The 238,524-nt window shown below is 38.6% G+C and overlaps 14 protein-coding genes and 2 long non-coding RNA genes across 21 annotated transcripts; 11 read left to right on the top strand and 5 right to left on the bottom strand.

The window, feature by feature from the left end:
• Positions 1–9,206: 9,206 nt before the first annotated feature.
• On the bottom strand, positions 9,207–30,021 carry syt13 (synaptotagmin XIII). Its single transcript, XM_026946691.3, has 6 exons — positions 29,514–30,021; positions 25,713–25,920; positions 24,497–24,634; positions 22,116–22,435; positions 14,806–14,929; positions 9,207–11,940 (listed from the first exon to the last, which is right to left on the bottom strand). Exons 1-6 carry the CDS (start codon positions 29,685–29,687, stop codon positions 11,636–11,638), a joined length of 1,269 nt encoding a protein of 422 aa, XP_026802492.1. The 5' UTR covers positions 29,688–30,021; the 3' UTR covers positions 9,207–11,635.
• Positions 30,022–33,741: 3,720 nt separating this feature from the next.
• fbxo3 (F-box protein 3) lies at positions 33,742–46,925 on the top strand. 4 transcript variants are annotated; one of them, XM_026946783.3, is made up of 12 exons: positions 33,742–33,881; positions 36,396–36,485; positions 36,624–36,787; positions 37,013–37,127; positions 37,591–37,795; positions 38,946–38,991; positions 39,295–39,379; positions 42,669–42,791; positions 45,206–45,321; positions 45,452–45,633; positions 45,859–45,943; positions 46,393–46,925. In XM_026946783.3, exons 1-12 carry the CDS (start codon positions 33,790–33,792, stop codon positions 46,425–46,427), a joined length of 1,338 nt encoding a protein of 445 aa, XP_026802584.1. In that variant the 5' UTR covers positions 33,742–33,789; the 3' UTR covers positions 46,428–46,925. The 4 variants fall into 4 exon arrangements, with proteins under 4 accessions (XP_026802584.1, XP_026802582.1, XP_026802581.1 ...); XM_026946781.3 differs by having other exon boundaries at positions 45,452–45,642; XM_026946780.3 differs by having other exon boundaries at positions 45,859–46,925.
• Positions 46,926–49,173: 2,248 nt separating this feature from the next.
• On the top strand, positions 49,174–56,015 carry LOC113546690 (CD59 molecule (CD59 blood group)). The gene is made up of 4 exons (XM_026946670.3): positions 49,174–49,308; positions 54,372–54,444; positions 54,668–54,772; positions 55,236–56,015. The coding sequence occupies exons 2-4, from the start codon at positions 54,390–54,392 to the stop codon at positions 55,433–55,435; spliced, it is 360 nt and encodes a 119-aa protein (XP_026802471.1). The 5' UTR covers positions 49,174–49,308; positions 54,372–54,389; the 3' UTR covers positions 55,436–56,015.
• A 1,395-nt stretch (positions 56,016–57,410) lies between these two features.
• Positions 57,411–60,356, bottom strand: LOC128317474 (uncharacterized). Its single transcript, XR_008300998.1, has 3 exons — positions 59,207–60,356; positions 58,989–59,110; positions 57,411–58,834 (listed from the first exon to the last, which is right to left on the bottom strand). It is a non-coding gene; the product is annotated as an uncharacterized LOC128317474 (long non-coding RNA).
• A 4,559-nt stretch (positions 60,357–64,915) lies between these two features.
• Positions 64,916–67,747, top strand: aplnr2 (apelin receptor 2). The gene is made up of 2 exons (XM_026946784.3): positions 64,916–65,449; positions 65,870–67,747. The coding sequence occupies exon 2, from the start codon at positions 66,061–66,063 to the stop codon at positions 67,303–67,305; it is 1,245 nt and encodes a 414-aa protein (XP_026802585.3). The 5' UTR covers positions 64,916–65,449; positions 65,870–66,060; the 3' UTR covers positions 67,306–67,747.
• A 734-nt stretch (positions 67,748–68,481) lies between these two features.
• Positions 68,482–74,408, bottom strand: psmc3 (proteasome 26S subunit, ATPase 3). The gene is made up of 11 exons (XM_026946672.3): positions 74,287–74,408; positions 73,500–73,580; positions 73,262–73,387; positions 72,437–72,541; positions 72,225–72,287; positions 71,953–72,090; positions 71,682–71,825; positions 71,054–71,299; positions 70,352–70,497; positions 69,698–69,779; positions 68,482–68,821 (listed from the first exon to the last, which is right to left on the bottom strand). The coding sequence occupies exons 1-11, from the start codon at positions 74,326–74,328 to the stop codon at positions 68,711–68,713; spliced, it is 1,284 nt and encodes a 427-aa protein (XP_026802473.1). The 5' UTR covers positions 74,329–74,408; the 3' UTR covers positions 68,482–68,710.
• A 6,628-nt stretch (positions 74,409–81,036) lies between these two features.
• mtch2 (mitochondrial carrier homolog 2) lies at positions 81,037–92,833 on the bottom strand. Its single transcript, XM_053229535.1, has 13 exons — positions 92,676–92,833; positions 90,808–90,892; positions 88,703–88,809; positions 86,015–86,038; positions 85,788–85,844; positions 85,519–85,576; positions 85,376–85,427; positions 85,232–85,291; positions 85,022–85,115; positions 84,812–84,859; positions 84,647–84,714; positions 82,704–82,779; positions 81,037–82,356 (listed from the first exon to the last, which is right to left on the bottom strand). The coding sequence occupies exons 1-13, from the start codon at positions 92,760–92,762 to the stop codon at positions 82,270–82,272; spliced, it is 903 nt and encodes a 300-aa protein (XP_053085510.1). The 5' UTR covers positions 92,763–92,833; the 3' UTR covers positions 81,037–82,269.
• Positions 92,834–97,272: 4,439 nt separating this feature from the next.
• Positions 97,273–100,489, top strand: LOC117596092 (high choriolytic enzyme 1). Its single transcript, XM_053229606.1, has 8 exons — positions 97,273–97,416; positions 97,556–97,586; positions 97,683–97,748; positions 98,700–98,852; positions 98,944–99,061; positions 99,184–99,362; positions 99,910–99,991; positions 100,083–100,489. Exons 1-8 carry the CDS (start codon positions 97,348–97,350, stop codon positions 100,207–100,209), a joined length of 825 nt encoding a protein of 274 aa, XP_053085581.1. The 5' UTR covers positions 97,273–97,347; the 3' UTR covers positions 100,210–100,489.
• Positions 100,490–104,007: 3,518 nt separating this feature from the next.
• Positions 104,008–107,429, top strand: LOC113546724 (high choriolytic enzyme 1). Its single transcript, XM_034299787.2, has 8 exons — positions 104,008–104,123; positions 104,263–104,293; positions 104,390–104,455; positions 105,420–105,572; positions 105,664–105,781; positions 105,904–106,082; positions 106,848–106,929; positions 107,023–107,429. Exons 1-8 carry the CDS (start codon positions 104,055–104,057, stop codon positions 107,147–107,149), a joined length of 825 nt encoding a protein of 274 aa, XP_034155678.2. The 5' UTR covers positions 104,008–104,054; the 3' UTR covers positions 107,150–107,429.
• Positions 107,430–115,927: 8,498 nt separating this feature from the next.
• LOC113546708 (ADP-ribosyl cyclase/cyclic ADP-ribose hydrolase 1-like) lies at positions 115,928–143,284 on the top strand. Of its 2 annotated transcripts, XR_008300986.1 has the most exons (8): positions 115,928–116,374; positions 126,764–126,893; positions 136,491–136,626; positions 136,861–136,943; positions 137,748–137,821; positions 139,415–139,501; positions 140,576–141,221; positions 142,117–143,284. XR_008300986.1 is itself a non-coding variant. In XM_053229484.1 (7 exons), exons 1-7 carry the CDS (start codon positions 116,160–116,162, stop codon positions 140,691–140,693), a joined length of 843 nt encoding a protein of 280 aa, XP_053085459.1. In that variant the 5' UTR covers positions 115,928–116,159; the 3' UTR covers positions 140,694–143,284. The 2 variants fall into 2 exon arrangements, 1 of the variants encoding a protein (XP_053085459.1); XM_053229484.1 differs by having other exon boundaries at positions 140,576–143,284.
• Positions 143,285–154,354: 11,070 nt separating this feature from the next.
• LOC117596033 (uncharacterized) lies at positions 154,355–165,605 on the top strand. The gene is made up of 2 exons (XM_053229482.1): positions 154,355–157,965; positions 158,055–165,605. Exon 1 carries the CDS (start codon positions 154,545–154,547, stop codon positions 155,577–155,579), a length of 1,035 nt encoding a protein of 344 aa, XP_053085457.1. The 5' UTR covers positions 154,355–154,544; the 3' UTR covers positions 155,580–157,965; positions 158,055–165,605.
• LOC113546711 (high choriolytic enzyme 1) lies at positions 165,477–169,114 on the top strand. The gene is made up of 8 exons (XM_026946701.3): positions 165,477–165,621; positions 165,783–165,813; positions 165,910–165,975; positions 166,760–166,912; positions 167,004–167,121; positions 167,246–167,424; positions 168,520–168,601; positions 168,690–169,114. The coding sequence occupies exons 1-8, from the start codon at positions 165,553–165,555 to the stop codon at positions 168,814–168,816; spliced, it is 825 nt and encodes a 274-aa protein (XP_026802502.1). The 5' UTR covers positions 165,477–165,552; the 3' UTR covers positions 168,817–169,114.
• Positions 169,115–182,514: 13,400 nt separating this feature from the next.
• Positions 182,515–184,679, top strand: LOC128317039 (uncharacterized). Its single transcript, XR_004577236.2, has 4 exons — positions 182,515–182,687; positions 182,997–183,062; positions 184,092–184,173; positions 184,262–184,679. It is a non-coding gene; the product is annotated as an uncharacterized LOC128317039 (long non-coding RNA).
• Positions 184,680–198,111: 13,432 nt separating this feature from the next.
• Positions 198,112–203,580, top strand: LOC113546712 (high choriolytic enzyme 1). The gene is made up of 8 exons (XM_053229485.1): positions 198,112–198,230; positions 198,382–198,412; positions 198,530–198,595; positions 198,889–199,041; positions 199,131–199,248; positions 199,371–199,549; positions 203,250–203,331; positions 203,419–203,580. Exons 1-8 carry the CDS (start codon positions 198,162–198,164, stop codon positions 203,543–203,545), a joined length of 825 nt encoding a protein of 274 aa, XP_053085460.1. The 5' UTR covers positions 198,112–198,161; the 3' UTR covers positions 203,546–203,580.
• A 15,492-nt stretch (positions 203,581–219,072) lies between these two features.
• Positions 219,073–223,713, bottom strand: LOC113546714 (low choriolytic enzyme). Its single transcript, XM_034299594.2, has 9 exons — positions 223,636–223,713; positions 221,615–221,618; positions 221,483–221,527; positions 221,207–221,359; positions 220,781–220,898; positions 220,407–220,585; positions 220,180–220,261; positions 219,403–219,527; positions 219,073–219,223 (listed from the first exon to the last, which is right to left on the bottom strand). Coding segments are annotated over exons 1-9 (783 nt in total). The 5' UTR covers positions 223,711–223,713; the 3' UTR covers positions 219,073–219,221.
• A 4,122-nt stretch (positions 223,714–227,835) lies between these two features.
• Positions 227,836–232,088, top strand: LOC113546713 (low choriolytic enzyme). 2 transcript variants are annotated; one of them, XM_026946705.3, is made up of 7 exons: positions 227,836–227,993; positions 229,578–229,733; positions 230,040–230,157; positions 230,725–230,903; positions 231,087–231,168; positions 231,437–231,561; positions 231,780–232,088. In XM_026946705.3, coding segments are annotated over exons 1-7 (762 nt in total). In that variant the 5' UTR covers positions 227,836–227,893; the 3' UTR covers positions 231,782–232,088. The 2 variants fall into 2 exon arrangements, with proteins under 2 accessions (XP_026802506.2, XP_026802505.2); XM_026946704.3 differs by having other exon boundaries at positions 231,777–232,088.
• Positions 232,089–238,524: the final 6,436 nt, after the last annotated feature.

Genomic DNA, 238,524 nt, shown 5'->3' with positions numbered 1-238,524 from the left:
CAAAAAGGAGCCAACTCATTGTTATTACTGCTAAAAATGATGCTTCTTCTGACTGTTTTACTAGAAAGAGTCAGGAAAAAATGCTTATAGTGGTCTGCGTACTTGTTTTATCACTTTGGCCACAACAGTGGTGCAGTGGGTAGCGTTGCACTGGGGTAGTGCGCAGGCTCTGGATCCACTGTCTTCCTCATAGTGGAAATGAGGTTACTGAAGATGAATGAATGAATGAATGAATGAATGAATGAATGAACTTTGCCCTGCATACAGATGTGATTAGAATTCTACATCGCATGTTTTGTTTTATAAAACACACACCGATCCACTGTCTCTACCTGATAGTATCACACTTATGTTTTTTTTAAACATCAAGGACACTGATTTGAACAGACCCCAAACTTGTTCCCCAAAGCTGGGAAACATGGATACAGTTGATTGCAGTTGATAGCACCTGATTGCTATTTATGATGACAAATATAATATAATATTTATTAATAATATTCAGTATATCCCCTAGACTCTGAAATAGATTAAATGTGATAGTTAAGTACAGTTACAGTTGTTATTTATATATATAGCTTTTATTTTTTTATTTTTTTATTGTTTGTAGTGCTTTTCATAGTGTGTTTTCTTAAAAATATGCTGTTACTTTGTTACTTCTTTTAATCTTCCTGTATAAGATTAAACACACAAGATTTTATAAATCAAAAATTGCTTCATACGCATTAGAGCCAGATTTGAGCACATGCAAATTATGCAGTTGCCTAGGGCCTGATAGCCACAAGCACCTGCTTGCTATGTATGATTACAACGATAATAATAATAATAATAATAATGCTCACAAATATTAAGCTATTACTTAACTGGTCCAGTAACACCCCGTTCAGTTTGCAGAGTCAGATCTGAAAATTCAGCACTGCAACATGTGTAAGTGGAGTTATCCATACTTTTGGCATTGTGCAAAAGAAAAATCCATGTAATTACTGACATATTAATACACAAAACATGATGTGAAAAAATGTTAAGAAATGTGTATAGTGTTCTCTGGCCACTTATCATAGTGTTATCTGGCCACTTAATCCAGCCCCGTCTATGAATAAAGATTATTACTAAGGTTCTTAATTAAACTGATTCACACGTCTTGTGGACCCCAGCCATATCAGAAGGTGGTAAGAGCTTCTGGGAGTGGCTCGACACTGAGCACACAACAAGTGAGTTGGCTCAAAACATAGGTGCCAAAATGTCAGCCCCCAAATTTGCTGCAACTAAATGAGCTACCACCAGGTGAGGCCAGATGCTGATATTTGTTTTATTGCAGTGACATGAAAAAAATGTTTAGCAATACAGCATCTTTTCAGGTCCATGTATCAGTTGATTACAGTAACATAAACTATTCAAATTTATTGGTCACTTGGTTCATGGTATAAGCAAACAAACAAACAAACAAATAAATAAAGACTTATTCTCTTTTAGTGTTCAGTCTGCTACTTCTAATAGTGTAAAAAAAAATTTTTATTAATTATCTAAATTTATTTTGTTTTTGAACAGGTGTGTGTGTGTGTGTGTGTATGTGTGTTCCTAAAGCCTAATTTACCCATAGATATAGGAAATCTAGTTCCACATTACAATGTACAATGTAATTAAAAATTAAAACTATGCCTACCTGTCTTGAGCAAATGGTTTACTGCTACTGATACTTTTTCTATCTATATCATCTGTCCAAAGAATGCATTGTTATACAAAGACCCCAAGGAATTTTATTGTGTTAATCACAATAAAAATTAAACTCAACAGAATTTGGTCCCAATTTTTTGCAAACTTTTCTTCATCACTCCTGACAATGTAATTACCACAAACATACAGTATAATATTTGATGCTGCTAATACCTTATACTGAAATATAAGGTATTGATTCAAATTAAAACTGTTGATTCAGTTGATTCAGTTTTTTAGCCAATGAGATGAAATTCTCCTATAATATGTCCCAGTACATTGCTCCATTCATGCTTCCTTTGATGATGTGCTCCAGTACTTGCAGAGAAACAGCCCCATATGATGATGCTCGCATCTCCGTACTTCATTGTGGATGTGGTGTTCTGGGGATCATATGTACAACCCTTCTTCAACCATGAAGAGATGAATTATGAAGAGCATTATTTTTGTTTCATCCAGAGTGTATCACTCCATAAGAGTGCTGATGTGGCTAAATGCTTTTAGATGCACATCTCTGGGCCTCTCTCTAGTTTTGCATGGGGTGTAGAAACTGAGATTATCGCAGTGCAGTTCATTGCTTATTGTTCTCTGTATAACTGTGGTTCCTTCTGCTTTCAGGTCATCCTACAACTCTTTTTCATTAGTCTGAGCATGTACTGTGAATTGTTGCATGACGCACCTGTCCAGGGACAATTATTTGTGGGTCCATGAAATTTCCACCAGCGTATTATTGAAGCACTTGTACAGTTGTAGTCTCTGCCTTTGGCTCTAACTTTTTCCATTCAAGACTTGTTTAATAGTGTTGTCCCAGAGAACTTTAGTAAGCTACTACTTGTTGTGTGAAATCTTCCCAGCCAATGACCATGTCTTTTAAAATGAAACCAGGTGAAATTTCCATTTTGTACAGTATTTTTTTTTTTTTTTTTTTACAGCATCTAGAACTTTTTGTTCATCTTTATAAGCACAAAGGTAAAAGACATTTGATATGTAAATTTCAAGTGGATATATGCACTGGAAGTATATTAAATAAGAACAAATTGTCCATATACTTATTTCCCCAATTGTATGTTTAGAATATTTGTAAAGACAATGAAATAATCATTGCACTACTTCCTTCTTACAAACAAAGAATAGTAGTAGAAGTAGTAGGAAGTGTCCATACTGTTACAGTGTAACAGTATGGACACAGTATGGTTACATGGGAGACTGTAACAGGGTGGACATTTAAAGCCAATGTCAGTCATTATGTGCTACTGTATATAAAGAAGCAGAAGAAACTGGCCTGTCCAGGAAAGATGGATCGATGAAAGGGACCGGGAGTCAGGAAAAAGGATATGATACACTGGTAAAGAATTTTTTTTTTTTTTTTGGTCCAGATACAGATATGTGGTCCAGAATTCTGATTATAGCATCAGCTGATCAAATTCTGCTCTCTGATTGGTCAGATATAGTAACATTGTTTATTTTGTATATTTTGCTTATACATCTGAATGTTTAAGTGTTATAATTTCTGCCTGTCTTTACCCACTGGACACAACTCTATTAAAGGAAGTAGATCAGACTTTATTTCAGTGGTTCCATAATCCTTTCACATATTCAATATTAAACAATCACCACCAGATCAGTGAGATTACCACATGCTAATTTAAACTCACTATCATGCAACTGCTATTGCATTAAAGAAACTAAGACCTTAATATTAAGCATGTTGATTTACTATTACCTTCTGTGTTAGGAAGTATTATATGAGCTTACCTTTTACTGTAAATCTGCTTGGTCTTCCTGACTCTTGGTGAGCTACATTAGAATTTAGAAACTCTTTTCAGGGCACTGTTTCATGCGGCATTAATATTGAACATACTGTACTTTATAAGACTGGGTTTGATATTTTCAGATTTATTCTCAAAGATTGTGCATTTGCTATGTTTTACTCTATGTGCATGCAAATACACACACACACACACACACACACACACGTATTACTGTCTATAAAGAGGCTTTACATTAAACTATGTCTTTTTTTAGATTTTTGAATGAGATACACACCTTTCCCCCCAAAATGTCCTCACAATGACAGAATTACAGCAGGTAATTTTCCACTTTTTTGTGGGGACATTTGGCTGTTGCAGAAAGAGCAAATAGGAGAACACACACACACACACACACACACACACACACACAGCATTATTTCCCTCCATTAGAAGAGAACTGGAGAACAGTTTTCTATTTTCTGCTGGCTATTTCTGAAGATCAGAGAGAAAATTGCCACTGTTTGGACCATTTAGTTTGATAGAAGCTACTGCCCGGTAGGAGAGTTCATTTTAGGTTTCATGGGCTTTTTCATTTGTTGAGCTGCATGCTTTTAAGGCAATCCGTAAAGGTGTAAGCTCTTGACAGTTCATACATTTCTAGCATAGTAGCTAAATTTAATGATGTGAAAATATATTAAACTCAGGTAGTAAAATTGAGATTTCTAGATTTACATGCAAATTAATTTCATGCTAATTATATGTATTTTTCTACACAAAGCATCTCATGCACATAATTTGTAACCATAGGCACTGGACCTTTACGAGTAGTGAGGGGAACTGTAGCAGGGGAAGTGTGGGGACGAGAGTTTGGGTTTGTATAATGAAAAGCATGGAAATAAATAATAAATAATGTAGTAATTTTGGGGAAAGACACCAAGTCAAATAGATGTAAATACTCAACTAGACATCGCACTATGATTAACCATGGTTTTACTATAATACTACAATGGTTTAACTGTAGTATACAGTACATTGATTATATATGGCTTTATTAGTGTAAAGAAGCCCCGCTTGTCGATAGATTGAGGGGTGAATGCTGCATAAAGCCACTAAAGCAGTTTGTAACTCATAGTTTGTAATTTGTAGCATAGTTTGTGCAATGCTAATGGTGGTAAAAAAAAAAAAATGGTAACCATGATTTTTACTACCATGATAAAATGTTGGTTAATTTTCCTGGTTAAATAGAGGCTGCTTGTTGAAACATTCAAATTCCTATTTAATTTAATCCATAATAAATCCATAACTCATAAATATCTCATAAAATGTGATATATTACGCCTGACCATGGTGGGTGACTCAGCTCATAATCATTAATGCTTTTTCATACAGAATAACGAAGAGATGACACACATCAAATAGCATCACACTTTTAAGGCCTGTGCTCCAAAATATTGCAAAAAGACAACGTTCTCCAGACCATCAGAGAAGTGTTTGTGGATGAGTAGACTGTTATTTTTAAGTTGTCTGTAATATCATATTTGCATGTCTTAAAAGGACTTGCACAAGCTCTACCAGCTCTACGAGAATATACTCCAGAAGGCAAAAGAAATACAAAAATGAAGACTTTTTCTTCCTTTAAATAATGTCATGTACTCTAGTTATGTTTCTCTAGCATTTTCTTATGTTTTGTCTCTTTCTAGCAAAAAGAAATGTAAACATTTTATTGTTATGTGTTCCTTTACTGTACCTTTTTTTCATGGAAAAATGAACATGAATGTTATGCTATCGTGTGTGCTGTGCCCGATCGTAAGGGTACAAGAGGTAATTTCAGGTAACATTGCAATGAGTTTAGCAAGCTCTATGTTTCCTGAGATTCTCAGCCTCATCAGTGGCATATAATTCTGTAGAAACCCATACAGACATGTGGAGAACATGTGAAACTCCACACAGACTGTAAACCAAACTCAGATGTTTTGAAGCAGCTCGTTGCCCACTGCACCACCGTAATTGACTATAAATGTAATATAATTTGTTGATGTACTTCTTTGCTAAATTTTGTGTATATGGAGTAAAAAGCCCAAAACACACCCTACACAAACTCAGGCAACAGTTCATGGTGTAGCCATCACAGTATGTTTTGTACTGATAGCATCAATGTCAAATACATGAGAGCAGCTTAACAAAAAAGGAAACTACTTACTTGTCCATCTACTTGGGTATGGTATGGTAGACTTAAATCATTTTTAAATATAATATGCATTTTTGTATGTAAGGGTGCTCTATAGTGGTGTTTTGCCTCAATAACACTGATGCTACTTTAATGTTGTCTTCAAAGTTTAGTGTGCTTTTCTTTTTTTAACTTTGGTCTTTATGCATTTGTGACAAAAGAGGTCAGATTTTCCCTTTTCGGTTTCTGCTTATGTTTATCTGAGAAGCTGGCTCCTCTCTTTTGGGCCTAAATATGTACCAATTTAGTTTGTGAATGTATTTAGCAGACTAGTTTAAGCCATTATACCAAACACATAAAGAAAAAACAAATGACATTCACAAGGCTGCTTCTTACTGCAATGTGTCACATGGGTATTATTGTGCAGTATGGTTATAGTTCATTGATCTTGGTTAATTCGGATCGTCATCTTGACTATGACAGAAAGGACAAAAACACAGGAAGTGCATCACCAAATATACAGTACATATATATATATATATATATATATATATATATATATATATATATACAGTATATATATATATATATGTATGTATGTATGTATATACACACACATTTCTGTGTTTTAGCATGTCTTGCTCCTGGTCCTCATTGTTAGACAAGCTGGAATTAGATCCCGTAATCAGACGAAGCTCTCTTATCACCATGGCAACCTGGAAACCAGTCTGACCCAGCTGTGACTGAGAGGTGACCCTCATTACAGCACACACAATAAATAGCCATCAAAGCACACACTCAATGCTATTAATACAATCCAAGACACAAAGTCATCCATTATATATACACAATAATACGGATGACTAATAAGTCATCTTGTTAGCTGTGTCTTTGTATGTATGTGTGTGTTTGTCTGTGCCTTTATTATGTTTGTCTGTGGTACTTCTGGGAAAATAAAAAAGTAAAATTCATTCGTTCATTTTACTAAGATACTGATCAGCATTATAGTGTATCTTGTTGATACATGATACTAAATAGATCAACACAACTACAAATTTTGATGGCAGCAAGCTTTAAAGACGTTTTGTTCCCTATGTTTATGTGTTAGGTCTGTGTGTTGATATCAGAAAATGTGTGAATGAATATGTCAAATACTGATCCAGTGCTTCTGTTAAATATCAGCCCAATATAGTATTAGCTCTGTGTATTCCTTTGTGCACTCTCTAATAAGAGCAGAGCATGTTGTGCGAGAAGAGTTTAAGTTTCTGAATTGAACAAGAAAGTGTGACTAATGGGAGATAAGCATTGCTAGAAAAACATCAGGAAGCACAAAATTCTGTTTTTCAGTACAGACTCTTGCTGCACTCTTCTAAAGATTTGAATCAGTGACTCTACTTAATTGTTACTCAGAGAGACTCTGGAATTCTGAATAACTATATTAAAAGCCAAGTAATACTGCAACAGAAGTGCATTGTTCTAAATGCCAATGCATACTCCTATTACAGCATCGGTCGAAACTAGGATTCTTAGACTGATCAAAAATAATTATTTCCAGTGCCAGCTAAATGAAGATGGGCTCCCCCTCCATTCCTCACTACTGTTGCCCTTGGCTTGCTCACCTGGGATTTCGAGCACTGATGTCTGCATTTGAGCAGGAGGCTTTTACCCAGAAGAATTCACTATCACATTTATACTGTAGCCTGTAGGTGCAAAACACATGAACATTAACTCAAAACAGAAAGGATAGATCCTTATTGAACATCACATACTCATTGCTGATTGGCTACAGTGTGCATTAGTGAGAGACCAGGAAAAATGGAGAGCTGGAGAATATTTACAGTTAGAGGAAATATGAACTGTAATGAATCTATTGATACCTTTTTATTAAGTCATTTCTCTTCAGTAACCACTTTATCCTGATCCAGTGCTTCTGGTAAATATCAGCCCAATATCCTGGTCGGGGTCATGGTGGATCCTGAGCCTATCCTGGTAACACTTGGTGGGAGAATTCACCCCTGGGTGTGACATCAGAGGACACCATGCACAAACACATTCACACACTCATTCATATCTAGGGGCAATTCACCTGCCTGCAGGTTTTTGGACAGTGGGAGGAAACTGGAGAACCCAGTGAACAAGGGCAGAACATGTGAAATTCTGTATAGACAGTAACCCAAGCTTAGGAGCAACCTGTGAAACCATATATGATGTTCAATAAGGTCTTACCCTTTCCATTCTGAGTTAATGATGATGTCTTTTCAAATTGGCTGCTGTGTTTTTGAATTGCTGTTGATATTCTGAATTTGGTGTTGTATTTTTGGTTTGTTAATGTGTTTTGCACTTACAGGCCACATTCACCTACTAACCACTTATTTAAATATCTCAGATAATTAATATATTTCTCTCATTAATACACTTAATATATTTCAGATAATATGCAGCTGCTCAAGTGTCTTGTGTGTGTGTGTGTGTGTGTGTGTGTGTGTATGAAGAGAGATAGAGAGAGAGAGAGAGAGAGAGAGAGAGAGAACATATTGTCCTACACTTTTCTTGGCTACACCACTGTTTCCGTGTCTCTTTCCCTGTTCCATAATTGTAGAGTAAGAAATCTTTGCAGTCCTGCTACAACTTCAGGCAGTCATGTAGAACTGGTGATTGAAACAGAAAATGCAAAAAAGAGATCAGAGAAACAAAGAAGATGAGCCATCTATTTTCTAATCCAGTACAGTGAGAAAGGGATTCCCTCTGAATGAGAATAAGATGTTGGGCTTTGTGGTGTGTTAATGTGTCATCAGAATAAAAACATTACAGAGATTTGCATTTGCATTGTGGTATGATGCAATGTGGTGTATTAATGTTGTTCTAATTTACATAGTGCATAGAGCTATCACTATGTATCACTGTTTTTTCTTACATTGGTTATTAAGGCAAAAATCGATTTCAGCCAAAAGACTATGAGTAAAGAAAAAAAAGATGCTTAAATAGGAACTTAACTGAGGGGCAGTTTTTACCCCTGGAAAAGGAACATGCTGCATGTAGTATAGTTTATGCTCTCTACTTCCTGAAACACCAATCAAGCGCTAAGAAACACTGTTTGGGAGATTCATCAGTTTTGAACAAGGATATTGGTCATTATGTATGTAACCATGGCTCTATGAATTTAAGATAACACCCAAGCAACACCTGGATATATTCTTGTTCATCTATAGGCCATGGTGATGACATCTACCACCTAGTGGACCAGCCTCTGCTTAGACAAGGAAGCCTGTCGTGATGTTCCTATGTGACATATGGTCTGTTTGTCAGAGGAACAGATGGCCATCGTCCAGTCTAAATAGGAATAGGAAATGTCTGCATGCTCACCTTCATGGAACACCGCAAGGACAATCTATTGATTTACAAAATCAATATTACCTCAGACACAAGGTCACTCCAGAGTCATCTGTCCCCTGATGTTTGCAGGGTGAGCTTAATTCCAGAGAATGTAGTCCCCTTTACTTTTTGCAGAAGAGATTTCTAACTTTGTGAATAAATGAAAATCTTTATTCAAATAAAAGCAGTAATGAAGCATAATGTTTTCAGGATTTGGTAGCAGAGGCAGATGCAAGTGCAGAAATCTATTTTATTGAAACTCACAAGACTAAAGAACATGAAACAAAACAAACAAAACAAGAACTAGATGTGCATGGTAAGGACATGAACACAACGTGGGTTAAGTGGCATTCATCAACAACTACAAATGACAAAAGCTAGACAATGAGACACACAGAATCCAGACCTTAAATAGTGGTACTAATTAGGTGAAAGAGGACACAGGTGCAGGTGATCAGTGATGCATGTAACTTGGTCATGTGATGTGTTGGGGCTAATGGGAAGTGTAGTTCTGATATGATAACCTCTTAGAACCCCCCTTAACACATGGCTCGTGAAGCACGCTTTGCAGTTCAGAGGCGGTCCTGGACAACCAAGCAAAATGTCTCCTTGCTGTTGGAGGTCCTTAGGCCGACAAGGTCCGTGGGGAGTGATGCCTTTAGCAGAGCAGGCGGGAGACACAACGTCCTCCAATAAGCAGTGAGGCCTCCAGTGAGGCCAACAGTTGCTGTTGATCAGTGAAGCATGTGACTTGTGTGTGACTTTTCATGTGATGTGCTGGGGCTGATGGGTAGTGTAGTTCTGTGCCGTATTTGGCGCTACCATGTCAGAAGTGGAAAAACACATTGAATCCAGTCAAGTCACATTGAACCCTGAGCACATAAACCTTACAATATATTTATATCTTAAGCTACAATTAACACCCATGTGTGAAACCTTTGGGATACTTTTGGCTGAGATTGTCCTGTTGATCATGCTCTGATTATTGACTGCACCTTTTTTTCTGTTCAGCCCTCATTCAGTTTGGTGTACCAAACTCACCAATGTACTTCGTGAGGTTTTCCCATTTCCCGTGTACACCTGTGAGTGTTGTTTTCTCTGTGTGAGACTCCTATGCTGGTCACATATTCATTCTCTCTAGTCTAGTCTGTGGGTAAGTTTTTTTAAAACTTATGTGAAATCTAATATATCTGCTCCATTAATAATGGTCTACAGGTGTATCTGGAAATTTGACTACAGGTTGGAACTAGCGATATCTCTCCAGGAGCCAGGATGACCATATTTGATTTTGATGCTGATTTTTCCCATGATTTTTTCATCTTTTATGCATGATATAGTTGGCCTGATATATAACACACAGCCTGTTACACAATTTCACACTACAATACAGACAAACACAAACACACACACACAGGGCACAGGCAGGAATCGAAACTCCAACCCTGGAGGCTCAAGGCAAACATGCTAATCACTAAGCCACTGTGCCCCCATTCTGTATTCATATGTCAGTAAATTATAAAGTTCAGTGTAACATGCATTATAGCAAAACTCATTATAGAAATCACACATCTTAGAGTCCACTTTTATTCCTGCACATCTGTTGTATCATTCATCTATGCTGAATAAATATTTCCATTATTCATAGTGAAATATTCCAACATCAAAGTTCTAATCAAAAGTTAATATTTTTAAATAATTTATTTTGGAGCTACTGTACTGTAAAACCAGCATCTACTAAATCCTTATTGCATGTTTAAGCACATTAGTGTATACAGTATATTTCATAATAATTACTGTTATCATGGTAGTAATGAAATATGTAGAGACTATACCAAGACTTAAATTCATCACAGTATAATTTCATGTTTATATACAAGACAGAAGAATTCTATACTCATACATCATTCTGCTCAACATATCCAAAAATCAGGAAAGATAATATATCTTAAATATAATAAATTGCTTTAGTTTATAATTAATGCAGAGTTATTATTACATATACAAGAATTATGGTGGTTATAATTATTATGCAGTGTAATAATAATAATAATAATAATAATAATAATAATAATAATTTCGAGTAAGCTATGCTTCATGTTTGGCTCCATGGGAAAGTGAGTTGTTCAGCAACTATATTTTAATGTGCCCCGGACTCTTTTGACCAAACTCCATACAAGCTTTAAACCTGTTGAGTGCAGGTGAAAACTGACCATCTGTTTTCTCACTTGGAACAAAATCTTTCCTCTTGGGTGGATGGACTAACCAAATCACAGAGCTCCAGATCTAAATCAAGTCAAATCAAATCAAAAGCAGGTCTGGTCTTAAATATGCCCAATGACTTCACTTTGTCTGGGCTGGGGGATGTGAAGCAATCACCAAGGCTAAATATGCTACTCTGTATATATGATAGTACATTCCTCACTACGTAATGATCTGTACCAAAATCAATCACCTGTTTATCATTGTCCCTGTAGAATCAGCAATAGTAACAGATTAACCTGTGGTCAAGCTGAGCAGTTGATCTTAAAATTTTGGATATTATAATGACACATATTATTGCACAGTAATAGAGCAGTACTAATAAATATGAACAAACATTTAACTATGCATTATGTATACTAGTTGGCATTTTATTTTAAGCATGCAGAGGATGCCACATAGCAATCTGTTTGCGTGGGTTGTCCAGCATCTGTTGCCAGTGTTGGAGGCCAGTGCCTGAGAACTGGAGCCCAAGCTGACAGCGCCCAAGTGGGAGCAGTGTGCCAGGGCTCGCCTGGTTCAGCACCTCCAGGTCTAAGCTGGACTTGGTCAGTAGCTCTCTGGGGAGCTCCAGCATCATCATCTCATTCCACACCGGATTGATTTTGTGCTTGACGCGTCGTGTCTGCTTCTTCTTTAGTTTGGTGCTCTGGTGCTTCAGAGTCAGCTTCACTGATAGGTCTGAGAAACAAGAAGTTCTGTTATGTAGAAGACAAAAAAAATCTGAAATAGCTTCTGGAGAAAAAAGCTGTGTGAGCAATTGGACTTGTGTCTGGAATAACTTTTTTGATTTTTTTAAAATTGATTTTTACATATTGCTACTGGATAGATTAGATAAGGAAAAAATCTACACATTTGAGATGTCACAATCCCAAAACCCATGAAAAAACATACATTTTAAAATCAAGTGTTGTAGTATGGTATTAGGCAACCAGAACAGCTTCAGTGTGTCTTGGCATAAATTCTACAAATCTTTGGGACTGTACCGGAGAGATGAACACTGTTCTTCCAAAAGATATTCCTTCAGTTGGTGTTTTCACAATAGTGGTGGAGAATGCTGTTTCCCATAAGTGTTCAATTGGGTTGAGATCTGGAGATATATTATATAATTTTGATGCTCAAACCATTCCATGAGTTTTTATGACCAATGTATAGGGGCGGTGTCATCCTAGAAGACACCACTCCCATCGTAGGATAAAGGTGATCAGTCTGTAACAGCCCAGATGGGGGCTGTGTCTTCAGCTAGGCCATCTTTGGCCACCAGACAGACCCACCTCTCCTCTCTGGAGAGATCTGATGGAGACCAAAGGCGATGTTGGGGTTTCTAGCTGCAGTGCTCTCTTGCCTTTGAGCAGCAACTGTCCCGGTTCTAAGGTGGCCTATGAAATTTCCCTGCTCTCAGAACATGTCCTCACTTGGGCCACTGGTTCATGGCAGATATGCATGGTGCCTTTGACCACCCATTCTGTGGAGGGGAGATTGATCCATGCCTCCTTTGCAGGGGAAAAGACCGGTGGCTGACTATGCCATTGAGTTCTGTGCTCTGGCCGCTAAGAGTGGCTGGAATCCAGCTCCATTAATGGTGGCCTTCCACCAGGGCCTAAGTGGGGAACTCAAGGACAAATTGGCCCCTCGCGACCCCTCTTCATCGCTCGAGGACCTAATCTAGCTGTCTCTCAAGCTGGACAACTGGCTGTGGGAGTGCTGTGGATGCTGGGAAGTTGAGCACCCCAATGGCCTCAGGCCTGTCTCCCTGTCCCTGATACCTCTCCATCCCATCTAGATCTTTTAGATGCATGTGTTCAGCCCACGCAATTGGGGCACACCTACCTATCTCTCCGGGATTGGAAGACCTGCATGCAAGAAGGCCAGTGTTTGTACTGTCGTCAGTCAGGACATTTGTGCCCAAACGGTCCTTAGTTATTGGGAAAAGCCAAGAAATTTTATTGATCCTGCCCTGGCCAGAAGCTTAAGCTACCTCTTGTTCTCCTGGAGCATCTGCTACAGTTATCAGCTATTGACAGGCAGTCTCTTGACCTTGGGCTGGTCTTCCAACAGACCCGACCCCTTACGCTCCAGATTGGGCAGCATTTTGAGCTGATCGCCCTGTTCCATAATAGTACCCCTGATCTGCAGTTGGTTCTGAGTTTCCCCTGGCTGCAGTGCCACAACCCCCATGTGGACTGACTGTAGCAGTCTGGGGATCTCAGTTTCAGAGCACCTGTCTTAAGGTAACCCCCATGCCAGGGCTTCCTCTGAGCTCCCTTTTGTGGTGGCTGCCTGTCATGTCTGCACTCGCAACACGGATTCCAGGACAAAACCCTTTGCCCACCCCTTCGCTTTCATGGTCCCACCTCTCCCTAGATTTTGCCATGGTCAACCGGTTCTCTGAGGCCTGCAAATTCGTTGCACTACCCAAGTTCCTGTCGGTCAAGGAGACAGCAAGACTACAGCTGCAGCATGTAGGACTGCCCTCAGATGTGGTATTGGACTGAGGTGCCTAGTTTTTTTGCTAGTTCTGGAGGGCTTTTTACCAGCTGCTAGGGGCATCAGCCAGTCTGTCATTGTGCAAAGGTCCATTGACCCATTTCAATTGCCAGTTTTGGTATACTCCCCCATGTTCCTGGAGCAGGAGGCTGATGTAGGGGTCCCAATGGCAGAGCATGTTGTGTGGCACTGCCGCCTGGCATAGTGAAAAGCCTGAAATGCCATTTGGGCTGCCTCCATGACCCAGAAACGGGCCGTTGATGGGAGACAGAGGCCCAGGCCCTCCTCCTGGCCTGGCAACAGGTCTGGCTCTCTGCCAAAGACCTGCCCTTCCATATGGAGTCCCAGAAGCTCTATGCACATCAACCCAGCATTTCATGTGTCCCTCCTGAAGCTTGTGCTATGCAGCACCCATGCCCGAGACCTAATGTAACAGCCCAGTCTGGGGCTGCATTTTCGGCTAGGCTGGCAAAAGACTTGGCTGATATTTTGGTCCTTCCTCTGTGCCGGGTTTACCTCACCTTCTCAACCTAGCTCCCTCTTGTTTTTTTCTTTTTTAATGAGCCCCTCTGGGGTTTGGTTTTGTTCACCTTTTATCGTGCTCGCTTCTCAGCTGGGTGGTCTTTAATGTGTTCATTTCTTCTGTTCGTTCTCCTTACTTCCTCTGCACTTTGGTTCTCTCAATAACGTATTGTTTGCTGGCTCACTCAGTTTGCTCTGGTCAGACAAACACAGAGGCCTGATGACCTTCCCAAGTGGGCCCTTAGGGGTTTCTAATCTCTGAAACTGTAGATGAGCTCTTCCTCACTTCATTGGTTCTGCTCACCTAAGTGTTGCTAATCCTTGCTGCAGTTGTTTCTATCTTTTTCCTAAAATACATAAAGAAAACAATCCTGGACATCCCATTTTTCATGTTTCATATTCATATCATATTTTCCAATCCATTTGTTAAAGTGTCCTAATACTTTCTACAAACCCTTGAATGCTGTACAAGATGTTACTGTATGGAACAGAGTTACTGAGCAGCATTCAATTAGACTATACAGTGACTAATATTACCTATAGTGTCTTTAATTTTTTCAGACTGCAGTCCTCGTGCCTTCATCACTACCACCCCCAGCCTGTTTGCTGCAGGCAGGTAGCTTAGCGACAGCAAAAGCTCCCCCGTTGAATGCACTTCCATCTGAGAGGTGAAAGAAAGAAATGTAAAATGTAAAATACAGTAGATACCTCTCAGAGTTTTTAATTAAAAGATTACCAGACATATAGACAAATGAACCAGAAATTTAACCTGTTCAGGATGAACACGTAAAAATGTGCAAGAAAACTTATCATCTAAAAAATGTATCTATGACTCATGGTGGAAGTAGCATGCTTAGTCACTCATTTTACTAATGATGTAACTATCGATTAGAGAACTGCAAAGATTTTAGAAAAAAAAAAATTATCTACCTTTTTGTATTATAAAATTCCCCAGACTCAAAATGTGTCACAACACACTAAACTAAGCAAGGACTTTATGGAGGGAAAATATTGGATTCGGTCCATGTTGGATAACCCCATGCAGGGAAGCATGCAGGCACTCTGACTCATCCAAGAGAAAAATAAGCATGTAGAGTGTAGAGAGAGTATGAAAAGCATCTCAGAATGTACAAAACATGGAAAATGTTGTTTTTCCAATCTTCAAGTGTCCAGTTTCAGTGAACCTGTGCCCACTGATGATTTTATGCTTTGCATTGTGGCCAAATGGTTGGCTGGTTGGATAATTGCATGAATGAGCATTGGTACAGGTGTTCCTATTAAAGTGGCCAGTGGGTGTATAAAATGAGCTCTAGACATGGCAGACACACTTTTATTCATTTTGGTTATCTGCTTTAAGGTGTTTGATTTCTTTTATCATGTTGCTTATTTGAAATACGGATTTTTTAAATTTTAGACCTCTTTTCTTATATCATTTCAGCACGTTCTTTGCAGCACCTCCCCTTTTAGTGTGGGACTTTTTGAGTTGTTTGGCACTATGTGACTCTTTATCCAGTGCCTTAGAGCTGGACCCACTTTTGTCTTAGAATGGGAACATGTCTATATTTATAAATAAGGCTTTAATTACATCTGACTACAGTTAAACCTGACTGAGTTTTAAATAAAAATCTAGATATCAGTATAGTTCATATAACATTTACAATTTACTACCTGATTTGAGCCTTAAATGGCTTTATAAAAAAAAGACAATGAGCACACTTCTACAGGTCCATAAACATGTGGACATTGACAAATGACAAAGTTGAAATAATGAAATAATAAATGCTGAAAAAATGAGCTCAAAGTGCTGATTTTCAGCTTTAATTTGAGGGTATTTACATTCAAATCGGATAAATATATAGGAATAGGAATTACAACAGTTTTTCTACACATAGGTTAAAGTCTGGTGATTGATTTGGCCAGTCTAAAACCTTCCACTTTTTTCCCCTGATGAGGTCCTTATTGTGTTGGTAGTGTGTTTTTGGTCATTGTCTTGCTTGCATGATGACATTCCTCCCAATTAGATTAGAGTTTCTCTGTAAATTAGCAGACAGATTGCTTCTGTAGACTTCTGAATTCAGACTTCTGTAAACTTTTGCAGAGGTTAATCTTGGTTCCACAACTTTTGTGGCTCATCTCTGTATTTATTTGCGAATTCCAATCTGGCCTTCTGATTCTTACTGCTGATGAGTGGTATGGCCTCTATATTTCTGCTCTCAAAGTCTTCTTTGAACGGTGGATTGTGATACCTTCACCACTGCCCTGTGGAGGTTGTTCATAATGTCACTGACTCTTGTTTTTGGATTTTTCTTCACAGTTTTCTCAATGGTTTTGTCAACAACTGTTGTTGTTTTACTTGGCCAACATGTTTGCTATCTGGTTGTTAGTATACTAGTAGTTTCTTTCTTTTTTAGGACATTCCAAATTGTATTGGCTATGCCCAATGGCTCTGATTGATTTTCCCTCTTTTCTCAGCTCCAAAATGGGTTGCTTTTCTCCCATGTACAGCTCTCTTATCTTCATGTTGGTTTATCCTTTTTAACCACAAATGCAGTCTTCACAGGCAAAACCCAGGGCTCAAACCAAGAGTAGCCATTCAGAGCTATTAATTGTTTAAACAATCAATCTAACAGGGTACACCTGGACAACAAAAACACCTGTCAGTCATATGTTCCAATATTTTTGGTAACACATCAATAAATATCAGGAATTGAAAGCTGAAATTCTGATCAATTGTCTCAAACCCAAACCCAAATGTCTTCAGTGTATAGCAAAAACAAAAGAATTGGCCTTGACATTCCAATACTTTTTGGAGGGCACTGCAGATATGAATTTATAGCACTGACATTTTCCTTGACGTATCTGTTTACTCCCACACCATACCCAGTGTTCCCAGGATAGTCTGGATAAAACGTGTCTAGGATAAAATGGTCACTGAAGATGAATGAATAAATATTTGTTTACAGGCCAATATTCTCTTATGTTGACAGCTGTGGCAACAAAATTGGAAATGGTTTCAGTGAAATTGAGTGAATCTTATTCATAGCAGAGGGATCATATTAGCATAATAACATTACCACAATAATAACACTTCTGTAATAAGACTGCTTTATAGCAGATATAGAGGCAAGCGTTTACATTAATGAAAATAGTCATGACTCAAACTCTACCAGCATCCAAATTTATAAAATGCAACCTACGTATCTCTCTCTCCCTCTCTCTCTGTCTGCCTTTGATTCTGTCTCATAAGGACTGTCTCTGTATATTCAAAAACAACCGCCTGGTGATATTGTTGTCACTAAGGAAATATGAATCATCTCACACCATGGGTTGAAAAAGAGCCAGCTCAGTATTACTGTGTATGCATGCCTCTGAGTATTACTGTGTAGACGAGATCTGATATTTTGCCTCCACTTTCCCATCTGTTCAAGTGTCTGTAACTGTGTGTGCAACATCTTAGTGTATTAACAAATAAATTATTTAGAGTGGTGCTCTTAGAGCCAAGCGGAAACTGCGTCATGTATAGCGTCACACACTCACAGACACGTACAATCTTCACCTTCAGACACCCTTGAACAACTGCCCAGTCCATCTCTCCCATTCTATTGCTCTGTAAATCTTCTCAGTAGTACTGAATATTATAACATTAAATTAAATGAGCACTTTTATTGAATGAGAATTATTTGTAGTATTATGAATACAGTTATGCATGAAAACATAATATTTTATATAGTATATAATTGTACACATTACATCATGAAAAATAAGCATTGTTTAAATAATAGTGTGATTTAGATGAAAAACAATAATTAGAATTTTTTCAGAATTTGCTGTGTGTGTGTTTGTGTGTGTGTGTGTGTGTGTGTGTGTGTGTGTGTGTGTGTGTGTGTGTGTGTCTGTGCGTACACACTAGAACAGAATCTCCTTTGGGATATGTGATGACGCAGATAGAGATCTCTTGCCCTACCCATCACCAATCTACCAGACAGCAGTGTATGCGTGTGTGTGTGTGTATGTGTGTGTGCATGTGTGTATGCGTGTGTGTGTTGGGGTACTCATATACTGAAACATATTCTAAAGCATATCTAAATCTAGTTATAGACACCGGGAAGGTGTCAGAAAAAGACTCTGTGTAGTGCATCTTAACATGGACTGAAGTATACCTGTTTTCTTTTTTCTTCTTATATTAGACAGTTGGGATTGCCTAACATGATATATCAGAAGTGTTAATTAATATATTCAACATTAATTGGTGTGCACTGACATAATAGTGACGTTCATGCAACCCATTAAAATGACCTGTGCTGTGTGTGTGATGCTGTGCAATGTTATTTAGATTCAGACCTAGAATTTCAGCGTGACACACAAGCTGATATATTCATCTCTCAGACACTCATGCTCTTTTACGAAACTCTCTAAAGGTCACTCACACACACACACACACACAGTACCCTTGAGGCATAACTCACGCATTTTGAGTTTTTACTTTGTTGGCTTTTAAACAAATGCTAAGTGTCAGTATTGGGGAATATGTCTTACATGTGTACACCCACACAGAGTATTTTATATTCACCAGTGTAACATTTTGACTGGAAAATCTGTCACCTGTGTTCACTTGTATAAGATGATTTAAGCAATATCTTTCACCTGTAAACACTTGTATAATGCTTTTAGATTAATATCTGTCATCAGTGATCACCAATGGAAGGTTTAAGAGTAATATCTGTCATCTGTGATCACCAGTATAAAGTTGTTAAGAGTAATATCTATCATAGGTGATCACCAGCATAAAGTTGTTAGAGTAACGTCTGTCATCTGTGATCACCAGCATAAAGTTGTTAGAGTAACATTATTAAGGTTATTAAAGTAACAGCTGTCATTGGTTATCACCAGTATAAGGATTTTAGAGTAATCATGAAAATAAGGCATTTAGAGTACTATCTCTCATCAGTGATCACCTGTATAAAGTTTAACAGTAATCTTTGTCATCCATGATCACCAGTATAATGTTTTTGAGTAATATCTGTCATTTGTGATCACCAGTATAAAGTTGTTAGAATAATATTTTTCATTGGTGATCACCAATATAAGGCTTTAAGAGTGATTACCTGTCATTAGTGATCACCAGTATAAGGTTTTTAGAGTAATATCTGCCATGAAGTATCTCCAGTAAACTTGTTTTAGTGAACTATCTGTGAGGTTTTTTTTTTAAATTAATATTTGTCATTGGTCACCCATTTTTCACCTATCTAAGGCTTTTATATCACACACACACACATCTATCTATCTATCTATCTATCTATATAAACACACACACTCACACACGTTTATGTATATATCACATCCATATAAGGTGTTCAGAGAAATGTATTTCCCCTGTGGACACCTGTATAAAATGTTTGGGGTTATATTTCTTATCTATGTTTATTTATATAAGGTAATTAGAGTAATATCTGTCACCTGAGTTCACCTGTATAAAAGATATAGAGTAATATCAGTTAGCTGTGTTTACCAGTATATGATGTTTTTAATTAATTTCGGTCACCTGTGGTCACCTATGTTTAAAATAGGTGTTTAAAATAGGTGTTTAAAATAGGTGTTTAAAATAATATGTGCCAGTTGCCTGTATAAGTAGCTTTTCTCACACATGCTTACCAGTATAAGATGTTTTGTGTAATATCTGTCACCTGTGTTCACTTTTGTAAGATGTTAGAGTATCAAGTCTCACATTTGGTCACTTGGATAAGGTGTTATAGGTAACAGCTGTCATTTGTATTCACCTGTATGAGGTGATTTGTGTAATATATCTCTCTGATGTTCACCTGTAAGATGTTAGATGCATCCTGTTAGATGCTGCACAGACTGAAGCCATGAGACGTTTGAAAATAAAAAGTTTATGTGTGTATGTGTGTGTGTGCAGGTCAGACAATAAATAAGGATTAAAATCTGATTTTATTTTTTCCTATTTGACATTTTTTCATACTTATACATTACCTTTATACAGTCAGGTCCATAAATATTGGGACAGTGACACAGTTTTGGGAATTTTGCCTCTGTACACCACCACAGTGGATTTGAAATGAAGCAGTCAAGATGTGATTGAAGCGTAGACTTTCAGCTTTAATTCAAGGGGTTTAACAAAAATATTGCATTAACCGTTTAGGAATTACAGCCATTTTTTACATAGTTCCTCCATTTTCACAGGCTCAAAAGTAATGGGACAAACTAATATAATCATAAATATTAGGATTATTTTTATTACTTGGAGGTAAATCCTTTGCAGTCAATGACTGTCTGAAGTCTGGACCCCATGGACATCACCAAATGCTGAGTTTCCTCCCTTGAGATGATTTGCCAGGTCTTTACTGCAGCCATCTTCAGTTGCTGCTTGTTTGTGGGTCTTTCCGCCTTCAGATTTGTCTTCAGTAAGTGAAAAGCAGCTCAGTTGGGTTGAGGTCAGGTGACTGACTCGGCCATTTAAGAACATTTAATTTCCAAGCTCTTGGGCTGCTTTCATAGTATGTTTTGGGTTGTTATCCATCTGTACTGTGAAGCGCTGTCCTATCAGTTTTGCAGCATTTGACTGAATCTGAGCAGAAAGTATAGCTCTGTACACTTCAGAATTCATCCTGCTACTTCTATCAACAGTCACATTATCAATAAACACCAGTGACCCAGTTCCATTGGCAGCCAAATATGCCCATGCCATAACACTGCCTCCACATGTTTGACAGATGATGTGGTATGCTTTGGATCATGAGCCCTTCCTTTCCTTCTCCATACTTTTCTCTTCCCATCATTCTGGTACAAGTTAATCTTGCATCAGAACTGGTCAGGTTTTTTTTAGAGGTTTTTTTTTAGCAAAGTCTAATCTGGCCTTTGTGTTCTTGAGTGTTACCAGCGGTTTGCATCTTGAGGTAAACGTCTGTATTTACATTCATGAAGGTGGCTCTTGATTGTAGACTTTGACAATGATAGGCCTACCTCCTCCACAGTGTTCCTGACTTGGCTAGATGTTGTGAAGGGGTTGTTCTTCAATAAGAAAAGAATTCTGCAATCATCCACTTTAGTTGTTTTCTGTGGTCTCCCAGGCCTTTTGGTGTTGCGGAGCTCGCCAGTGCATTCCTTCTTTTTAAGAATGTACCAAAATGTTGATTTGGCCCTCCTAAAGTTTCTGCTATCTTTCTGATAGGTCTGTTTTGGTTTTTCAGCCTAATGATGGCCTCCTTCACTTGCATCAACACTTCTTTGGACGGCATATTGAGAGTTCCCATGAACAGCTACCAAATGCAAATTCAACACTTGGAATCAGCTCCAGACCTTTTATCTCCTTAATTTATCATGATATAAGGAGGAAACAGGCCACAGCTGGCCATGAAACTGCTTATCATTCAATTGTCCCATTACTTTTGAGCCTGTGCAAATGGAGGGACTCTGTAAAAAATGGCTGTAATTCCTAAACGGTTAATGCAATATTTTTGTTAAACCCCTTGAATTAAAGCTGAAAGTCTACGCTTCAGTCACATCTTGACTGCTTCATTTCAAATCCACTGTGGTCGTGTACAGAGGCAAAATTCCCAAAACTGTGTCACTGTCCCAATATTTATGGACCTGACTGTATATTATATGCATAATATTCACTCACTGTTCACTTGGAACACCTGTACACTTTCTCATTTAAATGAGCAGGTGTATAGGTGTTCCTAATAAAGTGCCCAGTGAGTGTATATGATTTTTTAACATGATGTTTCATGTTTCTTTGAGAAATTGAGCTAGACATTTGGGTATTGTTTCACTTTTAGTAAAAATTGAAATTCAAATACAATACAGGTTAAGGTAATATATCTCACCTGTTTTGGTGGCTGCAAGTTGACCCAGCAGTCGGCATCTGACATCATGCCCACATCCGCCAGTTTGAACCTCACAGTGCCCAGAGTGGTATTCCGGGAGAACCGGTCGCAGATGTGTAAGGTCAGTGCCACCTCTCCCTCCATGCTCTCTGTGCTTTCTGTACTACAGCTACTGGGCAGGGAGAACACCATAGCCTCGCCCCACTGCACTCTTGATGCTAGCTTGCGTACTGCTGTCTGTGCAAGCCTCTGTTCCCCAAATACACTCACACACCCTGACACATAGCCCTCATTGCCAGACTCCATGCTTACTTGCTCCGCTGGAGAGAGGAAAAAAGAAGAAGAAGGAGGAGAAGAAGACGACATTGTTTTTAGTGTTGATTTAGTGAGCTCTTTCCTGCTCTGGAAATTGTCTTTAACAGATTAAAAGAATAATCAGAATGTTGCCTCAAGGTGTATACTAATGACTGTAGCCTCATAATGGTAAACTCTCAATCACTTTCCATTTAGGAATGCCTTCAGAGGTAAAATCTTTTAATAATGACTACAAAAGTAGTTCAGATATAATTTTGCAAAATTTTCAAAAATATTGTATGCCTGTGGGCCTCTAAATGTGTTTGAAAGGATTAAAAAACATGGATTGAAAGGATTAAAAACCCTGATCTGATACAAAAATAAAAAACAATTAAGATGCAAAAACAGGAGCAATTGAAAATGGCAGGGTATCACATCAGGGTTAAAGTGCAAATTTACATCTTAATTTTTCCCACAGCATGGATGAATCATTCATTAATCAATCCTCTGACCCCTATATGATAGTTATATCTAACCATCTGGCCATGCATCGTTTTAAAGACCGTTCTAATTGAGCTAGCAATATCTATCTATTAAGCCACATTTGCATCTTCTGTAATTTTAATCACTTTTTCCATCCTTAATGTTCTTTAATAAAGAAGAAGATTTAATGAGCATGCTCCAGTCATTCCATTATTAAGTCTTAACCTTTAGTCTGGTGATGATTTAAGTATGTGTGTATCTCTGTGAACTTTTCAACAGTGTCTGCACTGCAAAACATTTTCCATTCATTGCTGAAGACTAAATTCTGGTTGCAGTCTAGCAGATGAGTAGATTGCATTTAGAGTCGTGCATGTTTGTGAGAGTGTGAGCAAATGCACATCAGTGTGAACAGGTTTATGTAGAAATACAGTATGGGCTTCATTGTCATGGTGGGTATGGGGGGAGTAAATGGGTTTCTACATGTGTGTAGGTCTGCAATGTTATATGCTGTATGGTGGTGCAAAGCATATACACATATACCTCGACTAATGCTTTTAGTCCAGCTTACAGAATGATGAGTCAATAGGTCAATAATGAAAACCTTCATTACAGCTGCTGATTGTTGCTTTAGGGCTTGTATTGACACCTAGACCAGCTACTAATTTATCCACTAGAGACCCTTTCTAGACATTTTTGGCTCTGTTTCCCAGTCTCAGTAGCAAGATGTTTTTGTCAACTCTTACATAGGGATTCATAGGGATATGCTATAATAATATTTTATTCCTGAACTTTCTACCCACAGAAACCAAACCAAACATTAGATTTGAAACTCTTTGTGTCATATTAACAACACTTTTCCTAGTCTTATTTAAACTGCAGTTACAGTAGTGGTCCAAAAGTCTGAGAGCTCTAGTGAAAATGCTTCTGTTTGGCATTCCTTTTCAATATAACACAAATGTTTTCATTACAAATGATATTATCAGCAATAATTTGTGAAAAGTAGAATCTTGGAAATATTTACATGAATTTCAGAATTTCTTAGTATTTGGATTGTCCCCTTTTTTGCTTTAATGACAGTGTGCACTTAAGTTGACACAGCCTCCGCAAGTCTGTGTAAAACCTGATGATCCATGTTAGATCAAATCCACTGGCGTGTCGTCTGAACACGTGCTTCAATAGTAGGAATAAGACTCACAGAAGATCTGACCTTTTGTACAAAGTAGTTACATGGTCAATATCACAAATTTGCTTAAATTGATATAGTGACCTAGTAATTGTGAAGAACTTGAATACTGAATAGTCAAGATGTTGCACATTTCCTTTTTTGTGTTAGAATTTTCAAAATTTTACAACTTCCTGTTTATTTCTAGGTTTAAATTATTAAAAAAAAAAAAAAGCCAATGTGGTCTCAGAATTTTGGACCTCACTGTAGATCCAAGCTGACATTGTTTATACGTTTATATGTTTTGCAATTTTATCCCATGAACATGCTTGAACATGTATGTCGATAACTATAATATGCCACAAAAAAAAAAGGATTCCTGGTACGTAGTTATTTTTGTGTGTGTGTGTGTGTGTGTGTGTGTGTGTGTGTGTTTTGTTACCCTCTATGATGGTGATGTGCAGCTCTCGGCTCTCTGCGTGCAGGCGAAGGGAGAAATGCAGTTTAGGGTGCAGCACAGAGCTGCTGCTTGGAATTGCACTGGACTGCTCGACAGCACAGGGTGTCTCATCTGTGGAATCTGAGAGAAATCCACACACACACATGATTGATAATGTATGAATTTTCATCTTGGAAGTGCAAGCTCAGGAATACATACTGACATCACAGGCTTATCCCAACTTATCCCAAAAGGCTGATTCAAGAATGATTAGCTTTCACTGTGGGCAAAGATAAAGTTAAATAGCTAAAGATAAAGCAGGTTATAGTTTTTCTCTTTTTTTTCTAACTAATCTCTATTAGTGTATGACTGATTACCATGGAAACTTATTTTGGCCTGCTTTCCTGTACTGAGAAAAAAATCTTGAAAAACTTACCTATAATGGAGGTCTAAGGGCAGTTGTTATGTCAGTCAATAAATGCAACGTAACAATGTCAATAAACGAAACGTATTTTTGTACAATGCTTTCATGAATGATTCATTTGTAAATTATGGGTGCTACAGTGGTGAGTCTGTGTAGTGTTTCTGTGGTGTGTCTGTGTAGTGTTTATGTTCTCCCCATGTCTGTGTGTGTCCTGTGTTTTCCTCCAACCTCCCAAAAACATGCCAGTAGGTAGCTTGGCTACTATAAATTGCCCCTAGGTGTGAATGTGTGTACATGCTACCCTGCGATGGACTGGCGTCTCATTCAGGGTGTCTTCCTGCCTTGCACCCAGTGTTCCTGGGATAGGTTTATTGATTGTAGCTTTGAAATTCTCTAGTCTTGTATTTTTGTATTGATAACATGTATTGATGGAATTCAATATCTACCCTTACACTTTTATTCATAGTGAGCTTGAAGTAATCAGGTTATTCACTCAGTACTGGGAAAATTCTTGTCTGTGGAAATTGCCCAGACATGACAAATGCAGTAGATAGAAATAAGGCTGAAAAAATCGTATACTATTCCTTTAATGTTAAAGGTTGGCTAAGTGTTATTATACTGTGATATCACCCAGTGCCATGTATGAGCGGATAAAGGACAGGCATGATGTGAAGCTTTCACCAGTAATATCCTTCATCATTTATCTAAGATAGTTATATTGTTAGCATTATGCAACAGTATATGATGATGTCACAAAAAAAGATGATATTCACTTTTCATTAGAGAAGTTTTTACCTTGCCGTGGGAGAGCAGTGACCTCCTTATCTTCCTCCACTCCTGGATCACAGCCGTCAGGCTTAGCGGGAGCTTTCTCAGAGGTCACAGCATTTTCACTGTAGTTCATAACCTCAGGTGATGTGACGGATGGTTTAGGTTTGTAGATCTTGGGGAACTTCAGCTGCGTCTGGGGCTGAATAGGCTCTGTAGATTTCTGCACACTGAACTGAATTATAACCAAATGAAAAGAAAAGCAAGCAAAAAAGATAATACTTTATGTAGGTATTTTAGGTAGGAAAATCATTAAAAAATAATTGAACATAGAGAATACTGTGATTTATGCGATTTAATCAGGATTAAGATTCTTCATAGTTCCATCACTTCAAGACCAAGCATTAAGTGTGTAAAGGTTTATTCCAACAAGAAACTCCATTTTAAGAACATGATAGACACATTGTAATAAACTCAAATACTACACAAAGCAATGAAAAGCTTCTCCTCAGCTTAAACAGGTTTAAAAAGGAGTTTGTAAAGGGCAGTGTTGTAATGAAATGCTGATGCAGTACACACATCGATAGCTTAAGGTAATGAATTTACATTTTTATAATCCACACCAAATCCATATCCACCTGCAATAACAAATGCAGACTCTCTCTTTCCCCTTGTCTCTCAGATCCATGCCTCTGTTTTTAGAAAATAATTTTCAGGACATTTTCCATGTGTTTTATAAATATCATAATCTCATCATTTATTTCTCAATTCACATCATATCAAATGATTTGTTATTATGTGCAATGTGAAGAAAATACACAAAATTATGCAATCTCAGTGACCTAAAAGCCTTATTTTACACTTTTCAGGCACCTCACTAATATTCCCAGGACTATCCATTTTATCTATTTTCTCATTTTGCCTGGAAAATTAATCTAAAAAATGTAATCTCATTTTCCATTTTGAGATCCCAATAAACTATTCAACTGTTAATCTTTTTAATGCACTAATCTTTTGGCTCTTTAGAGCAAATGTCACAGAGAAACCATTTTTCATTCCATAAAAAAACCTAAAGAACCTCGGTCCATGATTCTTTAACTATATTTTGTTTTTGGCACAATAAATTCAATAAACATTTTCTACATAATTATAACATCTATAATTTATTTTATCTCTATTTGGCACCAACAGAAATGATTAAAGATGCATTTGTTTGTTTGGATGGTTAATGGTTCTGGATTTCTTAAAGGGCTCTATGAGGAATCTTTTCTGAAGAGAAAGCCATCTGTCATAGAACACTGACAAACTATATGGAAAAATTTAAAGAATGTCAGTAATGTTCAGGACTTGTTCTTGATTTTATCAGATCTCTTCGTTACATAGAGGCAGGCCAGTGAATTATTTACACCCTACTAAAGAATTCTCTGTTCTTCCTCTCTCTTCATCTCCCTGTGAATACATATTCATATTCAACGTCCGTCCCAAAGACCATTTGTGACTGTTGGATGGGAATGAATATTCATGACTACACACTATTATGTCCACGTTACAAAGGGACTGAAATCATTAAATCTGTGTGTGTGTATGTACGTGACTGGAAACATGCGCACACAGGCCTTGCCTGTGCATATGTGAGTATGAGTCGTGACTATACATTGACAGTCTCAACACTAAGACAAACTCAGAAATAGCACCTAGATCAAATTAGTGGTGCGTGTGTGAGTGTAGGTGGCAAGGTGTGTGATGATTGCATATGAACGCAGATTTATAAGGTATGAGTAAGTACTGAGCAAGAATGTATGTGTGGAGGAGGTTTAGGGATGATTTCTGCAGCAGTGGAGAGGTGTGAGGTAGGGGATGTAACACAGATTGACTAATTGTTGTAGCACCAGTTGACTAATTCAAGGCAAGGCCAGGCCAGGTTGTCTAATTATAGACTCATCTGATTCATATTCACATACACATACATATTCATATTCACACACACACACACACACACAGACAGGTGCAATGGCTTGCCAAAGGGTATAATCTCAAACAGTGAATTGACTTCTTGATTAGGGAACCAATTATTTTTTGAATAATTGGGCTCCTGGAAGAACAAATTAATAATCTAGAAAAATATGCAAGATTTATTCCCAAAGCAGCTCCTGTGCCTGAGATTTTTGAAAAGCAGGATGATCCAACATAATTGGCTAGGGTTTGTTAATTGTGACCGGCTTCAAGAGTCTCAAATCAAGCAGTAAAATACAGTCAACTCCATAATTATTGACATCTTTCAAGAAAATGAACAAAATAGATTTTAAAAAATAAATGCACAATGATTGAAATTTTCCACACAAAAAATATGAAGAATGCTTGTCTGTTGTCTAACAAATATTACTCTTATAACAATAGCAGAGTCATCAAAGTATTTTTTTCAATTGCTCTCAGTCTCCAGAAACTGTTATCGTCTGACCAAATATGAGGTTGCACACCTGTTAAATTCATTTCTAGTTCATCATATTACCACTGGGGGAAAACCAATGAGCCTTCAACACAATAGAGACCAGATGTTGTTGACCTGCACAAGTCAGATAATGCCACCTCTGTAACAATAGCTGTTTAGAAATGTTCCAAGAAAAAGCCTGTCCTGAGAACAAAACACAAAATGCAGCACCTGAACTTCACCAAGGATTTTTCAGTCAACACAGAAATGATTGCAGGAACAGCTTCAAATGTTATGCATAAAGGAATGCTCAAAGATCCTTTTACATGTATCTCCAACCTTCTTAGCTATTAGACGAAGAGGTTTAGTGTTGATGGTTTGATATTGGTATGATATTTAATATGGATCAATGTGTTTACTAAAAAATGACAAGTTTTAAGTAAAAAAAAAAAAAAAAAAAAAAAAACTTTTTCTTATAAGTTTAGCACTAATACTATGATATACCATCGTTTTTCTGTCAACAAACCATGCTTAGACTTTGTGCACAACTGAATCCTACAACAGGGTGTTTCCCTATCAAGGTAGAACCCCTTTAGGTATCTAAAGACCCTTAATTAAACTAAAAAAACATTGAGAAAGAGTGTTTTATTTGTGCACATCCAAAGCCAATTCAGTTGGAACAGAGGGAAACCTCTCCACAGGAGAAAAACAGCTGTGAACAGAGAGAAATTACTAGAAAAGATAGAGAGAAACCAGCATATGCCTCAGGGTAACGACAAAGCATCTTATGTTCCTTGGACCTTTGATGTAGAGCCAGATGATATTTTCAGTACTGTCTGAAACAATAATAGCTTCTTCTATTTACAGCCTCCATTACAGCAAACAGCCAACTCTGTCTGTGGAGACCAGCAGTCAGAAATCTATAAATAGCAAGCATCATTCTGTAATGAAGCCAATGCATGCTTTTAATAGATCTAATTACTATAGAGTCACAGGAAATTCAACACTGCAAACATTTCATTAAGAATCAATTAGCTGGTCTGAAAATAATCCTGTCTCAGTGATGTCTTCTTTCAACTATGTGGAGTGCAAGTGATGGAGAGCTCACTGAGTCATCCAGTGAAAGGTTATTAGAAGTGCAGTTGATCAGAGAAAGCACTGATTAATCTGAGCAGCTCATAGAGTTTGAGTTACAAGATTTTGAAACTGAGTGATTTGTTCTACTGACTTATCCAACCAGATGTGTGTTTGTATTTAGCTCCTCAGTGTGTCCTGTTAAGTCTGTGAAAAGCTTATCTGGCCAATACACCTAATTCTGCACATTCATGTGTTGAGTGAATGTGGTTATACTTCTGTTTATATAAGCATGTTCTCATGTACTGTATAGTTATACTCCTTACCTGTGTGAGTGTGTGCAAGATGCTGGCTTTTGCTCTCTCAGAGTCGGCGCTGTCATCCCTCTCAGACTTGCTCTTCTTGCAGTTCTTGCAGAGCAGAGACAGGCCACAGAGTGTGAGCGCTCCGGACACAGTTCCCAGGGTCGCTCCAAGAACTGCTGCCACTGAAACAAACATCCTTCAGCTTTGATCTACCAAAAAATGAGGCAAGAAAAAAAAGACAAGAAGAGGAAGGATGTCTCCTTTTTAATCCTGCGCTTTCATAATGAGAGTAGAAAGAGAAAAAATGATTAATGTTAGAGGAGAGAAGAGAGACGCAAGGACAGAGGGGATGATGGAGCACCACGTGTGCATGTAAGTGTGTGTGATGCACCGTCTGCTGTATGATGTGTGCTCAGCCAAGCAGATGGTAGCAGAGAGCGAGAACAGAGAGAGAGAGAAGGAGAGAAACGGGGGAGGTGGGAAAGAGGGAGGGCTTTGAACACTGACGAGCCATACTCCATAAAGATGAGTCTGTCACTGACACTCCCACGGCCTCAATATATGACTGTGTGTGTGTGTGTGTGTGTGTGTGTGTGTGTGTGTGTGTCTGCACATCCATGAGTGCGTGCACATTGACGTCAGAGCTCTGTGAAATCACCTTCACGGAGTCCCATCTCTCCAGATCCTTTTCATTGCAGGGAAACCTTGAATACATTTCTCTGCAAGGACAAAAAAATTTATACACACTATGCAATATAAAACTGATCATTTATATATATTAAAAAAATCAACTTGTTTCTATAAAATATAATTGTTCTTTTAATCATACATGTCCATGGTTTTAGTTTTTAGTTTTCCTTGTCTGATCTTTAAAATAATGAAAACCTCATTACTAAATACTATGTTCTCTCCACAAAAGACTCTAAGTATTCTAGAGACACGCCATGTTGCCATGGAAACAACCCCTTGCCCCATCCATTTTCAGTGTGCCTCGTTTGAGTTAAAAAACTGAAGCTTATATCTCAGGTCAAACAATCATGAAAATGACAGAGACAAAATCACCGAATATGACATGCAGATCTGGCATCAGACAGTGGTACTAAATACGGCAGGTGAGACAGCAGCATTAAATAGCATTCAGATCAAACCATAGTACTGAATATGATGCTTAGATCAGACAGCAGCACTGAAAATGACTCTCAGATCAGACAGCAGCACTGAAAATGACTCTCAGATCAGACAGCAGCACTGAAAATGACTCTCAGATCAGACAGCAGCACTGAATTGCAGAATCAGCACAGAGACATAAACTGAAACAGCAGTGTTAAATATCATGTTCACATCTAAGCTCAGACTCGGCACTCAAAATGACACTCAGATCAGACAGCAGCATTTAATATGAACCTCAGACCTGAGATCAGACAGCAGCACTGAATTCCTCAGAGGTAAGGCTTGACCTACTTATGTTGCACGGGCTTGGTTGTTCTCATTCAGTCACCCTGTAATGCAAAGTCTATACACAAGTACACATTATGAAACACAAACCAGTTCTGATGTGCACACATAAGGTGGGAATCCTGGAACCAGCATAGAATGAACTCCACCTTTTCTCTTAGGACTCTAACTGACACAGTGCAATCATTTAAAATAGTAGACTTCATTCGGCTGGGCTTCCTATAGATTAATGAAACAAATGTCCAGCTACTAACATTCAGCTACAGGAGCTCTGTATGAGCCACTGATGTATAGCATGTGTATAGCAACATGTCATAAAAATTAGTGACCACAGCAAAGAGCAAACATTGTTCTCTGCTGCCCCCCTGAGGACAGAAAAACAAGCAAAAGCCTCACATCCTTATAGCATATTTGCATCATATATAGTTTGATTTTAATTCAAGTAAACCCTGAAACCTGTGATAGACAGGCTACCACCTGTGATGAATCCTTGGTAAAATGTTATTCATTGGGGGTAGAGCTTTCTCTTACAAAGCCCCACAGTTATGGAACAGCCTTCCTCTTAGTGTCCGGGGCTCAGACACAGTCTCAGTGTTTAAGTCTAGGCTGAAAACATACTTGTTTAGTCAAGCCTTTTGTGAATAGTTTTTTCTTAGGTACAGGGGCAGGTCTGGAGGGTTTCACAGGCATAGAGTGTTGTGGTGAACTGGGATGTTTGGATGCTGTCGCCCCCCCACTCTCACACGTTCACTCAGGTTTGTCGATGGTGGAGTGGCTGGCTGCTTTATGTCCCAGGGTGCCCTCATGTCTGTGTTAGCTTCTGGCTCTCCTTTTTAGTTATGCTGTCATAGCTAGTCTTGCATAGTAGTCCCTGCTTGCACTCTGCATGCAAAGTACATTTTGCTTAACCATTAGAGGACAAAAGCTCACCTAACAATCTCTTCCTTTCTCTCCATCTCTTTCTCTCTCCCTGTCGAGCTACACATGTTACTTCTGAGATGCCAGAGATGCCAGTGATCCTGACCCCTTCTGCTCCTCCTCGCTGCCTGACCCATCCTGATGCCCTACTTCTGGTTGGAGTTCTCATCGGTTGAGTTCGCTCGCTGCTGCTGGGGGTGGCCCCATATGGATGGCCTGAAGAACTATTTGGATTGCTGGGGATGGTGCCACCTGGGGGCTGTGGAGATGGCTTGGGGATCACATATGGGGAGCTGTAATGTAATGGCTTGGGACTGCGATTGCTGTAGTAGCTTTGGGGCTGCAGTTGCTACAAGCACCTTCATACTCAGGACTCCATCAGTGGACAGTGGATAGATTTTAACCAACCAGACTTCTTGCGAAAACTGTGATGAATTTATTGGTTGCACAATTGCACTATTTGTCCTTATAGTACACAATAATAGAAGGGATTTATTTATAATTGCACTATCCGTTGCACCCAGATGAGGATGGGTTCCCTTTTGAGCCTGGTTCCTCTCAAGGTTTCTTCCTCATATTGTCTCAGGGAGTTTTTCCTTGCCACCGTTGCCTCTGGCTTGCTCATTAGGGATAAATTCACATATTTACAATATATTTTTGTGAATCCATTTATTTCTGTAAAGCTGCTTTGTGACACTGTCCATTGTTAAAAGTGCTATACAAATATAATTGAAATGAATTGAATTGAATTCATATTATATTGCAAGGTATAAATAAATAAATAAATAAATAAATAAATAAATAAATAAATAAATAAATAACTTTTACTGCATAGGTTCTGTCCTGAAGCTGGACTTAAGTTCCTGCACATCAGCAATGAGTGCACAGGTATTTCATTCATGTTAAATACTGGAATTTTTCATATATTTACATTTTCAAAAGCAAAAAATACACATGTAAAAAATATAATTTATGATTAAATATATTTCCTGAAAATGATATTATATGTAAGTACTTACACAGAATAACACTTTATTGATCCCAAGGGGAAATTAGAGAATCCTCTCCTTTTCTGCAACTGAGCCCCAAATGATGGTCTACTGGATGTGTAGTGCACTTTACAGTTTCTAAAACACTATCATGTGTATACCTTATGTTTAGAGCATTTATACTTACTGGCCACTTTAATAAGAACACCTGCTCATTTATGCAATTATCCAATCAACCAATCATGTGGCAGTAAAATAATAGCTAATATAACTCTTTTAAATCAACTTTTATTAAATCATATACAAGATTAATACAAATCTATACATCTCACAACATATGTTAACAAACCAACAAAACAATAAAAAATACAACTGTGCCGGGGTTAAATTACAATTTACAATACAATTTTTTTGTTTCTAATGCCATTAAAAGCAGATCTATACTGCTTAACCTTGTTTATAAACTGTTCAAAAGTTGGCTTAGCTTTAGTCCATTTTCTCACATGAATATGATACTTCCCAAGTAACAGTTGTATGATAAAATAATTAATATTATTGCAATCAATGTTATCATGTACAGAAAATAAAATTACATCTTGCAGCTCAATTTGTATTGAGCAAAGGTTCCTGACAGAAAGTTAGAGAACAAAACATTTTACAGGATTCCTCTCAAATGTTATTACTTATAAAGTATTTGTTTGTTATTGTCCAGACCCTTTTCAAATTAATAATATCCAAAAAAAAATAACAGCTAATGTAATAATATCATTATTAATTATTATATTAATTATTATAATCAATAATTATTATATTAGTGTTAAGATCTGGTGACGTCACCCGTGTTTACAAATGCAAACGGAAGGCAGGCGTGGACAAAGACACGCCCACTCGTGTGTCAAAGTGATGTGGGCGGGGCTTCATAATCACGTACCAAGATGGCGGCAGCCACTGTGCTCAGCTTGGACAGTTTACCGTCCGACCCTTTGCTATTGATTCTGTCGTTTCTTGACTTCAGAGATTTGGTCAGGTGAGCGGTTATCGCCTTTCCGAGTTTGTGCAGTTAGGCATTTTTAAACACCAAGTTCCTCAGAGTTTCTGCAAAGTTTTCGGCTAGCTGGCTATCTTTCTGGAGAAGTAGCAAGCTAGCTTATTATGTTTCTCAGAGCACTGAAATGGTGAGGTTGTAGTCAGACACTGTATAAGTGCTGTTTTTCAGTGACTATGCTTAGGTTTGTTAATGACAGTCTTGCAGGCATCGCATCAGTGTGAAGAGCCCCGTTTAGCTAACGCACAGAAGCAACAGCGAGCTCGTTAGCTGTGCACTGTGCGGCTCTGGAAACCAGCCGAGCACCGTCGCAGATGTAAACAAGCTGAGATGTAAACAAGCTGACTCAGGGACCGAGGAACTGAAAGCACTGCGGATTAGTTAATGCGAGATGGCCGATAGCGTTTTACTTTCATTTACTCTCTGAACACTTATCCTGGTATGGTCGCTGCATTATGGGTGCTGTTAGCTAGTTAGCCATTAAAAACACTGGCGCTGGCCACAGCACATCCATACCACACATTACCGTACTGAACAGTACGCGGACTGTATTATGCTACACTACACAGTACGGTAGTATGCTGCTAACTACATGTCTCCCATCACAATAAATCTCACAAATATTGTGTCCTTTATTGTCTAATGTCAGCACTTACTGACATGATTTTATTTATGTTTCATAAACAATTAAGATCAGTGTTAACTGTTTAGTTTTCATAATAGACTAACAATAAAAAAGTTGAAAGATATATATATAGATATCTAACACTACCTTTCTGGCTGCCTTTTTCTACTAAATGACATGATAAACCAATTTAAAGCAAATAATTTGATCCTTTACTGGTTTATCATCATCATTTTGAACTTTGCTATATTGATATTTCAGAAGCCTGCAATATGCAAAAAACAACATGTTTTATTGTGTTTTTTTTTTAAATAAAGTTGTTTTATTGGCATAATAATAATAGTAATAATAATAATAATAATTTTGACAAACCAAAGTTCTCTGGTTTAGACCATAAGCCTTCATGTGAAAACTATAACGAATTTCTTGTTTACACAATTTCACGTTTTGACCATGTACACAGTACACAGTTATAGAAGGGATTTATTTATAATCGCACTATCCGTTACCCAGATGAGGATGGGTTCCCTTTTGAGTTTGGTTCCTCTCAAGGTTTCTTCCTCGTATCCTCTCAGGGAGTTTTGCTTTGCCACCGTCGCCTCTGGCTTGCTCATTATGGATAAATTTATGAATTTAATAGTTTAAAACTTATATACAGAATTTATATATTTCTGTAAAGCTGCTTTGTGACAATGTCCATTGTTAAAAGTGCTATACAAATAGAATTGAATTGGGTTGTTTAATGTATTGTAAGGCATAGCATAATCATGTAAGCCCTTATTTATCTAAGTAGACACTAGAGCAGATTTGATTGTCGGAATGATGTATGAGCGACTAATGAAACTGTCATACCACATTAAAACATTCAGTGATTTGAGCTGAAATGTTGAACAGCTTCAGCTGTTGTGAACACAAAGTGCCATCCACTACTGTCTTACTTACATGTTGGATGTATACAACACACCCCGGTTTACCCTCACGTACATCAAATGCCCTAGTTTATGCAGGTGTTACAATAGTGAGCCAATAAAATGAAAACTTTAGTAGGCTAAAGCCATTCAAGACCCAAGGTCAAAGTAAATGGAGAGAGGGGGGAAATCAGTGAAGCTGAATTAAATGCGCTTGTGTCCCAAGTTCTGAAAATAAACATGTTCTTTTTGATATCCTCAAAAAATGGCAGAAGACATACGCAAGTGAAAACTTGAAATAAAATAATCTGACTGTCTCAGTCAGATTTAATTAAAGTGCAGTGTGCTCTAAGGTGCTGGAAGGAATATAATGAAAGGATATAACAAAATTCAAATAAACAGACCACTAAGAAAAATAAATCACTGAAAAACAGGCTACTAAAATAAATAAAATCAAATCTGATGTGTTTTAGTGAACATTTAATTGGAGTTAAAATCTTCGAGTAGCCTGGGCATGTGGTTCACCACATCCAGTTCCTCAAAGCATGATGCCTTTTGTAGGTAAATGTGCCTGTTATTCAGCTGAAGGACAAGTAATAAAGGTCCATGTCTGCACATTAATTTATTGAATGCAAACACTATCCAAACTGCTTTGCTGATGTTTAATCCAGCAGTACCATGTATCAGTTTTGATGAGTGTAACTGCAACTTTTGTGCTGTTTTTGTCAATATCACACAGCTTGATAGATTTATATTAATAAAACATTTATTAAAGTATCACCATTGTAGGCACTCAGATATTAATGAAGGTTATTACCCTTGCCAACGGTTTAAAACAATCTTGTTTCAAATGACGACGTTACATTATATTGCAGGCTCTCTGAGTCTTCGTAACAAAAACATAAGGTTAAAAATGGAATATTGAGGTCTGACATTGTCTCCTTGTTTTTTTTCCACTCTCAGTTGCAGTCTTGTAAGCCGGCGCCTGAATGAGCTGACAGGTCATAACCCTTTATGGAAGAGGCTTTGCCAGAAGCACTGGCTTCTCACAGAGTAAGTTCACCAAACAACTGTTCAACAAGCAGCTTTACTCAGTATATCACCCTGAGCAGTTCTCCTTTTTACTCTTGATCACTGTGTATTTTAGCCCATTTTGATTATGACGTCTAAGATGCTTGTTTCCCTTCTTAGAGCCGATAAGGGGCAGAGAGGGCAGAGCTGGCGGGAATTGTTCCATGACTTTTACGCTGACCTTGGTCGCTACATAGATTACTACAGCACACTGAAGAAAGCCTGGGATGACCTGAAGTCCTACCTGGGCCAGAAATGCCCACGAATGATTGCCTCCCTCAAAGGTGCAGCCAGCCATCCTCTCACTTCATATTAATGTTATAAGTATTAGCTCAACTTCCTACAGCTGATGTCTGATAATTCTGAGGGATTATCACTGCTTTTTTGAAATCGTACACCAGAAATGATCTCCTATGCACCTTGTTACAGTGAATATAATTAAACAGGATGACAAACTTACTAACAGATCACATCAAATAGAAGTGTCATGTCTTATTCTCTGACAACAGAGGGCGCAAAAGAGGAAGAACTGGATGCGATTGAAGCCCAAATCGGCTGCAAGCTCCCCAACGACTACCGCTGTTCCTACAGGATACATAATGGACAGAAATTGGTGGTGCCGGGGTGAGACATGCCCTACTGAGAAATACAAAAATAAGAATTACTACTTTGCCATTGAAACATGCACAAAGCATTTACACATAGTATATAATCAGTTCAAATGTACATAACAAAAGTTAATAAAGTTAATAAAATTAATAAGTCCATTATCCCTCCAGCATTACCCAACCTTCAAAAAAGGTTATGAGGAAGGTATTTTAACTCTTCCCTGGAAAAAGCAAGACTTTTTTTTTTTTTTTAAAGAATGTTGAAAACTGAAATATTTTAAATGACAGTCAGAAAATATCTGTCACAGTAATTTGGCTTGTCTAAAGCTGAGGTTGAGGTCAATTGCACTGATGAGATGTTAACTGATGAGAAAGATATTAGATCACTGTTACAAGGCAGAGAAGAACGTGAAACTCTTAATTCAGCACGCAGTAAATGTCTCAGTAGTGTGAGTCTGATAATGTGCTCCTCCCCCCAGGTTGATGGGCAGCATGGCCTTGTCCAATCACTATCGCTCAGAGGACCTGTTGGACATTGAGACAGCAGCGGGGGGATTCCAGCAGAGGAAGGGCATGAGGCAGTGTCTTCCCCTCACCTTCTGCTTTCACACAGGACTGAGTCAGTACATGGCCTTAGAAAGCACAGAGGGACGCACGCGCAGCGAGATCTTCTACCATTGTCCGGTTAGAGTGCTCTCTCTCTCTTTAGTAGTTTCCCATACTGTAAAAATAACACACTGTATGACCTAAGCTTGCTTTCTTTCTTTTTGTCTTTCTTCATTACAATGTTGCCAAAATGCTTACATTTTGTTGCAAGAGGGGAAAAGATTTCCTCCCTCTCTCCCACTGTTCTGGTGTTTTCTGATGCCAGACTAGCTGTTGGACTAGACACACAGAAATCAATCTCAGCAGTCAGCATTATATGCAGACATTTGTCTTGCATATCACTGGTTGCCTTCCTGCCTCCAAATACTACCAGAGTAGGTAACATTGTTAACTTTTTGATACACATTCTCTCTTTAGCAATCACACAGCAAAATATAACAAATTCTTATCAGGGTATTTGCATATACAAAGAGCCTTCTGTTTCAGAAGGCACACAAAGAGAAATTTTATATTAGCAAATGCACACAACACACCCAGCAAGTTCAAAAAAATATTTTAGCATTGCCTGATTAGAGTAAAAACAACAAACCCACCAAGAATTTCTAGCACCTGTCAGATGATTAGTATGATATATGCACTTAGAGTGCACTTGGTTTGTTTATTCACTGACTAGCGAATACACACACACGCACAGCAGATGGATCCTCAACTCAACTATATACCTACTGAGCTCCTGCTTCACCACAATAGACTGGTATAGTGACTATAATCCATAGGTTGATGTCACCCTCTACTTTTCCATCAGCTGTGAATAAGACCCAAAGGTACTTAGAGTCCTACATTAGAGACAAGGTCTCTCCCCTTACCTGAAGAGAACATCTCGCTCTTTTCTGGGAGAGGATCATGGCCTCGGACTCGCACGCAGCAGCAAAACTGTCCAAGAGAACATTATTTGCAAATAACAGGGATGTTTTCTCTAGCCCCCCATACTGGACACCTCTGCAACCTTGGCTGTGTCTTGATAACTTGTAAGTAAATATACTGAGCTTGACTGAAGTACACAAGCCCCTTAACCACAATGTCTACATCCATGAAAGGTTCTTACTAAATATATTACTAAATTAGTAATAAGAGAAGCTCAGGTTTGTTCACTTTGCTAATAGCACTGAAGTTTTTGTGCACTTGACCAATGGAACACATGTCTCTTTTTTTTTGTCTTTTTTTTCAGGATCAACTAGCACAAGATCCGTCTGCTATTGATATGTTCATCACAGGTAGGGCACTGGTATTGGGTGTGTACAGCACAATTTAGTATTTTGATTGCTTTCACATGTCTGATAAGCTAGATATCGACCACAATACTAGATATAAATATGGAGCAGCCACAATACTAGATAATGCTGTGGTTGTTAATCGTATTTTTGTTTTTATGTTTTCATGCTAAGTCTTCCTTTTGGGCTGCAACTCAAATGCTGTGTGAGGATATGATGTGTTTGCCAGATTATATTAACCAAGTCTCTGTAACCTTTCAGTTAATTGATCTTATGTTGCTCTCTCGTGTTGTCTTACTCTTCCAGGGTCCAACTTTACTGAGTGGTTTACCTCATACGTTCAGAACGTGGTGACCGGAGAATACCCCATCATCCGGGACCAGATATTCAAGTGTGTGTGTGTGCATGTATGCGTGTGCATGCATTTATTATTGGCAACAGTTATCTGTGCACTAGGCTATCTGGTAGATTTCATCTGCTGTCCCTGGACAGGTGACATTAAGAGTCATCATGTTCATAAAAATATGAATGAAACGTTAATGGTAAAGACACACTTAAGCAGAAAATAAACACATGATAACACTGTATGTTTCAAAGTTGCAGTGCCCTCTAGAATTACTGCCGCTCTTCATGAACTTGAACAAAAATTAATGTTTGTACAGAGCTCAAACATTCAGGGACATTGTATAGATTTATTTAAACATAATTTTAACTAGTGCAGTTTTTTTCTACAAAATACTGGTTTCAAAATTATAGACACAATTAATATTTTGTGATGCCTGCCCTGGAGAGAATAACAGTGCAAAGTCTTTACCTGTAATGTTTAACAACAGTTTAACCTGTAGAGGGGTCTTGGTCCATTCATCTAAGCAGATTGTAATCTAACATTGTAAGCCCCTTTATATTCCTAGGTTTATATATGTGGCCTTGTCTCTCAATTCAGACCAATTCGACTCAATTCAGTTTTATTTATATAGCGCTTTTAACAATGGACATTGTCACAAAGCTTTACATAATTAAATAGATTCAAATTAAATTAAACCAAAACAAATTGAAATATCTGAATTTATCCCTAATGAGCAAGCCAGAGGCGACGGTGGCAAGAAAAACTCCCTGAGACTATATGAGGCGACAGCATCCAAACATCCTAGTTCACCACAACACTCTATGCCTGTGAACCCTCCAGTCCTGCTCCTTTATCTAAGAAAATACTATTCACAAAAGGCTTGACTAAGCAAATATGCTTTCAGCCTAGACTTAAACACTGAGACTGTGTCTGGGCCCCGGTCACTAATTGGAAGGCTGTTCCATAACTGTGGGGCGTTGTAAGAGAAAGCTCTACCCTCCTGCTGGAGCCTTTGCTATTCGAGGTACCAACAAATAGCCTGCACCTTTTGATCGAAGTAGGCATGGCGGATCATAAAAGACCAAAAGTTCACTCGGGTACTGTGATTTGTTTTTTGATTGGGAGCCAATGCAGGGTTGATAAGATAGGGGTGATGTGGTCATATCTTCTGGTTCTATTAAGGACTCTCGCTGCTGCATTCTGGACTAACTGGAGCTTGTTTATGCATCTACTGGAACATTCAGACAGCAAGGCATTAGAATAATCCAACCTAGAGGTAACAAAAGCAGGAACAAATTTTTCTGCATCGTGTAGTGACATTATATTTCTTAGCAATATTTCTGAAATGAAAGAAGGCTATTCTAATAATAGTATCTACATGAGCTTCAAATGAAAGACTGGAGTCAATAATCACACCAAGGTCTTTTACTGCTGCACATGATGAATCAGAAAGGCTATCCAGAGTTATTATGTCATAATTAAATAAGAGAAAGTTAATAAGCATCCAGTTTCTAATGTCCTTTACACATTCCTCAACTTTATTAAGCTGGTGTTTCTCATGGCTTTGCTGAAACATACAACTGTGTGTCATCAGCATAACAGTGGAAGCTAATACCATGCTTACTAATAAGTTTGCCCAGAGGTAGCATATATAAAGGAAAGAGCAGTGGGCCTAAAACAGAGCAACACAAGCAAGGAGACACAGCCCTGATCAGAGGCCAGTAGTAGGTCAAAACCACAGACCACAGGTTTTCAGGGAGGTTCAAATCTAGGGACTAAGATGGTCATTGTAAAACAGATTTTTTTCTTTCTTGAACCAAGTCTATGTTGATTTGGAAGTATGTTTGGCTCATCATGTTGTTGAAAGCTCCAAAGTCTGAACCTCCTGACAGAAGCAATAAGCTTTTGGGCTGAAATATCCTGATACGTAGAACTCAAACAGCTGAAAGCATCAGTGATATCCACTGTAATATATGGTGGTGGATCAGCATGTTTCCTTTTTCAAACATGCTGATGACATGCATGACCGAAAAGTTTTATTTTGCTCTCATGTCTCATGTTGGCTTCTTTCTCATACCACTTTCCCTAAAGCCTGTTATTATGAAAGTGGCATTTAGCAGGTGTTGTGTTTGATTTTGAAATTTGACAACCACAAGAACCAACCTAACAGCCTAATTTGACAACCTAATTCTAAAACTTTGTACTTTGTTTCTGACATGTGAAACATTTCTGTTATGAATCTAACTGTGCTTAATGGAAAAATCCACCCTAAACGACTTGGATAGCATGCTTTATAATTAACATGTAAATTTCAGTGATGTCCAAGAATTATTTTGGAATTAAATTCTGAGTTTTACTTTTTAGCCTGTAGAATTAAGCTTGCTACTTCTCTACCTAAAGAGAGCAATGCAGCAGTCCTTTAGTCCTGTAGTCTCTCCAGCTTTCTCACCTCTTCATCTGTACACTCTGCTCAAACAGATCAGCTTCCAATGCTTCAGCTTTCATGCTAATACCTCCATCAAGACCATCACGCTGGTCATTCTTTGTCAGTGCTTCTTAGTGCACTTTTTATAACTCAACAGAAAACAAAATGCTGCCTTGATATCTTACAGCTGTCGTCTCTTTCAAGTTCAGATTCACGCTCCGTGCATGTGTGTGTGTTTCGTAACTTTAGCCAGCTCTGTCTCTGTCTAAGGTTACGACAGATACTGAAAGCGCAAAGGAACACACAAGTAGACCTGTGATAATCAGACACAGGTGAGAATCGTCATGCGTTACCTGACGGTTCAACGCATCTCCTCTCCGTGCACAGCTGACACTCAACCACACCCCCGCTGCTACAGCTGGCACCAGAATCATTGAGTCCATTACTCAGGCTGGAGTATTCCTTTAATGATGATTATAACTTGTTTTGTTTTTTTATATCCATGGCCTGATATATGCAGGACAAAAATTACCTGTCCCTTCAGTTTTTTTCTCCATGGTAACAAATGACAAAAGGATTTTACATGTGTGCATCCTTATATTTATACCCAAGGGAAACAGGGAATCGTTTTTGCTCATTTTCATGAAGGGTACCAATAATTTTCGGGGCACTGTTCATAAAAGTTAGTAGTTGTGCAAAGATTATGGCATAATTTGCTCAATTTACGTTTTTCTCACAATTTTAATTTGAAGAATATGGGTTTTGCAATTAACAAGATGCATTAAAAGCTGTAAACAGGGTGCTGCATGAGGAACAAACATGTTGTAAAAGCAATAGTAACACTAATGGCTACTTCAATAAAAATTTAAATAATAAATAAAAGGTTTTTATTTGTTGGATGTTGTTTAGGTACATCCATGATAAGAAGTGTGTGGCCACCACTGATAACATAACCGTCTCAGTCTCCACTTCTTTCCTGCCTGAGCTCAGCTCTGTCCACCCACCACACTTCTTCTTCACATACAGAATCAGGTAAAACACAGAACACTGCTCATCTGCTAATGACATTTCTAAATATTCTGTTAAGCTTAAAAAGGAATGTTTGAATCTGTCTTTTACAAGCCGTACCTCTACAAGCTGTAACAGGTTTAAAGAGTTCTTGAAGCACACGAAATAATTGAAATTAAAATAAAATACAAAAGAAAGCTATATATATATGTAAGTACTACAAGCTATGTATAAGTACGTAAAATGCTGCCTATTCAGGACAGGGTCACAGAGTTAACTAATGAAGCGTCTGCCTGCTGTAAGCATCTGTTTAACCGTTGCAGTGCATCAGCAAGACATTCAGTGTACAGTCCTTAAGATAGGATTTCATCTAATTAAAATGGAGGTCTAAAAAGCTTTCCCTGACTGGTTTCATGTTAAGTGATGCCAGATTTCAACTATTTTGTAACTTCTTGTGATTCGTACATTATGAAATCAGTGGTGTTATACCAAAAAGGACTTTCCTCATAAATCACTGATGAATAGTGAAATGTCTCTAGAATTACTTGGCAAGTTCTGGATGCCAGAAGTTTCAACGCCTAAACCTTTCCCAAACATTATTTGTTCCCACTGCTTCTAAAAAACAAAACTGTTTATTTAAAACTTGAGGTTGATGAACGATAAAATGAAAAGAAATGCAGGTTTTCACCTACCCACACCCATACACACATTGCTGCAGAGGCTTTGGCAGTATGCTTAAGGTCCTGGTTTCTGGTCCTGGTTTCTGGAAACACTTAGCCTCTTTTGTCTGGCAGCCTCATCTAGGCAGAGTCACAGATGTGCCATATTCATTCCATTTTATAATAATAATATATTTAATATTTCTGTGTGGGATGTTTAAAGTTTGGGATATGTTTATAACCAGACCCTGATTGATTCCAGAACTGTTTTGATAGCTATTGGTCTTCACAATGTTGTCTGTTTAGGCATGTTCTCTAACAAACTGTTCCAGGAACAAACTCCTCCGGAAACAAGGAAGAGTCGAAGTTCCACTATTACAATTAGTCTTAATTTAAAAAAAAAAAAAGATATCTTTAGTAAGTATTTGTTTTAAATAACAGCTTTCCAGAAAAGAAGCTGGTGTTTTAAATCAGCAGTAATAGAATTAAAAGGAAAAATCTAAGATTTGTGTTGTGAAGTACAGAAAAATAAATAGCTATTTCCTTAACAAAGAGGACTGCAATGCTAACAAATTAAAGAAAAAAAAGTAAAGCATAGTTAATGGGTCTCTGCAAAGTCTGAATGGATGCCTTCAAACTGTATAAAGTCTAACATGTTTGCCTACTCTTTTGGAGTGCAAAGATCTTTTGAAAAGGAATATTTGATAGTCTTCACTATCCTCTTCTTGGATGGGTGTCAATATATTATTGCAAACATAAATTTTTTTATTTGGTGTGTGAGGAAATGCTAAACAAATTCCATGAACCTACCCTTTAAAGTTCACAGCAAACAGGTTTCTAGAGCATTGTCAGGTGGGTTTATCCGAACCAGGGAATTACAGAATGATGGTTGCTTTTGATGAAGTCTTAAAATCTAGTTTATATCCAGTTTAAATCTGGTTTATATCACATATATTTTGGCTTCACTGAGCCCATTAGAATGAAAAAGGAAGTTAAGAACACAATCTGGACAGATTTGTCAGAGCCAAGAAAATGTGAAAATTTCAAATCAGACCGGTTCTGGTCTGATTCAGGTTCTGCTCGAGTGGCAGCATTGCAGAAAGATCACTTTGCACAATGCCTTGTGCATTATCTTCTTACCAAGTCAAGAGTACCTGTCGACTTAGCTCACTCATAGACTTAATGGGCCGTATTCAGAGATAATCAAGCACAGTGAGGATTTAATACCAAAATATTGAACAATATTGAAATACATAAATTTGACATCGTTAGTTAATTAATAGTATCGGGCCTTTACAGTCAGCTAAAAGGTTGGAAAAATAATATTTTATGGATAAATTTATGAATTTATATTGAGCTGTAACCATGGCAAATGAGTACTTGCTTGTTTCTTATCTTTCAGACCATGGGTACATCTTCTTTACAGAAGAGTGCACTGAATTAACAAAAACATTATTTATACATAATACATAACCTATACACTGTACAGACAGTTCTAGATTTGGTATTAGTAACCCTACCTTGCTATCCTGTAGAAAAGCACTATTAGATTAGAATATACAGGACGTAAACTCTACAAATGCCGCAACCTATATATCCTGTGTGTTCTGTTTAATATACCTTAGAGTAGCGATTCTGGCTTTGCCTCAGGACCCTGAAGCAATTTTACTTGAACCTCATTCAATATATGTGTTAAATTACATAGCCCACTCCTGCACATATGTGTAATAATAATTTACAGAGCCCTTAATCCTTTTCATGTTTGTGTTTATTCATAAGGATTGAGATGGCGAAGTCAGCACTGCCCGAGAGCGCGTGCCAGTTGGATAGTCGCTACTGGAAAATCACCAATGCGAATGGGAATGTGGAGGAGGTCCAAGGTCCTGGTGTTGTGGGTGAGACAGTAGATGTGTAGTATACAGTTTACAGTGTAGTATATAGTTTATATGTGATAAAAGACAACTGAAACTATACTTTAGAACCAGTTCAGCTCAAATGTGTGTGTCTGTGCATATGTGTGTATAGGGGAGTTCCCAGTGATGACCCCTGGTAAAGTTCATGAGTATGCCAGCTGCACAACATTCTCCACTACCTCTGAGTACATGGAGGGCCACTACACCTTTCATAGGCTCAAAAACAAAGGGGAGGTCTTTGACGTCTCCATCCCAAGATTCCACATGGTGTGCCCGCCCTTCCGTGAGTCCATGGTGCGCTCGGTATGTCTGTTCCTTTTTTAACTGCCTTTTAACTTTATCTAATCCTAATAATAAGAGTTGTAATATTATCTGATAAAAAACAAAGGACAACCCATAAACCTCCCAACAGAAGCCCGAAGATTATTAGTTGAAAAGGTCTTTGAAAGACTTAAGATCTGTTCTCTCTCTCTCTTTCCCCTCTCTCTCTCTCTCTTCTCTCTTTCTTTTTCACTACAGAGCTCTGTGAGAGAGGCACCCATTGCTGTCTTCAACAATGATAATGACTCAGACACAGATAACTATGAGGATGGAGAGCTGCATGGTATGAACATGGCTGATCCTGGAGGGCGCTGTCCTCGTCACATCTGACACATACATATTCTCTCTCTCTCTCTCTCTCTCTCTCTCTCTCTCACTCACACACACACACACACATATACATGCATGCATCAGTCCAAGGGCAAAGGAGAGCAATGCTTAGATAATTGTTTACTATACAAAGGCTTTGTGTCTGTCCTCCCATGAACTTTACTCCCCTCTTGTCTCTCTCACACACAGTAAGTTTGTGTTTTATATGCCTTCAGTATTAGTATCATCCAAGAACTTTATACTGAACCAAAAATGCAGAGAATGCTTTTCATACTCAGTCCAGGGGTCTCACAGTATAATATTCTGTAAGAGGTGTTGTTTTAAGCATTTAAATCCTTGATCAGATCAAAATTCTAAAATTAAATTGGATGTCTGTGTTTTTTTTTTTTTGTGTGTTATCAGTCAGTGAATCAGATGGTAGTAGGGGAAAGACATGATCAGTGAGAACATCAGTTGAAATTATCCAGTGATTGCACACTGACCGAAGTGACAGTCCTAACCAGGCACATCTCCCCACCACCACCAAGATTTCAAGGGGGAAGAACACACACACACACACACACACACACACACACACAGTTGAACTGGACTAGACTTCTTGTTTATAGAACTTTTCTGTATGTCTATTTACCCTTGAGTATTTACACACTGGAACTTTTTTTTTCTCTCATGTCCCACACACACACATACACACACACACACACACACACACACACACCCCATTGGTAAATCATCTCTAAGAGAAGACAACATTAGTCACTACTTCACATAAAGGATTATAAGATTCTGATTATTGCTAGTAATAAATTTTATGTTTCTTCTTCTTTTTGTTGTAAAACTATGGAGTGCAATAGGATTTTCAAGTTCAGTACACTCTTATTTGTAAATGTGGGTTTTTTATGTTTGGGTAAATAAACATAAAACTATGAACATTATTTTTGTCAGTGTTGATTTAAAAACTGATTTAAAGTTTTATTGTATGGGGATATTTTTTTAGAAGGCTAGGCAGAGTGCACTGGACTGGAAGGTTCAATGGGTGCTTGTTCTCAAAACAGATTCAGGGCTCTGAAATTCTGCCCGTTTTTTTTCTCTGTTGGTTGGTGCCAGTGTGTATGCTGTAATGATAGTGAGATGAAGAGTGCTTTGTTAACGCCTTGTCTGATATGGCTTTGTGTTGTTGCTGTTTTTCAGCCTAAAGCTCCTCCCACTGGCACTTTTTCGTAATCCTTGTACCAGCCAATCATTTCTCTGACTGCAGTGAAATAGGTCAAAATATCTGCATAGTTCTTACACAAAAATGCATTTTATACCAAAGTCTGCTTCTGCTGGCAGCTGGTTTGAAATAGGGCAATGTAGCATGTGTTTTATATATATAGGGCAATATATATGGCAATGTAGCATGTGTTGGAGTGGTAGACATTTGTGTTTAACTCATGGTTTAAAAGTAGCTTCAAACTTATACACTTGCTGGCCATTTTAATAGGAACACCTATACACTTGCTCATTCATGCAGTTATTCAATCAGCCAGTCATATGGCAGCAGCAGCACAATGTATAAAATCATTCAGATACATGTCAAGAGCTTCCATTAATATTCACATCAAACATCAGAATGGGGAATGTGATCTCAGTGAATTCAAATGTGATCTCAGTGAATTGAGGCATGGTTGTTTATGGCAGGCGGGCTGGTTTGTGTATTTGAGAAACCGCTGATCTCCTGGGATTTTCACACACACAAGTTAACTCATTACAGTGCGAAAAACAAAAAACAGTGAGTGTCAATTATTTTGGCAGAAATGCCTTCTTGTTGTTGCCTTGCTGAGGAGAATGCCAGTGAGCAGCAGTTCTGTGGGGCGGAAACTGAAGCTCTTGATCTGCATCTGCATGATTTTATGCATTGTGCTGCTGCCACATGATTAGCTAATTGGACAATTACATGAATTGGCAAGTGTACAATGTACACTATGTCCAGTAAGTTTACGTGTGATTCATAACTAGGGGAGCCTGATGAGGAGTATTACAATGACTTTGAGATTAGTCACCTCCTGCCAAAGATAAGGTTTAGCCCTCTAGCTATTGCTATCAGGAAATTTAGAAAAATATGTGACATTGGCTTTAACCCTCATGGCTGCATTACTTAGTAACTCAAGTCAGTATTTTTTACTTACTAAAGGCATCAAATATCTGTCTGGAGAGATGAATATTTATATCTTCAGCATTGCTAAACAAACCTGTCTGTGTTCCCCTACATGTTCCCCCACCCACACACCTCATCCTTATATGTGACCAAGATGGTAAGATGGTTGACTGAATATCCATTATTTCATAACCTATAATAGATGGCTTGAAAAGGGTGTTTTGAACAGGAGCTGTTAAATGGATTCACACATCAGTAAAGATTGATTGAAATATCTTAAAGAATATATTTCGAGGTAAAGTGTAGTTATAGTGGGCTGGAACAGGAATAGGATGTTTTCTAAGTGTTGCAGAGGGTTTTTATTTATTTATTTATCTATTTTTTATTGGGGGGGAGTTCTTACCTTTCCATACACATCAGTGGGACACAAATGGCAGCTCAATCATGGCATCACACAAACAGTAAAGCCCATTAAGGTATGTCCATTTATCCTATTTAATAATAACGTTTAAAAAAACAAAAGAAAATGCAATATTTAGAAACCATCACATCATGGCCCATCGCTTTACAATTTAGAAATTACACAATATAGTTGACAGTGGTTTAAAACTTTAAAAACATTAGAATAGTGCTATATTTGCCTTCTGTAGCCTTTAATACACTAATAATTTCTTTATACGCAGCCATCTGTGTTGCCATGTTTGCTGTAATCCTGCGGGAGTTGGCCGTTAATCTCATTGCTATCCTTTTAATTGAAAATATGTGATATTACGAGGCGGATATATATATATAGTAGTACAATTAAAGTATGCTCTATAATTCCTCTAAACGGTTATTTTAAATATATATATATATATATATATATATATATATATATATATATATATATATATAATGGTTTTTTTTGTTTTTTTTTAAATAACCGTTTAGAGGAATTATAGAGCATACTTTAATTGTACTTCGTTACAGTGCATTGCGTTAAAAGGAATATATCTGACACCGATAGACGCAAGTGTTGTAGGATGACTAGGATTTAGGATGGATCTGGGACTGATCTGGCAACCCTGTAAGGCGTGGCCAGTTGGCCCCCGCTGACAGACCTGGTGACGGCGCATCCTCAGCGCTCAGACTGGAGCACAGCAGCGGATAAAGCGCTTGTGGAAGAGCGGCTCGTCACACGGGTAAGTAAATACCGCTTCATGATTTCTCCCACACCTCCAGTGATGGCTAGTTATTTATTTATCGTTTGCTAACTGCATCAGTAAATTGGGATGAGTGCCTGCCATGTTGACGGTTAATCCCGGGATTTTCAGCATTAAATTCTTTTTCTCCAGTTATCAAACCATAATACAGTAATTCCAGTGGAGAGCAGCATGGTGCACCAGGTCATGTCCTCTGTGGAGTTAGGCACCCTTATGTTCAACTCCGATTTTTGGACATTGTCACAAAGCAGCTTTACAGAAAGAAATAGATTCAAATTAAATTAAATCAAAATAAATTGTAAATATGTGGATTTATCCTTAATGAGCAAGCCAGAGGGGACCTGGGCAAGGAAAACTCCCTGAGGCAACATGAGGAAGAATCCTGGAGAAGAACCAGACTCAAAAGGGAACCTGTCCTCATCTGTATGAAACCAGATAGTGTGACTCTAAATAAATCCCTTCTGTAGCTGTGTACTACATGGGCAAAGAGTGCAACTGTGCAACCAGAAAATTCATCACAGTTTTCACATGAAGTCTGGTTTCTTGAACCCATCCACTGTCCACTGCTGGAGTCCTGAGTACAAAGCCACCACAGCAGTCGCAGTCCCAAGCCATCACAGTACAACTCCCCATATAAGATCCCCAAGCCATCTCCACGGCCCCCGAGTGGCACCATCCCCAGCAATCCCACTGATCTTCAGGCCGTCCATGTGGGGCCACCCCCAGCAGCAGCGAGCGATCTCCAACCAATGAGAACTCCAACCAGTGACAGTTACTCTCTTCTATAAACACTTTAGTAAACAAACAAACATTTGGACCTTGTCACAATTTTGAAATACTTAATATACACTTATATACACTCACCGGTCAATTTATTAGGAACTATAAAGTATTAGGAGCTCATTGAGGTAGTTATCATGTAATGCTCAGTGCATTTTTTTCAGAGCTTCAGTGTTTTGATCGTGCCATGGTTGTTGATGCCAGATAGGCTGGCTTGAGTGTGTCAGAAACAGATGATCTTCTGAGCACAAAGTATTCTCTAGTTCAGCTTCATGCGTATAGTGTCCAGGTTAAGTTATCTGAATAATGTATGAGACTTGAGCATAGATTTCGTAAGTGCAATCTTTAAGCTATCCAGCTGACCCCATCCACATCAGTCTCATAATATATATAGTATGTATAATTTATTTGAAATTTAATTCCTTTAAAATTAAAAAATTGATTTGATTAAATGATTTTTAAAAAAATAAAAATATTCGTTACATTTGACATTACAATAATGTCAAATATAAACACATTGTGCGGCCAAAAGTTTGTGGACACCTGACCATCACACTCATATTCCATATTTAGTCCCCTTTTGCTGTTATAATAACCCCTACTCTTCAGAGAAGGGTGAAGTCAGGCACTGATATTGGGCGAGGAAGCCTTTGGAGCAGTCCGCATTCGAGTTCATCCCAGAAGTGTTTGGTGGGGTTGAGGTCAGGGCTCTGTGCAGCCCATTCAAGTTCTTGAGCATTGTCTCAAGTTCTTGAGCATTGTCTCAAGTTCAGGAGCATTGTCTCAAGTTCAGGAGCATTGTCTCAAGTTCAGGAGCATTGTCATGCTGGAACATGTTTGGGCCTCTTAGTTCCAGTGGAGGGAAATTGTAATGCTACAGCATGTAAAGACATCCTATACAATTGTGTGCTTCCAACTTTGTGACCCCAGTTTGGGGAAGAACCACATATGGGTGTGATAATGTCCAGAAACTTTTGGCCATATAGTGTATAATATTCCATCTTAATTGTGATTTTTCGATTAAAACCCCTTAGTAGTTGTAATAAGGGGTATTTATCTGCATAATTTAAGTTGGTTTATTTTTTGGTTGGTAATAATTTGTATAACAATAGAGGTCATATAATGTGGCAAAAAAAGCTTATATAAATATTTCAGCATATACCACATGCTGTACACTCAAAATATTTGTGTTCCATTGTGAAATATGGAGAAGATTCCATGCCATAGTGAAAAATAATCACACCAGTGAAATAATCTGAAATGCAGTAGTGTCACATTGAAAAACAACCCTTCACTGTGTAAAACAATTAGTAGGATATTACTTTTTAAGAATTAAATGCTGACTTCATGTTTGAACTGATTGTAATTCCCTTTTGTAATTTGTTTCATTAGTGTGTAGAAATCCTGCTATGCCAAAATGCAACTAAACACAGCTCTCAGTCGTACCTTGGGGCATGGCTGTAATCGGAGCGGGGAAAAGGCATTTATAGTTTCTTATTGGCTATATTGTTTATTCATTTCTTTCTGCATTGATTGTTGAACCCTTAATCTTTTCAGAATTACTGCTAAAACATAAGCATTAATATACTAAAAATACAGTTCACAGCAGGACCTGGGAGTGATGCTATCAAATTTCTTAGACTTTCTTTTACCAAGGAGTAGGGTCAACATTTATTAGTGAAAAGCCATGGTTTAGGGCAGTATCATGCTGTAATTGAATACAGTTGTTTGTTTTCTGGCTAGTTTTTCTTATGAAGTGTATGTTTTGCGTTGGAAAACAAGACAACTGCAAGACAGATGATAAGGAAAGGCAAATAGTAAAAAAAAAAAAAAAAAAAGGCTAAGTGTAAAATTTCAGACAAGATAAATCAGTTCTAAAGTCATCTGCACAGAGTGTAAGACACGGGTGGACATCTTATCTGGTTTCATTCCAATCAAGCAGGATCCACACCTGATTCCACGTGTTTAATCAGTTGATCATAGCTTTCAGTACACACAGGTATGGCTCTTGCTTGGCTGGAATGAAAACCTGAACCCACACTGGCCATTTCCGGATAAGACTGAACACCCCTGTCTTACACAATGTGCGGATGACTGTCTTCTGAAATTTTACATTTAGTGTAAGACTATACTGTGAATTTTTTTTTTCTTTTGCTTCAGTGGAACATGATGCACTGAAGTAATTAACTGTGATACCACTTTTATCTGAAGTGTGATCAGTTTCTGTTTTAACTACAGAAAAGGCAACTAGTGCAAAACTGAAGTTACTGGTTATCTATTAAAAAAAAAATTAACAGCAAAGCCTATTATATGTTTGTTCTCCAAATCTGAAAAATATGTAGCATTAAGAAAGACATTTAAGAAGACCTCAAACAGGCTTGAACACCAAGAACATCTGTTTTCTGAGTCTCCTATCTCTCTTGTCGCTATCAAATTTCTTATTTCAACATATTTTTGGACTCTACACTGGGTGCAACATTTCTGGATTTGGCCAGGGGAAAATGTCACTGAGAAAAAATTTCTCTCCCTCCTGATGTTTGATGTGAACATTAACTGAAACTCTTAAAATGAATCTGCATGATTTTATGCATTGTGGGGCTGCTACATGATTGGCTGATTGGATAATTGTATGAATGAGCAGGTGTACAGGTGTTCCTAATAAAGTGGTAAAAAGAGGAGAACTTCATAACTTCATTATACACATAATAGTGATCAGCTAATATGAATATTTAGGTTTGATAATAATGCTTAAATACCTGACTTAAATAAAACCAATATTCATTTATATAATTAAACCAAATATCTGGTGCTTTTGCTTAGTGTAACAAATCGCCCCATTATAGATACACAAATAAGAACACTAATTAAAAGTAGCTGAATAATGTCTTAATATATAATGCCTTCTTAGATGTGTTTGATTGACAAAGACACCATTAAAAAAACCACAAAGTCATCCTAAGTGTAAGTTTTTCTTAATCTCCAGAGATTTTGTAGATTAAGGCACAACATCTACAAGATGCAGCAGATTTTACTTTGCTGATATATTGGGCGTGATAAATTAACCTATGGTTTTCTGCAGCTTGAGATCAAAAATGTTTTAGAGTCGGTAAGTGATGAGCTCTGTCTCTCTTTTTTGGACAGTGACCCAGCAGCAGCTTGTGACCTGGTGAGGCAGGGCAACATTAACAACAATGTAGCCTCAAACAAAATTGAGTCAGTAGGCTATCACAAGTGACTTGTACTTTATACTACTATCTACTGAATTATCCCTGCAGTAGGCAGTTGAGAGTCGACAGCATACACTCTCCAGCATACACTCTCCAGCATACAGTCTAACAGCTTGTTTTGAGTGGTTTTAGACATACCTTTTTTCAGCGGTTCGATACAGCTGTTTGATACAGCTGTTTGATATAGCTGTCCCTTCGACAGCTGCAGGCTGCGATGCCCAGTATAGCTAATATTTTTAAACCGTTTGGGGTTTCAGCAGAATTTCTAAGCTAACTATATCTCAAAAACCATACAAAAGACCTGGAACTAGCCCAGATAATTTGGAAATTCTTTTCCCTCTTTGTTTGGGAAACAATGTCTCCGTGGTGCACAAACACAATATGGACACTATCCACTCCCTAATCCCTCTTTCTCTCTCCCAATCTTTTGCAGTAGATCTTACAATAGAAATGGTTCTGTATGGACGTGCTGTCGGCGCTTACATTTGCCAGTGTTTGTGGAAATTTATTCAGTTTAATTTTTATTTTGATTATATGCTATGAAACAAGCAAGATCTTGGCAGCCGCAGTCCAAAACTAGCCCAATTCGGTGTAGGAAAAAATCTAAAAAAATTTACAGTGTGTTATTGTAAATGAGTAAATACTGTGAATATTATATGCATGCCACACCACTGTATATGATCACAAAGTTTGTTAACCCAGTGAGATTTTCACTTCTGCCCTTCGCACTCAGGCCTCTCTACATGAGGTCACAATGTGAAAAGGGATGTTTATGTGCAACAGAAGCATACACACATCCTGCTTCTTACTGTTTTTGTTTTTTGCTTGTTATATAGCAATGAAATGCTGAATGCTGTAATATCCTTATTGTGCTTTGCACTGAACTGATCTGATCTATGTGGTGGTTTAGTGGTTTTCCAGTTAAGTAATTGCTCAGCAAAATATATACTGTGATTTGTATAATTCTAGTATCCATAGATGAGGCAGGAAGTTCTGCAAATGGTGACATTGTGAAACTCTCTCTCTCTCTTTCAGAAGACCACAGGCTACAGGATGAAAGTTTTTTTGCAAGTGAGCGTGGTATTTGTTCTGGCCCTTATTGGCCTGGGTAAGTACAGTAACTGACTGATTAATGACTGATTAATAAAAGCATGCGAAGATAACTTTTTCCCTTGTCTGTTTATTTTTAAAAGTTCAATTATTAAACTATTTTCTCCTTTACTCATTGACTCGACTCATTGACTCATTTATAAATTACAAAATCCTATGGAGAGTACACACTCAGTAGTGATAGACTAATATGAGTATTTTTTTTTCTCCCTCTGCCCCAGGCTCTGCTATTAAGTGTTACGAATGTGAAGACTACACTGGCAAATGCAGTCACACCGTTAACTGCGCTGGCCAAAACGATGGCTGCCTGACACTGAAAGAAAGAAGTGTGTCACGCACACAAACACACAGACACACACACTTAACTGTTTAACTGTATTATTCATAGCTGTTATTGAATAGTATGCTTCAAGATGAATTAGTGATAAATGACAAAGTAAAGTTCAACATGTGTCCACTTTGAATACATGGAAATTCATTAGTGAGGCTAGAACTGACTAAAAGAATATTGGTATGGACAGAGGATCAGGCCAAAGCAGGTGATACACCAGTGTTTATTTTGAAATGTAATCATGGGTAACTTTAAAGAAAAGGGATAAGAAATGCTGTTTCATGCATATACGGTACTTTTATCTGATACTATGACATTATGAAAACTTCTGTGGCTTGAGCGACATTGTACATGCAGTTTCTCCTGTATGTTTCATTTGTTAAGGAAGTTCTGAAATACACATTGCTTTATTCACTATTTTACTTATCTGACTTTCTCTCTCTCACACTCTGCTTCAGATGGGAAAATATACAGGCAGTGTATCCGGTTTTCAGACTGTCAAACCAGTGTGCTTGGTTCCATGTTTCCCCAAGTGGGCAGCTTCGAACACAGGTGCTGCAGCCAAGACTTGTGTAATGGTGCATCCGTGAGCACAGCCAGGACTTCAGTGATCACCTTGCTTCTTTCCCTGGCTCTGTTCTGGTGGTGCATCTTTTAATCGAATGTATTCAGATATGCCTGCTGATGCTGTGCATAACAATACTAGTCCTGAGTGTTATACCTTTAAGGGACTTGAAGATTAAGATTAAAATAAATAAACAGACAAACTACTGATACTGCCTCCTTGTGTAATAGCACAAATCAACAGATTAATATTATTAATAAAATTTATACTTCATATTAATGCCATTTAAATGTAAGGTTTTTATTATCAACTGATGTTAAATTTTCTCTGAGGAGGTGAAACTGTATCAGTTGCATGATTTTTTATTCTCACATTTATTGTTACTCAAATAAAAGAATGAACAAAAATCATTTTTTAAAGAAATTTTACTTTCTCATTATCATCAGTACAGGCTTTTCATCCTTCATTTGGCCTGATCTTATTAATGGGGGTGCAGGAAGCAGTTATTTGTATGTGACAGTCTGAAATATAAATGAAACTGAAATAAAGTAATGGGGTAAACTAATTATTATTATTACTGCTCCTTAATCAACCCAACTTTATTAACTTTTTTCCAAGTTCAGTATTCCAGTACTAATACGTTTTCAATAAAGGAAACCACTTTAAACTCAAAGTGCTGTTGCTGTTGTTTAGTGTCTGCTTCTGCAGTTTTTAATTTGTGAATTTACAATTTTTTTCCCCATACTTATTCCCCAATCTTTAGATGTATCCCCTTTTTTGTTAAACAAATTTTAAGATTTTATCCTGTCACTGAATTCCTTCACACACATTTTCTTTGGAAGTATTTTCCATATAATCATGTATATAGAAAATACAACCCCTGGCAAAAATTATGGAATCACCACACTTAGAGGATGTTCACCCAGCTTTTTTACTTTATAGCAAACAAACAAATCACAGATATGACACAAAAAAGGTTTTGTTCAATAGCTTAACATTCTGGTTTGTGAAATATCAGCTTTGCAGGGTGGAGCCTTAACATGGACCAGTTTTTTTACTTTCCACCATAAATTTTCAATTGGATTGAGATCCGGACTGTTTGCTGGCCATGTCATTGAGTTGATATGCCTTTCCTGAAAAAAAGCTTTAAAACTGTTTGCTCTGTGGCAAGATGCATTGTCATCCTGAAAAATTATTTCATCACCAAACCTATTTTCTATGGATGGAATGAAAAAATGTCCAAAATTTCACTGTACAACTGTGCATTGACTGCTGAGGTAATGACTGCCATCTCCCCTGGTCCTTTACCTGACATGCAACCCAATATCATAAATGAGTTGGGAAATTTGATTGGTTCAGGCAGTCATCTTTATATGTTTTGTTAGAACGGCACCAGACAAAAGTTCCAGCATCATCTCCTTGGCCAATGCAGATTCATGATTCATCACTGAATTTCACTTTCATTCAATCATCCACACTCCATGATTGCTTCTCCTTAGCCCACTGTAACCTTGTTTTCTTCTGTTTTGGTGGTAGTGCTGGTTTTCTTTTGGCTTTTCTATATATAAATCTCATTTCATTCAGTCGGTTTCTTACAGTTCTGTCACAAACATTGACTCCTGTTTCCGCCCATTTGTTTTTCATTTGTTTTGTTGTGCATTTTCTATTTTCAAGGCATAGTGCTTTGAGTTTTCTATCCTGATGCTTTGACATCTTCCTTAGTCTGCCTGTATATCTACCTCTCATAACCTTCCCATTAAGTTTATACTTGCAACAAATTTTAGACACAGCTGACTGGGAGCAACCAATCTCTTTGGCCACACTCCATGTTGAAAATCCTTGTTGAAGGAGTTTTATAATCCTTTCCATTGTTTCAACTGACAACTCTCTCATTGGAGCCATGTTTCCTTTCAATTAGCCAAGTCCAACAGCCCATTAAAGTGTGTAAGCACTCCCTTTTAACTGCTGACTTATTAGCATTTTTAGACTTGTCCCAGTATTTGTTTTAGAAATGGAAATTAAAAATTGATTCCATATTTTTTTCCTCAACATTGAGTGATTCCATATTTTTTTTCCTCTACTTGATTTGGAAAAAGACATGCCATTAATAAAAAAAAATTGTCCTTGAATTTTTTTTATGTATATTTCACAAACCAGAATGTTAAGCTATTGAACAAAACCTTTTTTGTGTCATATCTGTGATTTGTTTGTTTGCTATAAAGTAAAAAAGCTGGGTGAACATCCTCTAAGTGTGGTGATTCCATAATTTTTGCCAGGGGTTGTATAATACTAGTGGGACTCATAATAACAATAATATTAGTGAGAATATCATAACAAGTAACCACTTTATCCTGGTCAGGATAAGGCAAGAATACACCCTAGATTGGATGCTAGTATGTCATGAGGCATTTCAAACACACCCACACACACCGTTATCTCACTCAAGGACTTTCTGACACAAGCGTAATGTCTGTATTTTTCTCAATCACTTAGACACTAAAACTGGTTCACCTACCAGAGGAAAGACTCATTTCCCGAAACTCTAAACACAAAACTGGTGTTTTGACACATGCCTCAGATTTGTTGAACCCTTTGCGCAAAAGTCTACGCACAAAAAAGACTTCAATATTTCATTAGTTACACAATGTGCGCATTCAGAAAGCACTAGCACTCGATACAATTAATTCAATTAACATAATTTCTGCAGGTATAAACATTAAGAATCAAAACGGAAATTAAAACAGTGTACTGCAGTGCTGTTCACAGTCCCTTGTGAGCTGTATTCCTAGTATGTACTGTACAGCAAATATCAATGCCAAACAATACTTATACTGTTTTTGTAGGACTGAGAGACGAGAATGAAGAGAAGGCAGACCAAGGCTGTTGTTAGCCAAACAGCACACTGCAGTTGTAAATATGGTGATAGCCAACAATTTAATTTGTGAGAAATTCAAACAATAATAATTGGAAGACCAATGTTTATTTCAAGGAATCAATCAAATAAGCATTGGCACTATTGACCGCATACTTCGGAGGAACAGGGTAAGAATGAAACAAGGTTATTATATTCCTTTTGAAACGAACTCAGGATCAAAGCCGAGGACTTGGAGTATGTGCAAGTAAGTCCAATATGGATATGGTGATGTATTTCAGCAGTATGTACTGGATTACAGGCTATATGATGGCCTATTGTACAGCATTGCAGTAATGGGTTTTACAGGATTTATCATGTAGTGTGCTTTAACTGTAATCAAAGCTTTTCTGTAGAGAATATTTAAAATTGATGCCAGGGAAAACCTGCACAAATATATCTTCATAGATGAAGCAGGAATAAACCTTACTAAGAGGAGGACAAGAGGACGGAAGCTTCTGGGCCACCAGGTCATTGTAGAAGTCCCTGGCCAGCGTGGTGACAATGTCACAATGTGTGCTGCCATCAGCGTTTGTGGGGTTCCATACAATACAGGACATCTGCTGGCTTTTCTCAATCATCTGCAAGATAATATCATTCAGCAGGAGCAAAGGGAGCCAGGGCAGCCAGAGCAGTCACATCATGTTGTGATCTGAGACAGTGTCTATGTGAGGAAGTGACCTGGCCCTGTTGACACACACACACACAAACACACACACACACACCTCAACGTACCTCATTCTTCCTCCGTAAATCCCTGCTGAGGCGATGTGGGTGCACACGCACGCTATTAGCATACTGGACTTTCATACACACAAACATATCCACTCCGTTTCATCCCCTGACATTAATTCACGCTGCGCATGACAACACAAACACACATACATACATTTGAGTTAATGGTTTACGGTGTTTTGCTTAATTTTTCTTTGTTTCATGTTTTAAATACACACCGGTGGTTTGTGCTTGGTATTGTCTGTGCAGTGGGTTCTTCGTGCAGCGTTTCCCCCATAGGCCGGCCAAACCTGGGCGCCACCCGGTGGCCTGGCTATGTACTGCCAGAATTGGCGCGAAGCAACCGGAAATAGACTAGTCTACTGTGTGTCCCATGGGGAAATCGCGAAATGTTTTTATATTTACGTTATGTCTGTCTGCTATTATGGTGTATAATGCTTTATTTCATAGTGTAAAGATATATATAATGTAGTAGATGATATCTTAAATGTATGATATGAGACACAGCAGATGCAGGGTGAGATGAGTGGGGTGTGTTTATTGTGCCTCTGCACAAGAAAAAAGCAAACCACAGATATAATAAAAATTAGCAGCTTTTCAATGGCTTGGTTCAGTGCAGTTTAGTTCCGTGCATACACACACACACACACACACACACATTATATATATATATATATATATATCCTCTGAAGATGAGATTAACCCAGTATTAGAAATGAATTCCCTTTCACTCACTCAAGTTGTGCTTATTTCTCAAGCTGAAGCATGCCTCAGAAATATTGCTAAGATTAGAAATATACTTTCGCTAAGTGATGCTGAAAAACTAGTCCATGCATTTATCACGTCCAGATTAGATTACTGTAATGCTTTACTATCTGGATGTTCGTCTAGATGCATAAATAAGCTTCAGATAGTTCAGAACGCAGCAGCGAGGGTCCTGACTAGGACTAGGAAGTATGAGCATATCACGCCAGTCTTATCTACATTACACTGGCTCCCAGTAAGATTCCGCATCGATTTTAAAATATTACTCCTAACCTATAAAGCATTAAACGGTCTCGCTCCGCAGTATTTAAGCGATATGTTAGTACCTTACGTTCCGCCGCGCCTACTTCGCTCTAAGGATGCAGGCTGTCTATCAGTACCACGCATTGCCAAAACCACGGCAGGGGGCAGAGCTTTCTCTTACCAAGCCCCAAAATTATGGAATAGCCTCCCAGTTAATGTACGTGAAGCAGACACGGTCTCAGTGTTTAAGTCGAGGTTGAAGACTTATTTATTTAACCTAGCATTTAGCGACTAGTGTTTTTATCAAAGGAGTAGATCTGGGGGACTCGTGGATGTTGAGTTTTATCTCCACACGGTGACTGTGAGTATACCTAACCACTTTCCTTCTCCTTCTGCCGAGCTACACTCCTGAGCTGCCGGTGATCCAGACCTCCCCCCCTTCACTCTGGACCTGTCCACCGGCAATGCTTCATACTGCCACGAAAACGCTTCAGCTGTTTTCCATGGACTACACCAACACACATTGTGCTCACACACACGCACACTACAGTGTAAACCCATATGAGGATGGGTTCTCTGTTGAGTCTGGTTCCTCTCAAGGTTTCTTCCTATCACCATCTCAGGGAGTTTTTCCTTGCCACCGTCGCCCTGCTTGCTCATCAGAGACGGCACACACACACACTTCACTTTACTTTTGTTTGTGTAAAGCTGCTTTGAGACAATGACCTTTGTAAAAAGCGCTACACAAATAAAAATGAATTGAATTGAATTGAGCTCCTAACCGCCTTCACACTGCTTTTCGTAAGTCTCACACACCGCCTTCTGATCATTAATTGAACTGCACTATTTACCTAAAGAGCTACATGTTCCCACATGTTCACAGAAAAATCACTGACCCCCTCATGATCACAACACAGATGTATTTTATACAAGTTTACATTATACAAGTTAAACTTTAGCAAAACACACACACACACACACACACACAAAATGATACCAAAGAGCCAGCACACTGTAGAGTTTTAATACTGGATATCATTCCAGAATTCTAATCATAAGGAAGTTGCTGTCTGCTCAATACTGCACTGACGTTTGTTCTGAGTGAATAATTCCGACCTTGAGAACCAGTGGGACGGCAATTTTGCAGCAGGTAGCATTGCTGCTTCACAGCTCCAGGGTCCCTGGTTACTGTCTGTGAGGCGTTTGGCATATTCCCCCTGTGTCCGCATAGGTTTCTTCCGTGGGATTCTGGCCCACTATGGCATACCCCTTTTGTGGAGGAAGGGGACTAGAAAGGTGAGTTCAGAAAATGACAAGAGGTCAATGAGGTTATGAGCGAGACAGCCACCAGCTCCTCCTGAAGACTTGAGGTTTCATCCCCTGAATTGGCTGTGGCCCTGTCTATTCTGCACGCTCTCTCAGACAAACTGGAACACCAAGGACTGGAAGATAGTTAGGCATCAAGATGAGGAGTGTCCCAGTGGAAGTTAAAGAACCGGAGAAGGTAGATTTGTTGCCCTGAGTCGAATGAGTAGGAGGTACTGGGACAGACCAAACCTTTGTCCTAACCCAGTGCTGACAGCCAGACAGCCTGTTATGGAAACATTTTCTTAAAAGTGACTAAGGATTTTTGTTAACAGGCTTAAATAAATGAAAAAAGAACATATTTTGTTCTCCCCACCCAAATGCTGTAACACGTGAAGCTCCTCTAAAAACACACAGTATGGGAAAGAAAGACTCCTCGTAGTACTACTCCTCAGCTGTGTTCCCATAATGCACTGCAAGCTACAGCAGTGTTGTGGCTGTGAGCAGTGAATTTCTTCCCAAATATAACATTAAAACTGCACGAATAAAATAAAATTGAGTACTGTGTAACGAGATAATATCTTTTACCATCTATAAGGAAATAGATATTCACGTGCCCTTTTTTCACATCAAATAATGCAAGGGATTGTGGGTGATGTGTTTAACATCAATTATTTATTTATTTATTTATTTATTTATTTATTTAATATTTGAGAGTTTTCTATTTTCATTGGTAGGAGACCCAAATGTTTTTGGGGGAAACCAAGAATGGAAGTGAAGTGTACTTTATGAAAAGCTCACCAGACATACATGAATACAGAGTAAATATGTTACATTTAGTATTAAAGGTAACTGTAAATATTAAATACAAATGTAAATGTTAAATCTAAATCTAACTGTTACATGTAAATATTACATAAAAATGTAAATGTTTAACATGTCCTTTATTTGTATATTTACCATTTACTGTGGGTTTATCTTTAACATTTACAGGAATTTACATTATTTATAATAGGTGACTTTTTAAAACGCATTATGTTATTTTAAATGAATATCTAATTTTACATGCTAAATGTGTCAGAATGGCCTCAAACTTTCAAAAAGAGTTAGAAGAGATAAGAAAAAAGATGAAAGAAAAATGATAGAAAAATGTTTTACATTTTCTGCTACACCTCATGTCATGTTTAGTGTAAACCAAAATCTGGATTTAAATATTGCACCAGCTGAAAAGGGTGTGTGTGTGTGTGTGTGTGTGTGTCTTGGCTGAAGACTGCTTCTTTAAACATTTGTCATGCATCACAGTAAAACCTTGTAAACAGTTCCCCTGTTTAGTACCTCTCACAATGAAGGTTTGGAGACAAAAAGATTTCTGTGACCACTTTAGCCCCACTCTAGGAGCACACACACACACACACACACACACATGTACTCAGGGTGACAGAGATTCATCTACATTTCTTTTGTTTCAGAAATTTGCACATCAGAACAGTGTGTTTAACCCAAGCCTGACCACAGAAATGGCAAACACATTTTCCACTTGAATACTCTTTGGAATTTATTAGTTAAATAGCAGCGTATGGCTAAGGAGGAAAACATTTGGGTTCAGAACTGTATTGTATGTCAGGAAAAGACATATTACATTATTTTTCCAACATAATGCTTAATGTCTAATGCTCCATTTTAGGACCACTCTTATTTATTATTTATATGATTCCACTCGGCTCCATTATTCGTCACTATGGCCTACAATTTCAGTTGTATGCAGATGACACCCAGATTTATCTCAGCTCCAATCCCTCTTCCCTAATAAACTGCCTTTGTCATATTAAACACTGGATGTCAGCTGTTAATGACCTCTGTCTGACCATTGACGGCACTGACATATTTCTATCTGATCCAGTTCGTAAACTTGGCATTATATTGGACTCATAACTGAACTTTAATTCTCATATTTCATCTCTCACCAAAACTGCCTTCTTTCACCTTTGTAAGGGCTTCCTTTAGCTTTTGTGCTGCTGACACTGTGGTCCATACTTTCATTGCCTTATGTTTAGATTACTGCAATTCTCAGTTTATTGGTCTTCCATCACATTCCTTAAATAAGCTACAGTACGTACAAAACTCAGCAGCCTGGTTACTGACATTCACTAAAAAAATCTGCCCACAAAACCCGGGTTCTGTACCATTTGCACTGGCTTCTCTTAACTGCCCGTATTCACTTCAAACTTCTCATTTTAACATATAAAGCACTGCACGGACTTGCACCTGTCTATCTTTCTGAACTTCTCCATCTCTACCTACCGTCTCGCTCTCTCCATTCCTCTGATACTGGTCTACTCTCTATTCCTCGTACATCCATGTCTTCCATGGGTGACCGTTCTTTTAACTGCTCCAATCTCTGGAATCCCTTGCCTCAATACCTCCATGAATGTTCAACTCTTTCATAGTTTAAATCTAAACTTAAGACCCACTTATTCACACTACACTACCATACTGTCAGCCCTCGGTAAATCCTCAGTTCCACTTTCTTCTATCATTCCCTGTTCTATTTGCATTTTGAAGTTTTAGCTTTGTTTTTTTTCTATTAGGCAAGTTATCCTGTTTTCCTTTAGACTGGCTGTCATACCTATTAATTTCTTGTGTTTTTTTAGGCTGTTTCTTTATATTGTATTTTATGTGTTTTCGTTATGTTGTTTTATGTTTATAATATTTTATTGTGTAAAGTGACCTGGGGTCTGAGAAAGGCGCTATATAAAATAAACTCTTATTATTATTATTATTATTATTATTATTATTATTAACAACATACTAACTAAATGTTTCAAAGTCATATATCACTATTGGATACTATCAATGATGCCACAGTCATCTGTGGCCAGGAATCAAAGAAGCAAAATTGGTCGTGCTCTCTGGGTGGGAGGGAGGACATACTCTTTCTCCCCTATCAGTCACATTGACACTAGCTGATTCTGGGCGTCTGTGAGCTTATGTATGCAGAAGAGGGTAGTTAGTGCTTTTCTCCGAGTGTTTTGTGATGCCCTGTGACATAACATGAGAAAAGATGCAGTTGGCTGGCATCCTGTGTGTATGGGAAAGCTCGTGTTAGCCTTCACCCACTCTGGTTGATAGCTATTGTGTGATAAGGGAGAGCTGGTGGGTGGGAATTGGCAGTTGACCAAACCAGGGAGAAATTAAGGGAAAAAAATGATTGCAAACTAAATTTTATTATGCTATACAATATGCTCATAATGAACATAGTTTCAAAACCTTTAGTACTGTTTGGCTTTACTCTTCTATAGTTACTGTAGCTGTATTAATGCACTGAATTATAATCCCACTATCCGAATGTCACACAGAAGAGGATGGGTTCCTTTTTGAGTCTGGCTCTTCTCAAGGTTTCTTGGTTTCTTCCTCATTAGGGATCTAAATCGACATCCAGATCTCTGTAAAAGTTGCTTTGTGACAATGTATATTGTTAAAAGTGCTTTACAAATAAAATTGTGTATGTAATGTTTATTTAATACATTATTTTTTGCCCATTTTTAAAAATAATTTAAACTGTTTAATTCATCTCTTCTTTTGATTTTTATATAATAATGCAATACACACTTATCAAGGTAAAAAACATTTACCAAGGTAATAAAAAAAACCTGCATTCCTCAATAGTCATGCATATGCATTTCGATTCAGAATGACTGTAGATGTGTGTTTGTTGGCTGTTGTGTCGCTTGACTGCAGTGATTGTGTGACTGTGTTAAAGGCTTTGTCATGTGTGCACACAGTCCCTTTTACTGCAGAGGTGTACAAAGCAGTGGCAGCATCACTTTGCTCAGTTTACCTACCCTGTAAACACTTGGCTTCTGTTTGAGGATCTCACCAACCCACTGCAGGGGTGGTCCAACAGCAAAGAAGTAAAGGTGGGGTGAGAGAGGGAGACTCAAGTCTGAGGGAGAAACAGGAGTAGTGTAGTTCGAGTTGTAGTGGTGGTGAGAGGAAGATGAGGACAAGCTGTGTTTCAATTCTGGAGAAGGAGAACAACAAAAGATAGAAAAGCTGAAGAAGAGCCAAACATCAGGGCATACAGACCTCAAGTTCTTCATCTGACAGAAAGAGAGAGAGAGAGAGAGAGAGAGAGAGAGAGAGAACAGGTAGGTCATATAATGTCATTTATATCTGAACCAGCAGTTATGAAATCAGTTTTGCATTGTTAATGTAATTATTTTTACACATCAGATCCTGAAATTCAGCTTAGTTGAAGTAAAACTGCACGTAGGATAATTAATTTTAATAAAAATACTTCAATACTTTATATCAGTATAGTCTGTACATTAATTGTTTTACCTTTTAACCTTTTTTCCTCAATTTAGCTTCAGTTGTAGTCAATGTTTGTTTTTTTTAAAGGAAAATTATATTTTTATTAGATTTTTTAAATAGACTTGTATTACTATACACTATAAATCAGACAGAGATAGCAAAAGGCCCCAGCATTTACTTTTTTATGATCTTCTGGAGCTAGATATTTTAAACAGTCAGCATTTTCACACCTGTTCCCCATCCCTTTCTTACAGGAAAATCAGCTGAGATTTCTGGGGAAATAATCCAGATGGGATAAGTGTCTTGTCATTATATTGGCATTAAAAGCAAGTAGAGGGAGAATCTGACCATCCAAATTAATTCCCACTTTAGTACATACAGAAGAGAATCACTGGCAGTCACTGACAAGGTTCTCCATCAACAAGGCCAAACAACCTGGTTCTCCATGTCGGAGTCGGATTGGCCTCTTGCTTCTCCCACTCCCCTTCCCCAGTGTGACTACGGAGAATGGAGTGCCACTCGAGTGCTGATTCCAGCTATTTACCTCCTAGCCTTCATAGTTGGTACATTTGGAAATGCCTTAGTGCTCTGCGCATACCTGAACTGCCGTGGAAGATGGCTATGGAGGATTAGGTGCCACAACAAATCCGAACCTTCCTATAGACCTTCCTCCTCTTCACGTTCCATAACGGAGTCTTTAATTGTCAGTTTGGCCCTGGCTGACCTTGCTTTTGTCACTACTCTCCCTCTGTGGGCAGTCTACACGGCCCTGGACTATCACTGGCCGTTCGGCAGCTTCCTTTGCCGAGCGAGCAGCTACCTGGTGGCACTGAACATGTACGCCAGTGTGTTCTCTCTGGCTGGACTCAGTGTTGAGCGCTACTGTGTGATCAAACGGCGTAACCCCAGCAAGAACCTAGCGCCAGTTAGAGCCTGGTACATCGTAGGGTGTGTGTGGATGGCAGCCAGCGTCCTTGCACTTCCCGCTCTACTTCTACGAACTGTCCGAGAGGTGGAGGGACATTCTGATTGGCTGGATGATGGTGAACATAACAATAATAGTGGTCCACAGTGCTTGTGTGACATGGACTATTCTATTTTGGTCTCACAAGACCTTGATCCAGAATCACGAGAGCGAGCCGAGGTGATCTGGTCGGCACTACTAGGTTTGAAGTCTACCGTCTTGGGTTTCCTGCTTCCTCTTATTGTGCTGCTGCTTTGCTACTGCTCTCTGGTGAATTTCTTGTCCCGCCACTTTCGTCTTGGACCTCACCCCGATCGACAGCGCCAACGCAAGCTCCTGCGCATTGTTATTGCCCTCGTGCTAGCCTTCTTCCTCTGTTGGCTGCCCTTCCACGCCAATAAAACCCTGTCAGATTTGGTTGAACTTGATATTTTGCCCTATTCCTGCGGCTTTGACCGCTGGCTGGTTGCTGTCCACCCTTATGCAATCTGCCTAGCATACATCAACAGTTGCCTGAACCCACTGCTCTATGCCTGCTGTGACCCAGCCTTCCGTCAACGATGCAAATGTGCAGTCAAGCCTTTTTGGAGGAGACGCAAGGGAGAAAGAGATGACGCAGAAGACAGAGAGACAGGAACAAGGGATGAACTGGAAGAGGATAAAATAGTGAGAGATACAGGACACAGATCCAAAACAGGAACAGAATACTTTAAGTGCACCATATAGCATTTAATATGAATTTGAATATGAAACATTTTTATATGAATTACTGAAAGTATCATGAGGTGTAGATTGTTTGTGTAAGTGTGTTTACTGGTACTGAAAGTGTACGGTGACAATGTGGTCATTTCAGTTTTCCAGTTATGTTTTTCCCCATGAGTGGGTGCTAAGATTTCCTCTATAAGCTCTCAGAAACATGGACTGAACTGTAGGAAAGAAACACTGACCACAGTGGCTTTAAGGCAGAGGGAAAGTCTGGTACATAAATCTTTGTGCTGGAATTAATTGAGTAAATTCATAACACTATACCAAATAAGTATGTGAAAATAAAAAAGTACATCCTCCTGACACTTTGTAATGTAGTCTTGTAAATGTGAATATGAAATGTATATAAAACAGGAACAGATAATTGATACTTACAGTGCGTAAGTATTCAGACCTCTTCATGTTCTGATTTTGTCAGCTTATAATGAATTATTCTTCCCCCAATCAATCTGCAAACAAGTAGACCTCGACGTCAGCGGCATCTACGGGGATGCCCCTGCTACCATCAAGTCTAATCCTTCTTGTTACTAATTTGTATGTCTCAAATATACTTAAAATATCCCTTGACCATATTTGGATCAATTCCAAAATGTGATCAGTTCATCTGGTGGTAGCAGGGATAAGTCCATACAAATCCTATGTTTAACCACTTATTTTTTAGATATTGAACTAACAACAATTCCTACTGATGGACTGATAGACAGACTGTCGGCAAAAATTATAGATAGCCAAGAAATGTCACCATGTAAGTAACATCTCTGTATGACAAACAGGAAGGAAACTGTTTATGAAAACTATTTCAGACATTTGACTTTGACTCTGTTTGGATTAATAATCTAATCAGTTGCAGAAGTTATTATTACCCTTTCCCACATTGGTGCCTTAATTAATACAGTCCTGTCTTGGAGGTCTAGTGACAATACCTTACATCCCATGCATGAATGTCTCTGAAATATGTATCATTAGTGTTTATGCTTCTTTATCATAGTAGTGTTTGCAGATTGATAAAGAAAATAATTACATTAATGCAATGCTGAAACATACCAAAATAAGTTCTGAATATCTAAGCACACTGTATATATTATACCTTATGCTCAAAAGGTTAGAACACCAAATTTACACAAAACAATCATAAAGTACATTAATGAAAAAAAGTTTATTTTTTTAAATGGATATTGACAAATAGAACAGTAGACTGGAAAATGCTCCATACAGAGGTTGTAATAGTCAGATGAGTTCAAGATGAACTGAGCTGATCAGTTTTCATTTCACATTGGTAAATCCATGCTTTACCTCGAAACTCAACTGCCTCTGACACTCACACACACTATTTCACACATGCTTCACACACAGTCAGTTTCCAGGCTTAAGCATAGTACTGCAGGTTGGCCTTTTTCTTGGCTTGCACCTCCAGAATACCCTCCATGTAGTCTTCATGGTTCAGCTCGGTGGCCCCGCGGCGCAGAGCGATCATACCCTAAAAACACGGAGCACACACTTTTTAAAAAGTCTTACTACAACATATTAAACAGACTAAAAAATGTAACAGACAAAATGTCATTAACCCACACCTCCCCAAGGCCAATATAAGGGAAAAGAATTTTTTCTTAGCTTCCAAACTTTTTGTAAAGACATAAACTTGACTCTTCTCTGAATTTACCAGAATTACAGAATATTCTTGCTGAAATCCAATCAAGGAGTTGTGGAGTAACTATAGAGAAACCTTATGCAGGATTTAATTCATGTTATGTGCTACACTGAAAATAGGACTCCATCATATGGATGATGGATATTGTGATGAGGAGTGATAAATTAAGACAAATAAATCCATAAATATTTTTTATTCGAATGTGAATTTTTTTTATTTCTGCCTTGCCAAGAGACAGGCCAAATCCCTTAAGACTTGCTATTCGCTAGTTATGTGCTCTACCTATACGCTATGACAGAATTGCTTTGTACATCCTAAATAGTGCACTGTGTTACTGTATAAATAAGTATGCCAAATCAAACACTCAGAATGACTGCTACGACATTTAGTAATTTCACAACTTAAGTGTTAGGAGTTAAAATCTGGCATTATATGTGATAGACAGCATACAGAATTAAAATTAAAGCTAATATTCAATAAATTAGTTTTACAGGTAGATTGCGGGGTGTTAATTATTAAGCTGATAGCCCCTCATTCCCCCTTCCTTCTTGTTTACATGTAAATATTTCTACTCTTTCACTCCTACTGAAATTCTTTTGGTGGGACAGATTAGTGATGCCATTATTACCAACTTTTGCAATAATGGTAAACATTTGACTAATGATAAGGCCCTAACTGGAAGGAGAGAAAAAAATAAATACTCACCGCCTCCACACAGACAGCTTTACACTGAGCACCGTTAAAGTCATCAGTGCAGCGAGCCAACTCCTCATAGTTCACATCAGGACTAAACAAACAGAGAGTGTGTGAGAAAAGACAGAAAAAGTGAAAAAAAGAGAGATTTCTGTGGAGGACGTACATTTATTAGACATGCATGCTGCAAAGATACAGCAATTCATTGTGAGAAAAAGAACCATTTGAAAGATGATGGAGTCTACATGAGTGAAAATGGGCGAAGCGGATAAAAAAAATAAAAGGTTCTTTATATTGCTTTGAGGAGTGGCCAATTTAAAACTGCTAACTGTAACTATTCACAGCCAAAATCTGCATCAGATATATTAAGGGCGTACGGTATGACAATATAAAACATTTCAAACTTGTGTTTAAGAAAACAACCAAATAACTGACACAAAAATGAATTATCACGATTATCAAAACAGTACTCGAGTCTGTCAGATTACTCCTGAACAGAAACACTTATCAATCACACACATTCTTCCCTGTAAAATATCACTGTTTAACTGTTGGTATTGCAGTGGTCCATAATAAAAACTTTTATATCTAAAACCTTTTTATGAGGCTATAAACATGGTCCCAGAGCATCATTCTGAGTTAATAAGCCACAGAGGAAGCAGGTACCTGACGTTCATCTTGCGCGAGTGGATCTGCATTATACGAGCACGAGCCTCTTCGTTAGGCATGGGGAACTCAATCTTACGGTCCAGCCGGCCTGAGCGCAGCAGCGCAGGGTCCAGAATGTCCACTCTGTTAGTAGCAGCAATCACCTGCAACAAAGAATGTATCACAATTCAAATTTTCACATAGAATATTGTATGATGTCAATTGTTTATTTGTGCCTAAAGGAGCCTAGATAGAAATGCAAGTAATGTTTAAATAAAATGAAATAAAATTGAAATAAAATCCTTAAGGTGTAAGAGTAGGATCCATTTAAAGTTTACATTGAGTGCTGTACTAGTACATGCATAAAATGAATCTGATATTACTATGTCACTAATGTCATAACTATGAGTAACAGCATAACATTAGTAACCAGTCGAGTACTAGGAAAACAGACTAATGATACACTTTAACATCGATTGATTCGATTAGGAATTATTGGTTGATTATGATTTGTTGATGGTGACAGAGATGGATATCAAGGCAGCTACAGTATAACATGATAACATGCACTTTTCTTTTTTCTGTCTCTTGGTGATAAACAATATCAAAAATGAAAAAAGAACTGCATGAGTGAATGTCCTTTAGAACAAACACACATTCATCTTTAGGATTTAACGAGCACACCCTTCATCTCTAGGATTTAACGAGCTCGGTTTGTACCTTGACTTGCATGTTAGGCTGGAAACCATCAAGTTGGTTTAGCAGCTCCAGCATTGTCCTCTGCACCTCTCTGTCTCCGGCCTTCTCACTGTCAAAGCGCTTGGTACCGATGGCGTCCAGCTCATCGATGAAGATGATCGAAGGGGCTTTTTCTTTAGCCAGAGCAAATGCATCACGCACCAGCTTCGCGCCATCTCCTATGAACATCTGCACCAGCTGAGGGCCTGCTAGCTTTAGGAATGTTGCCTGACAGATACAACAGGTCAGGAAGAGAAGAGCAAAGGGGGCACAATGAGATGAATTTTTAATGTTTGTTAAGTGAGTTTGCTTTTCATTCCTTATAAAACTAGAATAAGGTAACGTTAATCCAGGATATGCATGTGTTTGATACCCTATAACTGCACACAATATGTATGTTTTTGTAGATGGTGATCATTACACATCCCTATCGGAAAATCTATAGACCAACTAGTTTGACCTTTTGCAGATAAATAAATAATTCAAATTTCATTGTGTGAAACTGCTGCTTCTTTCAGTAATACACTATAATGTAATTTTAGTCAAGAAAATAAACTTAGGCTGCAACTAACAAATAATCTGAATAACTTTTTTTTTTTAGATTAGTTACTTTGGTTTGTGCAGCACAAGCTCTGGCCAGCAGGGTTTTGCCAGTTCCCGGTGGTCCGTACATCAGAACACCTTTTGGTGGCTGGATCCCCAAATTCTCAAACTTTTCCTTATGGTTCATGGGTAAGACGATTGCTTCCACCAACTGAATAACAACACACACACAGAGGACATTATAATCAAAAACTAGATCTCAGTCACAAAAACAGAACTGTACTGAAATACATAAATGCAATCTTTAGTGACAGTGATAAACGTATAAACTCTGGTACCTCTTGGATCTGCTTGTCGAGGCCTCCAATGTCACTGTACTGCTCAGTGGGCCTCTCATCCACCTCCATGGCCTTCACTCTAGAGTCATACTCAGTGGGCAGAGTCTCCAGAATCAGATACGAGTCCTTATTAACACCCTGAACACAAACACAGACAGACAAACAGGTTTGTCTACAGGGAAAACAAAACCTCCATCTTTCTTTAACCAAACCCTCCATCTTTCCTTAACCAAAATGCATTATGAAATGAGCTAATGAAAATGTTTACAAACCACAAGATCCCCAGGTTTCAGTTTCTCAGCATCAACCAAGCCAATGACAGGCAGGAAATATGTCTGCAGAAATGATGCATTACAACAAAAAACATTAGTACCCCTCCAAACAGTAAAAAAAAAAGAGAAACATTCACAGTGTTATTCTTGTAAATGGACTAGTCATATGACCATAAAAACATGAAAAGTTAAATACGATATGTCAGACCCACCTGTCGTGTGGATGTTTTGATGACTGCACACTTCCCCTTTCTCTGTGAGTCCAAATCGATGTTTGCGCCGTCCTCCTCCTGATCATTGGGGTCCACATCCAGTAGCTGCAAATCACACAGACATCAGACTGAAACATACCGACACATCATACAAGACAGAAACTGCAGTGAAGACCACAAACCCAGCCACTGTTTCTTAAAATTAACTGCTGCATATTTAACACTGGGTTACAGTAAAACTCACATTTATTGCCCATGTGAATGACAACAGAAAGATGTACCTACATGATCCTAGTGCAAAAACTTTAATCACAAAAATGTCAGACTAATTAAGAGAGTAGAAAACACCACAATAAGCCCCTTTAAAGTTTGGTCTAAATTTGGGCACTAACTAATTTAATGTGATTTCTTTATTGAGTTATTTATTTTGTTCAAAGTCTGATGGCTGGAATGGATAAATGCTAAAAAGAAAAAAAAAATTTCACTACTAACTGCACACCAGGAGTTAACAAATCTGATGTCCTGGAATATGATATCCTGAAAATTAATTTGCAAATTTCAAGTAGTATTTTACTACTTGTACAAAAACACACACACACACACACACACACACACAGGGGATTTGATCTTTTTGTTTCCTTTGGTTTTTAGGCACAAAGATGTGCAAAGACACTTTTCTTCGAAGATTTTATACTACATTTTCCCTTTAATTTCCACCATCATCTTGTGAGTTTTTAAATTAATATCATGATGTTTTTAGACTAGGTTCTTCTACCATGAACGCTTTAGATGGTAACACTCCTAACACAGAACAACTCTGCTTACCTCTATGACATTAGAGACGAGATACGGCAGAGTTTTATTCACTTTAATCTTCTCTGTGTTTTCTTTGATTTTGTCTTTCATCGCCTGTAGCTCATGAGTGACCCGCAGCACCTCACTCTTCATGATCTGTAACCAACACAGCACGCAGGTTAAAGGTAGACCACAAGGTGTGAACTTCTTTCATCAGAGAAGTCAGAATCGCAACTCATTTAGTGTGATGAGGATTCCAGTCACTTACTTTTATTTCACTGTCCAGCAGTCTGGTTCGCTGAACTATTTCCTCAGTAGACATCTTTAGGACCTCCTCACCGATCCCATCCTGTGAAATGCAAAACAGCTTTGTATTTTCAGAATAACAGCAAAATCTTGTTACACTGAGGTCTCAAACCAAATCTTGGTTTATAACAGGCAGGAGTACAGCTATATGCTTCACAGGGGCACAGGGGAGCAGTTTAATGCAGGTAGCTGACTGTTCTGCAGGATCTGAGCTATAAAGCTAGAATAAGTTACCAAACTTATCTTACAGTTTATAGCTAGCTTCTGAAGGAAAACGTTAAGTGTATGCTTAATTCCTACAAATATGTGATTCCCTAATATTTAGCTAACACATGACTACTTGAGTATGAGGCAGCTAGCTACCTAGCCTGCTAACAAAAAGTGCTAACTAGCTATTATTATGCTAGTCACCACAAAGCCAGCTCAGCAAGAGGTCGGCTCTAATCATTATTTAACTCAAAGTGTTTATCCAACATGAAACCAAACGCTATATTTGTAGTTTAGTATTTGGAGAGGAGTATAGTTAGTGTTCCAAACGAGCCAAATAATGAACCGAGACTGAAAATTCACTGTGTCATGCTACAGCACTCCTCATAGCGGCACCCTGAGGAATTAGCCAGGCAGCTAAATACCGGTTTATTGCGATTAACCATCAGAAACCACGTGTCCATATTTTACCCATGTTTTGAAACAGGCAGCTGTAATAAAACGAGACAGAACACGAGAGATTAAAGGAAATAAAAACAAACCTCCACTTCATCCCAAACTGATCTGTCATTCAAAGACGCCATCTTGCAGCGCTTGACTTTTCTTCTTTGCTAATTTCTGTATATGAGCAAACAGAGGCGAGCAGCGCCGCCGCCCCCTTTCGGCTTGGCGGAAAAACTGCAGGGCAAAAATACCTCTGACCTCTGAGTGTTATGGGTCGTCAGGTACCTACATTATAACTTTAGGTGAAGTCAGATGAATTTAAAGCGTCTTAGTGTGATGTCGCACTCATGTTTCAGCTCAAAGAACCAAACAGTTTTGTAAGATCTTTATTTTGTGTTAGTTTTACTCAAGGGACAGTCACATGAAAGGTGCACATTCCATGGTGACTGTTATCAGAGTGAAGCAGAAGGAGTTGGTCCATTATAGGATGTTTAGGCCTAAATTTCATGAATATTTCTATGCTTATATGTAGGTTTTCTAGGCAATAATACAACTTGTTAAAGATGATGATTATCAAGGTATTGTCTGTAAGATTATAAATCCTCTGTGAAATGTAAAATGTACAGTTAGTAACTGACGAGGGGTTACGATTGGTCAGTTTGAAAATGAAGGAGGAGACTAAACTATAAAAGAACAGACAAAATGTTTGGGAAGAAAGAAAGGGTGTTTGTTGTACTAGTAGCCAACTGTGTACCCTAATTTTGTTATGTATTGAGTTGTATTTTGAACAGTTTCTTTTGTTAGTTTGTTACTTTTTTTTTTTCCTTTTTCCTTTTGTGTTTGGGGTATTTTTTACTAGTGAAATTTTGATTTACAATGGACATTTTGCTGTGGTCCTTCTTGCACCTCTTTGGAATTTGTGGCATATAGAATTAAAAACAAACTTTCCATGGACATTTCTGGAGTTTTTGCTGCTTGTTTAGCCACTGCACCGACCACCCTACAACAAATGGTTTCAGAAGTAGGATGTGAAGTCTTTGTGGAGTAACTGGCAGTAGAAGAGGAAAGTGACAAACCTCAAGATGACCACTCTTTATATTTTCATAACTATTTGCATAAGTGAGTGTCATGAGTGTCCTGAGCTCATTCATCTTCACTATAACCTGGTGCCTATCCTGGAAACACTGGACGTGAGGCGGGAACACACCTCATTCACACACATTCACATCTAGGGCAATTTTTGCATAGCCAATCCACCCACTGACATATTTGGGAGGAAACTGTAGAACCTGGAGGAAACCCACATGGACATGGAGAGAACATGCACAGAAACAGCTCACAGACAGTAACCCCGAGCTCAAGATCAAACTTTCAGCCCTGGAGCTGTGAGATGGCAATGCATCATCATGCCGTCCCATGAACCGACATGATGAATTTTTCTTTAAAATGATAAGACTGACATATTAATACCAAGCAAATGACTGCATCAAGAAGTGTTTCCTTATATCTTCATCCCATGTTTATAAAAATCCTGAAATGAATAGAATAAATAGATATTAAATCCTTTCCAATATATATTTTCTAAAAATATTATTTAAACTTTATTTTGCAATTAGGTTGAGGGTGTGACCCTGACCAAAATAAAGTGGTTATTAAGGAGGGAAGAATGAACAAAGGTGGCATTTTAGTTGTTTTATATTAGTACCCTTTAGTTAACATGGTACATAAAATTGTGCAGCTGAGATAGTATTTGGACAGTGACACAATTTTCGAAGTTTTGCCTCTGTACACCACCACAATGGACTTGAAGTGAAGCAATCAAGATGTGATTGAAGTGTAGACTTTCAGCTATAAAAGACTATTACAAATACGCATACCTGGTTAGTTCATTTTGTAGTTACATTTAAACTTCTGTAACTCATGGTTAGCATATTGTAAATAAACAGACAGATAGAATTCATAATTTATTTGACTTATCGTGTTTAGAATGGTTTTCCTAGTCTTCAGTGGTGCCGTGTTTGTTCTCTGCATCTTTGGTGTTATCTGTAACTTCTGTGTTATGATCCAAGCTGAAGCAGCAGCATTAGGTTGTCTTTTAAAATGCCTGCAGCCTGCATATTCACTCCATGGTCATGAATAGTATTTGTGAAGTATAATGAAATTAAAATGCCTTTTGTGTTTTTTTTAACTGTCAATATAATAAGTGATAAAATGGAATAGTCCTTTTAGGGAGTAGTTAACAGAATACAAGGGGTTCTGAGGGGAGTGTAAGAGCAGGTAGCAAGTGCCCATCCACAGACCCATTGGGTATATACTTATTATCTCCCTGTTGTTGTCCCTGTCATTTTGGGAGACCATATTTTTTTCACTGTTAGCAGTTTATTTTTATAGTTTGCAGGGGTCAATAAACCATCTTTTCACCAATGTGCTACTTGCGACTGCACCATCTTTTCAAGTTTTTATAATCTGTGTCATAGGCTGGTGATACTGTGGACCCACATAAGATGATTACCCATTCCAAGCAAAGTGCTGGTGCACATGCAAGTAAGGCATGGCCCAGGAAGATAGATAAACAAACAAATGAGCAGGAAGACATCTGGGATGAGGTAATGGAGGAGCTGATGGGACGGTCAAAGCAGAGGAGTAAGTAGGAGGAACTGTTGACCCTGTTTAGAGAATTCATGATAGCACAGAGAGGGAGAGGGAGAGGGAGAGAGAGAGAGGAGGGGCTGATGATGAGATCAGGAGCTGGAAAGACCGATAATAGCACCACTCCACCCTCTGCAGGTGGGAGCTACACCCCACAGCCTCCAGAGCATTGTTGATGGCAGTGCAGGTATGGGGTACCAACACCTGGAACAATGGTGAACAACCCAATCCTCAAGACACCTCTCCATCTTAGATGAAGGAGGACCATCAGAGTCATCTTATCCTTAATGGGGGGAAGCCAAATATGACACCCTTTGAAGCTGGGGAGGATGTTGGCTCCAGAATCTGTGACAAATACTATCTTTCTGCCCATTTCTGTTGCATCAGTGCCAAATACTCTGAGATTCTGCAGCAGGTGCCCTCGAATGTTTTCACCCGTCTTTGAGGTGCTTGGGTCGAAAGGGTCAGCAAAAAACACTCTTGAATGTAGTGCGGATTGGCCATTAATGTAATGAATAGTTGCTAACAGAAAGGACACTTTGTGATAGGTTTCTGTCCATATGTCTGCAGTAATTGTGCATCTGAACTACTATTGCTGAGATTTCATCAACTACATTTCAACGAACATTTTCCAGACACAGTATAATATGATCGAATGTCTTGGCAAACAAATTCAACACATTTTTCTGTGGTCTCTTTTTTTGACCTGCTCTGGCACTGGCTTGGACTTTGTAAATGTCAGTTTAGTTTGTCCCTGTGTGATGAGGCATGAGTGTCACCTTAAACCAGAGTTTCCAGTCTTGTGGCTGCTGCTCAACGGTACAACTTTTAGACATTTATTACATTGTGCAAATGGTAGTTTATTTCTACCTGCCTCTATAATGTGTGAAAATGATACCTATACATCTGACTTGCCTGATGTTGGCTTCTTAGCACTAAACTGACCATTTTCCAATCCAAGTTCAACATCCTTTGATGACAGCATATCCATGTGCTGCATGCACAGACGATTGCTTTCAGCATCATACTTTCCATTTGTTAAAAAATTTAAATTTAATCCCACGCCACAAGAAATCTGATCAGGTCCCGCGGTTCCCATGAGAGAGCTGTGGGAATGCAGACCTCTACATCCAGACAACACTACTGGCCTGCTTAAAGGGTGATGATGTTATCTGGATATGACAGGTGGAAGACTTCTATATCAACCACAACATGGACCAGTGGAATGGGCTCCCCCTCCTCATCACCCCTGACCAACAACTCGAATAACCAGTTCACATCTCTACCCACTGGACGAGCATAATCTTCACGCTGTGAGACTGCATGAGGGCGATAGTAGTGGATACTAGTGGATAGTGAATAGCTGAGACCAGTTCAAAGGTATATTTTTACCAAGCTTTTTTAAATGTCATTAGTATTTCTGATGTAATCCCTTTTATTTCTTTTAGTTTATTTATCAAGTTTTAAATAGAGGTAATTGTGCACTTTGTCTTGATCTTCAACAGAACTTCCTATTTGCATTCCCCAATATTCCTCTTTTTTGCTTGTCTCTCCACCAATGTCAAAACTTCCTCACTAAAAAATGAAGGGGACATCCCACATTTAACTATGTATGAGGTCATTTGCATTACAGAACTCATTTTGATGACAACACATTAATATTTTAAACTTAATGCCATTCTACTTAAAATATCAGACATATTAGTCAATGTGTACCATAGAATGTATTTGGAGTGTTTTATTTCTTAACCAGTTACACTGAGTTAAAATGTTCATTCATATTAACATCACTATTCCTAATTTTATTACTGCTGTTAGTACTATCAAAATTAATGTGGGTGTAAATCTTTGGGGTTGGAGGAAAACCTTTCTGATATAGTATGAATTCATTTATATTGGGACATTTAAACTTAGCAGCATTTCTTTTCTGGCCTGTGAAAACAAAGTGAAAGTTTACTGGATGTGACTGAGCCCTGGCAGTGGAAGTGCCTGATAGAAATAACATGACTTATTTCATGTGACATCATATAAGGGGGTGTGGTCAGTATCAAACAGGAAGCTGACCCCAAAGATCTTCAGAGAAGTAAAAATGACATGCTTTGACTTTTTTGTTTCATATGGTTATAAAATTTCCATGAATAATTTATTGTACATATTTATGATGCAGATATACATAGATGTACTACTGCAAACAAAATAAGCTTAATGTTAGTTCAATGCCGTCTTCGCTGTCAAAACCCAGGGCTCAAACTATTAATTGTTAAAATAATCAATCTAACACACTTGTGCAAGAAGAAACACCTATCAGTCACATGTTCCAATATTTTTGATCAATTGAAAAATGGGTGGGTTCAAACAAAAGATGCCATGTTCTAAGTTGTTTAACACATCTAGATGTAAATATCAGGCAACAAAAGTTGAAATTCTGATCTATCATCTCATATTCATCTTTTGATCTTTAACCCAATAATAAAGCAAATAAAGTAGAATTGACCTTGCTGTTCCAATACCTTGCACCCAACCCAGACACTACCAAACTGAGTGCTCGGACAAGAAGGCCAATTGTCAGAGAAGTGTCCAGGAATCCAGCTACAACACTGAAGCACTGAGCTCACTGGCTGAAATAGGAGAACCTGTACAGACCTCAACAATATAATCAGCTCTTCACAGATGCAGCCTCTGTGGGAGAGCGGGCAGAGGGAAGCCACTTCTGAGAAAGGCCATGTTACAAACTCTAAGAGCTTTTGTCAAAAGATTTTGTGGTCTGATGAAACTATAGTTGAGCCATTTGTTCTAAAAGCAAGACCAGATTTGCTGCAGACCAATACCCAGGTAACACCATGCTTGTGGTCAAGCACGGTGGTGGTAGCATCATGCTCCAGGGTTGCTTTCAGCAGGAGAAACTGGAAAGCTTGTTGCCATCACAGGCAAAATGGATAGAGCCAAACCCAAGCAAATTGTTGAGGAGAACCTGTTTCAGTCAGCCAGACATCTGCGTTCAGGGCAGAAATCCGTGTTCCAACAGGACAATGAGCCAAAGCACAGGGCAAAATTACAAACGAATGGCTTGGGAAAAAATAAGTCATATGTTTTGGACTGGCCAAATCAATGCCCAGACTTAACTGACCATGGATTTCCAGTTAAAAATCTGTGGCATGACCTGAAAATTGCTGTCTACCAACATTCTCCATCTAACTATTTAACTTTTAAAAAAATTAGCACTGAAGAATGTAAGAAAATGCCAAAATCAAAACGTGCAAAGCTTAAAGACATATCCAAGACAACACAAACCTGCAACTACTGCAAAAGGACAGTTCACACTGAGGGGGAGAATGCTTACCAATTAAGCCTTGTTTGTTTTCAATGAATTCTGAGGACATCTAAATACTTTATTTAAAAGCCTAAATGAAAGAAAACATGCTTCCCAAATGCCATTAGAAATGACTTTCAGTCAGTCTTCATAAAATGGCAGGCCAATGTTTTTCCTTCACATGTAGACAAGCAGCTTGCAGATTTCAGAAATGCATTATGTGTTGGATATCTTCTATTAAGAATTGGCAAGAAAGCTTAGACAATGTGGAAAGTCAAAAAGTGTCCCAATATATTTCAATTCTCACTAATAATTTATTTTGTAATATTATTTTAAATAGAATACATGTACAGTAATTGTCTAAAACTTATTATTCAACTAATGTAATTTATCTTTTGTATTTTATTTTTAAGTGATAGTAACAAGTGATTTTAAAGAAATGTTTTTAGAAATGTTCAATATTATTCCAGTACAGAACTACGCTGATACATAGCAGTGTTTCCCCAAACACAGCTCATTTTTCTGATAAAGTCTCAGATTTTTTTTTTTTTTGCCATAATCACTTTAACTGTAAATCCATGCCTTGTTGACACCCATTTGCACATGTCTATTTAGTGTCTTAACGATTTTTATATCATGTGATAATTTTTCTCCATACCCAAAAGGGATTTTAATTCATACTGATTTATACATACATGACCAGCAGGGCTGCAGAAAAATGAGCTTATGCAGGTTGACCAATGAGGCACAATCAGCATTTTAGCCCCACCCACTCACCCAAACCAATAATCAACCCACATGGTTAATTAATTCTTAAAAATGATTAGATGGCAAGATGGGCTGAAATCTTGTTTCTCCTAATATGGACAAAAAAATGAAATACGAGTCGTTTTTCTGATCTTGTAAATTTCAATTTAATGCAAGAAACAAATGGTTAAAACGTGCACGGACCAAGAGCCAATAATGTCAAAAACAGTGTTTCGCAGATAAAAATGTTTAAGCTCAAAAATGGCATTTTATTCATTTTCTATTGCTCATTTTCATTAAGGGTGCCACCAAATCTGTAGTTTAGCTCTGAAAAAGTAATGTAAGCATCTTATATGACATAATGGAAATCTGCAATGGGAAAAAATATTTCAATAAAAAAAAATCTTATACTTTAGCCCAGTTACTTTTATGATCCTGCACAACAATCACACACAGAGGGTACAGTCTGATTGTATTTATGCATATGCATATATACACACAGGCAATCAATCATATCCAGGTGAAGGAAAAAACACCCAAGCACACCAATAAAAGGCATACTTGGATTTATTGGGATCAGTTAGAATGTTAATACAAATATACAGCCCAAATTAATCCAAGCAGGCAGTGTGTCGGTGAACACAGGGGAAGAGAGAGAGAAATCGATCGCATGGATCTCTCTCACTCTCACAGCATGACTCATACCAGTGGGCTGTATGCACTCTATCTAGCTCAGCACATGGGCATGTTCGCTCTCCAGAGTGCAAACCTGTACCAGTTTGAGGAGCCAGGCAAGTGTGAACATTACCGGCTGTGTGAGGACACACACAAGCATGTGCACATACACACACATGCAGCACACAGAATCAGGAGCTACTGTAACACAACTTAGTATTTTAATAGCTACAAGTACAGCTTCAGCATCAGAAGAACTTCAGTTGTGTAGGTAAGTGCTGGGAGGCGAGGACATTTCTATGAGACACATTAAGCAAATGGCCCCATTAGGACTGGTTGTTTTTTCCCGTTTTTGGAGGAAGGAAAGATAATAAACATAATTTATATTAATTTTAAATATTACAGAATTTCCTAGCTAAGGCCTGTATGACATTAAACCTCTAGTAAAAGAGGTATTTCTGAGACAAATATTAAAATAACATTTCCAAATCAAAGCAACTTTTGATGAAATTAATGAAAAAAAATTACTGGAAGCTGACAGAATGATTATCAAAAAACAAAACAAAAAAAAACAAAAAACAACCACACGAAAAAAACAAAAACAAAAAAAAAAAATCAATCATGAACAAGTGCGTACAAAAGATCAGGAGTTTCCCCACCCAATCCATCTCATATATATTATGCTGTTGGCATGTCCTATTCAGAAAAATCGCTTCTGGTCAATGAGGTACATCTTCCCCACCGGCACCTTCCTGAAGAATAAACTGTTGCCTCTGCTCATATTACCCTAAAAGAGAGAAAGAGAGAACATGGTTAGACATTTAAATCATTTATATTCAAAGTCATGTAGTTTAAATGGGATTTAAACTCTCAGCTTATTATTCAGTTAGGCATAAAACATCTGAAAGCATATAAGTAACTACAGAGAAATTCATCAAAAAAAAAAAAGTTGTCACAAGACCAAGAAATGTACATCAACTGCATCATCATATGTTATGAAAGTTTCTCCATACTCTCAATGACTGAGGTCAGATCCAGTCCAAGGGTGGTCATATTGCCTAATAATGACTAATAACTAGGGTGGCAAACTGACATCCTCAGTACAAGGTAAACTCAATTGGTTTGTTTACTGACCTCTCGCCTCAGGTGCCTCCAGCAGTCAAGCCAAGTTTTATAGGTTTCAGCATAAGGTGGTAAACCACCTGCCAACCTAGAAAAAGTACACAGAAAACACGGATAAACAAAACAAAAGCAAAAGCAGCAGTTCACCAAAAGCACCAAGACCTACTCTAGCTAAATTAATGAAGAATGTAGCTAACTGTGTATAAAGTAGATTTACTCTTATTTTCATTTCTTCAAATTTTTCATAAATGTGTCAAAACACATCTTCAGACCTGCCAACCCACATAGTCCTGCCAGTTTTTCCTTTCACAAATCACTTGTCTAAGATAGAAACTGTAGAGCATGTATATACAGGGTTACAACGTAACCACCCACATGTCACTTTTAGTTAAGATGCAGACACACACGCAAACAAATTACAATCAGGAAAGTTTACGGTAGAAAGGATTACTTTCTCATGTACAGCAATTCTAACGTACAGCGATTAATATCCATTAATAAGAAAGTGTGCATGTAAAATTTCTAGTGTCTACAACAGACGAGCAGCATCTTATTCCCCAAGTGTCTGGGGGTTACAATAAAATCCTACATATACAGTGATTTAAGAGTTATTTAAATCACTTTCAAATTTCCATTAACATTAAAAGTATTTGTAAACGGTTAGATTACTTCATTGTAGGCCTTTTTAATCTTTTTTTCCTTTTGATTTTTCTCTTTTGTCTGAAAATGTGCCATTGAACAATTCACCAAAACAATTCAGCCAAAAAATGGTCAAAAACAATTTTTATTTTGTCTGAAATTTCAGTCCTGGGTTTGAGCCTGAGCTCAGATTATTGTCTCTGTGGAGTTTTGCATGTTCTTCCCATGTTCGTGTGGGTTTCCTCCAGATTCTTCTTGTGTATTTTGAATGATAACTCATAGCAGTGTACCATGTTAAAATGCATAGTCCCTACGCAAAATGTGGAAAGGTTGGCAGGTCATAAGGCTGTTGTTTTTGTTTCACTTTCACTTGTGTTTCCCTTTAATAGTTTTGTTTGGGTCTATTTTGTTTTCCTGAATATGGTGCACAGAACCAGAACAAAGTATGCTTCAGCACTGACTGTCAAGTAAAACTACTTTAAACAATATTACCTCAACCACTTCCAGTGGCAAATAATAAAAATGCATCCTTTCAGCAATTGAGCTGCTATCTTTCTTTATTATGCACATTAGGCTTTACAATTCAAACTGCATTTAACTCTCATAACCATCAATCATTACACACTGACAGCCAGATTATAATAAACATGTGTGACTACTGTATACAATCAAACACGAGTGTATTAGCTCAACGAAAGGAGCATAGTATGTTAGAAGGTGCTTTTCATGCACAAGCTTTAAAAGGAGCATTTATAGAGCTGGTTATATTGTTTAACGAGCTTTAGATTCCACTAATACAGCATGCAAAAGCCTCAAAATTCAACAAATGCAGAACAAAAAAAAAAGACAACATAAGATATTATGCAGAACAGCCAAAGACTTTTCATCATTTTGCAAAGTAAGGGAAGTAAGGGACTCCCTCCCTCCTCAACACACCTCTATATAGCCTTTATCAGCAAAATATTACATGGTGATTACATCAAGGTGTGCAGCAGCAGATGACAGTAGTGTTTGCACACTGAGGAATGACAACAGGTTATGCCCCTGCTGGAGTTGCTCTTTAAAAAGAAAGTACATGCATTGAGGCTGTTCAATCTTTCTGGATTCACTGCAAGCACTAGGGACTAAATTATGGGGGAAAACTGCCTGGACCAATTAGCATAAGAGATTAAACTTCACTTTTTATTTTTTAGGATTCAAAACTTCCAGAGGAAAATACAAACTATTCCAAGCACAACAAACTTGCCCCAAAATACAGACATAAGTTTTTAAAAAAATAAATAAATAAATAAATAAATCACAAGGCAATCACTTACCCACAGTTATTGACCGTCATCAGGTTGGAGACCAACACAAAAGGGTATGTCAGCATACTGGCAAAAAACTAAATGTGACAGAGAGAGAAATAGACAAACAGACATTAGTTTGGCCATTACAGAATACTGCAGATTGTTACTCCAAACCCCAGTAATGTTACTCACCCCAGTGGCAGCCTGAGAGCAGTTCTTCATTTCACTCGTATGACTCATCTAGAACAAACAAAACCACTGTTTATTTAAAAAATAAATAAATAAATAAATCTAATTACAAGACAAAGTATTTTAACTACATATTGTAAAGTGTCTGAGCTTGCCGAATTTATATAATTCAACATACTTTATAGATCACGATTCAAATGCATTCGTACTTACTGAGTCATCTATTGCATACGAGTTGATAAAGTGAGCAAGCATGTTGCAGATCCACAAAGAGAAGACATCGGCAAGAAGACGTGGGATGAGGCCACTATGAAATGGACAGACACACAAACACACTCGGACACATTACTACATGAGGTGAAGGAGCATGGCACGCTTAACGCTGTTTAAATCTCAGGATTCAAACTGAATTTCAGTACATACGCAAAAAAGCCAAGGATTCCCTCTTCTTGGTAGATAGTGACAATGGAATCAAAGACACCACTGAAAAGTGTGACAGAACATCACTATTAGCAAAATGAAAACACTGTATGGAAGGAAGAGGAGGAGTGTGGGACCCATACTGACCTGTACTTGGTTTCTCTTCCGATAAACTGGACCATGCATCTAAGGGTGATCACTGTAAATGAAGAATAATTTAAAAGTTCAGGATACAAGCAAATATTTTGGAATTATGCATTTTTAATCAAACAAATATAGAAAAGAAATACCATGGAATGGGTGTGTGACAATTGTGGCACAGGAGCGTGCTATCATATCCTTTGTTGTCTGTGGGGGAAAAAAAACACGTCTGTAGAATCAGTACCATAATTCCGTGTTAAAAATGGAGGCTTTAGGGCGATCAGTTTAACATAGAGAAAAAAAAAAAAAAAAGGGGTCAAAAATGTATTTAGGTAGTCAAACTTTAAATGGCAGAAGCAAGTGTCTCTATACCGTATAGTGTCCATGATTTGGGGACAGAAACTTTTAAAAGACCGACCTCATTGACTACATGCTGCAAAGATCCCTCCTCTGTTTTCTGGCCACTGTTCATGACCTTAAAACAGACCAATTTATATAACCAATACTAGAAATCAATTTTTCAATGCAATTATTCAATTAAAACAACTTAACTGCAAAGTTAGATGTACAGCTGTACATTCTGTCATTACATATACAGAAATTACATACATATACACACAGTCACAGTGTGTATGGACCCCTTACCTCCAGTTTGTTCTCCTGGCATTTCTGTAGAGAATAAAAAATTGAGTGTTAATAATAAGCTGTATATAAATAACCTCCTCAGCTGTCACATGCATGCTGGTCCAGAACTAAGGTGAGCCAAGGTGAGAGTTTCATACAGCAGATTCACCATACAGGGTTATACGTATTTACATAGCAAGCAATTAGCTGAATGAATAAGACTTTAATAGTAATAATAATAATAATAATAATAATAATAATAATAACAACAACAACAGAATAAGACTTTAACAGCCATTTTGATTTACTGAATTTATTTTGCTGAGCAAATTTCCTCATTTGCCCTGACTGGCTTTCCATCAATACAGAATCTATTTTTCTGGATGTGTATTTATCTATGCTGAGAAGCTAGTGACACAATGGTGGCTCAGTGGTTAAGGCGCTAAATTAGTGAATGGTTCCCAGCACCGCCAAAAAAATAAGGGTGCTTTCACACCTATTAGTCCATTTGCTGAGTCTGAATCAGAGCAAAATTGGTACTTTTGGTTCATTTTATTTTTACACTGCATATAATTGAACCAAAAAATGCTGAAAATGTACTTGTACAACTCTCATTGGTCAGAAATAGTCCATAGCCCAAAACACACAACATGTTTGGGTCCCTTTATGCAGTTGGATTGATTATAGTTCAAATCACTTTCTCAGTGCAATCGAACCACACTAGACTTCACTTGGAACTATCTTGCTTAGACGCTCTCAGACCAGTTGTTATGGTCCAAACCCTTATATATTTGTGTGGAGAAAACACCAGGGTTCATTTCAAACGGACTAAATGCTGCAGGTGTGAAGCACGCATTATAATATAATCAATTACATAATAAAAAGCACCCTTTATTTATAATCAATTATACATGTATATTAAATTAATAATAAATTATAAATCTATATTAAATTAATAATAAATTCTAAATGTATATTAATATAAATATGATGTAAATCTGGGTGTCCAACCCCAAAAAATCCAATGTGACTCCTGATAGTTGTATTTATCAGGACGTAAATAATTGTCCTAGCCAACTTCTAACTTCTAACTTCTAACCAACTTCTATAAACAAACAAATAACCTCAGGTGACAACAAAACACAACAGATTTTAATATGCAGTCATTTTTTTCACACCCTATTTTAGTACACCCTATAATTCAGTAATATGTAGAGCTACCTTTAGAAACAATAACTTGAAGTAAACGTATTCTGTAGGGGTTCGTCAGTCTCTCACATCATTTTGGAGAAATTTGGGCCCACTCTTCTTTACAACATTGCTTCAGTTCACTGATGTTTAAGAGGACTCGTTTATGCACAGCTCTCAAGATCCCGCCACAGCATCTCAATGGGGTTGAGGTCTGGACTTTGACTTGGCCATTCTAACAACTTGATTTTTTTTTTCTTCTTTAGCCATTCAGATGTCTATCTGCTTGTATGCTTGGGATCATTGTCCTGTTGCATGACCCAATTTCAGCCCAGCTTAAGCTGGTGGACAGATGGACTTACTTTTGTCTCAAGAATATTCAGTGGAGTTCATCGTTGTCTCAATGACCGCAAGTTTCCCAGGTCCTGTTCCCCAGGATCATCATCCCTCCATTACCATGCTTGACAGTTGGTATGAGGTGTTTGTGATGATAAGCTGTGTTTGGTTTTCAACAAACATCTCCAGTTTGGTCTCATCAGTCCAAAGGATGTTGTTCCAGAACTTCTGTGGTTTGTTCAGATGCAATTTAGCAAAGCTAAGTTGTGCTGCCATATTCTTTTTGCAGAGAAGGGGCTTTTAACTAGCAACCCTTCCATCAAAGTCATACTTATTAAGTCTTTTTCTGATTGTGTTTTCGTGAACATAGACATTTAATGTTGTTAGAGAGTTAATGTTGTTGTTTATATCTCTGAGCATTAAACGGTCTGACCTTTGGACTCAATTTGCTCGGAAGTCCCACTCCTGGGAAGACTGGTAACTGTCTCCATTTGTGAACAATCCTTCTCACTGTAGAATAGTGAATTTCATATTGTTTTGGAGATGGCCTTATAACCCTTCCCAGATTGATGAACATGGCTGATGTCTTCTTGACATGATATCGACACACAGGTGCTTTAGAACACCAAACTGCCCAAAATTCTACTTTTATAGAGGTAGTCACACTTCTTGATGATTAAATAATCTTGTGCATTTCATTAGTAACACCTAACTGCTAATTACTCTCTTAATGGTTGCAGAAATAGGAAGGGTGTACTTATGTTTTCCCACCTGGTTTCTGAATGTTGGTTTACATTTTGGAAAAAATTACTATATATTAAATCTGTTGTGTTTTTTTTAATTTGTTATTTGTTTGTTTAACGAAGTTTGTGAGGACGACACAATTGTTATTTAGGGCCTGATAAATTAAAAACATAGAATTAAAGGAGCATGTACTTTCTTTTTCCCCCATGACTGTACATGGCTTAAATACAGTTTAGGGCTGTATTCTTTTAATGTAATAATCATACCATAGACCATGGGTCATCAGTTTTTCAGGCCAAGTACACTTTGTTGATTTCCTTGCTCAATAACTGTTGACTCAACTTATCAGTTAATTAACCTGCATAGTAGATGTGCTAAAGCAGAGAAGACACCAAACTGTGTCTGAATCATGTCTTCAAAGATTGGAATTAGCAGTCTTACCTGCAGCACTTTACTGTGGACAATGGTGCCGATGGTCCCTGCACACAGTCTGGGGGTAAGACCTTTAAACAGGCCTGACTTCCCATCAATCTTTATGATGTGTTTGGCTGTTAAAGAAATAAAATTCAGTTTATGCAAGGTTAATCATTCTTAACACAAGAACCATCAATAATTATGCACAGAAACTCAAAGCTCTGAATAAACACTTCAAAATTTATAAAATCAGTGTACTGTCACAATCACTGAAACTAGAACTCATATTTTACATTAAAACAAACAGAACTGTGCAAATCAACAGATGCGAATAATCTGTAGCCTCACTATGATTCTATTAATAGCTAAACAACTACAAGATTGGCACAGTACAACAGCCAAAAAGGACCAGATATATACTTGAAGAAAAGCACTTAAATAGCTCACTATGCATAACTGACACTGTTACAAATGGCTGCCAGGAGCATTCTCCCTTCCTTGCATAGTCTTCAATTATTTAAGTTTGGCCCACCCTATTAAATATATTATAGGGTTATTAACACACACCCTGGAGAAACTCGGCTTCTGTCTGACTGGTTTGTCGTGAACATCTTATTCAGCAGCAAAGACATTCGCGTTTCGTAATACAAGCTGTGTTATTTCTACACACACATTTTCATATATATATATACATACGTGTGTGTGTGTGTGTGTGTTTGTGATAAACAACTTAAAAGATGGCACCTATTGTTTGATCCCACCCATTTTTCAAGTGATCAATACTGGAATATGTGACTAACAAGTGTTTTTTGTAGCCCAGGTGTGTCATGTTACGTTTGATTGTTTCAACAATTAATAGTGCTGAATGTCTACTCTTGGTTTGAGCCCTGGGGTTCACTTGTGAAGACATGCATTTGTTGTTGAAAAGGCTAAAACAAAATTAAGACCAGAGAGCTGTCTATGCGAGAAAATCAAGCCATTTTAAAGCTGACCAAAGAGGGAAAATCGTGGCAAAAAGTGTGGAGAAAGAAAGGATTAGCTCATGATCCAAAACATACAAGCTCACTGGTCAAACATGGTGGAGGTACTGTCATGGATTGGGCTTGTATGGCTGCTTCTGGAACGGACTCGCTAAATTTTTGGGTGATGTAACTCATAATGGTAGCAGCAGAATGAATTCAGAAGTCTACAGAAACATATTGTCTACCAATTTACAGAGAAATGCATCCAATCTTATTGGGAAGGTTTTAGACTGGCCAAGTCAATCACCAGACCTTAACACAATTGAGCATGCATTTCACCTCCTGAAGAGGAGACTGAAGGGAAAACCCCCCAAAACAAACAACAACAACTGAAAGAAGCTGAAGTGCAAGCCTGGAAAAGCATCACAAAAGAAGAATGCTACAGTTTGGTGATGTCAGTGGGTCACTGGCTTGATGCAGTTACTGCAAACAAGGGATATGCAACTAAATTTCAAGTGTTACTTACTTTAAGACTATCTGTTCTAATACTTTTGCTCACCAAAAAAATTGGGTGGTCTGCCACCAAAGGTGCCATGTTCTAAGTCGTCTAACACAACTAGATGTAAATATCAAGAAATAAAAGTTGAAATTCTGATCCATCGTCTCATATTCATCTTTTCATCTCAAACCAATATGTGGAAATAAATCACTGCTCATATGCCTGTTGCACACACTCCTTATTATGATGTCCTTATCATTTGCTTTACGTATGCATTAAACCTTATAATCCCAAGACTTGACCATGTTGTTGCATGTATGCATGTGAGATATTAAACCTACACGTGTTAGTGCGCAATTGGAACAAATGGCTACAAGTTGCAAAAGAGATTAGTGTGTGTATGTGTGTTTGTGTTAGGGGAACGTGTGCTCTTTCAATGAAGTCACTCTCATTCCCAAGAAAAGCATAAATGATGTATTCATTCAAAATCTTAAATTAGGAATGATAAGAAAATTATTTTAAGCTATCATTTAGAAAAAGTCAAATTAAGGCTTAAGAATGTGAGATTTTGTAGATCAGTGCAGTGGCAAGCTCTCTTCATTAAAGTTATATTATTAGCTATGTGTTAATGGGTTTAACTCACTATATAGAAGTAAATTCATTGATCTTACCATAAGCAAAGAGTCCAGGAAGCTGATTCACCTGTCTGCCAAACAAATTCCTGCCAAGAGTGGGCGGAAGAGGCTCATGTCCCACCTGAAATCCAGGTAAAAAACATCAGTTATAAAACATGATGAAACTGACGATTAAATTTACTAACTAAACTAACGTTTGTGAGAATTTTTTTATGTTCATGATACAATAAATTCATGTTTTAGGCAGTTTTAATTGGTTTTAGGTGATGTTTATATTGCATTTTGCTAGGCTTCATTGGCAGATCTTTGGCAGCACACTCACCAGACACACCAACAATCTGCTACTGCTTCCAAGCTTTATTTTCCTCAAGGTTTCTACACACGTTTATTGAGAGGTTGTACATGGGTAAGGTTAAGATAAAACCATGGTTATGGGTTTTTCATCGATTTTTGTCCAACGGTAAATGGGAACCAATTGCAGGTAGGAAGTAAAGTTTTGAGTGGGGGAACTGAAGAAATGTCAGTCCATACACATGCCATAGGACTGGTCCAAGGAATCATTCGATCCAAACGTCTGGATATGTTGTTTCACTGTGTCATACCTAATTTATATAATAATAATTTTAAAAATTATCTCAATTCAAATGCCACTTGTTGAGCTTGCCACTGTTGCTGAAATAGCAGCTTTGTCACACATACACATAAAATACACAGTCGTCTGTCATTTTCTTGCTTGCTAGTGCAAATGTAGGGTGAGATGTGGGGAAGAAAAAAAAAACGGTGTAATGAAGTTCAGTGTAAATTTTGTGAGGGTAAAGCATTTTATAAGTTCAGTCGGTCGAAATGCAAGGTCTTTAGGATATCAGCAATCACTGACTAGCTTTGTCGTCTGACAGCATTCTCAATATGTCACTAGCTTTTTTTTTTAAGCTGCCACTGTTATCTATCAGCAGTAGAGTTTTTGGCAGCATGAACACTGGTGTTCCTAATAAAATGGACACTGCATTGATTTTTTCTATTCGGATCCGTTTTATTCCAAGCATCTGAAGATAAATTTCCTTCTTCCTGTAACACCTTTTGCTATGCAAATGATCATGATGATTTAAGAAATATGCAAATTAGTTTGTGTCGTCATATAGCGACTTGTAGCAACTTTTCAAGCCTGCAATAGCTACTTTCCCCTGAAAAGAGAGGACAAAACTGTACTGATAGTATCCTGTATGACTTCAACCTTATTGGTATAAAAAAAAGTCTTTATTTTTTGTATAAATCATGTAAAATCATTTATTTTATAAATCATGTAAAATCATAAGGCCATAGACGATCAATAACCTTCACCTACAACAACAAAGGACATGTTTCCTGTAAACGGCTCCATATCGCCATGACACAGTGGCGTGTGACTGAGCCTGAGTCTCTCCTGCTTTCTGTTTCACTACCCAGTGAGCACACTCAGCCAGTGGGGTCACAACCTGATGCTAAGGACGTTAAACGGTACAAATACCAAATCGCTTCTTATTGCTTGGACAGTGCACTACACGGAGTGTACAGGCCAGTGTTATTGAACACCTTCAGTAGTACACTTATAAAGGGAGCAGGAAGCCTTCTTGACCTGAGCCCATGTTAGCAGCAGCTAAGCTTGCTATTGCTAAATGACAGCGCCATCGCACATAGGACAACACAACAATTCCTGATGCTTCATGACATATTTTAGCAGCAGGCGGTTTAAAACACAAAGTCTGTTTCTTCTTGGTTAAATTTTACACGATATTTTGCTTGACAAGATGGCTAACCTCTATTAAATAGCAACCTAGCTAGCTATCCGACAACGCCGCGTCTCCATAGAAAAAATGAAGACAATCGTTCATATATAACTTTAGCAGATATGACATAAGCGCACTTACCTGTACTAAAACCTTAATGTACATAAGAGGGTGGGAAAGGATAGTTAGCCCGGACCCTAAGAGTACTTGGCCACATGTTTCCGCCATTATTACGTCCCCCTCCTTAACAGGGTAGAAATTGTGGTAAGGCAACGGGGTTCGTCACGTGATAACGGTTGGCTGCAAACCTGGTCACGTGACAAGCGTTGACCGGGAACGACATTGAGCTAAGCTAGATGCGTCAACGCCGATGCCATCTTGGAGGGGGCAAATTTCACAGTTGAGCTCACCGACTTAACTTCAGTTGAGATCACAGGTTCCCAACCCCTCCCTCATCGAGTAGCCCCTGTCCTGCTCATTTTAGTGTTTCCCTGCTTCCACCAAACCTCATTCAACTAATCAGCTAGTTAACAGTCCTTCCTGAGTTGAAGTGGGTATGTTAGAGCAAGGAAAGCACTAAAATGTGCAGGACATTGGTGAAAGAACTGATGTGTGTTTTTATTTTGAGGGACATTATGACAATCGAGAGAGCACCACACACCACACACCACACACACACACACCCGCACATTTTCATCAGCATTCACACCTAGAATCAATTTAGCATAGCCAATCCATCTACTGGTATGTTTTTGGGAAGAGGGACGAAACCAGAAAACCTGGTGGAATTCCCTATGGACATGGTGAATATGCACAAAAACTTTACACACACAGTAACCAGGCTGAGGAACTGGGGACCATTGCCTGCAGTGCCACCATGCCACCTTTTAGCTAATGTTATCTTACTTCATTATTTTCAATTTATTCAACTTAGTATTCTAAGGTTTTATTTGGGTTAAGAATGAATGAAAGATAGAACCTTATAATATGTTTAAAAACACTTCTAGAAACAGTCAGAAATAATAATAACTCTTCCTAATAATGATAAAGATAATGAACAGGCTGAACTCTGATCTCGGGATCTTTTTTCTCCATTTCAAAGCAGCCTTTGTGCAGGCCATAACACCATGCACTCTGCACTGCAGATATTATAAAGGGCCAAGTCATTCAGGAAGTAGTTGTAGCAATATATGTATATATGTGTGTATATATATATATATATATATAGATATATATATATATATATATATATATGTATATATTTATTTTTAACCAGAAAAAAACTTTATGATAACTTGTGAAAAGAATGTCTTTTAATAAACAAAAGTTAGAGTTTGTAGTCTTACAGTAGATAATATCATGATAATTGAGATTTTTTCTCTGGGATTTGTTATATCTTTACATGCATAAGATGGGGCAATATATATATATATATATTTTTTAAAAAGGTGCCTTTGGTCTTTTGTCAGCTTTGGATTATGGCTGCATAGTATATGGTCAGAATTGTCAGCCTTGCTGAAAAAGATTGAAACATAGACAACACAAAGCTGTGAAGCTTTTAGACCTTCACATGACTTCACAAAAATGTTACAGATACAGAAATAGAAATAAATCTACTGTCACAGTAAATTTAAAGGTGTGGACTGAAATCCATAGAGGTGTATTTTGGTTTATGTTGCAAACTGTAAATCTCATTGACCTCTCTTGACTCTCTTTGTCCAAGAATCCAATTTTTGCTTTGAATGCAGACACTTTACTGACCATTGTAAATACTGTTGTAAGGCAATTGGCCAGTAGAGGGCCCTGCTCAAAAACAAAACTTTGTAATGGCTGAGTTGTGTAAGCCTAAACTAGGCTCTCACCCCCAACAGCCTAGAGCTCTCTGTCCAACGCAGCTGCTTAAACAAATGACTACGTGCACACACTGTAACAAAGTTTATCACCTGAATCACATCATTCAATGCACTATTGAACTCTAGTGATATAAAAAAAATAGTCTCGATTTCAATATCCGTGGAGTCATCCTCTTGAATGGCATACCACAGGTATTGCCCCTCAATATTCTTTGCCCTTGTACCCATTCTTCTCTTCACTGTATTATTGGAAATGGCAACACTTTAAATGCAAGTTCCCCAAAAGTTCCAGGTATGTATATGTCTTTAGCTACTTGAAGTATTAACTTCTGTCAGATGTCAAAAAACTTTTTTACCTTGACAATATACCATATATATTTGCCACAAGATACAAGGCCTTTAATTAAGCACATTACCCGAGATTGCGGAATTAAAACACTTGCCACTGACTGTCGTGTTCAGCTCTTTTATGAGCAAAATATTTTGTATACAAAAGTAAATTGGGTGGCTTCATTCACTAGTTTCTCTCTGCACACTATACACATTCATTCATGGCATTTTTTTCCGAGTTTGCAGCCCAATAAAAAAAAATTATTAAAGAATAATTACATAAGAGTAATTAATTTCTGTTAGTCCTACCCTCACTGCATTTTTAAAAACTGCACTTTAGGGTGTGTGTGTGTGTTGTGGAGACAGGGCACACTGTTAGCTCCTGTGTTTGCTCTTTATAAACACATAACCAAAACTATAATTGATACCTTCTTGACTCTGCAGTCTTACCTCTTTCAGCCCATGACTTCAACTGAATTCAACTATCTTTAAGTACACACCAATTCTTTAAATGCACTCAGGGATCGAGGAATAAGGAGAGAGGAGGCTTCTAGATCTTACAGGTGTACATACAGGCGTTGAAGTCCTTTTTATTTTAGTTTGTGATGTTTGAGTACGGTATAAATTTTCCACATTGGTCAGAATTCAGTAATTGAATATCAAATGTCCTTAAAAGGGGATTAGCTCTAGAGCAGGGTTTCTCAACTCAAGTGTCACACATGAGTTTACTTACAGGCAAAGGTTAACACATAACTACACAATCTTACACAGTGTTACCACATGAACAAGTGTTTCTTAAAACAATTTTGTAACACATTTGTGACACTTTAGTGTGGTTTATGCCACATTTCTGACCATATACTATGAATACTGTGAACGTCTATAACAGTAATAAAGACAATAATAATAAAATAATAAAGTGATTCATGTATTTGCCTCATGTGGGTAGACTATAAGCTATTTCCCTGCTATGTCACATTCATCCTCTTTCCCATTCTTGTATTGCCAGAAGGGGATTTCAAAGACACCAAGAGATAGCACTCTAATCTAATTGCTTTTCAGGAATATAGCTTTTTTTGTTACTAGTAAATCTGCACTGTCAAATGAGTGTGTGTTAACACACCTTCAGTGGCAATGGAATTAATGTTATTCTGACCTACTATTATTCATGTCAGGTGTAACAGTTTTAAGAGCTGGTGATGCATAACTAATTTGTAAGATCATAACTACTTTCACAATTTTTATTATTAAATATTGCATTATTGAAGTCTTTTAACCGAATTTTCAGCATGAGGTGTTTATTAATACCAATCCCTGATACAGTAGCATGATGCCCCTGACCAAAGCCCAAATTCTGGGGAAAAACTTGAGAGTAGAAGGAAGGAGGAAAAATGAGTCAGCATATAACAACCTCAACCTAAGTCTTGCCATACCAGTGGATGATACGTATTTAAAGTAGCTTTTCTTCATGGCCTTCTCTACAGCCAGATTAGTTGGGGAATTGCATATGCTATTAGACAAACTACAAACATGTTACTTTAGGACATTTGCAAAGTGGCAACATGGAGCTCACCATCTACCATCACCAGATTTTCTTGATTGTTGCTTCATTGGTGTGAGTCAATAAAGAGCCTTATTAGCACTTACCATATTATGTCATATTATGTTATTGTGACAGTGTCTCGTCAAGACATGTAAACAAGAAAATGACGACATGAAAATTCAATGCAAATTCCTAATGCATTTTAACATACTATGAATTAAATGCATAACATCTTGTGGACTCGCTTGAACTCATGGCAGAAGTGCTGAGCTCATGAGATACAATACAACATGCAAGTTAAATAAATTAAAAATGCAATTAATGAAAAACAATACCAAAAACATGAAACCCCAGACAAATAGGCCAGAGCTACACCATATGTACAAGAAGGGATGCATGCATGAGGAGAACAGAAAAACCTTGAGGGCAAAAACCAGCTGACGGCAAAAACCACCAAGATAAAGAGATCCAAATATTATAGTGATTTCATACAGTAGATGTAAATAGTCTACACCCCCTTTTAAAATTGAATGTTTTTCTGATGTAAAAAAATGAAACCAAGATAAATCATGTCAGATCTTATTCAACCTTCAATGTGATATAACAAGCAGCAAAATTCAAGTGAAAAAAAAACCCCTATATACAATAACCTGGTTGCACAAGTGTGCACACCCCGTGTGGAAAACAGAAAAAAAGACAAAAATGTTGGATAAGGTAGAGAAAATATATTAAAAAGACTTAAAATACAGTTTCAAGTCACACATTTTTGGACATCTGCTTTATAAATATACATTTGTTTATTATAATAAGAATTTATGTCAGGCCATGTTACAACAGTTGAAAATTTTCACAGAAGCTTCAAAGGCGTTTTACAAAAAGTGCTGCATGTGAAATGCCATGGGAAAACAAGCCTAGACTTTTGCATAAGATTTTCTAGTTCATCTTTTGTGGCTTGCCATAACCCTTGAGAAACAGAACCTGAGTTCTGTGAGAGGGAAGTGATAAACTCCTATGAGGGTATTTAAACTGTACTTTTACCTGAGCATTCTCCACTCTCAGTGCTGCTACACTGAATGTGACTCTCATCATGTCCCTGATACAAAACATCATCCTGCTGCTGCTCAGCATCAGTCTAGTTCAGAGTCGTTCTATAAAGGTGAGCTAACAGAAATTTTAACAACATAAAATGCATTATGAGTAATTTAGAGTAAATCTGAAGATGCCTTTTTCAAATATCTACATATGTACTTAATAAAAAGTTCAGCTCACAGACATTTTAAATATTTATCAACCAGGCATTGTTTAATGAGACCTCTGAGGAGACTGGTAAGATTCAGACTCTTAATTAATTTATCTATACAGTTTTGAAATTTTACAGCTATGTTCATCTTTGTTTTATTGATTTCTTTAAATCCATTTCAGATAACAGCATTGACCGGGATTATTTCTCTGTATCTGCCATAATTGAAAGAGCCAACAAGAATGTTGGTAAGATTGGAGAAAGAGAGAGAGAGAGAGAGAGAGAGAGCGAGAGAGAGAGCATTAATTTGATTAAATACCAAAGCACAATATAATGTACTCATGTATTTATTCTTATTCTAACCCAATGTATGTATATATATATATATATATATATATATATGTGTGTGTGTGTGTGTGTGTGTGTGTGAGTGAGTGTATATAACTATAATAGGAAAAAATTTTGAAAACAATCCTCTTGGCTACTTGGCCTGTTCAAAAATGAAGGATTCTGATTGTGGTATTATATATTGTAGGTATTTTCATGAGCATCTGGTCACATAGTAACCTGGCAAAGAATGGCATAGTTATACTAGTGTAACTGGTCGGGTTAGAATGAATATAAATAGGCTATATGTATATTATAAAATCAACTCTTATCATACGCATGCAGCCCAGTAACATTTTAGCAATAATACACAACTAGATTTCACTTATGGATTCAACATCAGTATTTTATTGGTAGAAAAAAATGTCTGATATTTCTTACAAAAATGTGTATTCTGCTTTCCTCTGTGCTTTGTGAGTGTTCAGTTCCATGTGACAGAAGTGTTTAGCAGTATTTTAGTACGTTTTTCAAATCTTTTATTAATTTTAATTAAATATATGATGTCCACTGATGACTGTCTAATTCCCATTTAATAACTGCTTCTGTGGAAGGTGCCTTTTCACTAGAACGAGTTTCAGTGTTTATGGGACATATTTTAAACATGCACAATTGATACATTTTCAACAATCAACAGTAATAGTTTTAATTGAAAGAATCGTAGGTAAAGCTTGCCAAAATTCCTTCTGGTTTTTAGTGTTCTGTCTTACTTTAATTAATACAAAAGTCTGCTGTTTCCTTAAGAGAAAATATCTTTAAAAATGCATACACTAAGAATCCTAGTGTCAAATAGACAATTGTGTTTTGCTGCACAGGAAAGTTAAAGGGTGAGTTCGCCATTGTACATGGTGACATAGCAGTGTACACTGGGCTCCAGAATGCAGATCCATGTACTTCACGTGGGTGCAAGTGGCGCAAGGGCAGGGATGGGAAGGTTAATGTGCCCTTTGTCATTTCCAGCCAGTATTGTGAGTATCACTTCTTACCTGGTTTCAAAGTAATATGTGTCAGAGTGCCATTAACTATCTTTAACAAGCTTCCCTTCAATCTGTCCTACAGCATGCTCTGAGAGAAGTGTTATCGAAAATGGGCTGACGTCCTTCCAAAAGTCGACCTGTATCCGATTCAAACCTCGCACCAATGAAGAAGACTACATTCATATAATCTCAGACACTGGGTATGTCAAAAGTCCTAATATTGAAGACTGTTTTTAAGAAACATATTGTCAAACTGTTGCTTTAACTCCCATCCAGCTCTCATGTAATGAAAGCAGTCTTGAATTTATTCTTTGCTGTACAGGTGCTACTCTTTCGTGGGTCGCAGGGGTGGAGAGCAGGTTGTTTCCCTACAACGCAACGGCTGTGTTTACCATCATATCGTCCAACATGAGCTTCTCCATGCTCTGGGATTTAATCATGAACAGACTCGTAGTGACCGTGACAAGCATGTCAGAATCCTCTATCAAAATATTATACCTGGTGAGCAGAGCAGGAATTTCTCACTTTCTATTTCTTGAATCTCTAGTGAGAATTATGAGTTGGAGTTATCTATAGGGCAGTAGCTAGTATAGAAGCATTCTGAGTTTCCATAAATGAAGACTCGGAAAGCTTCAATATTAAGTAGATAAATAATTTCCATCTATTTATCAATCAGAACAAATAAGATTGTGGTAAAACATTTGTCCTTACAGTTCCGCTTCAGGTTGCATCATAAGGGAATTTGTCATCATCTAGTAATACACATCTTGTGTATCATCTAGTAAAGCATGAATAGAAAAAAAAGGCTTTGATCAAATTTGTAAAGTAAATGGCATATAAATATAAGAATGATTGAAAATGTATAATTAATCTAGAGAAAGGGAGATAGAGAGAGAGAGAGAATGAAGGAGGAGAAAGAGAGAGAGAGAGAGAGAGAGAGAGAGAGATGCACACAGTGCTTTAGGAAAAGGTAGAGGCCTTTGTTCTGACAGTCAGAGAAGACAAAAAAAACAACAACAATATAATTATGTGATTCATGTGTTCACAGAACAAGTACATAATTTTAATAAAGTTGACACCAACAATTTGAACACTCCATATGACTACAATTCTGTCATGCACTATTCGAGGTAAAGTATTATACTTTTTTAAAAATGTATTTCCTCAAAGTCATTGTTCTAAGGCCAAAATATTAATTGCAAACACACTATGTTGGTCCAGGTTTGCTTTCTCCAAGAACAGGGAGCCGACCATCATCCCCATACCAGACAATAATGTTCCCATTGGACGTGCCACTGAGATGAGCCCCAATGACATTCTACGTGTCAACAGGCTGTACTGCAGTTAAATGAGTCACTCTCAACATCACCAGTGTATTTCAAATGCTTGCAGAATATGTTCAAGATTGAAAAGGCTGTGATGTATTCTGATATAACTTTTCTCAATTTTCTCAATTTTCTCTCTAATTTAACAAATTAGAAAGCAAGTTGCGAGAGCAGCCATCTGGGTTCATTTCACTTAGAGTTTCTAGTAACTTGTGATCGTTTCTCAGTTCTGCTTTTACAGAGTTTGCTTTTATTTTCCATGTGCAGTGTTACAGTCAATTAAAAAGAGTGCATACAAAACAACATCTGGATTCATACTGTGATAACAGGAGGTGGGCTGCATCTTTCTTAATTTTTGAGTTAATCGATCCCTGACTCAGAATTGAGTAAAAACAGGCTCATATGGTGGCCCTGAAGGGCAAGGCACCTATATAAACAAGACACAAAAAACAGCCACAGAAAAAAGAGGAGCAACAAAAAAAGGAATGCTCTCTTTCTGGAAAACGTTGCAAGCTAAATGCTAATGCTACAAGGCACTCTCTGAGTCACCATCAGAAACAGCCATATGGATGCCACAACAAACATGGTCACCATTATCCATTAGCTATGTAATGTTAAATGAATAATTTTATAATTTCCGCTAAATACATAACTGAATACAATTTTTTGGTCAATATTATGGTAAAAGTAGGTCAGTATGGTAAAAGTATAATATTGACTATATGGACAAAAGTATATGGACATCTGATGATAACACCCATATGTGGTTCTTCCCCAAACTGTTGCAACAAAGTTGGAAGCACACAATTGATACACTAGAATGTCTTTGTATGCAGCAGATTTAAGATTTCCCTTCACTGGAACTAAGAGGCCCAGTGATGTTCCAGCATGACAATGCCCCTGTGCACAAAGCGAACTTGGTTTGCTTGACATAGTTTGCTAAGTTTGGAGTGGAAGAAATGGAGTGGCCTGCACAGAGCCCTGACCTCAACCCCACTGAACGCCTTTGGGGAGAATTGCAATGCCGATTGCGCCCCAGGCCTTTTCACTTGACATCAGTGCCTGACCTCACTAATGCTCTAGTGGCTGAAATATGTATTTACTATACCTATACCTAAAGATACATGTAGCACTATAAAATAGTTGATTTTGTTTGAAATAGTTTATTGTGGCTTATTAATGTTAATATAGTATCACTGGTATTATCATAATAGCTAGTTGTAAATGGTAAGATAAAATTCTTTCTTTCCTTCTTTCTTTTTTTAACACTTCCCCTTCAGTATAGAAAAATATTTGAAGAAATGTGGTCTTTAAAACAGGTTTTGGGGAACTTCAGACCTTGGTTGTGTAAAAGATATAAATCATAAAGAGAGAAGGTGTAGAAATGTTTTACTTTAGAATGTAATTAAAAAAACATCAGCAGTTGAAAACACTCTGCACTATAACAATCAATCAAATTAACTGTGTTATACTTATCATTTCATCTTACCTAATGCACCTTCAACTCTCAGATGAAGGCAGGTGAAGTCATAAGCCATCTTGTAATATTACTGTATTTTGTATAGGCCAACAAACAAATAGGGGGGATGCATGAGTCACAACATTTTTGATTAGAACATAGTCAGAGCCAGCAGCAGCTCATGACCATAGATTTTGGTGGGGCAGGCCAACATTAATAAAGACATAGCCTCAAACAAAATGATGTCCAGAGGCTATAAAACTTGGATGTAACATAGGAAACAGGCAGTTGAGAGTTGACAACATACAATCATCCAGCATACAGTCTAGCAGCTCAGTCTGAGAGGTTTTAGATGTATCTTCATCTGTGTTCAAGGTAATTAATCAGAGCTCAGAGGTTTCAGCAAAATTTCCAAAACTCAGTCTCATAAAACACACAAAATGCCCGAAACTAGACCAAAAGATTTGACCACTGGAAAATCAAGACATGTTTCTTCTTTTCCTCAGGCTTTGCAACAAGTAACAGGCTTTGTTACTTGTTTCTGATGTATGGACAGTATCCACTCTGTACATTTATATTTACATTTATGGCATTTGGCAGATGCCCTTGTCCTGGCTGCTAATTATTCTCTGATTGTGGAAGGAGGAAGGGTGTGCATATTTTTGCCCATCTTGTTTCTGAATGTTGGTTTACTTTTTTGGAAAAAAATGAATACATATTGAAATCTGTTGTGTTTTTTTGTTGTTACCTGAGTTTTTTTTTTTCTTTTTTAATAGAAGCTGTTGAGGACCACACAACTTTTATTTAACTCCTGATAAATAAAAACAAAGAATTGATGTACTTTTTTCCCCAAGACAATACTTGTATAAGCAAAACTTTTTTCAACCTCGCTCACATGTGTGTGAAAAGTAAGAATAACCTAAGTGGATTTAAAAGAAGTGGAATGTGCAATTTTTTTTAAATTATTACCTTTAACTGATTAACCAAGAAGCAATGGCAGTAAATGATTTACATTTTTAATCAAACAGAAGCTGTGTGGCGTGCGTTGGAAATTCCATTCACCTGGCTTACCCCTCAATTACTGCAAAACTTAATATATAAATTAAAAACTAGCGGACCAACCTTCAGACAACAAAAACTATAGAGAAGGAAAATAAATATTCAGACATTTTGTTATTTTTTGTTACGATATAATTCTTGTATGTATATATCCACTTCAGATTTAAATTGCAAAAAAGTATGTATTCACAATATACTAGAATATTCTTAATGTACTAGAATATTGTAGGCACTCTGACACCTTTCTGTTATAGCTTTTTCAGCAATTTGTCCTACAGCAACTCTTCTGTGGGATTGGACCAGATGGGCTAGCCTTTGCTTCCCACATGCATCAGTGAGCCTTGGCCCATGACCCTGTCGCTGGTTCACCGGTTGTCATTCTTTGGCCCACTTTTGGCAGGCACTAATCACTGCACACCAGGAACAACCCCACAAGACCTACAGTTTTGGAGATGCCCTGACCGCTGTAGGCTGTATTAGGGTTGAGCGCTTCTGCGGTTGGTGGGATGGAGAGATTTACATTTATATTACATTTATATTTATGGCATTTGCCAGATGCCCTTATCCAGAGTGACTTACGATTATCTCACTTATACAACTGAGCAGTTGAGGGATAAGGGCCTTGCTCAATGGCCCAGCAGTGGCAGCTTGGTGGTGCTGGGATTTGAACTCTCAACCTTCCCCATCAGAAGTCCAGTGTCTTAACCACTGAGCTACCACTTCCCTCTGAAACCATTCCTGACAAGATGTTGCACAGTTGATTTCTGCAAGTTCTGTGTGCATTTGCCAAAAGTTTGATTATCTTTTTATGTCACTGTATTTCTTAAAAAATAAATAAACTTGTAATTTTACAAGTACATTTTCAGCCCATTCCCCTTGTACATGTCCCTCAGCTAAAGTTTTTTCATTGATAATACATAGTGTGAAACCAAATGAAATAGTAACAAAAGTATCAATTTCACTCTGATTTGGACTCAGCAAATGGAATAAGTGTGAAAAAGACCTAAAATACAGTTTCGCTTTGCACATTTTTGGACACCTGCTTTATAAATATACATTTGATTATTATAATAAGAATTTATGTCAGGCCATGTTACAACAGTTGAAAATTTTCAGAGAAGCTTCAAAAGTGTTTTACAAAAAGTGTTGCATGTGAAATGACAAGAAAAAAAGCCTAGACTTTTGCACAAGATTTTCTAGTTCATCTTTTGTGGCTTGCCATAACCCTTGAGAAACAGAACCTGAGTTCTGTGAGAGGGAAGTGATAAACTCCTATGAGGGTATTTAAACTGTACTTTTACCTGAGCATTGTCCACTCTCAGTGCTGCTACACTGAATGTGACTCTCATCATGTCCCTGATACAAAACATCATCCTGCTGCTGCTCAGCATCAGTCTAGTTCAGAGTCGTTCTATAAAGGTGAGCTAACAGAAATTTTAACAACATAAAATGCATTATGAGTAATTTAGAGTAAATCTGAAAATGCCTTTTTCAAATATCTACATATGTACTTAATAAAAAGGTCAGCTCACAGACATTTTAAATATTTATCAACCAGACATTGTTTAATGAGACCTCTGAGGAGACTGGTAAGATTCAGACTCTTAATTAATTTATCTGTACAGTTTTGAAATTTTACAGCTATGTTCATCTTTGTTTTATTGATTTCTTTAAATCCATTTCAGATAACAGCATTGACCAGGATTATTTCTCTGTATCTGCCATAATTGAAAGAGCCAACAAGAATGCTGGTAAGATTGGAGCAAAAGAGAGAGAGAAAGAGAGAGAGAGAGAGAGAGAGAGAGAGCATTAATTTGATTAAATACCAAAGCACAATATAATGTACTCATGTATTTATTCTAACCCTATATATATATATATATATATATATATATATATATATATGTATATTAGTATACATTAGTGTGTATTGGGAAAAATGTTGATAACAACCCTCTTGGCTACTTGGCCTGTTCAAAAATGAAGGATTCTGATTGTGGTATTATATATTGTAGGTATTTTCATGAGCATCTGGTCACATAGTAACCTGGCAAAGAATGGCATAGTTATACTAGTGTAACTGGTCGGGTTAGAATGAATATAAATAGGCTATATGTATATTATAAAATCAACTCTTATCATACGCATGCAGCCCAGTAACATTTTAGCAATAATACACAACTAGATTTCACTTATGGATTCAACATCAGTATTTTATTGGTAGAAACAAATGTCTGATATTTCTTACAAAAATGTGTATTCTGCTTTCCTCTGTGCTTTGTGAGTGTTCAGTTCCATGTGACAGAAGTGTTTAGCAGTATTTTTAGTAAGTTTTTCAAATCTTTTATTAATTTTAATTAAATATATGATGTCCACTCATGACTGTCTAATTCCCATTTAATAACTGCTTCTGTGGAAGGTGCCTTTTCACTAGAACGAGTTTCAGTGTTTATGGGACATATTTTAAACATGCACAATTGATACATTTTCAACAATCAACAGTAATAGTTTTAATTGATAGAATCGTAGGTAAAGCTTGCCAAAGTCCTTTCTATTAATTTGATTAATTACTTTAATTAAAAAAAATATATATCCTATTTTATTAATTACTTTAATTAATACAATAGGCTGCTGTTTTCTTAAGAGAAAATATCTTTAAAAATGCATACACTAAGAATCCCAGTGTCAAATAGACAATTGTGTTTTACCGCACAGGAAAGTTAAAGGGTGAGTTCGCCATTGTACATGGTGACATAGCAGTGTACACTGGGCTCCAGAATGCAGATCCATGTACTTCTCGTGGGTGCAAGTGGCGCAAGGGCAGGAATGGGAAGGTTAAAGTGCCCTTCATCATTTCCAGGCAGTATTGTGAGTATCACTTTTTACCTGGTTTCAAAGTAATATGTGGCAGAACTCCATTAAGTATCTTTAACAAGCTTCCCTTCAATCTGTCCTACAGCAAGGTCTGAAAGACGTGTTATCCAGCGTGGGCTGACGTCCTTCCAAAAGTCAACCTGTATCCGATTCAAACGTCGCACCAATGAAGAAGACTACATTCATATAATCTCAGACACTGGGTATGTCAAAAGTCCTAATATTGATGACCATTTTTAAGAAACATATTGTCAAAGTGTTGCTTTAACTCCCATCCAGCTCTCATGTAATGAAAGCAGTCTTGAATTTATTCTTTGCTGTACAGGTGCTACTCTTTCGTGGGTCGCAGGGGTGGAAGGCAGGTTGTTTCCCTACAACGCACCGGCTGTGTTTACCATCATACCGTCCAACATGAGCTTCTCCATGCTCTGGGATTTAATCATGAGCAGACTCGTAGTGACCGTGACAAGCATGTCAGAATCCTCTATCAAAATATTAGACCTGGTGAGCAGAGCAGGAATTTCTCACTTTCTATTTCTTGTGCTTCTGAGAATCTCTAGTGAGAATTATGAGTTGGAGGGCCATTCAAACAGATTTTTCCTAGTGGATGGAAACTTTCCAGACTTAGTCATGAACTCAGCATAAGAAAAGGCTATTTCCAGGACATTCAAAGGTCCTTGCACCTGGAGGTCTATCACTGTTAGATCTGATGCATTATGTTTGAGTATCTCTTCAAAGCATAAAAAGTATAGAGTTTTGTAGAAATTGTTGAACTAAGGTATCCTTAGGTATCCCTGAACTGGAGTTATCTATAGGGCAGTAATTAATATGGAAGCATTTTGAGTTTCCATAAATGAAAACTCGGAAAGCTTCAATATTAAGTAGATAAATAATTTCCATCTGTTTATCAAGAATTTATTTAGAACAAATGAAATTATGGTAAAACATTTGTCCTTACAGTTCCGCTTCAGGTTGCATCATAAGGGAATTTGTCATCGTCTAGTAATACACATCTTGTGTATCATCTAGTTAAGCATGAATAGAAAAAAAAGGTTTTGATCAAATTTGTAAAGAAAATGGCATTATAATATAAGAATGAATGAAAATGTATAATTTAATAATCTAGAGAAAGAGAGAGAGAGAGAGAATGAAGGAGGAGAGAGAGAGAGAGAGATGCACACAGTGCTTTAGGAAATGTTAGAGGCCTTTGTTCTGACAGTTAAAGAAGACAAAAGAAACAATATAATTATGTGATTCATATATTCACAGGCAAAGAAGGCAATTTTAAAAAAGTTGACACCAACAATTTGAACACTCCATATGACTACAATTCTGTCATGCACTATTCGAGGTAAAGTATTATACTTTTTTTTAAAAATGTATTTCCTCAAAGTCATTGTTCTAAGGCCAAAATATTAATTGCAAACACACTATGTTGGTCCAGGTTTGCTTTCTCCAAGAACAGGGAGCCGACCATCCTCCCCATACCAGACAATAATGTTCCCATTGGACGTGCCACTGAGATGAGCCCCAATGACATTCTACGTGTCAACAGGCTGTACTGCAGTTAAATGAGTCACTCTCAACATCACCAGTGTATTTCAAATGCTTGCAGAAAATGTTCAAGATTGAAAAGGCTGTGATGTATTCTGATATAACTTTTCTCAATTTTCTCAATTTTCTCTCTAATTTAACAAATTAGAAAGCAAGTTGCGAGAGCAGCCATCTGGGTTGATTTTGCTTAGAGTTTCTAGTAACTTGTGATCGTTTCTCAGTTCTGCTTTTACAGAGTTTGCTTTTATTTTCCATGTGCAGTGTTACAGTCAATTAAAAAGAGTGCATACAAAACAACATCTGGATTCATACTGTGATAACAGGAGGTGGGCTGCATCTCACTATCTTTCTTAATTTTTGAGTTAATCGATCCCTGACTCAGAATTGAGTAAAAACAGGCTCATATGGTGGCCCTGAAGGGCAAGGCACCTATATAAACAAGAAGAAAAAAGAGGAGCAACAAAAAAAGGAATGCTCTCTTTCTGGAAAACATTGCAAGCTAAATGCTAATGCTACAAGGCACTCTCTGAGTCACCATCAGAAACAGCCATATGGATGCCACAACAAACATGGTCACCATTATCCATTAGCTATGTAATGTTAAATGAATAATTTTATAATTTCCACTAAATACATAACTGAATACAATTTTTTGGTCAATATTATGGTAAAAGTAGGTCAGTATGGTAAAAGTATAATATTGACTATATGGACAAAAGTATATGGACATCTGATGATAACACCCATATGTGGTTCTTCCCCAAACTGTTGCAACAAAGTTGGAAGCACACAATTGATACACTAGAATGTCTTTGTATGCAGCAGATTTAAGATTTCCCTTCACTGGAACTAAGAGGCCCAGTGATGTTCCAGCATGACAATGCCCCTGTGCACAAAGCGAACTTGGTTTGCTTGACATAGTTTGCTAAGTTTGGAGTGGAAGAAATGGAGTGGCCTGCACAGAGCCCTGACCTCAACCCCACTGAACGCCTTTGGGGAGAATTGCAATGCCGATTGCGCCCCAGGCCTTTTCACTTGACATCAGTGCCTGACCTCACTAATGCTCTAGTGGCTGAAATATGTATTTACTATACCTATACCTAAAGATACATGTAGCACTATAAAATAGTTGATTTTGTTTGAAATAGTTTATTGTGGCTTATTAATGTTAATATAGTATCACTGGTATTATCATAATAGCTAGTTGTAAATGGTAAGATAAAATTCTTTCTTTCCTTCTTTCTTTTTTTAACACTTCCCCTTCAGTATAGAAAAATATTTGAAGAAATGTGGTCTTTAAAACAGGTTTTGGGGAACTTCAGACCTTGGTTGTGTAAAAGATATAAATCATAAAGAGAGAAGGTGTAGAAATGTTTTACTTTAGAATGTAATTAAAAAAACATCAGCAGTTGAAAACACTCTGCACTATAACAATCAATCAAATTAACCGTGTTATACTTATCATTTCATCTTACCTAATGCACCTTCAACTCTCAGATGAAAGCAGGTGAAATCATAAGCCATCTTGTAATATTACTGTATTTTGTATAGGCCAACAAACAAATAGGGGGGATGCACGAGTCACAACATTTTTGATTAGAACATAGTCAGAGCCAGCAGCAGCTCATGACCATAGATTTTGGTGGGGCAGGCCAACTTTAATAAAGACATAGCCTCAAACAAAATGATGTCCAGAGGCTATAAAACTTGGATGTAACATAGGAAACAGGCAGTTGAGAGTTGACAACATACAATCATCCAGCATACAGTCTAGCAGCTCAGTCTGAGAGGTTTTAGATGTATCTTCATCTGTGTTCAAGGTAATTAATCAGAGCTGAGAGGTTTCAGCAAAATTTTCAAAACTCAGTCTCATAAAACACACAAAATGCTCGAAACTAGACCAAAAGATTTGACCACTGGAAAATCAAGACATGTTTCTTCTTTTCTTTAGGATTGGCAACAAGTATATCACATGTAGTTCTGATGTATGGACACTGGTTCACTAGGCCACAGACTAAGAATACTATCAGTCTAATACACCCTCTTGGGGAGGTAATGTGGTATGAAAAACTCACAGACAACAAAACTATTTAAAAAAAAATAACAAAGTGGTAATTTAAGTATTCCATGAAGAGGTCAGTCTTTAGCCATCATTTGAAGACAGCCAGTGACTGTTATCTAGATATCTAGGGTAAGTTCATGCCACCAGTAGTAGTCACTAGTCACACTTCTTGATGATTAAGTAATCTTGTGCATTTCATTAGTAACGCCTGGCTGGTAATTATTCTCTGATTGTGGAAGGAGGAAGGGTGTACTTATTTTTGCTCACCTGGTTTCTGAATGTTGGTTTACTTTTTTGGAAAAAAATGACTACATATTGAAATCTGTTGTGTTTTTTGTTGTTACCTGAGATTATTATTTTTTTTTATAAAAGTTGGTTAGACCACACAACTTTTATTTAGGCCCTGATAAATAAAAAAACAAAGAATTGAAGGTGGGTGTACTTCCTTTTTCCCAAGACAATATAAGCAAAAAAATTTTCAGCCTCACTCACGTGTGTGACATGTACGAATAACCTAAGTGGATTTAAAAGAAATTACCTTTAACTGAGAAGCAATGGCAGTAAATGATTTACATTTTTAATTAAACAGAAGCTGTGTGGCGTGCGTTGGAAATTCCATTCACCTGGCTTACCCCTCAATTACTGCAAAACTTAATATATAAATTAAAAACTAGAGGACTAACCTTCAGACAACAAAAACTATAGAGAAGGAAAATAAATATTCAGATTTAAAAAAAAAAAAAATTTGTTATATAAAGAAGTTCCAGTGCATATATCCACTTAAGATTTACACACATAAAAGTATGTATTCATAATATACTAGAATATTCTTAATCAACTAGAATATTATAGGTGCTTTCGGCGGTGGACAGGGGTCAGCATGGCACTCTGACTGGTCTGCGGCTACGCAGCAAGCTGCAATGCACTGTGTTCTGACACCTCTCTATCATAGCCAGCATTAGCTTTTTCAGCAATTTGAGCTACAGTAGCTTTTCTGTGGGATCAAACCAGACCAGCATGGCTTTGCTCCCCGCATGCATCAGTGAGCCTTGGGCACCCATAACCCTGTCGCCGGTTCACCGGTTGTCATTCTTTGGCCCCCTTTTGGTAGGCACTAATCACTACACACCAGGAACACCCCACAACTTCAACTTTGAAACTGACTGTTCACTTGCTGCCTAATATATCCCACCCCTTGACAGGTGCCATTGTAATGAGTTAATCAGTGTTATTCTCTTCACCTGTCAGTGGTTTTAATGTTATTACTCATCGGTATGTATATGAATACGAATAAAGAATGAAGTTCTATCAAGTAATGTGAGTCGAGACGGATGCAAATGCAGTTAAAGTGTTTTATTGGAGGGGCAGGCAGAAAAATCCTAAACATGAATCACACTGGTGAACAGAAAACAGGCAGAGCAAGGCAATATAAAGAACATAAAAGAGGAAACAAAACAACATCCAGAACACAGAACCTCAGTAAAGCCAAGTGGCAAACACTGAACAATACTTCGCATAAGACAAGGTCACATGGGAGGTTTAAATATAATAACTAATCAAAGGGCAAACTGAGAACAGGTGAGACTAATCATGACACATTTGGGAGACAACCAATGACAATACAAGGGAGAAGACAGGACATGAATCAAAACAAAAACACATGTGGCAATGCAAACAAAGACATGACAACATGAAGCGTGTGTTTCGGGCACGCTGAACGCTTCTGCACACAGCGCTCGGTGCGATGGAGAGATTCCTGACAAGTTCTCAGTGACAACATTAATAAACAACATTGGAATGGAAAAAGCTACAGAACGATAGCAAAGACTTTTGACATCTCTATCAGTACAATTGGTTCAATAATATGCAGGTGGAAAGTTCATGGAACCACAGCTAATCATCCCTGGACAGGTGCGCCATGCAAGATTTCACAATGTGCTCTCAGACTAACGATAAAGGAAGATAAGAGATTAGTTGCAGGATGTCCTGAAAGCAGAAGGAACAGCAGTTAAACAGAGAATAACAAGCAGTGAACTGCACCACAATCATCTCCATTCCTACACTCCATACAAAATTCCTCTGCTAAAAAAGAAGCGTAGAGATGTGCTTCTAAATGCATTCAGATAAATCGGAAATCTTTTGGAAATCTTTTTGGATATACTCTGGTCAGACAAACAAAAATAGAACTCTTTGGAAATAATTCAGGTCAGAAAGAAGTCTTGATTATCAACAGCAGCTCAGATTTTGGTGGGGCAGGCCCACATTAATAACTATATAGCTTCAAACAAAATTATGTTGATTAGATATCACACTTGACTTATGCTATAGGCTATTATATTAGTGAATCTTTAGAGTAACCATGTAATAGGCATTTAAGAGTTGCTAACATACAGTCATCGTCATCCAGCATACAGACTAGCAGCTATATGTAAAAAAAATAAATAAAATAAATAAAAATATGATGTAAAATGTACCTTCAGCTATGTTTGAGCTAACATTATTAGCCAGAGTTGACAGGTTTCAGCTACACTTCCAGGCCAACTACATCTCAAAAAAACATACAAAAGACCTAAAACTAACCCAGAACATTTGGGCATTGGAAAACGGAGACATGTTTCTTCTTTGCATTGGGAAACAAGTATTTCACACGTGTATTTGATTAAATTCAGATTATTGGCTATAAAACAAGATATTGGCTGCCACTGACTAGTTTTAAACTAGCTCAATCTCGCAACCCAGTCAATAACCTTCCTGTCTGCTCCTTCTCCTCCACTTAAAATGTTCGTAGAGCAAGCATGGTGCAGTGCAAATAGAGATCCATAGGGGCAAGATTAACACTTGTTGAAGGTCCCATTCTTGACCACTAGGTGTAATAATAACTCTGTGGAAGCTACTATAAGTGGGGCAGTACATGTGCTGCCCCGTGTTCTAGAGCCACAAGCAAATCAATGGAAAATCAGCTTATATCTGTCAAATATCAACATTGTTAACTCACTGTTCACTCAAAAAATGGTAAATAGTCTTTATACAGTGTTTAAAGTGTATGGAGTTGTGAATGAGGACTTTATGATGATTTATATTTGTTGAACGGCTGATGCGCCAGCTGCCCCTACGGATAAGTCACTACTGTCCCGTGAACACCATACCCACACTGAAGAACAACGGTGGGCGCATCATGATGTGGGGCTGCAAGCAGTATTGGGGCATTACACGTGATGAAATGAGACTTGAATGGAGCGATGTACTGGGACATATTGGAAGAGAATTTAATCTCATCTGCCAAGAAACTGAATCTAGTGAGAAGACTGACATTTCAAAAAGACAGCAACCCCAAACATATAGCCAAAATAACTCAAGAAGGCCTTGCATGGCCTAGCCAATTTCTTGACTTTAATCCCATTGAAAACTTCTGGAGGATTTTGAAATTGCCAGACAATTAGATGGATCTCATAACCTTGGGGAATTGTAGGTGATTTGCCAAGAGTAGTGGCCACAATTGAACCTCAAAAAGCAAATTACTTCTTACTGTGGATGTCTTAAAGTTGTAATTGCCAACAACAGCTTTGCAACAAAGGACTGTTGTTAATTTGTGGCATCTTTTTTTTGTGATACTTTTTCTTTATCATGTTTTTTCTTTTTTTTCTTTTTTTTTTTTTTTTTTACCAAATGTTTGTTTATGCTTATGAATAAAAAATGTTATGTTCATACTTATAAGCACAAAGTAAAAAGACATTATGTGTATAAATTTGAAGTGGATACATGCACTTGAATATGTATATTATAACAAAAACAAAAGTGTCCGAATACTTATTTGACCTCACTATATTTTTGTCTGAAGTTTGGTCCTCAACCTTCTAATTTGCACATTTTTAGGTTTTGCAAGAAAGCTACAGCATTATCACTAAAAGAAGCTAATAACCTCCAGTTTAGCACTGTGCAAACTGCATGCAAATTGGAGTTTTTATTTGTTGGGATACTGTGGTTGGATATTAAGAAAAATATCATAGCGCATTTATAAAGACTAACCCTAAAGGCTCTGCCTTTGACCGAAAAAAAAAAAAAAATACCATGTCATATGGCTAGAAAAAATTGAAGAGAAGAATATATCTACTATATTTCTATACATATGCACTGTATATATATATATATATATATATATATATATATATATATAGATAGATACACACACTGATCAGCCATAACATTATGACCACTGACAGGTGAAGTGAATAATATTGATTATCTCGTTACAATAGCACCTGTCAAGGGTTGAGATATATCAGGCAGCAAGTGACCAATCAGTTCTCGAAGTTAATGCGTTAGAAACAGGAAAAATGGGCAAGGATTAGAGAGACTTTGACAATGGCCAAATTGTGATGGCTAGATGACTGGGTCAGAGCATCTTTGTTCCTGGTATGCAGTGGTTAGTACCTACCAAAAGTGGTCCAAAGAAGGACAGGTCGTGGGCACCCAAGGCTCACTGATGCGCATGGGGAGTGAAGGCTAGCCCATCTGGTCCGATCTCACAGAAGAGCTATTGTAGTACAAATTGCTGAAAAGTTAATGCTGGCTATGATAGAAAGGTGTCAGAACACACAGTGCATCGCAGCTTGCTGTGTATGGGGCTGTGTACCTGCAGACAATTCAGAGCGCCCATGCTGACCCCTGTCCACTGCCAAAAGTGCCTACAATGGACCGCGGAGCAAAGGAAGAAGGTGGCCTGGTCCGATAAATCACATTTTCTTTTACATCATGTGGAAGGCCTGGTGCATGTGCTTCGTTTACCTGGGGAAGAGATGGCACCAGCATGCACTATGGGAAGAACGCAAGCTGGCGGAGACAGTGTGATGCTCTGGGCAATGTTCTGCTGGGAAACTTTGGGTCCCGTCATTCATGTGGATTCTATTTTGACACATATCACCTACCTAAACATTGTTGCAGACCAGGTACACCACTTCATGGCAACGGTATTCCCTAATGGAAGTGACCTCTTTCGGCAGGATAATGCGCCCTGCCACACTGCAAAAATTGTTCAGGAATGGTTCAAGGAACATGACAAAGAGTTCAAGGTGTTGACTTGGCCTCCAAATTCCCCAGATCTCAATCCAATCGAACATCTGTGGGGTGTGCTGGCCATCAAGTCCCATCCATGGAGGTCCCACCTCGCAACTTACAGGACTTAAAGGATCTGCTGTTAATGTCTTTGTGCCAGATACCACAGCACACCTTCAGAGATCTAGTGGAGTCCATGCCTTGACAGGTCAGGGCTGTTTTGGCAGCAAAAGGGGGACCAACACAATATTAGGCAGGTGGTCATAATATTATGGTTGTGTATATATATATATATATATATATATATATATATATATATATATATATATGTGTGTATATATATATATATATATATATATATATATATATATATATATACATACACACACAGTATACATATATATATACATATAAATAAACATCACATATCTTGGCATTCAATGTGGACAGCAAAGAAAGAATTTCATTGTTCAGGGAAACTTGGTTTCCTCACTTTATAATTAGTCAGTAACGCCATCATTTTGTCCATTCAGCCCGAGAGCTCGCATGAAAACAAGAGGCGGGATTTATCGAACGAACCTATCACATCCAATCATAACCGATCACATCCAAACATAACCGATCACATCCAATCATAACCGATCACATCCAAACATAACCTATCACATCCAATCATAACCGATCATAACTGATCATATCCAATCATAACCGATCATATCCAATCATAACCTATCATATCCAATCATAACCGATCATATCCAATCATAACCTATCACATACAATTATAGCGCGATGGAGGCGTTGCCTCCTCTCACGTGACTTTCATTCTCAGTGACCCCCCACTAAACCCACGGCGCGTTATGGGGTCTCTGTCAATGGGCTGAGGGGAGGCAAGCCTGCGCTGTAACCTTACCTGCGGGTGTCGCTGTTGGACAGTATTACTTTATAAAAACGAGTGACTTTTATACTTTTAATGTCATTTTTAGTAATATTTGCGTCGTTTTATATTTGTAATATCGATTATTTTCTCATCCAATTTTTTGAGGAGACACTGCCTCCCTTGCCTCCTCGGAGGAAACGCCCCTGATGTATATATATATATATAAAATGATATTAATCCTGTATTTTAATGTTTGCTGGTTCTTGCTTCTGTTTTAGCTAAATAATAATTAATAAATAATGGTTAATATTAATTAATAAATAGTGTTTGTGTGTGTATGTGTGTGTGAGAACCATCTCAAACAGCAAATGTCTTTACATGTAGCCACTGTACAGTCATACGTTAAAATGCACACTTTATCATAATATCCTTGCAGGTATACAAATATAGTGAAGATGAGTGTCTAAACCCTGTTGAATATTGTTTGACTGTAGTATTTTTTTTTTCAGGAAATAATATAATTATATAATATATAAAAAATGCATGTAAAATTGTAAGGACCATAAATGGCCCATATTCGCACCCAGATCGGTTTATGTTAATTCTCTCCCACCAGCTAATTCTCACTTTTTGCCTGGTAAAAGCTAACAAATGCTTTCTTCAAGAATTGTGCAGCTCTGTGATCTTTTCACCATGCTGTCGTCTTCCAAATACTCACAAGTGCTTAGAACTGGCTGTCACGATCTGACCGGAATGATGATAACAGCTGTGCACATGTTTTGAGCTCTGCGCTTGAAAGATGAGGTCAGTGTAAACACTGGGACGTGTAATAAGTGTACTGGGCAAATGTCATACTTCAGCTCTAGGACATTGCAACAAACTGGCAACTCCCCAGCGTGAGACATTATATAAAGAGCTGGGCGCGATTTCAGACCTGGAGGTGTGGCACGCGTGGCACTGTGACTCGCTTGGCGCGTGAGCTGTACTGGATTTCCACGGCTGCTGAACTGTAGTTTCACTTTGCTGAGTGAACATGGAGAGTGAAAGAGTTAGAGACCGTTCGTCCAGAAACCGAAGAAAAAGGTTCCTCCTCATTGGCGTCGCTGTGCTCGTAGTTGTGGCTGTTCTCGCTATTGTTTTTGGAATTATTGCAGCTGCGAAAAACTCGGCCAACTCCTCAGACAGTTTCAAGAACGTCGTCATTAAAAGATGTGAAACATACCTAAAAGAAAAAGAAAACATGCCAGGGTAATGTATTGAGCTGTGGTGAGCTCGTTGTTTATTTGTTTTGTTTGTTTGCTTGTAGTTTTTAAACAAGCTGTTTATTCTTGCTAGCTGTGCACTTACCAACGGGACAAAATCGTTTGTACAGTTAAAAACCTGTCTGGTCAACAGAAACAGAGAATAGAAGAATGTGAAGTGTATGCAGGTGGAAGGTTGTTACTCAATGACATGATCCTCAATTAATCTGTAACACAGGCCATGTTTGCTTCAGATTACAAGGAATACTCCTTGTGAGTGCTCAAGTCTTATTTAAATATCAAAGGTCAATGAACGCACACACACACTCTCTCGCTCTCTCGCACACACACACACACACACACACACACACACACAGTGATCAGCCATAACATTGAAAACACTGACATATAACATTGATTATCTCATTACAGTGGCACCTGTCAAGGGGTGGGATATATTAGGCAGCAAGTGAACAGTCAGTTCTCAAAGTTGGTGTGTTGGAATCAGGAAAAATGGGCAAGCGTAAGGATCTGAGTGACTTTGACAACGGCCAAATTGTGATAGCTAGATGACTGGATCAGAGCATCTCCAAAACGACAGATCTTGTGGGGTGTTCCGGGTATGCAGCGGTTAGTACCTACCAAAAGTGGTCCAAGGAATCAACCGGTGAATCAGCATCAAGGACATGGGAGCCCAAGGCTCACTGAGCTCTGCAGTGCATCACAGCTTGCTGCGGAAAGTGCCATGCTGACCCCTGTCGACTGCCAAAAGCTTCTACAATGGGTTCGTCAAGCATCAGAAATGGACCATAGAGCAATGAATAATGTAGCCTGGTCTGATAAATCACATTTTCTTTTACATCATGTGGACGGCCGGGTTTGTGTGCGTCACTTACCTGGAGAAGAGATATATTATGGGAAGAAGGCAAGCTGGCGAAGGCAGTGTGATGCTCTGGGCAATGTTCTGCTGGGTAAACCTTGGGTTCTGGCATTCATGTGGGTGTTACTTTGACACATACCACCTATCTAAACATTGTTGCAGACGAAGTACACTCCTTCATGGCAACGGTATTCCCTAATGGCAGTGGCCTCTTTCAGCAGGATAATGCGCCCAGCCACATAGCAAATATTGTTCAGGAATGGTTTGAGGAACATGACAAAGACTTGACTTGGCCTCCAAATGCTCCAGAGCATCTGTGGGATGTGTTGGACAAACAAGTTCGATCCATGGAGGCCCCACCTCACAACTTACAGGACTTAAAGGATCTGCTGCTAATGTCTTGGTGCCAGATACCACAGCAACCTTCAGAGGTCTTGTGGAGTGCATGCCTCGACAGATCAGAGCTGTTTTGGTGGCACAAAGGGGACCTACACAATATCAGGCAGGTGGTTTTAATGTTATGGCTGATCAATATGTGCGTATGCGTGTAAATTATATATATATATATATATATATATATATATATATATATATATATATATATATATATATATATGAGAGAGAGACATGTAGACTTTCAGCTTTATTTTAAGAGGTTCCACAAAAATATGAAGTTTACCATTTAGGAATTACAGCCATTTTAAGCAAAGTACCTCCATTTTCAGGGGCTCAAAGGTATTTGGACAATGGACTGACAAGAAGTTAACTGACCAGGTGCAGTCCATTCCCTCGTTACTTCAAAACAAATTAAGCAGATAAAAGGTCTGGAGCTGATATCAGGTATTGAGTTGGCATTTCTTTCAGCTCTTCGACTGGAGCTACCAATATGAAGTCCAAGGAGATGTCAATGCAAGTGAAGGAGGCCATCATTAGGCTGAAAAAACAACAACATAAATCTATAAGAGAGATAGCAAAAACCTTAGTTGTGGCCAAATCAACAGTTGGGTATATTCTTAAAAAGAAAGAAAGCACTGGTGAGCTCAACAACACTGAAAGGCCTGGAAGACCACGGAAGACAACTAAAGTGGATGATCGCAGTATCCTTTCCTTGGTTAAGAAAAACCCCTTCACAACATCAACAGAACTCAAGAATACTCTGGAGAAGGTAGGCGTATCATTGTCAAAATCTACAATCAAGAGACGCCTTCATGAATGTAAATACAGAGGGTTTACTACAAGGTGCAAACCACTGGTAACATTCAAGAACAGGAAAGCCAGATTAGACTTTGCCGGAAAACAAAAAGCCTCCCATGTTCTGGAATAAGATTTGTTGGATGAAACCAAGATTAACTTGTACCAGAAGGATGGGAAGAGAAAAGTATGGCAAAAGAAAGGAACAGCTCATGATCCAAAGTATACCACATCGGGTGTCAAACATGGTGGAGGAAGTGTTATGGCATGGGCATGTAGGGCTGCCAGTGGAACGTGCTCACTGGTGTTTATTGATGATATGACTGCTGACAGAAGTAGCAAGATGAATTCTGAGGTGTATAGGGCTATACTCTCTGCTCACATTCAGCCAAATGCTACAAAACTGATAGGATGCTGCTTCACAGTGCAGGTGGATAATGACCCTAAACATACTGCGAAAGCAACTCAAGACTTTTTGGAGGCAAAGAAATGGAATATTCTTCAATGATCAAGTCAGTCGTCTGATCTCTACCCAATATAGTATACTTTTCCCTTACTGAAGGCAAGACTGAAGGCAGAAAGACCCACAAACAAGCAGCAACTGAAGGTGGCTGCAGTGAAGGCCTGGCAAAGCATCTCCAGGGAGGAAACTCAGAATTTGAGTTTTGAGAACATGGGCTCCAGACTTCACACAGTCATTGACTGCAAAGGATTTTCATCTAAGTAGTAAAATTATGGTTATAGTTACAATTATGTCACTTTGTCCTTTGAGCCCCTGAAACTGGAGGTACTTTGTTTAAAATGGCTGTGATTCCTAAATGGTAAATGCCATATTTTTGTGGAACCTCTTAAAATAAAGCTGAAAGTCTACATTTCGATCACATCTTGATTGTTTTATTTCAAATCCATTGTGAAGTGAAGTGAATTGACTTGTGGCCAAGTATGGTGAACCATACTCGGAATTTGTGCTCTGCATTTAACCCATCCAAGTGCACACACACAGTTGTGAACACACACACACCCTGAACACACACACACACACAGCAGTGGGCAGCCTTTTTTGCTGCTTCGCCCGGGGAGCAGTTGGGGGTTCGGTGCCTTGCTCAAGGGTCTCACCTCAGTCGTGGTATTGAGGGTGGAAGAGAGCGCTGGTCAGTCACCCCCCCTACCTACAATCCCTGCCGGACCTGAGACTCGAACCCACGACCTTCAGGTTCACCTTCGGGTTGTAAAAAAGGCAAAATCATAAAAACTCTGTCATTGTCCAAATATTTCCAGACCTGACTGTGTGTATATATATCTGCAGTTCTTCTGGAGCAACCTGGATGTATTAATGTTGGTGGCATTCGTCATGACTGTGTTGGTATGTATCCACGTGTTGGTATGTACCAGTGCTTAGCACCGCCTCTGGCGGTCAGGAGGAGTGAAACAGAAAGCTAGTTATATAAGTAACTGTGTATATAAGTAGTGTAAGTAACTGTGGTTCTGTGAATTCTGGATGACTGCTAGAGTTCTTTGTCAATCGGAATGCGCAAGAAAGCATTCCAAGGCTGGGCACCAAGTTTCTGCGGCTTATATCCTTGAGGCTCGGTCTGCATCATGATATATTTGTTGTTATATTTTCTTGACCTATCTGGCTGGTGCTGCAATTATCCACTAGTTCTTAGCACCACCTCTGGAAGTCATCCGGAATTCGCAGAGCCACAGTTACATGCATAACTAGCGTTTTAAATGATATATGAAAGGTAATACCAGAAACTATCAGTGTAATGATATTTGCCTTAAGGTGCGAATTGGGTACAGTGGATTTTAACATGTCCCATGTGGTGCCTGATCATCTTCAATAAGTATAATAAGTGATTAAATAATACAAAATTAAAAGACTCTTTAAAATGATAAGACTCTTCATTGCACTTTTGATGATAATAGTGACCATTTTGTGTGTCTGTGAAACTGCTGTCCACCCTGTCATAACTGGGTAACTGCCCTTTAACATGAGTGACATCACAGATGGAATGATAACTGCTGCATGCACAGTAAATATCTACACTTATATTTCCTAATTTTCAAACAGTTGAGCTTTAATTCAAGGGGTTTAATTTAAGGGGTGTTGAATTTGCATTTGGTAGCTGTACATGGGAATTCTGAATATGCGGTCCAAAGAGGTGTTGATGCAAGTGAAAGAGGCCATCATTAGGCTGAAAAAACAAAACAGACCTATCGGAGAGACGGCAGACTTTAGGAGTGGACATCAACAATTTGGCACATTCTTAAAATGAAGGAATGCACTGGCGAGCTCAGCAACACCAAAAGGCTTGGAAGACAACTAAGGTGGATGATCGCAGAATTCTTTCCTTGGTGAAGAAAAACCCCTTCACAACATCCAGCCAAGTCAAGAACACTCTGGAGGGGGTAGGCGTATCATTGTTGAAGTCTAAAATCAAGACACGCCTTCATGAATGTAAATACAGATGGTTTACCTCAAGATGCAAACCACTTGTAACACTCAAAAACAGAAAGGCCAGATTAGACTTTGCTTAAAAAAAGTCTGACTAGTTCTGATGCAAGATTAACTTGTACCAGAATGATGGGAAGAGAAGAGTATGCAGAAGGAAAGGAAGGGCTCATGAGCCAAAGCATACTACATCATCTGTCAAATATGTGGAGGCAGTGTTATTGGCAGTGCTGCCAATGGAACTGGGTTGCTGGTGTTTATTGATGATGTCACTGCTGAAAGAAGTAGCAGGATGAATTCTGAAGAATATAGAGCTATACTTTCTGCTCAGACAGTGATAGGACAGCTCTTCACATTACAAATGGATAATGATCCAAAACATATTGTGAAAGCAACCCAAGAGCTTGGAAATGGAATATTCTTAAATGGCTGAGTCAGTCACCTGACCTCAATATAATAGAGCATGCTTTTCACTTACTGAAGACAAAACTGAAGGCAAAAAGACCCACAAACAAGCAGCAACTGAAAGTTGATGCTGGCAAAGCATCTCCAGGGAGGAAGCTCATCATTTGGTGATGTCTATGGGTTCCAGATTCCAGGCAGTCATTGACTGCAAAGGATTTGCATCCTAGTATTAAAAATAATTCTAATATTTATGATTTGTTAGTTTGTCCAGTTATTTTTTGCATGTGAAAATGGAGGGGCTATGTAAAAAAAAAAAATAGCTATAATTCCTAAACAGTTAATGCAATATTTTTGTTAAACCAATTGAATTAAAGCTGAAAGTCACTTCAGTCACATTTTGATTGCTTCATTTCAAATCCATTGTGGTGGTGTACAGAGGCAAAATTATGAAAATTGTGTCACTGTCCAAATACTTATGGACCTGAATGTAAATACAATTACAGTGAAGTACAAAGAATATGATAAATATGAATATGAAAGAGAATAATTTTTCTTTTGGCTCATCAGCTCAGTTTTCAGTGGCATCTTCATCAATTTTACTAAATAACACTAAAACTCAGTGTTTAAATGTTGTACACTGTACATCCATGTCCTACTGTATGTAGGAGTGTTCTGAAGGTTGTGTTTAATTGATTGAAATGTTCTCATGAAACGCCATTCATTCAAGTGTTTGTATGGAAGTATTTTCCGGGCTAATTTGAAAAGTAATTGCAAATTGCATTTGCGTTTTTGATTTGTGGACGCATAAATTGTGACATAATTCAAATGAAAATGCAAATCGCCTATTACCGTTTGCATTTTCGTTTACAGGAATGAACAATGCCAAATTTCAAATGGAAAAGCAAAGTCCATTTGCAATTGCATTTCCCATATCTTACAAGTTATGACTGTTATATTGAAATAGCAATTATAGCAACCCAATTGCTATTTCACGTCCTCTGCGTTGTGTATGAAGCCTGCCAAAATTCAAATGGCAAATTCCCTTTGTATTTGCATTTCCGATGCCTCGCACAGAAACAGCATTTTGGTTAGGAGTATACTATACTATAAGGCATTTCAAGCATCAGCACAATCGTGTTTTTTTTTTTTTTTAATTGAATGCTTACAAAACATACATTATGTAACAAACAATGAGACAATATACATACATACAGGAGTGTAACACAAGTATGAGTGATGATGATGTTTTTTTTTAACACCTTTTAACACCTTTTCTCTTTTTAATCCTAAAGTTGTGTCTCCTTTTATAATGGATCCTATAATCTTATTTAAAGCCTGAGATGTTATAATGGCTTTTTTGTTCTTTGTAATTTACAAAGGGAATCAAGGCAAAACCTTTTATCTCAAAGCAAAATAAAGTAGAATTAGGTTTCAAAGCCGTCACTCTGGCTTTGTGGATGTGATATTTGCCCAGCAACCACAGGATTTTAACAGCATTGTCCAAAAATGGCAACAGAACCATTTCTTCTTTGATATTGAATAAGTTATTGAATGAGGTAAAAATAAGTAGTGAGATCTCAATGAGGTTGAATAGGGACATCTAAAAAATAGATGAGTCACTGATTCCTCTTCAGAGCCACAGAAAGAACATTCTGGTTTGATTTCCATAAATTTGGATAAGAATACATTGCAAAGGTAAAAATTATGAAGGATATTACTATGAATCTCTTTAACCTTAGCTAGTATTATAAGATCAGACATTATAAGATCAGACATTATGAAAAGATAATGAAGGACAAGTCTGTTGCCATAAAACCATAGAATTTGGAGCAACACCGCTCGCATAAAGTTTGCCTAATAAGTTTATTGTTGCACTTGCGATGTAAGAAATGAACTGAAGTGGAATTAAAATACGATCGTCTGTTCAGCACATTTTCCTTCTTGGTCCTTCGATTGTGATTATCACTTCCAAATATAAACACACCCCATAGTATACTCCCACCCCCAACACTGATTGACAAGTTTCTGTACAAGGCATCGGAAATGCAAACACCAAGGGAATTGCGATTCCGTTTGAATTTTGGCAGGCTCCATACTGGATGCTGAGGAAGTGAAACAGCAAATGGAGTGATTGCTATTGCTATTTTGATATGACAGGGTCAAAACTCGTAAGACATGGGAAATGCAATAACAAGTGGACTTAGCTTTTCCATCTGAAGTTTGGCATTGTACGTTCATGTAAATGAAAATGCAAATGGTACTATGCGATTTTCATTTGAATTATGTCACAATTTATGCGTCCACAAATAGAAAATGCAGTTGCAAATGCAATTTGAAATTGCTTTTGAAATTTAGTCTGGAAAATAGTTCCATATATTTCCTCATGTTTTAAATATGCTGTACTGTAGTGCAGTAAGTCATTGCTTTGTCCAGCATGTCCTGCTCAGGTCCACCTTCTCTTGTCCTTGTACACCCTTACATCTTCATGTTATTTTTTTGAACCGTGAAAACAAGGAGGCAAATCATATTATTTGAAATTTTGATCAATAATGTATGTTTATCTGTTAGATTTTGTATGGAACAGAAGGTATAACTGGTATGGATTTGGTTAAAAAAAACACCTATTTTTAGTAGATTTCAAAATTGAAAAAGAAAATAACTAAGAATTATTGTGACAAACGGACACAATATCTCTCTGAAAATGTCAATTCTGTCACCACAGTGCAAATGAAGTATTCTTATCCTTTTTGTTATTGTCTGTGACAGGGTGGACATATCTTTTTGTTGTATCACAAATTGTCTGCTTGTTGTCACAAAATAAAATGTATTTTAGCTTGATGTGAATGTTTCTGGAGTAGTCTTACAGTATCTAAGATAATGAACATTAAAATGAAATGGGAAATCTAAAAAAACATTTTGTTATAAGATACTAAAGACACCTTATATTGATAAAATTTCCCCTATTACTCGTGTTTATTTACATTATTAACAGTTTTTCTCTGTGCATTTGATGTATGTTTGACATGAATTATAGTGTCATTAAAATTCAAATGTAGAAATTCAAATTGAATTGTCGCTCCCTCACACCCTACATATATCTATCACAGACAGCGGTCGTACCACACATAGTCCTCTGTTTGAAATGTTAACTGTTAACTATTAAAAAAGTGAATTTATAGAATATTTAAATTATATACACATTATAATACATTTATATTTATTTATATATTTTTAATTTATATACTTTATATAATATATTTATTATATTTTTTTGTTTATATTTTATCAACAATGCAAAACAACCCCATTAGCTTTCCAATCTTCATATTTCTCCACAGCTGGGGTATGCTACACACTGCTGGCTTTCTTCAACTTAATTGAATGAATGAATGAATGAATGAAGGAATGAATGAATAAATAAATACCACCTCTGTTCTTCTACACTATGTCGTACTTGCAAGGGCTTTACATTTTAATTTTTGGTTGTTCCAACTATCTGTGATCCGCGATCTGTGTCACAGCTTGTGACTACTGTCTACAGGTCACAAGCTACAGGTCCTCCAAAGCTGGTGGTAGTCTCATACTAATTCATAAATTCATCAGTTAGATTAATTAATGTGGCACTTACCTCACATTGCAGAACTTTCTAGTTAATTGGTTAACATGTATATATGGGTGTGAGTGGGTTACCGTCTGTCTTCCTGTGCTGAGTGGGTCTCCCTCAGTATGCCAATTATACTTTAAAGTACATTTTATGGGGGATATAAAATGTCTAAACACCCTATAAAATGTCTAAACTAGCAGGTTTTTGTGATGTAAAAACCAAGCTAAATCATTTCAAATCTTCAGCTGTCTAACAGAGGCCTGCAAGTTTTGTGCCAAAATAGACTGGTATTTGGAGTTAGCCATGATTCCTTCTATATTGACTTGAAACACACTCCCAGCTGAAGAGAAGCAGCCTATTAGCATGATCCTGCCACCACCATGCTTCACCTTGGGTGTGTTGTTTTTTGGGTTATAAGCTGACTTGTTTTAGTGCAAAACATATCTTTTAGAATTATGCCTAAAGCAGTTCTACATTGCTCTTTTCAGACAATAACACATTTTGCCACATTGTTTTGACAAATTTTAGGTGGGCTTAGTTGTCTTTATTTTCATGGAAAAAGGGCTTCCATCTAGCCACCCTACCTCATAGCCCAAAGAATACAAGAAAGATTGTTGTCACATGCAAGGCATCACCAGTAGTTGTCAGATATTCCTATAGCTCCTGCAATGTTGCCATTGGTCTCTTGGCAGCCTCCCTGATATTTTTTTTCTTGTCCTTTCGTCAAGTTTGGAGAGACATCCTGTTCTTGGTAATGTCACTGTGGTGCCACATTTTGGCAGTGTTTCATGGTACATCTAATGTTTTGGAAATTCTTTTGTACCCCTCTACTGATCGATACCTTTCACCCTGAGAGCCCATGCTTTGTAGCTCTTTGTGGGCCATGGTTTCAGTAGTTGGATGAAGCCAAGATGATGTCAAGAAAGTCCTATGCTTTTTGCGCATTAAGTAAGCTGGGTTCCACTATAAATACAGCTTTGACTCTGAGTGAGTAAAAGCCATGTTAAAGGATTTGTGCTCATGCAGCCAATGTCTAGGCCAGGGCTTCCCAAACTTTATGGGCAAATGATCCCAAATGGACACAATGAATCTTCTGCAACTCCAAGCCTTAATCAGCTCCATTTTTTTATTCCAGATTTAAAATTTATGACTATTTTAACTATTTTTGGGACAGGAGGTGTGTTTGAAAGGGCACATCTCATTTCCGCTGTTGCATCCGGTTTTGAATGAAACATAAGGAATAAAACACTATGGGATGTGTTACATAGGTTACATATATAACCTGTTTTATTTGAGTCAAATTTATTTGACACAATTTAGTTAGTTGACATCATACTGTCATTAGGATGCTTTTTTATTGTGTTTACTGTGTTTTGACTTCATAAGTAAAATTTTATAAATGAGGACCTATAAATACTGTACATATGAATGTTTCCACATGGCTATCACTCACTAGTATTTTAAATTAAGACAATGATTTGTTGATCAGGTCAACAAATGTTTGAAAACAATGACAAGGGTGTATCGACATTGCTAGGAGTTTGCAAGACAGGTGCAAGCATTTGATTGACCAAAGTGGAATTTTTTTTTTTGTGAAATTGTCTACCTGGTTTTTGTCATCTTGTCATTTCATTTTTCAGGTGTTTGATGTTTGGCATGTTTTCTTGTAGGGAATATGATTTGGTTTATTTGTTAGTATCCTTTATTAAATGATTGTAATGAAAGAAACGATTGTTGATGGATATTTTTGAAAAATATTTGCTGATACCGTTCACTTTTTATTTCTCTAGTATCCTTTTCAAACTAAGCTGGAATAGATTTATTCTTGTGTAAATGGGCATTTTTCTTTTTCGTTCTTCAGGAAGAATGACTGCAAGATAATCTGGGGGGCTTTTGAGCAGGCCTACATCGGGAGAGATCCATGTGATGTTCCTCCTGAGGCGTATGATCCTCTGATAAGTTCAGTCAAACAGGATGTCACCTGTAATACTGTAAGAATGTTGTACTTTTACACTAAAGCATGCTTGTTTTATTGTGTCTAAATATATTCACTTGTGGACACACTTGCACTGAGCCTCTTGCTGGCCTGCATGACTAAAAATCTTCTTTATATGAGAAGAGCTCCTCGTTTGCAGTTATTCATGCATTGACAATATACCATACATCCAAAAAAACCACAGTTTTTTGCCACTTGTAGCCAAAGGAAAATAATTTTTAAAAAAAACAGCAAACGGATGAAACCAGTACCTACCATTTTGCAAACCTGCATGCAGAAGAGTGACGCATTAAACTGCACAATTGATCCATTGTTCAGAAGGAATTACTCAATGTGAAAGTAAACCAGTGATTATGAGCCACTCCCCAAACAAGCCCAGAATCTGTCCTGAATGCGAAATTAAGTATTCGGACCAAGTGTGAAAACACCGTTAAAGTCTGGTTATCCCCAGAAGTGAAAAGGGAGAAAATTGCATTTAAACATTCCATTCCGACTCCACTGAAAGACACCAAAACATTGTTTGTCTAAAAGCAGCTACTATTAAAATATATAAAATAATGTCTATTTTTATACAAGCCTTCATTCATAGCCTACAGACTGACAATATATATATATGTATATGGTTGCATTGGACTATAACAGGAAACATGGCAGGCACATCACACATGACACTGTTGCCAAATAAATAAAAAGACTAGAATTGTTGCAGAACAACTGATGTGGTGCCGACATACATAGTCCCCTATGTATGCAGACTTTTGAGACACCCTGTGTGTGTATGTGTATGCCATATATATATGTCTACACTTCGATCACATCTTGATTGTTTTATTTCAAATCCATTGTGGTGGTGTATAAAGCCAAAATCACAAAAACTCTGTCACTGTCCAAATATACATACACACACACAGTCAGGTCTGGAAGTATTTGGACAGTGACAGAGTTTTTGTGATTTTGCCTTTATACACCACCACAATGGATTTGAAATAAAACAATCAAGATGTGATCGACTTGAAAGTGTAGACTTTCAGCTTTATTTTAAGAGGTTTCACAAAAATATGGCATTTACCATATAGGAATTACAGCCATTTTCATCAAAGTACCTCCATTTTCAGGGGCTCAAAGGTATTTGGACAAATCCTTTTGCAGTCAATGGCTGCCTGAAGTCTGGAGCCCATGGACATCACCAAGTTTCCACTGAGTTTCCTCCCTTTGCCAGGCCTTCACTGCAGCCACCTTCAGTTGCTGCTTGTTTGTGGGTCTTTCTGCCTTCAGTCTTGTCTTCAGTAAGTGAAAAGCATGCTCAATTGGGTTGAGATCAGGCGACTGACTTGGCCATTGAAGAATATTCCATTTCTTTGTCTTCAAAAAAGTCTTGAGTTGCTTTCGCAGTATGTTTAGGGTCATTATCCACCTGCACTGTGAAGCAGCATCCTATCAGTTTTGTAGCATTTGGCTGAATGTGAGCAGAGAGTATAGCCCTATACACCTCAGAATTCAACTCGGTACTTCTGTCAGCAGTCACATCATCAATAAACACCAGTGAGCCTGTTCCATTGGCAGCCATACATGCCCATGCCATAACACTGCCTCCACCATGTTTGACACCCGATGTGGTGTACTTTGGATCATGAGCTGTTCCTTTCTTTCACCATACTTTTCTCTTCCCATCCTTCTGGTACAAGTTAATCTTGGTTTCATCAGTCCAAAGAATCTTATTCCAGAACATGGGAGGCTTTTTAAGATGTTTTCTGGCAAAGTCTAATCATGCTTTCCTGTTCTTGAATGTTACCAGTGGTTTGCACCTTGCTGTAAACCCTCTGTATTTACATTCATGAAGGCGTCTCTTGATTGTAGATTTTGACAATGATATGCCTACCTTATCCAGAGTATTCTTGACTTCTGTTGATATTGTGAGGGGGTTTTTCTTCACCAAGGAAAGGATTCTGTGATCATCCACTTTAGTTGTCTTCCGTGGTCTTCCAGGCCTTTTGATGTTGTTGAGCTTACCAGTGCTTTCTTTCTTTTTAAGAATATACCCAACTGTTGATTTGGCCACACCTAAGGTTTTTGCTATCTCTCTTATAGATTTATGTTGTTTTTTCAGCCTAATGATGGCCTCCTTCACTTGCATTGACATCTCATATTGGTAGCTCCAGTCGAACAGCTGAAAAAAATGCCAACTCAATACCTGATATCAGCTCCAGACCTTTTATCTGCTTCATTTGTCTTGAAGTAACGAGGGAATGGACCGCACTTGGTCAATTAACTTCTTGTCAGTCCATTGTCCAAATACTTTTGAGCCCCTGAAAATGAAAGTACTTTGCTTAAAATGGCTGTAATTCCTAAATGGAAAACTTCATATTTTTGTGGAACCTCTTAAAATAAAGCTGAAAGTCACATCTTGATTGTTTTATTTCAAATCCATTGTGGTGGTGTATAAAGGCAAAATCACAAAAACTCTGTCATTGTCCAAATACTTCTGGACCTAACTGTATGTATATATATATATATATATATATATATATATATATATATATATATATATATATATATATATATATATATATTACACAGAGAGAGAGAGAGAGAGAGATTCTGAGCCCTTGATTACTCTATCATCACTATGCAAGCAAAGACCCTGCCTACCAATACATTTGTAATTTTTAGACACTTTAGATTATAAGGTTATGATGGCATTAGAAATTTGGCGAAGATGGGTCAGTATACAGGAGACTTGCTTCTTTAGACTTTATTTGCTTTATTTGCGCAATTGTAGAAACAGCTTTTCAGATCAGCTTTTCATCAACAGTAGCATAACTTCAGAAAGGTTTCAGCTCACTGTCAAAAGGGAAAAGCCAGCTTATATACAGAGAAGGAAGCAGGTCTAGCCAGACAATATGTCTCCTCTGACCTTTGTGTGTTCTGAGATCATACAGTATTCTGAGACCATACAGAAACACAAAGACATGAGAAATATGACTTATTTAGGATATCTAACATGGAAACTCAGAGATGAACATAAAAGCTTAGCAAATGGTCAGGAAAGCACAAGAAAATAATTAAAGACAATTAAACATTTAAAGCAATTAAAGACAGATTTACCTTCAATGGAAAACTTCAATGGAAAACAAAGTTATCACTTTGATCATAAGCATCATCCACATCAGTATCTTTTGAGGGTCTAATGTGGTAAATGTCAGATCAGTACCTGAGTGCTGAAATAGTCACTGATCACTTCAGTGAGTTTTGTACACTTAGCTAAATTTCAAATTTTTTATCGTAATTCAAACAATTTAAATTTACCCTCTGCCATCTCTACAGTGTAATTGACAGCATGCCTGCACACTTAGTTAGCAAGCTAGTATTTAAAACACCAAACTGACCATGTTATAGCCACATTTGTTAAATTGGTTCAGAGTATGTTATAGGCAGAAAAACTCAGGGCAAAACCTGATTTTCCATCATTTCGACTGCTTGCCAGAATTCAGCTACAGTGACATTCAATAGGCCACCACATGTATATGATATTGACTTGGACACGTACAGAAATGTATATAGATTTAGATCCCTGATGATCTACACATCAAGAAAAAATGTCTTAAATAATGTGAGGAAGAAACCTTAGAGAAACCAGACTCAAAAAGGAAGCCATCCTCTTCTGGGTGATACCAGATAGTGGGATAAATCATTACAGTTGGCAGTTGGACCAAGCTTGATTTTTAAGAAGGACCAGAATGCATTGATACTTTATATTCAATTCAATTCAATTTTATTTGTTTAGAGCTTTTAACAATGGACATTGTCACAAAGAAGCTTTACAGAAATAAACAGATTCAAGGTAAATTAAACCAAAATAAATTGTGAATTGTGAATAAGCCAGAGGCGATGGTGACAAGGACAAAACTCCCTGAGATAATATGAGGAAGAAACCTTGAGAGGAACCAGACTCAAAAGGGAACCCATCCTCATCTGGGTGCTAACGGATAGTGCAATTACAACCCCTGGCAAAAATTATGGAATCACCACATTTAAAGGATTTTCACCCAGCTTTTTTACTTTATAGCAAACAAACAAATCACAGATATGACACAAAAAAGGTTTTGTTCAATAGCTTAACATTCTGGTTTGTGAAATATACATAAAAAAATTCAAGGACATTTTTTTTTATTAATGGCATGTCTTTTTCCAAATCAAGTAGAGGAAAAAATATGGAATCTCTCAATGTTGAGGAAAAAATTATGGAATCAATTTTTAATTTCCATTTCTAAAACAAATACTGGGACAAGTCTAAAAATGCTAATAAGTCAGCAGTTAAAAGGGAGTGCTTACACACTTTAATGGGCTGTTGGACTTGGCTAATTGAAAGGAAACATGGCTCCAATGAGAGAGTTGTCAGTTGAAACAATGGAAAGGATTATAAAACTCCTTCAACAAGGATTTTCAACATGGAGTGTGGCCAAAGAGATTGGTTGCTCCCAGTCAGCTGTGTTTAAAATTTGTTGCAAGTATAAACTTAATGGGAAGGTTAAGGAAGATGTCAAAGCATCAGGATAGAAAACTCAAAGCACTATGCCTTGAAAATAGAAAATGCTCAACAAAACAAATGAAAAACAAATGGGCGGAAACAGGAGTCAATGTTTGTGACAGAACTGTAAGAAACCGACTGAATGAAATGAGATTTATATATAGAAAAGCCAAAAGAAAACCAGCACTACCACCAAAACAGAAGAAAACAAGGTTACAGTGGGCTAAGGAGAAGCAATCATGGAGTGTGGATGATTGAATGAAAGTGAAATTCAGTGATGAATCATGAATCTGCATTGGCCAAGGAGATGATGCTGGAACTTTTGTCTGGTGCCGTTCTAACAAAACATATAAAGATGACTGCCTGAATCAATCAAATTTCCCAACTCATTTATGATATTGGGTTGCGTGTCAGGTAAAGGACCAGGGGAGATGGCAGTCATTACCTCAGCAGTCAATGCAATGGCCAGTGAAATTTTGGACATTTTCTCATTCCATCCATAGAAAATAGGTTTGGTGATGATGAAATAATTTTTCAGGATGACAATGCATCTTGCCACAGAGCAAACAGTTTTAAAGCTTTTTTTCAGGAAAGGCATATCAACTCAATGACATGGCCAGCAAACAGTCCGGATCTCAATCCAATTGAAAATTTATGGTGGAAAGTAAAAAAACTGGTTCATGTTAAGGCTCCACCCTGCAAAGCTGATCTGTCAACTGCTATTCGAGAAAGTTGGAACCAGATCGATGGGGAATATTGTTTTTCATTAGTGAGGTCTATGCCTCAAAGAATAAAAGCCAGAGGAGGAGCAACAAAGTATTAATTGTGTTTTTTGTTGTTGATGATTCCATAATTTTTTCCTCAACATTGAGTGATTCCATACTTTTTTCCTCTACTTGATTTGGAAAAAGACATGCCATTAATAAAAAAAATGTCATTAATTTTTTTTTATGTATGTTCCACAAAGCCAGAATGTTAAGCTATTGAACAAAACCTTTTTTCTGTCATATCTGTGATTTGTTTGTTTGCTATAAAGTAAAAAGGCTGGGTGAACATCCTCTAAGTGTGGTGATTCCATAATTTTTGCCAGGGGTTGTATAAATAAATCCCTTCTATAACTGTCTACTATATGGACAAATAATGCATTTGTGCAACCAGGAAATTCATCACAGTTTTTGCAAGAAGTCTGGTTTGTTAAACCTATCCACTGTCCACTGACGGAGTCCTGAGTACAAAGCTGCTTGTGGCAACTGCAGCCTCAAAGCCACCACAGCAATTGCAGTCCCAAGCCATTACAGTACAACTCCCCATATGAGATCCCCAAGCCATCTCCATGGCCCCCAAGTGGCACGATCCCCAGCAATCCCACTGATCTTCAAGCTATCCATGTGGGGCCGCCCCCAGCAGCAGTGAGCAATCTCAACTGATGAGAACTCCAACCAGAAGTAGGGCATCAAGATGGATCAGGCAGGTCCGGAGAGCAGAAGGGGACAGGATCACTCCACAGCCAGCCACTCCACCGTCGACAAACCTGAGTGAACGCGTGAGTGTGTGTGTGGGGGGGCGACAGCGTCCAAACACACCAGTTCACCACAACACTCTATGCCTGTGAATCCTCCAGACCTGCTCCTTTAAAAAAAAAAAAAAACTAATTTTTCTGCATCATGTAGTGACATTATATTTCGTATCTTAGCAATACTTCTGAAATGAAAGAAAGTTATCGTGGTAATATTATGTACATGAGCTTCAAATGAAAGACTGGAGTCAATAATCACACCAAGGTCTTTTACTACTGCACATCATGAAACAGAAAGGCCATTCAGAGTTATTATATAATCAGAAAGCTTACTTCTAGCTGCATGTGGTCCTAGTACAAGTACTTCTGTATTGTCAGAATTAAGTAAAAGGAAGTTAATAAGCATCCAGTGTGTAATGTCCTTTACACATTCCTCAACTTTATTAAGATGGTGTCTGTCATCTGGCTTTGCTGAAACATACGACTGTGTGTCATAAGCAAAATTGTGGAAGCTAATACCATGTTCACCAATAATTTTGCCCAGAGGTAGTATATATAAAGAAAAGAGCAGTGGGCCTAAAACAGAGCCTTGAGGAACACCAAACTTTACCTTAGTATGCGTAGAGAAGTCATTTACATCTACAAACCGAAAACGATCAGTCTAGTAAGACCTGAGCCAGGAGAGGGCCATTCCATTGACGCCTACAATATTTTCTAGTCTATTGAGGAGAATAGCATAATCAATGATATCAAAAGCTGCACTAAGGTTAAACAACACAAGCAAGGAGACACAACACTGATCAGAGGCCAGTAGTAGGTCATTTGCCACTTTAACCAGTGCTGTCTCTGTGCTACGATGAGGCCTAAATCCTGACTGATACATTTCATGAATGTTATTCCTATGTAAGTATGAGAATAGCTGCTGTGCTGCAACCTTTTCTAGGACCTTGGAGATAAAGGGGAGGTTAGCCTATAGTCAGACAGCTGACAGGGATCGAGGTTAGTTTTTTTAATCAGGGGTTTGATAACTGCTAGTTTAAAAGATTTAGGTACATAGCCAGTGCTAAGGGAAGAATTAATTATCTTTAGAAGTAGTTTGATTGTTTCTGAAATTATCTGTTTGAAGAAACATGTAGGTAAGGGATCTAGTATACCGCTTGATGATTTTGATGATGAAATTAGTGAAGGGGAGTAAAACATATCATTATATTATTATCTACAGGGTTAGTTATAAAACTGTCTGGTTTTAAATTAATAGTCTGAATTTTTTGCTATATAATGATTGTGTACATGTTTCTATTGTGGTCTTATTCCTAGTCATGGTCTTATTTTGCTACAGTATTAAATAAGATTCTAGGATTATTTTTTGTTATCTTCAACAGGGTGGAGAGATACATTGATCTAGCAGCACTAAGAGCTTTTCTATAGCTCAAAAGTGGTCTTTCCATGCTATTTGAAATACTGCCAATATAGTTTGACGCCATTTATGTTCTAGTTTTCGAGTTGTCTGTTTTAAGATGTGTGTGTGTGATCATTATACCAGGGTGCTAGCTTTTTCTCTCTAATTATTTTTCTTTTAAGTGGAGGTACCTTATCTAATGTGTAGCAGACTGTTGATTCTAAGCATTCAGTTGCCCGGTCAAGTTCTTTGGGATCAGATGCTGATCCAATCATACTTGGTAACTCTGGGAGATTACTGATAAAACTCTGTGCAGTTGCTGGTATGAATGTAATGTTTGATGCGGTAGGAGGGCAAGGTGCATATATTATGATTAAGATACATTTTAGATGAGATAATGATCTGACCACCACTCTCACACGTTCACTCAGGTTTGTCGATGGTGGAGTGGCTGGCTACCTTATGTCCCAGGGTGCCCTCATGTCTGTGTTAGCTTCTGGCTCTCCCTTTTAGTTATGCTATCATAGCTAGTCTTGCCGGAGTCCCTGCTTGCACCCTGCATGCAAAGTACATTGTCCTTAACCATTAAAGGACAAAAGCTTACCTAACAATCTCTCCCTCTCTCTCCATCTCTCTCTCTCCCTCACTCTCTGTCGAGCTACACATGCTACTTCTGAGATGCCAGTGATCCTGACCCCTTCTGCTCCTCCTCGCTGCCTGACCCATCCTGATGCCCTACTTCTGGTTGGAGTTCTCATCGGTTGAGTTCGCGCGCTGCTGCTGGGGGTGGCCCCATATGGATGGCCTGAAGAACCATTTGGATTGCTGGGGATGGTGCCACCTAGGGGCTGTGGAGATGGCTTGGGGATCACAAATGGGGAGCTGTAATGTAATGGCTTGGGACTGCGATTGCTGTAGTAGCTTTGGGGCTGCAGTTGCTACGAGCACCTTCATACTCAGGACCCCATCAGTGGACAGTGGATAGATTTTAACCAACTGGACTTCTTGCAAAAACTGTGATGAATTTATTGGTTGCACAATTGCACTATTTGTCCATATAGTACACAATAATAGAAGGGATTTATTTATAATTGCACTATCCGTTGCACCCAGATGAGGATGGGTTCTCTTTTGAGCCTGGTTCCTCTCAAGGTTTCTTCCTCATATGGTCTCAGGGAGTTTTTCCTTGCCACCATCACCTCTGGCTTGCTCATTAGGGATAAATTCACAGGGATAAATTCACATATTTACAATATATTTTTTGTGAATCCATTTATTTCTGTAAAGCTTCTTTGTGACAATGTCCATTGTTAAAAACGCCATACAAATAAAATTGAATTGAATTGAATCTGAGATAGCTTCAGACTGTGTAAATGTGACTATTTTCTATACTTAATCTGAATGTTAGTATTAAATCAAGTTTGTGACCACCACTATGAGTGGGTCCTATTACATTCTGATTGACCCCTACTGAATCAAGAATGAACACATCCCCTGTGAGGGTCTTAATGAATATTAAAGTCTCCAACAATTAATGCTTTGTCTAACGAAACAATCAGGTTGAAATGAAATCCACAAACTCACAAAGGAGGGGGGTGATAAACTCCGTAAACTCAGTTAAAATCAGTAATAGTTTCATTACCAATAAGCGCTTTAGACGTAAGAGATCTAATACTCAACAGTCCTAGCTTCATATCAACAGTGCTGGCTGTGCATTTGGCTTGATTTAATTTTATGTTGATTAGGATACTAAAACAAACTTTGAGTATTTATACATTTTTGTTTAGCTTGGGGAACACAGTCTCAATATTTTGGAACCCGAGTTATTCGACTTGTGCCTTAGTCGAAGATTTGTTGATATTATTTTAGACGGCGTGGATCCGGCATGGATGGACTCCACTGGCTGCCTTGACAAAAAACAGAAGCGTGAAAATACAGCAGATGAAAACGATAGCACAAAATTATTGATTAAAAAAGAAAGAAAGAGTATAGTTTAAATGCCGACACAGGCAAGAAACCCCTGGCAAACAATTTGAAAACCATATATATTGATACTTATAAATTAGTAATTTCCCGGATATTCTACAGAACCATAGTTTACAACAAATCTTTTTTTCTAGTACTTTTATATCTATTGGTTTCTGTGCAGATGCTGTTCTGGAGCAAAACAAAAACCATGGTACATGCATTTACTGACAACAGAGATTGCGTGATCACTTTGGAGGATACACTGCTTGGATTTTTGTTTGATGGACTGACTTGGTGCAGCAAAAATGATAGCAAAGGTACAGCTCATCATATATTCTTAAAGGGATGGTTTGGATTGAAGTGCTAATGAGGCGAACAAATAAAAGGATGCTCCATGTTCATGCCCTGCTGCTTCCAGTCATTGTTAGTATCATTGGAATAAATTCAATTATTTGGTAGCCACAGAGAACATGTAATCTGTATCCTTACTGAGTCTTGTGAACACATGAAATCTATGGATATTTTAAGGATTAATTGTGCTTCATCAACAGAAACCTTCACTACAGCTTGTCCCAGTTGGTCAGATTGTCAAAACAACCCAGTGCGATCTTTCTGGATTAAGGCTTCTCTTAACGTGAGTATGCTTATCTCTCTTCTGTCTCAACAAACGTATAATGGCCTTATGGTGCTGCACATATAAACAGCTTATTAATAATTGTACTCTCTTGTGTTTTTGGCAGTGTGTAGATTCTGCAGTCACACTTAGAAATGCAGACACTCATATTCAAACCACATTACAGATTGAAATGACAGATAGCACAGTTGAGTAGTGATTAGTTTTGTCAGAGCAACAACTGTTTCTTTGCATAGCTGGTAATCAATGGAGCATTGTCTTTGTTCTCATTGAAATGCTTTACCCACAACATGCTTGTGTTAAATATGCAACAGTGGCTTTGTTCTAGCTGATAACATTATCTAGATCACATATTTGTAATGTTGACCATTCACAACACATACATTTTATAGAATTGGAAGTGGCCATATATGAATGATTCATGGCAAAGAATACTGTTTTGAATTTGGAAACATTCAGACAGTCCTGTACTGAAGTTATACGTGAAGATTCCTGGTAGGAAATGCAACACTTTCCTTAGAGTCAGAAAGTCGCAATGCTACAGTGTACCAGAGACTCAAGTTCAATTAGGCCAGCACTGGTACCCTTCATATGCAAGCTACAATTCCAATTATTGTTGATTCAGTTATAGCAAATGGTTAATAACTACCCACTTTGGGGGTGGTTCAGGAATCAGGGGTGTATCAGTGGAAATATTCCAGCCACATAAAAGAGATACATTGTACAGATGACCTTATTTACATTACATCAATCCTTTTAGTCACATGAAGGAACCCTGAGTAATTCCTGTAAATTGTTTACCAGTTTGCTGGCACTGCTTGTGGGAATGTGTCTGCAATGTTAAATGGATCCCTGGAAGCCCCCTTCAGCTCCACAAGGTACTGTATATCAATATATCAATATAGTTTGCAAAATTATTAACAAATAATATATCAAAAAGTTGTTATTGCATTAGTATTTATTCCTGTTTTTGTGAAACCCTAAACTCATTAAACCTAGTTTACATCAGTCACATAATTAGTTGAATGGATTCTAACTAACTGTGTAATTAAAGTATTGCATGATTTCAGTATAAATACACATTTTCCTAAAAGGCTCCAGAATTTGATAGAGGCCATACCTAAAGAAGGAGCCATCTGAACAATGTTATGAGTCAGGGTTTTGTTATAAACAGTATATACATTTGTGAAGCAGATCCATTTTTGAAAAAAAAAAAAAAAAAGGAAAAAATATGGTACAACTGTGAGTCTACCTAGAGGTATCTGGAGAACTCTGCGTGTTCTCAAGGACTCAAAAAGGTGAATTTTACTCAGAGCTTCAGTCTCCCTTTATTTTCTCAGTAGTTTATGGCTTCTTCCTCATCCAAGTTCAATTCAAATTAGATCCCACTCTGTGCAGGTGCGTGTGTTCACCAGCTTTCTGTCTCTGTTTTTCTCACCCACTCGCCCAAACTGGCAGTAATCACACACAGGTGAGAATCATCACAGGCTACCGGCTGGTTCAACCTGCCTCCCCTCAATCCACAGGCAGTGCTCGACCAAACCCTACTGCTACAGAGGCCAACCACCATGTAAGGAGGGTACCAAGGGTAACTGAAGCAGCTGGAAAGATCCACAGCTCAGATGGGAATAGCTGTTTCCCCATTTGAATTTTCCAGAAGGCATGTTGAAGACTTGGCAAATGTGGGAAAAGGTTCTCTGGTCTGATGAGAACAACACTGAACTTTCTGACCTTGGCATATCATCACACCGAGAGCACCATGTTGTAGGAATGCTTTTCATGAGCAGAGACTGGGAAATTGGGCAGTTTTTAAGGGCAAGATGAATGGAGCCAAATACAGAAGAAAACTTGTTCCAGTTTGCAGGAGACTTGAGACTGGCTGGAGGTTCACCCTCCAACAAAACAATGAACGAAAGCATACTGCTAAAGTTACAGGAGTGGTGGAAACCCAGGAATGGTCCATTCAATCTGACAGAGCTTGAGCAGTTTTGCCATGAAGAATGTATACACCCAGTATATACAAAAATGTTGGGATTCAGCTGAGCAAAGCTGATGGAGAAATATCCCAGAAGACTTGCAGCTGTAATTGCAGCCAAATATGGTTCTATCAAGTACTGACCCAGGGGGGTGTATACTTATCCAGGACACTATATACGTAGCACTTTTCCATCTATTCAGAAAAAAAATCTGCACAGAATGCTTACATAAAAATGTTAGTCAGTTGTAGTAGCTGAGAGATGATTGCAGTACAGTTGGGACCAGCCACAGATACACTTGACTCTCATAGCTGTATTGGGTTTTTCTTTTTTTTTTTTTAAAGCCCAAACATGAATGTAAATCAAAACAGAGACAGAGCCGCTGCCACTTAAATCCAGTCTAAACCACAAATAATGCTAGCTAGAGTTGCAGCATAGAGTTTACTTCTGTTATAATAATGCTACTGTCATTTGTTTTTTTTTCCTTTAATCAAGTGTATTTGGAAGTGTGGAAGTGAAGAATTTAAATCCTGATAAAGTAGATGGTTTGACCGTATTGCTTGTCACCAAGGACACAGACACGTAAGTAGACTGTTTTGGTTTGTAAATCTGTGTATGTGTTTTAAAACCTGCTTTACCCACACACTGCTTATTTGCTTTTTGGTGCACTCAAACAGCTGAAAAGTTAGAAGTTTCCTTGGCTGAAACAATTCCGTCTCTTCAAATTTAGCTTAGTCATACAAGAAACACTGTTTTTATTATTTTTTTAATTGCTTCAAATATCTGAAGCATAAATACTAGCAAACAGGAATGACAAAATATTTTTGCATTATGTTGTATCAATTTATGCTGTATAAGATACGTCAGCATAACTGTGCACACACAAGTGAATAAACCCAGTCAGTGTTTGTGTCACAACAACTTGCTTACTGTCTTACTGTCATTATGTGTCTCCTAATATATACCTGGTCTCAATTTTGCAATTGAACAAGGTCAAAACAACTAAAGGAAAAATGTCAATAATAAACCTAATGCTAGTATAGTAATATTTTAAAGGTAGGCCAGGAAAGAGCAAATTACAGTCTTACATCATGTCTTTGAATTGTCTTATCATAAGTATAATATATTACTAAACAACTAAATCATAAGGTTTGCACGATCAGCATATACAGTTGAGACCAAATGTTTTTTACGTGCACCTAGGCTAACGACACACAAACTCATTCTTTCCACTGCTCCATGCATTTCAAGTTACCATACATTTCCTTTGTTAAGTCAATTAGGATATCTACTTTATTTCTGTAAGAGATCATTTCAAAATAATAGCTAAGAGACAGATTTACTTCATCTCAATGGGTTAAATGTTTACAAACATTGTGTTATTATTTGGTGGCATTGCTTTTTAATTGTTTGAACTTGAACCAAATGCTTGGGGTAGCCTTCCACAGGCTTCTGACAATACTTTGCCAGAACTTTTGATTATTCCTCCTAACAGAACTGGTGTAACTCAGTCAGTTTTATGGGCCTCCTTGCTCAGACATGCTTTTTCAGTTCAGTCTACTTTCTATGGGATTCAGGTCAGGTCTTTGTGATGACCACTCCAATATTTTCACTTTGTTGTCTTTAAGCCATTTTTGTTACAACTTGTATGCTTAGGATCATTGCCATGCTGGAAGACCCAGTCGACAAAGACCCAGACGACGAAGCAGAAAGAGATAGTCAACTTGGTGTATATAAACGTTTGGCCCACTACAATTCTGATATAGTGAATTAAAGCTGAAATAAATCTCCCTCTATTAGGCCAATTTCACACTTCCAGGTTTGTTGCTTCCGGAAATGACTGTTGCAGGGTAACCTGACTTCCAGTATCAGCAATGGCTGAGTTAAGTAACAAGTCTTTCTGTAGTGTGCCTCAGTGCAGTAATTCAAAACAAAAACAACCATATTTAAAGCTTTCACGATTTTCCATCAAAGGAAAATCAAAGGAAGAAGTCTGTCTGTGCAAGAGGGAGAGAATCATAGATGTTCGTGATTCGTAGACGCAGCACATTCGTGTGTAGTCAGCATTTCACTGCTGCCCACTATATTCAAGGAAGTTATCGTCTGAAGGTTGGTGCTATTCCAAGTCATTTTCAATGGAACATGTTTTATGTACCACCTCAAAAGTAGTCTGCATTAGAGAGATCTAGTGCTCGACTAGGAATAGATGTGCGTGCCCCGAAGACCATGGAATTAAAGGATGTCTCAACTAGTTTGGAAACTAGCGTCAAGGACCATGACTACGCGGCACACCCCCCTGCCGGTAAGTGTTTGTGTGCATCTTTACTCTTTACCTTAAAGTGTACATAAGCTGTGATGTGATATGCAATACTAACGTGGTTAATAGTTTTTTCTTACAAGCTGTGCAAAACAATTAACAACTAGCTGCAAGCGTGTTACCACTATGTCTCCCTTGTTTAACACACCCAGTTCAAGTCATAAAGCACTGCACTAACAAGCACATGAGCAGAATTAGGTGTCTAAAATAAAGGAGACATACAAAATCTGAAGTCTTTGGTTACTTCAGGAGTCAGAACCTGGGAAACATTAAATACAACGTACAATACTCTGATAATTTCATTATGAACTTGAAAAGTAGTAGATTATTTTGTAGTTCATAATGAAAATGCCAGAGTATGGCAATAATATACATATTTTTAATTCTATGATAAGGTAATAATGTCATAATGGAGTCCATGGAGATGTATGCAAACACAGAGCTTCTTTAATAACACACACGGACAAGACACAAGGAAACAACAAGCACAGGGAAACAAGAACCTGAAACAAAGACTCGGGGAGCTAGGCTAATACAAAGGCTAGGACTAACAGAATACAGACTAGTGAGCAATATATATACACAGTGCAAACTTTAACTAAGCTACCACAAAAACAAAACACTGGCATGACAAAACTTCACACAAATCTGACAAACTTAACAAACCTAACAAACCTGACAAAATGCTCCAACAAACAAGAGGGGGAAAATAAGGAACAGGTGAGCCACACAGGAAATAAGGCAAACTGTAGAGGATGTTGTTCTACACAGGGAGTCTGTGTGCCTTCTAGTGGCCCAATGTGGAACTGCCCCTGACAAATAATGTACTTTAGTGGTTTTTTTTCCACTTAACCTAATGATATGATTCTCATTTTTGTAGGTACATTGGATGAGGCCTTGGAATACATCGCAGAGCTGGAGGCTACGCTGAAGAAAATTTCACTGGAGTCACCAACTATATTTATTATGTTTTGTGTGTCTGCTCACACAATCCACCACTACACCAGGTTTTCCTCACAGGAAGTTTTCCAGGTCTTCTGGGAGTCCATTTGTCCACCTGCTACAAACCTTGTGAATTGGCCCAAGGCACAGAGGATAGGACAAGAAGCTTTCCCAACACCAAGTCCTGCGTGGAAAGTCCAGCTCATAGATGCGCTGTTCATCTACTGCTGCCGGGTAGCTGCTGGCCTTAGGGAGGTAGTAATTGCTGACATCTTTGGTGTTAGCATGGCCACAGTAAGCAGCACCATCATTACTTGGGGAAATTATCTGTACTTTGTCTTAGGAGGCAACAAATTGCCTCCTCCATGCCTGAGAAGTTCAGATTATTCAGTTCAAAATTGCGAGTCATCCTGGACTGTACAGAAATTCTCTGTGAGAGTCTCACCTCTCTGACGCTCCACTCGGAGATATTCTCCAAATATAAGAGCACCACAACATTTAAAGATCTTGTTGGAGTTGCTCCATCTGGTGCAGTGACTTTCATCTCGCACCTTTACACAGGTTCAATCTCTGACAAGGAAATTACAAAGAAGTGTAGAATTTTGGACCTGCGTGAACCTGGAGATGAGGTAATGGCAGACAAAGGGTTCATAATTGAGGATATGCTTACCAGTGTTGGCACTAGACTGATTATTCCACCCTTCAAACATGAGAGACAGTTCAGCAGAATGGACAAACATATGCAATTGCATGACTCAGAATTCTGGTGGAAAGAGTAATTTGAATGGTTAACGAAAAGCACATCTAGGATTCTGCTATACCACTCAGCTTGTCAAGAACAATTGATCAGATCTGGCATAATTGCTGTTTTATGGTGAATCTAAAGCATTTTCATGTTTTATTTAGATTGTATGATTCTTTACTTTGTATCACCTTTTTAGAGGTTTGTCAAGTAATCTATGCACTGCTCTGGGCTCAGAGATAGGTTGCTACTTGTTTTAACAAACTAAAATTTGTACATAGTTTACTGAAAATAATCAGACAGAGACAATGGAAAACTTTTGTCTTTTTTGAAAAATCAATAAAAAATAAATAAGTCAAACCTCTGTTCTGTTGTCCAGTTGTTATTTCACACACTTGAATCTTAGATTTCTAGATTTGTACAGAATTGTAAAATTGAACTATGGATACCCCATGGGAGTACAATACAATTGTAAAAACAAAAATGGAACAATATACATTCAGTAACTATATATACACATAGATAATAAATATATACAATAATACATAAACAATTGTTCATGTACATCCAAATGTGAAATGTCAGTAGTGTTCCTACCATGGAAAGATACGTGTCCACGTAAACATCATAGTAGTAGATGTATAGTTTCTCTTTCATGGATGCTAGAAAGACATCATCTTGCCAGATCCTTTGTACTGTAATGTCTGATTTTGTATCAGTCAAAAAGTCACACCACTGCAGACCAGTCACTGCAAGCTGGCCTTGAACCTGCCAGTAGTATTTGTGTGTTTCTTTGAGTTCTGAATTTTAATGAATGAAGCCTGAATTACTTCCACCAGCCCGAAGGGGAAGAGTTCAGATGGGTCATATACTCCCCCATCTGGACTGGCTTCTGGATGTGGTGCATCTGGGTGAACAACAAAGCCACAAGGTAGAAACCTAACATTGGCCGTTTCAGAAAAAATGTTCAAAATATCTGGCTCAAGTTCAAGTCCACATTTCATAGTACTTGTCTGTTTTGTGATCTTTATAATTCGTGCTGCTAATGGTAACTGGCACTAACTGGCTAGCTGATTCCCTAACCACATGGCAAACATCCTGGAACCTGACCTTTGGTTGACATACTTGTGCCCAGGCATCACATTTTGACTGTAGACTAGTACCCTGTTCAATCAACGATAAGATGTGGGACACCTTTATAGACGCCAGATGAAGGGATTGATGGCGAGTGGGAACAAAATTAAGATTAATACCAAACTAAGCACAGGCACCTTGGGAAAATGAACAACAGGAAAATCTGGAGCCATGGGGGGACAGTGGTAGGAAAGTGGACTGCCATGAGGTACAGGACCAAATTGTGAGGGGACCAACTCTATTTTTGACATGCTGTCTAGTATATGTGCCAGCAAAGGCTGTGGGTGAATCTGGTTCAGTTTGCTCCAGAGGCCAGGATATGTAGTGGACCTAAAGAAATGAACACAAACTATTAGTCTTAAACTACAAAAATATGTAAAAACTTATAAAGGGTTATAGCTGATTATGACTATATACACACACACACACACACACACACATGCCCCCCTACTTTGCTCCAGTCTTCCCAAGTGAACTTGGTTTCTGGACAAGTTGACTCGCATCCTCTGGACTGATTCCCTTAATATAACAAACAAAAAAATGTGTTAACCACAAATTCTTGCCAAATGCAGAAAAGAGAAAAAACGTCTCCAGGTTACGTATGTAACCATGGTTCCCCGAGGGAATGAGACGCTGCGTCACGAAACGCTATGGGAACGCCCCCGCGTGACCGCGCTCTGAATCACGTGTCTAATCCGTCCAATGGATGGGCGAGACGTCACGGGCGGGGTGACGTAGCGACCCGGAAGCATAAAAGCCCGAGCGGCGAGCCCCGCGTTAGCTTACTGGAAAATGAAGCAAGCGCCGCAGGGACGCCGGAAGTGTGGCACCGAGACGCAGCGTCTCGTTCCCTCGGGGAACCATGGTTACATACGTAACCTGGAGACGTTCCCCTTCAGGAACTCGAGCTGCGTCACGAAACGCTATGGGAACGAGTATACCCACGCCGCCAGACTTACAAGTCCCTGCCTCCAGGAGGAGGCAAGCCTAAGGCACAAGGACAGAGGAGCTGGGAGTGGCCCGGGTATCTAGGTCATAAAACCTAGCAAAGGTCAGGGGCGTGGACCATCCCGCCGCGTTGCAGATGTCCTGTAAGGACACACCTGCCAGAAAGGCCTTAGAGGCCGCCACCGCTCGGGTAGAGTGAGCCTTGACCCCCAGGGGACTGGGGAGACCAGAGGACTCGAAAGCCAGAGAAATGGATTCTACAATCCACCGGCTGAGGGTCTGCTTAGAAGCAGGAAAACCCCTCTTAGGGGGACCAAAGCAAACAAGCAACTGGTCCGCCTTTCTCCACAGCGCAGTTCTGTGGACGTACGCGTCCAGTGCTCGCACTGGACACGTACAATTGAGCTTCCGATGGTCGGGCTCCCTAAAGGGAGGAGGACAGAAAGCCTGCAGCATGACCGGCCGTGGTGCCGAGGAGGGGACTTTCGGTACGTACCCCGCTCGGGGGTACAAGAATGCTTTGGCCAAACCAGGCGCAAAGTCTAAATAGGAAGGGGCCACCGAGAGGGCCTGAAGATCCCCCACTCTCCTAAGAGAGGAAATTGCCAAGAGAAAGGCAGTTTTCAACGTCAGAAGACGGTCCGAAATCTCCTCTATGGGCTCGAAGGGGGGTTTTCAGAGAGCCTCTAAAACCACGGCCAGGTCCCACGAGGGGACCCGAGATCGAGCTGGAGGTCTGATCCTCAGCGCACCGCGGAGGAAACGTGTCACCCAGGGGTGCCTGCCCACTGACTGGCCATCGAGAGGGGCGTGGCAGGCCGCAATAGCCGCCACGTACACCTTCAGGGTGGAGTGGGTCAGTCCCGCGGAGAGGCGGGCCTGCAAGAACTCCAGCACTGTACCAACTGGGCAGTGAACAGGGTCAAGCCGGCGGTCTCCGCACCAGGAAGTGAAAAGTTTCCACTTCAGGGCGTACAGTTTCCTCGTAGAGGGAGCTCTGGACTGGAGGATGGTCTCCACAACCTCGGTTGAGAGACCGGAAGCGCGGAGTCGTGCCCCCTCAGAGGCCACACCCACAGCTTCCACAGCTCTGGGCGGGGGTGAAGATGGCCCCCCGCCTGTGAGAGGAGATCCCTCCTGATCGGAATCTCCCATGGGGAGCCGTCTAGGAGGGAAATCAGGTCCGAGAACCATACTCGGCCCGGCCAGAACGGGGCTACTAACAGTAGACGAATTCCGTCCCGGCACACTCTCTCCAGAACTCCCGGGAGCAGAGCGACCGGAGGAAAGGCGTACAGACGCAGCCTCGGCCACGGCTGTACCATGGCATCCAGTCCAAGAGGAGCTGGATGAATCAGAGAGAACCAAAGGGGACAGTGCGACGTCTCCTGCGTCGCAAACAGATCCACCTGGGCTCTGCCGAACATACGCCATATGAGCTCCACCACCTCGGGGTGGAGTCTCCATTCCCCGGGCACCGGCCCCTGCCTCGACAGGGCGTCCGCTCCCACGTTGAGATGACCAGGGATGTAGGCCGCTCTCAATGAGAGGAGGTTCCCTTGGGACCACACAAGGATCTGGAGCGCCAGCCTGTAAAGGGGGCGCGAACGCAGACCTCCCTGGCGGTTGATGTAAGAGACCACCGTCGTGTTGTCGGTGCGCACCAACACGTGGCGGCCTCTTAGGTCTGGGAGAAAGTGTTTCAGAGCTAGAAACACGGCCAGCATCTCCAGGCGGTTGATGTGCCAAGTGAGATGGCGGCCGCTCCACAGACCACGGGCAGGATGGCCACTCATGACCGCTCCCCATCCGGTGAGGGACGCATCCGTCGCTAGCACTACGCGGCGACCAGGAGTTCCCAGGACCGGGCCCTGAGACAAGAACCCAGGTTCTCTCCACACAGCTAAGGCACGGCGGCATCGTCGCGTGACCTTGATCATGCGGAGCGGGTTTCCTCTGTTTCGGAAAAACCCCCTGGTCTTGAGCCACCACTGTAGGGGTCTCATGTGCAGCAGGCCAAACGGTATCACGTTGGACGCAGCTGCCAATAGGCCCAGCAGTCTCTGAAACTGCTTTACAGTGAGTGACCGGCCTACTTTCACTCTCGCGACCGCTGTGAGGACCGACTCGATCCGAGCAGGAGACAAACGTGCCTGCATCGTGGTCGAATCCCACACGACGCCTAGATAAGCGGTTCTCTGAGCTGGAGAAAGCACGCTTTTCTCGGCGTTTAGTCTTAACCCCAGTTCCTTCATATGGGCGAGAACGGCATCTCGATGCCGAGCCGCCATCTGCTCTGAATGAGCTAAAATCAACCAGTCGTCGATATAGTTCAGTATGCGGATGCCCTGTAGTCGCATAGGAGCCAGGGCAGCATCCACGCACTTCGTGAAGGTGCGGGGTGAGAGTGCTAGGCCGAAGGGAAGAACCCGATACTGGTAAGCTTCGCCCCCGAAAGCGAACCTCAGGAACTTCCTGTGCGGGGGAAGGATGGAGATGTGGAAATACGCATCTTTTAGGTCGATCGTGACGAACCAGTCCTCGGACTTGATCTGAGACACGACCTGAGTGACCGTAAGCATCCTGAACTTCAGTCGAGCGACTGAGAGGTTCAATTGCCGCAAGTCCAAAATGGGACGCAGCCCTCCCCCCTTCTTGGGAACAATGAAGTACCGGCTGTAGAACCCTGAGTCCCTGTCGTGAGGAGGGACCACCTCGATGGCCTCCTTCCTCAGGAGAGTACGTACTTCCTGCTCCAATACCAGAGCCTGCTCGGGACCCACCACAGTGGGAAGAACCCCAGAAAAATGAGGTGGAGGCGAGCCGAACTGAATTCGGTAGCCTCTTTCTACAGTACGCAGGACCCAATGAGACACATTCGGCAGAAGTTTCCACGCTGCCAGAAAGCTCACTAAGGGAATCAGTCTCTCGAGACTGACCTCTGGTGTAATAGAAGCGGTTAGCTGGGTGCCCTGAGGCGGCGAACCGACATGGGGGAAATGAGCTAACCGCTGCGAAGGCCTCAGGAGAGGCCGCGAGCCTCCCAGACCCGCTACGTTGCCGGGCGAGAACTGGGAGAGGCGCTCGCCGGAGACCGCTGCGCCCTGAAGCACCATAGGTGGCAGGTTTGGCAGATCGACCTCCTGAGGGCACTGGGGGGACCCGGGCACCGTAAGATGAGGTGTACGCCGCGTCGCCCCAGAGGGGCCCGCCCTCGGAAGCCCTGGGCCAAAACCATCAGGGCTTCTTAGCCGCGGCCCTTCTGGACATGAGGACGGTCCTCAGATCCGCCTTAGTGCCCGAAGGGCCGGGCCCAGAGCGTCGTCGCGACTCCTGCTCCCGCCTCGGGGGAGCACGGGAGGCGACGCTCTGCTTTTGGGCCTCCCTGTAGGAGGGGGCCGTACACGGAGGGGGCTGCCCCCGCCCGGCAGCCCCACGAGCTAGAGAGCGACGGGGGAGGAACCGCTGGAACGCCGCCGCCTGAGCACGGGCCTGCTGGTATCTCTCGACGACGGAGTCTACCGCGTCGCCAAACAGGCCCGAGGGAGTAAGCGGGGCGTCCATGAGCACAACCCTGTCCTTCTCTTTCATATCGGACAGGGTCAGCCAGAGATGCCTCTCCGCTGCCTCTCCGCTGCCACCAGGACTGCCATAGACCGACCGATAGCACGGGCGGTCTCCTTGGTGGCGCGGAGGGACAGATCAGCGGCCCGCCTGAGCTCAGCTACCTGCTCAGACGTACTCTCCCCCTGCTCATCCAGCTCTGTAAGCAGGTCAGCCTGGTACGCCTGTAACACCGCATGGTGTGCAGACACGCACCGGCCTGACCTGCTGCCGTGTACGCCTTGCCTACCAGCGCTGAGGTGGTCCGCAGCGGCTTGGTAGGCAACGCCGGAGCCTTCAGGGACGATGCAGCAGCAGGGGACAGATAGCTGGCTAGCGTCTGTTCAACCCTGGGCATCGCCCTGTAGCCGGAGTAGTCCAGCCCCGCCACATTAGCGTAATGGGAAGACGTGGGGCTGACCAACCGGGCCGAAAATGGCCTATTCCAGGACCTCGACACCTCAGTGTGGAGGTCCAGAAAAAAGGGCAGGCTCCGGGGCGGAGGTGGCGGCCTACTGCGCAAAAAACGCTCCTCCAGTCTAGAGCCCTGAGGCTCAGGCCGTGACTCAGCGGGCCAGTCAATGCTAAGCTTAGCGACTGCCCGTGCAACCACCTCGAGCAGCTCCCCGTATTGAGGAGACTGCGGCTCAGGGTCGACGCTCTCCACATCGACCTCCTCGGAGGACGATAGGTGGAGCGCCGAGTCCGCTCCCCGGGGGGAAGAAACCGCAGAGCGTGCTTCCGAGCCCAGGGAGGGGACAGAGGACCTGGAGGGTGAGGAAGGAGAAAGGGACGGGCCCGTCTCCATTCCCTCCGCCAGGTCCATCTGCGAGCCCCACGAGCGCAACCGCCGCGCTGCCTCGGCAGAAGCGGGGCCGGCACCGCGAGGCACGCTAGTGAGGGCTCCCTCCTCAAAGAGAGCCCAGCGGGAGCGGAGAGTGCGCAGCGGTAAACGCTCGCAATGTGCGCAGCCGGCTCCCTCGAGAGCCGACTGAACATGCTCCGCTCCCAAACAGGCAACGCACAGACCGTGTGTATCCCCGCCCGTAATAAATCGCGGACAGGGAGGAACACACGGCCTGAAGCGCTGCCCGCTCTCGCCCTTAGTCTTAACCTTGGCTTTAGGCATGCCAACGATAAAACACCAAAAGACAAAAATAGACAGACAATAAACACAGAGCGCTTGCTGAAAACAGGAAGCTAACGCGGGGCTCGCCGCTCAGGCTTTTATGCTTCCGGGTCGCTACGTCACCCCGCCCGTGACGTCTCGCCCATCCATTGGACGGATTAGACACGTGATTCAGAGCGTGGTCACGCGGGGGCGTTCCCATAGCGTTTCGTGACGCAGCTCGAGTTCCTGAAGGGGAACATAATTTAACTGTGTTCTTGGACTATGCCATCTCAGTGGTTCACTTGTACAGGCCACTGTTGGTGGGACAGATTTTAGATGAAGCTGCATATAGTGGGCTGTTTGAGACAGCAGAGCTGTTAGATGGTTACCCAGCCCTTTTCCAGCTGCACAGCTACATGCATAAGCAGTAACAAAAGGCTCCCCTTGTGATTCCAAAGACATCTGTGTAAGAACACAACAGTTTAGTTAAAAATTTGTAACGTTGTGTAGTCACCTACGTGAAGTGCTCTTGTATGAACGCTGCAAACTGCAGTGAAAGAAATAATTGTGACTAGTCTGCAAGTGCAGTCAAAAAGAAAGTCTAAAAAGTCTAAAAGAACATGTTATTACATCAGGACAGGTTACACGGGCATTTAACTAGAGAAAAAACTGCAACCACAGTTACATTAACTAAAATGGAACTCGCTATCAGAACAGTGACAGCTAATCTGTTAGACCTCGCAACCAACCGGCAGATTATGTATAACCTCCAGTTTGTGGGGCTCTTCATTGACCGGTAGCATCTAGCTCTGACTACCACCTTGCTGTCAACTACATTTGACAGTGAACATATACAAACAATTTTAAAGTCAACATCAAATCAAAATTGACCCTATTTACTTTCTTAATACATGTTCTTGTTCGTTTTGTGAACAACGAATCCCACTGTTGCTAGCGGTTGCAAGAAACAGTAGCAGCTAGTTGTCAACTTACCTTGATAGCTGTGAATAAATTCTTCATTTTTATAGCCCTTCCTCAGCCTTGATTCTGTAGCGGAGTGCTGTACAACATTTCAGCTAACATCCTCGAACCTGAGTAGCGGCAGGGTGGAGAGAGAAGCAGTGAAGTATCTTTCCATTTTTCCTTAGCATAGAAATCATGTTAACTGTAACTGTAGCAGAGGTAGGTTTACACAGCAATGACGTATTTCCGATTCTTGTGAAATTGGCATATCAATTGTTTTAAAAAGTAACTTTGATGTAAACAAAGTTGATGCCCTAATTGACCTGCCAGAATAAATGTATGGTAATATGAAAAACAATGTGAAATAGGTGTAAGTAGTATTTTGCCTTCAAATATACCATGTAATTACTAGACATGTAACCCTTATAAGAATTAGGGCTATGACAATAAAACTTCTTCTAAAGGTATCTTTTACTCTTTGTTAACAGGACTACATGCAATCATTCCTCATTCCACAATCTACAAAGCATTTTGGACACAAAGATTGAATACAACTGCAGAGAGGTTCCTTAGTAAGTACAATATTGTGAGATTTTGTGGCTATGTTTAATGTGTCTACTGTAAATGTGACTGTATTATATTGATGTCTAGTTCCACAGTTGAAGGCTGCATTTCTGATCCAGAGATTCCATGCAGTGACTGCCTATGAGAATGCCATCTGTTCCTCATGCACTGAAGACTCCTGAAAATCCGACACAGTCATACGTAATCTGTAGTCTGTAATTTACCTGAACTGCAAATGGGAATGACCTTAGTTTCTCTAGTATACTCATTAATCAAAATTGCTGTGGCTAAAATGTTTCTACTATTCATTGGCATATAGCCAAGACTACAATTTATTTTATATAAATATCGGGGGTTCCGTTAGCCGGTAAAGACCAGTATTTTACCAGTAAAAACTCTGCATGACGAGGAAAATAAGATCCTGCGGGACACAGTGTAAAAAATATTCACTTAAAGGACATACAAACTTCAAAAAGTACTTCATAAAGTACATGTAATTTTTAAGGTAAGTAAATATCTTTTCTACTCCTCCTTTTATTCAATAATGCATGTCTCTTTAAATGAATATAGATGATATGCTGAAGAAATAGTCACTGTTTAAGTGTAGCTGGATAAGCGTGCTGCCACTGATGGCTGCCACAGTTATCATCACCTGCTGCTAGCCTCTAATTATATAGCCACTGCTCTTGAACCATTTTTTTTCTAGCAAATCACAGCTGCAGTGTTCCTGTTTAAAAAAGGAGACAGGAATTATATTGGGATTTATGTAGTCTGTTAAATGGTTCCCAATTCTCTGTAATATTCAATTTTATCTGAGAAAATTAGACAGCTAGTACACATCTCTAAATAATAGCTAAATACTGCTAATGCACTCTCTGGTTGTTCTTATAGGTCATATTTTATGCTGACATTCCCAGAAGATCCAGATACATTATTCAATTACAGAACTAAAAATTCAGTAATTGAATAAGCCAGTCAGATACAAATAAGCCAGTGACAAATAGTCACCGTACAACTGTGATTAACATGTTGAGATCACAGAGGCATATTCTTGTATTCTCTGTCATTCTTGTATAGCAGCAGTAGTAATTAACATTTGACCAGAATTATACTCCTTTGTCTGGCAAACTGCATTATTCCCGGACATTGTGACCGCCACAAAAAATCCTAGCGGAAACTCTGATAAATATATAACATAAAACAACTGATGAATCAAATTTTCTTACTAAAAATGTATTAGTAATTCAATAAATTGCTAGTCAATATAAATACAGTGCAGTGATGGAAAAATGAAAGTACCCTCCTCTAATTCTTTGTTTTTATTTATCAGGGCCTAAATAACAATTGTGTGGTCCTCACCAACTTCTACAAACAAACAAATAACCTCAGGTGACAACAAAAAAACCCACAACAGATTTCAATATATACTCATTTTTCCCCCTAAAAGTAAACCAGCATTCAAATCATGTCAAGTGGGTCATTCCTCTCTATAGCTTGTGTACAATGGAACGAAATGTCACTTCCCCAGGACCATGGTGCAACACATAATGGTACACAAGACTACATAAAGTGCAATAGACAACAGTGTGAGACGAGTACAGGTCAATAACTTCAATGCACAGGACAATAAATATACAGGAAAATAAATACATAGGACATGGGCTGTAAGCTGTAAACTATTTTGTAACGGTAATAAATATAGCAGCAATACTGGCAGCAAAAATGAGTTCCATAATAAAAAAGTGTCTGGTGCATCTTTGTAAAGTGCAGGTGTGCAATGTTTTTGAGTCATACTGGGTTAGGTTTTTGACTAGCCCAGATGAGCGTTGGGAGGCAGCAGGGTGTTGAGTAATCTTACTGCCTCAGGGAAGAAGCTGTTTTGGAGTCTGCTGGTGAAACCAGGTGGGAAAATTTAAGTACACTCTGTCTACTTCCACAATCTTTGAAATATGTTATATTGAAATAAATTTCGATAATGAAATGCACAAGATTAGTTAATTATCACAAAGTGTGACTACTATAAAAGTAGAGCTTTTGGCAGTTTGGTCTTCTGGAGTACTCAGGTGTGTGTCTACACCATGCCAAAAACAAAGGACGTCAGCCATGACCTCAGAGAAATAATTATTGCTGCTCATCAATCGGGGAAAGGTTATAAGGCCGTCTCCAAACAATTTGAAATACTCCATTCTACTGTGAGAAGATATGGTTAATAAATGGAGAGCCTTCAAGATCCTTGCCAATCTTCCAAGGAGTCGACGTCCCAGCAAATTCAGTCCAAGGCCAGACTGTTTAATGCTCAGAGATATTGAAACAAGCTAAAATCTACATCATGTGACCTACAGGCCTCTGTAAGCACATTAAATGTTTATGTTCATGACAGCACAATCAGAAAAAGCCTGCCTTTTTTCCCCGACCTCCACACTGAGGTGTCGAGGTCATGGAGGAGGCCTTTTTCAGCCCGTTTATTCAGTCCCGCCTCCTCTTACTATACTAACGTGGCGGGGCTGGACCAGACTGGCTACAGGGCGATGCCCAGGGTTGAACAGACGCTAGCTAGCTATCTGTCCAATGGTGCGGCATCACCCAATGTAGACAGTTGTGTTTTGCTGGACAGGAAAGTTAAAGGGTGAGTTTGCCATTGTACATGGTGACATAGCAGTGTACACTGGGCTCCAGAATGCAGATCCATGTACCTCTCGTCAGTGCAAGTGGCGCAAGGGCAGGGATGGGAAGGTTAATGTGCCCTTCGTCATTTCCAGGCAGTATTGTGAGTATCACTTCTTACCTGGTTTCAGTAATATGTGTCAGAGCGCCATTAGCTACCTTTAACAAACTTCTCTTCAATCTGTCTGACAGCATTCTTTGAAAGACGTGTTATCAAGCGTGGGCTGAAGTCCTTCGAAAATTCAACCTGTGTCCAATTCGTACATCGCACCAATGAAGAAGACTACATTCATATAATCTCAGACACTGGGTATGTCAACAATCCTAATATTTAGGACCATTTTTAAGAAACATATTGTCAAACAGTTGCTTTAACAAATATATATATATATATATATATATATATATATATATATATATATATATATATATATATATATATTGGCCTGCTGTACATGAGACCCCTACAGTGGTGGCTCAAGACCAGGGGGTTCTCCCTGAGGGGAAACCCGCTCCGCATGATCAAGGTCATGCAGCGGTGCCTACGTGCCTTAGACATGTGGAGGGAACCTGGGTTCTTGTCTCAGGGCCCAGTGCTGGGAGCCGCCATCTCACTTGGCACATCAACTGCCTGGAGATGCTGGCTGTGTTTCTAGCACTGAAACACTTTCTCCCGGACCTAAGAGGTCGCCACGTGTTGGTGCGCACCGACAACACGGCAGTGGTCTCTTATATCAACCACATCATCCTACAGGCTGGCGCTCCAGATCCTTGTGTGGTCCCAGGGGAAACTCCTCTCCCTGAGAGCAGTTTATATCCCTGGCCATCTCAATATGGGAGCAGACGCCCTGTCGAGGCAGGGGCCGATGCCCGGGGAATGGAGGCTCCACCCCGAGGTGGTGGAACAGATATGGCGTATGTTCGGCCGAGCTCAGGTGGATCTGTTTGCGACTCAGGAGACGTCGCACTGTCCCCTCTGGTTCTCTCTGACTCATCCAGCTCCCCTAGGACTGGATGCTATGGTACAGACGTGGCCGAGGCAGTGTCTGTACGCCTTTCCCCCGGTCGCTCTGCTCCTGGGAGTTCTGGAGAGAGTGCACCGGGACGGGGTCCGCTTGCTGCTAGTAGCCCCGTTCTGGCCGGGCCGAGTATGGTTCTCGGATCTGATTTCCCTTCCCGACGGCTCTCCATGGGAGATTCCCGTCAGGAGGGACCTCCTCTCACAGGCGGGGGGCCACATCCTTCACCCCCGCCCAGAGTTGTGGAAGCTGTGGGTGTGGCCTCTGAGGGGGCACAACTCGGAGCTTCCGGTCTCTCAGTCGAGGTTGTTGAGACCATCCTCCAGTCCAGAGCTCCCTCTACGAGGAAACTGTACGCCCTGAAGTGGAAACTTTTCACTTCCTGGTGCGGAGACCGCCGGCTTGACCCTGTTCACTGCCCAGTTGGTACAGTGCTGGAGTTCTTGCAGGCCCGCCTCTCCGCGGGACTGACCCACTCCACCCTGAAGGTGTACGTGGCGGCTATTGCGGCCTGCCACGCCCCTCTCGATGGCCAGTCAGTGGGCAGGCACCCCTGGGTGACACGTTTCCTCCGCGGTGCGCTGAGGATCAGACCTCCAGCTCGATCTCGGGTCCCCTCGTGGGACCTGGCCGTGGTTTTAGAGGCTCTCTGAAAACCCCCCTTCGAGCCCATAGAGGAGATTTCGGACTGTTTTTTGACGTTGAAAACTGCCTTTCTCTTGGCGATTTCCTCTCTTGGGAGAGTGGGGGATCTTCAGGCCCTCTCTGTGGCCCCTTCTTACTTAGACTTTGCGCCCGGTCTGGCCGAAGCGTTCTTGTACCCCCGAGCACCGAGTGGCCACACAAGAGCTCTTGGAGCTCCAAAAAAGAGCCAGCGCCACGGCCGTGGCCTCTTTGTGGCCTCTCCCCCACCAGCCCGGCAGCCACTGCTGGAGGTATGACTCCGAAGCCTCCCCTTGCTGCCAAATGGACATGCTGCTTCAAACCGCCAAGAGATGGCTGCAGCCGGAGCGGCTCTCCGCCACAGAGGTCGTCGAACAAGTGGCCATGGACAGGTTCCTGAGGGCTCTGCCGCCCGAGGAGTAGAAGGCCGTGAACATGCAGGGAGCCCACAACCCTCGGGAGATGCTGGAAGCTCTCGAGAGAGCTGTGGCTACACTGGAGATAGGCAGGGTGAGTGACGAGAGTTTCCCCAGCCTCCGCTGGTGCGACGTCCAGACATGCACTTTGCAGACTGTGCCCCCCCATACCACCATCCCTCCCAACCTGCCCACCATCCCCGTCAAAGTCAACGGCCGGCCAATCTGCGCAGTCAGCGCAGGGCAAAGGAGCTGACAGGATGATGTCAGCAGGTAAGGCCCCCATCTCCACTAACCCTGTGTCATCTGTGTTTTCCTTGGTCGAGAGGGAAACTTCGGCCATTATCAGCATTCCCTTTGAACTAGTAGGCATGGATCTCATATGGCCACTCCCAAGGTCGGCCAGGGCCACGAATACATCCTGATTACTGTGTACTACGTAACCTGGTACCCCGAGGCAGCCCCCCTTAAGAAGGCCACCTCCCGGAACATCGCCTGTGAGCTCCTGCTCCTGTTCAGCTGAGTCGGATTCACAAAGGACATCCTCACCAACCAAGGTACGCCCTTCATGTCCAAACTAATAGCGGTTCTATGTCAGTTGTTGCACGTGAAGCATCTGAGGACGTCTGTCTACCACCCCCAGACTGACGGGCTGGTGGAGCAATTTAACTAGACGCTGAAGAGAATGCTCCGGAGGGAGGTAGATGAGGAGGGGAGGAACTGGGACCTTCTCCTCCCCTACGTCCTCTTCACCATCCAAGAGACCCCTCAGGCTTCCACTGGGCTCAACCCCTTTGAGCTGCTCTTTGGACGGCGACCATGAGGACGGCTGGATGTGGCCTGTGAGGCATGTGAAGAGCAGCCCTCCCCCTACCGCTCCCTGGTCGATTACGTCCAGGAAATGCAAGAAAGGATCAACAAGGTGATGCCCATAGTGAGGGAGCACATGGAGGCTACCCCGTCCCGCACAGCCCTGAGAGTACCAACCTGGCGACAAGGCCCTCCTCCTTCTTCCTGATGCCTCGTGTAAGTTCCTGGCTCGATGGCAGGGCCTGTTCACAGTCCTCGAGAGGGTGAGCCCAGTGAACTACTGCCTGCAGCAGCCAGGTAAGCACGCAGACACACACATATACCATATAAATCTACTCAACAAGTGGACTGATCCCCCCCCCCGTATTGTCTGCGTTCGCGAGCCTTCCCACAGATTCATCAGAGCGTACCTTGGTCCACCAAGGAGAGGAGCTCACGCCAGCCCAGAGCCAAGAGTTGTCTGATAACACGACATATAGATCCCACCAGTCTGACAGCAGCCCTATCGCGTCCCAGAGGCTCGCTGTAGGGCAATCGAGGAGGAGGTCAGCCAGATGCTCCAAGATGGAATCATTGAGGAGACCACCAGCCCATGGTCCAGCCCCATCGTCGTGGTGCCCAAGCCAACAGGAGCATCTGGCTGTGTAATGACTTCCAGAAGCTGAACCAGGTGTCGGAGGTCGACGGCTACCCCCTTCCTAGGGTCAATGACCTGGTGGAGCGGCTGGGGATGGCCCAGTTTATTTCCATCCTCAACCTAACTAAGGAATACTGGCAGGTGGTCTTGAGCCCAGAGGCGAAGCCCAAGACAGTGTTCTCCAATGCCAACAGCTGCTGGTAGTACCGGGTCCTCCCCTTCGGCTTGCATGGAGCCCCAGCGACTAATGGATGTCGTATCGCCAGTACATCGCCGCATACATCGATGACGTAGTCATCCACTCCTCCACCTGGTCCGACCATCTGCACCACCTCAGGGGGGTCCTGGGAGAGCTCTGGAAGTCTGTGCTGACTGCCAACCCCAGGAAATGCCATCTGGGACTCACCGAGGCACAGTACCTGGGGTATTGCATTGGCCAGGGGCTCCTGATGCCTCAGGAGAAAAAGGTGAATGCAGTGTGAGGATACCCAAGGCCAACCACCAAAAAAGCAGGTACGTGCCTTCTTGGGATTGGCTGGATATTACCGCCGCTTTGTGCCCAACTTCTCCTCGATTGCCTCTCCCCTCTCTGATCTCACCAGGAAAGGCCAGCTGGACCAGGTACACTGGAGTCGGGAAGCAGAGCAAGCCTTTGAGGAGCTAAAACAGGCACTGAACGGACAGCGCCGGTTCAGCACCCCCTTTGTTTTGGAAAGCCGGAGTGCGTGTGGCCGCGAGGCGGAGCGACCTAATCCAGAACGGCTGGCAGCCAGTCATCGCTGATGCACCAATTCACCCTCCCGGAGACGACGGAGGGATATAAAAGGAGCCAGCAGCCGCTCTCAAAAAAAGGTAGGCACGATTAGTAACTTAACTAATGTGTGCTCTCTATTCCCCTCCAGACAGAGACATAAGCGGAGACGATTGACCACCGCCTGTGAACGCCGACCTCTGACCTGCCTGAGAGTGTCCTTCGTGCCCTCCCCGTCTCAAGGAAGTGCCGCTGTTGGCCTGCTCACCTCGCTTAACCCTGGGATGACACCTACCTCGTCACACTTCCCAAGCCACACTCACCTACACCCCCACACTCTGCCAGCACTGTTTTCTTCAATAAAGAGCACTTTTATCCACACTCTCGTCTCTGGGTGTCTGTGTTCAGCCCAACCATGATCCCATGTTGCCACAGCACCTACAGTGGATATAAAAAGTCTACACACCCCTGTTAAAATTTCAGGGTTTTGTGATGTAAAAAATGAAACCAAGATGAATTGTATCAGAACATTTTTCACCTTTAATGTGATATAGCAACCAGCAAAACTCAAGTGAAAAAAAAAAATTTTAAGGGAAAAAAGTGTGCACACCTTTATACTTTAACAAAGTATAACATACTTTTTAAAGCACCTTTTTTGTAACATAGGACTCATGTCTTTTGGTTAAGAGTCTATCAACTTAGCACATCTTGATTTGGCAATTTTATTCCATTCTTCCAAGAAAAATATTCCAGATCTATCAAGTTGTGAGGGGATCTCCTGTGCACAGCCCTCTTCAAGTCATTCCACAGGTTTGGACTCTGACTTGGCCATTTGATCTGGGCTGTGACTGGGCCATTCCAAAATGATCATCTTATTATGAAGCCATTCCTTTGTTGACTTGGAATTGTGCTTTGGGTTGTCATCATGTGGGAAGGTGAAATTTTTCTGCATCTTCAGCTGTCTAACAGAGGTGGATTTTGTGCCAAAATAGATTGGTATTTGGAGCTGTCCATGATTCCCTCTAGCATGATACAGCCACTGCCATGCTTCAGCATGAGTATAATGTTCTTTGGGTGATAAACTGTCTTGTTTTTGCACTAAGCATATCTTTTAGAATTATGCCCAAAGTGTTCTATCTGGGTCTCATCAGACTATAATTTTGCCACATAGTTTGGGGTGATTGTATCTATTGATTGTTGTCACATGCAGGGAGTGCCAGTATTTGCCATATCTCTTGGCAGGCTCCCTGATAAGTATTTTTTGTAAGTAAGTATTATAAGTATTATCTTGGTTGAGTTTGTGCAGTAGGTGAAAATTGAAGTCAGAGTCTGCACAGTAGATACGGCCTGCCAAACAATGTGTCTGCCCCTTGCCCACCCATATTAGGCATAAGACAATTATGTATAAGACAAGTATAGGCATAAGACAAGTGCAACAACTTAAGATGGTGCCTCGAATAACACTAGCTCTAAGTAGTAAGTACAGCATTATTAATTAATGTGTAAATCACGTTAAATCATAATATTATAGCATAAGTAGCTAATGTAATATTCCAACTGAAAATATACAGCAGTCAACATTTACTCAACACGACATATTTTTGGAGGAAAAAATTGCTGCCCTCCATGATTTTTATCTAGCTCTGACACCTGCAGTAAGTTACCCATCTGAATGGTGCTCTTTTATGCTCCTTTCGTTCTTTTGGTGAAGTGCAATTAAAAAGGAGTAATACACAAACTTTAATATTATGACATCAAGTTAGCAAACTAATATTTAATCTTCCCAGTTTGCTAATGCTATCTAGCAGCTATTTAGCTAGTTAACAGGCTAGGTTAGGCATTAAAATGAGCCACATACTGAAAAACTGCAAAGAACTCCCAGCTGAGTGCCTGTTAGAACAGTTTACAGCAGAACATGACATAGCTTTGCTATATAGCTTAGCTGGGCTAAAGTCTCAGTAAGAGCTTTAGGTGCATGTTGTGTGCACATGAGGCTAGACTGTCATTTCTAGCTGTTCATCAGCCTAAACCAAAACTGTCAATAATCTTATCAAACATGCCCTGTTAATTATCATCAAATAACTCCTACTGTATATACAGTCATTGTCTACAACACATACTGGAGCTAGTGATGTTAACCTTGACACTGAAGCTCTGAGGTGCTTGATTCATTCTGTGACATACAATGTCAGAAAGTTTGTTTTATCACACAAGCACTTGACTGAAAAGGGGTGGGATATATTAACCAGCAAGTTAACAGTCAGTTCTCGTAGTTGATTTGTTGGAAGCAGGAAAAAGGGCAAGCGTAAGGATCTGAGTGACAAGGGCCAAATTGTGATGGCTAGACGACTGGGTCAGAGCATCTCCAAAAAGGCAGGTCATGTGGGGTGTTCCTGGTATGCAGTGGTTAGTACCTACCCAAAGTGGTCCAAGGAAGGACAACTGATGAACCAGCGACAGGGTCATGGATGACCAAGGTTCACTGATGCATGTGGGGAGCACAGGCTATAGCCCATCTGGTACGATCCCACAGAAGAGATACTATAGCACAAATTGCTGAAAAGGTTAATGCTGGCTATGACAGAAACATGTCAAAACACACAATGCATTGCAGCTTGCTGCGTATGGGGCTGCGTAGCCGCAGACCGGTCAGAGTGTCCATGCTGAGCCCTGTCCACTGCCGAAAGCACCTACAATGGGCACGTGAGCATCACAACTGGACCATAGAGCAATGGAAGATGGTGGCCTGGTCTGATGAAACACGTCTTTTACATCGTGTGGATGGCCAGGTGCATGTGCGTCGCTTACATGGGGGAAGTGATGGCACCAGGATGCACTATGGGAAGACAAGCCATCAGAGACAGTGTGATGCTATGGCCAGTGTTCTGCTGGGAAACCCTGGATCCTGGCATTCATGTAGATGTTACCTAGACACATACCACCTACGTAAACATTGTTGCAGACCAAGTATACCCCTTCATGGCAATGGTATTCCCTAATGGCAGTGGCCTCTTTCAGCAGGATAATGCGCCCTGTTACATTGCAAAAATTGTTCAGGAATGGTTTTGACTTGGCCTCCAAATTCCACAGATCGCAATCTAATTGAGAATCTGTTGGATGTACTGGACAAACAAGCCCAATCCATGGAGACCCCACCTCGCAACTTACAGGACTTAAAGGAACTGCTGCTGCCAGATACCACAGAACACCTTCAGAGGTCTTCTGGATTCAATGTTTCGAGGGGTTGGAGCTGTTTTGGCAGCACAAGGGACACCTACACAATATTAGGCAGGTGGTTTTAATGTTATGGCTGATTGGTGTATGTACTTAATTTTACTTAGTCTACTGTGTACAAGTCCAAAAATTCAAAATGAGATTTTGATGTTAAAGAGCAATACCAAAGTTGGACAAATAGTCTCTGAAATACATTCAGTGCCAGTTCTGCCGTTCTCATTGATGCGACCCTGTATATATAATGGGTCTATGATATGTGCTATAGATTTTGATCTCCTGGATTTTATGAGATGTTATTTGCATTAGGAAAAGCTTTAGCACATATGGCATGTGAAGTCATGATGCAGCTAAACCTCTATCTCAACTCAGAGGGCAAATCTTTGATAGAGCTACAAACAAGCCAGCCCTAAAAAAAGGAGCAACCACTGGACTTTTAGAGTCACTGTACTACACACTGTATTAATCTGATTACACAAGCTGTATGTGTAGCCGCTTCAGTAATTACAAGAGTGTAGTCTATGAATTAGGATGCTTTTTCAACCAGTCTGTCAAATACAAAGCAAATTTAAAGGACACTGTAAAATCACAGCAGAGTTTCACCTTTGGATGTCATTCTGCAGCATAGTAGACACATCAACTGAAGCCTTTATGGTTTTCACGAAAAATTTGTCAAGGGGAACACTGTGTTTGGTCTGAAAACATTAATGTGGGAGGTGGAGTGCCGAAACACCAACCTGCAGCTTCAACAACAGTATTGGGGTGTTGTATGCTGTGGATCATATGAAAAAAAGAATGCAAGAGAAAAAAAATGAACACTTCCAATGCTTGTTTACCAAAGCCCCTCATGTGGCAACAAAGATAGACCTGCAGCCAGTTAAGATGCCTGTACAGAAGCTTTAAAACCGTTAGGACTGAACAATAACCAGCGACCACACAGGAAAATAAACACACATTACTGCAGCATTACAAAATGTGACCAGAAATTGCAGCAAATTTGGGTAACACAAATTGTTCAAAGAAAGAGTTTCAAAACTGTACAACTGATGGGAGTTGAGCAGTCACTAAATTTAAGAGGTTTGTAGATTTTTTTAAAAATCTTATTTATTTATTTATTTTTTACAGACAATAATTATATCCAGACCAAGGAGTTTTGGAATTATCTTCTTTTCTCTATGAAGGTAGATGGAGACATATCATTTTGCTAGTTTAAACTGTCAAGGTCATTGACAAATCTATTATCTTCTACTATATTGGTTTCTCCCAAGAAAAACAGGTGTGGATTTTCCATGACCTAAAGAAAAGAATGACATCTCCAGCTGGACAGATAAAGACTTATAGGCGTATTTTGTACATCTTTGTATTTTGTACGTCTTTCAGTGTATATGGATTAACCTAGCAAGTGGAGAATATAATTGTAATTGCAGCATATAATTGTATTTAATATTGTAATAACCACCTCTTATCTCCAAAAATATTGCAAAGTTCACTACAAAACAAAACAGAAAGAGCACTGCATATTTGGAGACAACTACATAATGCGTACCAAAAAGCATGGTGGATAGAGTACAGCATGTGGTTTGCTGAGCAATTTATCTGTGATTTAATGATCCAAAACTCTGAACAATCTGTGATCCAAATTTAGTAACAAGGAATGCTAAACCTTTACATCATTTCTACTGAAATGATGGTGATATCTGAAGCAGGCCTTTTATTAAAACATCCCTAAAATGGACATCAACTAAAACAGTTTTATACATGCATTAAAAAAGACTTCCATCTACATAACCCAGTCTCTTGAAAATAATTTTCACATACAAATTATTTGCATCTCCCTATATATGATGGGTAACACTTCACAGTGCAGTTCATCAACTCATAGGTAACTATTCAGGAACTAAGTAGGAACAAATGAACAGTTCTTCAGGAACACCTACCTTATTCATATAAAATACTAAGAACTACTAGTGAATTACTCAGTAAGTATGTTAGTAGTTCACTATTAATTATGCAGTAATTAACTGAGTCTTAAGCAGAATTACTGAGTCTTACATTTCTCCTGTAGAACTATGGCTCTTTTATAATAATTACTGAATAATAACTGATCACACTGACATTAATCCCCAATAACTAATTCTTACCTTCCTCCTGGAGTTCTACTGTGTAATGTACCTCAACCTATTCTAACACCTCAGTGTCTAAAATGTAAATATTTGTATGAGTAATTATAGGTTTCTTCAGAGGAGCACAGGGTCAGAGTGTTGTTTTTATTTAGCCAGTCAAAGACTAGAGACAGAATTATACAACAATAACTTACAAAAGCAAAAGACTGCATTGTAACAATGAATAACAAATGGATGGATAACTATGTGTAATACTGTTTCACATAATCATTAACTACAACACAGTAACATTTCACTAATTACTAATGAGTTTCCATGTGTTTTACTTTACAAAAAAATGTAGGGCACTGGTGGCTCAACAGTTTAAGCTCTGGGTTTCTGTTCAGAAGGTCAGGGTTTCAAGCCCCAGTACTGCCAAGCTGCCACTGTTGGGCCCTTTAGCAAGGCCCTGAACCCTCTCTGTTCAAGGGGAGCTGTATCATGGCTGACCCTGTGCTCTGACCCCTGCTTCCTAACAAGCTGGGATATGTGAAGAAAAGAATTTCACTGTGCTGTAATGTATATGTGACAAATAAAGGCTTCTGCTTCGTTCTGTTCTACATCTTCATTAACTACTGAAGAACAACACAGTAACACTTCTGGCATTACTAATGAGTTTTGTATTATTGTTTAAACTCATATAGATATAGTTAAAATATATGCAAACAACATTCTTAAGTGTTTCATAGAACTGGGAGCTGTTATGGTACAAAACAGGGCTGACAAATGAATTTAAAAGGTACATTCTAATTACTTACCAAACACCAACAATTCTAATTACTAAACAACAACAACAACAACAAAACAACAACAACAACAATAATAATATAATTTAATATAATATAATATTATAACTGAACAAACATTAACATTAACACACCATTTGCTCATATTACATAAAACATGGAAAAATCATCACCTTTTTTAAACAAAGAAAGTAATCGGAAGGCAATTTCATCATTTAAAGAAGTGAAATGTCATCATTTTATCATTTAGTTTCATGTTTTCAATTAAATTCTCTTTAAATAATGTTTTAGCTCAGTTACGATTCACAGTTTTCACCACAGTCATATCAAGTAGGCATATTAAACAATGCAGTAAGGTACTACAAATTAATAAATTGTACTAATGATCATTAGAGATATTATGATCAATATATACAAACTGCACAGTAAAAAAGCAAAGTTACTGAGTATATCTGCTTATGGCAGGGGTGTCCAAATTACGGCCTGCTACCATTTTTATATAATAGAAATATATATGTATATTTCCTTATTTCTGTTATTATTGTCTATGGCCCATGACTGCATATTTTTTGTCTATCTGGCCCACAACAAGAAAAGGCTCATGGCCTTGGTCCATGCTTTGCTGCTCCACTCTTCTTGGAAGACTTTCCACTAGATTTTGGAACATGGCAATGGGGAGTCACCTCAATTCTGCCACAATATTATATTTTTGCATCACTGATGTAGAGCAGTAAGGCCTGACTCAGAGATGGCTCCACTTCATCCTAAAGCTGTTATAAGAAGTGGAGGTCACCAAATTGACCAATGTTCCTTCACACCAAATTCACTAGCCATTTCTTTATGGGTTTGGGTTTGCATAGGGTTCGGGTTTGCCAGTGCTATCATTGGAATACAGTTGGGTTTTGTCTAGGGTTAGAATTTTTAGGATTTTTCCATTAGAATAAGAATTTATATCAGCCCATGTTCCACAGTTGGAAATTTTCAAAGAAGCTTCAAAACTGTGTTGCAAAAAGAAAAAAACCTAGACATTTTTGCGTAAGATTTTCTAGTTCCCTTTTTTGGTTTGCCAAAAAACTCTTGAGAACTCTTGAGAAATAGACGCTGTGTTCTGTGAGAGGGAAGTGATCAACTCCTATGAGTGTATTTAAGCTGTACTTCTACCTGAGCATTCTCCACTCTCAGTGCTGCTACGCTGTGTGTGACTCTCATCATGTACCTGATGCAAGACATCATCCTGCTGCTGCTCAGCATTAGTCTAGTTCAGAGTCGTTCTATAAAGGTGAGCTAACAGAAATTTTAACAACATAAAATACATTATGACTAAATTTGAGTAAATCTAAAAAGACCTATTTGAAGTGCCATATTGCTTTTTATTTAGTATCTGCATATGTACTAAGTAAAAATGTCAGCTCACAGACATTTTAAATATTTATCAACCAGGCACTGGTTAATGAGACCTCTGACGAGACTGGTAAGATGCTATCTGTTTCAGATTCTTAATTTATTTATCAGTACAGTTTTGAAATGTTACATTTTTTTTTTACTAATTTAATCAAATTAATTTCAGATAACAGCATTGACCGGGATTATTTCTCTGTATCTGCCATAATTGAAAGAGCCAACAAGAATGCTGGTAAGATTGAAAAAAATGCACTTGACCACTTGGCTTCTTGGCCCTGTATAAAAATAAGGCTGATGATTGAAGTAATATATATTGTAGGTACTTTTGTGACCATATGTACAAGTGGTAACCTGGCAAAGAATGGTACAGTTGTAACAGCATAATTGGTTGTGTTAGTATGAATACATTATAAAGAGGTTTTATATATATAATTGTATCATATCTTGCTCATTCTTATTAAACACTAAGAGCACAGTACAGTACATTTTTGCAGTGCTGTATGACAGTGATAGCTTTCACTTATGGATTAAGCATCAATATTTTATTGGTAGAAACAATTCTCTGACATACCTTACAACAAATGTCAGATACTATGCGTCTTATAGGTCTTTCACATGTAAGTGTTTACTTACATGTGAAAGACCTATAAGACATACTATTTAATAGTAATCACTTTTTCGAAATATTTGATTAACTTTATTAAACATATGATGTCCACTGATGACTGTCTGATTCCCATTTAATAACTGCTAGTTCATCTTTCTGCGTGTTCACTAGATCTAGTTTCATTGGTCATTGGACATATTTTAACTATATTGGAAATTGAAACATTTTGAAAGTAATGCTTCTCATTGAAGTAAATATAGGGCTAGCTCTCTGAAGTCCTTTCTAGCTTTTAATGTTCAGTCTTCCTTTAGTTTAGTAAAACAGACTAGAAATTTTCTTAAGAGAAGTTTCTGAAAAATAATGCATTTACTATGGATCCCAATGTAGACAATTGTGTTTTACCGCACAGGAAAGTTAAAGGGTGAGTTCGCCATTGTACATGGTGACATAGCAGTGTACACTGGGCTCCAGAATGCAGATCCATGTACTTCTCGTCAGTGCAAGTGGCGCAAGGGCAGGAATGGGAAGATTAAAGTGCCCTTCATCATTTCCAGGCAGTATTGTGAGTATCACTTTTTACCTGGTTTCAAAGTAATATGTGTCAGAACTCCATTAACTATCTTTAACAAGCTTCCCTTCAATCTGTCCTACAGCAAAGTCTGAAAGACGTGTTATCCAGCGTGGGCTGAAGTCCTTCGAAAATTCAACCTGTATCCGATTCAAACGTCGCACCAATGAAGAAGACTACGTTCATATAATCTCAGACACTGGGTATGTCAACAATCCTAATATTTAGGTCCATTTTTAAGAAACATGTTGTCAAACATTTGCTTTAATTCCCATCCTGCTCTCATGTAAAGAAAGTGGGCTTGAGAATTTATTCTTTGCTGTACAGGTGCTACTCTTTCGTGGGTCGCAGGGGTGGAAGGCAGGTTGTTTCCCTACAACGCAATGGCTGTGTTTACCATCATATCGTTCAACATGAGCTTCTCCATGCTCTCGGCTTTCATCATGAGCAGACTCGTAGTGACCGTGACAAGCACGTCAGAATCCTCTACCAAAATGTTATACCTGGTGAGTAGAGCAGGAATTTGTCACTTCCTGTTTCTTGTTAATAAAGTTTCTTGTCTATTCTATACACGGTTTACTCTATGACAGTGAACATTGAACTTAAACCAAAGAAAAAACTGATTTTTGCTAAAATCAGTTTTATAAAATCAGTTATAAAATTTGCTAAAATCATTAGGGTGCATTAATGGCATCTGGTAACTCAAAACACACTGCTTCTCACCTCAGAGCATTCATGTAACCTCAACCATTCTGGTTTGGAAAAAATGCTCACAAGCAAGTAGTTGTTTGGCATTCATTATCTGACTATCCTTATTTTAGTTAGTGAGCTTAACTCATATCATACACAAATTGAAACTCAGATGTCTGCTTAAATGTCAGCCTTAAATGGACCTCCATGTTGAAATTATATCATGGAATCATAGCTTGGAGAACCAGTGCTTCTGAGAATCTCTAGTGAGAATTATGAGTTGGAGGGCCATTCAAAGAAGAAACTTTCCAGACTTAGTCATGAATTCATCATAAGAAAGGGCTATTTCCAGGACTTTCAGGACCTTGTACCTGGAGGTCAATTACTGTTAGATCTGATGCATTGTTTCTGAGTATCTCTTCAAAACATAAAAGTATAGAGTTTTGTGGAACTTGTAGAACTGGCTATCTCTATGGTATTCTTAGGTATCCCTGAAGTGGAGTTATCTATAGTGCGGTTGTTAATATTGTGGTGCGGTGGTTGCATTCTGAGTTTCCATTTATGGCTCCATAAACTAGATAACTAGATAAATAATTACCCTCTATTTATCAAGAATGTATTGAGAATAAATTAAATTATGGTATAACATTATTAGTCCTTATAGTACAGCTTCAGGTTGCTTCATAAGGGAATTTGTCATCATTTAGTAATACACATCTTGTGTATCATCTCCTAAAGCATAAATAGAAAAAAAAAATCTAGGGAAAAGAAGAGAGAGTGGGAGAATGAAGGAGGAGAGAGAAAGAGAGAGAGAGAGATGCACACTGTGTTTTAGGAAATGTTAGAGGCCTTTGTTCTGACAGTCAAAGAAGACAAAAAAACAAGAATGTATGTGATTCATATATTCACAGGACAAGAACATAATTTTGATAAAGTCAACACCAACAATTTGAAAACTCCATATGACTACAATTCTGTCATGCACTATTCGAGGTAAAGTATTACACTCTTTTTTAAATCAATCTACTTGTTCTTTAATTCTCATTGCCACAATAGTAATTTCCACACTGTGTTGGTCCAGGTTTGCTTTCTCCAAGAACAGGGAGCCGACCATCCTCCCCATACCAGATAATAATGTTCCCATTGGACGTGCCACTGAGATGAGCCCCAATGACATTCTACGTGTCAACAGGCTGTACTGCAGTTAAATGAATCACTCTTAACATCACCAGTGTATTTCAAATGCTTTTATAAACCGCTTGCAGAAAATGTTCAGGTTTGAAAGACTCTGCTCTTTATGTATTCTGATATTTTATTTTTTTATTAAATTTTTTTTTTCAAATTTAAAAAAGTAGAAAGAGTGTTGCACGAGCAGTCATCTGGGCACATTTTTCTTTGCTTTGTTTCTACTTACTTTTGATGGTTTATCAGTTCTGCTTTTTTGGAGTTTGTTTTCATTTTTCACCTGCAGTTTTACAGTCAATTAAAAGTAATTCATACTAATCATCAATGTCTGGATTCATACTGTTATACTCTGAATAGGCGATGGGCCGCATCACGCAATCTCTTAGTTTTTTAATTAATTGATCACCTGACTTGAGTAAAAAAGAATTGAGTAAAAAATTGAGTACTGTGACCCTGCACCTAAAAAAAAAGAGTGAAAAAAGTCAACTAAAACGCAGCCAAAGGAAAAAAGAGGAGCAACACAAAAGTAATGTTTTTGGAAAACGTTGAAAGCAAAATGCTAAAGCTAGTTTGCAACGCACTATGCGCATTAAACTCAAAAACAGCACTGCAAATGCCACAGCAAACATGGCTGCCATTAGCCATTAGCTATATTGCATATCATTATAATTTCCACTATATATGTAACTGGATCCAGTTTTCCGGTCAAAGTTATTTCAATATGGTAAAGGAATAAATCAGATGTTACTGTTCCATATTCAGCATTTAGATATGTTTTTTTATCAATGTTGACACTATTGGAGTGTATGAGAAAAAAAAGACTGTAAACATCAGTCAAAGTTTTCAAGGTTTATTGTCAGAGATAATGACATTGCAGTTGCAGTCATTAAATGCAATAGCAATATCATGTGGTCTATTAGACATTCTGATATAAACACTTAACTCCATGGTATCTTTGTAATTTTGTCCAAATATGTATTTATATCTACTGTATATCTAAAGATTTTTTAAATAGTTTATTTCAGCTTATAATAGCTAGTTTGTGAATACGGCCAAGGTTTATCCTTCTTTCTATTTTTAAGCACCCCATTCAGTATACAGTATAAAATATTTTTGAAACTATGGCCTTTAAAACAAACTTTGGATGACTTTAGGCCTTGACTGGATAAAAGCTAGAAACTACAAAGAAAGAAAATGTGGAAATGTTTTACTTGAGAATATAAAAAATATACTTGTACAGGTATCGTGACAAAATATGAAAAAAATAATGGTTTAAGCCATGGCCTCAGCACAAGTGTATTATGTGAATGAGGAATCCCATTTGGAAACCTGCCTTGTTCCCATACATAAAATTATGGCTAGCAAGTGTTCATCTTACCACTGAGTTTAAAGCATTTTTTATATGTTCACTACAAGTCATCTTGTATATGTATATGTTCACTTTTCTTGTAAGATTATGGTAACATTCATGATTATGATTCTAAAGAAAGACATTTCAAGTAAAAATTTTGAATTAGAATCTACATCAGCCACAACATTAAAACCACCTGCCTAATATTGGGTAGATCCGCCTTGTGTCATCAAAACAGCTCTGACATGTTGAGACATGGACGCTACAAGACCTCTGTGTGTGCTGTGGTATCTGGCACCAAGATGTTAGCAGGGGATCCTTTAAGTCCCATAAGTTGTGAGGTGGAGCCTCGAAGGATTTTGTCCTCCTTGTTTGTCCAGCACATCCCACAGATACTTGATCGGATTGAGGTCTGGGGAATTTGGAGGCAACACCTTGAACTCTTTGTGCATTATCCGGCTGAATTGACCACTGCCGTTAGGGAATAGTGTTGCCATGAAGGGGTGTACTTGGTCTGCAACAATGTTTAGGTAGGTGGGATGTGTAAAAGTAACATCCCGATGAATGCCAGGACCCAAGGTTTCCCAGTAAAACATTACCCAGAGCATTACACTGCCTCTGCTGGCTTGCCTTCTTCCCATAATAGATCCTGGTACCATCGCCTCCCCAGGTAAGTGATGCACAAACACCCAGCCGTCCACATGTAAACAAAATGTGATTCAACAGACCAGGCCACCTTCAACAGACCAGGTCCAGTTCTGATGCTCACATGCTCATTGTAAGCACTTTCAGCAGTGGACAGGGGTCAGCATGGGCACTCTGACCAGTCTGTGGCTACGCAGCGCCATACGCAGCAAGCTGCGATGCACTGTGTGTTCTGACACCTTTCTATCATACCCATCATTAACTTTTTCAGCAATTTGTGCTACAGTAGCTCTTCTGTGAGATCGGACCAGACAGGCTAGCCTTTGCTCCCAATGCGCATCAGTGAGCCTTGGGCGCCCATGACACTGTTGCCGGTTCACTGGGTGTCCTTCCTTGGACCATTTTGGTAGATACTAACCACTGCATACCAGGAACACCCCACAAGACCTGCCATTTCGGAGATGCTCTGACCCAGTCGTCTAGCCATCACAATTTGGCCCTTGTCAAAGTCACTCAGATCCTTACGCTTGCCTGTTTTTCCTGCTTCCAACACATCAACTTCGAGAACTGACTGTTCAAATGCTGCCCCTTGAAAGGTGCCATTGTAATGAGATAATCAGTGCTATTCACTTCACCTGTCAGTGATTTTAATGTTATGGCTGATCAGTATGTGTGTGTGTATATATATATATATATATATATATATATATATATATATATATATATATATATATATATGGATTTGAAATAAAACAATCAAGATGTGATTGAAGTGTAGACTTTCAGCTTTATTTTAAGAGGTTCCACAAAAATATGGCATTTACCATTTAGGAATTACAGCCATTTTAAACAAAGTACCTCCATTTTCAGGGGCTCAAAGGTATTTGGACAAAGTGACGCAATTGTAAATATAACCATAATTTTAATACTTGGATGAAAATCCTTTGCAGTCAATGACTGCCTGAAGTCTGGAGCCAGTGTTCTCAAAACTCAAATTCTTAATTTCCTCCCTTGAGATGCTTTGCCAGGCCTTCATTGCAGCCACCTTCAGTTGCTGCTTGTTTGTGGGTTTTTCTGACTTCAGTCTTGTCTTCAGTAAGTGAAAAGCATGCTCTATTGGGTTGAGATCAGGCCACTGACTTGGCCATTGAAGAATATTCCATTTCTTTGCCTTCAAAATGTCTATGTTTATGGTCATTATCCACCTGCACTGTGAAGTGGCGTCCTATCAGTTTTGTAGCATTTGGCTGAATGTCAGCAGAGAGTATAGCCCTATACAACTCAGAATACTCTGGAGAAGGTAGGCATATCGTTGTCAATATCTACAATCAATTAATATAATAATATCAGGTCAACAATTACAATGTTTTACTCCCCTTCAAGATACCGAACTAATTTCCCTAATTTCATCATCAAAATCATCAACCTGTATACTAGATCCTTTACCTACTTGTTTCTTCAAATAGATAATTCCTGAAACAATCAAACCTCTTTTAAAGATAATCAATTCTTCCCTTAGCTTTGGCTAGGTAACCTAAATCTTTTACACTAGCCTGACCTTGACCCCTGTCAGCTGTCTAACTATAGACCAATATCAAACCTCCCTTTTATCTCCAAGATCCTAGAAAAGGTTGTAGCACAGCAGCTATGCTCATACTTACATAGGAATAACATTCATGAAATGTATCAGTCAGGATTTATCATAGCACAGAGACAGCACTGGTTAAAGTTACTTGACTTACTACTGGCCTCTGATCAGGGTTGTGTCTCCTTGCTTGTGCTGCTTGACCTTACTGCAGTTTTTGATACCATTGATCATGCTATTCTCCTCGATAGACTAGAAAATGTAGTAGGCATTAAGGGAACGGCCCTTTCCTGGCTCAGGTCTTATTTGACTGATCGTTATCAGTTTGTAGATGTAAATGGTGACTTATTAACTTTCTCTTACTTAATTCTGAAAAGACAGAAGTACTTGTACTAGGACCACATGCAGCTAGAAGTAAGCTTTCTGATTACATAATAACTCTGGATAGCCTTTCTGTGTCATCATGTGCAGCAGTAAAGACCTGATTATCGACTCTAATCTTTCTTTTGAAGCTCATGTAGATAATATCAGTAGGATCGCTTTCTTCCATCTCAGAAATATTGCTAAAATTAGAAATATATTGTCACTACATGATGCAGAAAAATTAGTTCATGCTTTTGTTACCTCTAGGTTGGATTATTGCAATGCTCTACTGTCTGGATGTTCCAGTAGATGCATAAATAAGCTCCAGTTAGTCCAGAATGCAGCAGCGAGAGTCCTTACTAGAACCAGAAGATATGACCACATCACCCCTATCTTATCAACACTGCATTGGCTCCCAATCAAATTTTGTATTGATTATAAAATACTACTATTAACCTATAAAGCACTAAATGGCACAGTACCTGAGTGAACTTTTGGTCTTTTATGATCCGCCACGCCTACTTAGATCAAAAGGTGCAGGCTATTTGTTGGTACCTCGAATAGTGAGGGCTACAGCTGGGGGTAGAGCTTTCTCTTACAAAGCCCCATAGTTATGGAACAGCCTTCCAGTGTTTGGGGCTCAGACACAGTCTCAGTGTTTAAGTCTTGGCTGAAAACATATTTGTTTAGTCAAGCCTTTTGTGAATAGATTTTTCTTAGGTACAGGGGCAGGTCTGGAGGGTTTCACAGGCATAGAGTGTTGTGGCGAACTGGAATGTTTGTATGCTTAACCATTAGAGGACAAACGCTTACTTAACAATCTCTCCCTCTCTCTCCATCTCTCTCTCTCTCTCACTCTCTGTTGAGCTACACATGCTACCTCCGAGATGCCAGTGATCCTGACCCCTTTTGCTCCCCAGACCTGCCTGACCCATTCTGATGCCCTACTTCTGGTTGGAGTTCTCATTGGTTGAGTTCACTCGCTGCTGCTGGGGGTGGCCCCATATGGATGACCTGAAGAACCATTTGGATTGCTGGGGATGGTGCCACCTGGGGGCTGTAGAGATGGCTTGGGGATCACATATGGAGAGCTATACTGTAATGGCTTGGGACTGCGATTACTGTGGTGGCTTTGGGGCTGCGGTTGCTACGAGCACCTTTGCACTCAGGACTCCATCAGTGGACAGTGGATAGATTTTAACCAACCGGACTTCTTGTGAAAACTGTGATGAATTTACTGGTTGCACATTTGCACTATTTGTCCATATAGTACACAATAATAGAAGTGATTTACTTATAATTGCACTATCCATTGCACCCAGATGAGGATGGGTTCCCTTTTGAGCCTGGTTCCTCTCAAGGTTTCTTCCTCATATTGTCTCAGGGAGTTTTTCCTTGCCACCGTTGCCTCTGGCTTGCTCATTAGGGATAAATTCACATATTTACAATATATTTTTTTGAATCCATTTATTTCTGTAACGCTGCTTTGTGACACTGTCCATTGTTAAATGTGCTATACAAATAAAATTGAATTGAATTAAATTAAAGGTCAGATTAATACATCAGTGCAGAAATAGTTGCACCATTCATGTAAATTATGCTGAAATGATTGTGAGTTTTGTACGGTTAGCTAATTTTCTAATTTTTTATTGTTATTCAAACAATTTAACTTTATCATCTGCCATCTCTACAGTGTAAGCGACTGCATGCACACTTAGTTAGCAAGCAAGCATTTAAAACACCAAACTGACCATTTTCTAGCCACATTTGTTAAATTGGCTCAGCGTGTGTCATAGCCAGAAAAACTCAGGGCAAAACCTTGGACACACACACTTGGACACATACAGAAATGTATGCAGATTTAGATCCCTGATGATCTACGCATCAAGAAAAATGTCTTAGATGATGTGAGGAAAAAAACTTGAGAGAATCCAGACTCAAAAGGGAAGCCATCCTCTTCTGGTGATACCAGATAGTGGGATAAATCATTACAGCATTACAGTTGTGAAGAGCAAAGGCAGTACTAAATCTGTTGAAAGGATGTTTGGTAGGCATATACTGTGCAGCAGAGACCTGGGGTGAGCGTAGGACAGTGCTTAAGATTACAGCAGCAGTTTGTAGGAGGTACAAGTCTGTATTATCCAGGTGAGGTTATCCACTGAAGCAAAAGGTGAGTTTTAGGCATAAACAATTCTTGGGAAGTGACAGTCTTTAGATTATTATCCATGTGAGATTATCCACATTTTAAGAAGGTCAAGAATACACTGATACTTTACAATGATACTTATAAATTAGTCCTAAAGTTAATTGCAGTCTATTTCTTGGATATACTACAGAACCATAGTTTACAACAAATCTTTTTTCTAGTACTTTTATATCTATTGGTTTCTGTGCAGATGCTGTTCTGGAGCAAAACAAAAACCATTCTACATGCATTTACTGACAACAGAGATTGCCTAGTCACTTGGGAGAATACACTGCTTGGATTTTTGTTTGATGGACTGACTTGGTGCAGCAAAAATGAAAGCAAAGGTACAGTTCATCACATATTCTCACATATTCTTGGTTCGGACTGAAGTGCAAATGCTTGGGGTAGCCTTCCACAGGCTTCTCACAATACTTTGTTGGAACTTTTGCTCATTTCTCCTAATAGAACCAATGTAACTCAGTCAGGTTTGTAGGCCTCTTTTTTAGTTCAGTCCACAAATTCTCTATGGGATTCAGGTCAGAGCTGTGTGATGACCACTCCAGTATTTTACTTTGTTGTCTTTAAGCCATTTTGTTACAGGTTTGGAGGTATGCTTAGAATCATTGTCCTGCTGGAAGACCCTACCATACCCTAAACGGAAATAAAATTTGCCTGGAGGAAAAGTGAAATCACTGAAAGGTAAAAGGACGCAGGATGTGACAGAATTTGGGTTCTAAAATCTGCTTGGCTGATCCCTGTTTAAATTTTGTATTATACAACAGTTATTTACGGTCGACTACTTTGATTGAACAAGTGTTGTTCCGAGAATGCTGATATTTATTACAACACTGTTTGTATAACTCCACTTGTCTGTGTTTGCTATATAAAATTCTTATTTTAGCAATAATTACATTGAAATTTGTGTTACTACAATTACTACGGGCTGTCAGTCAGTTTGTGTGTTACATGGCAGCTTGCAACTAACTAGTTGCGGCTTCTTTGGGAAGTATTTTTGGTGATGGAGCAAAAATAAAATAAATATTTTCCATGGTTGAATTCTCTCAATTCTGATTGGTTAGAAGGTGTGCATTATTTTTGTATAACAGCATGGCTCGGACATTAGATCTGGCTGTGACATGAAAGGTTTATATTAATGCTCTCGTTCCAATACGTTATTATTTCTATAGTAACAGCTCATTCACAGGGACTTCTACAGTGGACGCTTCACATAATCTAATGCTAATAAGAATCATTTAAAAATGTTGTTTAACAAAGTGAAATGTGTTGAGGTGGTGATGTATTTACAGTAATGCACCTACAGTGGATATAAAAATTATACAAAGCCCTGTTAAAATTTCAGGTTTTTGTGATGTAAAATATTAAACCAAGATGAATCATATCAGAACCTTTTTCATCTTTAATGTGATAAGGCAACCATCAAAAATCAAGTGAAAAACAAATAGTAATGTTTTAAGTTCTCTTTTTTTTTTCTTTTTTTTTTTTTGTCAAATTTGGAGGAACATCGTGTTCTGGGTAATGTCACTGTGGTGCCCCACTTTCTCCACTCTTTGATGATGGCCTTCACAGTATTCCATTGTACATTTAATGTTTTGGAAATTCTTTTGAACGCATCTCCTGATCAATAACTTTTGACAATGAGATCATTGTCTACAACACATACACCCTTGACACTGAAGCTCTGAGGTGCTTGATTCATTGAAGCTTGAAGCTTTTTTTTAATCACACAAGCATTTCTTTATCACACAAGCAATTCTTGAAGCTTTTTTTTTTTTTTTTTTTTTTATCACACAAGCATTTGACTGCTTTGGAAACTGAATCAAAAGCAGGGTCAGAAATGCTTGCTATCATTTCAAAGATGTTTGAGGAAAAAGTGGTTTGAGTAATTGGCAATACTTTATAGTTATGGAACCAACAAAGAAATGAGGGCATTCTTTTGTTTGGGGGAAAATCTGAACTCATATCAACAAATAGGGATCTCTGTGTATAAAAAATCTGTATTAAGAATCTGTACCATTAATAATGTGTAATAATGTGTAAAAGCTTAGTTTTGCTTATTACATAAAATATAAAATTGATAACACTTTTTGAGCTTTATATAAAATATACACTACATGGCCAAAAGATTGTGGACACCTGACCATCATACCCATATGTGGGCCTTCCGCAAACGTTTGCCACAAAGTTGGAGGCACATGATTTTCTAGAATGTCTTTGTATGCATATAGCATTATGATTTCCCTTCACTGGAACTAAAGCACCAATCCCAAACCTGTTCCAGCATGACAATACCCCTGAGCACAAAGCGAGATCCATAAAGACATGATTTGCCAGGGTTGGTTTGGAAGCACTCAAGTTGCCTGCACAGAACCCTGACCCCAACCCCACTGAACACCTTTGGGATGAACTGGAACACCGACTGCACGGCAGACCTCATTGCCCAACATCAGTATCCGACCACACTAATGCTCTAGTGGCTGAATGGGAGATTCCCATAGCCATGGTCCTAGCTAGCTTCTTGGTACATACAACAGCAATGGAATAAACTTTACTGGCTATATTATACAGAATGTTCTAATATATTTTATACTGTATATAATATACTTTGTGTAGCAAATGATTGATGAGGCCTTGGTGTATGATTATTAATATAATTGTTACAGATTCACAGACTTTTACTGCTGTAAAAATCGATTTTGGATTTTAGGAGTTTGTAAGTATTTTACATTAGAGTAGCTTAGGTGGAACCTAAATACAAAGGGAAAAAGAAAAGGCAAAAGAGGTGCAGAAAACTACAGCAATGAGTCATACTCACCCACTGTCACAGAAAAAAAATACAACATTGCAGCACCTTCTATCTGTGGAATATTACTGTTCTGGCACAAGCATATGTTGCATAGCAATGTATCAAACTTTCACTTGCATAGCCTGGGTTTTAGCAAAACATAAGAAGCCATTCACTACTAATGTTTTTTATAATAATAATATTATTAAATAGATATTTTAAATCTTTTTCTAGAAAGACCCTCTCATGCTATTTTTAAAATGAAGTATAGCGTGCCATGCCTACATCAGAATCGGCATCAGTCTACATGTATCTGATACCCTGTTTGTTCATCGCCTGACCTCACACCTGTCTCTCGACCTTGATTATGTCTAGTGTTTTGGACCTGTTTTTGTGCTCGCCTTTTTATATAAAAGCATTTTCCACAACTGTTGCCGTATCTGCTGCCTGACATAGTCCTAGAATTTTGAAATGCTCATTTGTTAATGAAGGTACGTTCAAAATAAAACAGCTGTAAAATATAGGGGGAATTCAGGTATATTATGACATCAGGTAAATTGGGACAGTTAAACTTAGCAGCATTTATGGAAAAATTACATGATTACATAAAGATGCTTCAAATCATGTACAAAGTGATTATAATTTAATAATTTTCAAGATGTCCCAATTACAGACATGGTTTGGAATTTGGGACAGCATAGTTCAGGTAAATTGGGACATCTAAAAATAGATTATGCGGAGAGAGGAAAAGTAAATGGATATAATGGATGCATGAAGCACCCCACAACTATGGTTCAATAATGCATTCACGGACTTTATGTGCATTAAATGGTATTTTTATGAAGCATCTTAAGAAGCAAAGACATAAGGTTGACTCGGAAATATAGAATATTACTTAGGCCTATTATATCATATGCAGGGATTTTATTTAGTGTACTGTGTTGATAGGATTTTAGAGATTTGTGTTTTAGAGATTGGTTATAAATCATGTGTTTTGTTATTGCTGTAATAAATAAATTATTGAATGTTACTTAGACCATCTTGACTTAATACACAATGAATAACATTGACTATCTCATTATAATAGCACCTGTCAAGGGGTGGGATATATTAGGCAGCAAGTGAACAGTCATTCCTCAAAGTAATTGTGTTGGAAGCAGGAAAAATGGGCAAGCGTAAGGATCTGAGTGACTTTGACAAGGGCCAAATTGTGATGGCTAGGCAAGTGGGTCAGAGCATCTCCAAAACAGCAGGTCTTGTGGGGTGTTCGGGGTATGCATTGGTTAGTACTTACCAAAAGTGGTTCACGGAAGGACAACTGATGAACCGGCAACAGAGTTATGGGTGCCCAAGGCTCACTGATGAGCATGGGGAGCAAAGGCTAGCCCGTCTGGTCCGATCCCACAGAAAAGCTACTGTAGCTCAAATTGCTGAAAAAGTTAATGCTGGCTATGATAGAAAGGTTTGGGAACACACAGTGCATTGCAGCTTGCTGCATATGGGGTTGCGTTGCCGCAGACCAGTCAGAGTGCCCATGCTGACCTCTGTCCACTGCTGAAAGCACCTACAATAGGCACATCAGAACTGGACCATGGAGCAATAGAAGATAGTGGCCTAGTCTGATGAATCATGTTTTCTTTTACATCATGTGGATGGCAAGGTGCATGTGCGTCGCTTACCTGGGGAAGAGATGGCACCAGGATGCATTGTGGGAAGAAGGCAATTCATGTGGATGTTACTTTGGCACATACCACCTACCTAAATATTGCTGCAGACCAAGTACGCCCCTTCATGGCAATATATTCTTTAATGGCAGTGGCCTCTTTCAGCAGGATAATGCGCTCTGCTACACTGCAAAAATTGTTCAAGAATGGTTTTGACTTGGCCTCCAAATTCCACAGATCGCAATCTGATTGAGAATCTGATTGAGATGTGCTGGACAAACAAGTCCAACCCATGGAGGAACCACCTTGCAACTTACAGGACTTAAAGGATCTGCTGCTGCCAGATACTACAGCACACCTTCAGAGGTCTTGTGGAGTCCATGCCTCGAGGGGTCACAGCTGTTTTGGTGGCACAAGGGGGACCTACACAATATTAGGCAGGTGGTTTTAATGTTATGGCTGATTGGCGTATGTACTCAATTTTACTTAGTCTAATGTTCACAGAATATTAGAATATGCTGACGATGAATTTGGATGAGACTTTAAAAAAAATAATTGGTGAAATAAACGGTGGAAATTCGAAAATTGTCCCAACATATCTGAATTCACTGTTTTTGATGTCTTATTTTATGTAATAAGTAGGAATTAACTAATCACTAATGATTAATTGTTAAAAAGTAACTGCTGATACTGTCCAGTCATCTTAGTTCCTTAGTCAGACCTTTAGAAGGAAGGAATTTTATGTAACTGGAGCTTCTCAAATTTAACATGAATACTCTTGGACTAGGACTACAAAATAAAGTAGTAAAATCAGGTGTCCACATACCTTTTTTGTCACAAGGTTTTTTTATTCTGGACAAGTGGAAATTTCAGCCAGCTCCTTCAGTAAAAGGCATAAAACCACTTGGTTGAAAGAACACAAGAACTTTCCAAGTCCAAAAATTCAAAATGAGATTTTGATGTTAAAGGGCAATACCATAGTCAGACAAATAGACTCAGAAATACATTCAGTGCCAGTTCTGCCGTTCTCACTGATGGGACCCAGGATATAACAGGCAAGAACAAGAATATATCTTTCTATGATATGTACTATAGATTCTTATCTTCACTCAATGGAGGGGTTCATAGGATTTTATGAGATGTTACTTACATTAGGAAAAGCTTTAGTACATATGGCATGTGATGTCATGAAACAGCTAAAACTCTCAACTCAGAGGGCATATGTGTGATGCAGCTACAAACAAGTCAGCCCTTAAAAAAGAAGCAACCACTGCAATTGTAGAGTCACTGTGTGCTGCAGTGACTTCGATTACACAGGCTGCATGTGTAGCCGCTTCAGTAAAAAAATCACACTGGGTTTAGTCTATGAAGTAGGATGCTTTTTCAACCAGTCTGTCAAATTCAAGGCGAATATTAAGGATATTGCAAAATCACGGCACAGTTTCACCTATTTGAAGCCTCTTTGCCCCACCAGAAGGACTGTTCAGATCCCTGCTATACATGTAGTTCTCATGTATGTTTTGACTGTTTTTGATGTCATCCTGCAGCACAGCAGACACAGACACTCAACTGAGGCCATTCTTGTTTTCACAAAAAAATTCTTCAAGGGGAACACTGTGTGTGCTTGGTCTAATGGCTGAAAACATTAATGTGGGATGTGGAGTGCCGAAACACCAACCTGCAGCTTCAACAACAGTGTTGGGATGTTGGATGCTGTGGATCATATGAAACAAAGAACGCAAGAGAAGAGAACAAATGAACACTTCCGACGATTGATTACCAAAGCCTCTGATGTGGCAACATAGATAGACCTGTAGTCAGTTAAGATGTGTGTGCACAAGCTTTAAAACCGTTAGGATTAGACAACAACCAGCGACCACACAGGAAAATAAACACACATTACTGCAGCATTACAAAACATGACCAGAAATTGCAGCATTTTGACCCACAAATTGTTCAAAGAAAGAGTTTCAAAACTGTACAACTGATGAGAGGTGAGCAGCCACTAAATTTATGAGGTTCAATTTTTGTAGATGTTTACAGACAATAATTATATCCAATACAAGGGGCTTTGGAATGATCTTCTTTTATCTATGAAGGTAGATGGAGACACATAACATTTTACTAGTTTAAACTGTCAGTGTCATTGACAAATCTATTATCTTCTACTATAATAGGTTTCTCCAAAAGAAAATCAGGTGTGGATTTTCCATGAGCTAAGAAAACATACAAACGTTTGTTTCCTGGTCTTCAAAAAATCGAATGAATGACATCTCCAGGTGGACAGATAAAGACTTATAGGCACAGTTTGTACATCTTTGTATGATTTCAGTGTACAGAAAGTATCAGTCACCTTTGCAATGAGCTTTGAATCTCCACAAGAAAACTTACATTTGATTTGATAGTAATTCTTTAGTCATCATTGTTCCCATTAAAATTATTATCTGGTGAGTAAAATCTGCAAAATGCTTATTTACACAACTGTCAACCATTTATCAGAAAGTGCTTAAAAAACTACTGAACTAATCACTTGAATGATTAATGATTAAATGAATATATTTTATATAATAAAAAATATACAGGTATATTTCCTTATTTTTATTATTACAGTCTATGGTGCATGACTGCATAATTTTTCTTTCTCTGGCTCACAACAAGAAAAGTTTGGAACTGGCTCGTGGCCTTGGTCCATGCTTTGCTGCTCCACTCTTCTGGGAAGACTTTCCACTAGATTTTGGAACATGGCAATGGGGAGTCACCTCAATTCATCCACAATATTATATTTTTGCATCACTTATCTTGGGCAGTTAGGCCTGACTCAGAGATCCTTCCACTTCATTCTAAAGGCCCAGTCAAATTCCTTCACACCAAATTCACTAGTCATTTCTTTATGGGTTAGGGTTTGCATAGAGTTTGGATTTGTGTGTGACAGGGTTGGAATACGGTTAGGTTTTTTCTAGGGTTAGAATTTTTAGGATTTTTTTCATTAGAATAAGAATTTATATCAGCCCATCTTCCAACAGCTGGAAAGTTTCAAAAAAGCTTCAAAGCTGTTTTGCAAAAAGTGTTGCAAAAAGAAAAAAAAAACAAGACATTGTTGAGTAAGATTTCTAGTTCCATTTCTTGGGTTGCCATAACCCTTCAGACATAGAAGCCGAATTTAAGCTGTACTTCTACCTGAGCATTCTCCACTCTCAGTGCTGCTACGCTGAATGTGACTCTCATCATGTACGTGATGGAAGACATCAGCCTGCTGCTGCTCAGCATCAGTCTAGTTCATAGTCTTTCTATAAAGGTGAGCTAACAGAAATTTTAACAACATAAAATACATTATGTAAATTTGATTAAAGAAGACCTATTTCAAGTACCATATTACTTTTTATTTGGCATCTGCATAAGTACTTAGTAAAATGTCAGCTCACAGACATTTAAAATATTTATCAACCAGGCACTGGTTAATGAGACCTCTGACGAGACTGCTAAGATGCTATCTGTTTCAGACTGTTAATTAATTTATATGTACAGTTTTGAAATTTTATAGCTATGCTTGTTTTTTATTTTCTATTTATTATTTTTTTTATTAATTTAATCAAATTCGTTTCAGATAACAGCATTGACCATGATTATTTCTCTGTATCTGCCATAATTGAAAGAGCCAACAAGAATGCTGGTAAGATTGAAAAAAATGTACTTGACTTCTTGACTTCTTGGCCCTCTATAAAAATAAGGCTGATGATTGAAGTAATATATATTGTAGGTATTTTTGTGACCATATGTACAAGTGGTAACCTGGCAAAGAATGGTACAGTTGTAACAGCATATTTGGTTGTGTTAATATGAATACATTATAAAGAGATTATGTATATAATTGCATCAAATCTGCTCATTCTTATTAAACACTAAGGGACATATTTTAAACATGGGCAAATTGAAACATTTTGAAAGTAAGACTTCTCATTGAAGTAAATATAGGGCTAGCTCTCTGAAGTCCTTTATAGCTTTTAATGTTCAGTCTTCCTTTAGTTTAGTAAAACAGTCTGTAGACATTTTCTTAAGAGAAGTTTCTGAAAAATAATGCATTTACTATGGATCCCAATGTAGACAATTGTGTTTTACTGGACAGGAAAGTTAAAGTTAAAGAAAGTGGGCTTGAGAATTTATTCTTTGCTGTACAGGTGCTACTCTTTCGTGGGTCGCAGGGGTGGAAGGCAGGTTGTTTCCCTAGAACATATAACTGAACTAGAGTTTTCTATAGTGTGGTAGTTAATATTAAAGCATTCTGAGTTTCTGTTTATGGCTCCATAAATGGAACCTAAGAAAGCTTCAGTATTAACTAGATAAATAATAACTTTCTATTTATCAAGAATGTATTAGAACAAATGAAATTGTGGTATAACATTTGTCCTTGCAGTCCAGCTTCAGGTTGCTTCATAAGGGAATTTGTCATCATCTAGTACTACACATCTTGTATCTAGTAAAGCATGAACCGAAAAAAATCTAGAAAAAAGGGGGGGGGAGCAAGAGAGAGAGAATGAAAGGGGATAGATAGAGAGAGAGAGGGAGAGAGAGAGAGAGAGAGAGAGAGAGAGAGAGTGAGATGCACACCGTTTTTTACGTAATGTTAAAGACCTTTTCTGACAGTCAAAGAAGACAAAAAAAAAAAAACAACTATATAATTATGTGATTCATATATTTACAGGACAAGAACACAATTTTGATAAAGTTGACACCAAGAGTTTGAACACTCTATATGACTACAATTCTGTCATGCACTATTCGTGGTAATGTATTATACTCTTTTTAAAAATCAATTTCCATATCTCATTGTTCTGATGCCACAATAGTAATTTCCACACTGTGTTGGTCCAGGTTTGCTTTCAGAACAGGGAGCCGACCATCCTCCCCATACCAGACAATAATGTACCCATTGGACGTGCCACTGAGATGAGCCCCAATGACATTCTACGTGTCAACAGGCTGTACTGCAGTTAAATGAGTCACTCTCAACATCACCAGTGTATTTCAAATGCTTTTACAAACTGCTTGCAAAAAATGTTCAGATTTGAAAGACTTTGCTCTTTATGTATTCTGATGTTTTTTTTTTTGTTGTTTTTTTTTTTCAAATTTAAAAAAGTAGAAAGAGTGTTACACGAGCAGTCATCTGGGCACATTTTTCTTTGCTTTGTTTCTACTTACTTTTTGATGATTTATCAGTTCTGCTTTTTTGGAGTTTGTTTTCATTTTTCACCTGCAGTTTTACAGTCAATTAAAAGTAATTCATACTAAACATCAATGTCGGGATTTAAATTGTAATATTCTGAATAGGTGATGGGCTGCATCATGCTATCTGTCTTAGTTTTCGAATTGATCGATCCCTGACTCAGAATTGAGTAAAAATGAGTACTGTGAGTACTGTGACCCTGAAGGGCAAGGCACCTAAAAAAAAAAGGAGTGAAAAAAAGTCAACTAAAAAACAGCCAAAGGGAAAAAAAGAGGAGCAACACAAAAGTAATGTTTCTGGAAAACGTTGCAAGCAAAATGCTAAAGCTAGCTCGCAAGGCATTATGCGCATTAAACTCAAAAACAGCACTGCAAATGCCACAGCAAACATGGCTGCCATTAGCCATTAGCTATTGTGAATATCATTATAATTTCCACAATGTACGTAATTGGATCCAGCTTTCAGGTCAAAATTATTTCATTGTGAAAAAAAAGCATAAGGAATAAATCAGCTATTTATCTCAATGTTAACAGTTTTGGAGTGTATGGGGAAAATGCAGACTGTAAATATCATTCAAAGGTTTCAAGGTTTATTGTCACAGTCAGAGACAATGACATTGCAGTTGCAGTCATTAAATGCAATAGAAATATCATGTAGTCTATTAGACATTCTGATATAAACACTTAACTCCATGGTATCTTTGTAATTTTGTCCAAATATGTATATATACCTTCTGTATATCTAAAGACACACATAGAATTATAAAATAGCTTATTTTGTTTTAATTAGTTTATTGCAGCTTATCATAATAGCTAGTTTGTGAATACGGCCAAGGTTTAACCTTCTTTCTATTTTTAAGCACCCCATTCAGTATACAGTATAAAATATTTTCGAAACTATGGCCTTTAAAACAGGCTTTGGGTGACTTTAGGCCTTATAATATAAACTATATAAACTATAAAGAAAGAAAATGTGGAAATTTTTTACTTGAGAACAAAAAAAAAACATCTTCGTACATGTATCGTGATAAAATGTGTAGAATAACATCATAGTTTAAGCCATGGCCTATTCATTCGCACAGACTAGTGAATAGTTTTGTCAGAGCAACAGCTGTTTCTTTGCATAGCTGGTAATCAATGGAGCATTGTCTTTGTTCTCACTGAAATGTTTTACCCACACCACGCTTATGTTAATTTACGGAATGATGGCTTTGTTCTAGCTGATCACATGTTGGTGATCACATGATCTAGATCACATATTTGTAATGTTAACCATTCACAACACACATACATTTTATAGAATTGGAAGTGGCCATATATGAATCATTCATGGAAAAGAATACTGTTTAGTCTGAAACATTTGGACAACCCTGTACTGAAGTTATACTTGAATATTCCTGGTAGGAAATGCAGCACTTTCCTTAGACAATAAAAGTCTCAATGCTACAGTTTCCAGAGACTCCAGTTCAATCAGGCACTGGTCATCATGAAGTGCCTCGAGAGGCTCGTCATGAGGCACATCAAGATCCTGCTGCCCCCCTCACTGGATCCCCTGCAATTCGCATTTCGTCCCAACCACTCTACGGATGACGCCCTCACCCACCTGGACAAAAAAGACACATATGTTCAAATGCTGTTCATAGACTTCAGTTCAGCATTCAACACAATCATTCCTCAGCACCTGATTAGAAAGCTGAACCTGCTGGGCCTGAACACCTCCCTCTGCAACTGGATCCTGGACTTCCTGACTGGGAGACCTCAGTCAGTCAGGATCGGGAACAGCATCTCCAATACCACTACACTGAGCACTGGGGCCCCAGGGCTGTGTGCTCAGTCCACTGCTGTTCACTCTGCTGACTCACGACTGTGTAGCAGTGCACAGCTTGAATCATATCATCAAGTTTGCCGGTCTCATCAGCAAGAACGATGAGTCAGCATACAGAGAGGAGGTACAGCGGCTAACGGACTGGTGCAGAGCCAACGACCTTTCTCTGAACGTGGACAAAACTAAAGAGATGGTTGTTGACTTCAGGAGAGCACAGAGTGACCACTCTCCGCTGAACATCGGCGGCTCCTCCATGGAGATCGTCAAGAGCAGCAAATTTCTTGGTGTTCACCTGGCGGAGAACCTCACATATGTTTTCCAGTTTACATTTTCTTTTGCTCTGTTTCCTTTCCTATCCATACAGTGTTATTGACACAATTTTTCTGTTAAAATTCAAATACCTTTCTTACCTATAAATAGGTATAAATATAAATAAGTGCACTGAAACCGTATCCGTGTGTGTGTCTCCTTGCCTCCTACGAATCCTTGCGTCTTCTGATTGAGGTAAATTGGGTCTATGGTATTCCCATAAATAATCATTCAAATTTTTGCGTGTAAGCTCCTAATTTGCACTGACGGGGGTTACACAGTGCTCAACCACGCCATCACTATCAAAGAGGCCAACCACCAAAAGTCAGTAGCCACGTAAGGAGGGTACCAAGGGTAACTGAAGCAGCTAGAAAGATCCACATCTCAAATGGGAATAGCTGTTTCCCCATTTGAATTTGCCAAAAGGCATGCTGAAGACTTGGCAAATGTGGAAAAATGTTGCCTGGTCTGATGAGACCAACACTGAACTTTCTGGCCTTGGCATAAAGTGCCACATTTGGTGGAAAATCTACACTGCTCCATCACACTGAGAACTCCATGTTGTAGGAATGCTTTTCTACTTTGCTATTAATAGGGGGGAAGTGACATTTATTTTCTCAGAGTGTATTGAGCTTGCTTTCAAACATAAAATGGGATGAATTGAGTAAATGAAGTAAAGTAATCAAGTAAATGAATTTTTACTTGTCTTATCACAAGTATAATATATTACTTAATAACTAACTCATAAAAATCATAAATCACTAAATCAGATTTGCACAATCATCTTATACAGTTGAGACCAAACCTTTGCATGCATCTAGGCTAAAGACAAAAAACTCATTCAAACTCATCAGTTCTTTTGTTGTTGTCTTGTTGTCCAGTTGAACCTTTCGGCCAAAGTTAGTTCCTCACTTGTAGTTAATTTGTGCTTCTTTCCTGAATGATGCAGTGTCTGTGTAGTCCCAAGATTTCTATATTTGCATACAGTTGTTTGTACACATTCTTGTGGTATATTCAGTTGTTAGGAAATTGCTCCTAAGGAGGAACTGGACTTGTGGAGGGCAACAGTTTTTTTTTTTGTTTTTTTTTTGGAGGTCTTAGCTGAGTTGCCTGGATTTTTGGCAGTGTCTCTAGAGGTAGGCCATTTTTACAGCCAAAGGTGCACTCCCAAGTAACTCCTAATTATGACAATTGGCTAATCAGAAGCTTCCAGTCATTACATCAATTTCTAGAATTTTCCAGACTGTTTAAAGAGACAGTCAGCTTGGTGTATATAAACATTTGTCCCACTACAATTCTGATATAGTGAATTAAAGCTGAAATAAATCTGCCTCTAATAAATTGTTTTAAAATTACCCCTTCAACTATACCATGATATTACTAGATATGTGACCCTTCTAAGAATTAGGGCTATGAGAATAACTTTGTTCTTCTAAAGGTATCTTGTACTCTTTGTTAACAGGACTACATGCAATCATTCCTTCATTCAGCCTAATTGATTCTGATCGAGACAGTTGAACATGTTGAGATCATGGAGACATATGATCCTGGTTCAGATGCAATGAAGCATAAAAATTGTACATTTGATAATAGGTGTTGCAAGGTAATGCAACGTTTGCAATGTTTGGATTGCAATGTTTGGGTGCTTCGTTAAATACATTTCAATCTAGTTAAAACAAAGATAAATAAAATATTATTAGCAGCCTTGTCATAAAGTAATATTATGTTCTAATATTATGTAATAATAAATGTTCTCAGCAGTTGTTACATCCATAGGCCTGTTCACTATATTATTTATGTTTATTTAAATGTTGGCTGTATGCAAAAAAATTTTAATTAAATGTTAATTTTACTTGATGGTGTCATTCTTGTATAGCTCAAAATGTCAGTGTTTTCTCACAGCAGTAGTACTTACCATATGACTGGAATTATACTCATTTGTCAGGAGAAATGCGTTATTCCTGGACACCGCAACCAGCACCAAAAATTCCTAACAGAATATATACAACATAAAACAATGAATCAAATTTTCATACTAAAAAGGTATTAATAAATCAATAAATTGCAAGTCAATATAAATTAAGTACAGTCATGGGAAACAGAAAGTACACCTTTCTTCAATTCTATGTTTTTATTTATCAGGGCCTAAATAACAATTGTGTGGTCCTCAGCAACTTCTATAAACAAATAACCTTAGGTGACAACATAAATCACAACAGATTTATATATATACAGTTGAGGTCAAAAGTTTACATACCCCTTTCAGAATCTGCAAAATGTTTATTATTTTACCAAAATAAGAGGGATCATACAAAATGCATGTTATTGTTTATTTAGTGCTGACCTGAATAAGATATTTCACATAAAAGATGTTTACATATAGTCCACAAGAGAAAATAATAGCTGAATTTATAAAAATGACCCCGTTCTAAAGTTTACATCCACTTGATTCTTAATACTATTGTTACCTGAATGATCCACAGCTGTGTTTTTTTTTCTTTACTGATAGTTGTTCATGAGTCCCTTGTTTGTCCTGAACAGTTAAACTGCCTGCTGTTCTTCAGAAAAATCCTTCAGGTCCCACAAATTCTTTGGTTTTCCAGCATTTTTTGTGTATTTGAACCCTTTCCAACAATGACTGTATGATTTTGAGATCCATCTTTTCACACTGAGGACAACTGAGGGACTCATATGCAACTATTACAGAAGGTTCAAATGCACACTGATGCTCCAGAAGGAAAAAACATGCATTAAGAGCCAGGGGGTGAAAACTTTTGAAGAGAATGGAGATGTGTACATTTTTCTTATTTTGCCTAAATATCGTATTTTTTCATTTAGTACTGCCCTTCAGAGGCTACAGAAGATAGTTACATGTTTCCCAGAAGACAAAATAAGTTAAATTTACCCTGATCTTCAAATTCAAAAAGTTTTCACCCCCCGGCTCTTAATGCATGGTTTTTCCTTCTGGAGCATCTGTGAGCGTTTGAACCTTCTGTAACGTTTATTTAACATTTATTTAACGTTTATAGAAGGAGTTTCAGTTGTGAGCACTTTGCAAAAGTCATGGTACTTTGCAAAGTTTATCAGCACAAGAAAGTCTCAGGAAAGAGGAGTATATGCTTTCTCGTTTCTCTGTAAAATGACAAGCTGTGTTTTTTGAGAGCGAAGAGAAGAGCAAGGCTGGTGAGGGAATGACTGTTTATCATGGCTATAACACTGGTGATAACAGGACATAACTTGTCTCTCAGACATACCACACCAATAAACCTAAAAATAAACTGTTAAAATGTGCAACGTGTTGTTTAATAATAACTTCAGGATTGTAACTGTTGGCAAATTGCTGTGGTATAAGCAGAATAACAAACTCCAGACTGTGCTGTTATACAAAAATAATGCCCTTTGGGTTGGTAGTGGCCCTTCATAAGAGAAGATCCAAAGAAAATGGAATAAATCTAAACATGTATTTGCAACAATAAAACACAACCCTGTTAAAATTTCAGGTATTTTGTGATGTAAAAAATGAAACCAAGATGAATCATATCAGAACTTTTTCATCTTTAATGTGATATAGAAACTGACAAAATTCAAGTGAAAAACAAATAGAAATGGTTAAGTTCTTTTTTTTTCTTTTTTGCCAAATTTGGAGGAACATCCTGTTCTGGGTAATGTCACTGTGATGCCCCATTTTCTCCACTCATTGATGATGGCCTACACAGTATTCCATTGTATATTTAATGTTTTGGAAATTCTTTTGTACCCATCTCCTGAGCAACATCTTTTGACATGCTTTGTAAGCTCATCGCAGGCAGTTGGATGAAACCAAGATGATGTCATGAAATTCCAATAGAAACAGCTGATCTGTACTTGGGGTTAATCAGAATCACTTCAATGATGACAGGTGTATGATAATTACTTTTGAACATGAGTTTGAGTGTGATTCTGGTTAATTCTGAGCACAGTCACATAACCCATAGTAAAAGTGTGTGCACACTTGTGCAAACAGGTTATCGTAATTTTTTTTTTTCTTTTTTCCCCCTAAAAGAAATTTTTGTTCTATTTGAATTTTGTTGGTTGCCATACTACATTAAAGGTGGAAAAAGATCTGACATGATTTATCTTGGTTTTGTTCTATACATCATAAAAGCCTGCAATTTTAACAGGGGTGTGTATAATTTATATATATATATATATATATGTAGCGTAAACCACACACAATATACACACATATATATATATATATATATATATATATATATATATATATATATATATATATATATATATATATATATATATAGCGTAAACCACACACATCTCATTGCTGCTCCACTTCTCATGTACTCCGTTATGCAAGGACACTTTTTCTTCAGAGGACGTTTGTTCTGCAACAAATACATGCCAGAATTTGTTTCATATTAATGTAAACCAATATCAAGGATCCTGAAATTGAAGTCAGAGTATGCATAGTAGATACGACCTGTCGAACAATGCGTCTGCCCCTTGCCCACCCATATTGGTCAAGAACACTCCCCTTTTTCATGTCGAGAGCGTGCATGGTGACAGGCATATGACAAGCTCAACAACTTAAAATGATGCCTCAAACAAAGCTAGCTCAAAGTGATAAGTACAGCATTATTAATTAATATGTAAAACATGTTGTTAAATCATAGTCATACAATTTGCACAATTATATCAACTTCATTGTTGCCAGGAAAAGACTGACTGACTGAACTACCTAGCTAGCTGACATTAGCTAATCAATCCTGTTAAATGAAGTAATGTAAGTATGAGTTGCTAATGTACCAACCAAATACAATATACAGCAGTCAATATTTACACTCAACACAACATATTTTTTGAGGAAAAAAAAATTGCTGCACTCCATGACTTTCATCTAGCTCTGACACCTGCAGTAAGTTAACCATTCTGAATGCTCCTTTTGTTCTTTTGGTGGAGTATGTTTAAAAAGGTAATATCCAAACCATTATAACATCAAGCTAGCAAATTAATAATTAATCTTCCCAATTTGCTAATATTATCTCTCAGCTATTTAGCTAGTTAACAGGCTAGCTTAGGCATCAAAATGAGCCACATACTTACAAACTGCAAAGAACTCCCAGCTGAGTGCCTGTTAGAACAGTTTACAGCAGAATATGACATAGCTTTGCTACAGATCTTCAGGTGCATGTTGTGTGGACATTCATGAGGCTAGACTGTCATTTCTAACTGTTCATCAGCATACACAAAAACTGTCAATCACCTTTTCAACCATGCCCTTTTAATTATCATCAAATAACTCCTACATAAAAATGTATAAAAATCATTTAATATAAGGAAAAATGTTGGCGGTGATGTAACTGAAAATGTCAGTTTGGCTTGTTATATATATTATATTATTATATATTGTTTTATATATATATATATATATATATATATATATATACACACACACACACACACACACACAGTACTGTGCAAAAGTCTTAGGCACATGCAAAGAAATTAGAAGAAAAATACTACAACGTGCAGTAAACAGTAATAAACTAAATAAACTCAGTATTTGGTGTGACAAAAAAAGAGTATCTCAGGTACAATGTGTGCAGTTTTATAAGGAAATGAGCTGTAAGTGTTACTGAGCATCTTGCAGAAGCAGCCACAGTTCTTCTGGAGACTTTGACTGTCGCACAGGCCTTCTCACCCCACATCAGTACCCGGCTGCACTAATTCCTACAGCCATGCTCCATGAGACAATGAGACAAAACGGCAATGTCATGGTAGGTCGAGTGGTTGATAGAGTGGAGACTCTCTGCTGTATTGGTCAATGTTTTCTTTGTTGGTGTTTGCCACCTGCTCAAGGCATTGGTGTGTGCTCTCCCATACCTGTTCGCTCTGCTTAAATCACTCGTCAATGGCTGAGATTTGTCTGATAGAGATTTGTCTGTGTTGATATTACTGTGTTACCTCTTGGAGGTCAGTGATGAAGTCCACTGCCAGATGAGACCAAGTCTGTTGTGACGTAAGTAGGGGCAAGAGTTTACCAGCTGGTAGGGCACAAGGAACCTCGGCTTGGGCAGAGGCAATGCACGATGAGACAAAATACGGGCCACCAGTATTTGTCCCGTGATAGATGGTATGCTCACTGGGTACCTGGGTGGCCCATGGCTATGGAGGTGTGTGCCCATGTGATGAGTCTGCCCTGTAAGGTAGCGGGCACGAGCCTCTTATTGGGTGGGCATGACCTCGGAATCTGCTAATGACGGGTCCTCCGTCTATGGCATGGATATAGAGGGGGTGTTGCAATGGTCGAGTGGTGGTGGTGTGGAGTTTATTCACAGTCTCCTGGTCAAGGAGCACTGCCAAAACAGAGATGCCCTCTGAATGTTTATTCTCACAGGTATAGTAAATGACTCTCTCTGGGGGGCTGGTAAATCAGGTGTCCACATACTTTTTTTGTCACAAGGTTTGTTATTCTTGACAAGTGGAAATTTCAGCCAGCTCCTTCAGTAAAAGGCATAAAACCACCTGGTTGAAAGAACACAAGGACTTTACAAGTCCAAGAATTCTAATTGAGATTTTGATGTTAAAGGGCAATACCATAGTCAGATAAATAGACTCTGACATACATTCATTGCCAGTAGTACAGCTCTCATTGATGCAACCCCGGATATAACAGGCAAGAACAAGAATATATCTTGTGTAGCTGCTTCAGTAAAAAAATCACACTGGGTTTAGTCTATGAATTAGGATGCTTTTTCAACCAGTCTGTCAAATTCAAGGCAAATATTAAGAATATTGCAAAATCACGACAGTTTCACCTCTTTGAAGCCTCTTTGCCCCTCCAGAAGGACTGATCGGATCCCTGCTATACATGTAGTTCTCATGTATGTTTTGACTGTTTTGGATGTCATTGTGCAGCACAGCAGGCACATCAGCTGAGGCCTTTATTGTTTTCACAAAAAACATTTTCAAAGGGAACACTGTTCTTGGTCTAATGGCTGAAAACATAAATGGGGGTTGTTGGAGTGCTGAAACACCAACCTGCAGCTTCAACAACAGTGTTGGGAATGCAAGAGAAGAGAACGCAAGAGAAGAGAACAAATGAACACTTCTAACAATTGATTACCAAAGCCTCTGATGTGACAACAAAGATAGACCTGCAGCCAGTTAAGATGCCTGTGCAGAAGCTTTAAAACTGTTAGGATTAGACAACAACCAGCGACCACACAGGAAAATAAACACACATTACTGCGGCATTACATAACATGACCAGAAATTGCAGCATTTTGACCCACAAATTGTTCAAAGAAAGAGTTTCAAAACTGTACAACTGATGAGAGCAGCCACTAAATTTACGAGGTTCATTTTTGTAGATGTTTACAGACAATAATTATATCCAAGACAAGGGGCTTTGGAATGATCTTCTTTTCTGTATGAAAGTAGATGGAGACACATAACATTTTACTAGTTTAAACTGTCAGTGTCACTGAAAAATCTATTATCTTCTACTATAATAGGTTTCTCCAAAAGAAAATCAGGTGTGGATTTTCCATGAGCTAAGAAAACATTCAAGCGTTTGTTTCCTGGTCTTCAAAAAATTGAATGAATGACATCTCCAGGTGGACAGATAAAGACTTATAGGCACAGTTTGTACATCTCTAAGATTTTAATGTATGCACTGACCTAGGAAGCACAGCATATAATTGTACTTAATATTGTAAGAACCACCTCTTATCTCCAAAAAACATTATAAAATCCACTAGAATACAAATTAATTTGGACGAGCACCGCATATTTGGAGACAACTAAATTATGCGTACCAAAAACGTATTCTTGAATGCAAAGCATCGTGGAGAGATTACAGCATGTGGTTTGCTGAGCTATTTATCTGTGATCCAAATTTAGTAGCAAGGAATGCTAAACCTCTACATCATTTCTACTGAAGAATGTTGTATGTTACTATATTCTCTACTGAAATGATGTGGTGTTACCTGAAGTAGGCCTTTTATTAAAACATCCCTAAAATGGACATCAACTAAATCATATTATATGAGTTAAAAACTTCCGTCTACCCAACCCAGTCTCATGGAAAAAAATATACACATACAAGTTATTTGCATCACCCTATATATGATGAGTAACACTTTACAATACTCTTCAACAACACATAGGTAACTATGCAGGAACTAAGTAGGAACAAATGAACTGTTCTTCCTTATTCCTATAAAAATACTAAGAACTACTAGTTATTTACTCAGTAAGTATGTTAGTATGAGTTCACTATTAACTATGCAGTAATTAACTGAGACTTAAGCAGTAATTACTGAGTCTTACATTTCTCCTGCAGAATTATGGCTCTTTTATTATAATTACTGATTAATTACTGATTGACATTAATCCCCCATAGCTAATTCTTACCTTTCTCTTGGAGTTCTACTATGTAGTGTACTCCAACCCATTCTAACACCTCAGTGTCTATAATGAAAATATTTGTATGAGTAATTATAGGTTTCCTCAGAGGAGCACAGGGTCAGAGTGTTGTTTTTATTTAGCCAGTCAAAGACTAAAGACAGAATTATACAACAGTAACTTACAAAAGTAGAAGGGTGTATTGTAGCAATGAACAGTAACATACTTTGAATTTTTTGTAAATAATTTTCTTTTAAATAACAAAAATCAGTAATGGAATGTGTAATACTGTTTCACATAATCATTAACTACAACACAGTAACACTTCACTTATTACTAATGAGTTTCCATGTGTTTCACTTTACAGTACTGTTCCACGTCTCCATTAACTACTGAAGAACAACACAGTAATACGTCACTAATTACTAATGAGTTTCCCTTTATTGTTTAAACTCATATAGATATAGTTAAAATATATGCAAACAACATTCTTAAGTGTTTCATACAACTGGGAGCTGTTATGGTACAAAACAGGGCTGACAAATTAATTTAAAAGTTACATTCTAATTACTCAAACAACAACAACAATAATAATAGTTTTTATCCATCAGCTTCTAATATTGCCATGACAACTACTGCAATACCTTGCATGCTTGTCACCTGCCATCAGATATGCAGAGAACTCACCATAGTCATTCAGAACCATGTTTGAAAAGTGGAATTTGCAGAGGCTGTGTATCCTGTCTGAGATTTTGTAGTACTCACCATGCTACAAGACCCAAAATATGGCAGCATCCTGTGAAAGATTTGACAGTTTGTGACTTGTCACAAACTTAACACAAACTGTAGCTTTGTGACTTGTCACAAATTGCCACTGAGAGCAAATAAGTCAACATAATGTCCAGGTCATTTCTGTGTACTTTTAAAATTTAGTTTACATGATAATGCTAATAAAATATGCATGCCTTTTGTAGTCTGTGAAATACACACTGCAATCATAACATGCTAGTAGTATTGTAGTCACAACTAGCTAGTAAAAGCTAACTAGCCAATAATAATAATAATAAAATAATAATAATAAAACAAAACACAGGTGGGAGTGCTTATTTAAAATGAGGGGAAAAGTGGTTCAGGTGACATGCACACTGCAACCACAGCAACAATCTTACTAGTCCTAGTTTCTATCGGCCAACTTATTAACTAATTAAATGAAATTTATTAGAAATTTATCAGTACTAAAGGTGAAATAAAGATTGGTTAACATGTAAAATCTGCACTCAAAAAAAAAAAGCAAAACACCAAGTTTGATAGCAACAATAGTCTAGCGTGTTGTCTTATTAGTAGACACAACACAAGGTACACTACATGGCCAAAAGTATGTGGACACCCAAACATTATATCAATAAGTGCTTATGATGATTGTTATAGTCCAGATATGGGTACCATTACATTTTTCATTACAAGTCAATATAAACAACCTGCACAGTAAAAAAGCAAAGATACTGAGTACATATATGTGCTGATGGCAGGGGTGTTCAAATTACTGCCCGCTACCATTTTTCAAATGGCATGCGAGGCATTTTATAAATAAAATAAGTTAGCTCACAATTGAGAAGTAAAAAAAACCCTAAACACTAGGTGTTGCTCTCACATAAAAATAAATCTAAAACACCCATTTCCAAATTTCCCCCTTCTCGAAATGTTAACTACATAAATTTTACATGGCTATATTCATGTTACCAAGATTTTGAAACAAAAAATAGAAACCAAATGAAAAACTTTCAGAGGGAATTGTGTCTGATATTCTGTCACGAACCAGTTGCTGTAATGAAGGAGTACAATGTTAAGAGACATTTAAGCAGTATCGCATGAGTGACTGCAGTTGTGATATTGATTTTATACAACCGTTTTATAAACAATAAACGAATATGGAGTACCTGACATTTCAGACACAATATGGCCAAATATTTTGTTTATTTTTGTTCTATCAATGAAAATAGTTCCCTAAGAAGCCACAGCTGGACAGTGTTGCATGTTGCCATGCCAACACACAGACTGACTGACAGCAGCCCATAGTAAGTGTAGTACCGGTTTCAGTGTAACGAACTATTGCTATCAGCACTCTTAGAACGCTGCTTATACAATCAGAATAATAGACCAGAACTAACTGTTGTATAATGTGAAGTGAAACTCTTTCAAGTTGTGCACTAGTGCTGAATAAGAACAGAAAGTATCAGTCACCTTTGCATCAAGCTTTGAATCTCCACAAGAAAACTTACATTTGATTTGATATTAATTTTGAGTCATCATTGTTCCCATTAGAATATTAAGTTCCCATATTAAAATCTGCAATTACAGTCTGTGATATGACTGCATCATTTCTCTGTCTCTGACTCACAACAAGAAAAGTTCGGACCTGGCTAATGGCCATTGTCCATGCTTTGCTGCTCCACTCTTCTGGGAAGACTTTCCACTAGATTTTTTGGAACATGGCAATGGTGGGCAGTAAGGCCTGACTCGGAGATGGTTCCACTTCATCCTAAAGGTGTTGGAAGAAGTTGAGATCAGGACTTTGTCCAGGCCCAGTTATGTTCCTTTACACTAAATTCATTAACCATTTCTTTATGGGTTAGGGTTTGCATAGGGTTCAGGTTTGCCAGGTGTAGGGTTGGTTATTAATATGGCTGGTTTTGAATAGGGTTAGAATTTTTAGGATTTTTCGATTAGAATAAGAATTTATATCAGCCCATGTTCCACAGTTGGAGATTTTCAAAGAAGCTTCAAAACTGTTTTGCAAAAAGTGTTGCAAAAAGGAAAAAAACCAAAAAAACAAGACATTTTTGCGCAAAATTTTCTAGTTCCATTTCTTGGTTTGCCATAACCCTTCAGACATAGAAGCTGAGTTCTGTGAGAGGGAAGTGATAAAAACTCCTATGAGTGTATTTAAACTGTACTTCTACCTGAGCATTCTCCACTCTCAGTGCTGCTACACTGAATGTGACTCTCATCATGTACGTGATGCAAGACATCATCCTGCTGCTGCTCAGCATCAGTCTAGTTCAGAGTCGTTCTATAAAGGTGAGCTAACAGAAATTCTAACAACATTATGCAAATTTGAGTAAATCTAAAAAAAGACCTATTTGAAGTGCCATATTGCTTTTTATTTGGCATCTGCATAAGTACTTAGTAAAATGTCAGCTCACAGTCATTTTAAATATTTATCAACCAGGCACTGGTTAATGAGACCTCTGATGAGACTGGTAAGATGACTGATTTACTTGATTTACTTGAGGCTTACTTAGTTTATCTGTACAGTTTTGAAATTTTATAGTTATGCTTTTTTTTTTTTTTTTACTAATTAATCAAATTAATTTCAGATAACAGCATTGACCGGGATTATTTCTCTGTATCTGCCATAATTGAAAGAGCCAACAAGAATGCTGGTAAGATTGAAAAAGATGTACTTGACTTCTTGACTTCTTCACTTCTTGGCCCTGTATAAAAATAAGGCTGATGATTGAAGTAATATATATTGTAGGTACTTTTTTTCACTAGATCTAGATCTTCTCATTGAAGTAAATATAGGGCTAGCTCTCTGAAGTCCTTTCTAGCTTTTAATGTTCAGTCTTCCTTTAGTTTAGTAAAACAGTCTGTAGACATTTTCTTAAGAAAGGTTCCTGAAAAATAATGCATTTACTATGAATCCCAATGTAGACAATTGTGTTTTGCTGGACAGGAAAGTTAAAGGGTGAGTTTGCCATTGTACATGGTGACATAGCAGTGTACACTGGGCTCCAGAATGCAGATCCATGTACTTCTCGTCAGTGCAAGTGGCGCAAGGGCAGGGATGGGAAGGTTAATGTGCCCTTCGTCATTTCCAGGCAGTATTGTGAGTATCACTTCTTACCTGGTTTCAGTAATATGTGTCAGAGCACCATTAGCTACCTTTAACAAACTTCTCTTCAATCTGTCTGACAGCATTCTTTGAAAGACGTGTTATCCAGCGTGGGCTGAAGTCCTTTGAAAATTCAACCTGTATCCGATTCAAACGTCGCACCAATGAAGAAGACTACATTCATATAATCTCAGACACTGGGTATGTCAACAATCCTAATATTTAGGACCATTTTTAAGAAACATATTGTCAAACAGTTGCTTTAACTCCTGTCCAGCTCTCATGTAAAGAAAGAAGTCTTGAATTTATTCTTTGCTGTATAGGTGCTACTCTTTCGTGGGTCGCAGGGGAGGAAGGCAGGTTGTTTCCCTAGAACGCAACGGCTGTGTTTACCATCACGTCATACAACATGAACTTCTCCATGCTCTGGGATTTCATCATGAGCAGACTCGTAGTGACCGTGACAATCATGTCAGAATCCTCTACCAAAATATTATACCTGGTGAGCAGAGCAGGAATTTTTCTTCTTATTTCTTATTTCATTTCTTCTATTCTATACTTGATTATTACAGTGAACATTTGACCTTAAACTTTGGCAAAAAAAAAAGCTTGGACAGCTAATGCTACATTCATGGCAAATGAGAAGCTTCCTAGTTCAAGTTATGCATATATATATATATATATATATATATATATATATATATATATATATATCTATATGGACAAAAGTATTGGGACACGTGACCATTACACTCAAATATGCCTGTTGAACATCCCATTCCAGACTAAGTCCCACTTTGTTGTTATAATTACCTCCAGTCTTCTGGGAAGTCTTTCCACTAGATTTGGAACTAGATTTTTCAGCCACAAGAGCATTAGTGAGGTCAGGTACTGAGTGAGGACGCCTGGCGTGCAGTCTACATTCCTGATCATCCCAAAGGTGTTCAGTGGGGTTGAGGTCAGTGTTCTCTGCAGGCCACTCAATTTCTTCCACTCCAACCTTAGCAAATCATGTCTTCATGGACCTCACTTTGAGCATATGGGGACTGTCATGCTGAAACGGATTTGGACTATACCCCTCAAAAAAAAAAAAAACATTAGTAATCTCAGGTACAATTTGTGCAGTTTTATAAGGAAATGAGCTGTAAGTTTTACTGAGCATCTTGCAGAAGCAGCCACAGTTCTTCTCTGGAGACTTTGACAGTCGGACTTGCTTCTTATTTTTGCATGCAAAACCCGGCAGCCTTCATTATGTTTTTGTCTGAAAAGTACGTAATATGCTGCTTCTTTATTGACAAATAAACATTTTTCTGTAAAATTTCATTTAAGTTTATATATACATACTTTATATATATATATATATATATATATATATATATATATATATATATATATATATATATATATATACATCAGGGGCGTTTCCTCCGAGGAGGCAAGGGAGGCAGTGTCTCCTCAAAAAATTGGATGAGAAAATAATCGATATTACAAAAATAAAACGACGCAAATATTACTAAAATGACATTAAAAGTATAAAAGTCACTCGTTTTTATAAAGTCACACTGTCCAACAGCGACACCCACAGGTAAAGTTACAGCGCAGGCTTGCCTCCCCTCAGCCCATTGACAGAGACCCCATAACGCGCCGTGGGTTTAGTGGGGGGTCACTGAGAATGAATGGGGGAAAGTCACGTGACAGGAGGCAACGCCTCCATCGCGCTATAATTGTATGTGATCGGTTATGATTGGATGTGATAGATTATGACTGGATATGATCGGTTATGATTGGATGTGATCGGTTATGATTGGATATGATCGGTTATGATTGGATATGATCGGTTATGTTTGGATGTGATAGGTTATGATTGGATGTGATCTGTTATGATTGGATGTGATAGGTTCCTTCGATAAATCCCGCCTCTTGTTTTTGTGCGAGCTCTGGGGCTGAATGGGCAAAATGACCATTATTAACTAATGTTAACAAACACGTTTAATTTTAATAATGCATTAGTAAATGCTGAAAATAATATTAAATAAGATTAATAAATGCTGTAGAAGTATTGTTCATTCTTAGTTCATGTTAACTAAAGTAGTTAACTAATGTTAACTAATGAAACCTTATTGTAAAGTGTTTCCAAAATATTGTTCAAATTGTTACTGCAATAATTGTTACTTTAGTTATTATTTTGGAATAAATGTAAAAATGCATAAAAACACTATGAAATGTATACAAAATAGAATAATATTTGTTCTCTCTTTTTTATGTAATGTTTATATATATATATATATATATATATATATATATATATATATATATATATATATTATATACAGTCAGGTCAGGAAGTATTTGGACAATGACAGAGTTTTTGTGATTTTGCCTTCATACACCACCACAATGGATTTGAAATAAAACAATCAAGATGTGATCAAAGTGTAGACTTTCAGCTTCATTTTAAGAGGTTCCACAAAAATATGGCATTTACCATTTAGGAATTACAGCCATTTTCAGCAAAGTAACTCCATTTTAAGGGGCTCAAAGGTATTTGGACAATTGACTGACGAGAAGTTGTCAGGAAATACAAGGCGGATTCAAGTGTGAGTTAAATATTTATTAAAGAGCCGAAGAGAGAGCTACAGACAGAGTACTGTGGGTGGACAAACGTGGGTGCAATGGTGGCAGGTCTCCTTAGTAGCACTTGGCTGCAACGGGAAATAAACAATCCTATGATCCAGGCTAGCAGACAGTAATCCACAGGGGTGCAGGGTACTGGGGAAACAGAGCAATCGCGGAAGCTGCACAGAACACAGACATGAAAACAACGAACTGACAAAGACAGGACAAACACTGAGGCTTAAATAGCAGCAGAAAATGAGCAGCAGCTGAAACTAATGAACTAATCAGCGGTAGTGCACAACACGGTTAGAAGAGGCCGGTGAACCCATGAACGCTGACAGAAGTTAACTGACCAGGTGCGGTCCATTCCCTCGTTGCTTCAAGACAAATGAAGCAGATAAAAGGTCTGGAGTTGATATCATATTGAGTTGGCATTTGGCAGCAGTTTGCTGGAGCTACCAATATGAAGTCCAAGGAGAGCTCAATGCAAGTGAAGGAGGCCATCATTAGGCTGAAAAAAACAACATAAATCTATAAGAGAGATAGCAAAAACCTTAGGTGTGGCCAAATCAACAGTTGGGTATATTCTTAAAAAGAAAGAAAGCACTGGTGAGCTCAACAACATCGAAAGGCCTGGAAGACCACTGAAGATAACTAAAGTGAATGATCACAGAATCCTTTCCTTGGTGAAGAAAAACCCCTTCACAACATCAACAGAAGTCAAGAATACTCTGGATAAGGTAGGCGTATCATTGTCAAAATCTACAATCAAGAGACGCCTTCATGAATGTAAATACAGAGGGTTTACAGCAAGGTGCAAACCACTGGTAACATTCAAGAACAGGAAAGCATGTTTAGACTTTGCCAGAAAACATCTAAAAAAGCCTCCCATGTTCTGGAATAAGATTCTTTGGACTGATGAAACCAAGATTAACTTGTACCAGAATGATGGGAAGAGAAAAGTATGGTGAAAGAAAGGAACAGCTCATGATCCAAAGTATACCACATCGGGTGTCAAACATGGTGGAGGAAGTGACTGCTGACAGAAGTAGCAAGTTGAATTATTCTATACTCTCTGCTCACATCTCAACCCAACAGAGCATGCTTTTCACTTACTGAAGACAAGACTGAAGGCAGAAAGACCCACAAATAAGCAGCAACTGAAGTGGCTGCAGTGAAGGCCTGGCAAAGCATCTCCAGGGAGGAAACTCAGAATTTGAGTTTTGAGAACATGAGCTCCAGACTTCAGGCAGTCATTGACTGCAAAGGATTTTCATCCAAGTATTAAAAGTATGGTTATATTTAAAATTATGTCACTTTGTCCAAATACCTTTGAGCCCCTGAAAATGGAGGTACTTTGTTTAAAATGGCTGTAATTCCTAAATGGTAAATGCCATATTTTTGTGGAACCTCCTAAAATAAAGCTGAAAGTCTACAAAATCACAAAAACTCATTGTCATTGTCCAACTACTTCCAGACCTAACTGTGTGTATGCATATATATATATATATATATATATATATATATATATATATATATATATATATATATATATATATAGGTTTGGGTAATGTGATTATCCACAGAACAAGAGCACAATTTTGATATAGTCAACACCAACAATTTGAACACTTCATACGACTACAATTCTGTCATGCACTACTCGAGGTAAACCAGTACACTTTTTTTTTTTTTTATTTCCACATCTCATTGTTCTGATGCCACAAAAGTAATTAACACACTGTGTTGGTCTAGGTTTTTGTTCACCAAGAACGGGGAACCAACCATCATCCCCATACCAGACAATAACGTTCCCATTGGACGTGCCACTGAGATGAGCCCCAATGACATTCTACGTGTCAACAGGCTGTACTGCAGTTAAATGAATCACTCATAATATCGCCAGTGTATTTCAAATGCTTTTACAATGCTTTTAAAAACTGTTTGAAAAGGGTCTGCTCTTGATGTAGTCTGATACAAATTTCAGAAATTAGAAAGAGTGCTGCAAAAGCAGCCCTCTGGGCACATTTTACTTAGAGTTTATAGTAACTTTTGATGGTTTCTCTGTTCTGCTATTATGAGTTAAATTTTCAGCTGCAGTGTTCGATTTGAGATGCAGCTCATGATAATGATGATGACAGCAGAACGATTTAAAAAGAAACAGAGCTCATCAGGCCATTTAACATCGCTGTGCATAAAAATCGCTAAACATTTAATATTTTACTTGAAAACCAGACAGATGTTTTGGCTCTGACATGCCATCTATAGATATTGCTTTTAATCTTTCAGATGTACATAAATAATGCAGGTGAGTGAACAATGCCACTCGCATTGCTGCTGCTTCTGCACGTGCACCTGCTCTGCTTCACATCGGGCTGCCTCACACAGCAATGATCTTGCTATCCACATACTTCAGATCATCTCCAAAGCATAGAGAAAAGTATACACACCTTATAGCAGTACCATGAATTCTGATTGGTTAAACACAGACAAAAATATCATAATCAAGTTACCTCATAGTACTAGTGCTTTACTTTTTTGCAAACACAACCCAGCTGCCCACTTGTTTGGTCATCGTTATCTTATGATAGCAGTGATCACCTTCCATTCCCCCTTCCATTTGTACACTCCCCAACACACCTTCTTACGCACACTCTTGCAAGAGTGTTGCAAGACAAGTTCTCTCTTTTTTTGCACATTTTTGCAGAAGGCAAGTTTCTAACATTTCTGCTACTATGTTTATTAATCATGCAGTAGATTTATTGGTTTACACATGTAAATAGTAAGCATAAAACAAAATTTCCTCCACAGTGCAAGGTATATTCATTTGGCTTTTAGTCACTTATGTTATGTGCATGTCATGTTACTAACATAATACAATGTTCAAATGTTACAGTAGTCCTAAATTGTAAACCTGGAATTTAAAAAATGTAAGGTGTTTTAAGTCCTACCCACTTAAAGAGAATGGATTGCACTGATCTGTAGTATTGACTGTTGATTTTGTTGGGATGAAAATTTAGTTCAGAATCCCTTAGGAATTATGTTGTCTCTCAGACATCTATGAATAAAGATAATGTGGCTGGTGAGTATGGTTTTGGTCCAGAACCAGTTAGAAATTTGCAACATCCTTCTTCTTCACTGAGATTTTAGTTGCTTGATTCCAGTTATTATAATGGTATGTTAGCAGTTGTAAATCCAAAGAAGATTCCAAGAAGTAACTGCAATTACTGCAATGTATCCAGCTTCTTATTTATTTGGATCTCCTATCAAGCAATGTTAGCATAATTCTAGCTAGGTATTTACAACAGATATAAAATCTGCATGGATATGATGATACAATGGATATAAAACACACCCCTGTTAAAATGGCAGGTTTTTGTGAAGTAAAAGAATGACACTAGATAAACCATGTCAGATCTTCTCTCACCTTTAAATTGCAAAGTACACAAATAAAGTGAAAAACAGTCAGAAGCTTTTATAGGGACAAAAGAAAAATAAAAAACCTACAATAATCTAGTTATCTAATTGTGCACACCCCTAAACTAATACTTTGTTGAAGCACCTTTTGATTTTATTACAGCACTCAGTCTTTTTGGCTAAGAGTCTATCAGTGTGGCACATCTTGACTTGGCAATATTTTCCCACCCTTTCTTGCAAAAACATTATAGATCCATTAAATTATAAGGGCATCTCCTGTGCACAGCTGGCTTCAGGTCACTCCACAGATTTTTAGTTGGATTCAGGTCTGGGCTCCGGCTAGGACATTCAGAAACATTGATCTTCTTTTGGTTAAGCCATTCTTTTGTTGATTTGGATGTTTTTGGATATATGCTCTGGGTAGCTGTCGTAATGAAAGGTGAAACTTGGTTTCATATTCAGCTTACTAGCAGACACCTGAATGGTTTGCACTAAAATCAGCTAGTATTTGTAGCTACTCATGATTCCCTCAACTTTGATAAACCCCACAGTTCTGGCTGAAAAAAACAGCCCTAAAGCATGATGCTACCACCACCATGCTTCACCATGGGTATGGTGTTCTTTTGGTGTTTTTTTTTTTTTTGTCCCAAACTTACCTTTTGGAATTGGTCTCATAGACCATAGCGCATTTTGCCACATGGTTTGGGGTAATTTAGTATTGCTTGGATGTTTTTTGTGAAAAAGGGCTTCTGTCTAGCCACCCTACCCCATAGCCCAGACTTGTGAAGAATACGAGAAATTGTCATGTTGTCATGTACAGTGAGTAATCAGTGAGTAATTGTCAGATATTCCTGCAGCTCATTTAATGTTACCGTTGGTCTCTTGGACTCTTTACCAGCGTCCCTGGTAAATTCTTGTCTTGTTCTTCTGTAAATTTTGGAGGCACGTCCTGTTTTTGGAAATGTCACTGTGGTGCTCCTTTTTGTCCACTTGTTGATGACGGTCTTCATGGTGTTCCATGGTACATCTAATGTTTTAGAATTTATTTTGTATCCCTCTCCTGATTGATTCCTTTCGGCAGTGAGACCCTGTACAGGCTTTGTCAGCTTTTGCAGACCGTGGCTTCAGCAGTCAGATGAAGCCAAGAAGATGTCAAGAAAATCCTACAGAAACAGCTGGTCTTTATTTGTGGTTAATCAGAAAAAATTCATTGATGACAGCTGTATGATAATTACTTTTGAACATGAGATTGAATGTGATTGGTTCATTCTGAACACAGTCACATCCCCAATTATAAAAGGGTGTGCTCACTTATGCAACAAGGTTATTGCAACTTATTTTTATTTTTCCTATTTTTCCCTAAAATGTTTCTGATTGTTTTTCACCGAATTTATATACATTGTAATTTCACATTAAGGGTGGGAAATGTTCTGAAATGAAATGGTCTGATTTGTCTTGGTTTAATTTTTTTTATCACAAAAAATTATCTTGCATAATGCTCCTTATATACTGTAATATGTTTATACAGTTTATTTACTTTTATCATTAAAAACAATTTTTTAATTTGGTTGTAATTTAATGTAATTAATTTATGTAATGTCTCTAAACCTAGGCCCAGCTCCGCACAGGGTTCCAAGACAATGGCTCTTGGAAATTTAAACTGGCTCATTAGCCGGTCATCATTGTTGACAAGGAAATCTTTGTGGTCTCTGAAAACACATGTTCACCTTATTTGTCGGTTGGTGCGGTCTTCGAATAATGCCAAAAACACCATTGTGCCATAGACAACGCATCATTCTGCAACCTATTTATAGATCTTTGAATGTGTAAAATAGCTGTTTGCCACCTGTAATTACCTAGAATTAGCTCTACCATAACCAGCTCATAATGACTTGCTACTATTTGTAGCGGGGATGAAACAAACTGTAGACTGCAAATAGTTATTTGGAACAATAATTATCAATACACAGAATGCACCATTTATAAATGTGGCCTCTGTAGTAGAGCACTACTGGCTATTTCGTTGTTATTTTTGCATATTCTGCATCAGTCAAACTACAGAGTTCTGCTTGTGGCCCTGAGATACTTACCCAAAAAACCCTGGTTCCAGCTGCTACTCGTACTAGTGAGGGGAATGGCCTAGCAATTTCCTCACCAAGCCATTACAGGCGGTTGATCTTTTGGTGAAATTCTCGGCAAGAAGGGGAGGAAAGGTGCAGGTCTTGGCAATAAGGCCTTCCTGTATGCGTAAGTGGCCACATTATTCCTGAGTAACCTTATGTCTTAACCGTGGGCTCCTGCTTAAGATCATGTAACCCAAGTTTATGAACCAGGTGATTTGAACCATTCTGTGGAGGCCAACATGCAGAACAGTCCCTTGTGTGTTCAGCAGGCACCTTATCGTATTATTTGAACCACAAAGCAGCACATCAGACTAGCTATACATATGCAAGTGTGAAAGCATGGGGGTTCCCCTGTCTAAGCAAAGACTGGGTGATGGAGTCATTACCATTACCATTCTACAGGGAACTACTGTTTCATTCTCATGGGCACTACTGAGAAGTGTGTCACTCCAGGAGAACTATGCTGGAGTTTCCTGGGCTTCGCTATGTACCCTCTCCACAACCCTATAAGATCAACATCTCCACTGTTGGTGTGAGTGCAGAAAATATCTCCAAACACCTTTCCAAGCATCAATAAGTGAGCCATATCCTAATGACCTTGTGACATAGGTTTAATCAGGAGTTAAACACCACCCCTGGTGGTTAGAAGAGGTTAAACACAACACTAGTTATGAATGTAACTGTGGTTCTCTGAACCCTAGTTAACCACCAGAGTACTATGTTACAGTCATCTTATAACTTTGTGGTAAATGTTTCAGCATATGCACACTTACAAGATGATATCTAAGTGTTAAACACAGCCGCTGGTGGTTATCTGGGGTTTACAGAACCATAGTTACATTTGTATCTAGCAGTTGCATACATGTAAGATCCATATCCATATCCAGTTATCCACTACCACATGAAATACCAACGATTTTTCAAATAGAAAATGTTTTATAATATATACCATTAAGCCCAATTGGAGCCATATTCCCATTCCGAACGCTGTGGATGCCTACACAGCATGGTATGTGGCTTTCCCCCCCACCATAACACAGACTGTTCTCAGTTTAGTCATGTGAATAAAAGAGCCATGTTGCAATACTCATGCTCATGCAATCAGTGTACAAGCTTCATGCTTGCCATAAATCGCAATGAGATTTTAATGCCACTGAGAAGTGTATATGCACACATTGAGAAGGATTCTCAACTCCCAGCATTTTTATTACAGATGCAAAAAAATTAGTCCAACTTTTTTTTTTTTTTTTTATTCCTAGCTGATCAACAACAAGAGAAACTTAAATTAATTGCTTATTAATTGTCTACAGGGAATGTTGTTATTCAAACCACTGTTAGGAGGCCCAATTGGTCATTAGGAGTCCACAACCCACCTGCAATGCCACCAAGTGGCTGGCAAAACCTGCAGTTCCTAAAGCCCATATAGGATTGGTTCATCAAAAACGGATTGGTTAGTAAATCATGAACCTGCCAGACTTGCAACGCTTTTGTTCATCATTTGCCTCATCTCCAGCTGGCTTCTGTAAGCCAGATGTTTGTGAAATGTATGTATGTATGTGACACAGAAAGCCATATAGATGCACTCACTATAGAATGGACAAGATATGTCTAGATGGAGCAGAGAGCAGTGGTGTTGTGACTTCTGTAAATGCAGTACTGATGTTATAGCTTAGATAGATAAGAGAGATTAGCTAAAATTAATTTAAAGGTATAGAATAGTAGTTCCTATTAGTTATGCACACAAAAGAAACAAAGGTATCACTTTCACAACTGTTGTTTTATTATGAACCAGTCTGTCCATTCTCCTCTGACCTCTATCATTAAAAAAGTGTTTCCACGCATGGAACGCTGCTCATCGAGTGTTTTTGTTGGTTTTCACACCATTCTGTTTAAACTCCAGAGGCTGTTGTGTGTGAAAATCCCAGGAGATTTCTGTGAAATACTCAAACCAGCATGTCTGGCAGCAACAGCCACAGTCAAAGTCACTTAGGTCACTTTTTTCAGTGTTCTAGTGAACTGAAGCTCTTGACGCATGCCTACATGATTTTATAAATTGAGTGCTGCCTCATGATAGGATTAGACATTTGAATTAATACAGGGGTTCCTAATAAATTGATCAGTGAGTGTACAGCAGGTGGTCAGTGTTCTCAAATTCTGTTGCTGGTCTGTGGGGTGGCCTGGGTGGGTGTGAGGTGCCCCAGGCTGAATTTTTTTTACCAGTCCCTGCTGTCATGTTTTAATTAAAAATCATAAAGCCTATTACACCAGTATATGTGGCAATGAGGGCATGGTCAAGTGAGATCACAGAGAATGAGTAAGGGGAATGAATGCCTACACCTGTGTGTGATTAATGCTGGGTGATTTATAAGATCATGTCTTACAGGCAGCTGCTGAGTACCAGACAGACAGAGTGGTGTGCCAGCGAGAAAGACAGTGTCCTACTGCTTGAGTTTTTTTTTTCTGTGTATTTTTGCCATTACTTTCATATGTCTGTCTTCATCTGTCAGCTGAAGAATCAATAAAGTAAAGTAACTAATCTGTCTATCAGAAAGAGAAAGAGAAAGAGTTACAGTAAACAAAATTTCATTATGTTAATGTTACTATGTTATCAGTTAGGTTATTAATATTATTATGTCAATGTTACATAATGTTAGATTTCTAATAATGGATTCAGCTTCAGGGATGCGTCGTCTTTATAGACTGAACTTCATGTTCATGTTCAATCACTGGGAATGTTGACAGTCAGCCCACATGGCTCTCCTAGAACATACAACAACTCCCTTTACTGCACTGTCCCCTATTGCTGTAACACTCTCTTACAGACTACCTACTATGATATATATAGATGATATCTATACTGTGAGGATGAACAGATTCTAAATTTCAAATAATGCTTTATAAATTGGTTTTCATGGCATATCTTTTTTGGTTATTTTGAGGCTAGGGTTGTGTCTGAGCAAGGTTTAAAAATTAGGATTACAAAATAACCACTCACCACACAGGAAAATAAACACACGTTACTGCAGCATTACAAAACATGACCAAAAATTGCAGCATTTGTGAAAAACAAACTGTTCAACAAATTTCAAAACTGTACAACCGGTGGTAGCGGCAGCTCGGAACATTTCCTGTTAAAGCCCATCGCAACCTTGCGACAGCTTCCCGATCCAGCCACAAGAATGATTTCAATACGTTCTTCTTTTGTGAAAGGCATTCTTAAAGGTTATTTGAAAAAATATACATATATAATATAAACTAAGTATGAAAAATTTTGGAAGTGTTAATTTAATATAGCCTCAAACTAAATTAACTAATTAAATTAAACTAAATTAAACTAACTAAACTAATCTCCCTTTTCCTATCCCATTCTTGCAATACATCTTACAGTAGAAATGGTTAAGTACATCATACCATATGCACATACCCTTTGCATTTGTGTGTGGAAATTTATTAGATTTAATTCATATTATTTGCTATAAAACAAGATTGCACTGGGTGCAATCATAATTCTGTGGAGCTAAATGGGGCAGTGAGTAGCTTTCCCATGATGTACAACATCTAGAAAAGCGAGCAAAGATCATGTTCTGCAACATTTAACAATTTACCACCATGCACCAATTTAACCACACCCACACTCCACAATCTCCAATGAAACTGATGTTTAAATAAATAGATTTTTAAATAAAAAAAAAATTTTGTTTAAATTTTTTTTACATTTTTCATTTAAATTTTAAAAGATGCTGATTGCAGTAATTCAGTAATTTATATATATATATAGTACAGTGGCACAATTTTCATAATTTTGCCTCTGTACACCACCACAATGGATTTGAAATAAAGCAATCGAGACGTTATTGAAGTGTAGACTTTCAGATTTAATTTAAGGGGTTTAACAAAAATATTGCATTAAAAGTTTAGGAATTACAGCCTTTTTCCCTCCATTTTCACAGGCTCAAAAGTAAATAACTGATAAGAAGTTTCATGGCCACATGTGGCCTGTTTCCTCATTATTTCATGACAAATTAAAGAGATGAAAGGTCTGGAGCTGATTCCAAGCGTTTCATTTGCATTTTTGTAGCTGTTCATGGGAACTCTCACTATGAGGTTCAAAGAGGTGTCGATGCAAGTGAAGGAGGCCATCATTAGGCTGATAAAACAAAACAGACCTATCAGAGAGATAACAGAAACTTCAGGAGTGGCCAAATCAACAATTTGGTACATTCTTAAAAAGAAGGAATGCACTGGTGAGCTCAGCAACACTAAAAGGCCTGGAAGGCCATGGAAGACAACTAAAGTGAATGATCACAGAATTCCTGAAGAAAAACCACTTCACATCTAGTCAAGAGCACTCTGGAGGAGGTAGGCATATTGTCAAAGTCTACAATCAAGAGACGCCTGCATGAATGTAAATACAGATGGTTTACCTCAAGATGCAAACCACTGGTTAACACTCAAGAAAAAAAGGCCAGATTAGACTTTGCTAAAAAAAAAAAAAAAAACTCTAAAAAAAAGCCTGGCCCATTCTGATGCAAGATTAACTTGTACCAGAATGATGGGAAGAGAAGAGTGTGGAGAAGGAAAGGAAGGACTCAAGATCCAAAGCATACATCATCATCTGTCAAACATGTGGAGGCAGTGTTATGGCATGGGCATGTATGGCTGCCAGTGGAAGTGGGTCACTGGTGTTTACTGATGATGTGACTGCTGATAGAAGTAGCAGGATGAATTCTGAAGTGTATAGAGCTATACTTTCTGCTCAGATGCAGTCAAATGCTTCAAAACTGATAGGAAAGTGCTTCACAATACAGATGGATAATGACCCAAAACGTACCGCGAAAGCAACCCAAGAGCTTTTTAAGGCAAAGAAATGGAATATTCTTAAATGACTGAGTCAGTCACCTCACCTCAACCCAGTTGAGCATGATTTTCACTTACTGACAGGCAGAAAGATTCACAAACAAGCAGCAACTGAAGGCAGCTGTAGTAAAAGGCCTGGCAAAGCATCTCATGGGAGGAAGCTTAGCATTTGTTGATGCCCATGGGTTCCAGATTCCAGGCAGTCATTGACTGCAAAGGATTTTCATCCAAGTATTAAAAATAATCCTAATATTTTTGATTATGTTAGTTTTTCAAATTACTTTTGAGCCTGTGAAAATGGAGAGACTAGGTAAAGAATGGCTGTAATTCCTAAACCGTTAATTCAATATTTTTGTTAAACCCATTGAATTAAAGCTGAAAGTCTACACTTCAACCCCATCTTGATTGCTTTATTTCAAATCCATTGTGGCAGTGTACAGAGGCAAAATTACCAAAATTGCATCACTGTCCAAATACTTATGGACCTGACCATATATATATATATACACCAACAGTTGAAATAAGCCCCACTTAAAATCCTTTTATACCACAGCATGATGGAATCTGATTGGTCAAATGTTTGCATTATTTTTGTATAACAACATGGTTTGGACAGGAGTTCCATCTGTAACATGATAGGTTTATTTTAATGTGCTATAATACATTATTGTTTCTATAGTAACAGCTCATAAACAGTGACTAGTATGGCAGATGCTTCACATAATCTAAGACTAATAAAAAAAGATTAAAAAAAATGTGCTGTTTAACAAGAAAAACCTATAATCTTTGATGTGGTGACATTTTTGTTAAGAGACATCTTATTAACATTTCTGGAACAAGCTATGGGTGTCAGCGCTTTGTAGCAATCACTGTGCTTCACAAAGTTTCGGAAAGTGTTTGGACAGAGGACTTTACACTTTCCGGTTTCTCTGTACAATGACAAGCTTCATTTTTTTGAGAAAGAGAGAGAGAGAAACAGAGATTATAATGGTTAGCAAATCGCTGTGTTATAACTAGATTAACACACTCCAGATATGCAGTTATTTGAAAATAATTCATTTTGGGGTGGTACTGGCACTCCACTTTGCATCAAGCTGCATCACATCACCCTGGCGTGGATTCTTTTTGAATAACCACATGTTCTGTCATGCTATTCATTACTTAATGCCAGCATCCTTTGCATATAATGTATTTTGTATGTTTAATATGGTATGTTTAATTGGCTGTGAGCAAGAATGTGTATCACATCACTATAACACCAGGGAGCAATTTAGGGTATAACGAATACTGGGAGAAAATAAGTTAACTTCCTTAATTTACAAAAAATACAATTAAACAGATGTGAATCCTTCTAGGGTGCTGTCACAATGCAGGGTTTAGTCTGTAATTACTCCACATCGCTTGGGTTTACCTTTGGAGTGGACCATGGAGCAAAAAAGAAAAGAAAGTAAATTCTGCTAAGCATTTACATATGTATTTAGTAAAAATGTCATCTCACAGACATTTTAAATACTTATGAACCATGTAATGGTTAATGAGACCTCTGAGGAGACTGGTTTCCATGTGTTTCCCTATTTTCCCCCCTTTCCTTGTGTTTCCTATATTTGTCTCTCCCTCACTTCCTGTTTGTGTGTTCTTGTGTGTGTCCCTGGGCGTGGCACTTGACTCTGCTTCCCTTCCTGACTGAATCAGCGAACTCATCTGCTTTTCATCACTTCATCAGCCTGCAGCCCTTAAAAAACCCACTTCTTCAGTCACTTGTTGCTAGATCATTCTGTCTACCAGTGCAGTACCGACCCTAAGGCCCTGCTTCATCTTCCCTGTGGTTCACGGATAGAACACCTGCCTCCTACACAGCTGACCTGAGTTTGAGCCCTGGCCTTGACAGTAACAGCAAACCATGCTTGCACTCCCCCTTGCTTCCTCTCCCCTGTGGCTCATGGGCAGAGTGGCTGACTCTCACTCCGTTGACCTCAGTTCAAATCATGGCCTTGACAGACATGTCACATGTCATCCTCACACATCTCTACATTCAGGTCTGTGTTCTGCTTTTGGGTCCAAAAGCTTCATAGCTTATAACATGTCGCTCACTCAGTGTTTTTTTGTTTTTTGCACCATTGTGTAAACTCTAGAGACTGTTGTGTGTGAAAATCTCAGGAGATCAGCAGTTTCTGACATATTCAAACCAGCCCATCTGGTACCAATATCTATGATCAAAGACACAGATATCACACTTTTTCTTCATTCTGATGTTTGATGTGAATGTTAACATGACCTGAAGCTCTTGACCTGTATCTGCATGATTTTTTTTTACATTGCAGTTCTGCCACATGATTGGCCGATTAGATACATGCATGAATGTTCAAGTTTACAGGTGTTCATAATGCTCTCATGTTATGTCAAGTCAGTGTTGGCATCTTAATGCATTTCCCAGAATGCAACTCCAACTACAAACATTGCTACCATGGACTGCATTTCACAAGCTGAAGTTCGCCTGATTGCTGATTGCACACACCTGAATTCAGTCACCACTCCACACTATATAAACACGCTCAATGCACATAGACTTAGCAATGTATTCGGTCAGTTTTGTTCACACACCTGACATACCAAGCCTTTATTTCATATTTGAGCATTCTGATTTTGACCCTCGTTTGTTTTCTCATTTCCTGATCATCGTCTCGTCCTCTGAATACCTGTTTCTACATTGCCTGACCCTTTGCCTAATTCTGGAATCTGTCTTTGATATGGTGCTTTGGATGTATTTGTGCTTGCCAGTCGTTATTTTTAACAAAAGCATTCACCGCAACTGTTGCCATCTCTGCCGCCTGACACAAAGCCCATTCATTTGTCAAGTGCTGCAGTGAATTCCTATTTTATATAATTTCTACATAAAGCACATGTTTTTGTGTTTCGTAAGAAAGAAATTTTCTTTCATTTACGCATACAGCAGGTAAATAAAACGCATTAAAAACTACAGCTTGTTTAGGCTCATGAAACTGTCAGACAAAATACACCTTTGAATTACAAATACTTTTCCTATATTATTTTGAACATGAGAATGACGGATTTTAAAACATAGTCACTTGAAATTTATAGGTGCTAAAAGTGTGCAAATTGATCCTTTTTGAATGTAAGATTTTGCATTTGCAAGGAACTATAAGGCTAGCTCTCCAAGGTCCTTTCTAGCTTTTAGTATTCTGTTTTACTTTAGTTTATTAAAAGATGCTGTAGACATTTTCTTATGAGTAGTTTCTGAAAAGCAATGCATAAACTAAGACTCTGAGTGTCAAGTGGCCAAGAAACTGTTGTTAATTTAGTGTGTTTTACTGGACAGGAAAGTCAAATGCTAAGTTCACCGTTACGCATGATAACATAGTGGTGTAAACTGTGCTTCAGAATGCAGATCCATATACTTCTTTTTTGGTGCAAGTGCTGCAAGGTCAGGGATGGGAAAGTTAACGTGCCCTTCATCGTTTCCAGGCAGTATTGTGAGTAACACTTCTTAACTGGTTTCAAAGAAAGATGTGTCAAAATTTTACCAAGCTTCCCTTCAATCTGTCTGTCAGCATGCTCTGAAACATGTTATCCAGCATAGTCTGGACTCCTTCCAAAATTCAACCGTATTCAATTCATGAAATTGGATTCCTAAATTAAAGCTATATAGAGAAAGAGAGAAAGAAAGAGAAGAGAGAGATGCACACAGTGCTTTAGGTAATGTTACAGGCCTTTGTTCTGACAGTCTAAGAAGACAAAAGAACAACATTGTAATTATGTGATTCATTGTTTCTTATATTTGCAGGAGAAGAACATAATTTTTCAGAAAAACAACAATTTGAACACTCCATATGACTACAATTCTGTCATTCACTATTCAAGTTAAAGTATTATAAACTTTTTTTCAATCAGTTTCCTCAATCTCATTGCTCTAAGGCCAAAATAATAATTGTCGACACACTCTGTTGGTCCAGGTTTGGAACAGGCAGCCACCATTTTCTACATGTAAACAGGCTCTACTGCAGTTAAATATGACACTCTTACCATCACCAGTGTACTTCAAACACTTTTACAAACCGTTTACAGAAAATGTTGATGTCTGAAAGGAAGTCCCGTCCCCAAAATTTAAAAATTAGAAAAAGTATTGCAAAAGCAGCCATCTAGGCACATTTTCTTTAGAGTTTATAGTAACTTTTGATGGTGTCTCACATCTGCGTGTATGGAGTTTGTTTTCAGGTTTAAACTATACTTTTACAGGGCCTTTTGAGGGCTGTACAGGACAAACCCCAAGAAGTGTGCAATTGGACAGTTGGAAGCATGGTATCTGGACTTCCACTTGGGTCACGGGCAGGTGTCTAGCAAAATTGATAAGACAGCAGCGATGGCTGCCTGCCTGAGACCAAAGACCAAAAAAGGAGGTGAGACAGTTTCTGTGGCTGGCTGGCTATTATCATAGGCTTGTGCCTAATTATCTGGATGTTACCAGCACTGACCAATCTCGCTAAAAAGAGGGTACCAGGTCTGGTCCAGTGGACTGAGCTGTGCCAGCCAACTTTTGTTCAAGTAAAAGCTGCACTCTGTGGTGGACTAATCTTATATTCTCCTGACTTCTCTCTCCCCTTTGTTTTGCAGACTGATGCATCGGACAGGGGACCATGTTCAGTTCAATTAAATTCAGTTCAATTTTATTTGTAATAAAGAAGCTTTACAAAAATGCATAAATTCTGTGTATAAATTTTAAGTTTTTAAATTTATCCCTACTGAGCAAGCCAGAGGCTATGGTGGCAAGGAAAAACTCCCTGACACAACCTTGAGAGGAACCAGACTCAAAAGGAAACCCATCGTCAGCTCGGTGACACTGGATAGTGTGATTATAAATAATTTTCCTTATATAACTGTATATTATATAGTCAAAAGTGCAATTTTGTAAAGAGGAACTTATCCATTTATGAGAATGCACGAGTCATTTTTTAATTCATTATAGTTTTAACTTAAAGTCTATTGAACTGTTCAATGATAGAGACTTGCAAAACAGTTCATGGCAATTGCAGTCCTCAGGATTGTGTAGTCTGCAAGCTCTCAGTGTGGGACAGCAAGTAGAGTATGATCAAGTAAGAGTGTTTGGCCATGAAGTGGGCAGTCCTCACCCTCCGATACTGACTATTGGGATGGCAAGGTAGTCCACAGGATTATAAATAAAATAAATTAAATGTTTCTGATTAATCCCAAATAAAGATCAACTGTTTCTGTAGGATTTTCTTGACATCTTCTTGGTTTCATTTGACTGCTGAAGTCATGGTCCATGAAGAGGTTATAAAGTATGTATGTATCTCATTGTAGAAAGTTATCGATCAGGAGAGGGGCACAAAAGAATTTCCAAAACATTAGATGTATCATGAAACACTACGGCCATCATCAACAAGTGGAGAAAATGGGGCATCACAGTGACATTTCCATGAACACATGAACAAGATGTCCCTCCAAAATTGACAAAAGACACAAAGAAAACTTATCAGGGAAGATAAGACTTATCAAGAGACCTACAGCAGCACTGCAGGAGATGCAGGAATACCTAGCAAGTATTAGTCCCTCCATGCATGTGTAAACAATCCATCGTATTCTTCACTGGCTATGGGGTACGGTGACTAGACGGAAGCCCTTTCTCACGAAAACAACAACAACAAAAAAACATACAGACCTGCCTAAATCAACCCAAACCATGTGGCAAAAAGTGTTATGGTCTGATGAGACCAAGGTAGAAGGTTTTGGGCATAATTCAAAAAGATATGTTTGGCACAAAAACAAGACAGCTTGTCACCCAGAGTACACCATACCCACACTGAAGCACATTAATGGCATCATCATGCTATGGGGCTGCTTCTCTTCAGCTGGGACTGGGGCACTAGTCAAGATAGAGGGAATCATGAATAGCTCCAAATACCATTTTGGCACAAACTCCGCCTCGGTTAGACAACTGAAGATGAAGAGAAATTTCACCTTCCAGCACGATAACAACCCAAAGCACAAATCCAAGTCAAGAAAGGAATGGCTTCAGTAGAAGAAGATCAAAGTTTTGGAATGGCCCAGTCAGAGGCTAGCTCTAAAGCCTATCAAAAATCTGTGGAATGACTTGAAGATGGCTGTGCACAGGAGATCTGCTCACAATTTGATAGATCCGGGGCATTTTTGCCAGAAAAGTTGAATAAAGTTGAATAAGATGCTTACTCAATAAGATTGATTGCCATATAACATGCAAAAGGTGCTTTAACAAAGTATTTGTTAAGGAATGTGCACACTTGTGCAACCAGGTTATTGTATGCTTTTTTCTTTTCTTTTTTCCCCTAAAACATTTCTGGTAGAAAAAGGTCTGATATGATTTATCTTGGTTTAATTTTTTACATCACAAAAACCTGTATAACAGGAGTGTGTAGACTTTATGTCCACTGTCTATATGACATACAGTATATAGATATATAAATGTCCACTAGACTGCTCTGTTCTCTGTTGTATATTCTGCAACAACATAATTTAACCATGCCTACATTTCCACTAGTCTTTTTGATGCACTTCATTTATTAATCTTTTAGAAATGTGGTGTGTAAATGTTTTGTAGGCCAAACCAACCAAAAAAAGATTTACGAAAGTTTGGGTAATGTTGATTTTCTTTGCAGTCATGTGTGTAGGTTGAGAAATGTCAATCACCAGCAAATTACCAAGTGTGTCCATGGCACAACTGATTTACATTTAGTGCATAAAAGGTAAGGATCACAGGTGAAAACAGCAATGACTTTTGATTTGCTTTCTTTCAAGTCATGAATATGACAACCGGGTTTCAAAAAATGTTCATTAGATTCATGTGTGCAACTGAAATAAATAAACTATTTAAACTAGATTTGTCTTTGGAAAAAAAAAATGCATCTGCACTAATTTGCGTAAGATATAACAGACAGTAATTTAAAATCCCTGTAAACTAGAAATATGTATGCACATGTATATCTTTCAGAATGAGAAAGGCTTTAATATTAGTGCATTATTTTTTTTTTATTTTTATAATCACATAGTCCATGAAGGAAAATCATACAGAGATCCCATTTGGTTTGAGAGTGACGTACATCCTTGGATATTTGCCAGAGCAAAGACCACAAGTGTTCAATGTTCTCATGCTCCTGAGGAATAAAAACATATTTATTCTTATGAATGATGTTTTGTAGATATTTTATCTTTTTGTCTTTACAGATAATTACTAACATAAGCTAAACAAGGGACAAATACAGTATTATTATTCAAAGATTGATATAGGTGGCATAAAAACTATAGCAGAGTACTGTGTTTGTATGGTACTCACAGCACTGATAGAGTCTGTTGAGTCTAATAATGTCATTTTGGCTCATCTCTCTGGCCAGGCCGATTACTACATTGCTGTCAGGGATAGGTTCCATGGTGGGTTGACCATTCTTAGAGAATGCAGTTCTGAAAAGAAATAAAAAATAAATAAAATTAGTACATGTAGGATAACAATGAAAACACTAATATGTAGTGCAGTAGTGTTTTATGCGAGGCTATAACTATAATTTAACAACAATTACTTTTATAAACTGGAATATAAGCAAATGATCATTGTTAGGGCATAGATAATTTTAAATGGACTTGATTTTTAATTGTACTTGCTCATTAAATTAAAAATCATCACCTACAGGCCAAACGTTGGGAAGCTTTGTAAAAATAAGCATTGAATGACATTTTTAAAGAGATAATGAACAATAATTAATCAAATATCTGCAAGAAAAGTAAACAATGAATTGATATTTAAATTTTTCTTAAATTCATTTTATTGACATACCTTTAATGATGGCCTGACATATTTCTTATTGTGGCATTCCAAGCATTTTAAAACCTTGCATGTATTTTTATGCTTGTTTCAAATATGAGTTGATTACTGACAAAATTCTCAGTAAAATATGTTAAAAATCATTGATTACCTTCCATATATGGTATTTTGGGGACAACATATATATATATATATATATATATATGCTACTGTAAATTAAAAGAAACTGAAAGCAATATGATAAAATAAGGTCAGGGCGAGATTTATACTTAGGCTAAGTGGTTATTGACTGACCTGTAATACTGCATTACAGAGCCATAGTCATAGGGAGTTCCCTGGTTCAGAGTGGCAATCTTGTCAAAGTTATACTTCATGTCTGGCGAAAAAAAAAATACACAAAACCAAAACATTAACTGATATAATAATATGGCCATCAAAATCTTTTCCAGAGATTGTTTTGCTGACTTTTTAAATTTTTTACACTGCATCTACCTAAGACAGAGAAAAAAATGAAACTATACCGTCAATAATATTGTCCCAGAGGACACGGATGTGGTTGTCACGGTCACTGCGGGTCTGTTCATGGTTAAAGCCCAGAGCATGAAGAAGTTCATGCTGGATAGTGTTGTGGTAGATACAGCCACTGCGGTCTAGAGACACTGTCTGACCATAACCAAGCCGTCCAACATAGGAGTAGCATCTGTAAAGTACACAGAGATGGTTAACAATCACGTACCCTGAATCTAATTATAGTTTGATTTAATGTACTGTGTATTTCAGGTTGGAATCATAATTTCAATTCTGATGCTATCTGAATTTTAATTTTGTTTATGTATGTAGATTCATTTTCTAATATCAGTTCTATTCTTCTTCTATTTCTGAATGTGATTTATACCCGCTGCGTGACTCAATGCTGAGATAATCCCTCTCATTGTAGCGTGGAATGAAACGAATGCAAGAAACGGATGCAAAGGAATCTAGACCTCGCTGAATGACCTGCAGCTCACTGGAGGCTGAGGAGCCAAATGTTAGATGTTACTCGGGATATAGCATTACAATGGAATCATACTCTTCCAAGCATGAACAAGACAGATTTTAACCTCATATCAGTCACAGTAGGTCCAGTAATATGGGACAGTTCATGGCAGTGTGTTACTGTCAGATGATATAATAGAATTAGATCTCAGAACAGAAAAAGAAAATTTGAAGGTTAAATGAGTTTTATAATTTGAAAACCTACACAGCTAGTACCACTACTAAAAGCTGGAATTATTTAATATATTTCAGGTAATATAGCTCAGCTACAGTGTCAATGACATACTGAAGTGGTTGGCAATGATGTAGGGCACGTAGACCAGTCCATCACTCGACTGGGGCCACTTGCAGCCAGTAGATGTGCAGGGATCAGCGTTCCTCCCATTATCATCATCAACTGCAATGTCCCCAATAACCTTTGGTTCGTCGGCACCACGAACTACCACACAGAACAGAGAGTGAATGGATTACACATCTGTACATGCACAAAGAATTATGTCATACACTGCCAAGGTTATAAAGCAATGTGTGTGTTTCTGTGTGTGAAGGGGTTTGGACATACCAATGTTTCGATTAGCCCTCTCCAGGAGCTCTCCCACAGACAACACTAACAGTGAATTAAAGTAAGTTCGTTAATCATTTACAAATTATATTATTATGCATATATTATCATAATTAAATTAAAATTACTTACCAGGCTACATGAGAACCATTTGGACAAGAAGGACAAATGTAACAGAGACGTACAAGGATAGTTATGAAAGGGTAATGTGTATGTGTGCTTGTATGTGTAAAAACATTTCATGGTATTAATTTTGTGTGTGTGTGTGTGTGTGTGTGTGCTTTTAATGTAGTTTTTATATTGTGTTACGTTCCAGTTTGACATTCAATTTACTTATAGCAATTTGCTTTTTTTTCTGTACACTGAAGAGATTTGGGTTTGAGATCAAAAGATGAATATGAGATGAATATGAGACGAATTTGAGTTTTCATTTCCTAATATCTACAGCTAGATGTGTTAAAAAAAATTAGAACATGGTACATTTTATTTGAACCCACACATCTTTCAAGTGATCAAAAATATTGGAACATGTGACTGACAGGTGTTTCTTGTTACTTATTGCCTATTAGATTGATTGTTTAAACAATTAATAGCTCTGAATGTCTACTCTTGGTTGAGCCCTGGGTTTTGCCTGTGAAGACTGCATTTGTTGTTACAAAGGCTAAACCAACATGAAGATAAGAGAGCTGTCTATGGGAGAAAAGCAACCCATTTGGAAGTTGAGAAATGCGGAAAAATCAATCAGAGCTATTGTACAAGCATTGGATATAGCCAATACAACAATTTGGAATGTTGTGAAAAGGAAAGAAACCACTGGTGTACTAACAACCAGACATTGAACAGGTCAGCCAAGGAAAACAACAACAGTTGATGATATAAACATTGTGAGAGGTGTGAAGAAATACCCAAAAACAACAGTCAGTGACATCACCAACAACCTCCACAGGGCAGGGGTGAAGGTATCACAATCCACCATTCGAAGAAGACTTTGAGAGCAGAAATATAGAGTCCATACCACAATCTTGTGGCAGACCACTCATCAGCAGTAAGAATCAGAAGGCCATATTGGAATTGGCAAAGAAATAGAGAGATGAACCACGAAAGTTGTGTAACCAAGATTAACCTCTACCAAAGTGATGGAAAGGCCAAAGCATGGAGAAAGAAAGGATCTGCTCATGGTACAAAACATACAAGTTCATCAGTCAAGCATGGTGGAGGTAGTGTCATGTCTTGGGCTTGCATGGCTGCTTCTGGAACAGCCTCACTAATCTTTATTGATGATGTAACTCATGAAAATAGCAGCAGAATTAATTCAGAAGTCTACAGAAACATCCTGTCTGCCAATTTACAGGGAAATGCATCCAATCCAATTGGGAGGAACTTCATCATGCAGCAAGACAATGAACCAAAACACACTGCCAACACAACAAAGGATTTCATAAGGCAAAAATAATGGAAGGTTTTAGACTCGCCAAGTCAATCACCAGACCTTAACTCAATTGAGCATGCATTTCACCTCCTGAAGAGGAGACAGAAGGGAGAAAACCCCCAAAACAAACATCAACTGATAAAGCTGTGGTAAAAGCCAGGAAAAGCATCACAAAGAAGAATACAACAGTTTGGTGATGTCTGCGGGTCGCCGGCAAGCAAGGGATATGCAACCAAATATTAAGTGTTATTTTCTTTAATTTACTTTAAAAATATCTCTACCAGTACTCACCTAAAAATTGGCTGGTCTGCCACCAAAGGTGCCATGTTCTAAGTTGTTTAACACATCTAGATTCTGGAAATTCTGATCCATCTATTGTCTCGTATTCCTCTTTTGAACTCAAACACAAATTTCTTCACTGTATAGCAAAAACAAAAAAAAACTGTTTCCAATACTTTCGGAGGGGACCGTGTCAGCATATCAGTAGTTTATTTGCAATGAGGAAATAGAAATTAATTACGCATTAATAGTGATCTACCATTATACTTAATGCTTATTCACTATGAACACAAACATATTTTTAACCATTTCAACCATATGTTTTCAGTTTCAATGACAATTAATATTTTTTATTTATTGTCATTTTTTAGAACTTTTTAAAAACTTGTGACATTAATTTTTTTTTAACAGCAATAGCCTTTTGTTGTATGTGCACTTGTCTCACCTCGACCTCAGCTCTCACAGAGCTGACCAGTAACAGGGCCACAAGACCCACAGTCACCTTATACATTGTCAGCATGGTCAGCAACCTGCAATGGAAATCAGCACACAACACCACTATTAGCAACTGGTTTGCATATTGCTTTTAAGATTCACTCTCAATTATGTTTCATTCTGAAAAGTGAAATTCAGCAATATATTGCTGAAATAAAAGTAACTGTTTTATTGCATTAGAGAATTTACTTACAGTGTTCACTGTATAGAAACTGATTTTTTCAGAAACAATATATAAGCTATTATGATAACAAAATTATCATCTTGTGCGTATAAATGTATGCGAAATAGCGTTAGAAAAGTATCAGTTACCTTTAAACTACCACATATATGGCATTCACCTTACCTTAAACATCCAGAAAGAAACAGCTTTTTTAAAGAAAAGGGTGTTTATATATTCTTCTCCATGTACCAAACTTGATAACCAGTATCAGTTTATTTAAAAAAAAAATGTTCTAGCCAGGCAGTTGTGTCACCTTGTCAGAAAAAAGCAGCTGCAGCTTTTCCATGGTCAGTGTTTTTTTCCGCTGGTCCCCAGTGCAGGCACAGTGTGCTGACAAATAGCACATTCAATTTACTGACTCATCTGCACATAGTATGGGGCATCAAAACAGCTGTCTTAAGTGAAAGCCACTTTATATCTATGATTTAAGTTGTACGAACTGCCTAGAACCAAGTGCATGTCCAACTGAGGGACCGCTGCTTTGCATGGGGGTCAGAGAAATTAGGATATGTCCTTACTTTTTTATATATTTCAAACAACAATCTGTTAATTAGTCCCTAGTATGTAGACAATGCTGCTACAAATCATTTTAGTTGCTTCAGGACACCTAGATAGATCCAGACAGAGATACTTCTAGCTGAATCTGCAAAAACATGTTGTTCACTGTACAGGATAGTAGGAGGTTTATGACAAGCATTTCACATCACAGTAAGAAAACGTTCCAGTCACTTGCATACAACTGGCACATAGACAAAGTAAAATACGGTGGGTAGTGGGTAGGCAGCTCTCAGAGAGAGAAGATATGTATCTGCCCATTTCCAGAGCTTGCTTACCAACCTCTACATTGTCTCCCATTTTGTGCCCCTGATGGTTGATGTAAAACACTACCATATTGTCTGTCCTAACTAGTTTGCCCCCCTTTTGGGTTCCTGGAAATGTCACAGCACTAGCCACACAACTGCAAGGTGCCACAATTAGCAACGTACTGCAATTAGGACAAGGCAATGTAAGTGCTTGTTGAAGATCCACCAGTCCCAAACAATTTGGGCATTGATCATGTCCATCATGCCTTGAAACACAGGAGATTAAGAAATTAGGAAAAAGTTGAAAAAAGTTTCACAATTCACAAAAAGTTTTAGGAAAAAAAAAAATTATGAAGTTATGAAATTATGATATGAATTACACACAGCATGCCAACACAAACAATAGGCCACATATCTTGTTGAGTCATTGGTGAATATTGCTAAATAAATACTAAAGCTACCATTACACAAAGTCCACATCAATGCATTTCACTTTTTTTTTCTTTTTGAATTTTCTAGAGGCTGTAAAACTGTACTCTGCCAGGAAACGAGCACACAGGAAGTAGTTGTGGAAGGAAACTGCCCTCGTTGTCTAAAGCACATCATCATCTTTATCCTTGAAGCTGAAGTCTTCAATATCAATATGTCAATATATATATCAATATCAAGCAGGACCATATTTTGAGGAGTATCTTGGCATATGAAGTAGCTACAGTTTACAGATGTATGAAAGTAACCCTGGTTAAAAATTTTACAATATTTTTTTTGTTTGTTTCACTTTTAATGATCAAAGAACTCATAGCCCTTTTTACTGATAAGGTGAATCAGCAAGGATTTTTAGACCCAGTCCTAGTTTCTTAACAATTTAAGAACCAAGTTATTGGATAATTCATCTGCAATTTTCCTAATGCATTGCATAAAAATAATAATTGTGGATGATATGCAAATTTTACCTTTAGTTCTTTGAGGAGACAACAACATTTCTTTAAAGGGTGATATTTTATATGGCCTGTTAATTATTATCATAAAATTATTACCCACTGTAAGCCTGCTGTAATCATATCAGATGTCTGATTGCTCAGCATATTAAGCACTTTATCATGCAACATAGATTATTTTTAAAAGTCTTATTTGTAATAGTTTAAAACAACACCTTTAGCATGTTAGATGTTTACATTAATAAATACTTTAAATGTTAGAAAGCTGCAATTATGTGTAGTAATTACTCCTCAAACTGTATGTTTTGAAAGTCAGTTTATTATAACATTATAACATCATTCATCAGCTTTCTCAGTAACTTCAGAATTATCTAAAATTTTAGTTGGACGCTAAAATGCTACATTCTAAAATGTCATATTGTGTGAATAATAACTTGAAGACAGTTACCACTAGTCATTTCTTTTTCAAGGAAAGAGCCAAATCTCCCCCTGAATTTATAAAGGCTATGTATCATAGAACAAATGAACAAAACAAATACAACCTAGTCTCAGGTTGAGAAATATGGAATTTATCTTTAATTCAAGGCCACATATTTTTCGCAGTTGGTTGTAACCTTGGTTCACATGAGAACCATGAGAACTGGGAAAACTGCACCTGCTTTCTTTCAAGTATGTAAATTTAAACTTGATAAATTGGAGGGTATAAACACTACTGACACTTCTGACACTGACACTACTTCTACTTGGTGCTTTGAGGTAAGACTCCACATTTTTTCTGCATATTATGGCTCTTTGTCTAGCTATTATATTGCACTTGCATCTCTTTCTGTATATCTTTTATTCTGAATAAAGTTAGATTTTAAAGTATGTATACAGTGTAACAAAAAGGAAAACCTCAGAATATAAGATCATGATAGAGCATATAAAATCCACTTTGCACCAGGACACCTTTTATAACAATAACTGAGGTAACCCCCCATGCACTAAATACAGTTGAGTGCACATGTTTGAGTATTCCAGAAAGTGCTGATCTCCTGGGATTTTCACTGACAACAGTCTCTAGAGTTTACACAGAATGGTGAGAAAAACAAAAACAGGCTGCAGGCTGAAATATCTTGTTGATGAGAGAGATCAGAGGAAAATGACTAGACTGGTCTGAGCTGACAGGAAGTCTATACTTTAAATAATCACCCTTTACAACAGTGGTGATCAAAAAAAGCATCTCAGATTGCACAACACATCAAACCCTGTAAGCCAAGAACAAGAATCGGAGGCTATCATGGGCACAGACTCACCCAAACTGGACAGTTGAAGACTGGAAAAAGACCAGGTGATTTTTTTTTTCTTCTAATCTTCAACTGTCCTTGGCTGACAGGAGTGGAACCCATTGTGATCTTATGTTGTTGTAGACCATACACCTCAAGGTTTGATGTTTTGTGCATGCTGAGATGCTTTTCTGCTCACCGTGGTTGTAAAGAGTCATTATTTGAGTTACTATAGACTTTCTGGCAGCTCGAACCAATCTGACCATTTTCCTCTTAACTCTCTTATCATCTCTTAACTTTCAACATCATCTAACATGGCGTTTCCACCCACAGAACTATTGCTTACTCAATGTTTGCTGTTTTTTGTACCATTCTGTGTAAACTCTAGAGACTGTTGTGTGTAAAATCACTAGGAGTTCAGCAGTGTAGTATAACATTCTTAGAATCCTCAAGATGTGTTATAGAGTATGTTTAAATAAAATAAATTGAAAGGAATAAGTGGAAATTCAAACCATGTTCCAACTTGCCACAATGCAAAAGAAAATGTGTCAGTGGTGCATCTGTCTACCCGCGTAGGAGACTGGCCATCATGTTTGTGTATAAGGTGACTTTGGGTGTGCTAGCCCTGCTTCTGGTTTGCTGTGTTCAAGCTGAGGAGGTAACACACACAAACAAACACACACACACACACACACACACACATACATATATATATATATATATATATATATATATATATATATATATATATATATATATATATATATATATATATATATATACATAGAGAGTGAGTGAGTGAGTTGAAACACTTTTCTGTATTTATTGTTTTTTCACCTCTTTTTTTATACCTTGGCCATTGGTGACTTCATGTCCAGCCTGGTACGTGACATTTTTGACAAGTTAAAATAAATGTATATTTATATTAAATAATAAATGTGATAACATACAAATATTATGGGTTGATTAAGTGTTCTGAATGACCGAATGTGCTAATCTGTTTTGTGTGACAGCGGCTGAGGACATTTCTGATGAATTATCTGTTGGAGAGCGTCTGGAGAGAGCTAACAGAGACATTGGTATGCACACACACACACACACACACACACACACTGCCCACCACACCAGGGAGGAAGCTACTCAAGCAGAAACATGTTTAATTTGCTAATAAACATGGAATGAGTTCAGTTTACTGTAACAATTTTAATGAGACACCCCATAAAATAGAAATTTGTGGAAATTAGGTTTGGTTCTTTGCCAAGCATTAGAAAGATGCATGTATGTATGTAGTATTGCTATACTGTGGCGGTAATTTTAATGATATGGGGGCTTTTTTGTGCCACTTATAATTAATTAATCAACCGATCAATCTATCTATTTATTTATTTATTTGTTTGTTTGTTTGTTTGTTTGCTTGCTTTAGTCTTATAACCTTGTAACTTGTCTTTGGTCAGTTATTGCTTTACCCATAACTTTTGAATGGTGTCCTAATTAATAGTGGTCTCTGAGTAAGCCAGAATAGGTAACTAAATTAAAAAAAAAAAAAAGAATCATCTCAAAATAAAAGTGTCAGCCTCAATTCTGCTCCTCAAGAAAGTATTTTTGATTTGTCGACTGATCTATTGTTGAACTGAATTCTGTAATGAGTCAATACAATTTTGTATTTATTTCTGATAGGCAACAAAAAAATTATACATATTTCTTTTTTAATGCAAAGCACCATGAAACTGACACAGTATTCACATGCTCACTCATGTTTAGCAGGCTGAAGTTCTTCCATTGAGACAGTAGTAATACTGTGGATTTCCACAGATATCCATTAGACGGGGACAACATTTAAAAAAAAAATCTGCAGTATTCCCAGGAGTATGGTAAAAAATATAGAAAGCTAGTAGCATGGTAACAGTAGGGATAAGAGTGGGAAACAGTGAGTCCTAATTTATACAAAATGCAGATAAATAATGTATAAATAATTTATACAAAATGTGTCACATAGCAGCAGAAATCATGACGCACGTGATTTCTAGCTGGAAACACTATACAATACAATATTTATGCCATATTGTCTGGTGTATGCTCATGATCTGAATTATATTTCAGTAGTTAGTTGTACTGCAGCAGTGTGGATTCTTGCTTTGATTAAAATTCAATAAATCTTCTTGAAGGTGCAACTTCATAGGAATGGAATTCCTTCATTGCATAGGAATGAAAATCTCACTGAATATTTACATTTTGCACAGTAATGTGAAACAGATCACTTTAAATATTGGTACAATTTTTAGAATAATAGGCCAGTAATTTATAGGATGAGACATACAGATGATCTATACAATACCTTTCTGCTAAATGTTGTAAATGTAAATATATGTAATTGGATGCTGTTGGAGTGTACAGCGATGGGTTAGTGGGGATGGGGATAGTGTGTTTGGGCTCTGCAGGGAAGGTGTGGGGACAATGTTGGAACACATAAGGATGGTCGGGGTCATATACATACATGTACATGTACATGCTGTGGTGCTTTACATCAATGACACTGTGTCCTTGTCTTTATCATTACAAACACTGTACTTAAATGTACTTTTTATATTGATATATTTTGGTTTACTCCATTCTGAGTGCAGTATATATTGTTAGCTATGAAATCTGTCTATTGTGTGTTGCAGTTCGTGATGTTAATGAGCCAAAAGTTATAGAAGATATTGCTGTGGATGATGAAAACAATGAGAGGAATGCTGATCCCTGCACCTCGAGTAGCTGTATGTGGCCAAAATCCAGTGATGGAAAAGTCTATGTGCCCTATGTCATTGCCAACCACTTCAGTATGTGAACTCCTTAAATACACACTTACAGCACCTAACTTTCTGTACTGGATACTGAATGAAAGATATACATGTGATTCTCTCTCTCACTCTCTCTCGCTCTCTCTCTCTCTCTCTCTCTCTCTCTTTTTTTTTTTGCTGTTTTATTTATTATTATGGATAATTAATTATCAGCATCAGATCATCAGCACTTTATCTACATTATTAGGTATAATGTGTGTTTACAATACTGAATTCTATTGGTTTGGAACCAAAGATTTCATAAGGAATTGCATGTCTGGTCTGCTTTGTCCTTCACCCCTTCAGCTTCCCGTGAGCTGCAGGTCATCCAGCGAGGTCTGGATTCCTTCTCTTCTGTTACATGCATTCGCTTTATTCCACGATCTAACCAGAGGGATTACCTCAGCATTGAGTCTCTCAGTGGGTAAGACAGACCTTAACATTTCTAAACATATCTAAATTATATCTAAATTAAAATATCTAAATTATAAGTAAACATTAATATCTTAATTTTAAGTAAATATCTAAATTCTAACATATAATTATAAATAACATCTAAGGATTTGGGTTTGATGTTGAGTGCCGATTACTGTCTGTGTGGAGTTTTGTACGTTTTCCACTGTTTCCTCCAGGTTCTCTGGTTTCATCCCAACTCATAAGAAATGGCAATAGGTGGATTGGTTATGTTAAATTGTCCCTAGGTGTTAATGAATATGTGAATGTGTGTGCATAGTGCCCTTTAATGGACTGGCATCCCATCAAGGGTGTAGTCCTGTTTCATGCCCAGTGTTCCCAGGATAGGTTCTGGATCCACCTCAACCCTGCAGGATAATGCAGTTGCTTTGAAATGAATGAATTAATGATGTTAGGGTTAGGACAATAAAATATGATCAAGAATAGAACAAATTCTAAACTAGAAATACTAAAGTAAAACTAGGAAAATATAGCAAATACAACAAAAGGATTATAATTTTTTTTTTATCATGCACAGATGCTATTCCTATGTTGGACGTCGTGGTTATGCCCAGACTGTGTCTCTCGACCGAAATGGTTGTATTTATCATAACACAGTTCAGCATGAGCTTCTCCATGCTCTGGGCTTCAACCATGAACAGTGTCGCAGTGACCGCGACAATCACATCCGTGTTGTGTGGGAGAATATCATTGACAGTAAGTCTTCATATCCTTTTAAATTTCAATAACTATTCTACAGTGGTGACACTTAATGGAAAATATTGACATGGGTTTTTGGTTAATGTATAAAGCTAATATGGTAAAAGGGTTTATATGATTAAGCTTTTTTCAAACCTATATGAGGCCAGCACTTATTGTTAAGTTTGCCTTTTTCCTAAGGCTATAAGTATGCCTTCGACAAGATCGCCACTCTGAACCAGGGAACTCCTTATGACTACAACTCCGTCATGCAGTACCACAGGTCAGGAAATTTTCTTAATATATAACAATCCCAGTAAAACATTTTCTCACACAATCTTTCACACATTTGTGAAATATTAAATTACTAATATTATTAAATTAAATAATATTAAATATTAAATTGCACATATTAAATTACTTAACCCATCTCTGTATAAGACATGGTGTAAAAGGGGAATCTTTTCAATTTATACTCTTTTGCAATGGGCAGCACCACTGGACTAAAAATGGGTTTTCCGGGACTGTGTTTATTTTATTTGTTATTTCAGAACTGCTTTCTCTAAGAATGGCCTAGCCACCATGGTCCCCATCCCCAACAGCAATGTAGCCTTTGGCCAAGCCACTCAAATGAGCCAAAATGACATCATCCGAGTCAATAATCTCTACAGATGCTGTAAGTGTCACACAAACATAGCAGTGGAATAATGTTTTCAATCTTATATTGCATTCATAAATGAAAAAATACACTGAATTATACTTTCAATAAATCCCATCTGTATAACAATGGGTCTGATGCCAGTTTAGAAACTATAATAGATTCTTTTATTTATTTTATTTTTTTTTTAGTTGTGTGGTTTTCAGATTAATTTGAACTTTTTTGTCCCTCAGAAGAACTCCATTCCACCACAAGTCCATCACCAGAGAGAAAAAAGACAGCAGTGGGATCTGTGCCTATGCCCAGTATAAAGAATGAGATCTCATCCTGACACTGTTTTACTCTTTTGTTTCTGTAATTAGCAGAATATAAAAACACACAATATTTATACAGCACAGGCATCTCCAGAATTATTGGCAACCTTGTTAAAGATGGGTGATGGTTAATTACCTTACCTGAAAATGTAATCTTTAACTGAAGTAAATTAAATTTAAAAAAAATAAAAATGTCATGTTCTCAGAAAATAAAAAAAACATATCCCACAATTATTGGCACCTCTAGAAATTTTTATGACCAAAATATAATTGAAGCATGTGTCCATTCATGTTTTACTTTTGTAAGTTTATCTCAGTGTTTAGGAATTCTTAAGGGGTCTTACACAACTTTTTGTATTACTGTGGTATAAATATGAGGTGATACAGAGGCCAAATCAACACGGGGAATATTAGAGAATACACAAAATAAATGAGACAACATGAGCTTCATAAATCAAGCTAAATGCCTGACAATGCCCATATCAACTGTCATGTAATGATTATAAATATTTATGAATTTTAGAACAAGTAGAGCTATTGAAGAGGAAGAGGATTTAAGTGTATTTGGCCCCCACAGAAAAGCAGGGTGATTACATAGGCAAAACCTTCTCTAAGGATGACAGTTGGAGGATTGACAGATGTTGGGGGTAGTTTTCCTTCAAATGCCCTGAAAACATTGGTATCATGGCCTCCATGAAGTACCAGACGATTTTAAATTAAAACCAAGTAAAGCCCAGCACCCTGTAGGATGAATTTAGAAGTAGGAATCAACCACTGAGTGCATCCGTGAATCATGCAACAGCAATAATAAATATCCACAAAATGTTGTGTGTGACAAATTAAGAATAATTACATATCAGTTGTATTTGTTTATGAATATATGTATAACAAACCAGACTCAGGAAGAAAGCGAAGATCAATGTGCAAAGGCATGTTACTACAAAATCCAGGTAGAGCTGATCAAGCAATTCAGATCTCATTCAGTCAAAATATGAGCAGAAAACATATAACAAAGCCAATGTGTAATTCAAAGAGTAATCCAAAAGAACAGGCAGAGAGTATGCAGCATAGACAGTCATGACTCAGACATTACTCAAATGATAGGACTGGTAAGACTTTGCAAAGCGATGCTAAACCTTTGCATGGGAGAGGTTGCACTAGAACTTTAGAGATGGTGACCCAGAGATGTTGGGTAACTGAGGATAAAATAGAATTGGTTGAAGAAAAAATTGAATGATTTTGACAGGGTTTTAATCATTTAGCTGATTTCAATATATTCAACATTTCTGTGGTCACTGGGGATTATGATAGAGTGTTCTGCTCTCTCTAGCCTATGTCTTCATTCATCTTGAAATGCTAGCAGTAGATGATTTCCTATATCGTATTGTCTTCTGCTGTGCCTCTGCTGCCCTCTGCTGTAGCACTGCCCGTTCAAGTCAAGTCAAGTGGAGTTTATTGTCATTTCAATCATATACAGCCAGTTAGTACATAGTCAAACGAAACAACATTCCTCCAGGACCAATGTGCTACTTAAGACTAACACAGAACTACAAGGGACTACATAAATTTATACATAAAGTGCACAAGTGCAAACATGTGCAGACAGCACAAGACAGTACAATGAGTGCTGAGATAGAGAATGGGCACAGTAAGTCCCAGCACAGCGCCAACCGGTACACAGTTCTGTTAGAAAGTGAATCCAGTGACAATAGTGCAAAAAGAGTACAATATAAGTTGCTGAATAGGTGTAAACATAAGAAGTAGTGAAGTGACATGAGGCCAAGTATGGTGACCCATACTTGGAATTTGTGCTCTGCATTTAACCCATCCAAGTGCACACACAAAGTAGTAAACACACCCTCAGAGCAGTGAGCAGCCTTTTTTGCTGCAGCACCCGGGGAGCAGTTTGGGGGCTCGGTGCCTTGCTCAGGGGTCTCACCTCAGTTGTGGTGTTGAGGGTGGGATAGGGAGCTGGTCATTCACTCCCCCACCTATAATCCCTGCTGGACCCAAGACTTGAACCCACAACCTTCAGATTCACCTTTGGGTTGTAAGTCCGACTCTCTATCCATTAGGCCACGACTGCCCCCAGCAGCAGCAGCCTAGTAGCAGCCTAGTAGAGAGTATAAGATATGTACAGTATAATAAATATTTGTAGTAGCATAATGTAATACGGGGATGTGCAAAAAAAATACAATAAAATTTCAAAGAGGATGGAGGATGTACAGTTGTGTGTGTGTGTGTGTGTGTGTTCTTTCAGTCCAGTTTCTGAGTATTGAGGAGACTGATGGCATAGGAGAAGAAACTGTTGCACAGTCTGGCCGTGAGGGCCCGAATGCTTCGGGACCGTTTCCCAGACAGCAGAAGGGTGAAGAGTGTGTGACAGGGGTGTGTGGGGTCATCCACAGTGCTTTGCGGATGCAGTGTGATGTGTAAATGTCTGTGATGGAGGGAAGAGAAACCCCAATGATCTTTTCAGCTGTCCTCACCATCCGCTGAAGGGTCTTGCGTTCCAAGACGGTGCAATTCCCAAACCAGGCAGTGATGCAGCTGCACAGGATGCTCGCGATAGTCCCTCTGTGGGAGTATTACAGTATCTTACAATATTCCTTGGTGGAAGGTAAGATTCCCCCACATTTTACGGTCAGCAACCTGCTTTAGTGCTTCAGATGTGGCCCCTAGGGATGCGCAGGCCTTCTGCCATGGTCTCAGGCAACACCAAGCAAATTGTTCTACAAATGCCAGAACCCTAACTTCAGGCTCCTGCCTTAGAAACATGGGCGAAGGGAACCTGAACTGGTACTCAAATGGCGACATGCCTAATGACAAATGCCAGAGAGTATTTCGCCCATGTGGATGGGTATTCCACCCATGGAAGGTGCTGGAGGCAAGGCAGTGCAAAGTATGTCCTAGTTCGTGGTTCACCCTCTCAGTCCGGCCATTCGATTGAGGGTGGAAGCCGGAGGAAAGGCTTACAGACACGACCCCTGAGCTGGCAGAAGGCCTTCCAATAACTTTAATAAAAGTAAAGGAGTTTGAGCACAAACTCCACATTTAAACTGTGTTTACACCTTTGTCTGTATCTCCCAAAGTTGCAGACAACAACTTCTATGTTCTCAGCCTGTGACCACATCACATAACCTCCAGTCAAGTTTCTATTGTCACATACAATAACTTGTTTACTATAACGACTCATCTGTTTGCAGACTGCCCCCGTTAAATAACCCAGACTACCACACACATTTTGTGAAGTCTTGTTCCAGCATGTAGTTTTTTTGCACACTAAAAAAGACATGTTTGAGTTGTTTCGTTATTTGATTTTATTAAAACAAATTTAAATTTGCATAACTGCAAAAATTATATGGTCAATATTAAATCTAAGAAATATCTTGGGGGCCCACTACTGTTCCCCACCCTATAAAGTTAGTTCTGGGACCTACTGGAAGGCCTTCCAATAATGGCTAGTGAACTGGGGTCCCCGGTCAGACACCATATCACTAGGCATTCTGTGCACACGGACAGCATGCTGCATTAATAACTCCGCCATCTCCTTAGCGGAAGGGAACTTGGGTAGGCCCACAAATTTGCAGGCCTTGGAGAATTGGTCAACTAGAACCAGTTGCCCCTGGACGCAGAAAGACCCTGGACACATGGGAATATAGGCGGTTTGGGATAGGAAGTGTAGTGATAGAATGTATTTGTATTTGCAAGTTCTTAAACTAATCACTAGGTGTCAGTAGTGTTACACTTACCAGTGGAGTGTGTGGATTACTCAATCTATAGAGGTGTTTAACACGCTCGTGTTTGAACAGGCCGAAGATAAAGGCAAATACGACGTGGTAATTGAGAAGTTTGACTCACACTGCTCGCCGAAAAAAAAAGAGACTTTTGAAAGTATGTTTTTCATTCTCGTCTGCAGCAACAGGGACAGACTTTTGACAGTTTCTTAATAGATTTAAAGTTGAAAGCAAGGACATGCAATTTCAGACAGTTGCAAGATTCAGTGATTCGTGACCAAATTGTGTTTGGCATCAATGATAAAAAGTGAGGGAGAGGCTCTTGAGAGAGACAGAGCTTACCTTGAATGAAGCTATGTGGATATGTCATGCCAGTGAGATTGCTCTTCAGCATGTTAAAACTTTTTATGAAACCACAAAGACGAGTGGAAGTGACAGTTCAGCTGTAGCTGCAGTAACAGAGAAGATGCAGAGAGGACAACAAAACAAAAAAGGAGAAAGAACTGTTTAACTGTAAGTGATATGGCAGAAAACACCCACCAAAGCAGTGCCCGGCCTACGACAAAGTCTGTGCCAAATGTAAAGGGCAGAATCATTTTGCCAAGCAATGCTTTTCCAAAGGGAGACAGAGTCAAAAGGAGCATGTACATACGGTGGAAGAAATAGATCTCAGTGACACATTCTTTGTTGGAATGGTAGAGCAGGCCGATTCCAGTCAGGAAAGAACAGGGCAGACTGATGTGAATAGTGTTGCACAGGACAAGTGGATGACTGCTCTGGAAATAATCAGAGTAATCGTGTCACTAAAGCTAGACACAGGAGCAAAAGTCAATCTGATTTCAGAGCATGATGTCAGAGCGATGAAAATCAAGCCACGTATAAATAAGAAAATGGTGCAACTCAAGGCCTATAATGGACAAAACATCCCAACAACAAAAGGAACATGCAGACTTAAGGTAAAAATGAAAAACAAAGAGCATCACGTCATGTTCATGGTTGTTCCAGGTGGACATGATTCCATGCTGGGAGACAAGGCATGTGAAGACCTAGGTCTGGTAAAAAGAGTATACATAATAAACAATGGCGAAACAGAACAATGTGGGAAATATAGTGGAGCAGTTTCCTGACATTTTTGAAGGGTTCGGAGAATTACCATTTACCTACAAAATACAGCTGAAAAAAGACACACAGCCAGTAGTCCATGCCCCAAGATGGGTTCCAGCACCTCTTTGTGAAAAGCTGAGGCAAGAGCTGGAAAGAATGACATCAATGGTAGTCATAGAAAAAGTGGAAGAGCCTACAGAGTGGGTCAATTCAATGGTGTGAATTCAAAAATTCAAATGGTGATCTACGTGTGTGAATGATCCAAAGGACATAAATGCCAACATTCAAAGAGAACATTATCAAATCCCGAAACGAGAAGAAATCATAAGCGAGATGGCAGGGGCAAAGTTCTTTACAAAGCTGGATGCATCTCAGGGCTTTTGGCAACTGAAATTACATAAGGACGGTACAAGGTATTGCACATTTAACACACCCTTTGGCCGATTCTCCTTCTTGAAGATGCCGTTCGGTATTTCTTCAAGCCCCCGAGGTATTCCGCAGAGCCATGGAACACATAATTGAAGGCATCAAGGGTGTGCGTGTTTATGTGGATGACATTGTATTGTGGGGATCCACAATGGAACAGCACAACAAAAGGCTCATGGATGTCCTACAGAGAATACGGAAGTATGGGCTGAAATTGAATAATGACAAACGTCAGTTTGGAGAAAAGGAAATAATGTTTCTAGGAGACAAGCTGTCAGAAGGGGGTGTAGAACCAGATAACAGTAAAGTACAGGCAATACTCAAAATGCCCAGACCCACAGACAGAAAGGCTGTACTAATAGTGATGGGTATGATCAACTTCGTCAGAAAGTTCATACCAAACTTGTCTTCAAAAACAGTGTACTTGAGAGAACTGTTACGTGACAAAGGTGACTTCAAGTGGACAGCTGATAATGAACAAGAATGGGGACGATTGAAGACTCTCCTCACCTCAGAGCCTGTGCTGATATTTTTTGACCCATCAAAAAGGACAAAGATATCCACAGATGCATCCAAAGATGGACTGGACGCAGTTCTATTGCAGGCGGAGGGAGACAATTGGAGGCCAGGTGCATATGCCTCGAGAACGATGACTCCATCTGAATGTCGATACGCACAGGTAGAAAAAGAATGAATCAGAGACTGATCACAAACCATTAATTGCTATCATCAAAAAGAACCTGAGTCAAATGTCTCCAAGAATTCAGCGGCTGATGATGCGACTGCAGAGGTATGACCTGGAGCTGGTTTATACTCAAGGAAAGTACATAGTTCTGGCAGATACTCTGTCCAGAGCTGCAATACAGAGTGAAAAACATGCTGAAAGCGCCACAGACACTGAGGTGACTCATCATGTGAATATGGTAGCTGAAACTCTTCAGGTCACAGATGCAAAGCTCAAGCAAACTGCAGTGGAGACTGAGAAAGACAGATGTCTGAAGCAGGTCATTATACATCTGAATGATGGCTGGCCTAGAGGAGAATGTGCCCAGTACTACAACATCAGAACAGAGCTAAGTGTGGTCAAGGGACTTCTGCTGAGGCAGAACAGGATCGTTATCCATCAGTCACTGTGAAAAGAGATGTTGAAAAGACTGCATGAGGGGCACCTTGGAGCAGAAAAATGTAAAAGAAAGGCTAGAACTGCAATCTATTGGCCCGGCATAAATGCTGACATTGACCGGATGTTGTCAACCTGTGATACTTGTTTGAAGCATCACGCTAAGCAGCAGAAGGAGCCAGTGATTGTCATTGATCCACCAGATGAACCATGGCAGAAAGTTGGGACTGACTTATTTTTCCTGGATGGACAGAACTACTTGCTTGTGATAGACTACCTG

Source organism: Pangasianodon hypophthalmus, chromosome 25, assembly GCF_027358585.1.
Source record: "Pangasianodon hypophthalmus isolate fPanHyp1 chromosome 25, fPanHyp1.pri, whole genome shotgun sequence".
NCBI lineage: Eukaryota > Metazoa > Chordata > Actinopteri > Siluriformes > Pangasiidae > Pangasianodon > Pangasianodon hypophthalmus.
The sequence above is the reverse complement of the archived record's forward strand: the minus strand, read 5'-3'. Positions and strand labels throughout refer to the sequence as shown.

Excerpts from the sequence above, each read along its gene's own strand:
- syt13 (XM_026946691.3), bottom strand. The coding sequence starts at position 29,687 with ATGTTTGTTTCAGTGGCAGCAGTTCTTGGAGCGACCCTGGGAACTGTG. Across the intron at positions 25,921-29,513 it reads TCTTGCACACACTCACACAG|TTCAGTGTGCAGAAATCTAC; the intron begins GTAAGGAGTATA and ends GTTATAATTCAG. Across the intron at positions 24,635-25,712 it reads CACTGCTCTCCCACGGCAAG|ATTCCACAGATGAGACACCC; the intron begins GTAAAAACTTCT and ends GATTTCTCTCAG.
- fbxo3 (XM_026946779.3), top strand. The coding sequence starts at position 33,790 with ATGGCGGCAGCCACTGTGCTCAGCTTGGACAGTTTACCGTCCGACCCT. Across the intron at positions 38,992-39,294 it reads TATTGATATGTTCATCACAG|GGTCCAACTTTACTGAGTGG; the intron begins GTAGGGCACTGG and ends TTACTCTTCCAG. Across the intron at positions 45,322-45,451 it reads CCAAGGTCCTGGTGTTGTGG|GGGAGTTCCCAGTGATGACC; the intron begins GTGAGACAGTAG and ends ATGTGTGTATAG.
- LOC113546690 (XM_026946670.3), top strand. The coding sequence starts at position 54,390 with ATGAAAGTTTTTTTGCAAGTGAGCGTGGTATTTGTTCTGGCCCTTATT. Across the intron at positions 54,445-54,667 it reads TCTGGCCCTTATTGGCCTGG|GCTCTGCTATTAAGTGTTAC; the intron begins GTAAGTACAGTA and ends CCTCTGCCCCAG. Across the intron at positions 54,773-55,235 it reads CCTGACACTGAAAGAAAGAA|ATGGGAAAATATACAGGCAG; the intron begins GTGTGTCACGCA and ends ACTCTGCTTCAG.
- aplnr2 (XM_026946784.3), top strand. The coding sequence starts at position 66,061 with ATGTCGGAGTCGGATTGGCCTCTTGCTTCTCCCACTCCCCTTCCCCAG.
- psmc3 (XM_026946672.3), bottom strand. The coding sequence starts at position 74,328 with ATGGCGTCTTTGAATGACAGATCAGTTTGGGATGAAGTGGAG. Across the intron at positions 71,826-71,952 it reads TCGACAAGCAGATCCAAGAG|TTGGTGGAAGCAATCGTCTT; the intron begins GTACCAGAGTTT and ends GTTGTTATTCAG. Across the intron at positions 68,822-69,697 it reads AAGCTGTCTGTGTGGAGGCG|GGTATGATCGCTCTGCGCCG; the intron begins GTGAGTATTTAT and ends CCGTGTTTTTAG.
- mtch2 (XM_053229535.1), bottom strand. The coding sequence starts at position 92,762 with ATGGCGGAAACATGTGGCCAAGTACTCTTAGGGTCCGGGCTAACTATC. Across the intron at positions 85,845-86,014 it reads GCCAGGAGAACAAACTGGAG|GTCATGAACAGTGGCCAGAA; the intron begins GTAAGGGGTCCA and ends GTCTGTTTTAAG. Across the intron at positions 82,780-84,646 it reads ATGACGGTCAATAACTGTGG|GTTGGCAGGTGGTTTACCAC; the intron begins GTAAGTGATTGC and ends TACTTTTTCTAG.
- LOC117596092 (XM_053229606.1), top strand. The coding sequence starts at position 97,348 with ATGTCCCTGATACAAAACATCATCCTGCTGCTGCTCAGCATCAGTCTA. Across the intron at positions 97,417-97,555 it reads TTCAGAGTCGTTCTATAAAG|GCATTGTTTAATGAGACCTC; the intron begins GTGAGCTAACAG and ends TTTATCAACCAG. Across the intron at positions 99,992-100,082 it reads TCTGTCATGCACTATTCGAG|GTTTGCTTTCTCCAAGAACA; the intron begins GTAAAGTATTAT and ends ATGTTGGTCCAG.
- LOC113546724 (XM_034299787.2), top strand. The coding sequence starts at position 104,055 with ATGTCCCTGATACAAAACATCATCCTGCTGCTGCTCAGCATCAGTCTA. Across the intron at positions 104,294-104,389 it reads TGAGACCTCTGAGGAGACTG|ATAACAGCATTGACCAGGAT; the intron begins GTAAGATTCAGA and ends AATCCATTTCAG. Across the intron at positions 106,083-106,847 it reads CTATCAAAATATTAGACCTG|GCAAAGAAGGCAATTTTAAA; the intron begins GTGAGCAGAGCA and ends ATATATTCACAG.
- LOC113546708 (XM_053229484.1), top strand. The coding sequence starts at position 116,160 with ATGGAGAGTGAAAGAGTTAGAGACCGTTCGTCCAGAAACCGAAGAAAA. Across the intron at positions 116,375-126,763 it reads GAAAAAGAAAACATGCCAGG|GAAGAATGACTGCAAGATAA; the intron begins GTAATGTATTGA and ends TTCGTTCTTCAG. Across the intron at positions 136,627-136,860 it reads CAGCAAAAATGATAGCAAAG|AAACCTTCACTACAGCTTGT; the intron begins GTACAGCTCATC and ends CTTCATCAACAG.
- LOC117596033 (XM_053229482.1), top strand. The coding sequence starts at position 154,545 with ATGCTGGCTGTGTTTCTAGCACTGAAACACTTTCTCCCGGACCTAAGA.
- LOC113546711 (XM_026946701.3), top strand. The coding sequence starts at position 165,553 with ATGTACCTGATGCAAGACATCATCCTGCTGCTGCTCAGCATTAGTCTA. Across the intron at positions 167,122-167,245 it reads CATATAATCTCAGACACTGG|GTGCTACTCTTTCGTGGGTC; the intron begins GTATGTCAACAA and ends TTTGCTGTACAG. Across the intron at positions 168,602-168,689 it reads TCTGTCATGCACTATTCGAG|GTTTGCTTTCTCCAAGAACA; the intron begins GTAAAGTATTAC and ends GTGTTGGTCCAG.
- LOC113546712 (XM_053229485.1), top strand. The coding sequence starts at position 198,162 with ATGTACGTGATGCAAGACATCATCCTGCTGCTGCTCAGCATCAGTCTA. Across the intron at positions 199,249-199,370 it reads CATATAATCTCAGACACTGG|GTGCTACTCTTTCGTGGGTC; the intron begins GTATGTCAACAA and ends TTTGCTGTATAG. Across the intron at positions 199,550-203,249 it reads CTACCAAAATATTATACCTG|AACAAGAGCACAATTTTGAT; the intron begins GTGAGCAGAGCA and ends GATTATCCACAG.
- LOC113546714 (XM_034299594.2), bottom strand. The coding sequence starts at position 223,710 with ATGCTGACAATGTATAAGGTGACTGTGGGTCTTGTGGCCCTGTTACTG. Across the intron at positions 221,360-221,482 it reads GAGGGCTAATCGAAACATTG|TTCGTGGTGCCGACGAACCA; the intron begins GTATGTCCAAAC and ends TCTGTGTGGTAG. Across the intron at positions 219,528-220,179 it reads TCTGTAATGCAGTATTACAG|AACTGCATTCTCTAAGAATG; the intron begins GTCAGTCAATAA and ends ATTTCTTTTCAG.
- LOC113546713 (XM_026946705.3), top strand. The coding sequence starts at position 227,894 with ATGACCGAATGTGCTAATCTGTTTTGTGTGACAGCGGCTGAGGACATT. Across the intron at positions 227,994-229,577 it reads GAGAGCTAACAGAGACATTG|TTCGTGATGTTAATGAGCCA; the intron begins GTATGCACACAC and ends TGTGTGTTGCAG. Across the intron at positions 231,169-231,436 it reads TCCGTCATGCAGTACCACAG|AACTGCTTTCTCTAAGAATG; the intron begins GTCAGGAAATTT and ends TTGTTATTTCAG.